The sequence below is a fragment of the Centrocercus urophasianus genome, unplaced genomic scaffold (assembly GCF_019232065.1).
Source record: "Centrocercus urophasianus isolate 14NV4802_14NV808 unplaced genomic scaffold, USGS_Curo_1.0 seq_10, whole genome shotgun sequence".
In the NCBI taxonomy this organism is placed as follows: Eukaryota; Metazoa; Chordata; class Aves; order Galliformes; family Phasianidae; genus Centrocercus; species Centrocercus urophasianus.
This window is the reverse complement of record NW_024884142.1, coordinates 87,483,520-87,770,236: the sequence shown is the minus strand read 5'-3', so window position 1 is coordinate 87,770,236 and position 286,717 is coordinate 87,483,520. Positions and strand designations below refer to the sequence as shown.

The window sequence follows — 286,717 nt, the reverse complement described above, 5'->3', positions numbered from 1 at the left end:
AGGCCCATGCCTTCCCAGCTTATCAATTACAAATCTTCAGGGCCCCTCATTTCTTAGGTTTGTGGTAGCACAACTCACCCAGCACACATAAGAGGCTTTCCCTTCACAATCTGTTATCACTGACATCTGTCGGTGTCACTCCTAGTCTCATTAAGGATAGCAATTACTTTTTAATCTCTAATTGGCGGCAAATAGCAAGGAAATTAAACAGAATTACTTCAGTTATTTTGCCTGTTTAACAACAAACATTTTGAGGAGAGCCACAAATAACTCTAGTCCTGCCACAGACTCAAACCCCCTTCATGACATCACACAGAGCTCTACCTGTTCTGCTGCTGGCTACACCACGTTTGTGAAATAAATACCTTCAGATTTAGCTTATATCACTGCAGCTCTCATGTCAGCTGGGAGGCTGATGAGAAACAGGGTAATAATTTACAGGCAGAGCTGAGCATTTCTGTTCAAAAGCATCCATGCCATCCTTGTAGCTGCTGCACTCTCACCTGAAGGCTTGATTGTCTGATGCAGTTTGGAGTCACGTCATTTAACTATAAAGCTTAACTAATTGCTATATATAGAGAGTGCTTGAAGGTCTTTTGCTGGAAATGTTAATAACAGCTCAAGATAGAGTCATCCTGCTTATCGTCATCTTCTTTTTTTTTAACATTTGTTTAGAGCTGTTGCTCAGTGCAGGAGTGTCCCTGCATTACCTTGGCTTTCACAACGAACAAGGTTGAAGCAAATAAATGAGAGGCTCTTACCCTGCTGTGGTTTTCACACATTGGCTCACATGATCTCATGTGTGTGCAGATGAAATGCAGAGAAGGGAAGGCGGCCATGGAGCCTCCACTTGCCATATGCAAATAGAAGGCAAGTTCCTCACAGGGTTCCAAAAGACAAGAACTGTCCTGATGTCATCGTATCCCTGCTGTCCCTCCATTCACAACCTATCCTGGTACATTTAGGACACTGACACACTCAGCTTCTCCCTCAGTCAAGGATCGTATCACCATGGAATATCACTAAAGGAGGAAAAATGCTCTTCAAATCCTCTTTAATTTGAAATACAGTGACAGTACCTGATTCCTGGTTACAACATAGAGAGGCTGGTTTCAGAGTTGTGGATCTACCTTAGGATCAGAGGAAAACTTGCTGAATGACATTTGGGCAGAAAAGGATAAAGTCCTGGAAGATGGGGACAGGTCTCTCTGCAGATGATCTGCAATTAATAACGGAGGAAATGCTGCCTTGTCCTCCCACTGTTGTACAGTACCTCTTTCACTGCATTAAAACTTAAGTCTCTGTCGAAACTGAAGCATAGCAGCACAGCACTCTCACCTACTTTAATGCAGATCACTTACATTGATTAGTCGTTCAGAACTGCCTTGATTTCAGGTAGATGTTTTTGTTGAGCACTTATGAGCAACAGATTGATTTAGCTACGCTGCTCATTTGTGCATTTCTTTCGAGCAGAAGTTAAAACATTCACAAGGATGGCACCTCCCTCCTCACTACTGCTCTCACCAAGAAATATATGTTACTAGTCACCTATAAAAATAAAATGTGGTCTCAAGAAAGTACAGTCTTCATTTACTAGTTCATTTAGGAATAGTTCTATTTATTCCCATCTCACGTTAGTTTGCACTGCATATAAAAGGGCTACTCTGAAAATAATGCCTACTATTTCATTATGTTGGCCCACAATGCCGGGGACATATGTTGATGGCATGGCAGCAGAGTTGAACCCTCCCACCAATATCCCATTACATTTTGTTGCCATGGGACAGCTGGCAGCAGAGGGGCAGTCTGACACAACGGCATCTGACATGGAAGTGTGTCTGGAGCAAAGGTGTGGAACTGAATTCTTCCATGCAGAAAAAATGACACTCATTGACATTCACTGACATTTGCCAAATGTTTCTGGAGACCAAACAGTGGATGTGAACACAGTGAGGCAGTGGGTGGTGCGTTTCAGCAGTGGGTCAACAGCGACAGTGGGTCACCTCTACTGGTGCAGATTGTTACAAGTGTGGCATGCAGGCACTTGTTCACTGCTGACAAAAATGAATAGCTAATGGCAGTGATTATACGGAAAAATAGTGTTTTGTAGCTGAGAACTTGTTCTATTAAATAGAATTATTGTGCTCTTTGTATCTGTTGTAGGAGGCATTACTTTTGGAGCAATCTACATACACATCAGAGCCTTCAACATAAACTTGCATCTGCAAGGTTCCTTAGCCTGCAGGCTGACACATGGGCACATCCTGTGTTCAGGAGGTACACTGTCCTCCCTGAAAGTAGGAGCTGTGGTTTAATGGCCACACAGGATCCCTGCAGATTTGTTCACAAGGTGCTGAATGCAACACCAATTGGACATACTGCTGAGCTTCATCAAGTTAGAATATGGCACTGCTTCATGCTCACTAAACATCACTGAGATTGCTCCTGCACACAGGAGAAGGCAAAGATCTCTCCCAGGTCCTTATTACATTAGCAGGGGGACAAATAAATTGTCCCCTTCAAATAGCTGCTCTGAGGTAATAAGGCAGTACTATTCTGCCTTAAGAATTTTATCTGCAAGATTTGTAATCTCACTCAGTCTTTGGATAGAGAAGCAAGTTGGAAGAGGTCAAAAGTCTCACCACAGCTGTTAGCCAATATCAAGAATAGCAAGACTCTGAGTATCTCTTTCTTTTCCTCATTCCCTGTTCCCTGAGCCCCAAACTGAAATCCCTACCAATTCTCCAAAAAGCTCATGTAAAATGGACCAGCTTGTTGAAAAAATGCCACCCAGAGAGCTATCTCCTTCTGCTGTTACTTCTTCCATCTTCACAAGTCCTTCTCTATTGCTTCATTAGTTCTCTAAGGCAGGCAAAATTGCCATCTTATTAGCTGGAAAAATGCTGCTTCAGCCAAAGTGTGCTCAACAATGACAAACACAACAAACAGTGCAAGAGGGCAAAAACACCTTTGAAATCTCCTTGGTGGATGCACAATCTGCATAGCAAGTTATTTAAAAATCACCACTTCTAAGGTATGTGTGAACCTTCAAAAATACTAAAGACCTAATTAGAAGCTTTAGCAGAGAACTACTTACGGGGCCACGTGTTTCCACTCCCTGCTTAGACAGCCTTGGGCAGGTGAGATGAAGGAGATGACACAGACACAAGCATGTACTGCCTGCTGCAGAAAAGATGGGCAAAGGCTATCAGACTTCACATCCCATCCCGTGAGGGCAGGCACAGGGGGATGCTCATAACTCTAGCACTCCCCACTAAAGCTGCACACAGACGAACAGAAGTCCAGGGTCAGGGCACTGCATCCAGAGAGCAGTGGTCAATGGCTCAATGTCTGGATGGAGATCAGTGACAAGTGGTGCCCCACAGGGGTCCCTTCCAACTCAAATGATTCTATGATTCCAACTTGGCATTTGTTCAGAAGAGGGAGAAAGAAGTTCAGAAGAGCAAGAGAGAAACTGTGAAGGCTTGGTAGAGCTGAACAGGCATAAGTGGGTTTTAAAGAGACTCATTACATAAAATGATCTAGTTCTGCAAAAACAAGTTCACCAGGAACGAAAGAGAAAAATCATAGAATCGTTTGAGTTGGAAGAGAATTTTAAAGGCCATCCAGTCCAACTCCCCTGCAATGAACAGGTGCTTGGAGCCCAGTTCAGCCTGACCAGGGATGTCAGCAGGGATGGGGCATCCATCACCTCTCTGGGAAACCTGTGCCAGTGCATCACCACACACAGAGTAAAAAACTTATTCTTTATATCCAATCTGTATCTCCCCTTCTTTATTTTGAAACCAAACTTATCCTATCACAATAGACCCTGCTAAAGAGCCTGTCTCCTTGCTTCATATAGCCCTCCTTTAAAGGCCACTCTTAGGTCTCCCCAGAGCCTTTTCTTCTCCAGGCTGAACAGCCCCAGCTCTCTCAGCCTGTCCTCATAGGAGAGGTGCTCCATCCCTAAAAACATTGCCAGTCCTAATTATGTTGTATTCTACCATCTTTGAATCACTGCAGGTGTAAAAGGAATAAGATTAGAACTGAGAATATTTCAAATTCTTCCCATATGAAATCCTCACATTTCACATCTACCGAAATATTAAATTGGATCCAAAGGACAAAAAAAATCTCCCCCCCCCTCCCCAATATAGAATTTTAGACTCACTTGCACCTGGTGTGTTGAAAAGTATTGAAAGATATTCCAATCAAGGGAAAAAAATACACAGTTATTTGTTCCCTTCATGGTTTGCTCTGCTTCAACTAGTATTTAATGCTACTTGCTTACTTTTTCTGCTGCCTGGATAGTTGGAAGGGAAATACCACCTGTCCATGCCACTGTAACAATAATACATCAAACTCTGGCAATGTGTAAACATTTTGTGGAAAAAAATGTTTTCTTTCCCTCTCTGAAGAAGAAGGAAGATTAGTTTGAATTGAAGATTAGCATCAGATATAAACACATCTGTCCACAAAAGAGCTGGAGATCATTTTTCTTCATTTCAGATAACCATAGAGGGACTATTAGGATACCTTGTGTTTTCTTTTGATAGTTTGGAGATTTTGTTGTTTCTTTTTTTTTTTTTTTTCCCTTTGCTGAATAAACTCCTGCTTTCAATAGGCTCCATGATCAGTGAGGAAGCAGTGGAGCAGAGCTTACTGGGAGCTGTGGGCTCCTGTGCTCTGGACTGCTAAGGTCTTAAGTGAAAGAGAACATCTGCTGCTGAAGTGCTTGCCCATTATTTCTTGAACTACATTTTAATTTCAAGGGGTTCCAAGCAACCATCATTTTTTAGCTGGAACAGAAGAAACATTTCTGAAAACATCTGGGAATTGGCAAAACAATACAAAAATAAGAACATATTTAAGAATCACTAATCATTTCTGATTAACTGCAGCTGCCACTGTGCACAAAGACCCAATACTAGTTAAAAAACACACATGCACACCCAGCCTTGTAACTAACATCTATGATTCCTCCACAGCATCCTTTTCAGGGAGATTTTCACCTAAACCTCTGTCATAACTCCTCTTGCTTGAGATCTCTGTTCTAGGCTGTTCTAGGATGTCTGATGTGCACCTCAAAGGGATTTGGTGCTGGGTGAGAATGGCCAGTAATTTGATATTTGCATGATATTAACATAATATACATGCATAATACTTAATGTCATCATTACTATGGCTCTTATAGGGCCTATCAATGGTATTACTGTAAGAATCACACAGATTAAAGAAGAATGAATTCTTTCGGAACTCAATTCTGTCGTGAAAGGAAGTTAGGACAGATGAAGCCCAAGGTTGTAAATTAAATGAACTCTATGGACAGTTTACAGGGATGGCCAATAAACCACAGGAATGACAGGTTTGTGTATATATCAAAAGGCAAGGTAGATGATGATAATTAATTATGATGTATGGGGAAACTGTGGGACCTGAATGTGACGTAAATGGTATGGAATATCATCTTGCTTTCAGATGGGACTGGATTGATTTTCTTCCTAGCGTCTGAAATGATGCTATGTTTTGGCTTTAGGAGAAAACAGTTTTGACAATGCACCAATGTTTTAGCTGCTGCTGAATGGTGCTGTACAGAGCTAAGGACAGTTCAGGTTTTCAACTTCTTGTACAGTCCTGATGGCGAGGGGTGCTGAGGTGCACAGAGCTGGGGCAGCTGGTCTAAACTGGCCAAAGAGATATTTCATAATCACAGAATCACACAGAATCACAGAATGGCATATGGTGTCATGTGAAAAAAACTATAAAACTGAGGGAAGTTGGCCACAGTGAGGGTGAATTAGTAATTACTGTTGTTTCTCTCTTCCTTTTCTGTATTTGTAAATAGGCGTGGTTTTTTTAATCTCAACTTACAAGTTCTACTTTTTTCTTTTTTCAGATTCTCTCCTCCGTTGCACTGTGGGGAGACAGAGTGAGCAAAAGGCTGTGTGGCACTAAGTTGCTTACTGGGTTAAACCACAACCTCGCATATCCACTTTTGTGTTGTACCTGTGTTTTACTTGTCCAAGATGTGAGCAAACTGGCAACAGCCATCACTAACTCTGAAAATCCCCTGCCATTCCTCTCTCATCTTCCACCCCATATCACAAGTTCAGCGTTGAATGCTGAATCTCATCTCAGATCCACCCTAAACACTTGCCAAGATGAAGGAGGAAAATGATTAAGCTGATGCCACAATACAGCCTATTAGTCACTCCTAATCTTGGCCAAAAAAAAAAAAATTAAAAAAAGCTGTCAACAGTTTTGGTGATGATACAAAATTAAAGGCTTCTACAAGATGCTTACAGTCCTCGTCAGGTGGATGGCAAAGTGCAAGTCTTGGCTCACTGGTTCACAGCCTTGTCAAACAGAGGCGAGGAGAAGCTGCTGTCATCATCTACATTTAGTCTAGAAAGAACCAGCTCAGTTTTGGTAAAGCCTTCTAACGTGTGCAGGGAACAGAGGAAGACTGCTCAGTGTTCAGGCACCGCCTGAATACAATGATGACCAGCAACACAGTGCATACTGGTTGGAAAGGTCTTTGGAAAACTCCAAGGACAGAGATTCCCCACATTTCCAGGCGGCTGCACCACCCTGAGCCAGGACTTTTCCTACCTTCAACCTGAATTTCCAGCACCACAGTTTCTGGTTATTACCCTTGTTCTAATGTCTATCACAACCATCCTCACTGTTCATTCCCTTCAAACACCCATATCTACTCAAAGGGCTGGACTCCACAGAATCAGATGGCCGTAGGTGTGGAGGCAAGCAGGTACCTCACCATACACTGCCTAACACCACACCAAGAGAAACCTGCAGTTACCATGTAGATGCTGACAATCAGCACAGCAGAAGAACTGCATAATGTCATTCATTATATTTAAAAAGAAAGCAATCTGAAAATGAGGAACAGTGCTCAAACATTATCAATTTTCATGATCTTTTTATAGAATTCAAAACCAAAAATAAAAAATGTCACGATTTTCCTAATCTCCCAGACTGCAGACCATCAAGTGTATGAATCATCAATTTATCCATTCTTGATATCCAAAAAGTTTTTTTCTTTTTCTTCCATTTTCAGGTTTGAAAGTTTAGGAGGTTTCATTCTTTGCTTGCTTGCTTACAATTTTCCTTGACTTCTCAGCAGGCGAAAAGTAGCCAAGTTGCTTTTTCTTCTCATCTCTAATTTTTCTGAAGTTGAGAATATCATGGAAGCTTGCAAATCATGCTCCAGGATTTTCTAACATTCAGCAGGAAAATATCTGATGTTGACAACTTCCAAAGTCAGAACTGAAATGGCAACATACATTTCAATTCCAAACTTTTTTTGGCTATTATTTTATCTCAAACAAGTCTACCTTTTGAAAAGGTTCTTTATGAACTGAACTCCATTGTCTGAAGAGATTGTCATTTTAATCTCTTGCCTCTGGTGCCAAACCCATTTAACTCTGAAATAGCTGCAGAAGAAGTGGATGGTTACAAACAGGAAAAAAAGCACTGCTCTTCTTGCTGTCTGCACACACGTACTGTCAGCAATAAAGCCACAAGCAAGGGTCAGAGCCTGGAGTAGTCACCACTCGCAGAGACAGCAGGCTTGCAAGGACTAGCATCAGGCTGAAAGCCTAAAAACAGGCCAGCTTTTGCCTGCTTTGCCTCATTTCAGGATGGACTGGTCTGGCAGAGCTGTCCACAGTTCAGTCACTGAGTCATCAGAGAGGAGCTGATACCAAGCACAGCAAAAACGCATTAAGAAATGTTGTCTTCTTGTTATCTCATCTCATAAATCATTCCTGCCAGAGTGTCAAGCCTCAACAGTGAAAGAGAAGCCAGCAGAAACTTTATTGGCCAACATGCTGGGCCATGGAGATGGGCCCATTCGGAACAGATAACTTCTTCAGCATCCCAGGCTCTGCAGTCTGGGGACTGTTGTAGCTAAGCTAACAAGATACCTGAGTCTGAAGGCAACTTGTCCCTGATGTACCACTAGCCATAGCATGCATGTATGGGGCTGAGTATCGAGGCTGTTCCTCTGCCACTGGGAGCACAGTGCTCCCATTCCCTTGTTTTTAGCAGTAACTAGCACAGACTTGCATCCTTTTTGCTGCAGAAAAGGAAGCAGATATCACCTGCAAATGTGCCACATGGAAAAGGCTGGGGGAACAAGCTTTAGTGCCAGGGATGGCAGCAGAAAAGTATTCAAAAAGCTGAACTGTGTGCTCGGGCATCTTTACTAAGCTGTACAAATCTTATAAATTCTTTGGAAAATGGATTCTTGCACTGTGCTGTGATCTTTTCTTTCAAATTAGAGCAACATAAATTTTGCAGACTTTAAGGAAAGCCTTGAAGATGCTTTTCTTGTGTTTAAAGCTGTTTTGCTGTTGTTGCTTGTTAGTTTTAATTACAACATTGATGAACTTACACAAACTATGGCCTAAAGCAGAATGACAGTGGTGTTTGGGTCTGCCTAACTTTTGCATGGCCAATGGTTTTGTGCAGCGCCCTGCAGCTTTCCATGCAACCTGTATTTCATCTACTATTCCAGATTATGAGGCAAGATATGCTTCTTTAGACAAACTGTGTAAACAAACTGACAATATCCCATTAATTCAATTACCAACAAATACTGTAAGCCTTTCCAGCTGCCGAAAAAAAACGAGAAAGAAATAAATACTGGGCTAAATACTGTGAGATAGCATATGGTGTTTTCAACTTGCTACGCAGAGTGAATTCTCTTATTACTTATCATTGCACAGCTCCTCAGTTTTGGAATACGTTTGGTTTCTTAGTAAACCAGAGAATAAAGTCTACTGCTTTTGAAAGCCCCTCCTAAGCTTCTTTAGCTCACTCACAATAAATACTTCCTACAGATAAGTACTAACAAGAAAGGTAGGCAGGAACAGGATGCAGAGAGCAGACAACCAGCAGACTGTCACTTTAAGTCATAATAACTGGAAGGTACTGGGAAGAGGATTCACCAGGAAGTGGTGTTCTCATCTCCCCCTTTTTTAAGTAATAGAGCAGGAAGGGGAAGAAAATGGAGAAGAATCTAGTTGGGAAAGAAGAAATAAAGGAAATGTTATTTTGGAAATAATTTCAATAAACTTAAGGAGACCAACCAAGTCTTTCTGAGGAAAACCAAGAAAGTTTATACAGAAAAAAAACTTATATAAATCTCTAGTGCCTGAAAATCTTCCATTAAAATGCACCCTGACAAGGTGTTCTTTTAGAGAATGAAGTCAAATGGAGACATTCTTGCCTATCCTAAAAGCTATGTAAGTAGGAAATGACTACTAAAAGTTGTGCCCATTTTTTTACCAGCTGTAAATCAAAACAGTTGGAATAGTACTGTAGGACACTTTCTTCAAGAAGGTGAGCATCCTTTCCATTAAGCAGTCTGACAAGCTTTGCTGTTGGGCAGTGAGGAGGAGGGAATCTTGCTTCCTCATCTCTTTTTACATAGGCTAACAAGAAAACATAGAAAAGATGACATTTTCCTGACAAATCCTTAGAGTTAATCTGTTTTATTCTGGTTGCTGGCATTGGAGTAGTTGAATCCCCACCTACTCAGTTCTCGCTTATGGTATATTAATATTTTAAGACATTTCAAAATCTGCTTGATTCCCAAACATAAATTAAAGGGAAAAATTTATGGAAAGGATGCTATAGATTTGAGATTCTCTACTGTCAACTGTCCCACCAGCACTGTCTGTGAGTTATTGGAAGAGAATTCCAGGGAGAATAATATATACATCTTCAAAATAAAAAATAACATGAAGATTTCCAACCATAAAGGCAAAAAGAAAATAAAATTAAGGAGATGTGGTCCTTCTAGCAAGAAAGGCTGAGAAACTTGTAGGTAAAAAGATTAGTGTACATTCTGACATCTTTTCATTCCAGTCTTTGTGTTTGTTTCCAAATTGTACCAAGGTGTAATGTATAATGCTTATTAGATGAGAACTGTAATGCATTTAATTCAGCCGTTATCTCTCCTCACTGCTTGCAATTCCTACTACTAAAGCCTTTACAATCATATGCATCCCCAAAAGCTTGAAAGGCTAGATGCTCAAAATGGGAAGACTTGTCAGTCTGTTTCCAGCAACGCCTGATGAGAAGGAGAGCAAACACCCAGTGTGATCATGGCATCCACCTTTAAGTCCTCACTGCTGATGTCATAGGACTTTTCTCCTGCATGTGACTTGAGAGAGATCCCTGGAGGCTTCCAGACCCGCCTGGCAGTTCCCAACACTGGATCAAGTCAGTTGTGGCTTTGTCTGGCCAAATCTCCAAATCCTCCAAGCCTAGACAAACCAGCAATTCACCAAGTACTGCAGCTTCTCTAAACACCAATTCTCATCTTCAAATAAGGATGAAAAAGCAAAAAAGAGCCCTAAACAAATAAATGTAATAGAGATTATAATGTATGTTAGTTTTTCCACAGGACAACCCAGAGGGACAAGTATCCCAAGAGATGGGAAAGCAAAATGTCACTCTTTAATGAATAGTGGAGATTTTTTTGCGCACACATCTTACATCTTCTCTGTGGGAAGACTTGAGACAAATACCCCTCAAAATCTTCTTAGGGCTTGTATGAAACAAATATTCAAAGAAATGAAGAAAATCTTTACTGACAGCTAGACTACTGAGTAGCTGTACTGAGGAAGTGGCAAAGGAAGAAAAGAAATCTTGAAGAAAAGCTCAAACAAATACCAGAGATTACTGTTAGAGGGAAAGGACACACAAATACCTACATGCCTTTCTGCGGCATCTCTATTTCTTGGTAACTCAGACAAAGAGGTTTGGCTACTGAAAGCTGAGCACATCTGCCCAATTATTTTTTTACAAATTTCAAGGTCTATCTCATAAATAAGCACGTACTGAACTTAACAGGTTTCATCAGAAATAACATATCCTACACACCAGAAAGAGGTTCATGGAACGAAACAGTAATGTCATGACCAAGGGGGAGATTGCTTAATTAGCTCATTATTTTTCTCAAAAGCACTGGAAAAAATTAGCTAACTGCAGTATGGCTATGTCTGTGTTTCCAATAGTTACAAGACAAAAAAATTTAAGTGGTGAAACTTTCTAGATTAAAAGTTCCTTTTACTTCAATGATAGTTTATTTCACGTAGATGATGAGGACATTAAGAGCCCCCAGACTCCCTAGAAACAACTCTAAAAGTAAAGGCGTGAGCCCTCCCTGCTTCAGTGCACAAGCCAGGTGACAAAGTCAGGAGAACAGTTTGGAGAAGCAGCATTTTGCAGGGGGACCTTCCCAGATGCTGAGCAAAATACAGACCTCCATCCAGGGCCGCTTAATACTAGGAGTGTATCAACCTGGAGTATCCCTTTGGCCACATCAACTCCTTCGGTGAGCAAGCTCAGCAGGATGCAGAGGGTTTCTTTGCTGTGGGCAGTACGTGCTTTCCCAGTTGGAACATGGCACACGGTGCTGCAATGGCTGCACCGCCCCAGGTGTTAGCAGAGTGAGTGCAATCTGTTTTTGGAGCAAGGAGATGCTTTCCATGAGAATTTTATTTCTTCCACTCAGGAGGCTGCTGGGGTAGAGTGAGCTGTTAGCAGCAGGGCATGGGATGGAAAGGCTGTTTTCCAGACATCACACACCACCTCTGCCCCAACTGCAAGTATGGGATTGAAATAACAACTCCCATCTATTCATACTCAAAGATGTGGATTTCTTCTAGCTTCCTTAACTAATTTATCTAGATGAACAAAGCTAAAAATGAGTGTAGTTCAGGGGTTCAATTATTTGTACTTCAATCAGTGGAACTCCTTAATTAATCACAAATCTGATGTCCTTGTTGGGAGAAATAAACATTTGGTTGTGGAGTCTTCTTCTATAGAGACTTTCAAGATCTGCTGGACACCTACCTGTGCAACCTGTTGTTTGAAACCTGCTTTAGCAAGGGCATTGCACTCAATCTCTTGAGGTCCTTTCCAACTCCTGCAATTCTGTGAATACCCTGAAGCTGACAAAATTCAAACATAGCTTTTCTGAGGTACCTACTTGTGGTAACCTGGACACAAAAAAAAAGGTCCTTCTTTGCATCATTGAACCCAGCAAGACTGTCTCTGGCCCCCAGGTGCTCTTGGCTCAAAATCATGATGCAGAAGAGGATCAGGTAAGTAGACCAACAGCAGGCACACCTTAAGCCCTAACATCTGTTCAGCACTCTGTATGTATGATGCTCAGGGCACTTGTTTAAAGGTGCACTCATCTCCCCGAAACAGGTGTGAATCTGAACTTGCATGCACGTACAAAAAGAGGCTTTGTTAAGCTTACTAGCATCTCACAGTACTTCTTGTCCCCCTCCCTGCTAGAAAACATGTTTTTTTTCCCCCTCATATGAACTTTCATTTCTAGACACTTGAGCAACCTGGTATAGTGAGAGGCATCCCTGCTGGGGTTGGAACTTGATAATCTTGAAGGTCCCTTCCAACCCAAACCATTCTATGATGTTTTTTTCTGTTAAGGTTTTCTCCACTACATTAATATGGCTCTCAATACCTGCTATTTCCTCACTGTGAGATTCTTATACCCTGCAAACAACACTCCTTTTAAAATTCAGACTGAGCCCTTCAAGAAGTTCTGCAAGGTATTTTTTTCAGAAGTGCCCCTTTTGTTTCCAAAGTTGCTGTTGAAGAACATGTGCAACCCATTCCCACCATGCCCATGTCTCTCAGTGCCACATCTCCACATTTCTTGAACACCTCCAGGGACAGTGACTCCATTACCTCTCCTGGCAGTCTGTACCAAACCTCACCACTGTTTCTGAAAATATTTTTTCCAATGGTTTTTGCTCTTCTTGGCATTTAATACTATGAAAGAGTTAGGAAGCTATACCCAAAGCCAGTCTGAGCCCTGGGTGGTAGAGACAGGGAAGGCAAAACTATGGCATTGTCCTGGATCAAGACAGGACAGCTCAGATCAAGAGATCTGCTTAGATAGACAATCAAGAGTAGACTTTCACGCAGGATTAATGCCACAGGAACAGGTTTTCTACTGTGCAGGCTTTTTGGAAAGTTCCACAATTCTGAACACAGTGGTTCAACAGAATGACAAGGAAGGATGCACTGGCTTAGGGACTGGGTGAACTTAGGTCCTTGCTGCAGCACACAGCAGGGTCAATTGCATGGCCTTTGAAAGCCAATACAAAGTCAAGATAACTGAAAAGACAGTTCTACTTAAACCATTCAGCTCTCTTCTACATCAATTTACTGCTTTCTGGGCAGCTAAAGCAGACACCACAGATCCTATATTTGGCAGAACACTTTGAAGCCAACCAGCCAGCCAAGAATAAACCAGGAGAAAAGATGGGTTTCATCCTGAGCAGAACAGTGGTAAATTACCATATGGAGCTCATAAATGGCTACTGAGATCTTGGGAGTACCTGGAGGGGAAGGTCTGATTTAAAATCCAGTTCAGTCTGTTCTTGGACCTTGGATCTCCAGCTATGAAAGATAGTTATGCTGTCAGATAAACCTAATCACAGTCCGTCTTCTGCCATAATTCAGTTTCTGCCTCGCCATCCAATGGAGAAATGATTCAGCATCAGTTATGAAAGGAAAATGTCGTTTCCCTCTTCAGTAATTTCCTCCAGATAATGTCTTGAAAAAATAAAACTAATAAGTAGAAATCTATCCTTGAGATTACCTCAATTTTTTAATAATTAGGTTTGTCCTAAGTGTCATGTAATTCAGGATATATCACATCTTGGGAGATACTGCTTGGTGACTGAACCCGACCCACGGAAGAGAACATTATTATTGCTTTATCTTACTTTTCAATATTTTGGCAAAACAAAAGCATCATATGGGGAGTACTGCCTTTTGAAAAAGATCGCAGTTTCCACTTTTCAGGAAGGCCAAACTATTTCCAATCAGCTCGGCTCAGAGTAGAGTTTATGGCCCTGTAATTTTTACATTTGTGTTTACCTATTAAAGTTTTAACTCCTTCTAGGGAATTAAAAACATGTCTTCTAAAATGTGCAGGGATTAAGAGAGCTCTTTTATCTAAGGACAGCCATAGAAAAAGAGGCAGTTGTAACTCTACTAACTGTTGCTTCTACAAAGAAATATACACCCCTCCTCACAAAGAAGTTTTTGCTACATTATGTGCACAAGCTTATTCATGGCATCGTGGTCTCTTGACTAACATTTTCTTCTCATCTGCAGAGAAGAACCAAGAGCATTTTGGAACCTTGAGTATTGCTGAAAAGGAGTATTCAATACAACGCATTCAAGTTAGCAAGCTACAGCCATTTACATATTGCCTGAAATGGTGCTCTTTGCCTGGCTTTGTTAGCACAGTCATTTCAGACCCTGCGGTCACTTTTGAGTCCATTTGCTGATTTCAGCCCAATTCGACAGAGAAAACTGAAATAAAACTAATCTTCTACATGTATGATAAAAATTACTGTCCATAAGAGGGAAACGCTCCACAAGGCCCCCAAAGGGAGACAGATGTGTCATCATCAGCCTTAGCGGTGGCAGCCAGCTGACTGATGAGCACGTGTGTTGTGGCTGGCCATTTAGCACGTGGCTTGTCCTGGACCAGCCCCAACTGTCTGTGCACTAGCATATCTTCCCCCCTAGGCCATGATGGGGAGAGAAGTTTATTTCTGTGGAAGAGAAATTGGTTTTGCAATAGATCTGCTGCTGCCTGTGTAGAGTGAGATGGGAACAGATGGCCCAAACATGGGGTTAATGCTTGCTGATGAGGACCTGGGAGATGGAGGGAAAAGCTGCCAGCAAGGAGATGAAAACCACTCTGGCAGCACAGTCCTGGGCTGGCAGCCAGGGAAGGATGGCGGTCGGTCGGCAAAGCACAGGAACAGAATGCAGAACACTGCATACAAACAGGGCTGCCCATGAGACTGCCAGGCTAAGCAAAGTCCATTTTGGGAGGGAAGAGTTCTGTGCCAGCAGGGAGGGAACTGAACTCGTGGAATGGAAAGGCAGCGAGAGAGATCTGGAGCTCCACGGCTGTGTTTCAGCAGTGGGTTGCTCCTCTTCGACACCAGCATAAGGGAGAACAGAAAGAAATGTCATTACCCACAGTATATTGCTTGCTGAGGGATGGGAAGCATGAGAAAGCAGCACATTCAGCAGAATAGTTGCTCTGCCCAGGTATGGCCATTCCAGGAAGAATTCAATTCTCCCCCTACACATCCCATTTGTAGGTATGAAAACGTCCATTTTTGTAGAGGATGAAAAAATGCATATTTGCCACTAGCAGCTTTGCAGGTATTCTTCCTTCTCCCTGACATCAGCTGACTACTGTTCAAAAATCTGCATCAAATATATCCACATCTCTTTGGTCACAAGCTGCCAGTCTTGGTGTAAAGAACGCATGTTCAGATACAAACCCAATTCCTCAGAACTCATCCTGTTCTTATGCTTTCACAGGTATTTCAGCCCTCCTCCAACTTGTCCACATTTCCCTCTCTCTCCCCCCTCACAACAGCAAGCACGAAATCATTAAAAAAACAACAACAACAACAACAAAAACAACACAACATATAAAACATCAGAGCAACTTAACTTGACCAGATGGCATCCGCAAAGAACTGAAATACAAGCACGCATCAATTACTGCAATATCCAGCCCTTATAAACTTTCAACAAATATGTTCACATAAATAAGATTCTACATTCTGGATCCTAATTAATTTTCACATTTGTACAAAATCTCTTCCAAGAACGAGAAAAAAATATTGAAGAAACACATGCTCAAAGTTTTTTCTCCTCTATTCCTCCAAGCAACCAGAAGAATATTCCAGTTTTTTTCTATTTAAGAATACTTGAAACCATTCTCAAGTTTTGCGATGAATTTGGAGGGCTAATTTTTCCCACAAGTGCATGGGTTTTTTTCTTCTGCAAGGATTCCAGAAGTTCGAATGATCAGGAAATTTACTGTTGCTTAAGATTAAAATGCGAAGTCAGGGAGGCAAAAAGGAATCGGACTGCAACAAAATCCCAAGCCAAACTGCAGAGGAAATCTAGAGTTTTCTAAATAACTGATTCTTTGGCTCAGTAGCTGAGTCATGTTGACAGAGTTGGGGCTGTTCAGCCTGGAGAAGGCCCCAGGGAGACCTAAGGGCAGCCTTTCAGTACCCATAGAGGGGCTGTAAGAAGGAAGGGGACAGACTCTTTACCAGGGTTTTTTGTGATAGGACAAGGGGAGATGGTTTCAAACTAAAAGAGGGGAGATAAGGATTGGACACAAGGAAAAAGTATTTTACACTAAGGGTGGGGAGGCACTTGCAGAGAATGCCCAGAGAGGTGGTGGGTGCCCCATCCCTGAACACATCCAAGATCAGGCTGAACTGGGCTCTGAGCAACCTGACGGAGCTGTAGGTGCCCCTGTTCACAGCAGGGGAGTTGGGCTAGATGGCCTTTGGGGATCCCTTCCAACTCAAATGATATTACAATTCTACGAAATAGGGAAGTGGGAAGACTCCCAGGATGAGATACAGGCTCTTCTGCAAACCCAAGTGATTTTGGCTAGGATGAAGGTAGCCTTTGCATTGGCATTACTTCCTGCCCCAGCTTCAGTGTTTGGCATGTAGCCGAATGATGTGGGGTCAAATTTACAGTATCCCAGCTGGTCTTAAAACTAGGAAAAGACTGTAAGATCATTTGGGAAGAACACAAGAGGTTTTCTCACCCTAAAATAAATACACATTTATATCTGTCTGATGGTTGTCTGAAAAGCCTGTTTAAAATCATTTAGTTGTTAGATGTCCTTCTTTAATGCAAAAAAAAACAACAAAAAAACCAACAAAAAAAAACTTCACATTGAATGCATCATCTCCCTGCCAAACCTCTTCATGTGAAAAATATTTTGTCCTATTATCCTCTACTCAATCAATATGTGAGGATATAAGCTGAATTTGAGAACTAGTTTATCTCTTCTTGTACTGAAACTTTTTTTAGTGACTAAACAATGAAGTTTTACTCTCAACTTCCATTTCATGAAATATTTCCTCATAATCTAGCACAGAGTCTGGCGTTTTCCAAAACCACATTTCAGGGGGAAGGGAGCACTGTGTTTTGGCCTAAATATTTAATTCTTCTCTGTGCATGTCTGCTTTCTCTGAATGAATTAGCATCCCACTGCCCAGGCTCAAAAGACTCCTGAGGAGCACTGTGAGCGAGACCATCCTGACCGTAGCAGAGTGCTTGTCAGCAGCAGGAGCCAGCCTGCAGGAGAGGCGTGCAGAGACAGTGGCTGCCTGGGTTCTCCCAGGGTAGGCTGGGAAGCAAGCACAAATATGAGGCATGGCAATTGAGAAAGGGTGAAAGAAAATGAGGATGGAGGCGGGCCATGTCAGCCAGTGCTGATGGCACCTCCTGAGCTGAAAGGCTGCAGGAGCTGCATGCTAAGGGTCTCTCTGGCCATAATCCTAGGAAAGGAGATAGGAGCAAAACAAAGCTAAGGGTTGTGAGACAATGGTTTCTATTAATCACAGCAGAAACATCATAACCTCTCACTTGCAAAGAGATGGAAAATGTGGGTACATTCTTCTAGAGAAGGAACTGTCAAACATGACCTGGCTCACAAGGAAGACGAAAGCTGACAGACAGATATGCAACATTTTGCATGAAGGAGGTTGACAAAACTGGCATCAGTCTCAAAATGCCGTAGAAGGGATTATACAACTGTGTTTCTCTATGATAACTTACTCTTTGTGCTACTGGGCTCTCCTTTAAGTGCTATGGAATGATATTGGATTAAGAGCTTTGATTTTCATTTTTTTCCTCTTTTTTTTTTTTTCTTCTCCCCCTTCTTAAGCTGTGCTGAAGGCCACTTGAATTTGCTCTGGTGCTAATGGCTCTGAATTACAACACCAGACCATGCTTCTATCAATATTTTTCCTCATACATAAGGGAATTCTTCCCAGAACATGCAATTGCTGAGTTCCAATCCTTACCTAAGATACTGGCAGTCATCTTGTTCAAATTTGCTGTGAAGTGGGGGTGCCAATTTCTCTAACAGCAGGATTATGTTTTGGGGTTTTCTTGTTTTTTGCTTGCTTTCTTTTTTTTCTTTACATTGAATGCTTTCCCTTTTTCTGGCAGTTCTGCTTCTCACTTTCTTGGAACACCTCCTCTACCAAACTCAGTCACCAGTTCAAGCCACAGCATCCTGAGCAAACTACCAATGTGCAAGTTTACCATGTAAGTCAGTAGGTGACAGGAAAATTTCTGCACTGTTTTGTGCTTGGGCAGAGGTCAGGGTTAGCCAAACTAGGCTTAGAGCAAGGTTTCAGCAATGTTATAGCTATTTCAGCTAAGCCACAGTTAGGGTACCAGCTGTGCAGAAATCATCTCTCCCTATTTGGCTACCCAACCAATGTTACTGGGACATAGTAATGACAACAGCAAAGGATGGGGGGCTTTCTTACAGGTAAGCTATATGCATTTATGGCACAATATGTATTTACAAGCCCTTGCTTTTCAGTGTAAGCATCAGATTGTTGTTCACTGTAACATAGCAGGCACATGGTCCAAGCGATCGGTTCCTTAGTATACAGGTAGCCTGCAAGATTCTGAAGATACCACATCTTTCTAGACATCTGTGCACTGTAGATCAGTGTGGCTATATCCACACCTTCCTACCTTGGAAGGACTGGGCTAGACCAGCTAGAAACAACCTTTAACACAAAGACAAGAAGACACCTTGAACACTCATATATCTGCAAGCCTTCTGGAGAGAGATGAAAACGACATCATCAGAGGAGAGTTTTCCTGCATCACACAGTCATAAGCCTTCGGTTTATGACAACAGAAGATAAATGATGTTTTTTGTAGGCTGGTGTTCTCTCTGGGAAAATCAAGTAGTAGACCAGCCCAGGCTGCTTGTAAAGGACCTGAAAAATGATATCACCTCTACTTCTGATGTAGCTTTTAGGGACAGAACCAGTAAGGAAGGAAAGTCACAGCCTACTGTGCCTTTGTTTCAGCTCTCCTCATCCTAGCAGTACTGTACAGAAAATGCTCTTCCACTCTCATTTACTTGTCCCTTCATTACTAAAACTTCCCACTGGCTTCCATCTGATCCTGGTGGGATTGCTCATCACTGTCCCAAGGACAAGGTCTGCACTACACGAGTGCTGGACCAGCATGCATACATGAGCAAGTTTAGATTCTCTTTGTTCAGGACTTTACTGAGCTCTCATGGCCCTGACATTCCTTTTCTAAGGAAAAGAAAGAGGTCCCATAGCAAAATAGAAAGATCCCTACAATTTATGGCTTCTTCCTTGTTCTCCTCTTTCCTGCCTGTAATTGCTTAGTTGAGCAAAGTTGCTCCCTGTTTCTTCCCTATCCCAAATCTCCAGTCTCTATTTCCCCTTTCCCAGCAGGACTACAGGTTTGCAGGTGATGGCACAACATGAGCTTGTCAGGGCAGAGACTGGATTACAAAAAGCTCCTAGGCTCATTGCTTTTCAGGCAGAATTCAATCAAGGTTTAAGGTTTATGAATGTGAAGCTGGTAATCCCAAAGATAAATAGGAATTGAGGCAGGGACTTGTGCAACAAGAAATAGCATTTATTTGCAAGAAGCTTTTATTTCAGTGCTACTTTTGCCAGGGCCAGCTAATAATTTGGAAAAGCACACTCATCTAGAGCCAGCCAATGCAATTACAAATACAGGAAAAGCCTGATTGTTTTTCCGTGCATGAAACATTAAGAAAATTAGGCATTTCCCTCCAGTCCAAGTATTGACTGTAATTATAGATAGCAGGCAGCCTTAGCTGTTATAAAATATTGAAGTGCTTTTATATTGCTACTGCTCTAGTTTACTATTTAGGGCCAGGAGAAAGGTTGCCATTTAATGAAGTGCAGTTTCACAGAACAATGGAAAGGAGGCCCATTACTACATAATACTGCTGCCCTTTCTATTATTAGCATGAAAGCACTTGCCAGATGAATAGAAACCAGTTTAAACTCTCTTTATTATTTCAGTAACGTTAATTTGCCATGAGCAGCTCACCCTCCAGGTAACCCCTGCTTGGAAGAAAGATTCCTATCTGATTGAACCATATTTAGCACACTTCAGTTGCTCAGTTTCAAGTTGCTTTCCTAGTATAGCCAGGGCAGCCATGGGTCAGGGAAAACAGGTCCATCTATGTTTTCCCGTAGTTGGGATTTGTCCTTCAGCTGATGGCATCGGGCAGCACAGAAGAATTCAACCGCTGTCCAAATCATTCTGCCTTTCCCTGGTTTTGCAGGTGAAAACTATCCTTGGAGACTAAGCAAATGAACTGGAAAAGGGTGTCCAGAGCCACCTGAGGATAGGCTCAAAAAGTGCCTGGGCTGCTCAGAGGCAAATAATGATAATGTTACCATATATCATAGGAAGGGATTATTAATATCAAGAGAAGGTGACATTTCCTGGAGGTCTTGTCAAATTCTCCAATGTGTTACAGCAGGTCCGGCTGTGAGTGAGGAAATGCTGATCTAGGCAGGTTGGGTTGGGAAAAAAATAATAATACAACAAACAAAAAGAAACAACAAAGAAGGGAGGAGGGGAGAAGGAGAGAGATAAAAAACAAAACAAGCAAAACCAACCTCCACTAAAAACAAGTGACTCAAACTCAGAAGCTACCACCAAAGCATGCTTTGCTTCTAAAAAGTGTCAAACCTTAGTTACAGCAAGGCCTTTCAGCCCTACTCCAAAAGGACTCAATCACAGCACGCTGCGCTTTCCCAAACCTGCAATCCTGAACAGCAGATTTCTCCGGAAGCAAGCTGGAAATTTCCCTTCCCACGTTCAGGCGTAGTAATTAAAGGAGATTGTTGGGCATCTCCACTGTTCTGGATGGGGAAGTGCATGCTGCACAAGACCTACTTGACGGAGAGACAAAAGTGGGCCGGTAAACTATTCCCAGTATCCTGGTAGTAGGCTGACTAGGGCAGTCTCTAGGCTGCCACAGCTACCATGTAGGAAATGAGCGGCTTCCTGGTCCAGATACGCAGGTGTAGGACTAAGAGAACAGGAATTCCAGACCCAAGGGCACCAAGACAAACAGTCTGCATAAGGACAGGTAAGCATCCAATTTTCTTATTCAGATTCAGCTGCTTCCTTACACTGTGCTCTACTGAATTGGTTAACATTGCTTTTACTTTCTTAGTTTTAAAAGAAAAGAATGCGTTAAAATTCCTCAGGAGCAGTACCTGCAATCATATCTTAGCATGACTTTGTATTCAATCTATTAAAAAAATATGAAAAAGTCATTCTCTGGAGCTTAGCAGTTTCAAGACCTATCAGAACCTATGTTAAGGTTAAATATGAATTTAATTAGTCCCAAGTCTTGAAGGAATAAAAACTCAGATACCAGGCTAAGATACCTTTGCTGACAGTCAGATTATCTTGAGGAGATAAAAACAGGCTACAGCTGTGATTTTTGCTCTACTAAAATAATCGCAGTCACACACAAAAAGCAGAAGGTACCATTCATATCCTTTGATTAGCAGCATTAAAGTACCATTCTTACAACACAATGGCTTATTATGTTTTTGTACTCATAGCCTCCTGCAGTAGGTAAACAGACAGCCAAAACAAAATAAAATTAATCACATTCCTGAATATAGTTAAAATGCAGCAGGCGTTAGTTCCACAATCTATTCAGGGCACTACCTTCCACTGCTTCAACGTTTCCACTATCCTATTCAGGCAGCAGTTATTTTAACAAGTACCAGTTTCCAAAATCTCTGCATCAGAACAGTCCAGCTCCAAAACCACCTTAACGCAATCACCATCTTCTTGCAGCGACACCCTAATTGTTCATTCAATCAATACATGTCTCAACATAGCCAATTAATACATCAAGACTTTACTGTCTTGCTGTTTAATTAACAAAACCTAAAGCCTCTCTCTGCGCCACAAGAAAATCGCTTCCACTTCCCTTTCTGCTAAGCTAATTTAATAAATAAACAAACATACACCAGCAGTCACAGCTTTCAGGGGTTCAGCTGCTTTATCAGGTTAGCAGCCTACTGCCTGGGGCAGTTTGTATCCCCACTTGATTTAACAGGTTAAGACCATAGAATCATCACAGAATCCTTTGAGCTGGATGGGATGCCAGAGGCCATCTAGCCCAACTCCCCTGCTGTGAACAGGGACACCTACAGCTCCATCAGGTTGCTCAGAGCCCAGTTCAGCCTGACCTTGGATGCGTTCAGGGATGGGGCACCCACCACCTCTCTGGGCATCCTCTGCAAGTGCCTCCCCACCCTTAGTGTAAAATACTTCTTATTTCCAATCTGTACCTCCCCTCTTTTAGTTTGAAACCATTTCTCCTTGTCCCATCTGATGACCTCATGGACTACACCTTTGCACAGACTTATTTCCGGCCTGAGCATCCAGAGGAATAATGTAAGTTGACTTACAAATACGTTGGTTGAAAAGGAAGAAAAATATATACTTATTGGATATTATCTTCTTGAAGGAAAGCTGTTGCCAGAGCAACTGGGTTTATCACAGAAAGTGTTAAATTTCAGAGCAATCATCCTTCCTGTAGAGATCTTTTGTAATTGTCAATTAAAAAAAAGAAATGCTCTGAAATATCAAAATCATTAATAAAATAATTTCCACACTCCATTAGGGATGTAGCCATGGTAAATAATGAGTTTATTTTGTTTTCTCCATTGGAAAATTGCCTTTTAAATTTTAATCACTTCTCTAAAGCAACTGCCAGGGTTCTTTTTTCTTTAATGCATTTATATACTGTATATTAATTTCATTGCCAGTTTTGATACATACAAAATGGCATTACATTAAAAGTATAAATAAAGCACAGCAGAACGCCTGCTGGAATACAGAACACAGCAATGAATTCATCAGTACATCAAAAGAGATCTCAACTCTCCATCCTAGCAAGCATTTCTCCTGAGAAACCAAGGCAGATTTAGACATAACTGAATGCGAGGAAAAAGTTTCTGTGCTGGACTTCAAATGCTCTGTGAAACATTAAACGGAATTTTCTAGTCTTAAAAAGGTCTCATGTTGTGCTTTGGGGAAGAAAAGACACATTTATACATAGAAACGTTGAAAACCTGTATGAAAGATTACATTTAACCCTCTGCTCTATAACTGATGCTCTCCCAAATGATTTAGTTGCCCTGCTGAAGCACACTGCAAAAGCCTGACTTGACAGTTTTCTGAGTAGCTTACCTGATAAGTTTGCCCATGGCCATGTCCTCAGGGTAGTCAAGCAGTTACTAACACTGGCGTCACCAGAATTTGGGGCCTCAATATTTTATTTATTGTTACAAACTCTCTGCAGCAGAAAATGTAAGTGCACACCAGGGGTGGAGATACACAGCTGTTCAAACAAGCTTTCCAGTGCACAGCATCTGAGCATCTACACCTAGCACTCTGAGGGTGGCAGCCCAGCGTACATTTGCTGCCTGGGACATGGTAGATAAGTGTAGATGCAGGGAGGGGACATTGGAAGACTGTGTTTGGGCACGGAAGAAGGCCAAGGTCTGCAGAGACGTGGTTTTATTAAAAATTGCATCCTTTTCTTGGCAATTTACACAAGCTAAAGAAGAGACTACTTAAGAAAAAAAAAAAAAAAAAAAAAAAAGCTTCACAACTTCTACTTTGAGAGAAACTGCAAAAGCTAGAGGCTAGAGCTATTTAAGCATCCAACTTCAAAGAGAGAAGTAGGATGTCTCCCCAGTCGCACAGGGAAAAGACTGGATTTGGGAGTGCTGAAGTCTTCTTTGCAGATGTGAGGTCAGCACGCTCGCCTATTCTGTGTGTAGCTCCTTGTGCCTTCCCTGCTTGGCTGCCCAGCTCTGCTGGACCACACATAACAAGAAAGTGTTTTTTTCTGGCACAGCATAGGTTCACCAAGTGGCACACTCTTCTCCTAGCTCCTGGTTTTAATTATACAGACATGCTTTCCTGTGGACTTCCCACTATGAAGCATTTGTATGCTGCAGGGCAGCCCTATCTCACCCAGATCTGGGAACATCACAAGGCAGGGCTGCTGCATACAAGAAATGATAAATACATTCAAAAGACTCAAAATACATTGCGTCTTGTAGGCAAGGCATAATAGCTGAACAGCAACAGGAACAAATTTAAGGAAATGCTCCACATGCACTTCTCCAGGCAGTACTATGAGATACAGTGCTATTAAAAGATACTATCAACACTCGCAGTGTAGTCAACCAAAAATCTGTGGAAGTCTCTCAGTTCAAGAGCAATAATGACAGCAAACACTCATACCTGCACTGTCTTAAGAAGCCTCTTCTCATTGCAAATGGTGACAGGCTGGTATATTTGCAATAAAAAGATGCCAGGTCTATTTAAGCTCCGTGACAAATAACTGCCCTGCTGTGCAGGGAAAACATGGCACACAGAAGTCTTACCAGAGAGAGTGTAAGTGATGCTAAACTGAAGAGGACACGGAAAAGAGATAAAGCAAAAACGCTCCTGTTCTTGGCAGGAAAAAAAAAAAAAAATGGGTTGAGGAGGAATGGCATCTGTATACTATTTTCAATAGAAAGATCTTCATCTCCTGTGAGCTTGGACAGAGTTCTCCGCTTGTGGAAGATGTCAGTACATCCAGTTCGTAGAAAAAGAAGCATCATGGTGACAAGATCAGTGTTAAGACCTTAGGTACTATCACTCAGACTCCCAAACTTGGGCTGGTAAGGACCCAAAGAGAAAGCAGCCAGGAAGAGATCCTTTCCCACCACTGAAGAACCCCTGCAGCCTCTGAGCAGAGGGGCTTATTACAATACATCGGACTTTGATATAGTGCAGTGGCAGTACAGAATTCAAGCAGCCTCTAGCTCCCAGAGGCACTGGGATGCTGCTCATCTGAACCTGAGCCACTGGGGAATCACTGTTGCTGTGATCTCCAGCAGGACAAGAGCAGAAAGTAGAGGCACGTAGCGCAGTTGAGGCCATGATACAGAGAGCTGTCCTGGTCAAGGAAGCAAAACTGCTTTTATGTAATTAAATTAAATTACATGATTTCCTTCCAAAACAGCTTTTACTTAATTTATCTGTCTGAGTTGGGTTTGTCTCCTGGACAGATTTTATAGTTCCATACACTCCTTGAGCATCTCTCTGCTGCTTGGTTTTCTTTGCTTTCTTCTTTCAGGGCTTGCCTGTTCCCAGTTACCACAGACAAAGTGTCCTGTCACCAACAGTCCCAGGGGATTTGGATCTGGTATCCCCATGTCCTGCCCTGTCCTAGCAAGTCATCTCCCCTCCTGACAGGCTGGACACTTTCCCAGACTTTGTCCTACAATATTTTACTTCATAACTGGGACTTTCATAACTCCTGCCACCCTATCAGGGGGCAGATCACAGGAAACTATTTTGGCATAACGCGAAAGATGGTGGAGGGGCTGCTCTTTTATTTCACAAAAGCAAGGGGAGAAAAAAATAGCACAGCCTGAAAAGGGGTTCCCTTCGTATTTCACATGGGAAAACATTCATTGCTGTGCACAGCTCTGTCCTTTTCTCTGTAAAATTTTATTTTTCCTGTATCTTCAGAGACTTGGGCACAGATACTGTCAGGTTTCACCCCAGGGTGCTGCCTTTCCAGAGATCACATCTGTTTGCTTTGGGCATGCAGACTTTGATCAGCAACCTGAAGTAATGAATAAAAGGCAGGGTAGGACTTCTTTAGTCCTCATTGCCATGCTGCTTCATTGCTCTGAGTCTAATGCTTGTTGCAATAGGGATATTAAACTGTTCAGTGGATAATTGCTTGCTAGGAAAGAGGTACTGGAGAGTGCTGGAAATACCTAACATTACTGAGTAATAATTGACTTGTTATTTCTTTCCTCTTCTTTGATTCCATCCTTACCTGAGAAGCTCCCTTTCATATACATTTCCTTCTTGTTTGTCTTAGAAAATACACATAAACCTCTGATATTAAGCATTGTAGATCTAACAATGTTTACACTACAGGTAGAAGAGAGGACATTTAGGCTGGATATAAGGAAAAAAGTTTTTCTAATAAGGGTGGTGAGACACTGGCACAAGATGCCCAGAGAGGCGGTCCCCATCCCTGGAGAAATTCAAGGTCAGGCTGGACGGGGTTCTGAGCACCTATCAAACTGTAGGTGTTCCTGTTCATTGCAAGGGGGCTGAACAAGATGGTCTTTAAGACTTTCTTCCAACTGAAATGATTCTATGACCCGTGGAGATCTCTGGTCCAGCCTCCTGCTCAGAGCTCTGAAGTTAGGTCAAATTGCTCATCCAGTCAAGCACTGAGTATTTGCAAGTATGAAGACCCCACAGCCACATCTTGGCTTGTTGCAGCATGGTTCCTGTGCCAAGGTGAAACTTTTCCCAGCATGTTCAGATAGAAATATTCTTCCTACACCTCTACGAGGTACTTCTGAGAGCAATCTGGCTCTGTTGAGAACCAGAAAACCAAAGTTTCTGAAGGGATGAGACTTCTATATGCAGAATACAGGAGCCCCTTGCCTTTTCTGTACTAAGACAGATTTCTTTCCTCCTGTCAGCTGCTCTCCCAGAATACTCAGTTGCTATCAAGGCACAACACTGTCCTGAAGCTGAGCTGTACAGAGCTCTTAGAGCACATGACAGCAGTTCTGAAAGGTAGCAGAAGCTTGCTAGAAATAAAAGCAAACAGAAAATCTGAACAGATTTTCCCCTTACTGATATTCTTTCCAAATGTTCTTCAATGCACCATGAAAAGTAACCTTTTCCTTTTGGAAAATGCCACTGAATAAAGGCATTAAGCCTTTGAACTTCAAACTTCAGAAGACGGAAGCAACTGACTCATTTCAATTTAGTGATGAAGAGCTTTAGCTGCGCTGATGGAAAGGGAATAAAGAAAAAAATTGAAAAAGTAATGCTACAGGATGAGAAATAGTAAAAAAAAAATAAAAAATTATCAGTAGTTTTAAACATCTAATTGCACTACTCTTCAACAACAAGACGATAGGAATACATTTCTGATGGCAAGAAACATCCTTAAAAATTAAGCCGATTAACTGTACCCAAAGAATTAGTTGTTTTCTTAAAAGGGCTTTGTAAACACATCTGCAATTAGTGGCATGAGACTCAAAAGGCTATTTCTGAAGCTTGTTGAAGAAAGACTGAGAATACGTTCTAGTTTAAAACTCGTTCTTCACCTTGGTTTCACCATCTGCTCTGCATGCTTGTGATCAGACAAAGGAACAGGTCAGAGCCTTTGTTTTGTACTGAGACTCAGGGAACCCCAATATATTTTCACCTAATTAATCACGTTGGATTCACATGCCTTTGGACGGCGAAGAAGGCCACTGCCCATGGTAAACAACTCTAGCAGCAGCTCATACTAAATTAGAGCCTTTGGGCCTTTAACAACTAGCCCAAAAGGGACAGGACTGAAGACTCACAGTACTGCTCAGTAAAAGTACAGAGAAAAAAGAGACATGGCAGAGGCAGGAGGAGACTCTAGGAGCTTCGAAGGGGCTACCTGCAAACTTCTGGACCTATGTAAAATATAACAATTTCAGCACAAGTTTTATAGGGTATGACCACTTCCAGCTCTGTACCGGGTGAAGGGTGAAGAGTGTTTTGTACCCAGGTAAGACCATGTTCAGACAGGAAGAGGGCTGCCTGTGCACCTGAGCCTGCCCAGAGTCTGCAGCACACGCTTGCCAAGATGGATGCACAACATATGCATCACTGATCAGAGAACAGTGGCCTCTATGCTACAGATATTTAGGACAAAAAGTTACATCTGTGTCTTGTTGACCTAATTGCCCCAGCTGAAGTGCTAGAAACACCAGAAAACAACAAGTATTTAACATACACCAATTACTTGATGCTATTGCTTTAAAGATAGGCATGGATATCTTTTCCCCACTCCCACCTGCGAATGCACACAGGAGTTATTTGAATCACCATAAGCTATATTCCTACAAGGCCAAATAGGATTGCCTTTACAGATCAGAAATGCATATTTTGCTATGCTTCTTGTCCCTTTAATGCAGAGCCAAAGAAAAAAGGAAGAAAGAAGGATAACATTTCACATATTCATTTCTGAGCCAAAAAAAAAAAAAAAAAAATCACTTGCTAAAATAAACTTCAGTAAAAAAGCCTTCCATAGATGCATTTATTTTTCAACCTCCCCCTTAAATTAAGCGTCTTTGCAGAGACCAGTTCAGACAGCAGAAAAAGGGTCATCTTTACCACAGGAGGTGGTGAGCTCCAGTATTTCATAGATGAGAATACTGTGCTTTCATGGTAAAGATGAATGACTGCAGCAGGAAGTGGCAAAATGCCACATCACACTGTCCTAGTTAATGCCAGAACTGCCACGTCAAGTGTGATGGATGGCATGTTTTCACATCATTCTGTCCATGATTCTATTTGGCTTAATGATATTTACTGCACAGACTGTACCAAGAGACATGTTCAGCTGGCCTCTACAGCCTTCAACTGGGTAACAACCCTAATTAACAACTGCAGCCCCTCTGTTTGATGGGATTTGTCCTGGTTTCTGGGGATGGAGTTGACTTTCCCTTGATAGTATCTAGTAGGATACTATGCTTTGGCATCAGGAGAAAAACAATGCAGATCACATCTGAATGCTTCCAATCATTGCTGAGCAGTGCTGAACAGAGCCAGGGACACTGCAGTTTCTCAGCTTCTCATACTGTCCTGCTTGGGGACTGGCTGGGCATCAATTGACAGGTGATGAGCAATTGCATCATGCATATACATATATATGTTATTATCATTGTTACTTTTTTGCCTTCTCTTAGTAAATACCTTTTATTTCAACCTACAAGCCCTACTTTGTTTTTCTTTCTCCCTACCCATTTCTCTCCTCCACCTCACAGGGAGAGGGGGGGAGCGAGCAAATGACTTTGTGATACTGAGCTATCTGCTAGGTAAAACCACAGGTTTCTCTAAAAGCATTTGCACTCTGCAGCCCATTCCAACTCAGGTTATTCATATTGTTGGAGCAACGATGAGGAGAAGAGATGTTGTATTTGGCTGAGGAGGTATAAGTTATAGGGATCTTCCCATCTTAATCAGGAAATGGGGGGAGCAAACTTAAAAGTTGAATTTAACTAAACAGGAGGGAAACCAGAGCTCCACAGCCAGAGCACTAAGCACTTCAGAGAAATAGTCCTAACACCCAAAGAATTTAAAGCCTGGGCCTATTGGGCTACAGGCAGATTTTCTTTCATTTCAGGAATCTAAGCAGCAGCATTATTTTCTGACCAGAAGACACTGAAGTTGACATAGTTATAGAATTGTAGAATCGCCAAGGTTAAAAAAGACCTACAAGATCATGCAGTCCAACCATCCACCAGTCACCAATAGTTTTCACTAAACCATGTCTCTCAACACAACGTCCAAACATTCCTTGAACACCTCCAGGTTCAGTGACTCCACCACCTCCCTGGGCAGCCCATTCCACTGCCTGAACACTCTTTCCTAACATCCAGCCTCAACCTCCGATGGTGTAACTTGAGGCCATTCCCTCTCATCCTATCACTAGTAACACAAGAGAAGAGGCCAACCTCCACCTCGCCACAATCTCCCTTCAGGCAGTTATAGAGAGCAATAAGATCTCCTCTGAGCTTTCTTTTCTCCAGACTGAGCCATCCCACCTCCCTCAGCCACTCCCCATAAGACTTGTGCTCCATATCCCTCATAGCTTTATTGCCCTTCTCTGGACATGCTCCAGGGCCTCATTGTCTTTCTTGCAGTGAGGGACCCAAAACTGAACGCAGTCCTTATCTTAAGGATGGTGACCAGACCATCAACTACCTAAACAACACACCCTGATTCTCTGCAAGCTGTTCATTGCCTACCTAAATTGGATGTTTGGGCTTTACCAATACCATACTCCTCTCCCTTTTGGGTATGTGTATGCATCCTCATAATGCTTCTGCCAAGAGTGTTTTGTTTCATATGATTCAGATGAGTCAAATAGCCCATGAGCTGAGTCCTGGAAGATTCTCATATCTCTTAATGCTCCTTACCTTCTCTATGAATGCCTGACACGTAGCACAGTACAGACTACTGCAAGCTATTACTTTCTTCTTCAGCTGCAGCAAGAACCACAGACTGAGAAACATTTCTTCTGTAGCTGCTGTGACTGAATGTTCACTGGATCACTTTGATGAAGTCACTGAAGTATCTTTGGAAATCCTTGTGGAGAGATGTGAACCAATTGGAATTAGCATGTATATTATATGAGAAAGGCTGGAAGTATGTGTGGAATAAAGGAAAAGCAGCCAAAGGGTACAGAAATGAAGGAACAGAAATATCCCCCATACTAGACATTAGGGAAGCAACTACAAAGCAGTAGAGAGTCAGGAGAGGAGAACTGAGAAACAGAAAGCCTGAGAACCTAGGGACCCCTGAAACAAAGAGCAAAGAATTGAGGTGGCAGCATTAGAGAGGAGAGGAAAGAAAAGTACTGGTTGTGCTCAGACAATAATATGGTACCTCACTGCAACAGCACAGACTGAGAGTGCATGAGATTTCTCTCTCCTTTGCCTCCAAAACATCATTCACTTTTTGCCTGGCAAAAGTTGCAACAGGTTAGTGATGGCAATACAATTAGGGAGATGGCTTCTTCTCCAAGCAACCCATCTTCAGGGGATGAAAATAGGGAGGAAAATAACTCAAGAGAATTACTAAGCAATGGAAAACAGCAAAGACAACCCACTGCTCATAATATGAAAAAGAAAAAAAATCACTATTGCTGTGTTCACTGTGTGAAACGAGAAAGCTTCCTGCAGCACTGAGAGCAGCCTTTTGAAAATCAGCCACACTCAGCTCTTTGATTTTGTGTATAATTCTATATCCCCACTTTGAGAAAAATGCCGCAGTCCTAAGCACTACATGAGGCAGCTTGAAGCCAATTCTCCCTATCAAAGGCACAGCCTGGCTGAAGAAGCCAGCTTGAGCTCAGTGCTTTGAAACACTGTGGTAAATTTAGCTATCCTCTGAGCAGCTTTGCCACAGAGCAACTGGGAGACATGACTTAAGTTGAAGAGGGTCACTAGAAAATCACCCAGACTGAGAGGCACAGAAAGGTCCTGGCTAACCCAACATGCTCTCCTTTCCCAGCCCACCCCAAGTAAGAAAAAGAAGAGAGGCAGTAATTAGACCTTTGGTTCTAATGCTCTAGCACAAATACTATAATCATTCAGAACGAGAGGGATGCATTCAGACTGAAAGCAGCCTTTCTGTCATAATGGCAGCAATGATTTTAAGGAACTTGGTCCCCCATGTGTCACCTCCAGCAGCTCCATTTAAAAATCAGCCTGAGCCTGATTGTGGGCCTTATGCAACAACAGCCTTAAGAGCAAGCATAAGGGGGTGATTAGCTGGGCACAAAAAGCATCTCAGGGTTCCCTGTCAGTGCTAATATACCACACCCACCCACTCCAGCAACAAGAAGCCTCAAATGATTGATGGCTTAGAGAGAAATGCAACACTCCCTTCCTTCAGCTTCTAGACATGACATTTCACTTAATCCTCTAAAGCAAAAGCATCCGTACTGTGAATGTGAGTAATCAGAGATGTTCTGCAGCTTGAGATTCAATTCAAACCCCAGGGTAACAGAGCCTGAACCAGCAGCTTGTGCTAGCGACCCCACTGAATGCACAGACCCTTAGGATCAGAGACCCCACATCTCCAGCACTCTGCTTGGAAAGTGATATTTCTGCAGAAGGGTGCATGCAGGGATTCAATTATAATTCAAAAACATCAAGAACTGAAGTAACAGAGGGATCTTTACTCCAACATTATGGAAAAATATGTATCCAGTGTCCAATCTGAATTTGCACATAGAAGATCTTTAATGCTAGTCTCTCTCTACCAAACCAAAATAGTGCAGTATCTCTGCATTTTTGCTCTATAATACAAATCCATTCAATAACCAAATTTTAAGGGTGTTGCAGAAGTCCTTCTGACCAAACCCTTGAAATTTCTTCACAGAACATCCAAGACATTAACAAACATGAACCCCTACCTTTCGGTGTTGTGCTCTATACATTTTGACATGAGCAGCTAAGGCTGAAATTTCTGTAAGCTGGCAGGGAGTATTAGGCACAGGCCTTGCTAAAGTAGGGGGAAGAGTTGGGTTTCCTTTCCCTTATCTCCTGTCTTGGAGGACCAGACTCAGAGCAAAGCATCTCTGGAGACAGCAACATGGCAAGGAGCCGGACCAGCACATGAACCACAGCTATGCATGGTGCAGATCTGCACGCACACAAGCTAGAGTGCTCTCTGCATCATCCCCGATGCAGTCCCTACAGCTGACCATCAAAGCTTAACCTTTTAATTCAAAACCTGATCATAGTTTACGTGAGTCACCATTCAACTCCACCCAAGGCTAGCAAACTCCTGCTGCATCATGCAGCAATAAAGTGACAGAAATGGCCAGGGTTTGTGCAGCTGATGCATCACTGTACCTTGTGCCTAACTATTCCCTTCCTGCTGCAATTCCCCAGTTGCTGCATTCTTTGCCTTCCTTGTGGCCACCCAGGCACATCTCCATGTGATCATGTGCTCCTGAATCTATCTATCCCTTACAGAATATCTACTGCTGGGGAAGGGTTATCCATGCTTACAACTGGCAGAGGGGTTGCCCTTATGAGCTTAGTGATATCTTCAGTTCCTCCAGTTCTGTCCAGGTAGGTGCCCCGAGTAGTAAAGCACCTACAGCTGGGTAGATTCCCTCTGCTCTTTTGCCTATGAACTACTTGACATAATCAGGTTATCAGGCCAAGTTCAGCTCAGAACAGCTCAACATACTTCTCAGTCAGATACATGCATATACCTACTAGGGACTGCAAAGATGGCTGTGCCAAGACCCCACACAGCAAGCAGCTGCTGCATTTGCATCAGAGGGTCTTGCAGCATGTTTTCCTTCTCTGCAGCTCATGGTGACCATGTGGTCATTTAAACCACATGGATGCAATCTCATGTTCACTGCTGATGAAGAGTGCCTGAACACCTGTTAGGCATCTCTTTTTAAGAGCAAACCCGAAGGGCAGAGGGACCCCTTGGTACATAATAAATCCATCCATGCAGGAAGGAGATCAGAACACAGCCCTTCACATACCTGGAATGATGTCTACAGTAGGGCTTCAGTGATTTTCAGACATTGCCAGACTGCCTTTTTAGTATATTTTCCCCGCCCAGGGTATGCATCTTCAGCACAATTTCATTTAAACAGAATTTGGATGTGTGATGAAGGACAAGGATGGTTACAGCAAAAGCAATTGCACAGGGTCACTTCTAACAGGATCAGCTTTACACTGTGGTTCTGTTATCTCTGGTGACACCATGCATGTGTGCTGCTATGACCTGCCAGTTGCAAAATATAAGATCCACTCAAGTTGGACAAATAAGTCAGCTCTTGAATAAGCCAGGCTTCAGCCACCACCAAAGCAATACTGAAGGTGCCAAACCGTGTTTCTGGGTTGCCCTTGCTGCCACCAGGCCACCCACTGTGAGCATAAGCTTGGCATAGCTAGCACTAGGAATAAGCAGTCTATCCCGAGAGAGCAGGTGGAAAGGGTCTATTTGAAAGAAAAACAAGTCAGATATGATGGAGGCTAGCTGTACAACTTCACAGAAGACTGGAAATACTCAGACACTGCAGCAACAGAAAAAGCAATAAACCTTTATATACAGACTTCTCCTTCTTTACGTAGTTCATTCACAAGCCCATTTGCCACACGGTGGAATTAGTTTCAGCACATTTGCATCTTCAAATTTTTTCTTTATTATTATTTTTCCCCATCGCAGTACTCTCAGCTTTCCCCCACGCCTCCCAGGAGGCTTGTTCCTGATCTGGACTAACTACCAGTTGACTAAACCAGCACCAAACTGCTGACTCCATCACAACCCTCCTTGACTAGTAATTTTCTGAATTCACGGTAGAAAATTCATTAATCTGGGGAACTCTGCTTATTTATGAGATTGATCAGGCTTGTCCACTACAGTCAGGAGTTAGTGGGAGTGGAAGAAAGACCAGACAGACAATGATCAAGCAAACCTTATTTCTTTAAGAAGCCAGTCTCGTAGTACTGCTAGCACCAGAGAGCTGTGCTAATTTACACCAGCCTATTAATCCTCATAGCCCCTCCAGGCCGCTGCTGGAAAGCACTAGCAATGTGATGGCATGGGTACCTGTGGGGACCTGATTCAGTTGTCCTTCACCTAGCATGTAAATTATAGAACAATCAGTCAATTTATTCAAGGAGGGAGAGCAGTGAAATACCTCTTACACCTCTGTGTGGTATTGATCTTGTCATGCTGCCAAGCAGACTCAAAATGACAGCTCTGCAATCAGGACATGCAATCAAGAACTGCTGCGTCAGACATTCCTTCCAGAAGCATATTTACAAAAGGAAAAAAAAAAAACCAAGACCAACCAGCACATCAGCTGGGAGGCTGCAGAGTGCTTTCACAGAACAGATAGAAGGAACCTGTACAAGGAATCTGTCCCCAGATTGTTGCTATCCTGTTGTTTTTCCTGGTTATCCCAATTAAAAGCATTTCTAGATAGCAGAGATGAATTAGAGTTTTCATAAAGACGACGTTTCCTTTTGTGTCCTCCTGAACTAGAAAAGACTTCAGAAAACTTTCAGATTTTCACTGAAAATTCAGTTCTGAACGTTTTTCTCTAGATTACTGGAGCACCTCCCCCTTCTCTGCAGAAACAACTGAAAAGCCAGAGGCCTTTTTGCCATAGCTGTAACTGGGGCAGTGCTCTCCTCGGCCACACCGGGCATAATTAGAATTTTACTCCTTATTGGAGAACAATGCCTTTTTTTGTTTTCATCCCCAGAAAAGGAGAGGATATGTGCCTGGGAGAGAGCTAGGCTGGGCTCCAGATCCATCTCCAGACAGAGCTTATTCAGAGATACTGGGAAATCAAGAAAGTTCAAGGTAGACCAGCATATTGCTTACTCCTCCAACCTCCTGCTGTGTCTCTTTGGTCTCTTTTCCCAGCCAGCCTCACTGAAACCAACACGGCACCTAATGATTTTTTTGTTCACAGAGCCACAAAGCACCATGAGGCACAGCAGTGCCAATCCTGGCCATGACACTTAACCTAGGAAGACCTATGGCTGAGGCACACAACCTCTTCTCCACCATTTTCCTCCTCCAGTCAGTGGCTTCATGCAGTGATCTTCTAGTCTAGCAGATGGCATCCAAAGCCTGCATGGCCCTACTTGAAGAGGTATGTTGTACCTTAGGGGGTGAGGGAATAATAATGATAACACATAAAAAAGCAATTCCTTTATCCAGAGCTGCAGCCCAGAAGTCAGACAGCTCCTGTACTCTGTAAGATCCTTCTACACTTAACAGAAGTTCATTTGCCCTTTTTAACTATTGCAAGGGGGCAGCCACTTAGTTTGCGCTGGAAACCTCAGTTTTCATCTTAAGCAATCTCACATAATTCCACCAAACATGAGAAGGGATCTATTTGTCCTAGAAAGCAGTAAAACTGCTTCTGACAAGTTTTTTGCAATACCAGGCAAACTATCATTGGGAATACCAATAGCATATACAGGAAAAAGTTGACTCACCCAGCTGGAGACAATGTTTCTGGGCCAACCATCCCCTTCACCAGATGCTCAATCATCAGTTCAGGCCACGACAGAAGAGTTCCCCAACAGGGTCCAAGCCTAATTCTTATGCACAAATTCCACAGAAATTCTGCTTCTCCATCATTCATCCCTATTACACAACTAGACTGGAATGCCCACCATTTCTACTTCCACTGGTTTGTAAAATGTTTTTCATCACGTCGGAAAAATTGGAAGATAGTTGGATCAGCACAGTTCAACAAGGGGGCAAGATGTGATCTTCTTCCAGCTTTTAAACTCTTGATGTTGCAGAAATTGCTATTTTTTTAATCCAGGATTATTTTATTATTATTTTTAATATTTCATATCACTACAATGCCCCGCAGTTGAAATGAATATTATGTACTCTGATACATGCAAGGCTTGCACAGCTCACTGTGAAATGATAAAATTCTTGTTAAGAAATTATCTACATTCTGGAAGAGTGCCTAGAAGGATTGTTTCATATGAATACGTTAAGCGGCAAACATCAGTACCTGCTTTGTGTTTTTGTGGGTTTTTTTAACCCTGCTCAGACCACATCAATCAGGAAGTCAAACATGCTTCTTACCATCAGCTGTATTTGAGAAAGAAGGGCAGCAACCAGAAATTGAAATCAAATTAGAACTCAAATCACATGTGACGCTGTGATGAGAAATGTCATTGCACAACGTCAGAGGTTTGCCAGACTCGTGCTAGGCACCTGGGAAGAAGCGAGCACCAAGGAGCAGGTGGCTGAGGTGGGAATAAGCAGACTTCTAGGGTTGTTCTAACAGAATTGGTGAGTTGGTAGCATTACCTGAGACTAATACAAATCTTCCAGAAAGCATTTTCTGGAGTTCGGATGGTTCAGTCTGGAGAAGAGGCGGCTCAGGGGAGACCTTATCACTCTCTAGTACTGCCAGAAAGGAGGTTGTGTTGAGGTGCAGGGTTGGCCTCTTCCCCCAGGGAACAGCAATAGGATGACAGAGAACGGCCTCAAGTTGCACCAGAGGAGGTTCAGGCTGGATATCAGGAAAGATTTCTTCTCATAAGGAGTGGTGACGCACTGGCACAGGCTGCCCAGGGTGGTAGTGCAGTCACCATCCCTGGGGGGGTTCAAGGAAAGGGTAGATGTGGCACTGAGGGACATGGCTAGTGGGCATGAGGGGGATGGGTTCATGGTTTGTCATGATGATCTTAGTGGTCCTTCCAACTTTAACGATTCTATGATAATGCTGAAGGCAACTTTAGTCACAAGCCTTGGACAAGATACATCTCCTAACAACTCTGCTTTCCTAATTCTAAAATAATGCACTCTCCCCATTTGCATTCATGCTCAACAAATCTGGTAATTAAAAGCAAGCTCATCCTCTGAGGCATGGGTTAAGTACCATTATGGTTCACACTTACTTATCAATAATTAGGATCAAAAGCATAAAGACATCCACTCATATCTGAAATACGTGATTTGGCAGCAGAGCAATAAGCAAATTAAATCAGACAGAAACATCCTTCAATTAATCTGGAGATTATCAAAACATTAGCAGTTTTGGATGTGAAAACACAACCTGTGCTTTTAAAAGTCTCTTAGGGCACTTAAAATTGCAGTTCCACTTTTCCTCAAGAGCTGATTTTGCCAACGTGAGCTTTCTGAAGAGCTGCTAGAAAGCTCCCTACTCCTGCACACCACAGCCTGCCCTTGCTCTGCTGCGCTGCTCCTTGTGGGAGGAGATCCTTGCCAAGGATGAGACATCAACCAGAGGTGCAGGAGGTGCTTCTCCGCTAAGAGAACAGCATGGCCTGTGTCTCACTGCACAAATGGGGTAAGAAGGCTCATTGGGGAGAGCTGAGCCATGGGGATCCTGTTAATCTCAACCTCTGATTATTTTGCAGTACTACCTCCCTCTTCAATGGTACTAGAGCACATACTAGGATATCTAAAGATTCAGGAACAACTGATATCTCTTTGCAATGCATTGGCAAGCAATGCTTTAGAAAGGTGAGGCGCTGCTGTGCCCATCAACAGTTTCTCTGGAGCACTGGGCTTCTGGTCAGTACAGAGTCAAGCCTTCTCCTCAGTCCAGATAGCTGATAGATGCTCTCTACTCAGTCACTCCTGTTTAGTGGGTACTTCTCTGTACCTTCGCCAGCAAACATTTGGGTACCGGATGAATGGTTATGAGACATGTAGAGTCTTGATTTTCCCCTGGAGAAGCACCTGGGCCACAGATTGTTAGCAGACCAACCCTGAGTTCCTAGATCGCTCAAAGCCTAGTCACAGCGTCATTACCACTATATTCCTCATTAAAAACCTGACGACTGTTTCACTTGAACCTGAAAATAAAGACTGGAGCTTAAAGGAAAAAAAAATAATCTGCATCTTCACAAAGACATGTCTCTAAGCAAGGAATGTGTCTAAATTTACTTTTATTTATACCCTTCTGGGGACAAGTAGAGAAGAGCCTTTAATCAGGCTTGGCTGCATGATACACAAGCAGCTTAGTTACATGCTAAGTGAAAGCATTAGGGGTCTGAGTTGTCTCACTAGCATAAGAGAACAAATCTAGCATGCACAATATACACAATGACAGCACTGTCTCTACAGTATAATTAGGCTTACTAAAGACCTTTTGGCTTGTTTTTAGTCGTGGATATATGTGGATTTAGCAGCTGCCTAGGCTCAGTGTTAGTAAAATTATACCACAGAACTCAGAATGAAAATAAGGCAGAGTATGCAACATCAGCCTCTGGACTAGGCTGCTACAAATGTATGGAGCTCAGTCTAGGCAATTCTCCCTTTTGCATAGCAGGAAAACTGGCTCCTGAGAGAGACGCTGCCTGCAGAGATGCTGTATGGCTGACACACTGGCTGCAGCACACAAAGCTGTCTTAGAGTTGAACCCCATCAGAAGGAAAAGCAGCAAGTCTGCAGTTCTTCTCACCCTCTCCAGCTTGCCCCATAGGGCTGGGGTGAGTCACTTGGATACAATGACTGGAATGGGAATGCAACTTCCTCTGCAATGCTACTGGTCCCCCCTCTGAGATTCACCTGCATGCTGAAATAACAGAGCAGACCCTACCCTCCCTACCAGGCCTCAAAGAAAAAGCTCTCTCTACCAGGGACTTGAATCAGGCTCCCACTGCTTGAGAGGGAACAGGCACTTCTCTTCCTAATGCATCCTCAGCCAGGTACTTCCCCAGCCTTAACCCCATCCTCCCCAACACACCCTCCAGATTTGCCAACATAACTTAAGGTAGGATTGCTCTTTTGCATCATTCTCAGGTGCACTGGTTGTTAAATCCCTCAGGTTGGACACCCCTGCTGCAATATTTAGCTGAATGGTGCTGATTAAGATAGCAGAGATGAAGCATGATAGCATTGTAGAAATTAGCTGGGCTTTTTATCTCAACAGCTAGTAATACCTCAGTCATTCCTGAGAAACTGTGAGGCACAGAGATCAAAGCGTGGTCTGGATAAGAACATTTCCAGGAAACACAAGGATTTTTAAAGGACAGGTTCTAGCTTGAGCAGGCATTCCACACCGTCCAAAGCTGGACGCTTTCCTTTAAACGTTTCTGAATCCTCATCCTTTAAAATACTCTCAGAAATACAAAGTGTGCTTAACATTTCTTTGATTGGTCTGCAATATTTTAGATATATTTAACGGATCAAGATACATACTCAACCTCTGTAGAATTCCAGAAGTTCTGTCTGTAACATTTTTACACTAGAGAAATCTGTGTCAGCATTCAGTGCATATCACTATATTTAATTTTCAGGAAAACCAACATTCATTCCGTAGAAAGACATGGAAAGAAACAGAAGAACAGCCTATTTCTATATAATAATCTCATTGATTTTCCTCTGCATGATGTATTTCTAAAGAACTGTTAGACTAAATTTAGGATCCAAAGTAAGAAAACAAAAGTGTGGGTTTTTTTTGTGGGTTTTTTTTTTTTTTTTTTTTTTTTTTTTCTAGCAAACCTGAGCTTGGTCAGTCAATCATTAGGAAGAAAACAAAAGGATTCATCTGGTACATCATGTTACCAGCCTGATGCAATGATGTGCTGAAGTTCCTCAGAGCTATGTAGGCCACCTGCAGATTAAACGAAATTCATCAGAGAGGCCTGAGAGTGGCTTATTAAGAAGTGAAAACAGTAAGACACAAAGCATTCGTGACACCTACCACAATTTCATATAATCATTTAGATTGAAAAAAGACCTTTAAGATCACCACGTCCAACCATCACCAAGTCCACACATCTTTTAAACACCTCCTGTTGGTAAATACCACTTCTCCAGGCAGGCTGCCTGGGCAGGTTGGAGCACTGCTTTAAGTCCTCCCTGCCATTTCACTATGCAGCACCAATGCTCTCCCAGCTTACATTTGCAGGTGCAATACAGCACCAGGAATCAGTATTCTCAAACTCTGCTAGCTGCTTCCTTTTATTCTGTTCCCTTCAGGGGCCATATCAAAAAGGTACACCTACAACCATTTCCAAATCAATCACATATCATTTTTAAAATAGGTAAGTCACATACTCTGTTTGAAAACATTCAAAAGGTTAAAAACAAAGTAAAGCCTAACTGAATTTTACTTGGAGGAGATTTATCACAGCTACTACAAGGCAACAGAGATCCTCATTAGTACTGTTTACAGTGCCCAGCCATAACGTGACAGAAGAAAGACATGAAATTATTTATTCCCCCACAGCTGAGTAAAAATACCTTCGCCTGAGACTTCAGCACAAAATTCTGACCTATTCACTTGCTTTTAATTACCTGGAAGCTGTGCACTCACAATTCATGTGACCCTGCTAAGTAACTCAGCTTTAAGGCACCTCGTTAAGAGCTGGTCTCCTTCTAGCTGTGCTCTATAAATCAACAGGCTCTATACTAGAGACAATAAAACACCTGAGCAGGGGTTAGATCTTTGCGCCTGGCTCAAGTCCACCGCTATTACGGCAAACTGGTATCTTTAAAGTGAATAACTGCAGAATTGGCCTTTGGTGAGAAGGGAAACTTAAATCTTAAAGAAGTGTTCCTAATTTTACCAAGCTCGGCAACTGCCTTCCCAGAAAAGTGAATCTCTTGTTCCCAGAAATACCTCAGAGCAGAGGTACCTTTTGATGGTGTTTTCTGGTTCTCCCTTTTCTACCAAAGATCGGAAGACATGCTGGGCTGCACTAACTTAACTGGACATTTTCTTTGAACAAAGCCTAGTTGTCATTGCAGTGGTAAAATAATGGCGGCAGTTGAAAGGAGTCCATCTCTCTCAGGCCTGGACACTTGGCTTTTTTAACATATACATGGTAACCTGGAGCCTGTTCCCTCAAAGAATGCACACTTGGCTGTGCTGACATAAGGATAAATTTTTCTTTACCTCTTTGAATCTGTATTAAGCAGGGTATGCACAATCCCTTGGCAGAGAACAGGGGAGTAGAGGGAAAAAGGCTGCCATGGCATCTTCTCACTATGATCATAGTTAATGACGTTTCTCCCTGACCTGTCTTAAACCATGCTTACACTTTTATGCACTTGGAGTCCTAAAGTCCTCCAACACCATCAAGCCTGAAAACCTAGCAACATGTTGCAGATGGCCTTGGAAGGAAATGTTTTTTCTTTGCTTGGCTATGAGTAGAAAGCTCTAGTAGCAGGCACAGCACAGCTGAGTCTAATAAACAGCAAAGCCATCTTGCTGGCTTTTGTTGCAGGCCTCTATTAACACTGTAAGACTGCAAGAACTCAAACTCTATCCCCAGCCCTCCTCTTCCAGATAACAACAAACTGGAAAACACACCCCACCCACAGCCATCTTCCTTGTGCCACTCACTGTTTGCAGTGTCTTAGCAGGGCTGCCTCCAACCTCTAGAATATACAGTAATCAAGGATGTTTCAGCCATCTCCTCCCAGACTAAAACCTCCAAAGCCTGGCTGTCTTATCCTAGCAAGCACTTCTCTTTTCAATTCTCAAGATTCCTCTGTGTTTACTCCAGAGTATCGGGTCATTGAGTGACTTGAAGCCCAGGATAGCTGCAGCAATCAACAGTGGGATGTTTAAACTCTGCCAAAAATCATCATTACTTATTTGTGCTCAAAAGTCAATTTATTCTCAACTGAACAGAACAGTACCAATGTCAGTCCTATTATTAACGTACAAATGAAGCCTTAAGCTCTATGACAAGCTTGGGACTCTTTCGAGACACCACCTGATGCTAATAACCCAGGAAACAATCCTGCAAGGTCCCACTGGAGCCACTGCACACACTGCCTGTGCATGCAGGTCTGCCCAACAGACTGCCTGTCAGCCTTATCTCATTTTATAAGAATCACTTACTAAATGGCCAGTGAGTTACCTGTTATTTTTCATCTGCACAGCACTACCCTATGGAGTAAAAAAACCACCAGGCCCAGAGCAATATTGGTCCAATAGAGAGACACAGAACCAACAGCTCTGACCTTCAAATTCCAATGAATGTAGGATTGCTTGTCCCAAGAGCTTTCCTTCTAGCCAAAAACAGCTCAGGGTCCCAAAGGAATAGCCTGAACAAATGGTGATATATGGACAGCCAGTGTAGGTGATCTGAAAAATCTCTCTAGGCTTTGAATGCTGTGGCTCAAGGAAAGCTTCCTCCAATCAGCAGGTGGTCATAAATCAATGGGCAGGTTTCTGACTCAGCAGAGACAGCATCCCCTTAAGTGACACTGACAAACGAGTCTGTTAGATGTGCTTGTGCTACAATGCCTTTTGTTTAGCTTTCCCTGAAATTTAAATGCATAAAATACTATTAATATAAAGAGGAAGACAGGCATGAAATGAAATAATTCAGATGCAGTACTTGATCACAAAGTCGTTAATATAATACAGAGGAAAGCTTATTCAAACAAAAAGCTCCAAAGTCCTATTGCAAAGCAATAGCTGGGTGTTATGTAGGTCAGTTTACCCTGAGCCCATACCGTGTCTGCTGCAAAGAAAAGCTTAGCTGTATTCTTTGTCTGCTTCCAGGAAAGGCTCAGGAATTGTTCTGCACTACAAGCCCATCCCAGACCCTGCTTTTAGCACAGTTGACCCAGAAAATCACAGCTACTGGTGCCTCCTAACAAAGTCCTCACCCTAGATGCTTTGTTTTATGGCTGTTAGCACACACTGCTGGTGTGTTTATCACAGTGAATCCTGCTCATTGACTTCATCCACTGCCCAAGGCTTTGTATTTGTTACTTGATGGTGGACAAATGGGCAAGAGTCATCCTGTTGCCACAAAATACCAGAGATCATGATGCCTCCTTCCCCAAGGTGTTCTCTGTTGTTGATGCCCTTTGTCTGGCAGTCCTTGGAGGTCCCTGCCACAAGGTCTTAATATTTCTCCTTTCACCAGCTCAAGTATCACTCTATTTCTTGTTTCCCCTCTCGAATACAGCACAGTCTGCTGACTTCCTCCTGCAGCTCCTCCACCCACTGCCTGTGTGACTCCATCTGAGCACACCTGGCACAGGTGAGGCTCCCACCATCCTGCACAAGGAAGGGTGAGCTGCAGGGGTTATGGCCCTCTGCTGCACAGCAGCCTCACCCAATGGAAGCTCTGTCTGGGTGGCTGCCTTGACTTCTTCCAGACTGGCTTTGTAAGCTGTTCTTTTGGACAGCAAAAATCCAGCTCTACTTGCCTTGCTGTGTTAGAGCTGTTGTGTTTTGTTGTGGTTTTTTTTCTCCTTCTTCTTCTCACCCAGTAAATCAACAATATGACTGCAGAAGAAAGTTACAGGCTTATTGCTGGAATTACACCAATTTGTCAGTTCTTCATTATCTCAGTGGTGTCTATTTGGAGAGAGCAAGCACTATTTTTATACTCTTGGCGTTCTCAGAAATCATTTCTGGGGAGAATTTCTATTTGCATTAGTGTTACTACTCTGCATGGTTACTTCCCACAAGAAATATGGACTGTTTTAACAATGAGCCAGCCACCATTTTTCCACCCAAAAAGCTGCATGCAGTCATTCAAGGCTCATTTCTTTGGACCCATTTATTAACTATGTTCTTTGGTTTGTAACGGTGTTTCATTTTTCTTCTATCTACGCTCTGTGTTCCTATGTGAAACTTTTAAACATCTTTTTAAATATCTTATCACTGCACATACTAAATCAGTTTCTAAAGCAAAGATGTGGAAAAATCTACTGTGGCCACTTTTGTCCCAGAGGTCCATGACAGTCCTCAGCTCCTTCTGTCTTCTACAGTTGGACTCAATGGATCCCCTCTATAAGTTGGACTTGATGATCCAACTTGGGATATTCTATGTTTCAGTAGGTCCAGGAAGATTCCTAAAGCAGTTTAGAGGGTCTTGAGATGAGAGAAGGATGGCATTTTGAGGGCCCAACCTCTGAGGGATCAGAGCATTGGCTTGACCATGTCACATCCTTACCACATTCCACACCTACCCTGGGCTACAGCTGTCAGCCTCTCTGCCCATTTCTGCTCCTGCCTGTGTGTCCATACTGCCATGCACGCACCTTGCCCTGGGAGGCCCTCCTACACCTGCTGACTTGGTATGTGCTTCCAGAGGGTAAGGGATGCTTATCCTGGCCTTCTCCATGACACAGTCAAAGCTCACATCTCTGTCTGACAACACTTAATGAGGTCTTGTTCCTGAATACATCTCAGCAAAAGTGCTCAGAGGACAGATAGTTTGGGGTGGGAGACCACGCTCCAAAACCTGGAGGTATGTGAATGGCAAAGTACTGGAGTTTTTTTCTGATTATTTGTCCTTGCAGACCAAAGAAATCAGAGTTCTTTTTTCTTGTCATATTCCATAGCTTAGCCCTTCACTGTTCAAGGATAGAGACACTGTCTGGAAGGACTCATTGTGGAAGACACGAGGCAGTGACAGAAGACAGGCAAGGGAAACATTCTCAGTCCCAGTTCTCTGCCCTGTGCTCTTCCATGTAAACATAATAAAACCCCTAAACTAAGAAAATTAAATCAACCCCCCCCCCCCCCACACACACACCTCCAAAACAATCAAAAAGATGGAAAAACGTAGAAGTGAGTCCACAGAGCAGAGCCATTATGGGACTTCCAGCAAGCTGATTGTTATTGTAAAATCACCTCCCTGATGATACAGGAGAAATACATCTTTCTCTCATTCTGTGTGCTATCTTTAATTTGCTGTTACAAGTCACAATGGTCCGTCTCCAATAGAGAAAATTGCTGTGCGTTCTGCAAACTACCATGAACAATAAGAAGCAGTTTAGTCTCGCTTATTCATCATATCCCCATGACCTTGAGATATTTAGAAAGATAATGAAAACACCTGAGACCTCCAAGTCTGAGAAGCTCTATGTACATACAAATGGCCTTTTTTTTCATGAGGGGTATAGTTCAAAATCAACGAGATATCTATGATGCATACTAAAAAGTGAGAGCAACAAATAGCCAATAAAGAGCATTTCCTAGCATAGAAAACTAGGTCATATCTAAAGCCATGGTTTTTTCCAAACTTGAAGTCCTTCTGTTCAATTTCTCATCCAGCCCTTTCCATAAATAATCTTCTAGAGAAAGCGAAGAGCTCTGTTTCCCCTCCCAATGAGGAAAACACCTTCCTCAGCTTGCTCTTCACCCCTGCAGTTTGTTTGAACTCCCCACTGACTCCCACGTATTTGACACTCCAATGCCCAGGACACCCTGCAGGAAGCCAGAGTGGCTGTGGTCCATGCAGCAGCCATCCTTCCGCAAAGGGAGCAGAATCCTTACATGCACGGAAATTCCAGCCTGTGGGAATTGTGTATGTATGTAATGAATCTTTAGGGATTGAGTAACATCTATTTGCTGTTTGTCTGTGTCACCAACAGCTTTCTCAGAGCCCTTGCTGGGAGCTGGAGCAGACTCTGAAGGGATACTCAGGGTTTGCATGTCGCACGTGCCCAGCCTCTGAGTGCATGCTTCCTGCCTGTACAGTGAGCTTCTGTGGCAATTTCCTTAGCTTGAATATCAATAAATTGACAAAATACCAGATTATGGAGTTTGACAGAGTGAAAAAAAAAAGAAAGTGAAAGGATATACTGAATTTTCAAGTAGGATCTGATCATCTCATCTGCCTGCAGTTAAGATTGTTTTTACATACCAGTACTTTTCCATCTCTGACATTTAAAAAAAAATCTCTCATCAGTCTGGTTTGCTGAAAACAAAATGTTTGGCTAAGCCTCTCCTTTTCCAGCTATATGAGATTTTAGAGAAAAATACTCATTCCTTTGTGTGTCGGGATGCAAAAATAATTGTTTACTATTTCCACTTCTAAAAGATTGGCTGATTTTCATTTTAGAGTACAGCATTGCCTATTGCCTTTGAAGTGAATTAACCTTCTCCCCAGTAGAGCGCTGGTTCTGACTGGGTTGTGCAGGGAAGTGGTTTAAGGAAAGGGTAGATGCAGTGCTGAGGGACATGGGTTAGTGGGCAATGTTGGTGGGAGGTGAATGGCCAGACTAGATGATCTTAGAGGCCTTTTCCAACCATAATGATTCTGTAATTCTAAGTTCCCATGACAGAGTGGAAAGACTTTTAGAATCTTGTATGTTTTGTCCTTTCTATAGACATAAAAAGATGAAAGTTGATTTTTCTTTGTACAAAGTCTGTGGAGATTGCTGGCAAGCAAAAACCAGGGCTTTTGGTTGAGATCATTTGGGAGCATCTGAAACACAGGGGCTGCGCCTGTGAACTGCTGCTGTAGAGCAACAACAGTTTCTTGCTTGTGACTAAGATGGATGGAAAAGCCTGTCATTTATAAGGTTATGTTAATTTAGCTCCACTAAACCTCTCTTGGGGCCAATAATATTGATTTAGAATTTTGTTCTAATGACAGCTGAAAGGTGTGAGCCAGAAGAATTGTCTGTGCCTTGCCAACTGCTTCCCCCAATTACTGCCTGCAATAGCAGCCTGGAGTAATCACTCCTTTTTCACCTTGAGTCTCGGGACAGGATACTGAAGGGAACTGAGCTGTCTCTCTGCTTCCTGCACCATGGCACCCAGTACCTCACTCCCATGTGGTGATATAAAGGGAAAATGCCTGCTGCATGTACCATGCTACAGTTCTTGACATCTTCTGAAGGTAAAATTTGAGCTGTATTTTCAAATGAAAATTCTGTCCTTAGTAAAACTGAATGTAAAATGACCACCTAGCTCATGCAAAGTGTTTACCTTTATGCAGTATAGAAGTTATGAAGGAAACAAACAAACAAACAAAAATGAAATATGCAAACTTGTCCCATGGAGACAAATACCCAGAATATTCTATCTTTATCAGGTCAGCTTGAGGGATATCTGTTCATACCATACACAACTGCACACATTCCCTTTCTTCTCACAATTAAAGGAGCTGAAAGCTGTTTTCCTCCGATCTCTGAGTCCAATGGGCATTTTGGGTTCCCCACTGGCCTGAGGCAGCACTGCCCTGGCTCCTTCACAAGGCAATACCATTCCTGAGTGGTGTAGGTGGGAAGTCCCACTGGAATGACCTCTGACTGAGTCCAAAATGCCTAAACATATTCCCTTTTGTGGACCAAGATGTCTTTACGTTCTGATAGTGGTATTTTTGTTTGTTTGTTTAATGCCAGAGTGTGTTCTCCTCTTGTGTTTTAGCTTAATGGTTTCATTTGCCATGTGAAATGGTTGCAGTGGGAGCACTGGACATGGCACTCCAATCTTCTCTGATAAAAGAAACCATCAAGGCTCTTATATTTAATCCTTATCTTCGTGCGGAGCTGGCTGAAAGCAAAAGCTCAGCAGGTCTTCAGTGAAACAAAGGATCACAGACAAGCTACAACCTTGTGTCCCAGTTGCTTTACACCAGTCCACTTTTCAAAGAACTCGTAAACCCCAAATATCTGCTCTCACAGCTGATATATCATCGGTGCAGCAGAAATAGCTGCTGCACATTTGTGTGGGGGGCCTGATGGTATAAATAATTTCCTTAGGAAGTTTTCAATTTTACAGTATTTTTTTTCTTCTGAAACCCCTGCTAAGGTGTTTGATGCTGTCTGTGACTCTTTCCAAAGACACATCTCTTCTTTGACAATAAGAAGTATTAATCCCTTCTGCATAAGAAGAAAGTCTTGCAGACATTGAAATAAGTATAACTGGTGCAGAGCTGCTTGGCTGATACTGCAGAAAACCAATGGCTGTGTCTTCCCTTTCATCTCTGCTCAGAGGTCTAATGCTGATCTCTTTAATGCCACCACTGCTGACTGCTTTCTTGCTAATGAAACCAGCTCATGAAAGAGAAAGGGAGAATTCCTTACATCGTTTGGCTGCTAGAAGCACAGGTGACCATCTGTGATCATATCTGGAAAATGTCCCTAAAAGTCATGGGCAGTCCCTCTGATTTTAACACAAAATATGCTCACTCCACTCTAGTTTGTCTTTCATTTTTACAAATAGGGAAGAACAAAAACTGGATTCGCCTTGCACAGCTGAGGATTGCAGGTTTACTCTGATGCTCAGATAGAATCATAGAATCACAGAGTCATTCAGGTTGGAAAATACTACCAAGATCAGAAAATCTGTCCACCAACCCACTTCCACCATGCCCACTGACCATGTCCCTCAGTGCCACACTTCATGGTTCTTAAACACTTCCAGGAACAGTGACTCCACCACCCCCCTGGGCAGCCTGTGTCAGTGCCTCACCACTCTTTCAGAGAAGACATCATTCCTAATAAAGACTTATTTTTCCTACTAAGCAATTTTTTTTGGCAATAAGAATTTTTTTCATAATCTTTCCTAGGTTTTATGCCACCAGATTTTCCCTATCAAATACATCCAAAACACACTGACAATCATTTAATCACCTGAATTAACTAGTGGAAACTCTCTTTGCTCCAGAGACCTCCCCAGAATTGTATTGAGGTATGGAGGAAATGACTAGACTGTGATCATACTCCCCAAAGGGCTGTTAGGAAGAACTCTCATGTTCAGAAAATACAACATACCTCTTTTGTCTTGCAGGGCTTATTTATATATTTCACAGGCTATTAGCTGAGGAGCTCTAGGAAGCTCCGGATCAGGAGAAAAAAACAGTCAGTCATGTCTTTGTTAGATAAAAAGAGCTCTTCGGGACCTAAAACAAATGCTGCCCAAGGCCTGTCAAGGTTACTGACCCTGAAAGCCTAGAAATCAGCTGCTTAATAGAGGCAGTCTTACCTTCTTCAAACAAGGCTTTGCATGGTTCAGCTCAGTGGCACTGTGCAAAGACACAGCTCTGATCATGTTGGACTCCATCTCATATTGCAGGATTTAAGCTGTCAACAGAGATGCTTCACAAGCAGCACTTATTAAAGATAATCCATCTCTTCCCATGGAGGCACATTTGGTCTGATATTCACACTGCTGGCTTTCATCCCTCATTTGTCCTTCGTTTCTCAGAATTGGTACCAAAACTGGCACAGTTGTGACAGTACTGCAAGTCTTACCACAATCTCTCTACACACAGATTTGGTAAAGCAGCAGAAAGGGATCTGAAAGCACTGACAAATGAAAGGGGGAGATAGCGCTGCAAGAAGAGCTGGAGCATGGCAAAGAGGTTGTGCTAGCCCCAGGTGTTAGAGAGAAATTTAGGGTAAGAGGTCTGAAATACAAATCAAACTCACAGCAGGCACAGGCAATGGCTCTCAGCTCCCTAGTTCTCTTCCCCAATCAAAATGTGGCCTGCAAGAACCCACAGTTTGGGACTGGAAACCAAAGGCAAGCTTCAGTTTTCTCTTGCAGTGCAGAAGGTTGCAGCAAAGCTCTGCAAGCACTCTGCTGAAGGCTCCTTTCTTCTACCACCCTGACCTTCTCCTCACACTTGGAAAAAGAAACAAAATTTATCAAGGGGTTCCAAATTAGTACAAACTGAACAAGAACAAATACACTGAAAAATGTATTTTCAGAGTCAGTGCTCCATGGAGGGGAGAGTAGGACTGTCTGACCAAGTGACTTTTCTCCTGTAGAAAAGCAAAGCATCACTAGTAGGGGATCAGTGAAGCTTAGGTCAACCTGATCCCAGTCTTGAAACAGAGCGAATAAAAAGGTTGAAGACAACCCTAGCCTGTTCCACCACCCTTCAGTCCTGTTGCTATGGAAATTCTCCTTTTTTTCCCCAGAAATTCTGATGTCCTTGGAAGACAGGATACACCTAACATTTATTAAAACATAGTACCCTCACTGACGTATAGAGCTTTTTTTCTCTTTGCCCCTCAGCATCTTGAGCACCCCAGCACTCTTGACACTCTACACCTTTCTCTGTTTCACTGTTGCTCTCAGAAGAAACCTTGAATGCAGTTATTTGAGCTAATGTATTTTTAGGCATTTAGAAATCCTTTTGAAGCTGTGGACCTCAGTGGTTTCACTGTACTGTAGCAGAGATAGGATGGCCTATGCCAACATAGCCGTTAAAACAGCATGAGGTAAGACAGTGCCCAAGGCATCAGATATACATCAGGCAGGGCCAGGCTCTTTGCTGGTATGCAGTATCCTGCAGCCCTTCAATGCTTGCAATCCTTGCACTCCCATTCTGTGCACAGTGTGCTTGCAATAAGATGGAGCTCCTTCCATGTCTTGCTAGGAGAGCAGCTCAGTGTCACAGCTAAGTTGAAAGCCTGCAACTACAAAGCCAGGAAATTATTATCTGGAATATTCCTCTAGGCTACTGAACAGCTTTGCTTATCACTGCCCTAAACGTGAGAGAAAAGAAGGAGGGAATCTCAGCCTATATACTTGAAAAAGTTCTGAGTAATTAAGCTTAGTGTTGCGTTTTGATGAACAATGTGCCTGTCCTGGCACAGGAGACACAAACACACGTGGAGAGCATAGAGCAGGATTCAATCAGTGCATGTCGTGCCAGCAGGGAAACGAAGTACAAAAGATGCATTTTTCTTTGACAATCCCAGTAAACTCTTGTCTGTATCTTTCTGCCTGTCTAGCCTAAGAGCTCATTGTGCCAGGAAACAGGGGACAGTAGCAGCCTGAGGGGAAACATGGTAAAACTCAGAAAACTCAGACCTAAGGGGGCTCCTGGCAGCATGGCCCAGCTACCCTTCCTAGGATTGTACCAAGAACATTTGGGATAGTGACATAAGTCATCTTTGTGCCATACCCAACTCTACATACCCTCCTCCACAGGAGGTCTGTTTTCTCCTCCTTCTCACACAAGGATATTCCCACCTTCATGCATGGCAGTGTGTGTTTTTTGAGTGCAGCTTGCACGGTCCCATGCTCTCCTGCTGTTGACAGCTGGCAGCTGCTCCATGTCGTGGCTGGAGTACATTGGAGCCCTGCAGAAGGAGCAGGTGAAACATTTAAGGGCCTTTATTCCTGGGAGCCTCGTCTTGGTTTACAGCCAGAGCTGACAAGACACTGCCGTCGATGCTTGACCTGACAAGCATCAGTGATTCTTGTCTGTGGCTATTATTGCTTCAATATAAAACAGCGGGAAGATTAAATAACCTTTTGAAAATGCAGCCAGGTATGCTGCTAGGTTTTGGAACAGCTCTCATGGCATTCTGGCTGGCTCTGCTTTTATTCCATTTCCTCTGCTGGCAGACAGCACAGCTCATTGTGCATGCAAGCTCATTCAAAGCTGTGACATAAATGAAATGCACTCAGCTTTATGGGATGTACAAGAGCCCAAATGTGCCAGGACCTTCAGTCATTTCACCAGGTCCCAAGCTTTGGTTTCCTCTCTTTCTGTCTCTCATTTTCCCATTTTTTAGAGGTTTCTTGGGAAAATGAAGTAAGCAAAGCACCAAAATTCTCCATTGGATTGATGGTCAGCTCAAAATTTGCAAAACCCCATATAGAGATCCTCCCTCTGACAACTTTTTCCTCCTGGAGCCAGCCCCAAACCCCAGCACCAGCACATGGCCATCCCATGCCACCAGCCCCAGGCTCCATGGTTCTGAGGGGCAAGATGGCAGCACGTGCTCAGCTTCCTTGCCACTTGTCCACCACGTCAAACACCTAGGTCCTAGCTAGATAATGGAGGGGGAGGGCAAGCTGCCACAGTGATCTGTGTGGGAAATGCTTAAGCTAAGGCATGCTTTCCTAAAGACATCATACTTCCAGCAGTTTATTCCTTTTCTGCTATGATTTTATGCTATGTGATTTCTCTAAGACCCGCTGTTTGGTGACAGGCATCTGTGGCCATAAAACAGTATGACCTAAATAAAGCAAGCAGATAAAAAGAGGAGCAGAAAAACTGCCAAATGGAACTGCCCAACCTTTTATTCCCATTAGCAACCGTAAGTAGTCTCGTAACTGCCACCCAGCTCATTAGCCTATGCTGATTGTGCATGCTGTACATCAACAGTACCCTCACTCAGGCGCAGGACAGGACTTTTTTTTACAGTAACTTCATTTGCTTGACATGTTCCAGAGGAGCTCACATATCTGGCAAGAGAGGGCATCCATGTCAGGTCACATTTAGCAGGGGATGAAGTTCCGTTGGGACACAGAGTGCGTGAGATGATAGGCAGTTTCAGTTCTTCTTAGCTCTGTTGGAGACATTTTTCTAGTAACCATTTTCTAGATACAAATTTCAGCTTGGAAACAGCACAGCCAGGAGAAAATGGTCTGCATGAGAACAACAGCAAAGGGAGCCCATTTTTCTGTGTCCCTAAAGTGCAGAATAAGATCCAGTTTCCCAGTTGACCCCTCTGCCTTTCCTTATCCCAGCTGCTGTTTCATTAAGGAGTCAACATTTTTTTCTATTAGAGTGCTTCCAGGATTTTGGTCATGAAAATATTTGTCAACAGGAAGGAGGTGACGATTTTGTTGCCTAGATATAAGAATAAAACATCTTCCCTTCATAATAGGTTCCTGTTCAAATTAAAAACTACTTCAAACATGCTTTCTCATGCTTTGGTTCCAACTGATTCAGTGATTTCTTCACCTTAAAAATGTATCATGAGGAAGAAATCTCTAACATCTTACCCCTAAAAGATTACATAGACAATCATTTAGACATTGGTATGGCCAGGAATTTAAATGAGGGACTATATGATAACTTCACAGAATCATAGAATCATTTGAGTTGGGAGGGGCCTTAAAAGTCATCTACTTCAACTCCCTGCAGTGAACAGGGACACCCACAGCTACACCAGGGTGCTCAGAGCCCTGCCCAGCCTGACTGTGGGTTTCTCTAGGGACAGGTAACCCACCACCTCTCTGAGCAACCAGTTCCAGGGCCTCACTACCCTGACTGCAAAAACATTCTTCCTTACATGCAATCTAAATGTCCCCACTTTTAGCTTGAAACCATTTCCCCCTATCCTATCACATCTGACTCTGCTTTCTTACTGCCCACCTTTAGACACTGAAAGGCTGCTCTCAAATCTCCCTGGAGCTTTTTCTTCTCCAGATTGAACAGCCCCAGCTCTCTTAGCCTGTCCCTATGGAGGAGGAGTTCCACCCCTTGGTCATTTCTGTGGCCCATCTTACAGTGGCACTTCCCAGAACAGCTACCACATTGCAGAATTTGATATATACCAGCAGCAGACAGGTAGGAATATATAGGCGTGAAGTCGCTATTACACCCTCTTCAGGGATTACAGCAAATGTGTTTCTCTTTCTGTCTCTCCTTGTGGCTCTCTCCACGTTTTGTTTGTCAACATTATTTTTGCACTGTCCTTGTGATGATTCAACATTGCTGTAAGGCACAGTTATTTTACCTTTTAACTATGCAATAAAATTAAAATGGTAGAATTTAGGGTGTGGTAAAATGGAGAAGATGGGGGCATAATCTCTGGTCTACTCCACTTTCTCCTAGCTCCTTCATTTCCTCTGACACTTCCTTCTAACACTTTAATCTCTCTCAAAAAAATATTATTTTTTTCTAAAGCACCTGTGGCCTAAGTCTATCAGCGTGGAACTTCTGTGGGAATTTCAGCAATTTTTTTTTCATGTGGCCATTCTCCATTCTTAGGACTAACAAGCTCTCTCATCAGACAGGACTGGAAACTTGTCTGCAAAAGAGAAAGAAGGAGGGTATCCAGACCTGACGTGCTATGAGTCACAGGAATAGTGTTTCCCAATCTTTCCATTTTCACAGCAGTTCTGGATTGCAAATATCATCCCAGAAGGGATCCTTTTAAAAGACATTTTCTCTCCTGATCAGTTCTGCAGAATCCAACTGATGAGCTGTTTAGCTCTGCATGAGTCATGCACATCTAAGGAGATTCTCTCCAAAGCCATGAGAAACGTGGCTGTGCTGTGTTGCTCTCAGTCACAAGTGGAAGGTAAAACTGGAAGAGAAAGGCATTTTATGATTTGTCTCTATGGAGAGTATGTAGTATTTTGTAAAGGATAGAAAAATTGAAGAAGTAAGATGCACCTTATATCATTATTTTAACTCTTAACTGGCACCAGGCAATACGAGTTGAGTATTACGGAGTTTTAAAGGCAGAATTATCAAGAACAGTGAGAATAGCAGTTAGTTCCCCTGTTCTGTAATGAGAAACAATGAAAAGAATCTAAGGGAAAGAAACTGAGTACCCGAGCTGGTTTTTAAAATGAGTTTCTACAAGGAACATTTAGCATATAAAGTAGAGGCATCTGCTTAGTGTGGTTTTATGTTTCAGCACCTGGGAAAGAGAAGGAAGAGAAATGAACTCAACCTTTTCCCATTGGTTTTTAAAGCAACCTCGTGCAAGCTGCATGAGAATGAACAGTTAGGGTGAGTTATCCATAATTCTCTGGGAAGCAGCTGTACAGAAAACGTCCTATCATTTAGGTTGGATGTTAGGAAAAATTTCTTCTCTGAAACAGTAGAGCAATATTGGAATAGGTGGCCCAGGGAGATAGTGGAGTCATCATCCCTGGACGTGTTCAAGAACTGTGGAGATGTGGCACTGAGGGATATGGTAGTGGGCATGGTTGGGAGGGGTTGGTCATTGGAACTGATGATCTTAGTGGTCTTTTCTAACCATAATGATTCTATGACTCTATGATCTGCAAACTTCTCTGGAGATATTCAAGTCTCGCCTGGACGCCTACCTATGCGACCTGGTGTAGGGAACCTGCTTTGGCAGGGGGTTGGTCTCGATGAACTCTAGAGGTCCTTTCCAACCCCTACAATTCTGTGCTTCTGTGATTCTGTGAAACTGCCACAATATGTGTGAAGGAAAACGGTGCATTCCTTGGGATAGCATTGCTGCCACTGTGACATTGGACTGAGTGACAGGCAATGGGAAGGAGAAGTCACCTCAAGTATTTAAACAACGAGACCCTTGGGTTTGTCCAAATCAGAATCACCTTGGAAAGCTGTAGCTTATTTAATTTGAAATTACCCAACCCAATTTGGGAAATTCAGGGTCTAGTTTCACGCCATACATGCCATGTTGCCCTGGCCAGTAGTGTCCCCGGGACCAAGCTTCTTTTTCCTTTGACGTCTTGCTGGGGTTGGGCTGATCTTAGAATGGTGCCATGATAAAGACTGCTCTATCTTTGCCCAATTTCACAAAATTTCAAAGGAATCAGTATCTGTGATACAACTGTCAAATTTGGCTAAGTTTGGTCGAGAGACTCAAGTGCTCCAAGGTGCAACTGAATGACAGAAAGCCTGATCATACGAAACTGGTTTCCTAGGAAACCATGCTAAAATCCAGCATATTAAGGCACTGCCTTAGAAATGCATAGGCTGCGTCAGGAGCGGGACAGAGATTCCTTTGCCTACGACAATTTGCGTGTACCCCCCAAGCCTGATTTTCAGCACTCAAAAATCAAGCAGCATTGGCTTTCAAGTTATCAGACAGTGACTGTTGAGACTTACAGTGTTGCCCCAAACATTGTTAACACTGAAGGTGTGTTCATAAAGACTGGCACTGGTATTGCAGAGAAGGGTGGAAAAAGCTGCTTAGCTGATCAGAGGTTTTCTTGGCCTCTGAAGGAGATTTGTAGACACTAGGGTTAGTAAGCGTGGTGTTCTCCCTTGCTGGAGGTCGAGTTCTCATGTTTCTGAGGCACAAGCGCAGCACAACGTGTTAGGAAACATGTCCTGTACTCTGTGATGCAGGGTAGGAAAGAGTCATGAAGGCAGGTTGTATCTGCCACAGGTGATTCTCCATGAGGCCTTTTTGATCCCAAAACCGTGGGAAATGACACAGCCAGCAGGAACCCCAGTCCCCCTCCCCTGCCACAACCCCATACAGCAGGCCCATAGAACAGCCCTTTGTAGGGGTATGCAAGAAAGAGCAGCTGTGCCGTTGCATTTGATGTACATGGAGCATGGCCAGAACTGTAAGGAGGAGAAGATTCAAGGCCTGCATGCAAGATTTAACAAGGCTGCAAAACTCCAGGGAAAAACTCTTGCTTTTTTCGAGGACTGACACAGCCTTGAGTCCATGATGAGCTGTATGTTGAGTTGTAACTTGGAGGCTGCACCGTCAGTCGCAGAGCAACGTCTTTCCTCTTACCATCATTAGACCGTGCAAAGAAAAAAGCAAAGGTTATCCAGACTGTGGTGCTGCAAACAGAACTTATTCTGAACAATGAATGCCACTGGGATGTGCATGTTGCTGCAGACACTTGAAAAATAAGCACATAGATATTGATTTAGGAGCTCTTCTGTTTTTTGAACCTGTTTGAACCTGTTGTAGCTGAGGGGCAGCTATGCAAACGAACAGTAGTATATTTAATTTACTGCTGATTATACAGCCTCATAAAGATGGCACTTCAACAGCTATGTGTGTAAATTGGGCCACTGGCCAGAGCTAAGATTCATGGATCTGTACACTTCTTGCTCACAGACATCTTTACGGAAACAAACTTTTGTATAAGGAAAGGTGGAAAGCAAATAGGGAAGATCGGGGTGAAATCACTGCGGGGCAGCAGGAAGTTAATTTTGCTGCTGCAGGTAGAAAATGTGATGCATACCTAAATATAAGTTAGCCTTAGTGTCAAAATGATATGGTTAATTCCCATTTCTAGCTTCCAGATGTATTAAAGTCCAAATAGTTTTTTGAAAGAGAAGGAAATGATAAGTTATTTCTTCTGGAATACAACAGTCTTAACTTGGAGATCTGTGTCAACATAAAGAGAGCAAACAATGCGTTTTTAACCCCAAGCATCAAGAAGATAGGAGGTATAGTGAGGGAAGCAAGAATATTCCAAGTATTTCTCATTTCTAGTGAAATCTTCTCCCCTAGCTCTTTTCTAACCCTTTCAGAACAAGAATGAAAGCAGAGCTGCGCACCTAACATCTTTTTCCTGCTCTTAAATCTCAGTCCAAATGCCATAACGTTTCCCAGGCACACTGTAGGAATAGAGTTGTCTGAAGACAACAAGATAGAATTGGAATCTGGTTAAATTGTTGTGACACTAATATAATTCCTTTGCGGGGAGGGGATTAGAGCCTTTTAATACCCTGACTTTATAGGTTTGTGCAAAATACAACATCAGTTTAGCCAGAGACATCTGGACTCTCCCCGATAAATGAATAAAGTCTTTTTTTATGCAGAGGATTCTCAAAGGAAATCAGAAGTTCACTATTGGGTAACTGAAACATGGAATAAATATAACAAATATTCAGAGAAGAAAGAAGAATACCACATACAACTGAAAAGAAAAGGAAAAAAGATGTGTTCTTCATAAAGAAAATTAACAGAATGCAGCACATGTAAAAGGCTATGCAGCCATGAGAAATGACAAAAGGTGATATTCAGCATTTCAGAACCCTGATTAGTTTTGTAATAATGTATAAATCTAAGAATGCACAACTTCAGAAAGAAGATTTAAATGCCCTTCTCTAAGCAGCTTACCAAAGTCCCATTTTTTAAATCTTTGTTATTGTTTCTTGCTAATTTGTTTTTACAAATTAGATTCTCCTGCTATCTCTTGTGCACCCTGGTCATGAGGTGTTTGAAGGATTAGGAGCCCATGGATTTCAAGAGCAGTCAAATTTTTCTACAGGTTCTTCTTCCAGAGGGAAAAAAAAAAAAAAAAAAAAAAAAAAAGAGAAAAAGAAAAAAGAAAAAAGCCTTGTTTCTGACGTAAGCTCAAACCCAGATAATGTAGGTAATCCTTTGCAAAACACCTGGGGAGAAAATGCATGCAAACAGCTCAGGCTGTAACTGCTGACCTATACCTGCTCTGGGGTGGATAAAAAAGAAATCAGAGGTCTGACTGATTCATCACGTCAGCAATAATGCTGCCCTCATTTCAGAATTGTTCTAATATCCACCAGAACTACACAGCTGCTTGACTGAGAGTAGCAGGATGCAAAATGGTTCTATTCTGGAAAGGTAAAATTGAAATCCCAGATGCCCTTGCTCTAAAGTATGGACATCCCCTATTGCTGTTATCCCAGTTAGGAACCAGTTCTGATAGGTTTAATCTCTTCAACAAACTCTTCCTATGACTGTAAGGGCTTGTCCACCATATACAACATTAATATGTTAAGCAACACATTCACCAATTGCTCATAGACACAAAAATAACACAGGCTTGCAAATAACCACCCAATAGTTTTTTTCCTTTCCATCTAAAGGCTGTATGATGGAATCTGACAACTGCTTTCTGAATTGGAACATGTCACTTCACAAAATCTCATCCAAGATTTCAAGTGATGGAAACAGTCCCCACTCCTAAGAAAGTCATTGTAATACCTACTTATCAACCCTAAAACCAATATTATGGATGACTGCAGCCCTCGTTCTGCTGCAGAAGAATGTGTGAAAGGTGGTAGAAGAGTGTGGATAGGAGAAAGGTATTTTGAGTTTGCCTTTAGATCTCACAGCACTAGTCTGCTATTAATAGGCAATAAATAAACGTTCCCCAAGTCAAGTCTGTTCTCCTTGTGATCCCAACCCTAAGCTTAACCCCTGAACCTAGCTCTAAACCCTAATCCTAAAGCCTAACTCCAACTCCTAACAACTAACCCACCCCTGATCCCTAACACTAACCTTAATCCTGACTCCTAGCCCCTGACCTTTAAAACCTAATCCTAAACCTAATCAGAAGAAACATGTCCATCAGCAGGTCACACATATGCACACACAAGCATTTCTAGGATGCGCATGCAAGCCGTCTGAATGGTCAGTGATGTATACTTCATGTCAGTGCACAGGGCTGCCTATTCTAACTGCAAGATCTGAAAACAGCTTGGTGAGTGTGTGGAAGTATCTGCTCACCAGGATTAATGGGATCTAGCTGCTTGCTCGATACAGAGCTGAGCTGCAGTTAATAGAAATCAGAGGTGTTTTTATTGAGAAAGAAATGCTTCAGGAGTCTTATGTGTCTCAGAAAGGAGCTGGGGATGTGCTGGAGCCTGTGGCTGTGTGCACAGTGCTTCTTTAGGCAGTGCTAAGCCAAGGCTGCTGAAACTCCTTTCATGATGCTGAATTATTCAGGAGTCCTTCACAAATGACTGCAAATCAGGGCATATGAGAAGTCATGGAGGAACTTGAGGAGTAAATGCTCAGCTTTCAAGGAGAAAGTTAAGCATGAGGCAGATTTTTGCCAGACTTTCAGAAAGTTCTAGAGAGAATCCAGCAGAGGGCCATGAAGATGGCCTAGAACAGCTCTGGTAGGAGGACAGGTTGAGAGCTGGGGCTGTTCAGCAAGCAGAAGCGAAGACTGAAGGGGGATCTTATCAATGTTTATAAGTATCTAATGGGTAGAAGTCAAGTGGATGGGGCCTTTTTGGTGATGTGCAATGACAGGATAAGGGGCAACAGGCAACATAGGAAGTTCCATAGAAACTCAAGGAAGAACTTTGCTGTGAACACTGAACAGGCTGCCCAGAGAAGGTGTGGAGACATTCAAGCCCACCTGGACACTCTCCTGTGTACCTGCTTTAGCAGGGTGTTGGGTGTGATGATCTCCAGAGATCCCTTCCAACCCATGTGATTCTGTGATTCAGGCCAGAAAAGGATAACAGATTCTCCTGATGGACACATACACTGCACAAAGAAGACGGTTTCATCCTGAAAATCTTTGTAACTGAAACTTTAGGGCAATGAAAGACCTTACCCATTGCTGTGGCTTAACCCAAGCAGGCAGCTCAGCACCACACAGCCACTTCCTCGCTGCTCCACTGAAGTGGGGGAAGGGAATTGGAAGGGTAAAAGTTAGAAACTTGTGGATTGAACTCAAGACAGCTTAATATGTTTAAAAAAAATTAAAAAAAAAAAAAAAGAGGAAGAAAAAAGAGATTAAGATTACCCATACTTCTTTTTTTTCTCCTAGATGTATCAAAGAAGAAATGGCAAGAAGTAAATGCAATGTACTAAAGCAACGTTCAACTTATCTCCAGAGAAAGGTTTGGAGAAGAAGTCCCCAGGAGCAATTCAGAGATGCTTTCCTGTTCAGTCTCCCACAGCTGCCTGGACACAACAACTCTCAGAGCTGCTGGGAATGCTTGTGTAGAAACGATGAGGAGAAAATGTGGCACTGGAGCCTCCAAAAACCTCTGTTTCTCAGCAGCAGCTCATTATCTTCCTCTCTCAGAGGAATCCAATGCAGGCAGCTGTATTTTTGCATTGTGGTGGTGAAGTTAGGCAGACCCACGCCAAATGATCCCAAGAAGTACAGTTCAGGAAATCAGATGGCTGCACTGGATAGACCAGATTATCTCAGTGGGAAGTTTCCTTACCTTCTGAAGTAACAGAGTTCTCTTCAAGGAGAGACAGCAGGTATTTAATGATAAATCATATGTCAGAGGCAACCTACAAACAGAGCACACAATAGATAAAGGATGACCCCATCTTTTGTCTTGATGTCTGTTCTCTGCCAGAAGAGACCAAGGAATCAGGTTTGGTTTTTTCCTTTCCTCTCTCTAATGTTCTGCTCCCCCCCCCCTCCCCCGGTTTCACTGCACTCAAGAGTGGCAAGGCTAAAGAAAAGCTGCTATGGGGATATTTTTGTCATCAGGGCAGCAAGTTGATGTTGGAGAAGGCAAAACTTTTGCTGGGGATTTTCTCTGAGGTCTTCAGCAGCTCTGTGTTGCCAGGAGCAGAACTACAACCTCACTGTGCAAGCACAAGCAACGGCTGGCAGAGAGATGAGAACTTCAGCAAAGTCTTAGTTGGACTGTGCAAGGCATATTAATCACGATGAAAGTGTCACTAAACGTGTTCACACAAAACATGGGTTTTGATGAACTGTAGCATTTGCAGGCAATAAACACACCATCTAAAAATCCTACACGCACACACGTATACATAACTTTTCTTTTTTGCTTAAACATCTGTTTTCTAAATGGAGCATCAGAGAAAGTCACCCTATGGCAGTGTTCCTGCAGTGGGTATAAATGCCCTTCTCATCTCCCAGATGACAAGAAGTGTCAGAAATGAGATCACGCTGTTGCTCAGCGAGCCACAGAACTGCCCTCTATGCTGCATTTTTCCCCTTGTCAAATTGAAGTTCAGAGTTCCCACTAGTTCTTATCTCAGCTATTGTTGGCTGTAAGCCACAGCTCATTTTGCTCAGCTTTCTATAAAATGTGAATCATGAACAATCCAATGCTTTAGAGCACTTTGTGTGAAAGGAACATGGATCTACAGACCAAAAAGGAAGAGCAAACTCACGGTCTACTAAGAAAGAGAGTCAACCAGCTTAGAAGACTGTCTGCCATGTTGATCTACCCCCATGCCAGCCCATGAAGTGGGTCTGACATCAAGGAAAAATCTCCAGTAAGGTCAGCAGGTAACTGTAGGTTTTAGAGATGCCCCAGGTACAATGAGAATATATACACATATATATTCTCACATATACACTTATGTGCAAGGTGGATGTCTCCAGCAGCTGGACTCTCAGTCTGTCCAGTAACTGGCCCTCTGCTCCTGCATTCCAGTCTCACCAGTTGCTGGTACCCTCACTAGATTCTATTGGGAGGCAAAATAGTTTGCTTCTTTCAACCTCTTTTTTTATTATTATTATTTTTTAATGGGGTTTGTTCTGTTTTTAAAAAGAGCTGAGCGAAGTTGTTGTTGGTTTAACTGGCTTTCTCGTAACAAAAGCCTTGAGTAGCTGTAATTGTATACTAGGCTTTGTTTACAACAATTACATCAACTTCTCTTTTCTTTGCTATTTATTTCCCAGTGTTGTTATTCATCACACGTTCATGTATTCTTTTTCTCCAAATGATCTGATTCTTCCACGAATGCCTGAATTGCTGCTGTGATAATTCCTTGACTCAACTTTCTATGTTCTGTATCCACCTCCCTCCCACCCTCCAAAAAACCCCAAAAAATAAAGAGAAGCAGAATTGTACCTTCTTCTGAGTAGCAGCTCAAGACCAGCTTCCCAACACAAAAAAATGCAGAGGATGGATTTCCCAGAATGTGTAGCACTCTCCAGAAGCTATAATCCTTTTTGCAGTTGAGATGAAAACATATCTCATGCTCTGACAGGGTTTTCATATGTGCAATCCGCTGGGTACGACTTTGTGTTTGTGTTAGAAGACCAACATTGTGGCACTGCTTCTCAGTTGCTGCAGTCTAGAAATATGAAGGCAACACTGGCCTCTTTATCTTGCTGTTTCTCCTTTCTTGCATTTCCATGCTGTTAGCTTCAGTTTGAGTATTTGAGTGTTATTTGAATGCATAATTTAAAATATGATATTGTGCATATAGAGATAGGGACATCTGTAGATACAGATATTTAAATATAACATATGTTTTAGAAAGGAGATAGGGAACAAAGACATTTTATTTTCAATTTTCAATCAGAAGAAATCCATAAGCCCATATTTAAGCCTAGTGGTCTGGAGAGTGTCAGTTTGACTAGAGAAATTAAATTTGATGTGTGTATTTCTGTCCTGAGTTCAAGCCCTCAGGAACACTGCAGGTCTGAGCTCTGAATCAGCTCCTTGTACAATAGATGTCCTAAGAGCACAAATAACTACTAAAGCATGAGAGAAGAAGAAAAAAATCTTTGGGAATCAAGCAGTGGACCACCATTAATGGTCCAGATCAGAACTAGTAATTCAGTATTCAGCTGACTATAACTTCTGGGTTATCTCATGTCTCCACTTCCCTCCTTCTCCTCTCATCCAAGGCATGCTTTTCTCATTGATTATTTACTTCTCATTGATTGGATTTTGTGAACCCTTGTGCTGAAAGAGACTTCCTCTGCCTTCCATCCATGTGTGAGCACCTTTCTGCTCACAGAAGCCTGGTTTCAGCCATTTTGATGGTGACTCAGAGCAGATCTTTCCCTCCCATCTTGTCTTGACTCTGTGTGAGTGACTCCATGTGAAAGATCCTCACACCTACCAGATCCTGAACACAAAACCCATGGGCTGCTGAAGAGCTTTAATCACATCCAGTACTTTTCACTTTGAAGCCAAAATTGTTCTCAAGTGCCTTTGGCAAGTCCAGTACCAAAGTCAGTCTGCCTCTCCATTTACCAGAGGCAATCTTAGCTATCCTAATTGAACATCTAATCCTACATCTAATATTTGTTAGCATAAGCAATTAAACAATATTAAGATTTCATTATATCTAGACTCAATCAATGTCCCTTCCCACATCTGTGGAATGTTGTTCATATCTTGAGAAGACATGAACAATAGTTAAGTCCCCTTCTATGGAGAAAGAGCAGCTGTTTTACTACCATGCCTCTCTTTGCTCTTTTCTAAATTGAAACATCCAGTTCTAGCATAGATTCTCCTCTTCAAGACCCTAAACCAGACTAGAGCCTTGGTATCTCCCTCAGAATTTAAGAAAGATGCATCTCACCAACTTTCACTTCTGTATTCACTGCAACAGACAGTGTTTGGAAGCAAGTATTTCTGTTTGCCTTCATTCTGCATCCTGTTCTGCCCAGACATGGGTTCCTACTCAGACCAGAAGAGCTCAATTAAGAATCAAATGGAAAGGTCCCCTGCCCTCGACAAGCTGAAGCCTCAGTCTCCTAGAGATAATTACTACCCATTTCTCAGTCTAAAATGTACTGCAAGCAATCTAATGGCCTTGTGGAGCTAGGAATGGGAGGAATGGGATATAAATCATTCCAGATGGCTAGGGACAAATGAGACTCTGATAGTCCTTAAGGAGCTGAAGAGCCTCTACGGAAATTGGGAAATCAGCTAATGTTCCTCTGGAGCATTGAATCCTCTCCTGAACCCCATTTTGCTTATGCCATTTATGTTCTTTTTCCTCTCCAACAGAGCATCTTTTGAGCTAACAACCTTCCTCATGTATTTAAACACTTCCAGATCTTTTTATGTAATTAGTTCATTTTCTCATGCAGGCACATGCATATGGTTTGGGTGATGAACAGACTCATCTCACAGTATATTTAATGGCAAGACCCAGACTTGATGCTTGATTTGTAGGCTTAGATAAAAATATCAGTCTGGAAAATGGATAAGAGACTTCACTGCTCTCTTGGAACTATTCAGCCTTTGAACCAAAGGATTAGGTAAGTGAATAAGTAAGAAAATTTTAGTTGAGAAAACTGATATTCCTGTGAAAGGTGAATGCATGTACAGATTGTCCCAGAAAATGTCTTCTGGCCTGAACTGGTAGGAAAAATTACAAATAATCCCTCATTTTCTGGAGAAAATGATCGGCTTAGAAATACTCCCAGGGCACACAGCGCACTTTAAAAATTGACAGATAAAAAAATACACACTGTTAATATGTCAAGTGGCTAGTGTTACAGCAGAGAGAAAACGTCAAGCACAGGAGCTAGTGCCTCCAGTACTCTGGGAGAAATGGCAAGCATGAAAAACAGCATCCTCAATTGTTCTGCAGCTTGCATGAAATCTGGGAGACTGTCACACACTAAGCACAGCAAAGGAGCAAAGCTAGGCAGCTTAATTTAGCTCCGAAGTGTGTCTGAGCCTTAAGATATTTATGTAATTTTACCTCTTTGTCTGGAAAACTCCTGTGAACAAGTTATCCAGCAGGATTTCCTGCTTTAATTTTCCTGGCAAGACTACAATAATAATAGAAATTTCCATGTCAGAAGGAATCCCAAAAGCAAACAGGGCTAGAAAACAGTTATTCATGAGTGTATTTTTTAAGTTCAAGAGTTCATTTCGACATTTTTTGGTAACAATTTTAACTATTCCCTATTTATCATTATCTCAAAACAGATACGGTAGCAGAAATACTATCAGAGAAAAAATCTGGATGGTTTTTAGGGAAAAACTTTGTCCTATAAGCCAAGAACAGCAAAGCAATACTAGTGATAGGTATCAAAACCACTGTTTGGAGAGGAAGCAGAGATTCAATCTGGCCATTATATGAGTGACTGCTGCACTGACATCAGTGACTTGTACAGAGCACATGCCTCCCAGAGTGCCTGAGCATTGCTATGGGACTGAATAACCCACCTTGTCATGATCTGACACCATTTTAAGCTGCCTTGACAGCTTTGGGTGTAGGATTCTTTCTGTTTCGTTTTGGAGCATGTTCGCCTGAATAACAGTGGCTGAGATGTATGTTCTTGTTATGAATGAAAATCTGCTCTCCAAAAAACTAATCACACAGCACACTCTTGCCTGAAGCAGCATTTTAATGGAAGAAAAGCTTCATTAGATTATTATTAAGCGTTACCTCCTCCCAGTTTCGTACTGCCTCCATTAGTAGACATTCCTAACACTCAGGCATACTTATAAATGTCATTTTTCACTTTAAGGGGATAGCTTTGTTGGGGGGCTTCATTGCCCTTCACTGGACACACTCCAGGGCCTGAATGCCTGTCATGTACTGGGGGGCCCAACAGTGAACACAGCACTTGAGGTGAGGTCTCAGCAGAGCTGAGTGAGAGGCATAGTCCCCTCCCTGCTCCTGCTGGCTGCACTAGTGCTGGTACAAGCCCAGGATGCTGTGCCACCTGGGCACACTGCTGGCTCATGTATAGCCAAGCATTGATCAACACCCACTGGTCCATTTTTCCACACAGTCTTCCAACCACTCTGCCCCAAGCCTGTAGCAATGCATGGGGTCATTCTGACCAAAGTGCAGTTTCTGGCACTTGGTTATGTTGAGCTTCATCCTGTTGGCCTCAGCCCATCCATCCAGCCCATCCAGATCCCTCTGAAGGGCCTTCCTACCTTCAGGCAGATTGACACTTCCTCCCAACTTGGTGTCATCTGCAAACTTACTGAAGGTGCACTCAATCTCTTCAATCACATCATCAATAAAGATATTAAATAGGACAGGCCCCAGTACCAATCCCAGAAGAACACCACTTGTGAACAGACACCAGCTGGATTTAACTCCATTCACCACCAGTCTCCAGGCCTGGCATTCCAGCCAATTTTTTATCCAGATAAGAGTGTACCTGTCCTAGCCATGGGCTGCCAGCTTCTCCATGACAATATTGTGGGAGACAGTGTAAGCTGTGTTTAATTTAACTGTAGTGAAACCCTTTATCCCTCCCACAGCCTATCTGTGGCTATTCACTATACGTTCTGATTTTGCATGGCATGGCATAGGAACCTCTTAGAGGACTGTGTGAGGGGAAGTATTTCATCACTTGTGGAAACTATTTTCTCAGACAAGACCACTTGCTAAATTCAGCCCACAAATATTTTCCATCTCTCTGAAGTGCCTTTTCTCTGCTGGCCTGCTACTGATATAAGTCACTTTCCTACATTTCCCCAAGCTGTTCTATGAAGACACTAAAACCTAAGCAACTAGCTAGACCTTACATTTTAAAAGAAAAGTCTATATTCCAAACAACAGCAAGACAGGAAGGAAATTGTGCTTTGAACCTGCGCGCAACTAAAGTTTACCCTCTAACAGCTAAGACAACCCTCTAACAGAACAAAATCCACAAAGAATTCAAACTTTGCCCAAGAGAGGAGAATCCAAAGGCAGAGCCACAGCCCCCCAGGACCGGCAAACAGAAGCACTTGAATGACAGGGAAATGCATGCCAAATATTTTGAGCAGCCTTGATACAGATGCTGGCAAAGAGGAGATTTGATCAGGTAGAACCCATGCCATTGCCTGATCAATGCTTTGTAACCAGATTTTTTTTCACATCACTACTTCTTTGTGTGGAAAAAAAGAGAGAATTTGATAAAAAGCAGGCTCGTGGTGAGAAATGCCCATGAGACACCACCACACAGTGCCAGCAGGCCTGGTACGACTCTCCTGATATGTCTGTTTTCTGCATTTCCGAGAAACAACCCCTAATCCTGCATACTCAGCTGAGACTGCTCAGGAGATAAGACACTCCAGATTTTGGGTTTGTTTTCCTCTCAGGGAAATGAAATCAGCCAGAGGGGCAATGATGAGGTACCTCTCCGTGTAAAATCTCTTTTCACAGTGTTTGTCAATACCGTGGTTTCACCTGCAGGCCATATGAAAGAAAATGATCCTCTGTGCAGCCAGAATTACCCAACAGACCATAAAAACTCATTCTGCAACATGTTTTTATCACTCCAGCCACAGCAGTTTATCTCCAGCAATACAAAGACAGGGAAATGTCACAGGCACCATGAGGTATTTATCTGAAGAACCAAGCGCTGCTGATGCTGCTGAATGCAGTGGGGAAAAACAAAAAGAAATATAAAACAAACCAGTAAAAAAAAGTGCTGAAAAAATGCAGAAGAAAATGAACACAGTCAATGGCCAATCCTTTCTAAGAAAAAAAGACCAGAAAAAAATACATCAGTGAAAGAACTCTGAACAAACTCTTTAAAAATGTTAACCTTTGAGAACAAGACTGAAATCAGTGTGTCGTCATGGAAATGTTAATTTCAGTGTAGTTTATTTCCCATCTTTCAAAGGAAAGAGGTTGCGTGAGCAAATTAGTGATTCTGGGAGCAGAGGAACGACGGCAGAGTTTGCACAGGTTCTGCGATATCTAATACAGACTGGATCTGTTCTCCTGTCTACTCCTCAGCAGTATTAGGATTTCACCTTTCTACCCAGCCATCTATTTTCATTATATTTGCAGGGCCTTGTCATTTCACCTACTGCTCCAGGGCCAATGCCACTGAGGTAAGTTCAGATTCAAATTTTTGGCCCTTTCCTGCTTGGAAAGTATTTACAAGCTCTTCCCCAGAGTATTTAGCAACCCTTCAAAAAGATTGTTAAAATGTATAACGCTATTGTAGTGATCGTCCCCTTCCTTCCGATGTCTTAGTGCCATTTTTTGACGTTTCATTTTCATGCAGTTTCAATTTTCTTTCAATTTCTTTTTCAATTTTCAATTGAATTGTTTTCAATTTTCTCAATTTCCTTTCTGTTTTCATGCACGGGAACAGCATGTCCTTGACTGTATAAGCAACAGCCTCCCCACAAAGAAATGCTGTTGTATGGTCATTTATACATGTTCCTTTTCTGAAGTAGATTGCAGGTACATGCTGCTGAGCTTAGTATATTAATAGTGCCGGATTAGACATTGTGCAGTAGTAGGTGTGCTGCTGCCAAAAATGAAGAACAGAAAAGCCAAGACACCAATTAAACTGTCGGTTGCTATTAGGAGTATTTTTCTGATTTAAAGCACGCCCATCAGAATGTGTCTGCTATCATGACCAAAGCAAAACAAAAGAAGAAACACGGCTAACTATCGGGCTCCCGGTTCAGTTTGCTGCGCCAAAGTGCTTTTGAGCACTTGGAAACATCATTCACTGGAGTCCAAGGAGAAAGCTGAAGTCCAAATAAGCAAATGTAGAGTTCATCTATGGGAGGAAAAAATGACCTATTTTGCTGATTTCCATCAAGTATGAAACTGGATGTGATGTTGCATTGTTATTGGCAAATGACCTTTGAAAATAAAACACAAGTGACTTTTCCAAGTCGTTTGTAGTCTCTATGAAGTGGAAGGATTTGAGATAAATGACTGGTAACAGGAGATTGATTTGGGCACTAAGTAAACGTAAGTGGATGGAAGAAAACAGCAAAATGAAAAGAAAAATGGATTATCAGAGGGCCTGACAGGAACAAGACAATGCCAAGAAAGCAAACGAAATGTAATAATGAAATCAAGTTTTGCCTGTGATGCTTCAGCCTATACCAAAACAAGGCTTATTGCACTTGGCAGTGAGCTGCAAGAAAAGGGAAGTACAGCAGATAAGTGGAGCTTTTTCTTCTTTGTCTGTTCTCCTGTGGATTTGCCTTCAGCAGAGCATGACAAGGAAGATATTTTTCCTAGAAGTACCATGTGCACCTTTTCCACTAAAGAGAAACGCTGGAGATTTTCAAGCAAGTTTCCCATCTAAGTTCATTCGCTGTCTCCCCCCCCACCACCATTCCCTTCTAGGCATGGCAGCTTGCCTTGCAGGAGCGTGTTGGCCACTATATGGAAGCTGACCTGACACCTCTCAGCCTCAAGACATTGCTGGGTTATGGCTATTTTTGCTGGGAGACACAGGAGGGTCAGACAGGTTTGACCATACCAATCTGCATTACAGCTAGCTCCCAGGGAAAGGCTTAGCAGGAGTTATGCAGTGGGATTTCCAAGCCGAGAGACAGAGTTGCAACACAGACAACTGAGAACAGCCACAGCTCACTGGCTGGAGATAAGGAGCATATTTTAAGTGCTGTGGTGAAATGGTGTGACCTTGCTATTCTGGGGAAGCAAGGATCTCAAAGTCAGTGGAATGATCTCAAATGTAAGCAAATCTTCAAACCCAGCAAAACTACAAGGTTTAGCTGTATCCTTCCCGTGTTCCACCACGTGGAAATGTGCAGAGGCTGTGACAAGCCACCCACTCTCAGAAGTTTGTAATCCTCACATTGTACATGTGATTTCTTCTATATAATACGTATGGTTGTCTAATCCCTAGGGGACATGCCAATTCCATCTAAACCAAGCTGAGCAGGCACACTGTCTTCACTGTCTTTCACTTTTTTTTTTTCCCTGTAAAAAGCAACCTATTGCCTTGGCAAATCAAATGCAGAAAGCTGCATGCCTCTAATTTTGTTCAAAGAAATATTTTCGTATTTTTTTCTCCTTCTCAAAAATCAGCCTTGAAGTTCTTTCAGTGCGCACCGAGACATCTGTCTTGCGTAGGTTCAGCTGCCACCTTTTCAAAGTACTTGTCATGTGTATCTGTTCTATAAGATACATCATTAGATATTTTTTGCTTAATGCTATATTTATCAGCGCAGAAGGGAATCTCCCAGCTCTGTGAAAACTTCGTCATAAAGTGAATCTGAGCAGCAGCGCTGAAGAATGTCTTTCTTTCCTCTATGGAGGCAATGTCGACATCCTGAACATAGAGCTTCCCAGCCCCACTACAGGTGCTGGCACAGTAATTCAGAATTGCAAGAGGCTTTTTTCCTTCTTTGCACCTTGGATCATGCAATACAAAGCTCATGAGCTTCTTCTTACCAAGGCTTGCCTATGATACTTATTGGTCAACAGTTCTAGATGCTTACAGTACAGGAAGTTTTGCTTTGTCATTTGAAATAATTCAGTAGAAACAGCAGTTGTTTTCCAGTAACACTAGAAAGATACATATATTGCATTCCTCCTTAAGAAGTGTAAATCTGCTCTTCTCCTCCCTGTTCACATCCTCTAGCTTCTTACCACATGTATTAGAGGATCTTGCATTATCCTTTTTCTGTTGTCAAAATAAGGTTTTTACCTATTGTGTTCCAATTAGGTATTAACAGCACTTCAGGGACTGATGCACTTAGTTCTTCATAATTATAGCCTGCTTTCATCCCAAGGGCATTCCGTAAGACAACCACTGATATTTATATAGTCTCATAAGACTGTAGCCAGGTGAAATGAAGGAGCAGGAATATCTATCAAAGCAAATTTGGAGAATAAAGCTGCTAATTTCAAATTTTATACTTTGGTGACAAATGAAAGTACTGATGCTATGGTTACAGCTGAACTTGCTGTTTTTATTAGAGACATTGATAATGAATATAATGTCACTGATGAAATGGCTTCTTTGTTGCCATTAAAACACACAACTAAATCTCTTGACTTGTACAAAGCTGTAAAAGTTACATTCAAGTGATTTTCTTTAACCTTTGTCAACATCTCTGGTAATAGCTACAGATGGTGTCCTGGTGATGGTTGGTAAAAAAGCGGGGCTAATAACATTAATAGCAGACAATGCGTATGCGCCAGCAGCTCGCGTTTGAGGAAATAGTATTGCGTTGTACATCAGGAGAATGTATGAAAGCTTCAAAAATAGAGAGTGTCGTGCAAACCATCACCAAAGCTGTGAATTCCATAAAGACCAAGGGCTTGAATCATTGTCAATTCCAGGAGTTCCTTCAAAGTATGGATGCTGATAATGGAGACATCTTTTACATATCCGATGGGAAGTGGCCAAGTCAGGGTGAAGTGCTAAAAATGTTTTATGGTTTGCAAAATAAAATCAAACCATTTATGGAATCAAAAGGAAAAATTGTGCTGGAACTTGAAGATGAAAAATGGCTCAGATGTAGCATTTTTGGTGGATTTGACTGCTCATTTGAATGAGCTAAACATGCATCTTCAAGGTGAAAATCAGCTTATCTGTGCTGTGTTTCATACCATAACAGTGTTCAAAATGAAATTTACGTTATGGCAGACTGGAGTTATGGCAAGTAACATTGGCTGAATACAGTCCTGTGAACAGTGAAAAACATGCAGCTGTGCTTTCCATTGTGATAAAGGAATTTGAGAATAAGTTTCAAAATTGCAAAAAAATTAATTACTTGATATATTTGTGAATCCATTTTCAGTTGACATAAATACATTACCTGCAAAATTGCAAATGGAATCAGATGCACAACTCAAACAAAAATGTGATGTATCTCTTTATCAGACTTTTATAAGTCCTCTCCTCCCAAACAAAAACATCCCTCCCTTCACAATCAGCCTTATTCATGTCAATGCTTTTTGGCAGTACATAATGAACAACTGTTTTCAAGGACAAAGCACAGGACGAGTAAAATGTCATTAGAAACCTCTGAGGAGCACCTGAGAACTCACTAAGAATTGCAGTCACTGCTACTGAACCATCCTGATGCATTAGTTTCACAAAAACAAGGTCAAATATCCGACTGATTTTATGGTTTTGCTACTCTCTTTTTAAATGTTTTAATAAAATAAATATTTTTAAACTTCTCTTATATGTTAATTATTTTAGATATTTTAAATAGGCCCAAGAAAATTCCTCTTTACTCAGCATGGCCCAGGCAAGCCAAAAGATTGGACATCCTTGGTCTAGACTTTGTAGTCAATAAAATAACAATAAAAACAATAAAAACAGCATCCTTTGATTCTTCAAAGAAGACATTGCTGTTCCGACAAAATAACTCATGTTAACGTACTTAAATTGTGTACTTAAAGTACACCATTTTTGCAGAACATGCATTTAATATATTTTCTTCAGCAGGAGCAATAAGCAAAAACACTGAGTTAGATTCTGATCTTTTAGATTCTTTAAGCTGTTTAACAACAGATCTTTTGCAGAGAGACAAAAAAGAGATAAAGACACAAGTAATCAGTCCTGATTGTACATATAATATATGCTGCTCTTACTTTTTGGCCTGATTCTGCACATTCACGTTGTTTAAGAGATCACATTTCTCATGTACCTTTCAATATTCGTGTAATCATTTTAACTCACCAATCGGTGTCACTGAGCAGTTGATGTTTCCAGGATGTTGCACTGCTACAAGTTTTGTGAAAACTGGCATCTAGTTATAGGATAGCAGTCCAGGAAGTGTTTCTGCTGTCTGCTGTAAGTTGTGCTTGGCAGCAGCTAGCGACCCATCAGCACAAATGCGCTGGCTGGCTGACGAGCAGGGATGCAGCTCATCATTACCTGCAGGCATCATAGACAGCAGAGGCGAAGCTGCCTACAAAGGAAATAGGACATGAACCAGGCTTATTTAGGCTGCAAGGTTTAGTTAGTTCTGCTGTTTGTTAAGAACTTTGTTTTATAGGACATTAAAATGTTTCTGGTGTATCCCTTCATAACCCTTCTAACATAACGCAGCATAATTCAGAAGAGGAAAGTAAGCAGCAATAAGAGACATGGAGTGCAAGTGTTATATCCATATCCAGTGACCAGTTCCTGCAGGATGGGGAGTGACACTTTGATGAGGAAATAAGGAAAGAGCTAGAAGCTGTTTTTCAACAAACTGGTTTTCCTTCTATAAACAAAGGTATATCATTTAATATGAGGACTGTACAAAAGCCAAACTTTACTTGGTTGTCATTATTTTTTTCCCTCAAGCAATCTGTTAACAACATGTACAGTGGAATTGCCAGGTCACAGTCTGAACCAATAGATGAGCACCAGGTGCTTCACCCAGGGAACTCAGTTGCAAGCAGTGCACCTGAGCAACTGGAAGGGGTAGAGCCAGGATGAACCCCCTCCTCACCTTTTTTAAGGGTTAGTAGCTAGCAGAGGAGTATCTCTCTGGAAGGGGACTGTACTTCTCTTGAGCAGCTAACAGAGCAGTATCTCTCTGGATGGAGATTGTACTCCTCTTGAGCTGTCACTGGTCATTGGAAGTGATGAGCAAATTTTCCTTCTTTTTCATCTGCTATTGCTCTAGGGAATTTGTGTTCTACTAGAAAGCACTATTATTGCCTTCTTTTGCCATATAAATATGACTTTTTAGTAGTTTACTTATCACAATAAATGCCTTGATGGCCAGCTATTTCTATGGGTAGGCATTTGTATGCCTTCCTCAATTGAAGCAGGCTACAGGACTGTCGTGGTAAGTAACTGCCCTTACAGGGTAGAGGTTTCACCCATTATCTTTATTTCCACAATCTCGGTGACAAAAGTTTTAAAAAAAAAAAAAAAAAAAAAAAAAACAACTATACAATAAATAAAGAACTTGTACTTGTACCAGCCATGGGTCAAAACAGGGGAGGAATTACATTCATTGGAGCACATGAAATAACTAATGGTGATAGGATTTTCTCTGTGTGAGTATATCCTATTAAAAAAAAAAAAAAAAAAAAAAAAAATTGACTCACTGGAACACTTCTAACAGAAGCCTTCATGTAGGTGGTTCAAATCTCTACCCATACTTAGTTTGTAGAATCATTAATGTTGCAAAGGCCTCTAAGATCATCTAGTCCAACCATCAGCCCATGCTTGTTACTGCTCTAGACCATGTACCACATCTGCCCTTTTCTTGAACACCTTCAGGGACGCTGAATCCACCACCTCCCTGGGCAGCCTGTTCCGATCCCTCATTGTTTTTACAGAGAATAACTGTTTCTGAATATTTGACCTGAACCTCCCCTGGTACAACATAACTTAGGACAAGAGGTAGCGGCCTTCTAATAAACTTCACCATCTGACAGAAAACTTAACATGCCTTGTGTCTCTGCTCTCTTTAAAGCAGCCTCAGTCAGAGATTTCTAGCTCTGTGACACATGCCGTATTGTAAAAAGAAAAGAGACAAAGCTGTGCCTCAGCTGGCAAACCAAACTTGCCCTGATGCAGAAGCCAGGTGTAGATAAAACATCTACATGCATACCATGACATCCTATCTTCCAAAAGTGATAAGCTACATCCAAATTTTGAGATGGCAAATAAGTCTTTACCAGTACTTACTGCTGTACCATGCAGCCAGGAGCACTCGTTCCTTTGCAGGACATCAGAGGACAGCAACTGCTTGTGAAGAGAGGGAAACTTGGGCGCCTGCTGGAGGAAGCAGGCCTTGGTCACATCAATAGTGATGGCTCGGCCTACACAGCAGCAAGCGACCAGTCTGTCAATAATAGGGCTTCTCTGGAAAGTCTTCACAGCTTTTCTTCCACAATTTCTTTGTTTCTTCACATAGGTGGAGCAGAGAGGTATTAGAAAAATCTGCTGAGTTTCATTTGTGCCAGAACATTCGTTTATTTTGTGTGGGTTGAGTAAGATCGGCTCGATGTCTCTTAGGGAGAAAGGCAGTCTCCCATTGCTGTAAGGCTTTTTTGCCCGAAGGGGCCCAGCAAGCAAATACTGGTTTAATAACCCATAGTGACCTAGAATCCTTCCTGAGGAACAAAGGATGCTGCTGTCCTAACCCACTGACCAAGGACTGGAATTAAATTCCTGAGGGGTTGGGCCAAAGCTCCTGCTAAAAACATCATCCCATGCAATCTGGTCTGTGTGGTGTGCAAAGCAAGGCCTCCCCTCGGGGCTGCAGGAATATCGCACTGCTAGCAGCCAGAGCAGCCTCTGGCAGGGACAAGGCAGTGAGGAGCTTGGTGGAAGATGGTACAGCAATACAGCCAAATAGCCGAGCTGTAACAGAGGCACCTGGGCATCTCGCTAACCTCATAGGGTTGCTTTTCAATCTTTTAAATGGAAAAACAAATGCCAACCATCTGTTAGCAACTCCTCCAGTGAGGCAGAGCAGAGAGGTTCATTAAATCAGAGAAGAGCTTAAAAACATAAATCCACAAACAGACTAAACAGACTAATAATGTACCAGAACAAAATAAAACAATGATTTCAAAATGCCCAGCTGAATGTTAGTGGGCTGCATGTAAAATAAGCAAGGAACCAGGGAGGAGGTACAGGAGATAAATGCCAGCAAAGATACAGGTGTAGATCTCAGTGGAGTGCAAATAGCTCAGAGACATGCTTCGTTGTACCCAGATGAAAGGACTGAAGTGACCCACATGAACTCTGGCTTTGAAAAATCAAAAAGAAATGAGCAAATTGCAGTAAGCACCTGCCAGCCCTGGGCAAACAAGGGGTTCCTGCTGTATGGCCATCCAAAATGCTCCCACGCGTACCCACTCTGTAGTCTCGGGGCAGCAAATGACAATTGGGGAGCAGTCAGTTCCAGAACCAGACGGAGAGAAGGCAGCTGTCTATGCTCTTACAACTTGCTCAGCACAATAATGCTCTGCTCTGCACAGGGCATCTGTTCCACAGCACAGGGAAAAGACCTTCAAAGTCATTCCTCCCATCTTCTGCTTGGAGCAGGACAATCCCTAAACACTGCATCATGAAGGCAGTCACTTTATCACCTAGGTCATGACAACTGCCAAGTGTGGAGAACTCCATAGCTCTTTGGCCACCTCTTGAAGTGAAATTGCCCTTTCTGTTGCTGAAGCCCAAATCCATTCCATGTAACAAGGTTTTAGATTCAGTCCCTGCAGGAATTATCACAGTGGGCCCCACGGTTCAAAATTAACCTATGTAAATCATACAACTCAAGCCAGTCTATGATTCTAAGGGACAATAAAGCTTTCCCAGCCCCAACCCCAAGCCATGGACAGGGCTGCCCTCCACCAGCTCAGGCTGCCCAGGGCCCCATCCAATCTGGCCTGGAGCCCCTTCAGTGAGGGGGCACCACAGTTGTTATGGGCAGCACAGCCAGGGCCTCACTGCCCTCTGAGTAAAGAATTTCTTCCTCACATCTGACCTAAATCTCCCCTCTTTTAGTTTAAAGCCATTCCTGTTGTCCTATCACTATCAGGTCACGTAAAAAGTTGCTCTTTCTCATGCTTGTAAGCTCCCTTCAAGTACTGGAAGGCCCAGTGAGGTCTCCCCTTCTCCAGGCTGAATGAGCCCAATTCTTTCAGCTTGTCTTCGTAGGAGAGGTGGTCCAGTCCTCTGAGAATCTTTTGGCCCTCCTCTGGACCTGCTCCAACAGCTGCACATCCCTCCTGTACAGTTCGTCAATAGAACAAAAGTACAAACTATTCTGGACTGGAAATTGGAGAGCTGGAAGGAGAAAGACCTTGAAGAGGAAAGGTAGGAAAGGATTTGTTGTAGCAAAATAAGACAATAGGAGAAACTGTTCACATTTTTTATTTATGTGAAAGTCTCTGTGCACTGTAGAATCACAGCTATCATAGAATCACAGAACTGTTTAGATTGGAGGATTCCTTCAATATCATCAAGTCCAACCATCAAACTGACTTAATGAGTCCCATCACACAGAATCATAGAATCATTTAGGTTAGTTTGGTGGCTCAAACGAAGCTACTTTGTACTGAAAAGGAGTGCGTGGCACCCAGTCATTCAAACCCACAAATTAATGCTGAAGAGACAAGACCGGAGGCACTCGGCATAACAGACAGATAGACAGCCTGCCCTCTCGCCCTTCCTTCTCAGCTGGGAAAGAAGGAAAATGAAACAGGCTGTGAGATGACATTTTGCTTTATTGTTTTCCGTGTGCCTGCACCCACCACAACAAGATATGAATGCATGCTTAAGATCTCCAGGCACAACTGCAATGTAAATAATGACTTAGCGTAACAATAGCAATTACAGACACTGCTGTAGGCTCTAGTCAGCTAATAGGGAAAATGTGAATTTTTCATAAGATCATAACAATACTGCCAATCTACAACATGCTTTTCTCAGGCTGTTTTTTGTTTGTTTGTTTGTTTGTTTGTTTGTTTCTGAAAATATATGAACATCTACAACCGTTTTCAGTCACCACCACATTCTGAAGGAGTTTTTGTTACCTCTAGTCATGACTCATGAGAGTGGGAAACAGTGTTGCTACTTCTGCTCCAAGTATAAAAAGTAATGACTTTAAAAGCCTCTCATTTAGGTGATCTGAATTTTCTGATTCTCAATCAATTGGAGGGTATCAGAACATATTTTCTCTGAAGAATACCAAATGTTTTCATCTTAAGTTAAATTTAAACTCAACAGCAGTCTCCCAGAGAGAAATGAGGTAACACAGAATCTCTTTCAGTCTGTCAGGTATGCAAAACTATCCCTGAGAAAAAAAGAAAACAGTTCAGAGCTGAGCAACAGTAACGCCTTACCAGTTCAACTAAATCCATTTCACTGTGGGACTAGCAGCTGTGTGTAGGCAAGCCCTGAAACATCTTTTTTTCTTCTAAACCATGTATTCCCAGACAGATGTAGCACTGATCAGCTCGGATCATAAATGAATTAATAAGCTGTACCTGATTGTGGCAACATCTGCTCACATAAACCCCTTCCATGGCTTTTTTTCTCCCATGTTTCATTGAATTTTGTTGTAAGAACTGTAAGAGAGAAAACCATCTGAGCGCAGAAACTGCCTTTAGAAAATTATGTTCTTGGGTTCACATCTAGCAGGTTTTAAATTTCACAGTACTTTGCAGAAGTACTTTGCAATAATGCTATCCCTACCATGAGGGAAACAAAAGAACAAGCAGCCAAACACTACCTAGACAGGGCTTTCTGCTCCAGGGTGTTTTACAACACTAACACAGTAAAACCAAATGATGAGGAGTGTGTGTGGTGGCATGGTAGATATGGGAGAACAGAAACAAGGTTTGGGCTCTGCATCACCCCACCTGGCTGAGGAAGAGGCAAACCTTGGTGCAGAATTGGGTAGGCTTTAGGGTCCCTTCCAACCCAAGCCATTCTATGATACTGCAGATCTATAAGATGATGTTCTGGGACACATCAGGTAGTAGATTAATTGCAGGACTGCATTTCTACCCAGTAGGTTTCATTGATAGGTGCATGGTTTTGCAAATATCCATCTTCTCATCCAGTCACACTTCTGAGTTTTAGCCAGTGTTCAGCAAACTTCTGGTACTTGAGGCAAGAATTTCTGTGGATTAAATCTGGCAACAAACAGCTGGTGACACAGCAAGCCATTCATTTCTGAGCTGAGCTGGCTGCTATCCCACCACCCACTCCAGAGCCCCTCACCTCTTCCACTTTCTTGAGATGATGGCTAATAGGCTGGAGAGTAAATCTGCTTAGCACCAAGTGAGTTACTCACATGAAACAGCCTGGCACATGACACAGAAGGCCCAGCAAAGACCAACATACAAAATTTTTGCTTCTGTCCTCACAGACAAAATCTCTAGTAAATTACAAGGAGTGAGGATGTCAACCCCCCTGGCCATACCAGCCACAGTCTGTCTGTTATCTAGATGTTCATCATCCTGAATAAAACCCAGGTATCTCCTTCTACACCAGCAAGAAGAGACTTTGGAGCTCTAGGAAGCTGATGAAAGGTGATAAGTTCCTAAAGCTGCATCCAAGGGTCCATTACCTGCTATTTGTGAGACAAGATCTCAAAACAAAACGTCGTATAAAGTGATAAGCATAGTCTTCGTTCAAAGCAGGTTTTGCAGGGACCACAGCAATTTTGAAACCAGGGTATCTGAAGGCCATCTACTGCAGAAATACTGTGAGGACAAGGCCAGTTTATGACCTGTACTTCCATTCACTTCTCAAAGAATTCTAACATCTAGCAACCTTTCAGTTTCTAAAGCAGGGCTACAAGAAGATAGGGGACAAACTCTTTAGCAGGGTATGTTGTGATAGGACAAGGGGAAATTATTTCAAACTAAAAGAGAGGAGACTTAGATTGGATAGAAAGAATAAGTTTTTTTAAATGCTGGTGAGGCACTGGCACAGGTTGTTCAGAGAGGTGGTGGATGCCCCATCCCTGGAGACATTCAAGATCAGACTGAACGGGGCTCTGAGCGCCTGTTTGAGGTGTTGGAGCAGATGGTCTTGGAGGGTCCCTTCCCATTCAAATGATTTATGATTCTATTCTGCATAGCAAATGTGCCACAATCTTCTTCTGAAATCCCTCACAGCCTCTGCACTCAGACCCTGTGGCTCTGAACCTAGGGATGCTTTCACATGCAGCCAGTTTAAGTGAACAAATTGGCTTGGCTGCTTGGTGAGCAACCTAGCTCAGCTCCATACTTCTCCCCCATTTCCAACAGGGCTGGGAAATGACCGGTTTCATTTTGAAAGTGGAATGAATCACAAAGAGGAAGCACGGTTCCTGTTGTGACATACTGGATTCGCTCCCATCAGTCACAGGCTGGGTTTCTTTGAGCACAAGGGCTCCCACAAAGAGGCACGTGAACATCTCGAGGGCACAGCTCTAGAAAAACAGCGGGTGCGCTTCTGTGAGACAGGGTACATAGGGTACATAGCACCTTCAGCAGCACTGAAAATTTCCGTGCCCCAGTGAGGATTTGCGAGGAATTTGTGGACTGACATGCTTCTGAAAATCTCGTCAGTTCCACCGAGGGCTTGGTTACATAATTCAGATAAATGCCAAGCTCCTTTCCCTGCACTTTCAGGATTAAGTGTATTTCTTCAGTCACGGCACTTTTTCTTGCTTTTCCTGCAAGCTAATTGTTTCAAGTAAAGAAATCACTTACTATCAAAGCAAAAATGGTGTCACAAGAATGATTTCAAGTTTTCCATTTGCCAAATATTTTCCTTTTTTTTTTTTTATGGATTTATAATCTCCATGTTTGGAGGAAAAAAATAAGAAATATCCCCACAGCCCTACAAGGAACGACTGTGATTTCCTAATTTCACTTAACCACGCCAGGCAAGGTGAAAATGTTCATCAACAGAACTCTCTCTTCTTGCAATGCATGCTGGAAATGTTCTGTGCTAAATCAAGTATCTGGGAAGAGAATAAATGTATAACTGGTAGAGCTTTATTGCAGTGGCTGTGCAGCTACAGAGAGCATCGTAGGTCCTCTTGCAAAACCAGAGTGCAATAATACCTGTGAATAATGCATTCTGGGCTGTTTTCAGCATGAAACCTAATGGCCATCCTCCTGATGAACCAGCTCCTCCTGGTGCACAGTGCACAAGGCTTCATCATGCTGCTTGGTGAGCACGTGTGACTGCTGCTCTCCTGGCAGGCTGCTACGGCAAAGCAAACTCCAAATTGATAGATAAAAATAATGCATTAAGAAATGAGCATGACTAACGTTTTTGGTGTTGTTTTCTTTTTTTTAATGTCTTTGGAAATCATGAGAAAGTTGCCCTAGCAACATTACTTCCATTCTCTTTTTTGCTCACTCTGTGCCTGTTTCCTGGTTTTTGACGCACTCAGTGAGCACAGGTCTTGAAAGGGAAGAAAGTCAGGACTCCCCTGAATAAAGGCTTTTGTTTCCCCTCACACCATCATAACGGAGTAGTCCCGTCTACGATTAATACCAATGAATAGGAAAAGCTAGCCCAGAAATTTTCATGAACTGGAAAACAGTTATTAATATTAAAATAATAATAATATTTGGACTGAATTCTGTAGGACAAATGACCCAGCTCATATGGGAGGGGCAAGTGCTGCTCTTGGCCTTTTTTCACGGGAACTCAAGCCCAAAATGGAGCTATTATCTCCATGTAAATGCCAATTTGCATTAAGCATACAGAATGTAATGCAGCAGCTCAGAACTAACTGGAATATAATTTAAGTTGACAGCTCTGAAATCTCTTCCCTTTGGTCAGATCTCATTGAATTTGGCAAATGGACTCAAGAGATGTGAGCTTGTAGGTAATATAAGAAAAAAATGACTTTATGTCCACTTGCTATCACTACCAGAAACTAAGCTAAAAATATAAAATATCTTTTAGAAAGGCCAAAACTCCCACCCCCAAATATTCTTGGACTTTGTGTATCATGAAAAAAGTGGGATCTGATCCATGTTTGTAGGGAACTGATCCGTGTTTATGGGGACTTGATCACTGTTTATAAGTATCTGATCACTGTTTATGGGAAACTGATCACTGTTTTGAGGGATTTTGTCTACGTTTATGGCAACCTGATTCATTCAAGACCTATCAGGACGCTGTCCTACTACTATACCAACTACTACAGAGAACTGCTTTAGGTGGGGGTTGGACTCAATGATCTCTACAAGTCCCTTCCAACCGCACAACTCCGTGATTCTATGATATAAAAACACAAAAATGGGTCTTGAACCTGACTAAGGTACTTCCCCAAGCACCCACCTCTGCACTGTGCCATCTCCTTGGCTTCATCTCACACAGTGCCCAGGCTTCCATCTAGTTTGAGATGAATATTTATGGTCACACAACTACATTACTGCATTTACACAGGCTTTTTAGTTACAGTTTTACTTTGTCTTCTAAACGCTTCTCTCAACTCCCTGTTTTACCCTGTTTGCTGTAAGGTGAGACACAGAAGGACACGTTTCAGCAGCATCCCAGCTACAGAGTCCCTTGCACAACTCCGGCCAAGCTCCTAAGGTTTTGCAACACAGAAGTGAGCTGTTTGCACGATGCTTGGAACTTCTTGGGTGCTCTGTGCTAGTCAGTGACCAGGCAGCAGAGGTGTCTGCCAGCAGCACATCCAAGCTGAGAGGTGGACTGTCTTTAAAACCTTCTCCCCTTGATATAGCTCACATCTAGGAGTTCAAAAACATTTATTGTTCTCTGTAATTATCTACCAGGAGGTAACTGACAGCGTGTTGACATCGCTTTATCAGAATTAAAGCCTCAATGTTTTCGGAGAAAGCATTTAAAACCTTAGTTATTGCTCAGAGATTAGTCAGACTGCCAAATATCCTGGGGTTTTACATACGTAAAACTCTATTTTGTACAAAGTTTTACGTGTTGAGTTTCCTTGCTTTGATATTTTTTAGTACCTTCCTGTGACTTTGCCTCAGGGAAATTAAAGAAAGTCAGTTCAAAACAGTTCCAGAGATACAGATATATTCATTTCTTTGCTTCCTTTAGCACAGCCTAACTGGAGAGGTTCTCCATAGGAGTAAATAGAGCCATCAGAGCATCTGCTGTAGTAGTTATCAGAAGCAGATCATCTGGCTGTTGCTGCCAAAAAGCAGGAAGCTCATTCCTTTTTTGTGATGGATGAGACTCCTACAGCAGCAAGTGGCAGGACTGAAGGCAGGGAGGGACTGCAGGAGTTCTCAAACCTGACTCCCACCTGATGCCAGCAGTATCCTCTTGCACTAGCTGGGTCCTGCTGACAGCTGACCACTACACATGAGCACACTTATTTCCTTTACCTCACCACCTGTGCTGCTCAAATTGGCCTTCTTGCAGTTTTTTATCGTGAGTCTTTTGTTCTCCTGCTCCACTCTTAGTGTGTCCTCCTTACATCTTCAAATTACAACTCAAAAAATCCATAATGGATGGCATGAACACATCCCTTGACCCTGAGCAGTGTTCTCTCTTTCCACAAACATTCCTCACTACCCAAAAGCTGGCAGGGAGATCCCTGATCTGTTACAGAGCGTCTTTGGTCTCCTTGGCACGAATTTATAGGTTTTACAAGGTCTTCTCTGAAAGTAATGCCTCCTAATTTATTATATTGTCCACAATGTTACAGGCAGATGTTGGTGGTACAGTCGTAGAGGCTGACAAAGTGGCATATGATATGGAAATGCCTGTGAAGCAAAAGAGTAAAACTGAATTCCTCTGTGTGAAAAAAATTGTAGCAGCAGGGGGAGGAGCAGAGCCAGGCAGCTGGTCTGAATTGGGCAATGGGTTGTTCCCTGCCTCGTGACATCATGCAGAGGATGGTGAAGCTTTGGGGAGTTGGCTGGAGGGAGAGGGTCAGCCTACTGCTGGAGGATTGGCTGAATGTTAGACAGAGGATGATGACGTGTTGTGCTAACAAGGCCGGTGCGTCGGTGGGCAGCTGTACTGTTAGCTAGGTGTTGGGCAGCAAGTGGCAAGTCATCACATTGTGGATATACGTAGATATATAGAAAGCAACTATGTGGAAGCATCATCTCTTCTAGATCATCAGACCCTAAAGCTGCATGCACTGTGTGTCTGGTTACACGGTCTGAGTTTTTGAGCTGAACCTCATCATCCGCTCTGGGGCTGACCCTTCTGAGTAGGAGCCTGAAATTCAACAATTGCAGGAAAGGGGCAAAACAACTGGAGGAAGCAATACTCACCACCCTATTCCTAGCAGTGACCAAGCAGCGCACAATTTGGAAAAAGCGCTGCAAAGCTATGAAGGCACACTCAGTGAAAAGGAGGTTGAAGAGACACCAGAAAGCAGGCCACAACTGTGTGAAGGGAGATGGAATAACAAGGAGCCATGTTCCTGGGAGATGATGCATCACAGAGCAGCAGTGTGAAGGTGCAGCCTGGTAATTGAGGATGGACATCGGAGAAATTTCTTCCCCTGGATCCAGGTCACCAGGCTGTTGGATGGGGACAATCTCTGTCACTGAGTGTTTTCTGGCTGAGCTCTGACCGAAGTGCAGGGGTAGGTGGCAACACTGCCACAAGTCCATAAAGCATGAGAAAAATGCCTTCCTTAGCACTTGGCACTCTTCCCAGAAGCCAGCAATTTTATCTCATTCTGAGTCACAGGGCAGATTTCTAGGTGTACAATGTACCCCGAACCACATCCGGTAATCAGAGATGGCAAGCTGAAGATAAACTGACTTATTCAAGATAGCATTATAGAAAAAAATCAGTTAAAAGAACAGAGAGAGCTATTGGGAGCAAGTATCAAAATTATTTTAAACAGTGAGATTTTGTATTTTTCTTATTTCCAATTAAACAGAGCTTTTTTTTTTTTTCTTTTAGAAAAGCCTTTAAGAAAGACAAAGGTCACCCTTAAATATTTTTAAAAGCTTTGTAAATGGATTAGCTGAGCACAGCGGGCATCATACTTTCCGTAAGTGCAGGATGATATAAGCCTCAGGGAACTTTTGAAGATAGTTCATTCAATAATTCATTCACTTCCCTCTAATACTGTGTTGAAGAAATGTTAAACACTGCCTCTGCTTTAATAAGTGAATGGAGGTTCCAAATGTAGATTCCTCACAGGATGAATTCAATTTGCCATCATCCTCAAAGTAATCCTTTGTAAGGCAGTATCAGGAAAAAAGCTCAGGAGTGAAGTTCCATGTATGCACCCACAGATAACTTATCACCAATGTAGCACTAGTCCTGTCTGAAGTACAGATCATGAATTTGAAGTGCAGATACCACAGGTAGTGACTCAGTTTCTTGTTTTGAATCAGGTTGAAATGGTTTCCTGCGTATGAGGAAAGCCTTTCAAGGAATTTTCATCAAGATTTTGTTCTGAGAATTGCTTGATTCCAAGCAACATTTGAGAAAACAATGCTGGATTTGAGTAAAGGACACCGTATTGTCCTCTCATAGCTCTGGCAGATAGCATGGAATACACATAAGGGATCTGAAACGTATGTGGAAATCACCTGAGAACTAACATAAGAAGTCAGCAGTAGTGTTTAGTAGGTAAGTATTTCCAGAATAGCTGCTGAATGCCAAGATGAAAATCCACAATGCTGCTTTGAGCCCTCTGAAGTGGCAGCAGTAAACAAACGAACCAGTCCAGAATATTCAGTAATTTGGAAATCTTTTTTCCTTCACCACAGACAAGATCCAGTTTTCAAGCAAATCAACAGTCATGCTCATTTTTACATAGAGTGACTTGGAACCTGACTTTATTTGGGATGAACTGCTTTGAAGAAGTTGTGCTTTTGGATATTTTATGTCTCTTCTTTTTCAACATCTGGAATTAAGGAGAGAATCCACGTGGAAAAACAAAAATCAGAAAAGGAGGAAATGGTAAGTGTGAAGTGTCAGAAGATGTAGCAGGAGGAAAAATGATTCCATGATGCTCTGAGGTTGATCATTTTGTGAGGGCTCAGTCATGGCTCAGCTGTCATTTGCACTGCACAAGCATCTCAGCCCTTGCCCGCTCTTGAAAACATTAACAGAGAACTGCTGCCATTCAGTATACCCTGGCTTAAAATGGGCGGATGTGTCTCAGTTGTTAGTCTGGTATAAATATATCCTTAGGCCTGGAAATCTCCCCAGCCAGACTGTGCTTTGTTCCCTAACTCCTTATGCTTTCCTGGGTCCAAGTAGTAGGCTCTTAACCACATTCTGCTTAGCTTAGTGGAATGTAGATGGCCCAACGCTGACTTCAGTGAACACTCACTGAGTATTCACTGAAGCACATCCTACATTTTATGGTCCATGTAAGATTTTCAACAGTTGGTTTTATTTGAATGCAATAATCTTGCATTTCACCCCTTAAAAATGCATGTAAATGCGCTTTGAAGTGTGGTGAACTTCTATACCTACTGCTGATGTAAGTCCATTAAGGTTGCACAGCAACAAAATGGAATGTGATATTGGTAGGAAGGCTCCAGCTCTGTTGCCATATCATCAACATCTGCCTCTGACATCATGAAAGAACATCATAAGGGAAGAGGCACTACTTTCAGAGCAGCCCTCATATAAGAGGATGTTTACATGTTCATTTCTTTTCCTAGGTAGGAAAGCCCAGAATTAATTTTCTCTTAATTTTGGTTTGGCTTCAACATCTCCATTACTGGATGTAACTCTGCTGACATACAGCAGGATAACATTGAAAAGACAAGATTACGTGCACTGTGTGTTTAGATAGAAGCAGACTGTAGCTTGAGAAATTATTCAGGAAAATTTGCAGAACTGTTGAGTAATCCAGGAATCCCTGGTTTGACTCTGTGCTTGTGGCAGGGCAAATCAGAGCTCAGGCTCACACCCTTGCCCAGTCACACTTCAAAAATCCAGTGATGACTTTTTCCTCTCTTCCTATTTTCCCTTTTCTTCTGTTTGAATGCAACAATTTTTCAGGTAATTCTTCACTCTAATGCAGTGAGAACAGCAGAACAGGAAATCAGAGGGTTCTTGCAATTCCCAGCCATTCTACTGACCCTGTTAAATATGCTGATTCATTTGTCATTAGTCACATACTTCCAAAGGCAGCTCTCATTTCTCAATTTCAAAGACTGTTTAAGATTATCAAAATGAATGTTAAGAAAAGGAGAAGTGTCCTATCCAGCGTTCAGCGAAGTAATGGCAATATTCCAATATAATTTAATATGTGTCAGGCTAGTTTCCAGCACCAGAAAGCCAATATGGGTTAAAGAAATGCCTTAATAAATATTTCAGTGCTGCAGATTTTTTACAGTGTAGTAAGGAAAGCTCCAGGATGTCTCAGTGTTGGGCTGCTGCACGTCACCCTGGTGGGAAGCAACCATTTTCCTAGTTCTGTGTCTGTCCTTTCTAATACCTAAACTCAAGAGAGGTGATGCAAGGACGATAGATTCCAGCACAATGTGTTTTCTGAATGTGGCATGCCATCCATGAGAGTACCATCATTGAAGTAAATGGTTAGAGCTGTACCAACAAAAGAATTGAGAGAATTAAGGCCGTGTTCTCCTGGCTCAGTCTTCAGTGACAAATCCCAAATACACTGTCTATCCTATTGGGGCTTTTCCTTTTATCTCATAGGGAAGAGTGAGATCTTTCTGGCCAGTCAGAGCAATGGACAAGTCTACAGCACTCAGCACTCCCCTGATTCCCTGATGTGCCTTGCTGGAGTCAGAGAGACCTGTTGGGAGTGCTGTATTTGGTAACAGAGAAAGTTTGGGCTGCCCAGGTTGCATCACTTTTTTCTGATGTTTGATTTTCTTGAGCAAAAAAAGACCTCATTGTGGCTTTTTAATACTTAAAGGGAGATTATAAATAGGAGGGAAATCAACTTTTTACACTGGTAGATAGTGAGAGGACAAGGGGGGATAATTTTGAACTAAAAGAGGGGAGATTTAAATTAGATATAAGGAGGAATTTCTTTACTCAGAGGGCAATGAGGCTCTGGCACAGCTGCCCAGAGAAGCTGTGGTACCCCATCACTGGAGGGGCTCCAGGCCAGGTTGAATGGGCCCTGGGCAGCCTGTACTGGGGGAGGCAGCCCTGCCCATGGGAGGTGGTTGGAACTGGGTGGGCTTTAAGGTCCCTTCCAATCCAATCCATCCTGTGATTCTACGAAAAGAAGTACTCCTATTTCACGAGTATGCTTCCATGTTTGTCAATGCTGTTTCATGCTAGTGTTAAGTCCTAGAGCACTCCAACTCCAAACACATCCAGACACGCTGGGAAGATGGAAATCATTATATCTTCCTGTCATGATTTAGATAAAAGTATCATAATACATACTAGTAAGAAAAATCTAGTAAGGTTATTAAAGGGCATAGAACTGGGAAATACTGCAGCAAGCTCACTAAAGATATCTGCTTGTTGTTCAGAGACAGCAGCATGACAAAGCATCAGGTTAAATATAGTGTTTGAGAGAGAAACATCTCATAGTGACAAGAGTAAGCAATCCATGTCAGCAAAATGCAGTCATTAAGCCGCGTGCGTGCACTGCCAGGGACAGGACGCAGCATCTCCAGTCTCCCAGAGCCTCTCAGCATGCAATGCAAGGAAAAGGCTCCCTCTCTGAGCAAGAGCACGGTTTCTGTGTTCTGTGGCAAGGTGAGCCCCGAGATCCCTCCAGCAGAGGGGAGTGCAGCCTGTGCAGCAGGAGAAGGGGAGAGCTTGGCATCTGCACCATGTCTGGGATAAGATTCCATCTTGAACAAGTATCGGTGAAAAACACCACGTTCCTTCTGGAGTCTCTTGGAAAAGCAGGCTGAGGTCAGCAGGCTTTCAGAGAAGGAAATTTGGAAAGAAGCTGCTGCTAGATGAGATTATTGCTAAAGGTCAGTTCCCTGCTTAGAAAGATTTGCAAAGAACTCGATGTGTGTTTCTGTTCTCATCTGCTTGTTTGTGGAGCCAAGTGAATGCTTGGAGAATGTGTTTGCAAACTCCTTTGTTAGGTCTGATGCATGGCTCAGTCTAACTCCTTTCCTCCTGCTTTCTGCAGAGCATCTGCGCCATATACTTTCGGACACACAAAACAAGCTTTTATCTCTGTCTCTGTGATAGATTCATATTTTCCTTCCACTAGCTCTGCACATATTTCAGAACGTCCCTCTGAAAAGATAAGAGATAGCAACGTACATTTTTAACTTCCAACCTTTAGATGTAAGCAGGTGAGAATCTCAGTCACAGCACAGCCTTCCCAGAGAGCAATAATCGATGTCAGCGTGGCCGAGGTCACCGCTACAAATTTTGCAGATTGAAAGCCAGACGAATGAGAGAGCCAGGCACAAATGCACACACTTGCACCATTTTCTTTGCCAGTCATTTCAAAAACTGATTTTCAAAATGCATTTGCTTTAATATTGAGCTGTATTGTCTTATTATTACTCTTTCAAGATCACATTTATCCATATCAATCACCATAACTGCCACACCATAAAGAAACTCCATTAGAGTTATGGCTGCCTAGATTTCACAATTCACTGCTAGAAAGAGTCTTTAACAAGGTATAAGAGTTTGCCTAAAATCCAAATGTGTTTAGGAAAAGGTGTCTTTATCCTTGGGTTCATTTCCATTGGAAACTTGAAAGCGAACCTAAAGAAACTTTCCCTCCTTCAGGCTCTTCTTTAAACTGCGCCAGGAGAGAATCGAGTTGGATATTAGGAACAATTTCTTCTCTGAAAGAGTGGTGATGCACTGGGACAGGCTGCCCAGGGAGGTGATGGAGTGACTGTCCCTGGAGGTGTTCAAGAGCTGTGGAGATGTGGCACTGAGGGACGTGGTTAGTGAGCAATGTTGGTGGTAGGTGGGCAGTTGAGCATGATGATCTTAGAGGTCTTTTCCAACCTTAATGATTTGCAATTCTACAATCCTATTCTGTATCCAGCACCATGTCTCAGGCCTGCCTAGTCCATCTTCCTGACTTGGGCTCAGCTCGGCTCTTTGCAAGGCTCCACACAGGCTTTCTGATTCAGTAAACCAGGTCGTTCCCAGGGGAATGCAGTGTCAGCAGATTTGCACACCAGCTGCTGTAACTTTGGTTTCATTTTGCTCTGGAGGAACTGGCATCTGATCCAGCACATAAACATGTTTGCCAGACTTGTTCACTAGTGAGGGTACGAGGAATTAACAGTTCTCACAAGAAATACCCATCAGGAAAGCAAGGATGCTATTAATATGAAAAAGGTTATAAAAGTAATAAGCCGTATAGAAGAGCTACCAGAGGGAAATCAGGGTCCATCAGCAGAAAAGCAGAAGCAGCACAATTTGTTCCTCCCTCCCCAGACACAGGCTTTGATTACTAAATTATTGCACCACAAAGAGTTATGTGGCTATTCCAAAAGTGTTTTGCCGTCCTTAACTTCAGAGAACATTTTAAGTTATATTTTGCACACAACTATGGACTGGAATGCTATGACTCTTGGAGTCAGTGCTAGCTCAGATAATACTAAAAAAGTCCCCAGAAATGCATTTGCAGGTCTGTCCATTACATAGCTGCCAGCTTGTGTGTTCATTAGGTGGGTTTTGTTGTGGGTTCAATTATTTCCCTTTTTTTAATAAAATGTCTTATCTTGTCCATAGGATATCTGTTTTCTTCAGACCAGATGGATAGATGAAGGTCTCTCCTCTAGTTTAAAATTCAGCATTCTGCATCATGTGCAGTTTTGGATGCTGCTTGCCACACAGTACAAAGCCTGTGTTGCAGGCAGATGCTCTCATTCCCCCAGCCCTAGGAAGGTAGCCTGGAGAAAATGAGGTGAGATTCCTGAAGTCACCAGCAGACAGGGACAGCCTTCCCTCCAGGAAGCTTTGGGTAACCTGATTTCAACAACTGCTATCCAAGAGATTAAAAGGCCCTTTGTTTTCTTCCAAGGTACAAATTCTCATCTTTTGAAAGTCCTCCTCCTAAAGTGGCTTCTCATGAGGACAGGCCATGAGACATATAGAATCACAGAATCATTAAGATTGGAAAAGACCTTTAAGATCATCTAGTCCAGCCATCAACCCATCACCACCATGCCCACTAACCCACATCAAACCTTACCTTGGGACAAAGAACAGTGTGCTGAGCATATCCTGCCAGAGTCCTTCCTCAACCATGCTTTTGAAGCAGCTGGTGCTGGATGCTGACAAGAGGCATATCAAGATACAACAACTGCTTTGTTGTTCATTTGTGAGCCTATCAGCCAGCAACATCCTTCTTCCAATTTCCTGTCTGAGCAGCCATATAATTCATCTGGTCTGTGTGCACACTCTTGGCTCATCTGCCATCTACTAACAGAGCAGGGACAATTTGGAGGACATCTGCTCTGAGCACATTGGCCTGATGCTGAATGATGGAACTAGTTTGTACTGACAAAGACTGACTCTTAAAGCTTCCCAGGTTGAAGACTAGCATAAATACAAGAAGCAAAATTGTCCACTTCAAGCAAGGGGATAAAATAACTGTTACTCCTTTGCACCAAATTGGCAGCAAGCAAATACTCACCAGGTTTTCTCTACTAGTGAAGCACTTCATAAAGCAAATCAAAGCCCTTCCCAAATCTCAACAATAGTACGGCTCACTTCTGAGTAACACATCCCTTGGAGAGGTCCCCTTGCAGGCACTGCACCAGCCAAAACAGGATTAGCAAGTGGTGGAAATAAGCAGGAATTTTCACACTTCTGAAAGCAATATCTGCTAGAGTAACTCGTAATGTGCAAAGTGTCTTCACTTGAAAGATTCCTAAGCTCAGAAAAAAAGGTTTGCACACTGCCAAAATACCACCTCTTTTAAGGACAGCCTTTGAACCTGTTAAATCACATTTCACATTCTTGTTCCAACTCATTCAGAGGCACATGGAAAAGAAGCTGACTTCAAGACACCTTGTACTTGGTCTCTTGGGATTGTATAGAATGAAATAGACTTTATTGACTCAAATATACTGCAAATATCTCACTGAAGTCTGTCCTTGTATGCTATTGTCATTATCCTTTTAAGAAACTACAGTGGAGATTCCAACCAAGAGGGTCCAAGAGGGTCTGTTGGTCATATGACTCAGCCTCCCTCTGAACAGCTTCAATCTCAATAGCAGAACAGAAAACGCACAGGGAGAAAAGCTATTTTTTCATAGTTATATAGACCAGACAGAATCATTATAGACCTGCCTGCATTTTGCATCATTACGTGCTGTCAGTGACAAATTCTAGGAGAGAATTAAGTAAACACCTCTTTCTCACCATATTTGCCTGCTATCTTAGCCACAGTGATGGCCATGGTGCCTATTACCATGTTAAATAACCTTTGATAGAGATCGTTTATGAGATTTCTAATTTAATGATTGATTAAATGATTGATTTATTGAAGCATCTTCTGGAAGGGAGCTCTGCAGCTTCGTTATGCAATGCATGAGAAAGGATCTTTCCTTTGGAATGTTGTGATATATTTTTTTTGATGTTTGAATGTTTTTATTTATAAGAGGTATCATCTACTCATTCCTCCTATTTGTTAACATACGGGGTAAAAAGAAGAGGCTCAGGAGAGACTTCATCTTTCTCTGTCTATAACTCCCTGAAAGGAGGTTGTGGTGAGGTGGGGATGGGCCACTTATCCCAGGTAACAGTGATAGGATGAGAGAGAATGGCCTCAAGTTGTGCCAGGGGAGGTTCAGGTTGGATATTAGCAAAATTTTCTTCCCAGAAAGAGTGGTGAGGCATTGGCACAGGCTGCCCAGGGGTGTGGTGGAGTCTCTGGAGGTGTTTAAGAAAAGGGTAGATGTGGCTCTGAGGGACATGGGTTAGTGGGGAATACTGGTGCTAGGTGGATGGTTGACATGATGATCTTAGAGATCTTTCCCAATCTTAATGACTCTCTGAATTGATCTCAGTGCTTTTAGCTGTTTTAGTCCCAGTCATATCTGAATGCTACTTAGAGGAGTACTTGCCCAAACCTCTGCTCCCAGATCTCCTCTTTCCATTTGTGCATTCATTGCTCCCATGATGTTTTCTAAGACAGAGTGCACAAAGGCTTATGCCATGTGTAAGTCTGAGGCACAAGTGGGATTTACACAGTGGTATAGCAATGTCATTTTTTTTCTCTGTATCTTTCATAACAATTACATCTCACTTTGAACATGCTGAGATGTGAATTGATGTTTTCAGGAAGCTATACACAATTCTTCACAAATCCTTGAATCATAGAATCATAGAATAATTTGAGGTGGATGGGGCACTAAGAGGCCATTTGGTCCAACTGCCCTGCAATAAATCTACATCTACACCTCGATCAGGTGCTCAGAGCCCCATCCAGAAGACTTGAGTGTCTTCAGGGATGAAGCATCCAACACTTCTCTGGGCAACCTGTGCTAGTGCCTCACCACTCTGACTGTAAAAACCTTCTTCCATATATGCAGTCTAAATGTCCCCTCTTTTAGTTTGAAGCCATTTCCCTTTGTCCTACCACAGCAGACTCTGCTAAAGATTCTGTCCTCTTCTTTCTTACTGCCCATGTTTAGATACTGAAAGGCCACTCTCAGGTCTCCCTGGAGCTTTCTCTTCTCCAGGCTGAACAGCCCCAGCTCTCTCAGCCTGCCCTAGTGTAGGAGAGATATTCCATCCCTTCAGCAATTTTTGTGATCCTCCTCTGGAACGCGTTCCAGCAAGTTAATATCTCTTGCATCATCACTGTGAGTAGTGGTACACAGTGATTCAGAGACCATCAGCACACATGCACTCTGGAGGATCCCCCTCTCCCCCTACCTCCCCTAAGCACAGACATCATTATGCACTTAAATAGTGGATTTTATTTGCAAGAGTTTTCTGCAGCTCTTCAATTGGTTCGGTCTGTCCAGAGCAGGTCTGTATCAGCAGCAGCAATTTTGACCACCTTCTCCATCATTTTCAAAGACATGCGGGAGCTTCCATAGCCAACATCTCCCCATGGAAAAAATAAGCAATATTTCACCTTTCAAGACATTTATTGTTAAGCAAAGGACTTTTATTCTAGCTTCATCACAACTCTACTTCTTATCCTCATGCTCCCACTAATTCTGGTCATTATTATGATTTCTGCTAATGTGCCCATTAGATATCATCCTCTGCCACAGCCATCAAGTTTGCAGAACATTTCTGAGCCAAACTGAAGGCTCTGGAGTCTTTAGAGTTCACCAGCCCAGGTGTAACTCCATCTAATTTTTCTCCCTCTTTATCAGTGATGCAGTTTTAACAAACAGCCAAACACGGTGATTTTTCAGAACATTGCTCAAATTACTGATGTCTTTTTCCAATTCCTTCTTTGATAGAAAGGAATTACCTGACTAGTTTCATTAAAATCTGATTAGTTTCATCAACAAAAGCTTCTGTCCTTCAGCATCTGTCCTTGCTCACATCCACAGATGTGGGAAAATAAAAAAAAAAATCCCAATAATTCAAAGTTCTTAATTAAGGGGGAAAAAAAAGCATACAGTAAAAGTTAAAAAGGAAAGAGCAAAAGAAGTGGCTGAACTGGGAAACATATGTTCATTCTGAGGAGATGCTCAGGCTGACGCCAACAGCACACCGGCTGCTCCCATACTTGTCGCAGCACCATTTGACTCAGTTCCAGGCAGATAGGAAGCTTTAGCAGGATCACAGTGCAGTTCAGCTCTGCAAATGGAGTTGAAATTATTGAGAATCTGTCATTGCTTCCAGATGAACTTGAAGAACAGATATAAAATCTCTTGGATGTTTTAAAACCGGAATCCTTACACTTCTGGCAACCTTAAGAATTTAGGCTGCTAAGAATAAGTATATGAGTTTGAAATTATAAGTTTAATCCAGAAAACCTACGTATACTTAAAGCTAAGGCTAGAATTTAGCTAAAAACATGACTCCATTGCAAAACTGTAGGGTTTTATACATATCTTTGATTATCTTGCTAAACTCAGGTCTGAAGAGATCACATCTTCTCATCTGAACTGGCAAGGATAATGCTGTGGGAAAAAAACTATCTATGTAGTTGCTCAGCTTTCCAGTAGGACAAGCTTATGGCCATAAATGTGCTGGGCACCTCTCGTGTTTATTTGGTACTTGTACGCTTGTGTTTATTTGTCTAAAACAATCTGCCTATGTGGCACTAAATGAGGAGGTCTCCTTAGGAGGTGACTGACAACTGCCAGAAATGTGCTGTGCTTTGCATACGTGGTCAAACTCACCACCAAAGCCCCTAGTAGACAAGAAGCATCACAGATACCTTCCCAGCAGCACAGCCAGGTGACAACCAGGACCAACACTGGATGCTACACAGCAGGGTAGCCAACTACTCCAGCTGACAGAACAAGAAGAACTAAAAGGCGCCCACTGAAACCTTCAAAAAGATGGCCTTAAAATGACTGAAGTTATCGAAAAGCCAGCTGCTCCAGCTTTTCTAGCAGGCCTTAATATGTCACTATACTCAATAAACCATAAAAACTAATTCTTTCAACTTTCATTCTTTGGCATCCATCCATGTATTCTCAGCTGCTTGTGCTATTTAATCTCAACTAAGGAGGCTGTGGCACAGCAGAACTGTTAACCGAGGATAATTGTAGGTAATGGAAAGGCAGGGAGGCAAATATAAAAGCTGCAATGGCTCTGGCAGCACAGGGCAGGGATATGAGCAATGGTGCCAACTCAGCCAGCCTGCTTTTCCAGGCTGCAAGTGATCATAGGATTCCACAGGTTGTAAGGGACAAACAGGAATCACTGAGCCCAACCCAAGGCTCCACACAGTACAACCTCAAATCAAACCCAATGTGTCAGAGCAGTGCCCAAACACCTCTTGATCTCCAGCAAGTTGGGGCCATGCCCACTGCCCCAGGGAGCCTGTTCCACCCTCTGCTGGAGGAGCAGCCCAAACAAAGCACCTGCTTTCTGGCTCTTAATTTCTCTTGGCTCTCCTCATATGGCTGTCCTGCCGTATCTTACTCTTTTTCCCCTCTGCTCTTCAGATCCAGCAACACCATCCCACAGCACTTCTTGCTGTTTATCTTCCTTTTTAACCTCTCATCCGACTCTCCTACCCTAACAGCTGTACCACCCATGTCCTTGCCATCTCTTTTTCTTGATCGAAACATCAAAACCACAAGAAGTTAATGTGTAGCAGGCCTGCAAAATTACCGGCTGTATTTCATTGTGTCCTTTCCTTCCTGCAGCGGGATTCCCAGCTCCAATATAATTCACTATGAGCTGCACAGCAGTGGGCACAATCAGTCAGAGTGCACGAGTACCTGTTTTAGTGCAGTGCGTGTCAGACTTCATGAGTGCTATCTGGAAGCAGCCACAAGCCTGATCACAACAGCGGACCCCAGTAACATCCGCCTAATACAGCATTTAATGTCAAATGATGTCAAAGAGCAACAATTTGAATAAGGCCTACTGTGAGCCACAGGGGCTATGCAATTCTTCAGCAGCTGCAAGTGGACTTCAATCAGATGCTTTACGCTCTTACAACCTTCTACAAGAAAAGTGAAAAAAATTCTGGCAAAAATCCTGCTCTGTCTCAGACCAATAATAATCACAGAATCACAGAATAGTTGAGGTGGGAAGAAACCTCTGGAGGTCACCTGGCCCTGCTCTCAAGCAGGGCCACCTAGACAGCTCCAGTTGTGCTCTGAGTGCAGAGTCAGCATGCAGCTCAGAAGCTCAGGGGAGCTCTGGAAAAACAAGTGTTACCCTGGTGACTGGCAGAAGGTATTGTCCTTGACAATAGCATTTAGGGGAGGCTCTTGCACACCTAAAGCCCAGGCTGTCCTACTTAACTGTCAGAAAAGGCATGGGGGATTTTTTAATTTCCAACTTTCCAAGCTGTTATTTCAGTGAATAACCTGGTTAGGAAGGTGCACCAGCTTCTTGCGCTGTTATGCAGACCTCGGCAGGGCCCAAAGATCCATCCTCAAACTGCCTAAACTTAGCAGTAAGACCACTCATAATGCCAGCAAGCCTGGGAAAAGAAAGACCCACTTCTACACTTTTCTGCTGTCTTGGAAACGTCTGTCCTCCCCACACATCATCTCCTGGGGATGATGCCAGGATGAGAATAAGCATTCCCTGTGCAAGGATGGAGTCGTGGCCTGGGGCTGTACCACACTTTTTTCTCATGCCACTCATTTGAATTCATGCTTGATGTAATATTTTTCATGTATTTGTAAGCCTGTCACCACCAGCTCGTTCCAGCCACAGCTTATACACATCTCCTTGAAGAGAATGAGGACTTCCATGCTATTCTGCCAGTGTTAACCAATTTTCCCTGCCACAGGAGGAAGGGAAGGGAAAATGTGCCTCTGGCTGCCCTCTGCACTCTCCCTCCCAAAATACAGCATCTGAAGTCCCCCTCAGGCGGGGGCTCAGCATGGAAATTTTAGCTCTGTAGGTGATTGTCTCAGAAACTTACAGGGAAATGAAAACAAAAGGCTTTGACTGAAAAGTGGTTTATGACCTCAGTGTCAGTGAACGCTGTTGAAGCCCAGAGCAGGGATCACTTGTCACAGGTTGAAAGCAATCTTTCTTACGCCACTCACAAAGATTAATCAAAGATGTTGGAAAAGTCTGATTTATAGATTATGTATTCCTAACAAGCATGTTTTTATTATTATACATCACAAAACTTCCATTCAGATGACACATAGAAAAACTAGGGGTGTCAGATATTTATTTTTGCAGTCACTAGTTGTAATGTTATTAAACTATCCAAAGACTGCCTTCAAGAACAGGAAAAAATCCAAATTAGTTAAATTGAATGAATTAATTAATTCATCTGGAGTACTGCTCCAGGCCCCCAGCACAAGAAAGACATGCAAGCTGTTGGAGCAGGCTCAGAAGAGGACCATGAAGATGTTCAGAGGCATGGAGCACCTTTGCTACGGAGCAAGGTTGAAGGAGTTGGGCGTCCTCTCTGGCGAAGAGAAGGCTCTGAAGAGAACTCATTGCGGCCTTCCAGTACTTAAGAGGAGCTTACAAGCAAAAGGGGAGTGATTTTTACATGGGCAGATAGTGATAGGACAAGGAGGCTGGTTCTGAACTAAAAGAGGGGAGATTCCCTTTCTGCCTTTCAACTAGGAGTGGATAAAGCATTTTGAGCAGCTATTCTTGAGAAAGGAAAAAAAAAGTAAGAAACGACACCATTGCTCAGACATGCTGTGTGGGACTTCTACCCTGGCAGCCCAAGGCTTGGCTTTGGACTTCTGAGAGCAAGAAGGAAATTATTAATGATTGTCTAGTGACAATACTAAATGTATACTGCTCCATCCTGCATGGTATGAACTGTATTAACAATATTAATTAGCAATGCATGAACTATAAGCAGTAGTATCCGAAAGTAAGAAATTCTTTTTTATCCCCTGTTTTGCTCACACAACTGGTGAAGTGGGAAAGCAGAGGCTCAGGGTGCCCTCGAGCTGTGCACTTGCAGCTTTATGGCCCTGGTATTTGTGCCAGCAGCTATATTTAATGCTTTTCAGGGGCAGCAATATGTTTAGGAGTTGCACTTCAGTTTTATAGGCCGTGGGATCTTTCTGAAATGCTTCACCTTTGTCAGGCTTATCAGCAAATGGTTCTCTTCCTCTAATATCTAGCCACATTCACACACGAATTACCTAATCCCAGCTACGCTAGCAGTTATGTTATGTCCTTGCATCACTCCCTGGATTGGAGATCTTTGCAGCCTCAGAAAGGAAAATATTAAGCGGGGATTTCAGTTTTGCCACTTGCCTTCAAGCTCATGCATCATCTCATCATGTTTAAACACATGCTAGAACTCACCAGCAGGCCATTTTTAGACATATTTTTGGACTGAGGTAAATGGTAGAAATGTTTAATCTTTTCAATGTGCAGCAGGGTCTGGGATGAAGAACTTCCAGAACCAACGTAGGGCCAGGTTTTCTGGTCTCTGGGAGCTAATGTTGCTTGCTACGAGTCTGTGCCAGCTGATAGAGCAGGAGAGAGTCATAGAATCATAGACTCATAAAGGTTGGAAAAGACCTCTAAGATCACTGTGTCCAACCGTTGATCTTTCCCCACCATGCCCACTAATCATGTCCCTCAGTGCCACGTTTTCTTGAACACCTCCTAATATCCAACCTGAACCTTCCCTTGTGCAATTTGAGGCCATTGCAGTTACCTGGGAGAAGAGGCCAATCTCCCCCTCACCACAACCTCCTTTCAGGCTGATATAGAGTGATAAGAGCCTTCTCTTTTCCAGACTGAACCATCCCAGTTCCCTCTGCCAACTGGCACACAGGGAAAATGTGAGCTGTAAGAATATCTTTGTGGGGCTCCTCCAGAGATGCCACACCTTCCTACAAGGATCATGCCTCATGTTATCAAGATAGCACGGATCTAGTGGGTAACACTGGCTATAGATAAACATACTTTTTCCCAGCGAAAGCAATTTTGCTGGATTTAGACTCTTTAATTTTAGCAACACTCATTCAGTGTCTCTTCATTCTGATTACAATGTTCATTTCTGAAAGCACTGTTTCCACAGTGCTGATTAATGTTATCAGACCAACAAGCTGATGAACAGAAACAAAAACACTCAGGAGAAAGGTTGTCAAAATCCCATCATCCAGACAAGATTGCAGAAGCAGGGGAGCCCCTCAGCCACACTTCTCCCACAGTGTGGAAAACTCCTTTCGTAATCCTAGAGGGGTAAGGGATTCCCAGGACATTTGCTGAGACAGGGACATTTGGGCAGCTCTGGGTGGTCCTGCTGGAGCAAGGGTTGATGCAGATAGCATCCAAAGGTGCTTTCCCACCCCAATGATTCCACAATTCTGTGATAAAACTGGACTGCACCTAGTGCAGGTATCTGTGGAGCAATGTGTTGGTTTCCATAGGAAACTGTCAGCATCAGAGAAATAATTTCCCTGCACAGCCCTTCTGTGTTGACTGCAGAACTGGCAAAGACCTGAGGCTCAAAGTGGTTAGAGCAAAAATGAAAGTGTAGTGACTCTACATTTTGATGGTATGTTTGGAGATCTCCCTTGGCAATCAGGATGGGAAGACTGGAAATAAAGGGGCTGCCCGATGCAAAATGTTCCCTCACTGCTAAGCATGTGCTTCTGCTTGTGCTGCAGTACAGAGGTTTCTTGGCTTCCTTCACACAGTGCATCCGAGGCATACTGTGTTAAATAAAGAGGCTCATTCTAACATTGCATGAATTGTGCCCTTGCCTCCCTGCCCTCCACTGCAGGCAGATATGATGTATATGGGAGATGGACTGCCGCGGGGAGCTCTCTACAGACTCATATGGCATTTGTCGAGTGAATGGCAGTGCTATCAGCGCTGGGACTGATCCTGACCAGGTGTAAACTGTTGGAGCTGCTTACACCAAGATGTTTCCAGGAAAAGAAATTAATCAAGAAAGAATGGCAGCAGGGTGGGTTTTTCCTTTTTTTCTTGGCAACCAGCAGCCTATTTTTTTCCAGCTGTGGTTTTCTAGTTCTAGATGACAACCCAAATATTTTCACTGAAAACAAAATTTTCAGGGAAACCCTCCATCTCTTTAACTTTGTTTCCAAAAGCAAAACTTTCCTTCAACAACACCGCAACCAGCCTAAAGACTCTTCTGGATCCTCAAGTTGCAGAAGGGGAGGTTCAGGTTGGATATTAGGAAGAATTTCCTCTCAGAAAGAGTGGTGATACATTGGAACAGGCTACCCAGGGAGGTGGTGGAGTCTGCATCTCTGGAGGTGTTTAAGGAAAAGGACATGGTTAGTCTGCAATATTGGAGGTAGGCGAATGGTTGGACTGGATGACCTTGGAGTCCAACCATCTCCAACCTTGGTGATTCTATGGTTCACTTGCTTCTGCTGGATGGCAGTCTGGCCTGGTGGGATGTGGGAGCTCAAAACCGTCATATCTCCAATGCTTTAAATAAATGAAGGCAGCTGTCTAAGCTACACATCTATTCTAGCCGAAATATTGCTCATTCCAAGTGGATTTGCTCCCGTTATAAATTGTCTACAAATAATTTAAAGAGCAACAGTATTTCTTAAATTATGTTATCAAGCTCTTTAAATATTGAAATGCATCAAATATTAATGTTTGGCAATTCAGGATATCCTCAGTCCTGGTTGCTGCAGTACTCTGATCAGCATTTGAGCCATCTTCTGTCAGTCTGAGGATCCAGAGGATCCCATTTAGCCCTTCTTTTGTGCTCAGCTCCAGGGGCATGCTCTGTGGGAGGAAAACATGGAAATTCAGAGAGCTGGGAGGGCTTTAGCAGGAGTGGAGTAAGGAGTCAGGCATGAGCAGAGCCAACATGCAATGCTACATACACCACCTAACCATGCTGCTGGTTGCAGGTGTGATCTCCAAGTCCCTCAACACAAGAACCAGGAATATTCAGGGTTCATCTGCCAGCACTCTGTGCTGCAGACTGCCCCAAATTGCGGGTCTTCCTGCTGCCACAAGGCTTGCAGTCAGGCAGATAATTTGGCAAGGTGTCAACACGATGGTTTTGATGGAGTCCCTCTTTCCCTACTCCCATCCCACTACAGTCCACTGTGTTGCAGTGGGGATTCAGCAAAACCAACACATTCTTCTGGAAAGTTCAATTTAAACTAATCAGGGGAGTTTCTGACAGAAAAATGTTCCACTGGAAAATTTCTGACCAGCACTAATTAGCATTTTTTTCTATTAGTTTGTCCTGAAGGCATGGTAATATATGTCTTAACGATGGTTAATTTATCACTTAATGATGGCTAAGAATTGGACACTCCCCAGGTTTTAAGCATCTTTGCTTATCCCGAACGAAAAAGACTTGCTCACTTGCAGTGCTTTACATACTCAACACAGGGAAAGAATGGCTGCCCGACTTTCTTGCACTTTACCTGGGCATGGTCCCAACTGCATTTTAATCAGTTTGCTTTAAGAAAAAAAAAAAAGAGGGAATTGTGGGTTTTCACTTGCAGTGAAGTAAGGTCACTTTGGAGTTTTTGGAGTAAGTTACTTTGGAGACAAGCCCTGAGTATGATGAGACATGGACCGTGCTTGAAGGGTTTGTAAGATAAATGGTAAGACAGAAAATGACCCAGAAATTCAGATTTCCTTTCTGTTCCTCTGCCATATGACTGTATCCTAAGTTGAGTTGAGGATAATTTCAGTGGTGAGAGACCTCTGGAGGTCCAGCCCCTGCCTGGAGCTGGGCTGGCTTCCATGTTAGATCAGGTTGCTCAGAGCTGCATCCAGCTCTCGCAGCTCGTAACACTGCATAAGCGCACCTGAGCAGCACATCTGAATGTGTGAAAGACGTCAGCTGCAGCCTGTTCCTCCAGCCTTCCTCCCCAGCAAGCCTTTCATTTCGAATGGCATGCAAGCCAAATGCAGAATAACAACTCCCTGGCGGTCTTTGGGAAACGGCTGTGAATGCTGGGCATATGGTGCAGCTTTTGCTGCAGCAAGAATACTGCTACAGGGTCTCCCAGGAAAGCAAGCAGCTATATTTAAACCACGCTTGTGAAACTCACATTGATATTCAGAAGAGAGGCTTCAATGCCTCTTTGGTCGCTTCAAACTGCAGCACAGGCAGGGTTGGCACTGGGGACTGAAGGTGTCCATAGGGGGATCAGGCTCAGTAGATGAGGTCTGACCACCCTGCTCTGGCACAGGCACCAGCCCTGCTCCCAGCCCTGAGTTCCTGCCGTTCTGCCCGATGCTGTGCCAGGCACAGCCTCAGATGTCATTTGCTGTCTCACCCCCAAAGATGGGTTTTCCGCCTCCTCTTTTGTTTGTTTTAGGGAAGACAAGAGGAGTCAATGGGCATGAAAGGCTGAGGTGTTTATTTCCATTTCTTTGTGGCCTGCTGGGTAGCTCAAGCATGTTCTAGCCATGGGCCACATGAGGCCCAGCCCGCCCTCTGCCCTGCACCATCATGGCAGCCGCTCTTCATAAACTAGTGGGATATTTCTCCTTGTTTTGCCACGCTGATGCATCAGTCAGGTTCAGTGGCAGTGGTTGCAATTCTAAGTGAACTCCCAGGTATTTGTCAGAGATTTCTGATGATGTTTTACTCTTCCTGAGCTTAGGCCTTGAAAACAGTTGTTCACAAATGTACATGCTGCCCAAAAGTGGTGACACGGATAAGGTGTGTCTGAGAAGGGGGGGGTATTTCTCTCTCTGGTAGGAGAGGGCTTATCAAGGCATGGTAGAGAGACAGAGTCAGATTTCTGAGATGAATATCTGATTGCAACTCTATGCATTCCACTTGGAAATTCACAGGTAATGTATTCATGCTGACTGAAAATGGAGCCGAGATATACAAAAAAGTTCATCATTTATTTCAGCAATCTTGAAATCCGTTCTCAAATCCCTTTATCAAAAAGCAAGGCATGGCTGCATATTTTTTGCTGTTGACAGGCCACTGTTTAGCAAACACATCACAATGCACACAACCATTTGCCATAACCAACTCAGCCCCACACTCTGCCCTCCCTGTGTGCTGGTTTCAGCCCGTGCCGATCGCACACTGCTCTGTGGTTGCTGGGAGGAGGTTGGGTTGGGTTGGGTCACTCAGTGTGGCAGAGCTGCCATGATGGTGTGGGGTAGGGGACAGCCACAGGGCGGGCTGGGCCAGGCTGCATGCAAGTCATGGGCAATTGGTCAGACTTGCCTGGACTAGATGGTGACACTATTATCTATCTTTTTTATTTTGCTTTAGAAAAATACCTTTCCTCTTACCATCCGCATGCCCTGACACTAACTTCACCTCTCTCACCGGGGACAAATGGAAAAGCTCTTGATGGAAAATATGAGCAGCTCTTTGGCCAGTCAGCGTAGAGAGCTGAGTTCAAAGCAGGTGGTGTCACTCATACTGGCGATGACACACAGCGGCTGTGCTGAAGGGCAGGACATAGCCAGAAAATTGCCTGCTCCTTTCACCTTTCAGTTCCCCAAACCCTGAGGGCTGTGTCATCATCTTATTTGCAGGAACCCGAAGCAACGTACATTTTTCTTAAGTTATGTGCACATCTGGGTTTCAACATTTCCTTTACAGAGAAGAAGACACTTCTGAAATGAGTTGAAGCCAAAAGTCTTGCTTTTCTTAGCCCATTCTGGTAAACTCTACAGCTTCTTTGGAGCAATACAGTCACAGCCAAGAGACCTGGGAAACTCAGATAATGTCAGTTCTTGTTTGGGTCCTTTTTTTTTCTTTTTTTTTTTGTGCCACTTTGTGACAGCTTCATTTCCACTTCTATACAACCAAATTAAGCACAGAATGATGACATGGCTAACCCCAGGGAAGTCAAAAGTATTATTTGCATATTTTAAATTAAGCAGGAGCTCAAAGGCTTTACTGATGCATGCAATATAGGACAAGAGGTTCTCTCCTGAGTCACCAGGTTTGTCTGACAGGCATCAGTGGCATGGATTCCCACCTGAGCACCCTCCTGAGATGAGCTTGGCTCTTCTTGAAAGGCTGAAGAAATCCTGGGAAGGATTTCCAGATTCCCACTGCTTCATACAACAGGCACTAATCATTTGGCTGGCACGCCACAAACAGGAGGGTCTCCTTCACTGAATCTTAGAACCATTATCTAGTTTGGCAAAGGCCTTCAAGATCATCAAGTTTGTACTCATTCACTGTCTGCAGACGAGTTCTTTTGCTGCCTGTTTTGTATATCCAACCCACACAGAACTGCTGCTCAATGTGGGACACAGCAGTGTGCTCTCAGGGCACAGGATGCCAAGTAGATGCTAGAAACCTCCCAGAAGCAGCATCAAAATATACACCTTCCCCCAGTTTCTTATGCACCAAAGAGCAGGAGATAATAAGTTGTTTGAAGAAGCATCTCTTGATTGGATAATTTGTAATAACAAAATTACAGTTTGTCACTAATTGTACGGCTGGAGCTGGTGAGATCTTAAAAAACTTTTATTCTGCCATGTGTTTAACAGATATTTAGGAAAAATCTCAAGCAAGCGTTGATGAATGTCAGTGGGTGCTGTTTTTTTTACACTGAGGAATTCAGTTCCACACCTTTGCTCCAGACACACTTCCATGTCAGATGCCATTGTGTCAGACTGCCCCTCTGCTGCCATCTGTCACATGGCAACAAAATGTAATGGGATATTGGTGGGAAGGTTCAGCCCCTACTGCCATGCCACACAACTGCCATCTGCCTTTGATGCTGTGGGCCAACATAATGAAATAAGAAGCATTACTTTCAGAGCAGCCCTTCTATAATTGGTTTTCTGACCTGTGGCATGGTATTCCCCATGTTAAAAAAAAAAAAATTGTTTTGTCGAGTATCAGCTCTTCTTGAAACAAAAACCTGGTGAGATTGGAGGGGTGGGAAGGAGGACGAGGAGTAATTTAATCATAACACATCTTCAAGAAGCTTCCAAACAACAGCTTCCACTCTTTGGTGCTTCAGGCATGTCCCATGGTAGTTACTGTATTATCAGAGGAATGCTTCCTCCTGCTACTGCTGCTAATCTGGGAGCAGTCACGTGGCTCTTCTATAATCCCTCTCTCCAAAAAATTTGACTCTTAACCTTCCCTTGCTGCAGACATGATGTATATTGCATTGAAATGCTTCCAAGTAATAAACATTCAAAACCCTGACCTACAAGCAAAGCAAAAAAACAACAGCAACAAAAAGATATTTCTGAGAATAAAGTGCATGAGCTTGCAGGAAAGGGGGAAGAAAAATCTGTTTTGGTCATTTCTACTTGCCCCCACTTAAGAATCACTTTGGAAATAACAGCAAAAAAAAATTTAATCTGGGGAGAAAAAAAAAGAGAGAAAAAAGGAAAAGGGGAGAGAAAAGAGAGGAAGGAAGGAAGAGAGGAAGGGAGGTAAAGGAAGGGAGGGAGGGAGGAAGAAAGAAGGAATAAACAAAGAGGGGTACAAATCAAATAGGGGATCTAGCAGAAAAGATTGTTATTTATTTATTTCTGCTCATTGATGTGCCAGGTGAAACTGAAAGCTGCCAGATAGCTTCTTTTCGACAGCTCAAAGTTACTGTTGGGAACAGATCCATGTATGGAAGCAAAAGCAGAAAAGCATAGATAAGCTGAGATCCAGCTATGCAAACCATCTTTAGAGACACTTAAAGGACAAGTACCCCCGCTCCTTTCTTTCTGGTAAATTTAGAGACACTATCATATGAGGGCTTTTTTCCATTCTGCTGTATCCACAACTGCTGAGACTCAGCTGGGGTAAGTGAAAATGGATTCGAGCGTTTCTCGGGAATAATTAGGGTTTTGGTTAACGCGGCATCCTGAGAAAACCCGTAAATCTGGTGCTGTGGGCTGGCTCCTGTAGCAGCATAGACAGTTAAGCTCCGAGCGCGGAACGCGACGTGTAGCAGCTTTGCTGTTGGAGGGACAGAAACTTTCCAAGTGTCTGAAAGAGGCAAGAAAAAAAATTCTTGGAAAACAAGCATTTTAACACTCTTGATGTGGTCTTTCAGGACACCCCATGCTAGAGCTTCAATGAAGGGGTAGGAGGGATCAGAGGTGGCTCCCAGTGCCTGAGCCCTGCAGTGTTACTGCTTAGAAAATTCTTCACAATAGTCAAGGGGCTTTTCTCCTCTGGTCTGCCCTACTTTCGCTTTGAGACGTCCAGTTTGATGTGTGGGTTGAGCTGAGTGGACATTAGGAAAAGCATGTTGTAAACGGCTGCTGTTTTTCTTGGCACTCAGAGGCAGTTTCTCAATGTTTCTCTCCAGATTTGAGGTTGATTACATCCTGTGCGAGGATTTTTGGTATGGCTTGAACTGTCATTACAGCGTGGTGGAAGTCGACCCCAGTGAAAACAGCTGTGCACTATTGTGACTATTTCCAAAGCACAGAAGTAATCTCTCTCCTTCAAACTCACAGGGAAGCACGTTAGCTCTTTGAGCTGGGCACTGGCAAAAAAAAAGCAAAGCATACCCTTGGCAGAAAGGCTTTCTCCACTTCAGTGTTTTGTTAAACAGAACGCACACACACACACACAAAAAAAAAAACACACCGCATAATCATCCTCTTGTAGCCTTGGCTTGAAATCTTGTTGGTTTGGGGCCGTACAGTTTAACATGAGATTTTTCTTTAAACGCTAGAGAATCACATCTGTACATCGGTTCATGTGCTTTCAGGTGTTAAAACGTGGTATTCATGCTCACACTGCAAAGTGCCAGGTAAACCTTTCTCATTTTTCAGATGGTTGATAGACTGGAAAAAACAGCAGAGCAGGTGAAGTGAAATTATACAGAAAGAGCTGAACATAATATCAGGAATATGACTGAAATTGTCAGATTTCCAGAGATACGATGACAGATGATCATGAAGGGAAATTACTAGACCACAAATGTCATAAGCATTTCCATTCATGAATGAAAATGCTTTCCCTTGTTGTTACATAAGGAGAATATAATGGGAGCGTTCACTTGAAACTCCGTAGTGAAGTCTGCTGCCGAGAGGGTCTGTGAGTGCAGCCCTGGTTTCCCCTTATTTAGCAAGCATTTCTATGGACATTCCCACAAGCCTGGCTTTCACACTCACTGAGCTGCTTATCTTCCCTTTGCCTGGTTTTTCCCATGTGCTGGAAATGTTCACAATTAGGCTGCAGCTGAGATTTGTCTGTGCCAGACAAACTTCTATTTTTTATGACAAGTACCTTTCAAGCACTTATCGCCTTTAGTTAGAAATGCAAGCACGGAAATTAATCCTAAACTAAACGGGGCCAATAGCTTTTTAATTACTATCAAGCCGCTAGTAAACAACCCTTTATGCTGCTATTACAATGAAAGGACACTCCTACACTCCTCGCTTACTGGGATTGCTTCCATTGCCATTGGGTAGAGCTGCACCGAGACCTTGCAAATGACCTCTCCTTTGTGCCCCCCTCCATCAGCAGCAATACCATACAGATTGTTTCATCCCTAAAGTTTATTATTATTATCAGCATACTAGCTGTTATAAATATTTACTGTCAATTAGTCCTGGGTATTGCTGGTGTTTGGTCTCTTTTGCAAAGCTGGCAGGATCTCACTCTGAGACCCTGGGCATGAAAATAAATAGTCAAATCACCTTTGTAGTCATATTGCTAGGGAGCCTTTTACCAGCAACAAGTCACAACAAGTGGTCCCTGAGCACCCACTGCAAGGTGCTCACACTCACTGCTCCTCTTCCTCACGAGCAGCCCACTGGATGCTGAGCTGAGCTTGGGCACAAAACTCACTGAGTGAGGCACCAAAGGCAAAGTCACACTTGGAGGCTGTCCTTGCTGGTGCTGTGGAAGAGAAAGCTGTCTCAACTCTGGTGGCACCTGGAGCAAGTGAGATTGTGTTGGCCTGGTCCTGAATGCAGAGTTTCTTGTGGGAAAGGACATTTGTGCTGTTTAGTATGCCCAAGAAGAGACAGTCCTCAAAATAAATCACATGGAGGAGGGCTATGCCATGATGTCATTCAGCAAGGATTTTGCAAACTGGCTCTGGCTTGCATCAGTCCAAGTGTACATCCTCCTCCCTTCAATGACTTCAATATTTTTATGGTGATTCCTGAATGATGGAGCCTTAATGAGTCAGAAGATTGGAGCAGATTCTGGGGACACACTAACAGACTGATTTGCTTATCCAGCCAAGTACTTTTTATTGCCTTTCTTCTAGGGAAAACAGTTTGTAGGATGTGTCACATCCAGCTAGTAAGGAGATGGAAGGAATGACCATTCCCCATTCAAGACATACCACAGAAAGTCAGAAGGTGTTTTATGACGGTCCTTTACAGGATGGCCCTGCCTCTGATTTTACCAAAAAGCCGATGTCTGAGGAATGTAAGGCTTCAAAAATCTTGTGAAAAAGTGCCGCTGTCTTCTTTGGTTTTCTTGTGCCCAGAACATGCTCTCTTTTTCTCTTCTCTGCATATTCAGGATGTGGGACAGCGATTGACCTGGGGAAGGTTTCACTAGGGAACTCATAAACACAGCACGGGCAGTTTTCCAAAATGAATGGTATTTGGGGAAAAGTCTGGCTTTGCAGGCTGTGATCACCACATGAAGGCACTACAGTATGTCCTGCAATTGCCAGCTGGTGCAGCTGTCTGCACAAAGCCACTCAACATCTTTCATGCACTTGGCCACCAATCTTTCAAATAAGCGTAGCATTTCAAATGGGACTTAAAAATACACTTATTTGCCTTTGCTTTGGAGAAACTGCTGCCGTTTTTGTGCCATGGCGCTAAACTGTGTGCTATCCAGCTTCACAAGCTTTTTGTTCTTTATAAAACTTTAATGTATAATAACTAACTGCACATTTTGGTGAGATGAGTAAATAACGTTCCACTGGTCTAAATCCAGTTGTCCTTTTTAGTCACTTTACAGACACAAAATACTTCCAAACTTCTGTCCCATGACACAAGTTGCCTTTAATGCAAACTTAAGTCAGTTCTTTGTGGTACTCGGTTTTCAGGACTTGGGATCTTGTTAGTGTACTGAGCCATGGTGCTGCTGAATTGTGCTCATACAAGGGAAAACCTGGGACAGAGATTTGCAGGCAAGGTATCCAGTGCACAGAGGAAGCCTCTTTACAAGTGTAGAGGGAAAAAAATGGCATGAATGCAGAGTTGCGTTACCTAAAAAGTTCAGTTTTGATGTGAAGACATTCAAGGTCATAGTGCAGTCATTCCCCTAAGATGCACAGAGGTATTTTTCCAGGAAGGAATGGGAGACCTCTCAGTTATGCATGAGGAAGAAGAGCGCAGAAAAGAACAAAGGAAACATGCTCAGACACTCAGGTGGTGGAAGGGGTTTGCTTGGAGGTGGTCCAAGCCATATGTGCTGAAGAGGACATTGTTGTCACCAAACATTTAATCCTACAGAGGGAGATTTTGTTATCATCCCCCCCAGTCTTCCATGTGCTGCTATGGAGGGAGGCAGCAAAATGACAGCCTTAAGTAGTGGTGTTGTTTTCCACCAATTTACAAGTAAATCAGGCAATTTCTGAGTTGACACTCAGTTTTTAATTGATTCTTTAAGGAACTCTGTATTATTCTGGCACTACACTGGGAGAAAATAGGCAAATCAATGCAGTATGTCTGGAGGCCTTCAAAACTTGGTTTATTCTTATCTAGGGCTCCAACTGTTCCTGTGATCTAATCGTAATTGTATTCTTACTGCATGGGGTCACTGCAGGGCAAAGCTGAAGTTGTTTTAGTTTCCATTCTTCAATATATTTGGATTTCTTTTGCATTTAGTGCTAAACTTCCTTCTGAGTTTGGGATGTTTGCTCTTAGGATCTTTCCCAAATCCCTGGAATGCAGAACTCTGACACTGCTAACATAAAATACAGGTTTCAGTTTCTGGTCTCTCCATCTGGGCCTTTTCCAGATTCTGGAGAACTCCACATCAGTTTATTTGTACAAAAATGTGGGCAGAGGTGGAAGGGAAAGCACTCACAGAACCGGGATTCCAGCAAATGCCAAAATTCCAGTAAAGCAGAATGATACATGCCCCAAACTGGGTTGGGCTCAACTCTGCTTAATGATCCTTAATGACTTTTCTGTGAATATCCAAAGAAGACAAACATTCTAGAGCTTCTTCCACCAAGGGATTCTGTTTGAATACAGAATTTTCCCCACTGGACTGGAAGATACATGTTGGGACTGTTTTAATTCCCATGGGAATATGCTATATGGAATGAGGTGTAAAGCCCTTTTCCTCTCCTCAGTCTCCCAGTGCTTTCAAGCCCTTCCTTCATCCTGTCCAGGATGTTTCAGCAGAACTTTTGTCTCTGGGATGTTTCCCAGGTTGTCCTGCAGACCACAGCATGCCCTGGAGGTTGCAGACTACTCCTGCATGACACCAGCACACATCATTTCCTGTCCTTTCAGAGAGTTGTCCTTCCTCTCACTGGAACATTGATTTGGCTTGTTTTTCTTTTTCCTCTCACATAAGCAAAAGCAGTGAGCTAAATGAAAATGTGAAAATGGATAAATAACAAAATACATTAAGTGCAGGAAAGCGTCCTGCAAAGCTGCTGCCTTTCTATCCTCCCACCAAAACTTCCTTGAGTCCGTCTTGGAAACTTCTGCACAACAGATGCTTCCCTTTTGCTTTCTTCTCTGCTTTGAGGTGCACTGGATACAAATTATTCTACAAAATGATTGGACTGGGGTTTGATGGACCAGTCTTATCTCTTGTCCTGCAATCTCTTCATCCTTCCAAATCAGCATGCTTTGATGTCCACGTTCAAAATTAGCAACCTGCAGCAAGGTTGAATATTTATATGGGGACCACAGAGTCCATTTCTTTGGGACAGCCTGCTCTCATGCTGGTTCCCAGCTCCAGTGATCACCATATCCACACAATGAAGAATGAAGAAAATCAAAGTAAAGGTGACGTCTCCTCTTCTGGTAACCAATTCTCAGCTCTTTGCTTTTGCTGCAGTTTGGCAAGCATGACATTAAAAATATTCCCATGCTTTCTTTTTGGCTTACAGAAAGGCTCCAAGCAGAGATCTTGTGCCTCTGCACTAGATGCAGCAATAAACTTTTGGATTTGCTGTTAGTGTGCTGAAACTGCCAACATGTATACTGTAAAAGTAAAACCCTTCCTGTGGCCACAGACCACAACATGCTAGCAATTCGTGGTATTATCCTGTTATTCAGTGAGTCATTGTCGCTGCTGAGAAATACGCTCGGTCAAATAAGTTGCTAACAATAACACTGGATGTGAGAGACAAGTGTTTGTTTTACTGCAGCATAACTTATTCCATATGGTCCCTTACAGCATGCTAAGTCACTTTGGCCCGCCAAATATTGTTCTAAGATGACCTCCTGGATTTAGGCTGCTCTTTTGGAGCTTAGCTATTCAAGGAACAGCTCTGAAAGTATTTTCTGTTCAGGGTAAGTGGCTGATTCAGAAGCAAGACAGATGCTCTGGATTGCCCCAACTTGAGCTGGATAAGTAGGTCTTCGTTTCTGTTGACCATCCAGAATGGTGGGGTTTGCTGCTTTGCTGACTGCTAGGACAGCTTTCAAATGCTAGCCACATGTTATATCAATGCTCTGGCACAAGGCGGAATCCCCATCCTGACTGAGCACCTAATATGGGTTTAATTTCTTAGCATTCACCTCCCCTGCATGTCTTTCAAAACTGCAGCCTAACCAAATATTTGTGGAAACATTCTATCAGGTCTTCCAAATCTTATTGGTAGTGTTAATTTGTGGGCAAAATCCTGTACAAATACAGATGTACACCTGTGAAAGGTGCCCTCCTTGCACTGTGGCTATATTACTCAAAGATTAACATAAAAAAATAAAATAATCCCAGCACCACAGCAGACCCTGTGCTTGTGCTGCTGCCACACTGTGCACTGGACCCAGTCCACAGAAAGCTTGGGAAGCAAATGCATTCTCTCATTTTTAAATACTTTTTGCCACTGATTGTGGAAAATACATGCTTTAGGAAGCATCTCTCTCCACAGCTGAGACATTTACCCTTTCTCTTGAGATGGTATGGTTTGAAGTGAATTCTTAAGAACAACAGCAACCAATATTGGAGCACTTCAGAGCTGTGCTGATAACCTCATCGCTCCCCTGATGTATGACAGGTCTGCATCCTAACCTAAATGAAAGAGTTAATCCTGAAGGTTTGCTGCTGTGAGCATGAATGAAGCTGTCTGCTATGATATGGAGGAGTAAAGTGTATACAGACCTGTCATGTCTCCTTATCAAAAAGGAAAAACTTTGTACTGGCTATCAGTGAAAATCTGCTTAGTGAGCAATTGTTTGTTTAGCAACCAATCACTGAGTAAGATTCAGGACAAATCATGAGTACTTCATAACAGTTAATCATTCTTTTTGTAGCTGCTTGAAAATCTCCATTTTAAATACCCAGAAACACACCTGAAGATCCATAATGTGGTCACAGTCCTTTCATTCTTAGAGGCCAGGGTAAGCCTCCTCCAAGTACGCCTGGTATGTGTTCAATATGCCTAAAGATGCACCTCTGTGATGGTACACTAAAAAATCTTTGGCCTTTAGCAATGTAAAGGTATCCAATTTAAGTGTTCGTACCTTAAAAATAGCCTGGCAGACTATTTTTAAAGCACGCTTTGATGCGCAAACCTAGAGGAATGCAACAAAACAGGGCAAGTTTGTAAGCATTTCAAGATGTGCCACTACTCATGTTTCCTAGACATTTTCTGTCCCTGTTGATAAAAACGTATCCAATTTTAACATTCTTCTCTTTGAAACAGACAGTTTGATTATCTTGAAACGTGCCTTGATGTATGCAGCCTACAGAAACTAACAAGACAAGTTTGAAGCCTTTAACCTTAATAAAGCTAATGTTTCACCATGCTAACTCCCCGCCTACATCCTGACTTGTAGCTGTCTTGCTTGTCTTCGGAGGGGATTTCATGCGACGTGTCCTTGCTTTTTTGACTGTGATTTGTGCAAACACTCCACTCGAGCCAGTTCTGTCCTCCTAGAGCCCTCGCCACAATGTGTTGGACCCTGCAATGAGCCAGGGAATGGCCTAGCAGACCTCAGACCTGGCTGATACAGCTCATTCCTAGTGCTTTATTTTATATTCTTGTTTTTGCCCCTTTGAATCTCCCCAGGTTCTGCTTCTTTACCAAGTTCAGCTCCTCCCAGACAAGCCCTCCATTCATACATATTTATTCTTTCCTCACCGGCCCTGGGTTGCTGACTGTCTACACTTGTTTGTTATTCATGATATGGTTGCCTTGGTAATTTCTACTTCAGTCAACAGCTAAGCTGGTGGTCTGCTTTTGTTACACTTGATGTTTCTTTTCTGCCATTTTTCATGCTGCTGTCTATTTAGTGTAACTACTAAATAGTCAGGGATACTCAGCTGCATAGACACTGTTCCTCTGTTTATTCCCAGTGGGGTCTGGTAGCTTCTCAAACCATTTCATTGTGACATGCCTTAAGTTAGTCTCCTGTATGGTGTATTACGTTGCTCTGGGGAACAGCCAGCCATTCCTCATGATGCAGCTTGGGCAGGGAATTTGTCTGCCCACCTTACATATAGCTGTCAAGAGGGCAGAAGAGAGAGTGGAGGACTTGATTTGAGGCAGGACAGATATTCACAAAACAAGTCTTTCCATGTCACCTGCTTCTAAAAGCATCTGGGAAAGCTTCAAGCACAAAAATGATCAGAAGAGGTTGCTAAGAGAGGTAAATGATGCATGTCTCCTGATTGTTCATCTGCTTGCCACCTTCTTTATGAAACGATGCTGAGAGCTGGGCTGCTGACACCTGATCTGAGCACACTAGAGGTTTGCACATTCGATCTTGAAAGCTTTCCATGACGCAGACTCCTCACTCTCTGCAGACAATCCAGCTACCCACACCATTGCTCTCATGGCTGGAAAGTTTTTCCGCACATCAAACTTCAGTTTCCCTAGCTGATGATTAACCTCCTGACTTCTTATTTTATCACTAGTGGAGTGGGAAACATCTATTCCTTCAGATTTATGAGGTTATGTCTTCCGTAGACTTGACAGTCCACATTCCTTCAGTGTTTCCTCTTCACATCTTCTAGGCCTCTCACTTCTCCTATCATTCCCACCTTCCTGATGTCACTGACCATGCAAATACAGCTATTAACTCTGGAGTCCACAAATGCAAATAAAATGCCAGATACTGTTAACAGCTCTGGCACAAATACCAGAAATACCACACTGATATCTTGAAGTTGCAGGACCCGGAAGCTTTCTTAGTGTGTGTGTGAACCACGTGGAAGGGAGACCAATGAAGAAGAAAAGCCCAGATGAGGCAGGAGGTGAAGCAGTGGTTTTGGTTCAGAGCCAAGGCGTGTGTGAATCCCCAAGCCTCTGTTCTATTCTGTCCCCCAGTGCTGCACATAAATAACAACATCACGGCAACCTGTGTTCTCAGACTGACAGCTATGTGCAGGAAATTGTCTCACCTGTTGAAGAGACGGGAGCACCCGTGGGAGAGAAGGAGTTTGTCTGAATAAGCAGAAATGCAGAGAGAAGAAGCTGGGTCTTGCACAATCTGCATTAAGAAACATCTGCACGCATGCTTTCCTTCACAAACCCACCCATGTCTCTCCTGCATTTGCAAACCCAGGAATGCAGCCTCACAACCCAAACTGCTTTGCCAGAAGCACAGCTTCCCATAGGAGCAGATTTTCACAACGGACCTGGGGTCTTCTAACCTTGATATGGTTGGCAAAGTATCATCTCCCAGTGTTTTAAAGCACTGTGCAATCTGGAAAGCTCTTCAGCTCCAAGCAGTTCTGAAGAGGCTCTGTTTGAAATTCCAGCTGGAGAGCAGGCTGGCACATGGCTTCACAAGGAATTTGAAGCAGAGAATACAGTCTCACAAATAGTGTAGTTTCATTTCTCCAAAATCCCCCAGAAGAAAAAAAAAAAGTCATTAGGTTATCAGGAAGTTAAATCTGTTTTCTTCTTTGTTTGCATGCTCTCTATGTGCAGGGCTTCAATTACTGCATTTAGAACAAGATGCATAGCACAGAGAATTTCTGGTCCATGCATCTTCAGGGGTGCAAAAGAGAGAACATTCCTCCAAAACAGCAAGATCACATTCCAGTAGAGGTCCCTATTCCCTGGACTTGCGACTCAGGACCCCCCTGCTAGTGCAGCATGATTTAGAGCCCATTCATTCAGCTTCTCCTTTGAGAGAAGTCATTTCTCCTCCTCTTTTCTAATAGGCTTGAGTTTTGCGAGGTGTTCCAGCAGCTTTCTTGGCTTGGAATATATAAATAAAATATAGAGAAGGTGCCTCAGTGCAGTTGAGGTCAGTCACTCTTCACTTATAATGAAAAGGTCTCTTTTCCCTGGAGTACACAGCCTAGCTTAGGGCTGGCAAACAGATGGTGCCGAGGAGGCCAAATTACCTTCACAACCAGGGGCCACAGCCAGAGCTATGCACTACATCTAATTTGCCCTGGCGCTCCTACTGATAGCCATCGCAGGAAGATCAAATGATGGATATGGCCTCGTATGACACTGGAGCTGCTGAGGAAGCATCATACAGTCTTCAACTGGCAATCCGTGGCTTTCCAGGTCTTGCCATATTATCTTGGTGCTTGCACTTTTGTTGTTTCTTGAAGTCCCAGCTGGCACACTGCAGTTCTGCAGCCCCTTGCTGTAGACTCCTGTGGAGGCACAGAGTCCCTGGGCTGCTGCTTTCACTGAGAAACACTCTTTGATTGACCTTGCCTTGCATCTACATTTCTAGTTCCTGTATTCTGCAGTTTTGCAACAGCACAACAAAGCTGCTTTTTTTTCCTTTTTTTTTTTCCTTTTTTTTTTTTTTTTTTTCTTTTTTTGTGTGGTGGGAAAAGATGCTAAGGGACAGGCAGTCAAGAAGGGGACATCTGGTCCTTCATTTTACAGTGACTCAGGCTAGGAGGCGGTTTTGGCCTGTGGAACAGGGATGAGAGTGAGATGCTGGTGCTGTTGAGACAAATGACAGCTGCCAGAAGGCTTTAGAGCTTCTACCCCCAAAAAAGTGAGATTCTGAGGCTGTGTTCAGAGTGTGAATGTGGTTTTGCACGCTAGATGTTTGCGAAATATATGCAGCCCCTAAATCTGTGCCCTACAAGTTCTGCTTTCTGCTCAGCCACATGGCAGGCTTCCACATCCAAGGGCTCAGTCAGGCCAATGAACCCCTGCCATGTGTTCAGACCTCCCCAGGACGATCAGGACTCAGACTGTGCCATATGCTGGGAAATAGCTAGGCAGGCACTGCCTGGAGGGCTCAAACAAAAGTGTACAAGGTACAGTGCAGAGGACTGCCCTTCCTGCTCTTTGCCATGCCCCATTCCATCCATCATGTCTCTAAATGCCTGATTTATCTTCCAACCAGCAAAGGCAGGTGTGAAGGTGAGACTGAAAGCGAATGTTCAAAATTTCTGGAAACTATGCCTGGGAAATATCTTTTCTGGAAATACAATTCATAGGGATCTCCAGGTCTCTGCCAAGAACAGACAGAGGAGAGCCAAGGAAAGGTTCAGTGGGCACACACACAAGCCTGCTTCAGGGAGGAGCAACGACAGATGGATGGCAAGCCAGAGGTGACATCCCATCTGCTCCCACAGGATCTCCCTGGCACCTCCTGAGGGACTCAAGGAACACGTGGACAGAAATGACTAAGCATTAGCTGAGGGCTCACTGGTTATACTCCAACATTATTTGTACCCACAAAAGAGAGCCGAGACTAAAACATCCCATTGAGATGTTCCAGACATGGCTGGAAAAGGGTGGTAGGACAGCTGCTCAGAAATATGTCTTTTATAGGGCATTTGGGGCAAGATTTTTAAATGCAAGAAATATCTAGATGTTTGTGTCTTCCTCCTCCAAAGCATGCAGGAACTCAGGTGTCTTCACAAAGCACTGAGTGGAGATTTGGCTTGCACCATTCTGTCCTGCAGACTCCACAGTCCACTAACTCCTTTATTTGCAAGGAGGAATCATCTTTCTGCTCTGCATATATAGCCAATATCCAAAAACCTCCTCCAGCAATTGCAGGGAGGTGCAGGCTGCTGTCGGAAGGAGCTGTGGGTGTGTGTGAATGAATGAATGAATGAATGAACCATTCCTTAGCATCAGCACGAGAATCTCCATGATTTTGAGACCGCTAATTAGTGGTTGTAAGTATGTTTGCAGTGGTAGATGTTCACTTGCATGGCTGCAAAGGAAGGCAGGGAAGAAAGACAGCTACCCCTTGGGTTATGCTTTTTCTTTCCCAGCCCAGCTCCACATTTTAAATGGCAATTTTGGAAAGCAAAGGTCTGGATGTGCCTGGAAAGAGGTGTGTGAGGGGATGGAGAATGAAAGACATCTTCTCCCAGCCTATCAGCCTCATGGCCCTCCCAACCAGGCACTTTTCACATAGATGAAGGAAACTCACTGGTATGGGTGAGATAATTCTTGATTTCGCTTTTCCTGTCTCCATGCAGTTCAGGCTGGGTGATGTGAAGGGCACATTTGTATGGGTTAATGAGCATCAACTGGCAGACTTTGGTTTTCTTCATTCCCCCATTCCTCCGATATCACAAAAGATCTTCCAGCTGGAGAAGCCTGGGGGTGAGGAAGGAGTCAGCTGAAAGGCAGGGAGAGGCAGGCTGGGGACATGCCTGGTTCTTGAGCGAGCAGCCCAGCAGTTAGCAGGGTGCACCAAGTTAACATCTCCCTGCTCTGGAGGAGTTGTGTACCATATCCAGTGATAAAGCTGGGAAGTAGGTCAGCAACATAACTGAGAGAAACGAGGAGCATTAGGGAGAATTTCACAGCTGACAGCTAATTAAAATCTGAGTTCTACTGCTTACTGTTGCACCGATTAGATTTCAGCATGCAGGGATTGTGTTTGCTGCAAGGGAGCCACTTGCCTCAGATCATACGGCTTGTGCCAGCTCGCACAGCGCCTTACACCCAGCAACTGCTGCCAAACCAGACCCAACTACTGGACACAAAAGGGTCTTCCCTAAACCAAATTATTTGGAAATGCTTTTCATCCAGTGTGTAAGTAATACGTTCTTAAAGTGAAACCAGAACTACATACCAGTAACTGTGGCAACACTTATAACAACTCGTTCATCACAGTGAATTTTTCAAATGGGTTTTGTGATGTTATCCATGTCTTACACCAGATCCCAACCAGAGAAATGTGGTTTCCTATCCTCACTGGGGAAAATAGTGATGCGGGAATCTTATCCTGCCCATCAGAAAATAAATAAATAAATAAATAGGAAGGAGGGAGGGAGGGAGGAAGAGAGGAAGGAAGGTAGGAAGAGAGGAAGGAAGGTAGGAAGAGAGGAAGGAAGGAAGGATTCTGGCTTGCTATTGTGTCAGTGGCAACATAAATTGCACACATGGCTGACCAGGTAAGAGGAGAAAGTGTAGGAAGGTGCAAGAGCTGGGAGTGTGGCTCTGCCTCTGTGGGGTTCACACTGCACCTGAGGGCCTAAGTACAGAGGGCTGCTCAAGGTCACTGGGTACTTGCAGCTACCAGATTGTGGGTCATTAGCTTTGGTCCTACTTTAAGTAGTTAAAGTGATGGAGTTTTTTCTGGAGGGCAGGACAATGGGTTCATCCAGTCCTTGCTGGTGCCAGCAGAGGGTGGAGGAGTCATTCAGGTGTTGCAGGAGGTGAACTGCCCACTCTTGGGTCAGCCTGAGATGCAGCACGTCTACGTTGGCTGAGTTCTCTGGAGCTGCTGGCTTCCCGCAGGATCTCCCATGGACAACTATCTAGTTAAGCAAGGGAAGCCAGCTGAAGGTATCTTTTTGGACTTCAGCAAAGCTTTTGATAGGAAGCAGCTTCTTACACCTTCCCATGGTATCCTCCTGGACAAAATGCCCATCACAGAAGTAGACAAAAATATAATCGATGGGTGAGCAATTGGCTAATGAATCAGGCCCAAAGGGTTACGGTAAATGGAGTTATATCAGGCTGGTGGCTGGTCACTAGTGGGATTCCCCAGGGCTCCATTTTAGGGCCAGTTCTCCTTTGTGTTTTCATAAATGACATGGGTGTAGGACTCGAAGGTGTTTTAAGCAAGTTTGTTGACAATACTAATTTGGGAGGAGATGTTGACTCCATCAAAGGTGGAGAGGCCTCAGAGAGAGATCTAGACAAATTGGAGAGCTGGGCAATCACCAGCCATAGAGTTTAACAGAAGTGCCCGATTCTGCACCTGGGGAGAAGAGCAGCCCTGGTTGTATGTACAGGCAGGGGGTGAGATGCTGAACAGCAGCCCTGCTGAAAGGGATGGGGGGCTCTGGCTGACAGCAAGTTGCACAGGAGCCAGCAGTGTGCCCTGGCACTAGGAGGGCCAACGTGGGGGGCACCAGGCCCAGCACTGCCACCAGCCAGCACGTCCCCTGTGCTCTGCGCTGTGTGGCCTCATCTCCAGCGCTGGGTGCAGTCTGGGTGTCACAGCACAAAGCGGATATAAAACTATTAGAGAGCATCCAAAGGAGGGATGCAGAGATGGGAAAGGGTCCATAGGACAAGGTGTATGAGGAGTGCAGAGGTCCCTGGGGTTGCCCAGCCAAGAGCAGAGGAACTGAGGGGAGGCCTCATGGCGGTTGCAGCTCCTCACAGGGAGCGGAGGGAAGCGCTGAGCTCTGCTCTCTGTGACAGCGACATGGCTGAGGGAACGGCGTGGAGCTGTCGGGGGGGGGCAGCTGTGGATTAGGGACAGGGTCTGCTCCAGAGGGCGGTGGGCACAGAACAGGCTGCCCAGGGCAGTGGGCATGGCACTGAACATGGCAGAATTCAAGAAGGGTCTGGACAACACTCTCAGACATATGGTCTGATTTTTGGCTCCTGTGTGGAGCCAGGAGTTGGGCGTGATGATCCCTCGATGGTCGGGATGATGATCTTAGTGGTTGTTTCCAGCCTTAATGATTCAGTGATCTAATGGTTCTCTTCTTGGGTCCCTTCCAACTTGGGATATTCTATGATTCTACGATTCCCCCCAACTCCACTGAACCCCTACAGGAAAGAAAGCTCTGAGGGTTCAGTGTCTGTCCTGGATGTGGCCAGATGCAGAAGAAATTTCCAAGACACTAAATGACTGGAGCATCCCTTGATTGCCACCTCACAGCCCCATGACACCTACTGTCCTATGCAAATGTCATGACACTGGGAATGTGATGGAGGGAGTGAACCCCAAACCCGGGCCCCTTGGGACTCTCTTGGCCTCTCTGCCTCCACACAGCAGCAAAGGGGACTGCGGGAGACACAGCAGTATACTCCTTGCACCCCGCTGCCTATCTTTCCATTCCTCCCAGGGCTCCCTAACCCAATGATAGAGGGAGTGGGGGGATGCGGGGGGAGCGCTATGCCAGCTGCTCCCTTACTCTGCAGGGTGCAAATGGGGTCGTACTTGCTCCGGCAGGCTGCAGGGCAGCCGGGGCTGTGGGACCGGGAATTGGCAGAGCTGGGGGCAAGCAGGACAGGGCTGGGGGCTGCCCCGGGCAGGGCAGGGAAGGGCAGGGCGGGCAGGACGGCCGGGGGTGGGTCCGCAGCCAGCCCTGCCTTTCAAAGTCCCTCGCTCCGAGGAGGAAATCGGGAAATATTTCCAGCAGCAATAGCGGCAGCAGCAGCAGCAGCAGAAGGAGGAGGAGGGCTGGAGCCGCGGAGGGGGGACGGCGGCTTTCTCCGCGGGGGGATGTGGAGGGAGGGGAGGCTGCCTGCGGGGCGGGCCGGCTGAGCGCATCCCCGGGGCTGCGCGTGTGTGCGCTTCTCCATCCATCCTTCCATCTCTCCCTCCCTCCCCTCTCCCGCCCGCCAGCCCGCCCGCCCGCTGCCGCCGCAGCCGCGCACCGGGGCTCCGGCAGCCGCCCCGCGCCCCGCCGCGATGCCCCGCCGCTGCTGAACCGGCCCCGGCCGCACCCGCCGCCGTCCCCCAACCGCCGCACCGCCAGGTAAGAACAGCGAGTAGCCGGTCCCCGCCCTATCGCATTTGGGGGTCCCCGATGCCGGGCGGGGACGAGGTAGCCGGAGCCGTGCGGGAGCCGCCGGGTAAGCGGAGAGGGGGGATGCCGCCCCCCCTCCCCAGGGATGCTTTTTGCGATCCGGCCGCGTACCTTGAGGCGAGGCGATGGGGCCGATGGCGACGTTGGGGGCGCCTCCCCTTACTCGGGAATGCGGGAGCGGAGAGCGGGCTGCGGCGAGCCGCCCCCCCCGGGGGGCTTCGGGCATCTGCCGCGGAGGGAGCCGCGCCCCCGCCCAGCAGCGCTGCGGACTCCCCCGGGCCGGGCTGCTTTCCTCCAGCCGCGGGGTTTTCTGCCTCGAAACGATTCCCGAGGTGAGAGATAGAGACACCTGCGGCCACCCCGAAATTCCCTTTTTCCTCTCGAGCGGCACGCGTTCTGAAGGGCTGGCATGAAGCAGCATGCATCACGTAGGCTTTGTCTAGGTGGAAGCATGGCTGGGGCTCTTCCGTCATCTCTAGTTTAATTCTTCAATCGTAGCCTTGTTGCTTCCCTCCCGCCGAGCCATTCTAAGCAACCTCGCGCTCTGCTCTGTCTCCAGGGCGAAAGCAAACTGCCAAGATGTTGTAGAAATGCAGCAAGCGCTAGGGAGAACCGGTGTCTGGAAATGAAAGCTGTAGTAAAACCACAAGGTCACGGGCGTGTGGGTGCGAGCGGTTGATTTCAGGGCTCCTCTTGCTCATGCTTTGCTTGAAGCCTTTCCTCCGGTCCCAGATGTTGGAAAGCTGTGAGGCTGGTGATAGGAACAGGGAGGTTGGGGTTCTCCACGCGCTCTGCCAGTTCCCGCTTTGGCTTTCTGATGCTTTTTTCACGCCACCATGAAGAGAAGAGGTGTGCTTTTATTCAGAGGAGGGAAGCTGGGATGCTCACACATTGATGTGGTGATGGCAGCAGGGAAAAAAAAACAGCTGTGCTGCGTGGCTTTGGCTGGGGCAATGGACATCACCAAAGACAGGCATTTGTGTTCACTTGGGTGCGTCTGATAAACGCTTCCATCTCCCCCCTTTCCTTCCAGCTGGTTCTTTAATCACAGCTTTGCCCCTCTTACAGCATTTAAACCAAAGGCACAGCCAAGCATTTGTACAGCCAGAACCCCCCCTCTGTCTCCCCAGGGAAGTTGATTCGTGGCCTGACTCCTCTCTTGTTGCACCAGCTCTTTTTCTCTGGAGATACAAACAGCTCCAAAGCCCAGGTTGGGAAATGTGTTGCTCAAAGCTCCCTTTGTACAAGGGTTTGTCTTCAAGATATTTGAGGATACGCTCACTTTTCATCCTAGCATCCCTGAATGCCAACACCAAACAGCAGTTCTAAGCCAATGAAATTTTCCCTGCTTCTTTCTACCCTGCCCTCATTGAGCTTTTTGAGGTCTTATTTGTTTATTTCCCCTGAGATGGTAACATTGGCTGTTCTGGGGCTGCCCAGACTGAACAGGTTTGCTCTCTGGGCACTGCTGTATATGGCATGAGCTTGTCTCACGTCCCTGCTCTCATGATGCCATGTAGGCACAAGCACTTCTCTGGTTGCCTTGGCCTTTCTTTGGTGGTGCCCCGCTCTGCTCAGGGCTGTCATGGTTACAGTTTTCTAGCATTCCATGTAGGACAAATGTTGGTTTTCTGCTCTGTTTTTGGCGCCATACAGTCCTGCCAGCTTATGGGAGAAAAGCCTCTGTTCTCCAGCATCCCAATGAAATTCAAATCTTGTAATAAAGCCCGAGGCACTGGCATCACTGGAGGACCACCAAATTCCTCGTGGCCAGCACAAATGATTGTGATACGGGCACCATAAGCAGCCTAAGCACTGGGTGCTGACTGCAACCTCTCCAGCTATTTTCAGGAAGCTCAGAGGAACTCGGCTTTCTCTGTTATCTGTACCCCTTTGGCAAGTTTAGCTGAAATTGGGTGGGGGGGATGGACAAACAGACATGGAAAGTGTGATTTCACAGGCCTGACTTCCTAAGGAGATTTGCTGCTGTGGAGATGGAGAAGGTGGGCAAAGTGGGGTGGAGGGGTGGCCAACCCTGACATGAGGTAAGCCTGGCAGCACTGGGGCCTGACCTAGTGGCACTGGGGCTCAGCTGCCTTTCCTGGGATCTAGAGATCTAATATCCAGGTGGAGCTGGGAACACGGGAGGGATCCCCAATCCCTTCTGCTTCTTCCTGCCGCAGAGCCCAAGAGAGCATCCCACACGCAGCTGCCAATCCGAGGGAAAGTGGGCACAGGCAGGCACGAGGAGAGCAACAGTCCTGCTAATTCCTCCTGTCCTATGGTAGCCCTCATGTCCGGGCAGATGATTCTTCCCCCAGGCTACCCGGGAGCTCCGGGCTTGTTGACAGCCTTTTATCCTCTAAACAGTCATTTTATAGTGGGAAAGGATGTCGCTCAATAAATAAAAGACAAAAAGGCGTTGTGAGGATAGGGAAATGGTTTGAAGACAGAAGCAATGAAGAGGGGAGATGTTAAAAAACAACAACGCAGCACAAAAAGAAATTAAGGATTTCTCCCTTGCTTCTCATTTCCTGGCATTTTCCTTGCTGAGCTTGTGTACCACAGGAAAAGGGACAGCTCGCCACTCAGTCTGCATGCATTAAAAAGCAAAGCTGGAGTTTCCCTCACAAACACTCCTAAGCTCATTCTCTACAGGCTTACCCCCAAATTCAACCAATCTGGCTGAAATTTTACATCGGGGCCGCTTTATTTTCTCTATTTATCTGTTTATTTTGGAAAGTTGCTGGGGAGATTGTAGGAGGGGATTGGATGCTGTATGCAAGAGATAGATAGGATACTTGGAAAAATCAGTCGCAGACTGATAATTATTCTAACTTCTTAATGGCCTTTACAGAAAACAGGGTGGTCTGATGTGTATTTTACTCAATTGGCTTCGTAAAGGGCTTGTGCCTCTGACTATATTTGGAAAGGTTTTGATGGTTTTTGTACTGATGCAATCAGGATGCTGACAGCCTGGAAATCATTTTCCTGATGTGGAGATCTGGAGGGTCATGGGCAGGGAATGCCAACAGCTTCAGCATGGCAGAGCTGGGAGAAAGAAGAAGGAGCAGGGCTGCGAGCCAAGGGCTTTCCAAGCTGCGTTTAAAGTGACATCGCACTCTGCAGCGCATTTGGACACAGCAGCTTTCCTCCACGGGTTCAGATGTCTGACTAGCATGGTATTCAGCTCCTTCTCCTGCTTGGATGGGTACAAATCACAGCTTGCAGGAGCTGTGCCATAGGCAGTGTCCAGATCAAGCCTGTTGCATCCTTTTTGTGTCCCTCAGCTTCAGGAAGCTGGAGGTAGGCTTCTTGCTGATTTCCTGATTGATTCTCAGAGCTCAGACAACCAATTTGTTGGTGCTTTTTCCTACAGTTATCACATCTTTTCCCAGTGCAGGATCTGCTCAAGCCGCTCTGCTGTAAATCACAGTGCTGCTTTCAACAAGGTGCAGGTGTGCAGGATGCAGCATGGCCGGGAAGGGTGAGAAGGGGGGTGGAGGAGGCTGTTAGTCCTCTGGAGGTGGAGAGACAAGATAGATGCCATGGAGGTGAGGTGTGCAGAGCTTTCCCAAAGGAAATGGCTTGCATTTGACTATTGGGTGCTGCTTGCCTGCAAGACAACCTGGGAGAAGGGTGTGAGGATTTGAAGAAGACAGGTTTCAAACAGTGCTGCTCCCATCTTGCACTGGTGGCACAGCCATAGGAATGCTGTACAAGCTGGCATCAAATTCACCATCATGCTGATGGTACAGTGGGGCAGGCACAGCTGGGTATCTGTTTGTGGTGCTGGCAGTACTGATGTGAATGCCACTGGGTTACAGCTGCTATGTGTTGCAGAACGTTTGTTGTCGAATGCTCGAAAAATATTTCCCATGGAAAGTCTTTTTGTGCGGCCACTCCTTCCTCATGAACCCAACCTTTCTTGCCCAAACCCTATACCAAAGGCATCCAAGCTAGCAGTATTATTTCAGTGCTCTCAATAGCAATGCTGCCTGTTGCAGTTGGTTGCAAACCTGATCATGCAAAGGTACAGGGTCTAAAAGTAGACATGGTGAGGGCAAAGTGCCCAGACGGGAACGGGACTTTGGAGAGGCTGCTGCAAAGGAAAAGCTGTGCATTTCTCAAGCTCAGAGCAGCTTTCAGGCTGGCTTTGCATGCAGCAAGCAGCCAACCTGAAGGAGTATTCCTGCCAGGGAATGATCGAAGGAGGGTCCCAAAAGCTGGTTTCTCCTGAGCTGCAGGCTGGAGCACGAACTAGGAACATGAGTTCCTAGTTTACCAATCTGTAAAGCCCAGGTCTGGGGGAAAAACTCAAGCTCCCTTTTCCATTTGAAAGGCAAATATCTCTGCAACCCTCATAGCCTCGCTCTGTGCAGAAGCTGCTCTCCTGGGGTTTTACAACCCTGAAGGCAGGAATAAAAGCTGGACAAATGTCCCATGGCTGGGGTCTGGATGGAAGCTGACCTTGCGTCGAAGGGATCACACATTCCTGCAGGCTTTCCCCTCTGACTGTGTGAAAGCTGCTGCTAGTGCTTTGGGAGCTTTTGGGGAGCTGAGCTGGGGGCTGGCTCCCAGTTAGCTCCAGCTCTGCTTGAAAGACCCCAGGCACCAGATCCAACAAGAAAATAAACTCTGGGTCTGCTTTGTGGTGTAAGGGCAATGCTTATTGGCAGGGTTGTGCCGATCCAGGGTGGTGGCTTGTGGCTCGTCACCACGCACATACAGCCAGCTCATGCGTTTGCTTTTCTTGTTGATGGCCTGGCTGGGAAATGCAATTGAGACACCTTAATGAAAAGCTAGCAAAGTCGGCTCTGAAGGGAGAGCTGGCATTCCGGTAGCCTTGCTTCTTGATACAGAATAATATGAATGATTTGTCTGGGAATATTTCTACCGCTGCCTCTGCAGCAGAGTGCTGACCATGGGCCGAGACCCCGTGCAAATGCGGAGCAAGAGGGTCTCCGGGGACTGAGCTGTTTATTTTGGATTGAGCAAATAAAGAAACACTGCTAATTTTATAGCAGCTGCTTCTCTAAGAGATTTTGCGTGTCCGACTCCAGTTGTATACACATAACCAGCATGTTGTGGCCAAGCAGTTTCTAACCCTCCATAATTTCTGAGTCTGGTGTTAATAACATTGATTGTGAATTGGTTCCAGGAGGACCGGGGGAGAAGAGGAGGTGGGTTGTGAATCTTTCTTGATGACTGCACCACAGAATGTTGGAGTGTCCAGTGCAAAGCTGGGGGACGCTATGGCCACTCAAAGAAAGCCACTTGCACATTGCCAAGGCTGGCATATTTTTCCTTATTGAGGTCCAGCACTTCTCCACTCATCTGAGCCCTCCAGAAAAGTCCCACATCTCTTGTCTTCGGCAGTCTAAGGGAAAAACACTGTTTGTACATGGAGAGCTGCATGGGAAGGCCAGAAAGATGGATTGTTCAGATGCAAGCCTCTAGGCTTTTGTTCCTTCCGTTTAACAAAATATGGGACTTGATTAAAAGAAAAAAATTGTAGTAGAATATTTGAAAGAGAAGAAGATGGCAAATAAGGTTCAAGTGACTTATTAATCTGATTTAGTGGGTGGTTTTTTGTTTTTTGTTTTTTTTCTGGCTGAGAATTCCAGTGCTCAAATCCTTTTAAGACGGCAGAGTTGGTCTAAAGTGTGATGGGACTCTCCTATTCTTTATGACCTAAATCAGTGACCCAAAGCATAATATTTTCTCTAGAACCATCTGTTTTCTCCTCTTGCCAAAGGGATTTCACAATGCCTGGTTGCTCTGAATAATTGTACATGTACGAGATATAACTTGCCACAGGGAGAAAATTAACTAAACAAGGGCAGGTGGATGTTTTGAATTTTCTGCTGAAACTACTGCCCTTTAGAAAGAGATGGTGAAGAACCACAAAGATAAGTAATACTTTATGCCCATACTATTTTTTTCTTAAGCATACATATTTTAAAATAATACTAACAATAAAGAAGCACTTAGGACATATCTGGGATAAACAGATTAGATTCTAAGTCTTCCCTGTGTTTCCCTGTATCAAACGTCTCCAAGACTGCTTTAAAGCAGCATGAAACACAGTCAGGATTACAGATGTTGGGTCATGCTTTGGCTAAACTTCAATGACCGTGAAAGCATTTCTGCTTCAACATAGCTATCTACCAAATGGCATGCAGCAAGGTACTCTTCTTTACAAACATCATGTTTTCGGCTTTTTACTTCAGATCTGTAGTCGACTCGTGCCTGCATTCTGAGAAGCAGAACGTGCACGGGGATTAGAGACTTCTGACTCCAGCAACAAGAGCTTTTCATAGCATCTTGTTCATCTTATCTGTTCTTAGCACCTAACTCTGTGAATTGCTCACTTCCTGTTCAGTGTATCCTTTTCTTTACTTAATTAGAAAACTGAAGGAGTGGATTGTGGCACAGACCAACAATTCCCAGGGAAGAGATGTCATTTACATAAAACTGTTTTAATATATTTTCTGTATTATTCTTCCATATCAGTTATCTACTACAGCATCCTTCAATAAAAGCAAACCGAGCAGAGGAAATTCATCCCTCGTTACAACATCTCTTTGAGGAGTAGATTCTATAGCGTGGGTGCAAGATGGTACTCACTCCTCCAGATAGTTCTTCATTTGCACACAGCCTGTCCCTGCAAAAAATGCCCCTGCCCTGATGAGCAGGGATGATTTTGGCATTATAAGGAGATGAGTGGTGGTGATCAGGCACTCTTTAAGTAGGTGTTGGTGTGTCCCTGTTGAGGAGGATAAATACATCTCCCTGGAATGCAATCAGCAGTGCTGGGTGTAGAGCAGCCTAGCTCACGGCTGTGCCGAGGAACAGCGCTCCTCAAGAAGGAAGAGGAGTGGCTTTGCCACCTCACTCAGGTCATACCTAGGCACAAGTGGCAACTGAGATGCAGCCTTTAACTCATCTATAGCTCCAACTGCATGCAGCTGTACATCTGGTGCTAAGTGACATGGCTTAGTGATGGTCAGTTTGATGGTTGGACTTGATGGTCTTGAATGTCTTTTCCGACCTAGATGACTCTGTGACCCTGTGATCTGTTGGACCTCCTCTGTGTTTACCAGAGACCAGGCAGATGGCATGTGGGGGGCAAGACCTGCCAGGCATGGCAGTGATGCTGGTTTGACCTCCTGCTTATGTCATTGTCTCTGGAATGAACAGGTCTGGAAATACCATCCTTCTCTTAAAAAAATGAAGTCTTCCACAGCTTTGCTCTTTTCATTTTTGTTTCTGGGGTGTTGTTTTCTTTTTTATGAGCAAAACCAATTCAGCCTTTTGTAGGCTACAGCAAAGTAAAGGTATTGACATGCTCATTTCCTTCTCTTCATAGAAATGTTTTTAAGTACTGTGTGATTAAATTAACTTGGAATGGAGAAATGTAGTATGGCAAAGGCTCTCCTTGAGAAGAAAATATAGCTTTAATAACTTCTATTGCCTAGTAAAATTGAGAATTTAACACTGAGCATGCTCGGGTATTTGCACTAAGGATCTCTATGTACTTAAAGACATCTGGTCCATAGCTTTATGCACTGTTAACTAACTGCAAACCTCTTTAACAGCTCCCTGACACTGCTGGAAAATCCTGAGGCAGGACAAGGGCAAATACTGCTGTCATGCTTAGTGACTGATGTTGTAAATGGAGTGAGAAAGGCCCTTGCAGGGAAAGCCAGCAAAGCTGACCTAGTGGGAAAAGAGTGTAAGGACAGGTTTCCTCTTGAAGCATGCCAAGATAACCATGCTTGGATGCATATGGGGCTCTTTCCAGTTTCAGGAAGGTGCAAAGTGATGCACTGTGGAAGAAATGGCTCCAAAATCATTAATTAAGGACTGCCCTTCTGGTGTGCCTTATGACCGAAATACAGTCAAGAACAAGATTTTGACAAGGCTTGAGCTTGCTTTGTACGGATATGGAGTAGATGCTTGGGAGGTCTGTGAGCAAGAAAAGACTGTAAAACATGTGCTTTATAAAGATATTTGAAAAGATGATTGGAGGGTAGTAGATCTCCCTGTCATCTTCTACTCTCACCCTGCCGCCCTGTGCGTAAATGCTCTGTAACTTTGAAATACGAAATACTTCTGCTAGCTGTTAAGTTGAATGATGGATTCTAATTAGATGGAAACCAAGAAAATATAGTAGAAGAAATAGGCTTCCAGCAAAGAGAGAGAAAGAGGCATTAAACAGCAGTATAGCTGAAGGAAGTAGGTGCTAGCCCACTGGTAGCATCTGATTAAGTCCTTGTTCAGATAGCTGATCTGAAGATGATTTGTACATGGAAAACTGCAGTGATCATAACACAATTAGGGCTCATTAAATGGGTCTTCTTGAGCAACAGGGTAATTTGATCATACTTTTGGGAAAGATGGAAAAAAATTGGATGGAGAGGAAGATCTGTTGTCTCCTGCCAGCCTCAGTGTGTCTTTCCTTTTGTCTCCACAGGTTGCGAACGTGTGGGAACTGCTGAGTGGAAGCGGCCATGTCGCAAACAACTCACCCACCCACCTTCCTGGTGAACTTCCAACTCCTGAGCATTGTGGTGGTGCTGCTCTTCCATGCAGACAGCATACACGCAGAAAGTCCCAGTGAAGTGCCTGCAAACAAATCTGAGGTGTGCACAGGCTCGTACATCTGCAAAAAGGGTGTGATCTTACCAATATGGGAACCCCAAGATCCCTCATTTGGTGACAAAATAGCTCGAGCAACAGTGTATTTTGTAGCAATGGTGTACATGTTCCTGGGAGTATCCATCATAGCTGACCGCTTCATGTCCTCCATTGAAGTCATCACATCCCAAGAACGGGAAATAACCATCAAGAAGCCCAATGGTGAGACCAGCAAAACCACAGTGAGGATCTGGAATGAGACTGTTTCCAACCTCACACTGATGGCCTTGGGCTCATCCGCTCCTGAGATCCTTCTGTCCGTCATTGAAGTGTGCGGCCACGGGTTCACAGCGGGGGACTTGGGGCCAAGCACAATTGTGGGGAGTGCTGCATTTAATATGTTTGTCATCATTGCAATCTGTGTTTATGTTGTTCCTGATGGAGAAATAAGGAAGATCAAGCACTTGCGAGTGTTTTTTGTTACAGCAGCCTGGAGCATCTTTGCCTACACATGGCTTTACATTATTTTATCAGTGTCTTCTCCTGGGATTGTAGAGGTTTGGGAAGGCTTGCTCACCTTCTTCTTCTTCCCAATCTGCGTAGTGTTTGCCTGGATAGCTGACAGGAGGCTTTTATTTTACAAGTACGTCTACAAGAAATACCGAGCTGGCAAACAGAGAGGCATGATCATTGAGCATGAGGGTGACCGACCCTCCTCCAAAGCTGATATTGAGATGGACGGAAAGGTTGCTAATTCTCATGTTGAAAACTTTTTAGATGGGACACTGGTGTTGGAGGTAGATGAAAAAGACCAGGATGATGAGGAAGCCAGGAGGGAAATGGCTCGGATTCTGAAAGAACTGAAACAAAAGCACCCTGACAAGGAAATTGAGCAGCTTATAGAGTTGGCCAACTACCAGGTCCTAAGTCAGCAGCAGAAGAGCAGGGCTTTCTATCGCATCCAGGCCACTCGACTTATGACAGGAGCTGGCAACATCCTGAAGAGACATGCTGCAGACCAGGCTCGCAAAGCTGTCAGCATGCATGAGGTCAACAGTGAGGTGGCAGAAACTGATCCCATCAGCAAGCTATACTTTGAACAGGGTACCTACCAGTGTCTGGAGAACTGTGGTACCGTTGCCCTGACCATCATTCGTCGGGGTGGCGATTTGACCAACACAGTCTATGTTGACTTCCGGACAGAGGATGGGACGGCCAACGCGGGCTCTGACTATGAATTCACTGAGGGGACAGTGGTCTTCAAGCCTGGAGAGACCCAGAAGGAAATCCGTGTTGGCATAATCGATGATGACATATTTGAGGAGGATGAGAATTTTCTGGTCCATCTCAGCAACGTCCGCGTGAGCACTGAGGCAGATGAGGGTATTCTCGAGGCCAGTCGTGTCTCCACGCTTGCCTGCCTGGGCTCGCCATCTACTGCCACTGTCACCATCTTTGACGATGACCATGCTGGCATATTCACCTTTGAGGAACCAGTAACACATGTCAGTGAGAGTGTGGGGACCATGGAAGTGAAAGTGTTGCGAACCTCCGGCGCACGAGGAAATGTTATTGTGCCCTATAAAACCATTGAAGGCTCAGCCAAAGGTGGAGGAGAAGACTTCGAAGACACCTGTGGGGAGCTGGAGTTCCAGAATGATGAGATAGTGTAAGTGGAGGTTTTATTTGTAACTTATAGTCTGTCATTCTCCTGAAATTAAATGCACATGGCTACCAGAGCTGCACTGGCATTGTGCAGGTGCCAGTATGTTATAGCAAGCTTTGAATGCTCTTGTGTGCTTCTGGGAGCCTGAAATGCTATGGTCCTGCTTTGCTAGCAGGTCAGAGAGTTGTGCCTACTCAGAGGCACTCCATCCTCCCAGGAACAGAGTGGAACTGGTGTGTAAGGCCAGCCTTCCACCTTCTATCCAGGAGCCAAGCAGTTCTCTATAGCTTTGGCTCTATAGTGGAGGAGAGAACACCAACCTGGCTGTTACCCCCCAGTTCCATGAAGTTACCTGTCCAAATCAAGAGTGTGAATTGTGGTAAATGCATCCACTTGCCTGAGTTCCTCTGGGCCTGTGCCACTGATACTCCTCCCTTCAGTGCTGCTGAATTTGGAGAAGGTCACTTCTTCTTCCTCCCTTTTTAAGGACTGTGGGCTTGGGTGACTTGTCTAATGCATTTCCTGAAAAAGTATTGTCATGAAGAGAAGCTTCATGGTTAGGATGCAAGTGGAGCCATATCTGGCTGTTTGCAAATTATTAAAAGACGAATATCTACTGATGAAGTACTGCTAGGTGGCCAGTGGAAAAACTGTGCTCTGCCTTGTTTATCGTGTTATACTGAGAATGTCCGTTAACTCAGTAAATCACAGCTGAAAACATTTGTCCTTTGGTATGTTTGAAAGACATCATCTTGCCCAGCTGTGCCTCTGGGAGAGCAAGATCTTGGAGTTGTGTTGCCCCAGCATCAGATTCCTCCTACATCAAAGTCTGTACCTGTAGACCAGACCCTGCCAACAGTAGACACGGTAGCACAGAACCACTGCATAGGACTCAGAGCAGTCCTAGATAAAGGGCACTGCTGTGTCAAGAGAGACCTAAGCAGTGGCTTGGATGCTGCATCTTGCACAGCTGGTCTTTTGGGAGCTGGGGCTGACCCAAGGTGATTGTGGAGAATAGGCTGTGCGTTCTCTCCATTACTCATACTTGCTCCATGTGAATAAGGAGAATGACACAAACAGAAGAATCGTAAAACTCCTAGGAACAACAAGAAATAAAAAGGTGATTCATAAGTTTTAGGCAGGGTATTAGTAACCAGATGGTGTTTCAACTTCTCAGAAATAGCTAAGCAAGAACTTCACAGCTCCAGCATTCTGGAGGCCAAAATGTGTATGTTATTCCTGCTACGGTCAGGAGCACACAATACACTATTGCTCCTGGTCCAGGCTCCTGAGCAATAGTCATAGTAGACAGGAATGTAGTTACTGGATTTGATTTTTTTCCTTGTAGGAGACATAGGGAGGTATCTGCAGAGATGCAGTGTACTAGTCTATAAGGATATCCACCAAAGGCTCTTTAGTTTTTAACCAAATCACTACCAGCAAAATGTGACTGCCAACAGGAAGACCTTGACGTTTGATTTCACTTCCCTTTTGTCTTGGAGTCAGTGCTCTGGCTGGGATCTCTGTGCCATTCCTTATTGAAGAGATATGGCATCACCTGTATCCATGCCTGCTGTCAGTGCTCAGCTCGTGACATGGGGCCAGGCAGTGGGACAGCTGCTGGTGGACTTTCCACCCATTCCTCACTGCTGGCTTTTGCTGAGAGCCCAGTGAGCAGGTAGTAGTCTGGAAATGGGCTGGCCACATTCTGCCACTGCTGTTCCCTGACCTCTCAGGAAGAACTGCTGTGTCTTTGTCACTGCAAGCCTTCTCCTTCCTTTTCTAACCAGTCATCTATATGTACACACCATGAAACAAATGGGAAAAACAGCTTTCTTAAAAAATGGAGTGTGTTTTCTTTCTGCGCAAATGCCAAGGTATTGCCGTTATATCTCTGCTGTCTTTAAACCGTTTTCTGCTGATACTGTAGGGACGGTACATGGGAAGCACTGGTGTGCACTTTAGGATTGGCAGCCCAGAGCAGATGAGAGCTTGGGGTTTATTTCATTCAGGTTGGAGAAGACATGCATGTATCTTATATTTTGGGAAGTTGATGGCACTGACTTTACAAATTGCCATCTGCCCATGTGCTTGGCAGGCAGTAGGCGTTTTTCTGAAGCATAACTACTACAGTCCATGTTCAGGTGTTGGATGGTATGATCTGACTTGCAGAAGAGCTCCCACAAGTCCGTGTTTGCCTGGGTGCAAGTTAAGGACAGCTCTGCAGCACAAAGGCAAATCTGGTCCTGAAGCTGAGCTGCTGCTTAGAGGTATTCTCCCCTTGCCTTGACAGGAATCCAAGATGTGCTAGCACAGGGATAAAGCCTGTTTACTACATCACTGGGTGTTAGTGCGGTGTTTCAGCTAAATCACAGCTATGTAGATTGCTGCCATTCCGTAGTACTTGACTCAGTAAAGTCAAAGTTCTAAAACTTTAATATTTCCCATGCTTGGCTGGCCAAGAAATTGCTTTGCTGCTCATTCTAAATGTCTTCAGTGCTTCTTCAGCTCTGCCAACCTAGGGTGTATCGATCAGTTCAATAAAACTGAGCAAGATATGTTTCTCTGGGACACTAACAAAGAGGGTAGAGCAAGTGCAGGAAGGTGAGAAGGTGAAAGAAAACAGTGTGGAAGACTGTATTTAAATTAGAGGACCGGCTTGCTGGTAAGTCCCACTAAAATTAGGAAGTGCTGGGAGAGCCTGGATCTCCTGGAGATCTCCCTCCAACTCCCAAAAGGCCCACTTACGTAACGTGTTATTTGTTTGTGGATACCAGAATTTCCCATTTTGCAATCTGTTGATTTCTCCTTTCTCAGAATATACAAAACTGCAGTGTAAATGCTGAAGCCGTGCCTCTGCTGAGCATTTCAACAGATCATCCCAAGTTATGTGGGAAAGCTATAGATGTCCAACCTACATCTCAGTAAAGCCAGCATCTCAGTGATGTTGCACAGGGACCTCTAGTGTGAGACATACATTTAGGACAAGGGGCTATGATGTAAAGTTTAAGAGAAACCCTTTCCTCTGGGGCCACCTCAGCAAGGTGTCTCTGGCCTTGTCTTGCATCTCTGTTGATGAGTAAAGCTTTCTTGATGAGAACGTGGACTAATAAGTTGTGCAGTTGCAGGCTTTTCCTGCACACCCATCTGCTGCAGGTATTGTAACCGTCAGAGAGGACAGGGGTTCATCTAGCCAGTGTATTTTTATCCCCTGATGGAATGCCAAATAGTTCAAAAGGAATCTAGCCTCCTATCTTGGAGCAGGAAGCAATCTTTTCCCCAGCTGATGGGATCTCTTCTTCTTGCTGTCTTCAAACTTCTGGAAATGCGTCTCTTCCAGATGTGACTGCAGAGCTGCAAGAAAAGTACATGTTCTTTCACAGTCAAGAAATAGCAGCTTTTCTAGAGCTGTCATTGCAGCTAGAGAACTATTACAACCTGTACTCCAGATGTCTGCCTCCCCCTGAGTACTGAACAGAAAAGTTTGTTCTGCAGTTAGAAGTGAGGAAGATGGTAGACTAAGTTATAAATAATTCTACACGTACTTCAGCTATGCTGTATAAATGCATGTACAATCTTTTATTAATATATCTTGCTGTTTACAATGTATGGTTTCGTTGTTTTTCTAAAAGGTGCCTGCTGCTGGCTTAGGGAGGGAAGTTCTTGGCCCATTGAAAGTTTCTTGTCCAAGCCAGCTTTGGCATTTCTCTGGAAGCACAAATCTAGGACAGTGACATAAACACCTGCTAAACTCTCTGATTTGTATGGAAAATATCCTCAGAGCGAATGTCCCTCCCAAGGGCTCTTTAAAAATGCCAGTGTCAATAAATATAGATTGTGGCAGGAGGGGAAAACCAAGTAGTACTGCTTTTTTAAGTTCTCCTTTTCTTTTCCAGAAAAAGTTGAGTGAGGTATTTCTACAGAAATAGCAAAAAATAAAATCCTGGCTCACCCTTCTCTAGCTCAGCTTTGCATCTGTGACTAACAGCTTCAGGAGATTAAATGAAACCTCCAGCACTGCCAGCCTTACGGTAGAATGCAGTTGAGGAGCAGGGACCAACCTAGTGTGGCAGAGAGTTTGGTGTAAATGAGGCTGAAGGTGAATCAAGCAAACATTCCACTTTCCATTTTTTGTCATCAAAAGCATTGTTTCTCTCTTTCTCTCTTTGTTTGGGTTGGTTGGTGTGCATCCCCTCGCAGACCCTGGCTTGTACAGGGTTCATGGCTGGAGGCACAGCATGAGGCAGCAAAACTGACCAAAGATTAAACTTATTCATCTGGCTTCTACTGCCCAGTTTGGGCTTTGGACCGTATTTTCCCCTTGCCAGCAGCAGTTCTGCGTGGCTCAGTGGGCTTTACACACAGCTCAAATACAACAACCAGGACCTAGATCCTGGGATCTTGGCATGAGCACCCAGGATCCTGGATCCAGCCCACTGGAGGTGGCACAGAGCACAGCTGAGCATACGGGTAGTGGAAGGCTGTGGTATGTCTCAGGGGCTTACTTCCCTTTTCAAAGGAGTTTTGGGAAGTAGTAGTTCCCTAGGGCTGAAATGCAGCTTTGCTTTGGGTCCTGAGATGATTGTCCCTTCTTCAGCAGGGAAAGTGCAACTGTAATAGGATAAGCTCTCTCTTCTTTTTCTCCTTTCTGTTGACACGTTTAGCCTTTCCTGAATGCTTTTAAGTTGCTGTGCTCGTGTCTTAGTTGTACAGCAGAATGCCATGTTAGGAGACAGTAGGGAAAATAAGGCCACGTAGTGTGGAGTTCTGTAAAGCTTTGTGCTTTACAGATTGATACCACTATGTAGGAGGAGGAAACCAAGCAAGCTTGAAATATTTTCTTCAGGGGGATTGATCTGCTTAGGGCAGTCTGAGTCTTCCAACACTGAGCAAAATGAAAGCACTACGGGGCTAGGCATTTGGCATGAAAGAAAGGAAATTCACCGCTAGTTGAAAATGAGAGTCCATATGGCTTTACCATTCAGGAAGCCTTTCTGATCTGAGGGCAGAAATACCCTGAGGGTGGCAACTGTGCTGTGTGCCGCAGGGAGGGTGGAGAAGGAAATGCAGTGTGGGGCCTTGAGGAATGGTGCTGCCTGCAGCAGAAACCCTGTGTTGCATAGGGCTGGGTGCTGGATTTCGTTTTCTCAGTCATCTCAGGAGGACCACTAAAAGTGCATGTCCGATGTTGAGGCATGTTAAGAGCTGGCTGAACGTGCACCTCACTAGGCCTGATTTGTGCTCGCTGTTGGCCTGTGTATGCAAGCTGGGCATGAGGTGATGTGGATACTGTGCATATATATTTTGGCTCAGAAAAGCATTCCCAGGTCTCAAGCCTACAATGTGCTTTGTCATAACAGTTTCTCTATGTGTCTTTTGGGCTGATCTGGTCCTCCTCAGAGGAAAGCCAGTGGGTGTGCTCCTGCAGCAAGTCACTGCGGTGTTGTAGGACAAGCCCTGCCCGTGGCTTGCCTGGGGAGGGTGTGCGCAGTATGCAGTCCGTGCTGTTTGCCCAAATAAGTCATGATGCATGTGCATGAGATCTAGGAACTTGATCTGATGATGTCCCCTGTGGAGCAGATTAGGCAGCAAGGCTGTGTTATTGGATGAAGCGAGATGTGCCAGCACATCACTTGAGGGGACAGGGGGGGAAGAGGGGTGAAGACAAGAGTGGTTAGCTCTTGCTGAAGGACTGACACAGTTTTTGTCCTTGAAAAAACAATGTTTCCTTATTTGTAATGAGCTGTTGTTGGCAATTTACCGCTGCCAGCTGCATCTCTGTGGTTGATTAAGGGAGCTTGGATCTTAAATATGTAATAACTCTCTGAAAGCTATTGAGAGGCAGTTATTAGCTTCATCAGGGCCTGTGTACACATCCACTGTGCTCCTTTATGAAAAGGCTACCTATTAAAAGCATTGTAGTAATTTATAAAACACAGGATCTAGGCTTGTTTTAAGAAACTAAAGCAGCTATCCTAGCAAAGCCTGTTGGTATGGGAAAGTCATCCTGTAGCACAACATGGCTCCTTGGTTTCTTGGTGGGGAGATGAGAACAGTGGGCAGGAGAAGCCCTGTCCCCCTTCGCAGGTGCTTTTCCTTCCCTGCCATGGGCCTGAGCACTGCTGGCAGTGGCACTAGCACCAGCTGCAGCATGTACCCACCCTTCTCCTTCCCGTCCACATGGGATCCTATCCTGGGTAAATTCAACCCAAAAATGTGTGCAGCACCCTTGAATTCAAGTTGTGCCCCTTCCTTGGTAATAGGCTTCCTTCCCTCTGACAGTTTTCCCCTAGGCCTGACCTCAGTGGATCGTATTTAGTAGTTTTGTGGGCTTAATGTGAGACCAATAGAACAAAAAAGCAGACAGCTGACTACAGCCAGCATCCAAGCAGATGGGCAGAGAAACATCTGCTGTCATCCAAAGCCAAGCAGAGAGGAAAAGCTGGCCCTGGCAGACAGGCGGCTGAGTCAGAAGCAGACCCATGCTCTGGTCTGGCTTAACCACCTGTATCCCTACAACACTGTCAGGCCAGAAGCTTTGATATAGGTTAGTCATTCACAGAGTACGCAATGGCTGAGTGCATGGCTGCCTGCACTGGAACTGGTGGGGGTACGTCCTCTGCTTTGTGGTCACAGGCACAGTTGCAGATCGTGCCAACCTTGTCCCAAATGCCATTTAACCTGATAACATCTGGGGAGATATCAAAAAGTCTGCTAATAATGTTTCTGATGCTGAAACAGGAGGCATTGTGCTGGTTTCCAAGAATGGCAATGCTGGATCCTGGGTGACAACGAATAATAACAGCATTCTCTGTTTTAAAAATATCTTAGCATAAGAGAACAAATATTCCCACTGCTGTGCAAATGAGAGGGTGACCAGCATGTGCCTTTTCTGTCCAGTCCCTATATGGTTCCATTTCCATAGTGCCTGGACGCCTTCCTACACAATCACAGTGACAATAAAATGTGCCTGGCAGCAAGCAACAAAGCACTGGCAAAGAACTGGGGCACAGACTGGATCCCCACGAACTGGGCGCCAGGAGGCGAGAGAAGGAACTGATCAGAGCAAAACCCTTTCGAGAGGAAGTCTTCCCAATGCAGATGCTCCCAGATTGCTGAGAACAGATATGGAACTGGGTTGAAGGGTCCTTTATTCTGAGGCCTAGTGGATATGATACTAACTTTGTGGGACGGTGGGTTTTTTTTTTTTCATGGAGGTGGTTTTCATTTTATGGCATTATTGCCAGGAAGTTCCTTTATTCCTAGGAGCTCTTTTTCAATCTCTGCTGAATAAAGTTGCTTGCCTCTAGGAGAATAAAACAGTTATAAATTGGGCCTTTGCAAACAATTTGGAGTAGAAATATACTAATCCACTAAGTGGTCCGTCACCTGTTGAGCTTTCCCAGGCTGGTTTTTTTGGGAACAGGTGACTGGATCTGAGAGGAGAGGTACTGCTTTGGCTTGACCGGGGAGCAGGGTTTGCCTAGCACCAGAGACTGCACAGGGCTTTGCCTTTTGTTAGTTCAGTAGATCTGCACTCCCAGTTCAGGACTGTTTTTTGAAATTTATGTTCCTCCTACTGACTGGATGTGTGATGGGACCTAGGGGGATAAGATATCACTTCTGCACAGGTTAAAAATAATATAAACAAAGTCAGTATTAATGGCCTGTGCACAAATGATTCTACTGCAGGGGAAAGGGAGGGAACTGTAACAGGAGATTTACCTGGCTCACGAGCTCTCCAGTGACCTGGAACTTGGAAAGAATCATACAAAAACAGAAAATGGGCCGGCTCAGTAGGGAGGAATGTAACAGCGCTGCATGGGAGCAATTGGGTTGGAGTCAGGTTAGGCAAGATCTGGATGAGAATTAGAAGGAAAGGAGGTGTCTTGCCCACACCTTAGTAGCGCAGAGGGAGAAGGAGAGTGGAGCTGAATGGCAGCTCCCACCAAGAAGCACATCCCTCCCTCAATATGCTTCAGCTGTTCTTGTGGGGCTGTCAGGAAACCCCTCCAGGAATCTCACACGTGGAGGATGGAGATGATTTAACCTACCTGTTCTCAGAGTGAGTGTGGATACTAACATTTAGCTTTGTGTTGTTAGGGGAATGCCAGAGGGTCTCTCAGAGCTCCTAGCAGTCCCCTGTAGTCCATCTGTAGTCAAGCTCCAACGCTGCCTTCAATAGCAGCTCAATCAGATTAGGTCTGCTTTTATACCTGAAAGAGTCTAGAATAAATCAACACGTTATTTGTAAGTACTTCAAAGATAACAAGGAGTTGAGTAACAGCCAGCACAGATTTGTCAAGAACAAATCTTATCAAGCCAACCTAATTTCCTTTTATGCCAGACTTTTGGGTACGAGAGAAACAGTGCTTGTCACATAACTCAACTTCAGAAGTGTTTCTAATATTACCTAGTTCGGTATCCCTGTAAAGAGGTGCTGGCTAAACAGGCCACTGGGGTGATGGGTCACACCTGTGTGAAAAGAGAAATGTGGAAGTGGACAAGGGTGAAGATGTGTTCAGCAGGTGTTATCCTGAACTGAAGCTTGTTGGGAGCAGAAAAGTTTGCTGTTAAACACGCAGATAGAGTGGATACACTGGAAGCAGTACTGTAGCTAGGACAGAGATTTAGAGAGGTGGGCTGAGAAATAGGCTGAGAGGAAGCAGGACATTTTAAAGACAAGTGCCTGTGCAAGAAAGTCATAAGCACAGATCCAAGCAGGAGGGAAGTGACTGAGGCCATCATGAGCCAGCAGCCAAATCTGAGCTCACAGTATCATGCTTCTGCAATGAATGAGGCTGACGTCATCCTGGAGATATTCACAAAATCCAGAAAAAGTTGAGGAGAGCCCTGAGCACAGAAAATGACCGGTGGTCTGAGAAATGTGACCCTAGGAGAAAGACTGAGAGAACTAGAACTTTTTAATTTAGACAGTGGCCTAGGAGAAATCTAAGCCTTGAGCTATGTAAAGGGCAATCTGTGTCTTCAGGGTCTTGAAGCAGTAGCAGAGGAAGTTCAAATTAGACAGGAAGGAATTTCCTTCCTTGTACGTATAGATCCACCCAGAGTAGCTCGAGAGTGGGCAATTTCTATCAATAACAGAGGAAAGCTGTTATTGATACTGGAAGTGTTTGGTGTCTTGTCTCTTTTAGGACAGCACTGGGTCACACGAGGTCTTGGGAACTCTCCCTCTCCTGTTTTTACATGCTAGCCAGGCAAAAGCATTCGTTGTGTAAGCTGTACTTCAGTCAAGAGGCCTTCGTCCTGCATGATCTCCTGCTGCAAATGTCTGGTGGGGTAATATGCAAAGCAACCTACAGATGGAGCAAAGACCAAATCCATCCATACAGCCTTCAGAGCTTCCCTGTGGCTACCCCATATGGGCTCTTTGCTCCCAATAGTAGCTGGGATGGGGATGGTGCTCGCCTGCCGTCTGTCTCCTTTGTTAATAATTAGACACAATCCAAGCTTCCCTGCAGGAAAGCCCTGTCCCTGTGGGGGAAGAAGCAAGGCTGCACAGATTAAGGAAGCTAATTAGAGGGAAAGAGAGTGTTGGTACTGAAGCCCCAGCAGCAAACTTTGAAATCTAGATGAGGGAGCAGTATTTAATTACATACAATTAAAACACTGCATCTCAGCCCCCTGAGAACTGGCGGTCTTGGAGAACACTCCCAAAGGTGCTAATGAACTGATCTGAAGGTGGTGGTGGACTGAGGGCTGTGCATATTAAACTTCACCTGGCAATTAGAAGACCTTGGAAAATTCGCTTGGACTACTGGCTTCTTATTTCTGCGTAGTGTTCTTCCTCTCCCAGAGTGGGTAATGGGAATCCAGTGCTCTGGCACTGTGTGGGTGGATTTCTTTGCTCCTATGGGTAACTGAGCACAGATCCTAACACAGTACTTCCCTTCCTTGTTCTTTTGTCTTACTAGTGCAAATAGCCCCTAACCTCTGATCCTTCACCCTGCCCTCTCCAAGGTAGGAAGAGAGTTTGCTCTCCCTGCAAAGCACCTGCCTTGGGTTCAAACACATGCTGTTGCACCCCAGGTAACTGAGCCAGCAAGCTTTGTGGGCTGCAGCAGTAACTTCTATCCCATTGCTGCTTCTGGATGTTAATGTTGTAAAAAAGATGATGAGGGAAAGTTGGGATGAATCTGTACCATCCAGCAGAGAACTGCTGAACCAACCTGAAGTTTTCTGAAATTCCTCTTCTCCAGCAACCACAAATCCTTATGGAAAGCTTTAGCTCAGCTTAGGGTGTCAAAGCTGTGGTGCTTGTTTTAATTAGCAAATATTAAGCGTCCGAAGGCAGTGAGTTTGAAAAGTCCAAGCAATAGCCTAGAGCTTTATTTCCTGCATTCTTGTCTCCTAGTATTCCTCTCTCTTGCCTGGTCTTTGCCTCCACTTTCTTGTAGGTCCTGCACGGGTCTCTGTGGGTCACATTTACAATATTATAACAAACAGCTGCCGTGGTGATTTGGTTGCTTAAATCGTACAAGATCTGCAAATTATGCCAATGTCATGAGGTTTATTTTATTTGCTTGAGCCTTTCTGGTGATGTTTTCCTCTGCAGTGCTAAAAACTAAACCCTCCAGGGGTTTTTTGCGCATTGTGTTTTAGGTGAAAATTAAATTTCTTGTTGAATCCCAGAGCTCCCAGAGTTGAGATTTTAAGAAAAATGCTGAATAACATCCAGAGAGCCCTGTCTAGCCCTTACTGTGCCAGGGGAGAATTTGCTGTGCTTTTAGGAGGAAAATTGATCTTCATTGTCCACCCTGAAGAGCTGGAAGGGAAGGGGAGAGGCTCCTCTGTGCCAGTCTTCCTGGGCCTGACATAAATGAGTGCGTTGGTCTCTTGCGAATATACAGATTTCTACAAAGCATTTGCTAATGAATCGAAACAGCAGTTTGTCCTTTCAGTGATTTGCAGGGAGTCAGTAAAAGACTCGACTCAGGGAGCTCATTATGCTTCTAAAGCAGTGTATTTTTAGTGGAGATCCCAGGAAGCCACTGAAGAGGCTCAGCAGCACAAAGGGGAAACCTGTGAGAGAAACCAGCACCAGTTGTGTGCCAGGCTGTGCTGGTGAACGGGGCTTTGATCCCCAGCCCCAGTCATCATCAACTCACGGCCAGGCTGCTAACATGTTGATACCGTGCTGGGATCATTTATGGCCATGTCTCAGGTGCAAAGTGGAAGAGAGGAGAAAAGGGTGAAGGGAGAGCCACAGCAGCCTACCTGAACACTTTGCCATGTGTAGGGTACACATGAGACCTTCTGGAAAACACGGCTAGTCTCTTGGGAATTAGAAAAGAGGCTGGTTATGAAAAACTGTTGGGCTGTTGCTATATAATCCATGTCTTAAATTAATTGAACTGGTACTGCAGATATTTCAGCTTCATTGTGCTTGCAGGGAAAGGCCTTGCTTGATGCTAGACAGCCATAATAAAAGCAATAAGGAAAAGAAAATTAATTTGGGCTTAGGAAGAAAAATAGCCATCAATGCCAACACAGTTTCAAATTGTGCACGTGAAAGGAAGAGCTAAAGTGATCTGAATTAATCTGCTGTTGTTCAGCATTTTGGTGCCAGGGTAGCCAGATTCTTTGTGGGTGATTATGTGTATGCACTCACGAGAGATGGGAAGAAAAAAGGCAATATGAAGAATTCCATGTTTAAGACTATGTTGATCCCTTCTCTTTCAGCTACAGCAGAGATTAAAAATCACTTTGCTGAAAAATCAAGGGAATATATACCAGTCTGTGTGAACAGGTGTAGTGAAAATGCTGAGTCACAGCCTGAACCAGTGATTGAGCACCTGGTGGGAAGGTGGGGCCAACCCAGGAGAGCTCAGGTGCATGCACTACTCCTGAGTGACTGGAAGGGCTAGAGCCAGGATCCACCACTTCCAAACCTCATTTAAGGTCTGGCAGTAGAGGTGAGGGTGTCTTACCTGGGGATCCCTGTCTACTTGAGGACCTTGTAGGCCTTCTAAAGGTAAGCAGTTTCTTTATCTTGTTTTGTACTTGCTGCTGTCTTGTTTGAATGGATCTGCGCCTTGCTACGGCATAGGACCTTGCTGCTCTGCTGTCTTGCTGTGCTTTCTGTTCCACTGCAATAGTGTTTACTTCAGGAAAAAGGCTTTACCTTTTAGGAATGTTGCAAGTGACTAAATTGGTATCTGAAGAGATTAATTGAACTCTGGTGGTTTGTTGTTTTGTTTTGGTTTTTTTTTCCTTAACTCACTACTTCACAAAAAGTTCAAGTTGCAACTTGAGCCTCACTTTCATTCATTAATGCTGGAAACTTAAGCAGGAGCTGGATTTTAGTCAAATGTTTTAAAACTACTATGGCAGAAGGCAAAGTAATAACATTGCATCTCTGCCTATGTAAAAGCCAGAGGGTTAAAAAGGTGTATACTGTGTAGTGTAGTTTCTGCAACAGCTCCTTGCAAGCAAACAGTTGTTCCTGGCACCCTTGTTAGGTGACAGAAAATCCTACAAAGGAGCAGCAGGGAGTAGCAGGGCTGCATGCCAGCTCTGTGCCTGGAACTGCGCACGGTGGTGATGTCCAGCAGCAGCTGTGGGAAGTAGGGCACAGTGCTCTTTAGTTTGTGCCATTGGTTATATTCATTTATTTCTTCTGGAGCTTAAGCACATGTACTAATTAGAAGGGAACTGGTGAGCTCTGCTAACACGTTTAAACATGGGTAGCTTCAGGCTTGCATTTGGATCATTAAAAATGAAGTAAAATGATGATCTCTTTGCACCAGCTTCTTTGGCAGCAGTTAACTTCTCAACACTGTAGCACTAATGACTTTTAATATGAAAAGAAGTGTCATTAACACAGAGTGGTGTGAAGCCACTGCGTGGCTAGGAAGGTGCATGGAGGAAAAGGATCTGGGAGTGTTGTCAGTGGCAGCTAGCTGAATAGGAACCAGCAGTGTGCAAGGTCAGGAAGGCCAACGGCATCATGACTTGTGTCAACAACAGTGCAGCCAGCCGGAGCAGGGAGGGCATCATTCCCCTGCACTCAGCTCTGGTGAGGCTGTGTCTCAAGTGCTGTGTTCAGGGCTGGACCCCTCACTACAAGAAAGGTATTGAAACCCTGGATCATGTCCAGAGAAAGGCAACAAAGCTGTGAGGGGTGTGGAGTGCAAGTCTGATGGGGAGCAGCTGAGAGAGCTGGAATGTTCTTCAGTTGAGGAGAGGACATTCAGGGGAGTATTGCTGTCTACAACTGCCTGACAGGAGGTTGTTGTGAGGTGGGGGTTGGCCTTCTCTCCCAGGGAATGGTGATAGGATGAGTGGAAACTGCCTCAAGTTGTGCTAGGAGAGGTTTAAGTTAAATTGTAAGAAACACCTACCCGAAGAAGGAGTGATGAGGCACTGGGACAAACTGCCCAGGGGTGTGGGGGAATCGCTGTCCCTGGAGGTATTCAAGAACTGTAGAGATGTATCACTGAGGAATATGGTTTGGGGCGGCCACAGACATGGGTTGATGGTTGGACATGGTGGTCTTATTGGTCTTTCCAGCCTTAATGATTCCATGATTCACACTAAAGTGAGGTTTAATTCCTTGTGCCAGAATGGCAGCCATCCATTTTTAAATACCAATGACAGCTTGCAAATAAAGGCATTGTCTCATAGCTGGTCTAAAGGTTATGTGGCTGCAGGTCACTTACTGGCAGTGTTGTGTTGTGGGTTTCTGCCACTGAGAACAGGTGTGGGAAAGGCTGACGTTTTATTTTGCTCCAGGTGTCTTTGCTTAAAAAAAAAAAAAAAAAAAAACCAAACCCTGTAAAATCTGTGATTCTTCCTTCTGTAATTCTTAATTTAAAAATAAAGGTTAGGCTTCTGTAAGAAGTTTCCAATGTTCCTCACTTCCACTAAAAGGAGGAATTACACTGAGGAACTTCTGAGGAAAACCATTAATCAAGTATTTCACTGGCCTCAGCTGTTGTAGGACTGAAACTAATATGCCTGTGCAACGCTCTCCCCATAAGGAGACAACCAAAGTGGTCTGTACGTGCCATTCTGAGCAATCTCAGCATATGTAGCCATGTCACGTTTAGGTGTGATTGCACTGGCTGGAATTCACACAGGAAAAAGACAGAGGTATGAGTTATATTGAAGCTTTCGTTACCTAGTTTCTCATTGTCAATGACTTCCTGTTTTAAAGTCTAGAGTACTTTACTACTACTGGAGTAACAAGATAAGCCTGGACAATTTTCTCCTAGTAGGGAGTGAGGACTTTAAGGTCCTTTCCAAGCCATTCTATGGTTTAAACCCCTGGGGTTTAGTTCTTGAAATTTCTAAGTAAAAAATCAAAGGGCTGGCAATCCAACCAGTGGTCAGAGGTAACCAGGCTTCTGAGGAGTGCAGAAACAATCATGCCTGATGGCAAAGTGGCTCTAGAAGAGATGGGGAAGCTGGGAAGGGTCAGCAGGCATCAGTGTATCACCACACCGTGTCCCTATTTGAGGTGTTCCCCCTGAGGGTGGAAAATATTGTCCATCCTTCTTCTCACAGACTCCCTTTTTTTCCTATTGCACCCATGTCCAAACCTCTCCTCCAGCCCTGGTTTCCCCTGCTCATGTTCTGAGTTTTATGGTCTTGTGCTCCTCCCAGGTTCTGGAGAAGCAAAGCAAGGTCGCAGGGAGCTGCTAAATGATAACTGTCTATCTGTAAATCTGTGGGTATGAAGATGGGTATTTTTAGCAGTGAGAAATGGCTTGCAGACAGCCTGTCAAGAGGTGCAGCAGAGATGCTGGCACTTGAAGGCTATGCACCCTGACCAGGTGGTTTCCTGGAAGATTGGCTGTGAGGAGCTAGAAAAAATGCTGAACCCAGCATGTCAGTAGGATTGTCTTCACCTCCTGCATTATCTTAAGATGTTTCTGTTGCACAAATATGCATTGTGACACAGCCCACACAATCACCACCAGCAAAAGCTGTGGTGGGTTGTATTTTAAACTACAGTTCTCAAGCTAGCATCCTTGCTGTAAAGAGTCTTATTGTGTCTGATGGTTGTTTCTGCCCTGTGTGCTCACCATTTGCTGTGGTGTAGCTAGTTGGCATTGCTTTTGGCATAGCACTAATGGAGATTGGAGACTGAGTGGTGGTGTTTTTTTTTTTTAAAGTGTGAGTTACAGGAAGAGAAACAAAAGAGGGCTCGTGTTTAAATAGAAATGGTTCTCATGGTTTTGTCACTGCATATGGCAGGGACACATGCAGAAACGGATTTTCTGCTGTTCTCCCAGTAACAATAAGCAGGTTGAGATGGCATGTTAGAACTGAAAAGATGAAGCATTCATTTTCTTTTACAATCTGTTTTTGAAATTCAGATGTTCAGATATTTGCTAAACGCCTCTGCTCCGCAATGCTGTGCTTTCAGAGCCCTGTGGGTCACCCAGTGGCTTTGCAATAGCAACGACTGCTGTATATTGACTGCAGGGGGGATGCTCTGTGTGTTACCAGCACATCAGGCTGCTGCAGATGCAGCGGTGAGCACAGCATGCTGGCACATCCCTGGGACAGCAGAGCTCTTCACATGCACAGCATGGCAACCCAGCCTAGAAGCTGGCTGACAATGCAGGCTTGTTAATTTTAACAGAGGTTAATGGATCTCATTGCTAGGGACTTAGCATCCTTTTCTTTGACCATATATAGCCAAGGTGTCAACTTACAGGCCCGGGGATTTCAGCTTTCTGTTTAGATTTTAGATGAAAGGCTGCAGTTGGAAGAGATTGTTATAAATATTTCCTGCTATCTGGTAGCAGCCTGACTTCAGTCCCTTCTAAGGAATTCACCGGCATCATCCCTTACAACTGCCGCAATAAAAACCCTGCCCTTGATAAAGGGCATTCAAGGGAGGTAAGCCCCAGAGCTGCACCATGGGGTGCACAGGAGGGATGTGGGGCCAAAGCCCTGCATGGCTGCAGACCTCTGCCAGCCTTGCCACAGCTCTGTTGCTTTGCTGTGGGACTGCTGCTAGGGCAACACGCATCTGGCATCACGCGCTCCAGCTCAGGAGCCAAAGAAAGACCATCAGCGACACTGTGAAGCTCCCTGTGAGCATGAACAGAGGGGAGCTGCTGGGATCTGGAATGTTGGGCTTGCAAAGGAGGTGAATGTGTGTGGTGAGAAGGGCCATCTGTATTCTCCACTAGTTTCTCCCAGGGATGGATGCTATGGGAATCCAGGAATTTGTAGCCACTCCATGCAGAAGAGCTGGAAAAAAAAAAAAAAACTGTAGCAATATCAGTAAAAATCCTGACTCCTAAGGCCTCTGGAAATCTGTGCCACAGAAATGCTGGGCCCTCATGCAGTCTCCAAAGAAGAATAAATCTGCTTTCAAAAAAATCCATCTGCATATTGCATGTATTTATAGTTTGCTGCAAGCCTTTCCAGTGAGAACTTCTAGAATTTATTTTAAATTAAAGTGACTAGCGTGACATACCACTACTTAGCCTTTTAACAAAAACATTTTAGTCTTATAAATACAGTTGCTATTATTAAACTCCAGGAAAAGCCAACAAGCTGCTCCAAATAACATCCTTCAGATGTTTGCCTGCCCAAGCTCTCCAGATACAGAGAACGGAGGCATTTGAACACCTTGTTGGAGGCTGGGATTGTTTTATTTTGTTTCCATTAGGGGAGTCGAGGCTTGTTTGAAACTTTATTTTCCTTTTTGTGTTACATTACTCCTTCTACATTTTTCCTTAGGCCCTTTCTTCCTCCCATTCTCACAGCGCAGGGAAGCCCAGCTCCTGGTGGCACTCTCTGGCCTTCATAGAATCATTAAGGTTGGAAAAGACCTCCTAAGGTGATCATGTCCAACTGTCCACCTACCACTAATATTGCCCACTAAACCCTGAAAGTACCACATCTTCCCTTTCCTTGAACACCTCCAGGGATGGTGACTCCACCACCTCTCTGGGCAGCCTGTGCCAGTGCCTCACCACCCTAAGAAACTTTTCTTAATTTTCAATCTGAATTTTTTCCTAGTATTCTTACAGAGGGACCTATCACAGCTGCTCTGAAACTGTCTGATTCGAATAGGCCAAGAGGTTAAAAGGAGAATTTGGGTCAGTCCCATCTTTTGAACGTTGGTGTTTGTCCAGTTTGTTTCAAAACCAGAGCTGAGCAGCTCTTCTTTGTGCAGCCCTTAAGCCCGTGTGGCTGCTGAGGGAGGGAGGAGGCAATAAATCTCTTCAGCCAAAAGCATGGACCCATCCAGTCACTTAATTAATGAGGGGCTTTCTCCTTATTTGTAACCTCCTTTCAAAGCAAATGAGTGTGACTGGTAATGAAAGGAAACATATGCAGTAGTTTAAAAATAGATGTCAGTGTAGCAAGGAGAATCGTTGCCCTGCTATGTGTAGCTCAAGTTGGCATCCAGCATATCCCATTTGCCTGAGACTGTGAACGGGAATGAACCAGAGTGCGTGGGGGTGCCTTTGCAGAGCCAGGATTTTCTGCCTGTAGAATCACAGAATGATCCAGATTAGAAAAGAGCTTTGAGATCACTGAGTCCAGCCATCAGCCTGGCCTGCAGAGCCCCATTACAGAACTATTCCCTTTTGTGCCATGTCCACCTGTCTCTTAAACATCTACAGGGATGGGGACTCCACTGCTGCCTTGGGAAGGCACATCCGCAAAGTAGGAAAGCTTAAGATCTTATCATTTCTCTTCCTGTCTGGCATGGGACACTGAGAGGTATTGAGAGGCTTCTGTGAGAATCACTTGTTTGCTTTGTCCTTATTTCAGGTTTCCTTTTTATTTTCCCTCTTAATTCAGGCAGTTGAAAGGACTTGTAAATATTATGCTTGTGAACAAAAAGCAGACAAGCTTATTCGGTCAAGCTCTGGAAATAGCCAGGAGGTGGAGAAGAAGGGGCAGCAGTTCTCACCATCACACCTGCCCTGGTCCTACCTGGAGCGACTGCATTCATGGCCACATCCACCCCAGGCAGGCTCCTGCCTGCTGCTTCTCTCAGTGCTTATCATTGCCACCACTAGAACAAGCAGAGCAGTTCTCCATGCAAACTGAAAGAAAAGCAAACACTCAAGCGTATGGGAGGGGGAAAAATTAGTTAATCTCTGTTACAATTACTTTATTATTGTTTTTTAGTCCTGGAGGTTTTGTGATGGTTTCAGAGATAAGCCTGCTATATCTGTAGCATTTAGTAATCTGCCAAGTAATTGCATTGGTTGTAAAGGTGGTGTGGTAATAAGCATGTGTACAGCTGAGATGCAAAAAGCAGAGCTAATCCGGCTGGGAGTGCCGAGCAATAGGCAGTGCAGAAGTAATGATTATTAATAGTGTGTTGACATAGGCTGATAATGCCCCAGAGCCTTCATTCTCCATATCTCACCAGCGCTAGATGGACGCTTGGTGCGGAAGGCAAACACCATGTAACTAGGAAACTGCCCACCACTGAACTTCCTTAGTGTATTTGTATAAGGTAGTGTGTCCCTAGAGACACAAAGCTCACCAGTGTAGAGGCTTTAGGGTGCACTTGGAGCTGAGGGCAACCAAAATACCAGGGCAGGGCATGGGGCCCTGTTTCTTATGGTTTTCTTTGCACAAAGGATCGTAAACTGTGTTCAGATGTGATAAATGTAGGCACAATGCAGTGTGTAGGCAGGAGCAAGGTTGTGTATGGGGTGGGCTCTTGTCTGAGTTAATTATTCCCAGAACCAAAAATAATTAATGCTGAGCCTTATTGTTGAAAGCAAATGCAAGATGAGCTAGAAAAATATTAAACAGGGGAAATTATTATGCAGCCTAAATGATAGGACTGGTTGAAAAGGGAGAAAAGAAATTTAACTGAAAATATAAAACCTCATGGTGCTGGGGGAAAAATGAAAATCCCAAAACTAGAATCCTCATGGTTTTGCTTCCAGGTTCTTATTTTATCTAACCAGTCAGGACTGTAAATGACTGCCAAGTCACACAGAAGGTTGGGGAAGTAACTTACTTTTTTCCTTCTCATTCTAAGGTTGTTTTTTGGGGGTTTTGGTGGGTTTTTTTTTTGGTTTTTTTTTTTTGTTTTTTTTTTTTTTTTTTGCTTTGTCTGCTCTTCCAGAACTCCTTGGGTTTGTAGAAAGAAAGTTCTGATATGGCAAACAGAAAGTAAAACTATGCCTGTTGAAACTCTATAGTGTGTTAGAATTCCTTCAGCTTTAGAAGGTTTCTTCAACTATGTAGGTTGCTCTGAAAGTAATGCCTCCTATTTCCATGGAAACGACAACAAGGAATGCAGTAACACTAAGCAAGTTCTCAGCTACAAAGCACTACTTTTCAATATAGTCACCACCATTAGCTACACATTATTTTTTTTTTCTTTTGCCAGCAGTAAACAAGAGCCTACATGCTGTGCTCAAAAAATCTGCATGGCCATCCAGAACGTGATTTCTTTCAGGTCTCTGTTGCCACTGCTGGAACAGGCCACCCACCACCTCACTGTACGCACATCCAGTTTGGTCTGCAGAAACATTCAGCAAGCATTAATCTGTGTCAATGGGTGCCAATTGTTTTTCCCCACATGGAGGAATTCAGTTCCACACCTTTGTTCTATATGCACTCCCACTGTGTCAGACTGCCCCTCTGTTGCTGTCTGTCCCACAGCAGTGAAATGAAACAGAAATATTGGTGGGAGGGTTCAGCCTCTACTGCCATAACATCATCTGCCTCTGACATTGTGGATTCCCACAATAAAATGGGATGCATTAATTTTGGAGCAGCCCTCATATAAGAAGTGGTAGAACAGATCCTTCTTTTTTCCCCTGCATTCTTGACAGTTTCAAAAAGCTGGAAGTAAAAGAAATGGGTAGGAAAAAGCAAGAACGAGAACTAAAAGGAATTGAATAGGCAGCTAAAATGTGGCATTTAAACACTTCGTTTCAAGGATGGTGAGGGCTTGAAATTTCAGCGAAGAATTGCGAGATAATTTTCACGGAGGGAAAACCTTTTAGCATGTTTCTGTGTTTGTTTGTTTAAAAAAGAAAAGCTCTGGTAGTAACTTTCTTCTGAAGAGATTTGCGGAGTTTCAGAGGAAATAATTTTTTCATAAGCCAAATCACTGCATTCTACACAAATACAGCGTTAAGTTAGTTAGTGTTATAGTGGGTGAAAGCAAACAGTGAAATTGAGCTATGGTATGCAGGAGGCTGATCTTATTGCTCTCCACACTCTGAATATTCACGTTGGTCTTGGTTTTGTTGCCTCAGAGACTTGAGTCTCCCTTGACCAGAGTGGTGTGTTGTTATCAACAGCAAGTTCTCACTGTGTCTTGGGATTGAAGCTTGTTTCCTACATAGAAGGGTGGAACTTCTCATAGCTACAGCCTGGTCAGGAGGAAAGGCGCGTAAGCTTTCCCTGCCACCTAGGAGAAACTAGCTATGGCATAGACCTTGTATGCTGTTCTGCACACCAAGCCTAACACCTTGTTCCTTCTACTCTGAAATGATCATCTTGGCATACTTCTGCAGATACCTCAAGATCCCTCCTTGTGCAGCTCTGCCAGAGGTGTGCATGGCACAGTTGCAAGTTGTGCAAACCAGAGGGACATCTACACTAGTTCTGCTTCAGGCCACTGCAGTGTGTACAGGGACACTGGTCAAACTGGGACCTTGTCTTTACAAGGTGAATGCAACCACAGCTCTGCACGAATGACTGTGCATCTTTTTGGATATTAAATATGAAGCAACTAAAAGCCTGTGCTTAGACATGCAGCACTGCGTAGTTAATACTGGAAAGAACTGATTTTTTTTCATTGGTTAGACTTGTTCACAAGTCTCCTGGATCACAATGTGTGTGTCCACAGAGAATGGAAAAAGATGATTTGAGGAGTGAGTGAACGACTGGACTCTTCTGAGAAACATTCATATCTGGCGATAGATTTTTTTTTTTTTTTTTTTTTTTTTTTTTTTTTTTACCTCTCAGCCCACATGCTTAGTCAAGCATCTGTGGACTTCTGTCATGACAGGCCTTAGAAAGATGTATCAGTGGTTTTCTTAAATTGAAGACAACCAAAATTGCTTTTGTTGCCGAGTAAGTGGTTTGGATCTCATTTTCCCACTGCATATCATACTTTGCAGGCTAAAAAAGACATGAGAAATAGAAGTGACTGATTTTTCCATTCCTTAAGCTGCCTCCACGTGGGTTGATTGCTCAGGGGATTTCAAGGCAGACTGAAACACAGACAAATGCTGGCTTCGTGTACATTCTTAAATATTGCTGTGTTTTGAATTTTGTTAGAAACTTGGCAGACTTTTCCTTGAGCTCTATCTTCCTTTTCTGCCTCCAGTTTATCAGCTGCCATAATTTTAGATGCACAACTGCAGCGTACAACCATTTACCTCAGCACGCATGAGCAAAGGAAGCACTCTAAGAACATGTCTGATTAAAGTACTTTTCATACTAGAAGCTGGCAGGCAGAGCCAATTAGCCCTGAACTGGTACATTGTACAACTGAGGAAACCTGTCTTGTGCCATCAGTCTTACTGGGCTTGGACTGGGAGCTTAACTGCCTGGGAAAAGGTCACTATCTTCGCTGAGTTGTATTCTGAGCTCTGCCCGAGGAGACTTTGGGTGCATATATACTCAAGGGCATATATATTCAAGGCAGAGGATGTCATAAAATAGTGCCTTGCTCAGAAAGTAAATTCAGTCTCATGATCTTTCTGAGCTGACCGAAGCTCTAAATCCTGCCAATGATGCAGCCATAATTCCTTGTGTAAGGCGCTGAAGACAGATGTGCAAATCCTAGTTTAGTGCAGCAAATAGGTGTTTTTCCATTGCTCCAAAGAAGATTTTGACTTGTGAAACCCGAGTCCTTCATTTGGGTTTGCTGTAATGTATTCTGCTCCCATCTGAAGAGGTCTCGCAAGCTGGAAGGAGGGCTGGATATGGACTGCAGCAAAAGCTTGTTTCTTATGCAGCATTACAATGGATGTGATAAGAGCAGGAAAAAGCTGTGCTGCATACACGGTCACATCAGCCTGGAGTCTGAGAACTCGTGTCCATGAGAACAGGCAGTTCTGCTGATCCAGTGACCAGCATCAACCTCTCAGGAGGACAAAAGCTTCTGGGTAGGCACTCCCTGGAAAGCCCCAGCTCCCCTGGTCAGCTCCATGCATCTGCATGTTTTGCTGCAATTCATTAACTAAGGCTGCTTTGACTGACATTTGGGAGTGGTTATGTTCTACTCTGTGTCTCAGACTGGAAGGGAGCAGGTGTCTGAGTATCCTGCATGCCCAGCAGAAGTTTTCATGTAGCAAGCAAACTCTTCAAAAATGCTGACTCAAAATCCTGCTGGAGAACAAGGCAAGTTTCTTGCTAGCTTGTCTATGTATCTATGTGATTAATGCAATTCAAATAGGGAATAGATTATGTGGAGACCCGTCTGCAACCATAGCTCTTTCAAGGTAAACCAAAGTGGAGATAGCCTAGGGAAAAATCCTGAGGTATAGAGCCAGGGAAGCAGCATGGACAGGCTGGGGGTGGTGACTGGATGGGGTTGGAAGAAGGCTGCTTGGAGATTCTGCACCCCCTGTCGCAGGTTCCCCTGGGGTCTCTGAACTCCCATTCAGCTTTTTTTTTTTTTTTTTTTTTTTTTTTTTTTAAATTTCAGCAGCATTCCAAAGGGCATAAATCAGTGCAGCATTGCAGGGCATAGGACATCACTTCAGGGCAAGTTTGTCTTTGAATTCTGCGCATAACTATTCTTGAACTATTCACAGCCACGTGTCCATTCAGGGTTTTGCATAGCTGTGCAATGGCAGAGATCAGGAATGCAGAATAACTCCTCTCAGGAGCAAATGAAAATTTTGCTTTGTGTTGCCTGGGTTTGGCAGCTGTTCTCATACTTTCATCTGAGTCCTCTGCAACACAAGGAATAGGGATGGTTCCTTGCAAATAGGAAGTACTTTAATCATGCTATGTAAGCATGAGTATGAAGCAATCCATCCTGCCTGTGATCCAGAGACTTGGCTGACTTACTTATCCAACCCCTCTTAAACCATTTGGTAAGCATCTGCTGCTGGTTTTGAGGGCTAACCACACATTGTTCTGGTTGTGAGGAGGCACAGTCCCTGCAGGGTGTTTGGGGGCAATTTGATTTTATATGTATTTTCTGGAGCTGTGGTTTGCATTTTCATGTTAGCATGTGTGAGCCTGCATATGCTGGAAGAGCTTGGGGGAAAAGGATGGCCACAGCAATAGTCCCAGGCAGCATGACCCAGCCTGGCCATGGCCCCAGTGCCTGCTGTGCTGCTATGACCTACATACATCCTCACTGCTATGGATATGTTTCTAGATTTTGTTCCTCTTGGCCGCACTGGGAGGAGCAAGAGAGGTTTTTTGGGGCCAGGCTCTGTGCATCTGTGTTAGAAGCACTCCTTAGCACATGCTTTTTGCTGTGTAAATAATAAATAGCACATTTAATATTAAATAGCCTGTGCGCTTACTAAGCCTCGCTGTGCGGGAGAAACCTGAAGGATGCATAACAAGGATGATGGAGCAAGTGCAAATTCATGGGTTGGGGAAGAGGCACTGTCTGTGGGTGATGCCTGGTCAGTGAGCTCAAACTGTGTGTGGGTGTGCATGTAGGTGAAGTGGGGAGCAGCAGGATTGCACAGTTGACTTTTCCATCTCTATTTTCTACAATTCAATGGTCGTCAATCATTTTGGAAAGCTAATTGTGCTCCTCTGCAGCTCCAGGTGAATAAGGAGTGGGCACGATCCCTGAGGATCTGACATGCTGCAAATCAGGCATCTGTTTGCCAGGGTGTTATTGCATTAGCTAAGCATTCCGGTTTCTATTGATGCATGCTCTGCTCTTGCATGGCTGCTGACAGTGTGTGGAACAACATGCAACAGCAATGAGGCGAGGCTGGGCAGCCTGATTTGATTCTGCTGTTTGCTTGCGGAAGATTCATGTGAGATAGAGGGAGGAAAATAATCTAGATGAAAATGAAAAATAACGTTGCAAATAAAGGCTAGTGGGGAATATTCTGAGCTGGTCTTTAAATCAGTCTTCAGAGTCTGAAAGCAACGTGCACACTCGCATATGCAAAGCCCAGGCTGCACATAATGGATTTTGAGAAAATGAGCCCTCCGCTCCCTCCTCTCAGCTTTACTTTTTAGAGAATGCTTTTCCTTCATTTTGGAAATGATTGCATTATCTCAAACTGCTTGTAAATCTTGTTAGCCAAGTAATATAGTTTGGACTAAATGTCTGTTCCTACATAAGCCCCAGGGGAATATGGAAAATAACCAATGCAGCTCTTTGTGAACTCCCACCAGCTCTGTGAAGGAGACTCCTTTTTTTTCCTGATTAACTTCAGTTTTCTTCTTGGTGAGGCAGGGAGAAAAAAGCAGAAAGATTAATGAAAATTAGGTCTATTAAAGCTACTGTCATTCTCAAGTTGTGTGTGCAGCCTTGCCACGAACTGAACTCATCACCAAATGCAGTATTAATCAAACTGGAGTGCAGGCACTTAGCTACCCTGTGTGTGTGTGCACGGTTGTGTCTGTGTACACCATGGTGTCTGCATCACATGCATTTGCAATTGAAAAGAGTGGAGAAACAGAGACAGCATGTTAATTTTCCTATTTATTATTTATGCATTTGAGAGTCTGCACCAGCAGGGCTCACAGAGCTGCGACTGATAAGTTAATTGGACACCACCCTGGCATAGCTAGGAGAAGCTGCAAACCCAGTGCCAGAAATAGTGACTGGGACTGTAGGAGAGCATGTTCAATGCGTGTTGATGGCTTAGAGATGCGAAGCTGTAGCTGCTGCTCTTGTTCTAAAGGGAATTGAGGCAGGGAGTCTCTTTGGGCTCCATATGCATGGAGACAAGTTACGACCATTATTCTCTCTCTACTGCAGTGGCTATAGCACGTCTTGTCCATGTATGGCTCATTTACAAATACAAGTAACACATCCATCACATCTCAGGAGCATGGTACCCCTCTGCATCAATGCAGGAAGGTACTGTGTTCCCCTTCTCATCACATTTGACAAGTCCCTTTTGAGGTAGTCCCTACCCTAGTTGCTGGGAGTAGCATCCATGTCTTCTGGGGCGACCCCTGAAAGGGAGCTAGCCACCAGTCCCACTGAGCAGTGGGGCTCTGTACACCATTTGCTTCTGCAGGAATTACCTTGCCCAAGCCCCGGTTGCTCTTTTTCTGCACCAGGCAAATCTCGCTTTTGCTTCTGTAGATGGGAGCAGTGCTGCTAGCTGTGCTCGCTCCTGCTGGGGAGCACACCTACAGAGAGGTAGCAATGTCCCAGCATCTACTAATGCTTCTATAGCATGAGAGGAAAAAACTGATATATCCTACGACAGATGCAGCTAAGAAATAAAGCTACTTTCCTCTAGGAATACCTCCCCACACACCATGGCAAGAATTTTCTGTAGGGTCTGAACCTGTGATGATGGATGTGAGTAGGTTTAGAGAGCTCTTTCCCATGGGAAAGGCCAAAGGTGACTTACACTGTGGGCTACTTGCTTGCTCTCTGCAGCATGCAAGTCATTTCCTAACCCAGTGCTTCTGGCTGAAGCATGCAGCCATGAAGCATGAGGTTGAAAGTAGTCAAACTAGGAAGGGAGGATGGGGAAATAGGGCTGCTCTAGGGTAGCAACTGATGAGGGTCGAAGTCCTATTCATTGGGAGTCAGTGGAAACCTTTCTCAGAGGGCTATGCTAAGTCTTGCATGGACCTGAGAAAATCAAGCTCAGTTGCTCCCTTTCCCCGCAAGTTCAGTCCTTTTGTTCTGTCTGCAGGTTTAGCAATTTTCTTAATCTTAATTATTTGCGTGCATTTACACACTTCAATCACCATGTGAGTTTATCGGGCTTCTCTTAGCACAAATTTAGCAGCGGGCTATTGGGTTTAGATAAGTCTCTGCTAGATGAGCAGAGGGTCCAGCCTGCCAGCTGAGTTTTCCAGACCTTAACTTGCTTGTTGTTTTTATTGAGCCCAAGAACAATGTTTTTTTCTAAATTTGCATTTAAAGTCACTGTATCTTCTGTGTAAATATCTAATTCCTTCTTAAATCCTACTAATCTTCTGACCTTAAAAATACTTTGTCAGTTAGTGCTGCACTCTGTCATTCTTTGAGAAATAAGAGAAAAATCCTTTTGTTGCTTTTAAATCTGTTGCTTTAATTTCTCTGAGATCATTTGCTCTTGTGTTAAGTAAGGATAAATAAGAACTGTCAGGCAGACCTTTTATATATTGCTTTATCTTTGATCAAAACCAATCCAATCTATGCAGCTTTACTATGGAAATGTCTACACCCCTTAGTCAGTTGTCACCATGTTACTGATGTTGTCTCTTTTGTGGGCAGAATGACAGAAAAGTGAGTATGTGCACTGCCTGCAGATTTACCAAATGGCATTTGTGCTGGTTTGATACTATTTTTTTTCAATCTGCTATTTGCGTGTCCAAGAGGCTTTTTGGTTTTCTTGATGTCAAAGAGGAGCTCTGCACAGGGCTGATTACAGCAAACACTAGCCCTTTATGCCAGCTACTACAGCTTATTTGCAATGTTGGGTTTGTAGCTGCAGTTTTCTTGTTTCTTTTCCATCGATGCATGCATTGCTTTGCATTAATTTCTATGGACTTCATCTTCCTATTTCTCCACCCTTTGCAAGTGATTTGAAATTTCCCAGTCTGAGCTTGAGTCAAATTCACATGTATAGAATCATTAAGGTTGGGAAGACCACCAAGATTATCATGTCCAACCATCAACCCATTGCCCATGTGCCTCCTGACCACGTCCCTCAGTGCCAATCTCCACGGTTCTTGAACATCTCCAGGGATGGTGACCCCAACACCTCCCTGGGCAGCAGTGCCAGTGCTTCACTGCTCTTTCTGAGAAGAAATGTTTCTTAAAATTTCACCTGAACCTCCTCTGGTACAACTTGAGATCATTCCCTCTTGTCCAATCACTGTTACCTGGGAGAAGAGGCCAACCCCCACTTTGCCACAACCTCCTTTCAGGCGCTTATAAAGAGCAATAAAGGTCTCTCCTGAGCTGCCTCTTCTCCAGACTGATCCCAGTTCTCTTGGCTGCTCCCTGTAAGACCTGTGCTTCAGACCCTCCACAGCTTTGTTGCCCTTCTCTGGACATGCTCCAGGGCTTCAATGTCTTTCTCTGTAGAGAGGAGAATACATGCATGCATATATATACATATGAACGGCTTTGTGTGTGTGTGTGTGTGTGTTTTCTCAGGATTTTGAAGACTTTACAAAACCCTCTGTATTCTCCAATGCAACTGGATGGCACCTTACTGTCAAGTCTCTGGAAAATAGACCTTTTGCTTTTCTCTCTTGTTTTCCACTTCTGAGCTATTTTTAAACCCATGACCTGTCTCAGATCTTTTCAGTGGTGATCACTGTCTGTCATTGCCATCTTTCTGTGAGGCCTGGACCACACTGAAGCTGTTTGAACTATACACTAGATAGTGCTGCACAGAATGCTCTTAGATTCTTATCATCAAATTTCCTGCTCTGACACCAGACACCTTCAGTGATAGCTCACCCTCTCTCAAAATCTAATCCAGTTACTGCCTGAAGCCATTTTGCTCACTGAGAAAGAAATTGTTAGACATTATTGTTCAAAGAGGCAGGAGAGAAAGCCAAAACACTGAAGGCTCCACCAGTGAGCTCATGAGGCTGAGCGCATCCAGGGCTCAGTGCTGCACCGTGCGTTGCTGCCTGTCTTGGTATACCAGGAAAGTCTTAGCCCTGCTGTTACATTTTCCAAAACCTGAATAAGCAAATACACAAGCAGATGTAAATCCCCCTTGGTAATCCTCTCAGAAGCAAAGAGATAGCTCTTCCTGCTTCCTGTTGAAGTCTGCTCATAGGACAGCTCTTATCTTTCCCAGGTGAGTCATGAAGCAGCAGAACCAGAAAGCCTCCATTGCCAGAGGAAGATGGGCAGCAATTCTAGGAATCCATAAAGAGGCCAGAAACAACAAAAGCAAGTTTTCACATGATACAGTGGGGAATCTAGTGGCCACTGATACATCTTGGTGAGGCATTGGAACAGGGTGCCCGTGGAGGGCAATCCTGTCCTAGGAGACATTTGTCAGACAGGATGGGGCTGTGAGCAACCTGTTCTAGCTGTAGGAGTCCCTGTTCATTGCAGGGGGGTTGGACTATGTGACCTTCCAACACAAATGATTTTATGATTCTATGAAGGTGAGTGGTAGCCCCTTCTGTGAACGTGACACCTTGTGTTATAGGTACGTGTATGTAGGAATATATGGTACATAGGAATGTATACTTTATAGCCTTTCAGCTTCAGACTCGCCTTAAGGGGAACCTTCATTTCAAGAAGTTGTTTTTTTTTTTTTAAAAAAAAAAAAAGGCTAATTCTATGTTCAGCAAGTCCCTTGATGACAAATAATCTGATGACAAGGCGAGTGGAGTGTTTTGTTCTAGCACAGGCTGGTCTCTCATTCAACTCAAGAAGTACTCTATAAATGGTTCTGTAAATACAATTCTGGTTCACCATGCTGGGAGAAATGGAGTGTATCATGCATGCTGTCACTGAGCCATTGTGAAACAATGTTAAATAGCGTAAAGGGGAAAGAGAACATTAAAAAAAGATTATGAGCTTTTTTTTTTTTTTTTTTAATCCCAAAACAGCATTGCAGTGTGTGTGTGTGTGTGTTGGGGGTGGAATTCAGAAGTGCTGCGTTTCAACGTTGTCACAGTTCCCTTCAAACTGGAAAACAAGTCCCATTAAAGAGCACTAAGTACCTTGTGAGGCATCCACTTTTGAGGCAGAAATGCTGGCAGCATCCTGAGCTGACCTGGTCAAGCTGTGCATTAAAGTGACATAGGAGATGGACAGTGCATTCTGCAGACATATGAAGTCTGGGGACAGCGCTGCATGTAAAGTGATACTGCTCCAAGCACCCTTCAGCCTTGCTTGCTAGAGCTGTCTTTGCGTTCTCCGCTGGGTGGCAAACAGTTGTTCACTCAGATCCCTGTCTTAGCAGGTCTAAAATGAAAATGTGGGTCCTTCTGTGGCTCCCAGTCTACATTTCTCTCATGGGCACTATGTTGCTTCTTAGGACCATAGGGATTTTGCCTTTGAGAGGTGATTAAAGGCTCAGATTAGATGCAAAATCTATATAAACCATCACTTCCAAGGCAGAGCCCTAAGGCTATGAATTTCAGAGTAGAGGCAGTGGTATTTTGTATTAACATGTTGTTTAGTTGTCTGTGTTTTTGTTGCTGATTTAGGAGCTGAACCAACTAAAGAGTTTAAATGTCTTCAAAGCACAACTTTCCAGAAGTTGCCACTAGAATGTGAGTACGTATGTAGATATACGTTGTCCTGCAGGTCTGGAGCAAAGGTCCTCTGAGAAGCAGCTGAAGGAATGGGGATTGTTCAGTCTGGAGAAGAGAAGGCTTAGGGGAGACTTACCATTCTCCACAACCACCTGAAAGGAGGTTGTGGTGAGGCGGTGTTTGGCCTGCTCCTATTTAAGTGGCAATAGGATGAGAGGGAATGTTCTCATGTTGTGCCAGGAGAGGTTCAAGTTGGATATTAGGAAACATTTCTTCTCTGAAAGAGTGGTCAGGCACTGTAGTGAGCTGCCAGGGAGGTGGTTGAATCACTGCTCCTGAAGGCATTCAAGAAATGTTAAGATGTTGCATTAAATAAACATGTTTTAGTGAGGAAAGTATTGGTGATAGGTGGACTGTTGGCCTAAATGATCTTGGAGATCTCTTCCGACTTTGATTCTGTGATTCTAGTGGCTGTATTGAGTGCTTACTGCTGTGTTAGTGTCCTGAGCAAGGGGATTCAACAAATCTTAGCCAACATCATTTGAAATTATCAAAGTCCATTTTCTAAGTTCATCCTGTCAAGTTTTTTTTTCAGCTGGGAGAGGGATTAAAAGCATTATCTGCTGGCACAAAGACAGGAGAATAAACAGAAATATGGAGGTGTTCCTGGAGGGGAGTCTCATGTGACAGATCCTTCAACAGGGAGGAAGCAGTAGTGAGTCCTAGCAGAGGATGTGATGACTGTTATCTATCATGTGAAAATGAAGGTGCGAAATATGGTTCATGGTGAGGACTCCCTCTCACACATGATGCTGTGGCCTGCTGCATGGCCATACCTTTATGGAGATGATGTGCTCCCACCTTCTTGCTCAAGCACTGTACACAGCTCTGCAAAACCATGCAGAAACTACTCAGCTGTCCTCAGGAGTCCTGGTCTGACCATGTCACAGAGCAGGATCGCATTCCTGACCTGGATGTGATTTTTCTTTCAGTGTCAGTGGGGCAGCAGCACCAGCACTTGGAAACCTCCTATGGCTTAAGATCTGAGACCTCCAATCTGAACTGTATTAAAATGAAGGATATTAAAAACCAGGAGGGGAAAACTTGGCCAAGAAACTGATGTTCCTCAGAGCTTGTGTGTGTGCACACGCAAAAAGGAGGAAAGAAAAAAAAAAAAAAAAACCACACTTGGGTATGATTCACCCAAATATTGTGTAGGGGAATCAATTTCCACCAGGGAGATAATTGCTAATTACATGAATATGAAGCAATTTGATTTGCAAAGTTTTGTTCTTTGCAGTCTGAGAAACCTAATTTTGCTGGAACTGGAGTTACGGGTATGGAGGCAATGGAGGTATTGTTGTATCTGTCAAGAGCCCTGAATAAGTTTTCAGGAAAGCTGCTGCTGCTCTTTAGAATAACTTAGCTTTATTTTTTAGCTCAAAACTTTCCCAGAGCGAATGACAAATAAAGCCTGTGGTATTTTTCCAGGGCTTATTTTGAGATAAAAGCTATCTGGTATAAAGGGTTCCATTGGCAGCAGAACAAGACCATAAATCAGCATTGGGGAGCAGGCAGAGCTCTCCAACAGAGGTGGGGTGTGCCCAAGGATTTCTCTGCTCCACCGGGGCTGATGTGGTGTGGAGGTGAAGACAGCTCTCTCCACTGCAGCTTAGCTGCCTCCTCCGGTCCAGAGGCCGTGTCCCCTGCAAGGCCCTTCTTACAGCTGAGAGACAGCCTGAGCTCCTTTTACAGCTCTATGTCTGTCTTGTGCTGGGAGCCTCAGGCCTGGACACATACACCACTTGGGGTCCTGGGGTGACTGCCAGCTGGTTTTGCTCAGGAAGAGATAGGTGGATAAAAGCCTGAGCACCTGTCTTCTGTTAATGCCCATGACACACACGGTTGACTTTTAGGGGCAGCTCAGCTAGTTTTCAGTACTGACAAAAGCCTGGGGACTCCCCATGGTGGACAGTTTTTGCCTCAAAAAGGGGTTAAAAAAAAAAAAAAACTGCCTAAGGAGAGGATGGTTGATGAATTAGCTGCTTGTCTGCAGGTTGTCAGAATAGCTATAGTTAAATACATGTTGATTCTGTACCCTGCAAGTGCATAGGCTGAAGTCCCTGTGTTTTTTCATAGCATCATTCTCCTCTGCATGCTTCCTTCCATTTTCATAGTGGGCTGTGTTTCCCAAGTTTACAGGACCAGGTTTTGTGCAAAGCTAAACCAGAGCTGCATGTGTTTGTGAAAGCATAGCTGGACTTCATTTAGATCAGCAGTGCTCAGAGGACAGCATGTGTGCATACATACATATAATACAGTCTTTAAATGTCGTCAGCTCTTTAAAAGGCACTGCTTTCAATCTGTCTTCCTAACCTTCCCCCCTAAAATGCTGCTGGCTGCACAGAGGCCACATTGCCTTCTAGTCCTGCAGCTGAGGTTTAAAGCTTTGCTGGCACTCAGAGCTGCAGCTGTGGTAGGGTCTTGGGTGTTTTTGTCACTTCTCTGCACCAATGTGCCAACTCACTGTGAGTGATCATAGAATCACAGAAGCATCCAGGTTGCAGTACAACTTCAGGATCACCAAGTCCATTCCAACACTGAGAATTCTATGATTCTATTCTATGATGTAGCTGGGAGCTGCCCTTGCAGACTGCTGAGTGCTTGGAGCTACAGCCCACCACAGCAAGGAGCTGCAGAAAGCCTTCTTCTTAAGGGAGCAGCTTTCACAGTCCAGGGTTGGGAATATCATCTTAAGAAGCCCTGGAACTGCAAGAAACCTCCTAGGTACAGTGTTTTAAGAAAAATGTAATTATTTCCATAGCTTGAGGACGCCATATCTTTAGGAGAGCATCAGCTAGCACCGTGCAGAGCCCTGCAAATAAACACTCACTGCAGCACTGCACATTAGGGACAGGGCCCAGACCCCAGCTGGGATGCATCCTGTGCTCAGTACCAACACCTGCAGCTTGTGACAGTTCACAGGTGACTTCTCAGTGGTCTGTGAAGATCACTCCCTGAGGGTCAAAAATTTAATTGATGTTACCTACTTTAGAGGAAGAGAGAAAATATGATATCAGCTGCTTATGTTGCACAAGAGGCCATCAGCTGGTCCAGGTGACTTACGGTTTTGTTATTCTGTCTTGGGGGATACAGTGAGAGGCTCTAAGCTCAGGGCTGTGCTTGTGTGTTGTTGTTTTCTTGTTTTTTTTTTTTTCTCTTCTGCCCTGTGCATTTTAAATCATATCTCACGGCAGCTGCAGCATCCTGGCTTATTGCAGTTATGTGTCTGTGTATCATCCATTCTTGTTCTCCCCACAGCTGACGAAGCTTTTCAAAATTAAAAATCCCTCCCTCACAAGCACCTTACAAAAGAAATATGCATTTCTGTGTAAAATATTAAAACAAATCTCTTCCACAAAGGCACAGCCCATGAAGATGCCTTTAAAACACAAAAGGAGGCACGGGTACCATATTTACAATCTGGAGCAGAGCAGTTTATAATCTGCCTAAACTCCCTGGTGCTATTTGAGCAGAATTTTTTTTTCTGGAGCATATCAGAACAAATTAATCAACGTTTTTCTTCCTAACTATATGCAAATGGGCTTCTTAAATTTCTGGCTGTAGGTTGTAGCACTAATTGCTCACTGGGCTCATCCAAGCGGCTTGGATTTGATAAGCCGAAGAAAGCACCAGACACTTGAGTGAATTTCTAATGCAAACTGACCAGCCCATTTTCCCTTCTGCAACTATTAAAGGTCATCACAAAGCAAAGCAGAGAGGCAGAGGGAAAATGGTTTTGCTTTGATGCTGGGCTCTTCCTTCTCTTCATGCAGCTGTGGTGGGGGGAAGGAACAGGAGTGAACCTCCTGATCTCCCCTTTTACTCCCCAAAGCATAAACGCTTATTGACAGTATAAGGACTGACAAATTAACAGAATGCCTGCAAAGCCCTGAGCTGCATTTCCTACAGACTGGCTCTGACCAGATGGAGCTGGTGAGCTCCCATATCTCAGCATCCCTGCAGTGACCCAGGGAGGGACAAAACTGCAAGGAGGCACCTCATAAGCTGGGTCTGAGGCCAGACCAAACCTGGGCTGGAACTGTCACATCAAATCAATGCTTCTGTAGGCAGAGAAGGACTGAAATTGCACTGGAGCAGGTGACACCACCTGCTCACCCCTCTGGGAACAGAGGTTGCAAAAGCCCTGGTATTGCTGTAAAATTGTCAGACCACAAAGCAAGCTGCTTTAGGTAGGTTTAGAGCCTACTGATTGCTACTGGGGAAACTCAGCTTTTGTGCGTGCAGCATCTCCCAGGAACTGCTAGTCTCTTTGCACCATAAGCAGGCAGTTTGCAATTTGTCACCGTAAACGGTGACATAAATCCTGTTGTAGGGCTCGGGAGTAAGGTTCTCCCAGCAGCTCAGTTGTGCCTGGTAGCCAGAAAGGAAAGCTGGACCAGGGGAGCTCTGCAGTACTTTGGGTTTGCTCTCCTGAGTATCTTGAGCGCTCTCCCAGCAGAGCTGTGTTTTTGGAGAGTGTGTGGGCAGTATGTTTGGCTGGGCACCTGCAATGTTCTGCTGTTAGCAAGGTTATTTCAGAAGCATTGAGTAAACTATTGATACCGTGCCTTCCCCGAAAACCCATTGGGAGTGAGAATAAGATCCCTGTGCAGGGTGCCCAAGCTAAGTGATGACTGGGAAAATCAAAAGGTTGAGCAATTTGATTAATTATTTATCCATTATTCATTTACCCAATGTGCATATAATGCTGTGCGGCAAGTGAGCAAGGCAAAATTAAAAACCAAAATGATGGATGCTGCCTTGTGAAGGGCTCTTCATCTCTACTCTTGAGACTCATTTAGCTTTAAATATTGATGGTGAACCTTCTGCTGGCAAACAAATATTATGTAAATCCATCGTCCTTGGCTTGTTGGTCCTGTTTGGGAGGCAAAGGGTTTGTGCAGTTGCATGGGCTGAGTCTCGTAGTCTGTACTGGCTAGGGTGAAAGTGGGTTTAGATACCCTTTCATTACCTGCTACAGCGAGGCAATTAATCTATGCTTGAGGACTTGCCTACTTGATAATAAAGCATCAGTAAGCTGCAGTCTTTAATATGCTGATCCATACATCACTCAGAAGCTGTCATGAATTTGGGAAGGGAGTTGTGCATCAAGAGCTGGGCTTTGTTCTCTCCTCAGCAGCTCCTCTGGGACTGAGGTGACAGATGGATGGCCAGGGGGAGCAGCAAGCAAAAGGCATGCTGGAGATGTCTTTGCCAGCTCTCCTGGGCCATAAGCACATGGAGAGGTGCCTCTCTGGAGATGCTGTCCTTGCACGACTCCCAGCCAAGCGTCACTGCGTGCTGCAGCGTGACTCCCACGTGGCACACAGAGTGCTCTGGCAATATGCATTTTGGGCTTTCAGGCTGGCAGTAAACAACAAGTTTCCATCTCTCCCATGCCAGAGAGGGTGACGTCAACTACAGTGTCCAGGTTTGTTCTTGTTGGGCTTGTGAGGATGCATTTCTCAATGCTGAGACTGCCTGTAGTGTTTGAAGAGTGGGATGTGAAGTACTTGCAAAGCCATTGATGTTCTTCAGAACTATTCATCCGTAATCACCTTGCCCCTGTTCTACCAGGAGGATGGTTTGTCACCCCTTGAGTTCTTTTCAAACCAACCAACCATTTGGGAGGCTAAATACAGCCACGTGGAAGCAAATGGTGAGAGCTAACTGAGAGCATCGTTGGCCTTTGTAGAGAGCCTGCTGTCATGGTAGTGATCTCCTCTCTCCCCAGCAGGAAGCCTTTCTCAACGCTGTCATAACATGAGGAGGTAAGAACAACACCTTCCCAGAGTGGAAGTCAGTTTTCAGCTGCCTTTGCACATCACACACTATCCAGCAGTTTGTCAGCTCCTGCGCCTTCAGCAGTGTTAGGATATGTGAGCTTCAAGGGCTGAGGAAACAAATGCCATGAGCCCCTCTCTTCCTCGCTCTCTGGAAGAATGACCTGATATTCCTTTCATATTTCAAAAGCCTAAGACAAATATCTTAAACATGGAGTAAGGCCAGTCCAATTACTTCTCTTGGTCCCCTGCCCAGGGTTTATTCTGTGAAACAACTCGGTGACAAATGTTCTCCTTGCAAGAAACTTTCGAGTACTTTTTTCCATTTCTTGATGCAATATAAACTTTTGCCAAAAGCTGCCCAGAACCAAGGTGTAATTCTGATCTGTTCAGACCTCTGGAAAATATCTTAGTGAGGTGATAATCTCTACAGCCTTGAGAAATAGATTTGTATAAATGAACCCAGTGATTTCTTTTGTAGCAATAAACTCCCCTTGTAGCTATTCCATCCTTGTCCTCCTTTAATCTTTTCCCTAGGACTTCCAGAGCAGTACCCCAAGACCAAAGCAGGCTGCATTGCTCATTTTCAGTCCATTCCAGGCACAGACTGGCTGCAGATATCCGCTTGGCTTTCTCAGACTCCTGTTTCCAAATCCCAGCTTATGATAGCATTAAATTGAACTACTGCCAACCCAAGCACGCAAAAACCACAGCAGACAAACTTCACTTCCAAAAGGAAAGGGTCCTGGTGGCGGGGCGGTGAGGGATGGCTGGCAGAACGTGCTGGCTGCTTTGCCCTGGCCATGCCTTGCATCTCAATGTTAGGGCTCTGCGCAGGCTACTCACCAGCCCTGGCTGCTTAGCCAAATTAATAGTGCTGAGCAGGAACAAGGCGTACTGGCAAGCTTCCTCAGGTCTGAGCAGATCGTGGCTGCCCCACAGCATGTGGCATGGGGCTTTCTCATCCCTGTCACTGTCCTCCAGCTATTTATTGCTAAACACAGCAAGCAGTGAGCTTTTTTTTTTTTTCTTTCATTATTTCAGTAGCAGTTACTCTGTGCCTAGCCCGGGGCAAATCCCACATCTGTGGCCAGTGGCCCAACCGCATACTGTTTCCCCTGAAAGTTCACTGGAAAGCCCAGTGTGTTGAACATCCAAAGGAGTGAACAAAATGGGAATTACTATTTTAAAACACCTGGTCTGCTGAGAGCTCTGTTTGGTCATAAAAGCATTCGTGGTACCACCACAGCTCCCACCACATTGCCCTAGCAGATGAACCCACCTTCTTTCGATTCTCCTCAAAGAGAGCGCAGTCAAAATTCAAAGTGCGGTGTAGAAATCTTTAACAAAATGCTCTTATTATACTAAATATAAAAATGTTTAATTCCAAGCCTTTTCTCCTAGTAGTATTAGACAAGAGCAGCTTGTTCTAAACATGTCACTTTAGACAAAACCAGCATCTTTGTGGCTGAAAGGAAATACTTTGAGAATAAATCTTTGTGCCAGTACTAGTGATAAGTCTTTCATTTCATGCTCTAATTGAACATTGGCTTTACAACTTAAAAGCAATCATCTTAAATTGCCTTTTGCTAATGTTAATGCTTCAGACAAAGGGTAACAGCCAGATTAGAGGTTCTTATATTATTCAGGCAAATCTTCGTTCTTCATACATCACGTTTTAAAAGAAAATTAATTTTTCCTTGTGTCAAAAGTGAAAATAGAGATAATGAATGATACACTTACATCATCCTGTATTGCTCAGATTGGCAAGAACATTGCCTCTGAAGAAAGCAAGCCTTGGCAGCATTGTCACCCTCATGCCCACCCCACAGCTGGGCAATGAGTGTCTGTTCTCCAAAATGCCACCTCCTGTCACTCAAAATCGTGATTCCTCTTTGGGGAGACCAGCTCATGTCCTCTGCCCTGAGTAGCGACATCATCGCCATCTATTTGATAGATGGCAGACATTTAACTTCCTTGCTCACCAACGACTCACCCGTTGAGCTGAGAGCAAAGCTGGGTGCTCTTCCCAGAAGCTGTTCCCACAGCTTCCCTCTCCCCACTTTGTTTCCCAACCCATACCTTCTTGACCCCGTAGAAGTGTGCCTGTAGGACTCCATCTGCATGCGCACAGACTGTACTTGCCTGAAGTGGAGGGGGGGGTTGCATGGCAGCTCTGGTGCCGCTGTTCTCCCTGCATTTTTGGCCATGCCATGGGAATTCCACTCTTTCCCAGGGCTGTAGTAGAAATGGTCTATTTTTAGCTCTCCGTGCTGGGGCCATGTGCCAGCTTTGTGGCCCGGGAAATGCTGGTGACAAATAAAGATCTCCTCAGGCTTCTGGGCAGGCATCAGAGGGTACTGCATTCAGACTGCACCATCCTGGGGCTAATCCAGCCCAAGGGCTCTGTCCCTCCTTCCCAGCTGTGCAAACAGCTGCCCAGCAGATTGACAGCTCCTTGGGCGGAGCAGAAGGTCCTGAAAGCTGTGAAAGCATTGTGCAGCACAAACAGCAACCCAGTTAGAAAAAAAGAATTGCAGCCTAGAAGCTGTATCTGGCATTGGCAGGGCAGTCCCCCTAGGGAAACGTCACCGCAAGCAGGCACTTTGAGGAAGGAGCGGTCCTTGCCCTGGGTGGGAGCGAAGGATGCGGACAAATCTTGGTTCTTTCCTTGCCAGAAGCCAGGAGATGAGGCTGTGCAGCTGGAGGCTTTCTTCTCCAGGTCAGGACGGTTGGGAGAGCAGAGAGCACTGCGCGGCTGCAGCCCTGCGGAGCGCACTGTGTGCCGCGACGAGCCTAGCAGCAGGTTGCTCCTTGCTGACAGAGGGCTGCTGCTACCAACAGGGATGAAATGGCCACACAGGAGATCCAGGGCTCTGAAGGGCAAATCCCAACTGGCTGCGCTGCTCTCTGTCACCCGTACTCACCCCAAATGTAAACGTGCAGCAGCTTGAACGTATGCAGCAATATCTAGGGTCTTATGTAGCACTTTTGTCTCGGAGGTCCCCAAGCAGTTCACGAAGCCCATGGTAACACATAGGGACAAAGGAAAGTGAAGCCCAGGAAGTCTGAGGGAGGGGCTGTGTGCTGGCTTACGCCACATGGCTGCATTCCCCAGTATCTCGCTCGTGGTCTGAGCTCTGCCCCATGGCTGCGATCAGCGCTCTGCACAGGCATAGGAGCGCTCAGCTTTTATCTGCTTTGTGTTATTTACTCTGCAGTTGTCAGTCTCCTGTTAAAAGTGATACAGTTTGAAAGCACTTCTTGTTAATAACTTGTTATCAGGATTGGTGCCACTATGTACAAGCCTTATCTCCTTGATCCCATCTGTCTCGGGAAGTGTGGTCTGGAAGAAGAGCAAGGCTGTAGCCCAGGAGGGAGACCTGGGCACCCCATGGTTATGCTGCGACTGTCTCTAATTCATCTCCTCTCAGTGGAGCACTTAGAAATGTCACCGGAGAGCTGCAGCAGCCATGATTGATCTTGTCTCTGCTGCGCGCCAATGGAGGAGAGCAGCTTCAGCAAGAGGAGACCTTGGCTCATGAGCCTCCCCTTGAAGTGCAGGAATGAATTATGCAAAGTAATCCATCCCTTGGCTCCTCCAGCGGCTCCTGCTGCTTTCCTGTGGTCTCTGATCTTTACCTCTTTACCTTTGAGTGGTTTCGGAGCCACAGATGTCCTTTTGTCTGGTCCTCACGTGTGTCCCACAGCACCGTGGAGATCAGGGTGATTCATCACCTCTTGGGTGATGTTGTCACAACGAGGGGATGCTAGCCTTGGCTGGAGTGTAGCTCCCCTTGCATACGGCATGATGCGGACACCATCACTCCTCTGAGAACACAGTGCATTCAAATACCTGCAGCCTTGCTCATGCCAGCAAGTCAACAATCCCAAATTGCACCCACAGGAGATAGGTTTGGGCTTGACTTTCTTCAGAGCAGCTCCTTTAGGGCTTGTATTTTTGAGATGCAGAGTTGGAATTTCTCCCTGTGCATCAGCATTCTGGAGTGCTAAGTCTTCTGCATGTGAGCTAATGAACTCCCCTATGACTAGTGCTTGTGGTTTGCCACTGTTTGCAGAAGAAAATAATAGCTAGCTTAAATACCTATTAGTCACCCACAGCTCTGCATGTCTGCACCATACATTTAGAAAGCAGATGCAATTTAGCTGGCTAGGGGATTTTCTGAAAGAATTTTCTAAATGTGCACTTGTGAAAAATTGGCTTTAAAGTATGGGAGAAAGGATACGGTTTGGCAGCTCTCACCAGACGAAAAGCCAGTGTCCAAAACCATTCCTAAAGTGCTTGTAGGCAGCAGGAATACTTTCTGGGGGAGTTCAGAGCCCAGCTGATCACAAGCTTCAGGAAACAGATGCAAAATATTGTGTGGTCTTCTTAAGGCTCGTTTTCTCTTCCTGATTCAGACAAGTTAGGTAAAAATTTGCCCTATGTGCATGGGTCTCACCCCCTCAGCAATGCTTTGTGTTGCTTTACGGGTAAAGGCATCTCCTTTCCTTTGCAGGGGAGGGGACACAGAAGGGATGCACTAGCATCTCCTCGTGCTCCTGGTCCTTGCAGCAGCACAGCACACAGAGTCTTTGGGGCTGGGTTGGACTTAAAACTGTGGTGAGGCTGATCTGAAGCGGCCAGTCCTCTGTGGCACTGCTCCGCAGTGCAAAGGATGCACTTACCTAGGGAAAGTTGCAACTAATGGGTATCGATCAGAGGAGAAGAGAGATCTGTGGGCACAAATTTATGTGCAAGCCTGAAAGAGGTATGTTCCCTAAATGGGGAACGGTGTGAATAATTAGGCGTTGAGACAAATGCTAATCAGCATTACACTTTGCCTCTGAGTCTCCAGACAGAATGTTTAATCTCTGGAATTAAATATTTCCCTGGTGAGAAAATGAAAAACTCCAAGAGGCTCCTGTTTGAAAAATTAAGCCTGATGCACATCGCTTTTAGATCTCTCTGATTGTGCAGAGCTATCTACCCAGAAGCTGGCCAGCCTCCAAGTGTTTTGAACTTTGTCTTTGAGAAAGACATAAAAGTATTAATTCTTCCCCATTTTTATTGAGACACCAACAGAGAAACATTTATTAATCAAAGACAACCTAAGACTGCTTTCAATCAGATGTAAAGGCACAGCTTTCCATACAAGAGCCGTGACACACACATTTTCTCACTGTGAAACATTTTATTAAAGATTAAAGCTTAGATATTTATTAACTGGAAAATTATCTCCTACAAGTTGCATCTCCTTTTTTTTTTCTTTTTCTTTCTTCTCTTTTGTAGTCCCAGGGGTTACTTGGCATTAAATATAGGAGCTGAGGCATACGAAAAAGGATAGATGGGTTTAGGGCGATGTGAGTTGGGCATGTGACAACTGTAGGCTCAGGCAGAGATTAATCAATGACTGATTTCCATCCCAGTTTTTGCTCTTGTTTGTGATATCTGCTTTAATGCACTCTCATGGGGGTTGACCTCTTATGATGTGGTCTGGGCTTGCTTCTGAGAGCCTGGAAAATATCCCATATGGTTGTGTGTGCACTCACCTATATGGTGACATATGTGAGCACCGTGAGGAAGCTTTGAGGTTGAGTTTGAGCAAGGGTTGGACCAGAGGGCTTCAGAGGTTCCTGCCCACCCAAATCCTCCACGGTGGTACATTTCTGATCAGACTTAGAGAGTATGTACTTTCCTGAACCCTACTAGCTCATATAGATATGGAAATATCTATGTTAGTGGAGAAAAATCAGCTGAATGAAGTCCCTGCTTCACAAAGAAGCAACAGGGAAAACAAGATTGCCAATTAAAAATTCTTGCATATGTCCTTTTCTTTTTTTTTTTAAGAAGTAAAGAAGGAAGGGAGATATTTGTTTCTCTTCGGAGTAAGAGTTCTGGTATTATGGTACTTATTTTGGAAATTTCATGATAGTGATTTCATCCTCTTGAGCAACTTGTGGTACATTTTTACCATGGTTGCCAAGTAACAATCACTAAGCGTTTTTGCATGTTGATCAGTAAGGGAGAGTGGAGAGAAGGGATAAAATCTATTTTCAGAGATGTAATCACTGGTGGATCTTTGTAGGTTAAGTTCACTGAGCAGTGACAATGCTTCATTGAAGGCCTTGGGATTTACAAGCAGGAAAGCAAAGCAAAGAGACTAAGGAGGGTTTTCTATTATTGTTATTACTCTTTCAGAACAGAGTGGCTTAGGAGCGATTAAGCAGGCATTAACTAAGCTGGACATCAAGTCCCACACGTGCAACAGGCGCATGATAATCCCTCCTTGAGCCCCCAGGTTTTGCTATGCCAGACCTCCCGGCAGCCACCTCCAGCCCTGTTTTGCACACAGTGCATGCAGTTGGAGAAGAGGCTTCCTTCACTGCTGAAAGCACGGAGGAATGTGGAGAAAAAGCAGAGAGATCTGGTGAAAAGTCACTCCATGAGTTCTCCCAGTGTGGCAGAAGCTGCCTCTAACACAAACATCCTGCAATGCATCTCAAGGTCATCCATGTCTTTCTAAAGGTACCAGGCTATGGGGGGGATAGCTGAGTCTTTCTGCAGTTAGCTGGTGGAGCTGAACCCCATCTGCTTGGAAACTGCGATGGGCGGTGAAATAGCAATGGGAATCCCACAATTCGCCTTTCAACTGGGGAAAGGCGTTTGGTTGTTATTTTTGGGGACAGAAGGCCGATAGCTTTGTGATCTAATGGTCTCTTGCAGCAGCATTCAAGTGGGGAGAAAAGGAAAGCTTTTAGGATGGTGAAGTTGCTCCCTTACAAGTAAGATTCGTTTTGGCAAGAATCTGATGAAGATACTGGTGAGAACATTATGACCCTTATGTTATTAACATAGAAACTAAGACTATAAATGAATTGGCATTTAAATGATAGTGTAAAGTAGTCTGGATGCATCCTGGAATAATAGAGCAATGCATCATTGTTAATAAAAATGTAAACTACCTTTTTTGGGTCATAAAGAGAATATCTGAGGAAGAATTCTGTTCTGATCTACCCTCTTTTCGTACCTTGTTCCTCCAGGGCAAGGAGGTTTTATGTCTGGGAGATGTAATAGAGCCAGCTTAGCACCACAAGTGGTGCCAAAGGTGCCAAAAGCCATTTGTGCTCCCAAAGTCACTTCAGATCTGGTGGCAAGTGATGCCTGGTCTTCAGCAGGGCAAATTTTGACTTCCAGACCAAAACTTAATCCTCTTCTTCTGCTCGTCAGAAATTTGGGGAGCAGCAGAGCCAGAGCACTAATAACTGCCTAGACGTTTAAAGACTTCATCTTTCTTTGGGGACCACAAGAGGGGAAAAACCCGTAACCTGTTTTCCTAAGCTTTCTATGGCTGCCGTCATGGAGCAGGAGAGATAAGGAGTCCTGCAGGACTTCTGTGAAGCATGAGCTCAGTGCTGGTTTTCACACCTCCATTATCAGTGAGTTTCTGCTTTTGCTGTGCCCTACCTATCTGGGAAGAGGCATTTGGCATAGCTGCCCTGGAGGTGTTAAGAGAAAGGCAGGCATGGCTGTATCTACTTGGCTTCAGCCCAGTGAGACATAACTTTTGCAGACAGATTTGGACATCCTGACATGTGAGCAGCCCTTCCTGTGCCACCAGCCGGGCTGGGACATTTCAGCCAGCACATACCAGAGCGCTCAGTCAAATCCAATGCTGATGAGCTGTTTCTGCCTCCTGGCCAATTCAGGTCCATCACATCTTCCTTTCCATTTTGACCTGAGTGATTTTTAGAGAATGAGAGAATCACAAAATGATCTAAGTTGGAAACAACCTTCAGATCATCAATTCTAGCCATCAACCTGATCTGCCAAGTCCAATTTCTGAACCATGTCCCTTAATGCCATGTCCACACATCTTTTAAATACCTCCAGGGATAGGGACTCCACCATTGCCCTTGGCAGCCCATTTCAATGCTTGTTCACCTTCTCCACTAAGAAATTCTTCCTAAATTTGAATCAAGCATCTTGAACTCAAGTTTCAAGTATGCCTTGAAATATGGGGGGGATTTGTGCACTTTCAGGTAGTTTCGCAGGGAATCAGCCATCTGCTGCTCTGAAGCAGCTCCTGGGGAACCCACCTTCCAGTGCCCAAAGGCATCCACGTGAATCGAAATGCAGCCCAGAATGGGCATGTTGAGGGAAGGAGAGGTAGACCAGCATCATGAACATAGTAGAGTAACAGAAATAGGGCTGCTTGTGTTGAATCAGTTTCTGATTCAAACCATGCTGGAAGGATTCACAACCAGGCAGTTGGGCAGTCCATGGTCTGATCATTTTTTGAGGCTAAAAATAGCAACAGACTGGAGTCAGACCGTGGTTAATTTGGATTTGTTAGGGCCAGGAATCCAGATCCAGTTCAGTACTTTCATCAAAAAGGCGTATTATTTACAGAGCTGCTGAACTGGCCAGTTGCCCACTGGGGTGACACTGGCCACCGGGCACTGGGCCAGTTTGACTGGGTGACTTCAGTATCCTCCTCCAAAGACTGCACTGAAATTGTTGTCCTAACTCATCCTCCTGAGACCTCACACAGTGGGTCATGAGCAGAGCTGGGATCTCTGCTGAATATCTCAGCCTCAGGATCACAAACATCCATTTCTGCCCAACAGAAACCAGGTCACAGTGCACTTCCCCAGGAATTCCCTCTTTGGATAAGAATCTGCCATCTTCTGTCCTGACCTAACAGCAAACCACTAGAAGGTGTAACAGACTGGCCCGTTTTTGAGATTAGAGGAGGAAATATAGCCTTTCTGCAAGTGCTGGCATGAGTGGGGTTCAGCTTGCTACCTGGCTGATCGACGAGTCTTGGTTTGCCTATGAATACATCCAAGGAGCTGCACGGAGCTGGAGAGACCGTCCTTGCTGTGAAAGTGGGTTGATCACAGTGTTTGGCCTCTGGTCAGCCTGAGCAGTGTCCTCTGTAGACATCTATCTGTCTGACGGCAGAGATCTGGGATGAGTCCTGTACCTCAGTGTATCATGCTGGGTGGGTGGCTTTGTGGCTGTGGGCTAAGCAGCCTGGCTTGCCCACTGCTGATGCCGTGACAGGGGAGAGCCAGCTCCCAGCTGTGAGTGAGGTTACTTGGTTGGCCCACAGTCAGATGATTAAAAGAGTATTTTCCGCACATTTGTGCAGTGATTAGAGATGAAATGCAAATCATATGCAAATCGGTGCAAATCTCTGCTGTGCACAGCCAGCTCTGAAGTTGGAAACTTTAATTTTCTCTGAGGCATTTGGGTTCTTTCAGTGGAAGAACAGGATGAACCCAGCGGTGATGTGAGTGCACAGCTGAACCCAACAGCATAGAAAGAGTGGTAGAAGTCAGCCTGAAAGCACGCACTGACCAACATCAGTCTGGGCTGCAGTGATACATGGAATCTAGCCTGTGCAAAGATCTTTGTTAAATAAACAGCTAGAAACCACACAAAGAAATCTTCCACATAGCTCTCTTCCCAGCTTTGTTCCTCTTGTTTATCATGGACTGTCTGGAGCCCGCTGGCTGGAATAGCCAGTTGCATTGCAAATCAAAATGCCATAATGGTTGCTGGATATAGCAACTAAAGATGTTTCCCTAAGTATCAAATCTGGAAAGGTCTATAAACCCAATGAAAGCAAGAAAACAAATTCCCAAACCCTTGCCACAAAGAATAATTGCAAATATATGTGAATGTATATTTTTAACTCACATGCTATTCCTCGTTGGCTTGCCGACCTATAGCCTGCTTCAGTCTGAAATGTGGCAAGGCCATGTCTCCTCACTTCCAGGCAGCTTCATGGGGATGGCAGGGCCAAGAGAAATAAATAAATAAGGCTGATGAGTCCTCTTGAAACACAGTTATGAAAACTTTAAAAAGTGTGTGTTTCCTGTAGCTATCAACAAGCTAGAAAAAGGGAAACCCTATGGGCTGGTTGAATATTTCCCAATGGCTCTAGTGACTTTCACAGCTGGTCTTGATTTGCCTGGATATTGCTAATTTTCCCTGGGATGGAAATCCTGATTCCCTCAAGGCCACATGAAGGCAGTGAGGAATGGAGCAGCCAGGCACTGCTGTGCGTGTATGGGCACTGCTATTAAGACTGGGATCACATTTGGATCAGCCGGCAAAGCCCTAAGCCAAGGAGTGAACATAAATCCAGCCTTGAACATCCCCCTTGACTGGTGAAAACCCTGCTGAGCTTAACCCTGTCTTCTCAGGGAGATCGCTGTCTGAGGGAACAACAGGCGGGGAGTCAGTGTGAGCAGCTCACTGACAAAGCAGCTGTCCCAGAATTACTCATCCCGATTAGCTCTTGAGGAAACAAGGCTGAGCTCATGAATAATAGAGTGAATAACAGAGACCTAATAAAGGACAAAATTCATGGTAGATATAGCCCTGCAAACAGGTTTCCTCTGCTTGTGCTATCACCCTCTCGACACAATCCAGTGTCAAGGCTATGCATATCTGAGGCTGCTGCAGCTTTGCCTGATTCTCTGGGCTGTGTGTGTGCAAGTGCCTATTAAATATACATGGTCCTGCTCTATGTGGGGCACCATATGTGTAGCAGGGACATAACCCAGCTGGCTGGAGGTTGAGTCTGCTCCCTGCTGTGCTGGCAAGGCCCTTTGCACGTCATCCATTTGGAATACACCTTGGGCATTTCTGTCTGGCTTTCTGGGAGCTTGGAAACACACTTTTCTGAAGCCTATCTGCTAGGTTTTGGATGTGAAGCTGTTTATTTGAGGCACAGAAATGGAAAATCTCTTTTTCACAATTGGAAATTGGAATTTTCCTCCAAAGATCAGTGAAAGCAATCATTATCACGGGGCATCGTTTACAGCTCTGCACAAAATAATCCTCCAGGCTCTCTGGCAGCTCTGAATTAGCAAACAATAAGGATGATTACTAAGGGTTCCTTCTCTTTAAAAAAAAAAAAGAAAAAGCATGTTCTTTGATGCAGGCTGGGGCTGGAAGCTGCAGGCGCATGGCCAGAAGCTCTAGCCTTGCTTGGGCCCTGCAGCAGTGATTGTGATTAGGGTTAAGCTAACCTTAAACACCTAAATAACTTCAAAAAGGTGAGCTTCAGTGAAAAGTTGGAGCTGCAGCTGTCTATGACAATTAGAGGATCATTACTGGGCTGTAACAAATAAACACATACATGGTCAGATTGGGAGTCAGTCAAAAAATAGGTATCACTCTGAGGTGGTGGGTATTGATGTGAATGTGATTGACAGCAACATAGGTTTCTATCACCAAAGGCAATTAACAACAGCTTTGTTTGTGCCTGCCTTCACCCCAGCCATTGCACTCGGAGGGCTCTGGGCAACTTTGTTCTCTGTCCTTCCATCCAACATTTTCCAAACCATCCCTGCAGTTCCCACTGCAGAGCCAGGCAAGATGCTCCCAAAGACACTCCTTACATGTTCTTCAACCTTTTGTTGTTCTGAGTGCCTCTAGATCTTGTTTTAAATTGTCCGCTTGTTCCCTGGGTCCCTCCTGCACCCAGGGGCATGTTGGAATGTGGTCCCATTTCTGGCTTTTGCAGAGTTGAGCTCAGGATCAAGATCAGAAAAGGGAGAGCTGGTCATGGCCAGAACTCCCCAGCAACTCCCAGACACAGGGAAAGCCCTGCTGAGGGCACAGCATCTATAATGTCAGGTTGGCCCTGGGATAGGATGGAGCATTTCCAGAGGAGATGAAATCTTCCAAGACCTTGAGCTGCCAGTTCAAAGGAGCCTACGTGTTTTCAAAGTTTTTTGAGTCTTATAACTCAGTCTAATTTAAACAAATTTTTATGGGATTGGCATATCCTAAGCACTGGAGAGAGCTTTCTGCTAAGTTTCATTCTCTGCAGTGAAGCATAAGGAGAAAATTACTCAGTGTGGTGTTTGGGGAAAAAAAATCCATGGGCAAAACAGCTTATTTCTCCCTAAACTGAGCCTTCAGAGCAAGAAGCACACAGCGAGATGGCTCTTTGTAACTCTCTCAGCAGTGGCCACCCCACCTGAAAAGTTTCCATCTCAATAGCTAAAGTCTGGCAAAATTTCCATAGGAAGTCCCAAGCAGGTGTAACAACAGGCATGCTCTGCCTGAATCTCAAAGCCCTGAGGGTTTCAGTCGTGCAGATGAGCAAGTATAAGAGATGAGCATCAGATGGAGATAATGCATCTGGGAACCATTTCCCTTCTGATGTCTGAAGCAGGGGGTTCACAGCGGGATGGAAACCAGCCCCTGGCCTCTGCTAATGATGGGGGAATCACCACTTCCACCTCATGTCATGGTTTCCAGGTGGGGCTGGGGCATACAGTATGTAGGGCTTGGAAAAGCCCTGCCTTTGCAAAAGGTCTTCTGGGCTTTAGCTGCAGGCTTTTGACTGTCACAGGAGCAACGCAGCACATCTGCCTCCATGGAGTAGGATTTTTCATCCAGCATTTTATACATCCATCAACCATCTGGGCATATAGATGGTGATTGGAGGTGCTGAGCTGGCCACAAAGAGCAGCCTGTGATTAGGCACTTTTTTATGTTGCCATTTTAAAATATTCTTTTACACCTTCACCCAGGTTTTCACCACTCTGAAATGCAGGCTTCTCCCCCACGAGGAGGGGAACAGCCCCTGGCAGGGCTTGCAGCAAGCAGTGACAAAGCACTCACGTGCTCTTCCATGCTTGCCTTCCCCTCGGCCACCCGGTTCCTCTTGTTTTTAGCTTTGTTTAAACAGTCTCCTTGGTAACGGGAAGGAAAAGCAGAATTCTTTCATCCTCCTTCTGCCTATCTCAGCGCCAAGAGGAGGCATGAAAGGTCTCCCAATGAAATGCTCTTATTAGCAAACGTTTGCTTCAGTGCTCCCACCGCGGATTTTAACCCCACTGATCACTGGGGATTTCAGGAGATGTGATGTCTCTTTAAAAAGACTTTCCGTACCTAGAGTTTTAACAGAGAGGGCTGTATTTCACAGTTTAATTTACTTGGCAGCAAATCAACAGCATGTCGGTCAGCAAGTGGTGGCTCTTGAAATTGTCCATGTGATCCCTCACAAGTCTTGTCTCACTTGTCTCAAGTCCAGGAAGGCCATGAGGGTCCTCTGATCCTCTTGTGGCAGTTTCAGAAATGCCTTTCTGAGGGGCTGAGCACCAGTTGCTATAGCAGCTGCCAGAGGTCTGAAGATGTCTGATAAGGCTGGGAAGAAATGTCATTGCACAGCACCAGGGTGAAGCTCAGGGATGGGGTTCCTGTCTTCAGAAATGAGCATCCCTGGAATTTGAAGCCTGCAGTACAACAGCATCTCGTGTGCTGATGCCCACAGACTTTGTGTTTTTTACAGCCGGGTCTGGACCAGCACAGGTGAATGGCCCAAGGGAGGCTGGAGCATGCGGGCACCCTGCAGCCAGTCATTTCAATTGCTAAAACAGGAGCGTTGCATCGGAACCTTCCTTGACACACAATTACTTACAACTTCTCCTAATAAAAGTTCAATGTGACACTCACTGACAAGCTCATAAAAGATCAAAAGGCTCTTCTGTACCTCAGAAGCCCATTAGCTTCTGCAGAGCCCCAGCAGGGAGAGGAGGTAGGATGTTTGCTTTGTGCTGGGCTGCAGATACATATCACATCTGCATCAACGTGCACACGCAAGTCAGGGCAGATGTTTTGCTCAGCAGCTTGTGTGTGTGCACATGCACGCACGTTTTGCTAAGTTTGAACAGTTGTCAAGAGCAGCAGGCACGCTGGTGTGAGCAGCACAGCAGAACCATGGGCGCATTCCCACTCTCAAAGCCACTCGCTTGATCACCAGGCAAAAGAAGATAAAAGTAGTGATGGTGAAACGCTTTTTGCACTTCTTGTCAGAGCGTTTGGGTCGCTCCAAAAGTCTGTGGGGAATGCCTTCGTCTCCCAACTTGAAACAAAGGGGCTGATCTTTGGGCTGGCACCAAACACCAGGAGCCAGATGCACACCTCCCATGGAAACCCGTGCCAGGAAGTTTGAAAGGTACCTTTCAAGAGGGAAGCACTACTGACGTTTATATACTGCTTCTCTGCAGCGGCAGCACTGAGCTGCACAGCAGATGTGTTCTGGGCTTCCTTCAGCCTTGATTCCTGGTGCTGAAGCCTTGCTGCCCAATTTGGCATGCTGCTCTCTGTTTTGTTTACTCAGCATAAAAGCAGCAAAGTCTGCTAAATAATTTATAAGGCTGCAGAGAAGTCCCCTCTGCTGGCTGTTGCTCATTGAAATTCATTCTCAGGAGTGCCAAAATCATTTTGATAAGAGTGATGTCTTCCCTTTGAGGAGCATAGTCATGGCAACTATGCCAGGCACGTACAGAGAAGGTCAACAAGCATTTATTGGAAGAACGGAGCAATTATTGTTGTAAAGGGAACCTGCCTGTAAAGAAAAGCTTCTATGTGCTCAGATATGCGGAGAAGTGAGAAGCAATTGAATGAGTTTCCAAGTGCTTTCTCTTGGGGAAAATGTATATGAGAGCAACCAGGGGTTGGGGAAGAGGTAAAGTACCAACTTTTGGCTCTGAACTCTGAAGGCTTCTTAGAAATGGCATTTGCAAGCATTGATATGCAGCAAGAGTATTGGGCTAGACTGAGCCCTGGACACTCAACCCTTTGCTTGCAGCACAAGCTGAATTTTTTGGAAATAATGAAAGTTTTTAGCTGGCATGGGCAAGGCAGTGCAGTGCCAGGGGTTGAGTTATTTCTGCCTTGTCAGCTTTCCCAGGCGCCTTAAGCAATTGCTGTTGGGGGTGTTTTTGATCAAATTCACATTAAATGTATTTTTTCTCCTAGTCGTTGTCACTTGCATTGCACTGTCTGTGGTGCTCTCCTTGGAGATCCAGACATTGATGTAGACAGAATGTCTCCTGTTCAGTGTCCCCATGGTCCTGCCTACAGCAGGCACCCAATGAGCTTTACAAGGTAGCTCATAGAATCATAGAATCATTAAGGTTGGAAAGATCACTAAGATTATCACGTCCAACCATCAGTCCATGACTGTGACTGCTCTAGACCATGTCCCTCGGTGCCATATCTGCTCTCTTCTTGAATACCTCCAGGGATTGCGACTCTACCACCTCCCTGGACAGCCTGTGCCAGGTGCTCACCATCTCTTGATGTACACAGCTAAGGGAGTGTGAAGGAACAGCAAAACTCCAGTTTGTCCAGAGCCATGGGATGATCACACCTTCAGCTATCTGGGGATGGTGAAACCTTTAAGTGTGACTGAGGGCTCAGGTCTTGTTTTGGGGCACCTCAAGAATGCGTCATGGCTTTTTGCAAAATGTGATGTTGGCAGATGAGCTAGAGTGCAAAATTCACAGGCAACATCAGGGATTCCCCAGAAAAGCAGTGTTTCTTATCTGACAAATCCTGCCCAATATGGCCTTCCTAAATAGAAATTATAGCAGCATTCAGCCTTGCATGTGAAATCATTGATTCTGCTGCCCCTGCAAACTACCTCCCACGTCTTTCCTCTCCACAAGGCTGTGGGGGAATGGGCTGGACAGATAAGGCTTTGCCAGGGCTCTTCTAGTAGCGATGCTCTGGAACAGACCAACATTGTGTGTTTGAGCTGTGTGTTGTCATTTAGACTTAATGCATCCTGAGGCCAGAGGAGCAGTTGTTTCATGCTGCCAGGGAGATGACAACACATCATCTGTGCTCTTAGAAGCATTGATTCAGCGAGCTTGATTTCTTGGAAAAAAAAGAAGTGCGGGGCAACAAAGAAAATAAGAGCAGCCAAACAAATTTTGGCTCCAGACATGAGGGGAAAATGATTGTTTCCCCACCCTTCACAGATTTCAGTGCCAGGTTGGTGTGCTGACCGTTTTGCAGACATTAGGCTGTACAGCTCCATTCAGATCTGGGCTGCTGGACCTGCAAACTGAGCTGCCTCATCAAATCTGCTCACTTTACCCTTCCCAAAGCATGTGTCAGGCTTAGTTTCAGGGAGGCTTTCCTTTGCCCTCCACGTCATGTTTGCAGCATGCTTCAGGCAAATTTTGAGCAAGCACGGACATTTTGGATAAGCAAGCGCCGGTTCTGAAAAGGGCCCTGCAAGGGTGACACATGGGGCATCACACAAATATGGGATCCCATCAGCATGGGATCAGGGATGGCCATCACCCCTGTCTCCCTCATGCTCCCATTTCTATTTGACCTTCATCTCCAGTCAGTTGTGCAATTTATTCTCCATGGTGGTCCAATTAGCCCAGTGGAAAGAAGTACATGTCATGCTGATAACCACCTGCGAGCTTTGCACACCAGAGCTCAAATCTGATGGAGTCGGACCTGTAGCAAGCCAGGAGGCCTGTCTTGTTCCCACAGCTCAGCCATGTAGTGTCCATCCCCAGCATTTGCAGTAGAGCTGTGGCATCATCAGTGCCCTGAGATGCTTTTTTCACCACCTGGGCAAGTTGTTGTCATTCCAGATTTGAGCAACAGACAAGAGCAAAGCTTGGACCACTTTTGCAACTGCTTTCTTTCACACCCATGTAGCAGGGAGTTCGGATTTACTTCACTGTGTGTGCTCTCTGTCTCATATCTCTCCTTCACCTATGATCAAAGGCAGTGGCTATCTTTGCAAAGGAACTCTTCAGATCAGATTCTTCAAGTGGGAAAAATCTGGCGGTCACCGTCATGGTCTCCATACTGTTGATGGGATGATGACTCAGATCTGTAGCTCTATCTGAGGATAAGGGCTGTGTTTCTCTGCTTTTTGGTAGATAGGGGATGAGTAAAGTCAGGTATTTCACTGAGCATTTCCCATGTAGTGCAGCTGGGATAAAGCTGGCAGTGCTGGAGATGGTCGTTTCTTGAGTCAGTGTACAACACCGAGAGGGATAGGGCAGATGCATGCACTGCCAGCGATGGAGCTGAAGGGACAGCCTCTGCCTCCAGATCTGATCACCTGCTCCTTCTCAAAACCACTGAGGATGCTTCAGGAAAAAAAAAAAAAAAGTGCAACAAATTCTCTTTAGACATGCGGGTGCTGTAACACTCCATATGTGTGCTCTTTGAGTTGCCAGGAGGCTCTGGGAGTCTTGTCCACCCTATTCCAGTGTGTTTTTGTAGGACTCCCACAGGTCTGTCCCTTGGAAAGTCAGAGCCACCATGCTGCTGATACAGAGAGTTGCTGAGCCCCTACAGACCACTGCATGTCTTTTTTCTGAGCCTGCCATAGAGGAGATGAGGGGTTTTGCTCTGCCTTTATGCTTGTGCTAGAGGAGATTGCAATGGCTCCCCCTGCCTTCCATTGGATTTTTAGTGGTTGTGCATCTGGAGAAGAGGCTGAATCTGAGCTCTGTGAGTCTCAGAATCTCCCAGAAGACGTTTTATGGCCTCTAGGCAGCCTGAATTGGTGGCTGAGAGCTGACAGAGAACTGACACTCCTCAGAAGGGACATCTCCTGTCTGTTGGCATGAAATGGAGCCAAGATTGGGCTGCATGATCTTTGTGTCTTTCTACACAGAATCATAGCCTGCTGCTGCTGCCCTCCCCGTACAGCTGGGTGGTAGAGGCCTCCAGAGAGCATGGCCTTGCATGGGAGGGACAGAAACCCTAATGAACCCTCGCCTCCATCAGAGACCCCAGGTAACAGCTACAAACCACATGTGATAAATAGTTGTGTACATTCTGGTCCACAGCTGCGTCTTCTGTCCCTCAGGAGCAGGTGTCCCTGCGCTGGCACAGCGGACACTGCATGTACCTCCCACGTGTCCCCTGCCAGACGTGCATCAACTGCAGCCAGGATAAGCACTTTCATCTTAGGGCCTCTGCACACAGAGCTGTCACCTCGTGCTATCAGGTGCAATTTTGTTGTCAACTAGTGGAAGAAAAAGCTCATCTCCTCCTTTTTACTTCCCAGCAACAAGACAACTTCCCTCCTCGAGTAGCTGTCAGAAGTGTGAGCAGTGAAGCTGCTAAGTGCACAAAAACATTCTCCAGCATCTGGGTCTGAAAAGGTGTGCACTGCAGAGGGAGGCACAGGAGCAGCTAGGGCTCTTTGCATCTTTCACAGCACGGACAGGGCCTTGAACCCTTGCAGTCTCCAGGCAGATGAGAGCTCACCAAAAAGGGGAGGTGGGGATGGGAAGAGAAAGATCTACTTTGCTCTTGGTGGCTATTTCCAGCCATGCATTGGGATCTGCTCCCTGCTTCTAATGGCTTAGGTCTAGTTCAATTGGCCTTAGCCACTGGCTTTGGTTGTACTCAGTTCTGTTGCTGATTTTTATGCCCTGCAGCAGCCCCCTGGGCCATGCTTGCCCCTCTGCACTGTGCCCAGCACCTACGTGAGCTGCATGAAGCAGGGAGTATTTCCAGCCACGTGCCGTCTCTAGCTTTAACCGTGACTAATTAAGTGACTGGCTGACAGGCAGATGTATGAGAAATCAACGTGGCAGCTTTCTGCAGTAGTCTAAGAACACAGGCTGGAATGGACAGCCCCAGCAAATGTGCTTTCAAAACATCATCTCCAGAGCATGCATCCTTCGTGGTTATTCTCTTACTGCCATCACTGACCCATTGGGCTGGGAAGTGCTTAGTTACTGTGGGATTTGGACTTAGGACATCACAGCCCTCTGACCTGGATGTTGTCGTTATGAATCTGGAGTTGGAAGTCCTCCACTCTGTACATATAACTCTCCTGGGTGATTGCTGGAAGTTGAATGGGTGACAAGCTGCAAAAGAACATAATTGTCTCTGCTGATTCTGGAATAAGTGTCTGTGCCTGCAGCAAAAGTGTGCTACGTGCTTATCATCGAGCTAGCTGCTGACTGCTGTATCAGTTGGTCAGCTGTACTTACAGATGTTTATTTTCGAGTCCCACTGGGCACACCGTGACTGGCTACATGTAGCACTTAGTTATGTGGTCTGATCACAGTGATGCTTTCTTAGCCACAAGATCTCTGATCTAGGTGCACAGCAGAGTGAAGGTTGGCAGGGACTTTGGAAGGTCTCTGGTCTAACCTCTGCTCAGAAGGCCATCAGAGCACAAGCAGTAGCTTAGGCAAGCTTTGCACATCTCCAAGGATGGGGGTAGTTGGCCTTGTCCTCTCACTTGAAGAAAGGAAAAAAAAAAGGGAAAAAACAAAAGCAGTGTTAAAAAGGCATTGCTAGGGATCTGTAAGAGAGCTAACAGATGTGTTGTGCTGTGATGAAAGCCATCTTTCTCCATGCTGAGCCAGAGCAGACAGCCAGACATGCGTGCTGGACCTGACATATGTCTGCTCCTGGACATCTGGTCCTGTCAAGGAGGACGAGTGCTCTGGGGGCCATACCCCAGCACGTCTTGCCTGTATCTCTCTGGAGCCGATTGCTGATGCTCTGCTGTGTTCAGTGCTTGTCTGAGTCATGAGAGGGGCTTGTGCCATTTCACATCACTGAATGATACCATCTGGATTGGGAGCAGCAGGATTTTTGCGAGCACATGGAGGATTTGCCCAGTGATTGTGCACATATTTGGGTTCAAAATGAATGTAAGTTCCAGGCAGGCCGCCACCAGGCACTCCTGACCCCACAAGAGAGACAAGTATGGCAGAGACAGTTGAGGTGGGAGTCCCAGCTCCTTGCATCTGTGCTGCCGCCACAGTCTGATGTAGCCTTGGTCAAAAAAATACTTGCAGAGAAATACTCCTCTGCTGCCCTCCATCTGGCTTCTGCCAGTCTGTGCTAACTTATCATGCATGGACCCGTCCCTGCTCATGTACGAGGTTTTTCATAGAGTACTTACCCTTCTAGGACATTGCCAACAAAGAGGTTGGTACTGAAGCTTTCCACGAGCTCCAGTGACCAAGGATTGTGTGTGGAGGCTGTGCTGAAAGAGCTCTGCAGTTTGACTGAAACAGCATGATTTGAAAAGAATGCTGTTATCCTGGTGGAGACCACAGGCTTAGAGCAAGAGTAGGGATGTTGCATCCTTGAAGACATAATCCTTTGGGGAAAGAAGAGCTGGAGCTGCAGTTCTGCAAGATTTGTTTCATTTTTTGATTGCTGGTACATGGAAATGAGCTGAAAATCATTCCCTCAGAGATTGCCTTGCCTACAGACTCAGGGACAAGCAATTTTTGATACAGAAATGCAGACACTTGTGTGGTTTCTTCTTGGCAACATTTTGCCCAACTTTTTGTTGGTATGAGCACCGAGCTGGATGCTGAGCCCAGATGGCTTCCATGGGTTTTGGCAATGCTAACAGGAGGCACCAACCACATTTCCTCAACATTTTATCCGTCTTCCATGCACACAGTGTCTGTGCACTAAATGTCTGTGATGTTTCATGGCACCAGCTTCCCTGCAATAATCACGAATGGCTAGGTTGATGCAAGTGCTTTCTTTCACCAGCAGAGAATGCATCGCTGGTCAGATTGATCCTCCCATGCACTCAACTGGAGCATAATGCTGGGAAAGGCAATAACTCCTCTCCTACTGAGAACTCAGGACTTCAGCTGGGGCACAATGGAGAGGTTTTCAGGGTGCTCTGCAGAATCCAGAAGGCAAAATGTGGTGCAGTGAAGATGATCCATGCTCTAAGAATAATCTGTCTTATTTCCATATAGCTGTTTCTTAAGCAGATGTGGTCTTGAACATCATCAGAAGGAAAGTCTTTTGTCTGGGATTGCAGTATCATCCCAGGAACAATTTTGCCTCAGCAATTTTTTGCTGATTGGAAATGCATCCAGTGAGCAGACTTGCTATTTGTTCCTCCTAGCCTTGTGCAGAAAAAATGAGCAGTGCACGTGTCTGCCTGACACAGAGCACTTGCTCACACCTTGGAAATGCCAGCCAGAAAACTTCATTGCAGCAACACCTACTGGCAATGGGAGATTCAGCCCAGAGATTCCATATTCAAGTCCTGTTGGTGCTGAGTCTCAGCACTGGCAGCAGCTTTCTTCTTCCAGTTTCTTCTTGTGAGAGAGAATTATTTTGCAGGGCTCAGAAATGCCGCATGTAGGAAGGCAGAGCACACCCATAGGAAGCTTACGTCTTGATGGCTCTGCTGCCCTCAGCATTGCTGAAGACAGCTTTTTTAATTAACTTTCCTGAGAAGGGCTTTGTTTCATATGTGGAGGGAAGGTGCAGAATGCATTTTAATGGGAGTTGCCAGGAGAATTATTGATTTGGCGAGTAATGTTTCTGAAATAGTGCCATTCTGTTAATTCTGTCAGGTCCTCTGATAGCTTGGCTGAGAGCATTAGGTTTTAATACGCAATAATTTCCTCTAACTCATCAATGCATAGCAAGATCAGCTGCATGCTTGGTAACCATTTTTCCTACGTACAAAACCTTTGCAGCAATAATTACAAACAGAACAAATTATTACGGATATTCATTCTAAGATACCATTACCCCATACTGTGCTGCACTGTTACACTTTTCACAGCCATTGCTTGCTCTTGAGTAAATGGTTTCATTATAAGCATGAAGGGCAAACTTAATACACTTCTGACTCACAGCGAACAGCACAAGAAATCATCCTGGCTGTTCCACCAAGTGCTTGGCAGTGTTTGCTATGAAAGAGAGTAAAACGTCACCTCTGCTGCCAAATACCTGTCAGCCAGGCAGAGGGGCTCTGCCTAGCAGGATGCAGCAGATGGGACTGCTGCGTCCCCCTTGAACTCATCCACCAAAGCCCACAAAGCCCAATGGAACAGCCAATGGTACTGCTGCAGATTAGCCGTGCCGGGGCTGGTTAAATGGGAGCAAGCCATTGAGAGGCTGCTTTGCACCTAGGGTTTTTGAAGATACCCTGACCCCATGGACCTCCCTGCTCGTCCTCTTGGCCTCTCAGCCTCTGCCTTTTGCTTTCGGCTGCGCTGCCCCTCCAGCTGTGCTACCAAACCCACTGTTTTCTCTCCGCAGCCTCCTTCTCCTGGCCTTTCCACCCTCCTCCTCTCCCTGTCTCCCTCCTCCCTCTTCCCCCCTTACTCTTGAATCTCTATTTCTTCTTCTCTGTTCCAGCAAAACGATATCAATCAAGGTGATAGATGATGAGGAGTATGAGAAAAACAAGACCTTCTACCTAGAGATCGGGGAGCCCCGGCTGGTGGAGATGAGTGAGAAGAAAGGTGGGGGACGTGCTCCGGGGCTGAGCCCAGCCTGTGTGTCCCTGTCTGGCTCACTCATGCCTAGCACCTGCAACACCGAGCTCACATCCGCAGCGCCTGCGGAAAAGGGCAGGAGCGGAGCCCCCAGAAACCCCCAGGGATGCTCCTGCCCTTCCCCGCCTGCCCCATTGGGATGTGCAGCCGCTTCCCTCCCTCCCCAACCATCTCGGCACCACGGCGGACGTGAACTGCATGCGCGTGCGACGCCAATCATGTGTTTGCCTTTGTCTTGTGTTCCCACAGGAAATTCATTACCCTTAGAATACTTGACCGTGAGGAGTATGAGAAAGAGTGCAGTTTCTTCCTTGTGCTTGGGGACCCGGTGTGGCTACGACGAGGAGTGAAAGGTGTGAGAGTAACACCAGACCAGCTCTCGAGACGCTGCCGTCCGCTTTTCTCTGTGTCTCCCTACTCTCACACTCCTTTCTCCTCGCACTCTGGCTCCCGGCCGTTTTGCCCTCCTTCCTTCAAAGCTTGGCCCCTGCAGCTTTTTACTCTGTTTTCTGTTCTCTTTTGTTTTGGGGGGGACTCTGTCTCGCTGGCAAGGGCTCCCCCTGGTATCCAGGCAGGGGATGATGAGCATCGCCAGCCCCCACAGACATTTTGAGCGTATCGCCCCACCACCCCACAGCTACAGCTTCATTCAATTTAGTAGAAAACCAGTAGAATTCAGTAGAAATCAATTCAGTCTCCAGAAGCAAGCAATGCTGCATCATTTTTATCAGAAGATACAAGTAGCCTCTGCTTGAAGTAAAATGCATGGCCAGAGCAGTCTTTTCAGTCTTTTCTACGCTGGCACTAGGGTCTGAAAATAGCTCAAAATCACGGCACAAGCAGGTAATGCCGTAAGATGCAATCAATCCAGGAGAAATCAGGTTACACTCAAATAAAGTTTCATGGCTCTGCACTGGATAATAGCTCCTCATAGGAATAATAAAAACAATTTCCTCTTTCATTACATAAAATAAAAACATTTCTCAACCAACTACAAACCTTTCCGAAAAGACACGGCTCACTTCGTTTTCCAAGCTTTCTTTTTTTTTTCCTTTTTTTCTTTTTTTTTTTTTTCTCCCAAGAAATTAACTAAAAATTAACATCAAGGCTAACCCTCCATGCTATTGGTTGCCAAGCAAGAAGCAATTTTAAAGCTACTTAAGATAATTAGTTGCCCTACAACAGTCCCTTATGAAAGCCTTTGTAACAAATTGGCAGGAACGGTTGGGCTGCCTGTCTGGTTTCTGGGACGGAAGCTCTCCCTGCAGCAGCCACAGGGCTGGCACATACTGCTCTTCAGGACAGAGAGGGTCCCCAGCAGTCCCCATGTTTGGCAGGGAGATGCCACACTATTTCAGCCTAATATCTGGCAGTGATTCCCCTTCCAAACAGGTGCCTTGCAGGTCAGCTTTGCCATCTTCTCTGTCAGGTTTCCAGCTGGTTTTTGTGGCTAGCTGCATTATGTGAACTGGTAGGAGGAGTCAGGCTAAAAAAAAAATCAGTTTCTCGCTCTCCTGGTCACAAATTGAGGGTAGCTGAGAGATGTTCAGTTTTACAAACTAGCTAGTTGAAAGGCTAGTCAGGATTTAAAGGGATACTATTTGCTGCTTTGGCCATGCTGTGTTGGGTTTTTTTGTTGAGCCGGATTTTGTGCTTGATTTTACAAGAGGCAGCGAGATGGGGTGAGCAGCGCTCACAACCTGCAGATGGGAGCACTCCTGAAATGTCACCGCTGCGCCATGTAGCCACACTGCGGTCTGTGCCTTGGGAGCCAGAGACCCACTTTGCACCGAGGGAGAGCTTTTTTCTTTCATTTCAAAAACCTCAAATGTTGAGTAAGCAGATCCCTGAGCCAAACTTTGCCCCAGACTTTTTTCCTCTCATTCCATATGTTAGAAGCACAGCTGTCAGCAGTAGTTCTTGCTCCCCATTAAGCAGCTGGAAGAGGTCGAAGTCATTATGCACTGCACATGGGACACGTTGTGTCCTCCTCCAAGGCAAAACTGCCCCCGAGACCAATGGAAGATCTTGCACATATGATTCAAAGGGGAAAAATGAATTTTGGGAGTGTGCCTTTTATCTCATACCCACCCCATGTCTGCAGTCATTTTTATTTTAAATCCGCAGTCCCATGAAACGTTTCCGTTCCTTTATTTTTAGTGCATCTCTCTCAACACTAATGGTATCCTGCAGTTTTACAGATCTGAAAGCTCTGCCCTGGGATCTGGAGTTTTTCTGTGAATATTCCTTTTGATTTCATTATTCATTTACTTTTCTTCTTCTGTGTTTGTCTCTGTCTGTCTCCTTCACAGCGCTGTTGTTGAATGAGCTTGGTAAGCGCGCATTCCTTTTTCTTTTCCATTTTTCCAGTTTGTCTGCATATTTTCAGAAGACGATTGATTTTGTTTGACATTTTTCCTTGCTCACAACATTCTCTTCTAGGGCGGTCAGCACTATTTAAGTAAGCTCAGGTATCTGATGCCCCATCAGCCTTCGGAATAGAGCCCAAAAGTCATTGTTAATGAGCGGTAACCCACCATGGCAAAGAACATTTTCTGGGAGCGGAGTAGTAACAGGCATAGCAAACCCGCCAACAATCCCGGGTCACGAAACTGTACCATGACTAGTCCATAGCCGCCTATGCTGACATGGCAAAAATAGAGTGGGCTGGTGACAGGGTCAGCAGAATTGGCCAACCCATCTGGAAGAGGTGATACCTCCTGTTTGGAAGACAGGGAAGGAAGTGAAGCACCCCAAGGCCCCTGGCAGGCTATGTTAGGTGCCAGGGAATTACAAATACTTTTGGGCAGGGTGTCCCCATGCCATCCCCAAGCTAGAAGTAAGGAATCAGCCCCCATCCCCACATGAGGCAGGGAAGGACCTCCATGTCACTGTAGGCTGCAGAGGGCTGCTGTGATGATGCTAACCCTCTCTTTCTCTTTCTCTTTTTCTTTCTCTCTTTCTGTCTCTCTTGTTTTTGGTTTTGTCTAGGTGGCTTCACCATCACAGGTATGGATTTCTGCTTTCCCCCTGTCCCTCCCCCTTCCCTTTCTAATGGCTGTATGCTCATCCTGCTCTTTCCTCTTGGTTTCCTCTTTGCTTTTGTTCCACCCTGGAGGGAAACTCTGGAAGGGTAAGCAGGTGGTGAGGCCACCCTCGCTCACACCGCGTCCCCTCATAGCATACCCAGCCTGCTATGCATGAGGCCCTTGGCAGGACATGATGGTTGGGAAAAGGCTCAGCGGGCCGCAGAGCAGCCCCTCAGTAGCACTGCCAGTGATGCCTGAGGCTATAGCAAGGCTCTGGCCACGAGCAGCTCTCTGCAGGCAGTGGGGCAGCCGGGAGGGAGCCACGCTAACCCCGTTTGCAGTAGAACATAGTTTACTAACAGCACAACATGGGTGTGCACAGGGCATGCAGTGCCTCCGACTGATCTCCTGTTGATCGCTCTGATAGGCAAACCTGTCTTCAGGAAGGTACAATCTAGAGAGCGTCCTCTTCCTTGCACCGTGGTCACCATCCGAGGTACCCAGGGGTCTAACACAGACTGATTGGTGTGTTTGTTTACTGACCCAGGCAGATTAACCCATTTCTTCAGCAAACCCGGCCCCCCTTGGACCCTGATGGCCTTCTGATCGTCCCCAGGGTGGGCTGGCAGAGAGGAACGTGGGGGTCCGCACAGGGACAATGACAGAACGTCCCCTGCCTTGAGGCTGCAAAGATGTCAGCAAAGGTGCAGAGCAGCTCCGTGGCTCTTGCAGTGCTGTCACTGCCAGCTCTCTCACATCTGAGACCAGTCATGCCCTTGGAGATGGCTCCTCACACAGTGCTAGCCCAGCTCTTCCCTCCAACCCCATGCTCTGCAGCTGCCAGGCTGCTCTCCCTCAAGGTCAAGCCCTGCTCAGGAGGGTCTCATGCCCATCTCAGGCCTGGGGTTGCAAGTGGCTCTGTCTGGTTGCAGTGGGGTGATGGAAATGTGCTAATCATAGACCTGAAGGGCTGGGAATTGTAGCAACTTTAGAGGCAATCTGTTCCCCCAAGCAACCCCATAGGAGAGGCAGCAGTCACCAGGCAATACACAATTCTTCCACCCGAAGGGCGAATTCAACTCTTCCTGAGGTTGGACAAGTTGCAAACCAATTTTGCTAGCATTTCCCAGCAAAACTGCCTTATCTATCGCTCCATGACCTCCTTCTTCTTGCCTGCTCTGTTGCTCATGTTCCCCCCAAAGGCTTCCCGACCACCAGCTGATGGGAAGCCAACTCCAGGGAGTGGCCGTCCGGGCCTGGCTCACAGGCGGGCTCTTTGCTTTACAGAGGAGAACGAAGAGAAGCAGCCACTGACCAGCAAGGAGGAGGAAGAGCGTCGAATTGCAGAGATGGGGCGCCCTGTCCTGGGGGAGCACACCAAGCTTGAAGTCATCATTGAGGAATCCTATGAGTTCAAGGTACTGCTCGCATCTCATGCCCTCATCCTTCATCTCCTCTGGCTTTTGGGTTTGCACAGCGTTGGCAAACACATGCTAATGGCATAACAGCAAAGCAGGGCAGCTCCTGACATCACTAGGGCTCAGACAGTCTGTGATCACCATTATACAAGCAAGCTGTTTTCAAATATAACCTTGCTATGACAGCCATGCTTTGCACTCTATTTACATTCAGTCTTGAGTGGTCCCTGGTCGTGGGACCCTGGTTGAGTGCTCCCCCCGGATGTGGGACTCCCACAGCAAAGGGCTGATACCCTAAATGCAAGCAGTCATTGTGGCTCTGTGGTGAAGCTTCCCAGGAGCATCTCCTACCTTCTCCAGCAGCAGTGAACTTCTCCTCCTGAGCAGCACACACAGGCAGTATCTTTCTCAAGTTTCAGTTATTTACAGTTCTTAGAAGAAGCCCAGTAAAAAGTCCTCCCAAGGTATTACGAACAACGTGAGCTGCAGCATCTCACTGCTATTTGCTGTTAAACCTCCACCAAGACCACTCAAACTCCCACTGTGAGCAGGTTCGAAAGGTCTTTATGAGTGGCAATAAGGGGAATTGCTGATGCTTACATTTGCTTTCACTGCAGGGGCACTTGATGTGAACTTAGCGTCTGCTAAGCTTTATCCATAAACATACAGCTGTAAGCACCAGCACTGGTGGGTTTTAGTCCAGCATCTCCAGCCTCATGGCCCTGATTCTCTCTTCTGCATCTCCATTTGCAGAACACGGTGGACAAGCTCATTAAGAAGACAAACTTGGCCTTGGTGGTTGGCACAAACAGCTGGAGAGAGCAGTTTATTGAGGCTATTACTGTCAGCGCGGGTGAGTTTGGTCTGTGGCTCCAGGTGAATTACGGTCAACCTCAGTCATGTCTCAGATTGGCTGTAGCAGTAATATGGATCATAGTGGAGCAAGAGGAAGCAAAACAAGTGGTAGAGTTATTTACAGTGTCTGCATAAATAAGGCAGTTGATTAAACCCTTTAGTGAGATCACCCTGTCTGATGCATGGGAAACCTCCTGCAGTAAGTGTATTTGTTGTGCCCGGCAGAGAAACACCCAGGCTGCTACTGCATGGCAGAAGGGAAAAGTGGCTTCAGTGAGAGAGCTTTGGGGTGCAAATGCTGTGTTTAAATTCAGAGTAGCACAGATGGTGCTGGTAGGAAGTGGTACTGCTCCCTGCCCCTGGTGCTCCCTGCAGTGGGGTCTGTGCAAGGGCCAAGATAACAGGCATTGAAGACAGCCTCTGCATCCCCCCTCTGATGGCCAAAAATTTGCTCTTGATCCCCTGCATTCAGGACAGGAATGCTCCTCCAGCCAGCCGTATTTATGGCTCTGCAACCCAGTACTTCCCCCACTTCTGTGAAAGGTAGATCTTGTTTCAACAACTGGGGACATTATAACTCAGTGGCTGGATGTTACAGCCCTGGGTTCTGTGTCTGCAAGCATTAAGGCAAAATCAACCAGCTTAGATTAAAACACAGCGGAAGGCAATCTGAGCCCACCTGAATAATTTGGCTTTGAAAAGGGTGGGGAAACACATTTCCTACCTTGAGCTCTACTATACAGGGCAAACTCTGCACGGCACAGATTAATTAAAAGTGATGGCTGTACCATTTACCCTTTGCATCTGAAAATGAGGACAGGACATCGTGCAGTAGCTATCCCCTCAAATTGCCATCCCTCTTTTTGTATCACAGTTATTCTTAGAGCCTCCAGCCAAGAGCTTCCTATTATTTCAGATACAGAATGAACATATCATGCAAGACAATCCTCGCTGCAGGTTTCATAGCTAATATGGTTAAAATAATCTATGCCAGAATCAATTATTTAATTGCATCCCATATTAAAGCAAAGATAATCACTGGTATTCGGATCTCATCTCTGTGACGCATGTAAAGGCTGCAGTTATGTGAAAGCCTCACCACTGTCATGCCTTGAATATACAGCTACCATCAGTGCTAACAGAATGATTAATAGACATTTAATAAGTGTGGCATAATTTAGTGGAAATGACCTGTCCCTGGCATCTGGGAAAAAGAAGTTTGTCCCTACATTTTTGCTAGGATTTAGCTCCTGAAGCAAAAACATCCTGGAATTGGTGAGCTGAGCTGCCTGGTCACTGCCCAGCCTTGCTCTGTGTTTCGATTCACCTCAGCAGGATTTGGCCAGCAATTCAAAAGAGAGCCATTATTCCTGCTTAACAAAATGACAGACAGATGTGGATGAGCATTATGACAGCAGCACTCATGTTCATTTTTCAGTCTGCTTTATCATCTCCCTAAAGATCTGGATCCACAGCAGTCTTGCTGCCAAGTAGCTTGGGAAAAGGATTAAAATACCTGCTGCAAAATTACAATGTCAGCACAGTACAGCGTATCCTGCCAGTAGCAGCTTTTGTGCAACAAGCAAAAAAAGGCAGGCATAAGCTTCCCAGGCTGAAAAAATTCCCTATATCCACGACAATGCACAGGAATAGGTTATTTATATTAGCCAAAATAATAATACCATGCTCCTGATTTGCTACCGCTTCTGCCATGGTGAGTGCAATGTTTTAAAGCCAACGAACGCATGATTTTCCATCAAGTTATTCTAGAGAAACCATGTTTACACGTTGGTCTTGAATTGCAAAAGTACTTTGAAGCCAAGCAATATGTGTGCAGTGTTGCCCACCCAGCAGGGTGCTGAGTAGGACTTTTCCCAGACTGGTCATTGCTTTATTATCTTTCCCCAATAGCTCCTTTGTCATGGTATGTGGGGTTAATTGACGCCTACAGATCAGCCTTCCCCCAACATGGGTGAGTCTAAGCAGGTGTTTCTCTCCAGGAGAAGATGACGATGATGATGAATGTGGGGAGGAGAAGCTGCCCTCCTGCTTTGATTACGTGATGCACTTTCTGACCGTCTTCTGGAAGGTCCTTTTTGCCTTCGTGCCCCCAACAGACTACTGGAACGGCTGGGCCTGCTTCGTTGTCTCCATCCTCATGATTGGCATCCTGACAGCATTCATTGGTGACCTGGCGTCCCACTTCGGCTGCACCATCGGCTTGAAGGACTCCGTCACTGCAGTTGTGTTTGTGGCACTGGGGACATCAGTGCCAGGTAAGGACAACAGAAGAGTTTGTTGGAAAGATCCATCTCTGCCCAGTCTGGTCCAGGGTTTGGGTTGGGAAAGCCAGCGAGGTCCTCAGCTGTGTTCTGCAGGACCCAGTGAGGGGCAATTGGAGATGTACATGGGAGTTGTTTTTCAGTCTCAGATGAGACAGGAGGATAAACCAAGATGTGATTTCACTCCTCTGGAAATACTTTCAAGCTCTTTCCACTTGCAAAGGCTGTGAAGCCTCTATTTCTTTGGATAGCCTCCATAGCATTGGCTCTCAGAGTGGGAAATCAGTCTTTTATTAAAATGCTGCCAGTGTTGACCATCGTGCACTTTTTTTGGAATGTCTGCTCCTTTGACATTCTCTCCCAGCTGAAATAGGTGCTTGCTTGCGCTACACAGTACAGGTGTTTCTGCGTGGGATTCAGACTGATCAAGATGAGGCCACTGAGCCAAGGGGAGCTGCTAGAAATGCCTTTTGTAAAAGCTGTAGAAGGCCCTGTATGCACACATGTTCAGAGACATGTCTCTGATCACTTGGTCAGGTCATCCAGCTTCAGAAGGCAGCAGAGACTGAGGACTGACCTGGGAGATATAAAAGATGAGTTTCTATTGCCATATACCACTGTGCTGACCAGACACAGTCTGATTCCCAGAGAAGGGGCTGTAACTCTCCTGCTTCAGTCTCACCAGTCCTAGACTTCCAGTGATCAACACTTAAGTGCTCAGAGATCTTGAAACTGACCTAGCACTATCAAAGCCCAAAAGGGAATCAAAAGAACCAAAAGGGAGAGCAGATTTGGGCAAGGAAAGGAAAGAAGCTATTTATAGTCTTCTGGCACTAGTGCTACGTGTGAGTTTTGCAGGGCTGTCTCATAGCCTCAACATACAAAATCTCCCCTCTGTTTTTGTTGACAAAAGTTGGCATTTCGGGAAACAAGGGAAAGCGAGAAATTCTTTTTAGGATATATTTGGCTTCTTGTTTGAATTAGCAGGTGCTCACAGATGGTGCAGTGCTAACTGGGCTCCTGGGTTTGCATGTAAAACCAGCACTTCCCTATGGAACATCACACTGGTCTACTGGACACGAAGTCTGCAGTGTAAGAGGCCAGTCAGGTTTATTACAGATCTTTTGCTGTTGGAGCTGGTGAAACAGCAAATGTGCACACATCTGCATGGCTTTTAGTCCCTGCTAAAGGGGTGAAAGATGAGCTCTTGATTACCAAATGTTAGGCTCTGCACAAGGCTCTGGAATTTAGTGAGGGAAAAGGCACTGGAGAGAAATCATTAAAGCAAACACAGAAATGCAAATACAAACGTCAGCAGACCTGATGGATAGAGACAAACCATTGTGGCTCCCACAAAGCTCTTCCAACCAAGTCAGCCTGTCAGTGCATGTGGGCCAGAGGCCGATACACAGTGGTACTGGGAAGGGCTGCCTTAGCTTGAAGCACCATGGGGCATCTGAGGATCATACTGGGGGAGGTGCCCCATATTTCTGGAATTAGAGATTTCCTTCCTGCGAATTTCTGGACCCTGACTGTCCTTCCTTGAGAACGCTTGTAGACAAGTCTGTATCCTTAACCAGTGCTTTGTGGCATCTGTCCCCAAGATACCCTCCACTAGCTCTCCCTACCTGTCTGTTGCCTGAGGGTTTCTCTCCACCTTTCCTTTGCAGACACGTTTGCCAGTAAAGTGGCAGCAACGCAGGACCAGTATGCGGACGCCTCCATTGGGAACGTCACCGGGAGCAATGCTGTGAACGTTTTCTTGGGCATCGGAGTGGCCTGGTCCATCGCGGCCATCTACCACGCAGCACATGGACAATCCTTTGAAGTCTCACCTGGCACCCTGGCCTTCTCCGTCACTCTCTTCACTATTTTTGCTTTCATCAGTGTGGGCGTGCTGCTCTACCGGAGGAGACCCGAAATTGGAGGTGAGCTAGGTGGGCCGCGGACTTCCAAGCTGCTCACATCCTCACTCTTTATCCTCCTCTGGCTCTTGTACATATTCTTCTCATCTCTGGAAGCCTACTGCCACATAAAAGGCTTCTAAAGGAACAATCAGAGATAGTAAATATATGTATATCTATATGTATCTATATAGAGCAATATATAGGTATAGATATAGATATAATGCTGTGTATAATGAACAGAGAAAGAATAAAAGAGATTTGCCATGTTCACACACCTGCTGATGGAAAGCAGCTTTGGAGAGTCCTATGAACTAGGCAGGACCCAAAGTTGGCTGGACCCCTCCTCAAGGGTCCCTTCTTTGCAACTCTACCAGTGAGAGCAGCCAGCAGCCCCTGAGCCCTTTCCCATTGCTCCCACTGACTCCGGGAGGATGGATGCAAACGCAACTGGGCGAGTCGGCACAGGGAAGGCCGATGGCTGGCTAGAAGTGGAGACAGTGGGCAAGGAAAGGAGAGCAAGGGTCCCGACCTCCGACCATCCTCCATCTGCCTTCGCCACTTGGGAACATCTCCTCCGGCCCTATTGGAAAGAAGCGAGAGACCAGACTGAAGACAAGGGGAAATTGGGAGCCTCCTAAGGATAGAACACAACCATTTTCATCATTTGATTTATTTTTTTTTCATTTTGACGTATGTACAATTAGCATTCCTCCCTTTCTCCCTGCTCCATTTTCCCCTTTCCCCATGTTCTCTGTGCTTTGGGGACACAGCCACATGTCTGGTGTCCTGAGCTGAGGTCCCACCTCGTCCCTCCCTGGGCATGCTGTCATGGTACTAGTAACATTTGCATGAACAAAACGACCCCTACCTGTATATAACCTCCTATAGTGATAGTCCTTCCAGCTGTGTGGGTTGAGCATTGCTGATATAAGTGTTTTCTTTTCACCAGGTTTTATTTATTATAGTTAGTGTAGTTTCTCTCATAGGTTTGGGTTTTTTGTTGTTGTTGTTGTTATTCTTTGGTTGTTTGTTTCCTCTTCACAGGGAGTGACAGGAGGGAAAGCTTTCCCCACTCCCTGTTCAGTACATGTGTCCCCAAGAAGCAAAAACAGCCACACGGACGTAGGTTTTCTGTGTCCTTGGAGGCCAAGTGGCAGCCCTCGTTTCAGGACGTGTCCTTGGGGCTGCTCCTTCCCCACAGCCATTTGGAATAATTCAGCACAAGGGCTGTAAGGAGTTCTCCTCATGTGCCACATTGGGGCGCAGCTCTGGCACAGAGGTGAGGGGCTGGTGAGCAGGGTGACAGGGAGGAGGCAGAGCAAGGGATGTGTCTGGCACATGCTCCTTCTGAAACCAATGGAAGGGGCACAACAGGGCCACTTCAGGATGCCTGCAGAGTCTGGGGGATGTCCCCTACCTGCGCTTCCCACCAGCCATACCAGTGGCCCAGACAGGCAAACCCCTCATGCGCATCCACTGGTGAGCTCCTCCAACCTGGCTGGAACGCACCTCTGCACCATAACCCTTGGGCTGGGGTATTTGTATCCGTTGTGAACAATCTGCAGGAACTTCAGTGAACCTGTTGTAAGAGTTTCTCCAGGAGTCTGAAGATTTTTTTTCCTTGTCAATCCTCTTCTCACTTTTGAAGGGTTGTTGTGGTTTTCTTTTTGTTGGTTTTTTTTTTGTTTGTTTGTTTTAAGGGAAGAATTGAACACAGATGCAGGTTGTTCAGGTGTGTGATTACCTTTATGTACAATGACTTCATTTTCATTTGTTTGCCTTCGTTGATTTTTCATTGTGTGTATTGCCCACCACTATAGGCAGTGATCCACTAATTGTGATGATCCTTATCAATGGTACACAATGCACAGACAAATAAAGTTTGCAATGATTCCTCATGGACCCAGTAGTGCTCCTGCATATTCTCTATGGAGAACCCTCCCCTTCCCCCTTGTTGTCTTCCTGTACGTGGCACCCACCTCTTATTTCTTCATCGCTTTGCCTTTGTTGTGTTTCTGCTGCCAACAAGGGCCCCCACGTGCCCGCTTCTGCCCCATGGGTGAGGATCAAACACTATCACTGAGCCTGGTCCTCCTAACCAAAAATCCAAGGCTGCTTTGTGTCACCCGATCTGCCCACAAGCACTCGGCATCCCCCAGGACGAGCACACGTTGAGCATCAGCAGCATTAAGCCAAGCACAGTCTCTCGCATCCACATGCTTTCCCTGGGCCCTGAACTATATGAGCAGAGCAGCTCTCCTGACCCAGTAATTACATCTCCGGAAAGGTGATGCTGGTGTTTCGCTCTCATCATCCTTCGCTTCTCTGCCATGAACTGCACTCACTGAAGTAATTAACAAGTCAAATGGGACTTGTGCAGCAGCCTGCTTTAAGAGGCAGTAAATAACTGTTCTGCTCAAAGAGCCTTCCAGCGGGGATGATGGAGCACTGCTTGCTTAGGACACGGCCTAAATCACGCAGTTAACGCCAGCCTTGTTTATGCTATTACTCTGCCAGCCGCATGCTTTTGGCATCCTTAACGAGCTCGTGCAAAGCGTGATGCCTCTCTGCCCTGCAAACCGCACTCCTCAAGACACACAGGCTCCGGATGCCTCCAGTTTTGGGGGAGATTTTCTCCCTATGTTTTTCACTTCCTACAAGGACAAGAGGGCAGGGGAGGGCTGGAGACCCTTTCTGGTAGACACATGCCTCAACTATGCCAAGCAACTGGATGTGGTCTGTGAATTCAGTGTGCTATTTATTTTTGCTGCGTGCCAGGAGGAGAGGGCTGGAGCATGTGTGTTATTGTTAGGGTTATTTTTAAACGCTTGGGTATGAAGCAAGAGCAGCAGTACTGGGGGCTATGTGTGTGTGCCTGCGGAGGAGGATCGGACACCTTACCAGCCCAAAAGTGCCGGTGTGCCGGTGTGCCAGAGGGAGAGAGAAGAGGAAAAGCTTCATGCTGGAGGGAATAATTCTGGGAGAAGCCTTCGCAGGATTTTTCCACAGGCTTTGGCACCTGCGCCCATCCCAGGCAGCACATTTGCAGAGCACCAGGAGCCTCCCCAGCTTCTCAAGATGCCCAACCACACACACAGGCACAGCTGCGGGAAAGCCTGTTTATCTTGTAAAAGCTCAACTTGTGCAGGAAAGCATCCAGAGGCCTCTGTATTCTTGCAAAATGCGCCGAGGGACAATAAATACAGCCAGATTCCTCACCTTTTAAGGACTTGAGACTTCCCTCTTTTGGAAGCAGAGGTGCCAAGCTCGTCACCAGCCCTGGCATGAAGGAGTGGGAATGCTGCTGACATAGGCGCTGCCAGCTGGATGTCTGGCATGGGGACAGGGGCAGCACCGCTATGTCCCTCCACTGCTGGAAACCCCGTTGAGGGGCTGTCCCCAACCTGAATGCTGTGACTGTCAGCTGGATGCACCTGATGGCTGGGACACAGTGACAGAGATGTTCCCCAGCATCTTGGACGTGAGGCCAGGCAAGCGATGGCCACCATGCATGTTTCCAGGTGGCAGTGGAGAAGGCGGGCACACCGAGCCCTTCCTGCTCGCTTTTACTGTCGCTCCCTCAGGGGGTGTTGGAAGTTCCAATGTTTCTGCTGTATTTCCATGTCCTCACGGCCCACACATGCTGTTGTTCCCCACCTGAGCATGTCAGAGCAAACTGAACACTGTAACTGGGGGCTCGAGGTCCACTTCACCTCTTTCAGATCAAAAAAGCGCCTGTTCTCAGCACTAAATGTTCTAAAAAACCGGCTCCACATTACAGTGGGCAGAGCTCAATCAAGGCCCAGTCCTGCTGCGTGGTGATAGCATGAGGTTGAGACAATGTCCTTGCTGGGAGACGTCCAGCTGCAGCAACTTCTGGTACTGACCCAGCCTTAGAGCTCCTGGACCCTCACAGGACACGGGGGACACTCACAGGGCCCTCCCTTGGCCTCTCTGTAGAGGCTGGATTTATTTCCTCTCTTTTATGCCCAAATCAAAGCCTGACCCAGGCCGGTCTGGGGGTAAAACCAGCTTTCATAGACTGCTGGCTCTGTGGTGGTCTGGTCTTGCTGAGCAGTGAGAGCTGCCCTGAGCAAAAAGACAAGCCAGCACCTCCCATATCCTCACCTATCTGTTCCATGTGGCTTCCCTCTCCTTCCCAAGTCAATACGTATTTGTTCCCCAATGGCCACCCTCGTCACAAGGCTCCTCCAGCTCCTGCCCTGCACAGAGCACTAAGCCCATGGTGCCTCATGGCAGGAGGCTGGGCTCTGCTGATAACCCGGACCTTCAGGCTTCCCAAGGAGGCCGCAGCTCAGCAGTATGGCCAGATGGGACTTTTTGCAGACTGAGAGAAGATAGCGGGGAGCCCTCCTCCGAGCTCCAGCCTGACGCTGGGACAAACAGCCAGATGATGGTAAAGCCACCTCAGGAGCAGAGCTCTTGCAGCCTCATCGGAGGCTTCCATCAGCGAGGCAGAACCTCACTGGGGCAGGAGGGAGAGCCCAGCAGCACTGCTCAGCCCTCCGAGCCCCAGTGGGCGCACCATGCCAGGCAGCCCCCAGCTCAATCCTCTCCATCTCTTCTCTCGTGTGGTTCCTTGTCGGCTCACACGATGCAGCTACACTATTTGAAAAGCCATACTATTTGTTGGTACGACTCTTTTCGGACTGTTGATTTATATATATTTGTTGATAAAAGAGGTCATCTTGGGAGACGCTCGTAGTCTACTGGGGAACAATCACCCAGTGCTGTATATTCTGTACATGCTGTATAAACAAAGCAAAGTATTTAAGCCTAAATGTTTGCGGGGTGAGGGGAGGCCAGCCACCGGACAACCTGGCATCCCTTGGGGTGACTGTGGACATGGGGACGGGACCTGGCCCAAAAATGGGGCAGTGCACCCAGAGATGCGAGGCCACATCTGAAGCCATGGTGACACCGCACATCCCTTCCCCACCGAAGGCTGACCGTCCCACACATGGCCATAGAGCCACCCTGTGCTTTCTGTGTCGTTTGAAACCATCAGAGACAGTCGTGGCAGCCTCGAGAAATTGTGCTGAGCTCATCTATTTTTATATCTGTGGTGTTTCCCAGTTCATAGAGAGTAGTGAACAAGTACCCCTATAGCTGAAAGCGACATGTTCAAAATAAACATACGACTGCAGAAATTATTTGTAATAATAATTTATTTGAAATATTCTGCCAAAGATAGCTCTCTTAATGGTCTGTAAGCGTCGTTTCTCTCTCTTTGCTCTGAATGTCATTGTGAAAGCACCTTTCTCCCTGCTCTCTTGGGAAGACTTGCTTTTATTTTGGTATATATATAAGGGCAACAAAAAAGACCCATGTTTTGGTTTTTTGTTTTTTTTCCTTTTTAACCAGAGCCGTATGTAGAGGAGCAGAGGGACACAGGGAGGCACAGGGAGACGTAGGATGACTTCTTACCATTCGGGTGATGGATGGAACACAGCAGAGGGGAGGAGATGTGGGCAAGTGCCCCCTCCACAGTTCGAGCACCTGTGGGATGAGCTGGGCCCCCCAAACCACCCCCGAGGGTTCATGCTCATATGGCCCTGCAGCTCCATCTGCAATGCCTCAAGTCAGGGCCGGGCCTGGTGGGTGTGAGGTTAACCAGGGGTGAAGCTGCCCAGATCCGTCTGCTCTGAAATTAGAGATTTCTTTATTTTGTTGGGAAAACAAAAACAAAAACAAAACAAGAGTCTTATTATCCTTCCTCAGAGTTTCTGCTCGAAAGAGCTTTTTAATGCTAGAAAATCACCTCCCATCGTCGTCTGCGATCCTTACACTTGTTGCACCAGGAACTCGTCCTTATCTGTATACCCATCAGACCCCACCTTACCAGAGATACGTATGGCAGAGGGGTTGGGTTGGATGGGTCGCTGGGTCGGGTGATTTGTTTTTTGCTTCTGAGCAGAGTCATAAAACTTCTTGATGGTAAAAAGCCAGAGATTGGTGACAAAGGAATGGGTCGGGATCAGCTCCTCATGCACTTGTAGTGGAGAGGAGGCAGCAGTGTGAGGTGCAGGGGGTGAAGCAGGGATGTGGGGTGTGTGGGATGGAGCCCCCGGCAGCGTCTGCAACCGTGGCATCATGGGGATGGGCAGCAGCTGGGAGAAGAACTGGGTTTCTGATCACTGTGCATTTTGTTAATTAGGGAATTCAAATAGTTTTATTTTTACCAAAAAAAAAAAAATAAAAAAAAAAAAAAACCACAAAAAAAAAAAAATATATTCCGGTAAAGAAAAATGTTTAATTGAGATATATATATATATATATATATATATATATATACATATAAAGCATATATATATATGTTATTTGAATGGTTTATATGCTACATAACATGGAAACGTTGCGAGGTGTGTCATCCCAATGTATAAAATAAATGACTTTTCCCTGCATGCTGCCTGGGTATGTTGTGACTTGAATTAAGAATTGCCTTATCCAGAGGTTGTATGTTACCCACCTGGGGAATGGCCTGGCACTGTCCATCACATCACACGTGTATTGGTGCTGTGTTGTGTCCGGTTCCGACAAGCTGTCCGTCACCTGTGTGCTTTGTGGGAGAGCTTTATCTTGTTAAACCTGTGCTATGTAAACCTCTCATTGCCTGAAGTAGCCCAGAGTTGTACAAATCAGTGTCTTCAGCCGTTTTCCTAATTTTATCACATTTCCTAACACAAAATATAGATGTTTGTAAATTCTTCACTCATTTTGTCTATCTCTATGTTTTCTAATCTGGCAAAGAGCTGCCCCCAAACGACCACCCCTGCTCATGGCTGCTGTACCCAGTGGCTCCCTGCAGCTGGAACTGGGGATGGATGGAACTGAGGATGGGTCAAACTGGGGACCGATGGAACCGGGGATGTGGAAGTGGGGAAGGATGCTGATCACTGCGATCCTTCCCAGCTCAGCAGGACGGGCTCCTGAAGCACCAACACTGCCTGTGTGTGCCAATGGTGCCAACGTAGAGACCCATGAAATCAGAGAGACGAAGTTCTGGCAGTGAATGCCCACAGCAGGACAGGGCTTGGTGCCCGGCCTCGGGCTGCCAGATGTCCTGCCCACCTGCAGGAGCCCCCCACTTCCTCACCTCCATTGACTTGGGTTTGGGCAGCACCTGGGGATGGGATGGGGACCAAAAGCAGTGGGAGCAGAGTGGGCTGGGGGAGAGGCCAGCCTCGGGAAGGCCGTACAGAAGAGCAGTGAAAACAGGTTCACTTTTATATTCTAAACATTACATTGCTAATCGCATTTGGTCCAATTTTAAACGCTGACTGCATTTGTTCCAATGATAAAGTGCATTTCGAAGTGCAATTTAAACACTCAATTCAAAAACGCACGTCAAAAGCCAATTCAAAGTGATTGTGTTATATATATTTATATATATATATAATATATACACACACACACACACATTTATTTATTTAATTGCCCCTTTTCACCGCACCTTCCCGCGCAATCCCAGTCCCAGCGTCGAACACCCGCCCCTTCCCGCCCCGCAGCCCCGTTCCCGGGAGCCGCGGCCTCCCTCCTGGCCCCGCCCCTCGGCTCCCATTGGCTGCGGGGCGGTCAAGTTTCCCGCGCGCGCGGCACGGCAGCATGGCGGGGGAGCGGGCGGTCGGGCTTGTGCGGGAGCTGCAGAGCGCTGCGGGCGGGCGGCTGCCGCCCTTCCGGGTGAGTGCGGTGGGAGCGGGGCGAGGGGCGAGCCGAGGGCGGCCCGTCCTCACCGGGCTTCTGCGGTGCTGCAGGCGGAGGAGCTGCGGCAGGTGCTGGAGGAGATGCGGACGCTGTACGAGCGGAACCAGGCGGATGTGTGAGTGCCGCCGGTAGGAGCTGGGCGGGGAGGGCGGGGCCGCGGAGCTCTGTAACGCCGCCCTGTAACCGGGCTCCTCATCTGCCAGGTCTGAAGCGAAGTCGGGCCGAACAGATCTGATTTTCCTCATCCGGTTTCGGCACTGCTGCCTCCTCCGCAACCAACGCTGCATCGTGGCTTACCTGTGAGTGCTGCGTGCTGGGGCCCCGGCCTGCAGCGCCTCCGGCTTTCTCCTCTGCTCGAGAAGTTTGAACTAAAGAATGGGTCAAAAACGGCATCCTTCAAAGGAAGGAGGGAGCCCTAAGCAGAGCTCTTGCCCAGTGCTGCGAGGGCGAACAGGCGCTGCATCAGCAAAGATGCCGTGTTTGCCACTTGTGTCCCCCCCAGGTACGACCGGCTGCTACGGATCCGGGCGCTCCGGTGGGAGTATGGAAGCATTCTGCCCAATGCCATCCAGTTCCACATGGCAGCCGAGGAAGTGAGTCAGCCTGCTTTTCAACTGTTACCCTATTTCCCTCTCAGTATTCCCTCACTCCTCCCAAATGATTTAGTACAGTCAGAACAGCATTACATCTTTTTCCTTTACTATAAACTTGAGACACCTGATGTGCCTTACTGTAAATACCAGTTTGTTTCTTTATGCCTGAAGGATGCAATCCCAAATGCATGATAAGTACCAGTAATGCATGACCACTTCAAGGATTATCGCCTTCATCAGATCAGACTCACAGCCCACAGAACTTTGTTCATAGAAGCGTAAAGGTTGGGAAGACCAGTAAGGTCATCTGGTCTGACCATCCTAGTCTCCACATGCTGCTTTCAAATGCTGTCAGTCAAATGCTAGACTGAAGCACAGAGCTGCTGGTCAGCATGTTTGCTAGCCCAAATCCAGACTGCCCTGTGCCCAGAACAGATTTTATTTTTTTCCCCCTTTAGAAGAACTCGTACTCAAAGGAAAGCTGTGACAGCACAAACAAACCAAGTTTCATCCATCAGGAACATGTCCTTCAGCATGAGCTGTGTGGCTCTGCCTGAGGGACTGCTGTTGGCATCTGCAGGTGGAGTGGTTCAATCGGTACAAGAAATCCCTGGCTACCTACATGAGGTCAGTGGGAGGAGAGGAGGGACTGGACCTTACACAGGACATAAAGCCTCCTAAAAGCCTGTACATTGAAGTAAGTGCACGAGTGCTGGCTTCTACCTGTGAACAAAGTATGCTGACAAATGCATGACTAGTCTGCAGGAAATGTGTGTAGTAGTGGTGAGTGGTCTGAATGGCAGTGAAAAGTTCTTGTAGGGTGTAGTTCGTAGCAATTTAATTATTCTTCTAAAGACCTCTTCAGATCAATTAGAAACCTTGTTCTCACTTAAGCATTGTCAACTAGGTGTTGGTGCTTTCTTGTCATTGTTTAATAGATTTTCACAGATCAGACTATAAATCATTTTATGCCATTGATACAACAAAGCAAAAGCAAGTGGAAAATGATTTCGGAGTCAGTAGCTGAAGTGCTGTGTTCTCTTAAAAAGAAAACATACAGGCAACCAGCCTGCTCTTTATAACTGTTTCACTGCTAACAGACTGACATTTTCTGCTACATGTGTGAGGAGGCTCTAGAAATGCTGCTGTTGTGCAGTGCTACTCTTTCCCTAGTCTCTGGGGTGCCTGCTCTGCCCACTGTGCTTCATGTTGCAGGCAGAGGCATGAAGAGAACATCAGGTAGGGCCCTCAGACTATGGGGTCCACCTGGTTTTGTATTTTCAAGTCAGGGCTGTGTGAGGTGGGTAGGAATATGTCCACACTTCAGACATACGCTCCATAACTCTTGCGTCTCTTGCAGTGATGTCTGACATTTTCTGTGGGAGGTGTGCTGCTGCAGACACAGCTACCTTTCTGCTTCACAGGTGCGGTGTTTGAGAGACTATGGAGAATTTGAGATCGATGATGGCACCACTGTCCTGTTGAAGAAGAACAGCCAGGTACCTGTGACATGAAAACAAGGTTTAAATCCTCTCCTGTTCTTTTCCTTCCCTTCCACTCTTGTGACGTAGCCCTGCCCATCCCAGCTTCACAGCATGTCACAGTTCCCCCATGTGTGGCTCCCTTGTGTGTGCTGCAAGCTGTCTGCATGCACCAGGACTGCACTTCACCCCTGCCTGATCTGTGATGTAGCAGAATTGCCTATGTAATAACAAATCCAGTCTGCCTGTATTTCAGGGAAAATCTGTCTGTGTTTCTGTGCAGCACTTCTTGCCCCGCTGGAAATGTGAGCAGTTAATCAGACAAGGAGTCCTGGAGCACATTCTGTCATAAGCGTGCAGGACAGGAGCCTTTGCCTGGTGGTCTGTGCAGGACTTCAGCCACCTCAGTATTTTAGAGCACCCTACAACTCCTCATAACAGCTTGACACAAAGATCATCTCCAAGCTTGTAAGCAAACCATATTGGCCAGCACTTCGTGACCAAAGGGTGCGTAGCAGTAACACAGTAAGCCCGAGAGTCCTGCAGTGGGTGGAGGGTGTCTTGTAAGCACCACAGCTACAAGCAGGGTTTGTGAATGCAGTTTTGCTTGGAGCAGTTCTTTGTGCCTTGGAAAATAAGAGACTGACCAGCTGGGAGAGTTCCACAGCTGCCAAATAAAAAACTGCTTCAGTTTTCAATGTTAATAGCTCTTTGAGAGTCTATGTTATGTTCTTTACAGCTCTCTGACCTGGCTCTTTTGTTCAACCCAGCTTGACTGTGCAGAGTGATGCTTAGGAGGTCATTAGGTGTCTCAGTGAACTTCAACCATCAGGTCAGCTCCAAGAGTTTCTTTCTGGGGCTAGATGTGGAGCTGCTCACCTTCAATAGTGGCTGAGAGATAGTACTTCCAAAAGCATAAGCTCTAGGTAAGACCGCAGGCTTTCCTGGCCTGATGCCCATCTGACAAGCAAAAAAAAAGCAGTAGCTTAAGGAAGAATGCAAGCAGAGAAGTGCCCAAGCAGTTTTTTCACTGCTGCCCCCAGCCTAAGCTAGGGTTAGCTCAGAGGTGTTCCCTGCCTTGTTTTGCCACCCTGTGTGGGCTTTCATCTTTACCACCTTCTCCAATAGCCCTACTCTTTAGGGCTGCCCCAGGACAAGAGAAGTCTCTGCCATTTTCCGCAACAGAAAAATCGCCCATAGACCTGAGGCCTTCTCAGTCAGCCCTCTCCTGGTGTTGTCCCTGTCCTGTCCCTTATAGAAGCAGGGCTGGAGAACATCCCAGAACTGCCAGGCTAGGAGTTAAGAGCCAATTTATCCACCCTTATTTTCATTCCAACAACAGGTTGATCTATGTTGAAGCCCTTTTGCCTATATTGACTGTCAGGCTCTGTGTCACCACTCTGTTGCAGTCAGGCTTGTTTAGTCTTTCTGCTGCAGCAGTCACCACAGTCCCTTGAGAATCACAAGTCCTTTTACAGCCTGGCAGAGAGCAAGGCAGGGTGTAATGATGTACAGAGGGTAACACCCTGGGCTGATCAATATATCTGTTATCTGCTCATGTGAATGCTTGGCTTTGTGGCATCTTAGAAAGCTTGCCAGTGAAGACTTAACAAGGAAGGTGAAATGCTGTGCTTTACTTACCATGCTTCCTGCTCTCCCTGAGAATGTGCAATAAGGACAGCTTGCTGAAGTATGGTGGTGCACAGGGGATACCAGCCCTGCCCCAAGCTTTGGAGATTGAAATCTGAAGAGGACTCTTCCCTCAGATGCTCTGATCTGCTTATGGCAGAGGCAACAACCCACCAGCAGGTTAGTTTGGATCCTAGGCTCAGGTTTTGGGAAACTTCAGGTTCAGAGTCTCCTAGAGGAACTGTAGGGAAGGAGGGGGGAAAAAAAAAAAGTTCAGCAATAGTTGCAGGAGACACCTGAAATTCAGAGGAGGCTGGAGATGGCAGGAAGTACTGATACCACAATACAGAATACAGCTTTCTACTCAGAGTACACCAGATGCAGGAACCTACAGCCCCCTCTGCCCTGGCTTTCCAGATGCAGGCAGCTCCTGGGGAAATGGCTGCCCTGAGACAACAGCACATGCTGCCATTGGGACTGGTACCAAAGATTGCGTTTATAATAAGAAAATTAAGCTACCCACTGGACTAGTTTCCTTGAAGGACTAGCATCTCTATTTTCTACTTTCTACCCAGGGAAATCCTAGCAAGATCAGAGAGAACAAAGCTGATTACTCAGCCAGATTTCTTCTTTCATACCTGACAAACCTCAGCCAGGCTCAGGAGCAAGGCTGCCATAGCAGTGCTCCATCATGCATTCAGAGATGCTGGTGTGATTTTTTCAATGAGCTTCTTCAAGGCCAAGGCCTGCTCCTCCAGCATGTGGTTCTTCTTCTCAGCGTTCATCTGCTTCAGTTCAGCTGCCTGCAGGGCCATTGCAAACCCTCTGTTTTCTTCACAGAGATCTTTAATCAGCCGTTTGTTCCTGCACAGTTGAGCCTGCGGTACAGACAGGAGGCTTAAGGTTCAGTGTCCCTCCACGGAAGTCCCAGCCCAGCAGAGACAAGTGGCACCAGCACCTCCTGCACTCACCTGTGCATCCTTGAGGCGAGCTGCCCCATCTGCAAGCGCAGCTTCAGCACTCCTTAGGTCACACTGCAACCCCTCTGCCTGCTCCACAGCTGCCTGCAACAGGCGCTCATGTTCTTTCTTCAGCACGAAACAAAATCCTGATGTTATGTTGGGCTGTCCCAGGTAATGTATACATCCCACCAAGTCCCCAGCACTCTCCCTGAAGTGTGAATGGGGAAGCAGTGGAGGTGTTGCCAGATGCAAAGAGCTTGGTGGGGAGTGCTTAAGACCAGCACCACCTTCCCTAGTTCAGCACCAGTCTGTTTTTTAAAACCCAACACCTTGTTGACTTGGTGCCCTACATTTAAAGCCACCCTGCTCTGTGCATGTCCATGTAGAGGGCTCAAGCTTTCTTTCCACAGCCTAAGCCAACACAAAGTGTCTCCCTAAATGGTTCCTGCCCTCTAGGCACAAAGTATCTGGTCTGAGGTAGATGAATAGAAGTGGAGTGTACTCCTGATCAAGCACAGTTTGGTGACAAGAAAACTGCAGCTGGAACTTGAAAATCAATTGCATTTTTCAGGTACGGAATTTTCCATCCAATCCTCTGGTGCCCTTGACCACAGCTCCATTCCAGGCTGCTAGTGCTCCCTCTCTGGTACCCTTGAGGGAACTTCTGCAGCTCCCTGCTTACCTGGGTCCTGACCAGCTGTCTGCATGCCTGCTCAGCCTGCTGCTGGAGGTTTGCCTGGAGCTGCTGAACCTTGCACTGCTCCTCTTTCAAGCTGGCTTGCAGCTGTTCAAACTGTTTCCTTGGCACCACATTGTTCAGCTGTGCCTTGGCCTGCTGCAGCTGCAGTGCATGCTGAGTCTGAGCCAGACTCAAGCTTGCTTTGGCTTCAAAGAGCTGCAACAGAGAAAGGTTGCCAGTTACAGCATTGTGCCAGCAATAGGACAGGTTGAAGGTGTGCTGCACATAAAAGGAGGAGCTAAGCAGCACACTCAGCCTCCACCCTAGGTCTCATGTCATCATGGCCACAGCAGACCAGTAGAATCTTGACAGGTAGGTTTAACAGGCAGCCTGCAAAGCCACGGTTTGACAGTGCTGGGAGTGCAGAAGGGTGATTTGTAGCTCTCAAAGAGGGCAGTCTTTTCTGTCTGGGGAAGGTGTTCAATACAGCCCTAAGTGGGGAAACACCAACATCATAGGGACTACCCAGCTGCATGCTACCTTGTCAATGACCAAACAGCACCTACTTCCTCTTGCGATGCCTCGAGCTGTTGCCGGAGCAGCTCCATCTCTGACTGACACGCTGCATGCTGCTGGCAGTGCTCCAGCCTCATGGCCATCTCCACTCCTTGTAGTTGCTTGACTTCCATGAGCCCCTGGTTCTGCAGCTGGGTGGACCCAGTGCTGGCGCTGCAGCCGACTTCATACTCCAGGAGCTTATGGCTCAGCTTACTCACCTTGATGTTTGTCTGGGAGACATCCACATTGCTCTTTCCACTCTGTAAATAAAATAAAAACACACACAAAGGTTTGGAGTGGGAATACTAGCAGAAACTGCTGGGTCCCTACATAAGAACACTGCTGTCACCACAGGACCTTGCGTGCACCCAGGACTCATTTTCCAACCTGAACCAAGCCCCGAAGCCATGAACAGCCTCATGCTTAGGAAAGCCTACACAGATTACAACCCTGGAAGAGGTTGGTCGGGAAGGAAGAGAGGAAGTCCTAAGGTCTGACAGTAGAGCCATGTAACAGAAATATTAAGATTGGCATCAGTGCAGTATGAGTGGACTATCATAACAGAAGAAGGGCTACAAATGCAACCTCCATCAACACCAAAGGGCACCATCCCCTTGACGTTCCTGGGGCATCACACTCTCAGCAGCAATGCTGAGCAAGGTGCAGTTTCCGTGGTTAACGTGTCAGCAGGAAGCCTGCATCTACCAGCATACATCTCACGGCCCCCTCATTCCTGTTAGCTTTTCAGGAAAACAGTAACAAACATAGCTTTCTTCAAATGAAGGAAAAGTGTGCAGTGTACCTGGGCCTAAGGCTTATGGAAGCTGACTCAGCAAGGGTCAGGAAAGGACCACCCAGTTGCAGATGATGGCCTCTAGTGGAAATGCTAAGTCAGGGCTTGAAGCAGTGACTGAGCACCTGGTGGGAAGGCAGGACCACCCCCAGGGGAGCTCAGGTGCATGCAATACTCCTGAGTGACTGAAAGAGGTGGAGCCAGGATCCACCCCTTCCCAGACCTCATTTAAGGGCCAGCAGTGAAAGTAAAGTGACTGTGCTGGAGATCTCTGCCTGCTGGAAGCCTTCTGAAGGTTAGAAAATCTTTCTTCCTTTATTTCTGCATCCGTGGCTGCTGCATTTGGACTTGGTCTCTTTTACTGCAGCCTAGGATTGTGCCACCCTGCTATTATTGCAGTTATTATTATAACTCTCCATCACGTTATAGCATTACATCATTACAGACCCAAACAGTGAAGATATTTCCAGAGAAGTTGCTGTTATTAGCCAGGAAGAGTCCCAGAAAAAGGGTGAGTACTTGAAAACCTGCTATCCTCAATCACACGAGTATTCTGACCAAGCCTTTTGCACATACTTGTTCACAGGCTTGGGAGCATGAGTGTTTGAGACTGGGATTGAGTAGAAACTCAGGGAATGAGAGCGAGTGCTTAAAGCTAATCTTTTCAGAGATGTATTAAGTACCACCTTTCTCTTCTGCAAAGACTTTCACAGGCTTTTGTCACATATCTTTTCCCTCCTTTATAGTTATAAAACAAAGCAGTTTCTTCCAAGTAAGATTAGATTCGGTTGCTTGAGATAAGACGTTTGCATCCTCCCCTATAAGACCATGCAGTTTTTGTCCTCTTAAACCCCACATCCAGGAATCTGTCAGTTATTGTTAATGGCTTCTTACCGACTTCTTCAACTTTACTGCTACAGCCAGTTTTTCTACCTTCTCTCTGCTCAACTTGCTCATGTGTTTCCTGTCAGGTAGAGGGATATGATTAGCTTCATAACAGAAAGCAGCAAACACAACCTCTGTTTTGGGGACCTACGCAGCTGATCTTGGTCTGGAAAAGGAGACAAACCAGGCCAGAACAGACATGGTCCTGAATTGATTCCAGAGTGGGTGTTTCAGCTCAGGGCAGAGAGGTGGGGACACCTGAAGTCCTATAACAGTGTTAGAGACCAAAAATTCAGAGTATGAAGTACAGTGGGGAAGCCTGGTTTATGGTTGAGCAAGTGTGTGGGAACTGCTGAGTCACGGCCTGAACCTCAGACTGATCACCTGAGGCGAGCCATGAGTCAGCCACAGGAGCACAGGTGAAGGCAATTCTCCTGTGCTGCTGGAAGGGTTGGAGCCTGGCTGCACCTCTCCTAGACCTATTGAAGAGCTGGCTGCCAGTGGGGAAGGATCTCTTCTGGAGATCTGCTCTCTGGAGTTTTCTAAGTGAGCCCAGGATAGGGGTAAGCTTTCTATCTTCTTTATGTTGTTGTAATCTGTTTTGCCTAACTCTCTTGTTTACTTTGTAATTATAACATCTTAATATTCATTGATTATACACTTGGCGAGCCAGGCAGGCCAAATTTACGTCATGCCTTTTCTTTGGAATTTCTATAAATGGGTCAAGGGGGAGAACAATACCCCTCTAGAGAAAATGATTCCAGGGCAGATCCCAGGATATGTGGGATCCCCCTGTTATAAACTAGCAGTTATCATTGAAAATTGGGTCCCTTATGCGTTATGGCAATATCTCCCCATATCACATTGGCAGACTACTTTCAGGGACTTAACAAGGATGTACTGATCACTAACGAAGGACAATTGGCTGCCTCCACAATGGCATGGCCACTATTAAAACTGGGTGTTGGGTGTCTCCCACCCTGGGAGTACAAGGTGTCTATTGCCCCAGTCCAAGAATACATCCTGGGCATTGATATTCTATGGGGTCTGGCTCTCCAGACAACCGTGGGAGAGTTCAGACTTCGACAGAGGTGTATCAGTGTCTGGGCAGTGCAGGCAATATTAAGAGGCCATACAAAACATGGGCCTGTTTGCCTGCTGAAACCACGCCGCATTACTAACATGAGACAGTACAGGCTCCTGGGTGGGCAAGATGAAATATCAAGACCTGCACACAGCCCATATAACTCCCCCCTCTGGCCAGTGCGAAAGTCAGATGGCACGTGGAGAATGACAGTGGATTACAGGGCGACCAGTGGGGAAGGATCTCTTCTGGAGATCCACTCTGCTGGAGTTTTGAAAGTGAGCACAGGATACGGGTAGGCTTTCTATCTACTCTCTTTTTGTTATCATAATCTGCTTTGTCTAACTCTCTTGTTTATTTTGTAATTATGACATCTTAATATTCATTGATTATACAGCAAGAGACACCAGTATCTATCCCAAGCTTACAAAGGCAGCAGTTGACCACCGATAAAAATGTTCGTGTAAACAAGAATCTCAAGCTTTCCACACTCGGCACATCGCTGCCCCCAGTGTCTTCTCCAAATGCAGCTCTGAACCCAGTCCTCTGGCCTACCCAGCCTTTGGCTAAGCCTGATCCAGCATTGGCTGCTTTTGCATGAAGTGAAGGCGGTGAGAGTGCTGGCTTTTGGAAATGAGCAAACAAAAGGCAGCTTGGGACAGCTGAAATCAGCTGAAAATGCTAAATGCACCTGAGCAGCAGTCTCTTTCATGAATATTAGCTTTCCCCCTTTTGCCAGCCTTCCCACAGCTGGCTCCTCTCTTACTCGTCATGTCTGCTGCACTCCTCCTTAGCCTCCCTCAGCTCTTCCTGGAGTCTCCCAGGTTGACTTTTCAGCAAGCTGTTCTCCTCCAGAAGCCAGCCCTGCTCTCCCCTGCAGGGAGAGAAAGAGAAATGTGAAAAATCACACCATACAAAAAAAAAACATACAAAAGCCCAGTTTGCTGTTTGCATCTTACACAGTCTTCCTTCTCTGTTCCCATCCATGTTGTGAGGACAAGAAGAACAAAAGAATTCTGAGAAATATCCATCCCGTAGCTCAAGCAGAATGTGGAGAGAGAATCAAAGAACTGTCAAAGGTAGAGAAAGAGTAGTAAGTATTGATGGCAGGAAAACAAAAGAGAATAAGGAGAAATAGCATAAGATGCTGAATTTATGTGGCTTCCAGCTGACTAAAATCTGTTTGCAAACTTGTTGGCTTGGCCCATCACGACATACATAGACTTCATTTCAGGATAACCAGGTGGCAAACCCAACACCTGAGTGCAATAAGGCCATGTCAGGAAAAGCCAGCTTGTTTGTGACTTTACAGTGCTAGGGGTGCCAGCTATGAGACCAAATGCAAGGAAACCTCTCAGCCTCTTTGTCTTTCCTCTCCTTCTCTACTCTTAGCCTCCCACGAGGCCACAAATACTGACATCTGCTGAAAGGCAGGTAAGCCCTGTGTTAAAGAGCACAGTACTATCCAACAGTTAGTGCTAACCTCTAGATCCCTCCAGGCTCCACATTCTTCCGTAGAGAAGAGAATGGGAGAAGAGCCTATCTAGCTCAACATGGAAAACAGCACTGCAGTTTTTGTCACTCAACGTGAGAGGCAGAGGAGCTGAGCAGGGAAGTTCTTGCTCTACTCCCCAAGCAAGCAAGGAGTACTAGTGCACTGCCTAGTGTTTGCTTCCCCCTGCTTAGCAGGATACTCCACACAGCAGCCGCTCTTTGAGTCAGTTTTACATCAGGATTCACATGCTGTTCTTCCTGTGGAATCTCCAACACCCACATACAGCTGTACAAGGCAGAGGAGACAAGTGCACAGTCAGCCAGGGCCACGTGAGCACATCCCAGCTCTCTGACCACACTCCCCCAGTTAGGAAAAGATGTAGGGAACAGCAAGCCAGAACAGAGCTGCTGTCAGTGTCTTGGACCAACGTGTTAAGCAGTCCTGTGTTACACAAGACATCTGGTCTTCTTTTGCTGTCGCAGCACTCGGCTCTGCAAACTGCCTGAGTGCTCAAGGTTTGGGGATCATTTTCCAACTACTGCACAAAGTCCTTGAGCTGCATCAGCTGCAGCTTCAGTCTGTTCCTCTCCCTCTGCAGCTCCATTTTGACAGCCTGACTGTCATGTTTCCCCCTGTGCTGCTATGTTGCTCTACCTCCCTCTAGATCACATTATGTCCTGACATCCTGCTGCCTCTGCCGGGTGAAGGCAAATCTATCTTTGCTTTCTCTGTTTCCTTCCCAAGCACAGCCTCTTGTCTCTCAAGATTTTGTTTCTCCATGACAAGTGCATTCAGCTTTGGCTCCAGCTTCTGGACTGAACAGTCCATTTGCTGCAACGGACATCTGTAACAGCCTATCAAAACACCTTTCATTTCTTCTCTTTTCCTTTGATGCTGGGGTTGCAACAGGAGTTGCTGTTCTATGTCCCCAAGTCTTGGGTACATGCTCCTTTCCAATTGGAGGGCAACTCTCCAGCTACATCATCCCTTCAGTACCAGAGTCCTCAGCTTTGTGATTTGTACATTATATCCATTTCATCCTGGTGTTTTTTGTTGTTTTACCTTGTTTTCTTTCCACCCTCTTAACAGCCACCATTTGATACATCTTGACTTGCTTCCCATTTACCTTCTTTCACATCTTATCCTCCACAGGGACACTGCGTCCTTTTCCTTCTGGACCCATCCCTGCTTTTCCTGGGCACGCTGCTCCCCAGCAGCCTTTATTCACTGAGAAATTACTTCTTCTCACAGCAGTGCTGCTGCTACACTACAGCTGCCTTCACACCAAACATTCACTCCATTACTGCTTTTGATTATATTCAACCTCTGTATTTTTCCAAAAGATAACTAACATCTCTCTGACCTGGATTTGATAGCACACGTGGCAGGCACAGCTTGAAAAGCTCAACCAGCCCTGGAACACATTTTTGCTGGAGAGACGATACAGTATTCCTTAGGTTGCAAAATTACTAAATATTACAGCAAGCTCCCACACCACTGTGCCCTATAACAGAGAGCAACAGAGAAATCGTCCACCTGCATATTGTGAAAGGGGTCTCAGATGCTGAAGAGGCAGTGGAGGCACACAAAGAGACAGCAAGGCAAAAGGAAACAGGGGACAGTGGTAGGACGCACTGGGAAGCGGGACGGGGCAGGCATGAACAGTTTCCTCCACGATGTTCCTATACTTTCCTCTTTAATCCCTTTCCCAAAGCCAATCTGACCCCGAGGAAAGTTGCAGAATTGGCACCACAAGCACAGGAAAGGAGGATGATCACCTATTCACAGATTACCTTACTTTTCTGTGAGTGAGTTTGTTTTGGCCAAACAGAAAAATTTAAGCCATCTTTTGTTGCTTTTCAGACAGCAGACTGTAATGATCTAGCAAGTAGCAGCAAGTTTGCTAAAGGACCAAGAAAGAGAAATATCATATGAAAACACTGATAAAAACCATCCTGTTTCCCTCTTTGTTGTTAGGTACAGTTTTTGCTGGCACTTTCTCTGACACACCTGCACAACACTAAAGGAAAACTGAAGTCTTCAAATAAAAGCAGTCATGTAAGAGGAGTTCGGATGTCCCACTTCAGACTGCTGTATCCTCACCCTAATGCCTAGATTTTTTTTCCCCAATTGAAGAAGCTCTCCAGACTCATAAGAAATCTCCCTGGTCCATTCTGGTGCAGGCAGGGGATGTATTCACCCTCTGTCTCCTACTTAGACCCAAGAAAAGAACACCACCATACCTGAGGCTTCCTCTGTTCCTGCACTGCATTCTCAGCTCTTCTCTTTCCTGGTTCAGCTGCTGCCTTGGATGCCCTATGTCCTCAGTGTGCTGAAGTTCAACCCTGGCTGGCTCCATCTCAAACCTCTCCTCCAGCTCCAGGCTCTGCACACCTTTTCGCTCTTTCATGACATCAGTTACAACCTGGTACTTTGAAACTGTTTCTCTCAGGTCTTCTTCTTGGTCTTCTACCTTGCTCATCTCAGCCTTGATGTTCTCCTTGCTGTCCTTCTCTCTTTCAAAGTTTTTCCTCATTAGCTCCATTTCCTCCTCATAATAGTTTACCTGTTGGAAAGAAACAGTGGTTGGACATTAGTGCTGTGCTCCTGAGGGCCTCTCTCTCTTTTGGTAACTCTGACTTGAACCACCCTAATGGTTCCTCCCAGCATGGGACACTCTCAAGACATTTCTGCTCCCCAGTGAACTCAGGACAATAAACAGCTGCACACAGCAGCCTTTAAGAAGCAAATATAAATGGACCCCAGTTTTCCCAGCTGTCAGCACACCTCTCTCTTTCTCCTTGTTTGCAGCACTGGGACTCCATAGAGAAAGGAGAAGCATCGTCTCTACACTCCTACATCCTTCCTCCACCCTGCAGAGTAGCCCCTTGCCCTAGAGGTGGCGGTGAGGAGCTGCTGCTTTCCACAGCTCCCTGCAAAAAATCATAAAACCCAGGGTGGGATTAGCACAACGGAGGCAGAAGGTCTGCAAGCAGCTCTGTGCTCCTTGAACTGTCTGTCATCTGTGTGGCAGTTTAGGATTTACAGTTGCAGTGCTGCAGTGGAAACCCAGCAAGAATGCATGACCTCTAGTTCAGCAGAAAAAGAAGTGAAGGTGGAAACTGATCCCCGTTGGTCCCTTCCAACTCAGGATAATCTATCCTGCTGCTGTCTAGAGGGCTGGGCTCACACTGTCATCTTAGTGCAAGCAGGTTAAAAGTGTGCTGGAAGCACAGGGAGACAGAGCTCTGATAATTTCCATGCTCTCAGGAGGCACATTGCTGCTTCTCCTTCTGGTCCTTGTGCTGATTTTACAGGGACAATGCAAAGTAGAAATAATCTCTAGTTCCACGTAAGAAGCAAAACTCATGCAAAATTTTTGCGAGGTGACAGAGTCATTCATAAAGCTTTTGCCCACCCGTGAGGGCTCTGCATCTTCCTGACTGCTAAAATGGGCATGGGAATACAGATGTCCACCTCCATTCGCCAAGCAGCTGTGCAGAGAATTCTGGACATCAGCCCCCACAACTCACCTTGGATTCCAGCTGCATCTTCAGGTCCTGCAGCTGTTCTTGGAGCTGCTGCGTCGTGATTGACGTCTCTGCACACACAGAAATGGGAACCAGATGGTTGGGAGAGGAACACACTGGGAAAAAGATGCACTGCGAGAACAGTCTTTGGTCCACTGTCCTTGTGCTTGATACTTAGGATTGCCCCACACTCTGTGAAGTGCTGGAGTCTAATCCTCTGGCTCTCTAATCCAACTCCTGCTCAGAGAAAGACTATCACCAAAGCCAGATTCTCTCATCTATATGGCAGCTAATCCTAAGAAGTTTTTTCCTAATGCTCAGCTTGAACCTCCAACCCCACTTAATTATATTGTGTTTCTTCACCATTCTCCACAGTGAAAATCGGCCAGCTCGTTCCCAGCTGCCAAGTCCTCATGTTGCTGTCACAAGCTCACACGTTGGAACCACCTCTGTCGCTCCTTCACCATCCATCATTCCTTTCTTCCCTCGCATGGCTGCCCAGTGCCAAAACCAGGAGCAGCCACTCTACACTCCCACTACTCCCGTCAGCACAAAACCTTGCTCTTGCCAAACAAACAGAGATGCCCCAAACACCCCTGCATTTTACCTCCAGCCAGCAGCCCGCTCTCAGCCCTCTTCTCCTGCAGCTGAAGACGCAGCTCTTCCAGCTCTCTTTGCAGCACGTCATTCTGGTCCCACAGCACCTGAGGCAGAGACAGGCCATGACGCAGCTGTGAAGCTTCCCAGGACTGGGACAGAATGTTCCCAGGTTGCAGAGGGAACAAAACGAGGTGAAAAGCACCTGAGCTCTTGGGAAGCACTGCATGAAACACGTCCCACTGCCTGCTTAGAGCAGAGAGCTCCAAAGGCAGCACAGGAGTTTATCCAGTCTCACCCCACAGCAAAGAGTCTCACAGATGAACACCACGCTGAGCAATGAGCCACTTCCATGCATCTGGATCTGGGAACCCCCTTGTTTCACTTTACATTCTGAATCCCACACGGGATGCAAGAGCGCATGAGGAATCCTGTCTCCCCTCCACTTTGAACTGACATCTAGTTACATCCTATACGCTACACTATCCAGAAAATGAATGGGCTGCATAAGAATATGAGCTATGGAACTTCCACAAATCCAAACTAACGAATATTACTAAGCAGGTCTAGAAAAGAGTACACCTAGTTTGTTTAACCTCCATTCTAAACAGAAGAGCAGACAGGAGGACATAGGCTGCCAGCATTCAGGATTCAGCACCCAGCTGGGTGCCTCACATGGCAGGATGAAGCCAAAGGCATCTCCATCCAGCTGCATTTGCATCAACAACCCTGGGACAGCTCAGCCCTAGGAAGAATTACAGCTCCAAGCATCTTCAGCCCTCTGGTGCCACCTGGAGTACTGCTATATTGGATAGTGTTTCAGCATGTTTGCCTTTAGCTACAGCTTCAATAGGAGCTATCTGCTGAATCTGTCAATGGCTTTGCTGCAAATGCACAGATTTTAGCAAATCTCTGAAGAGATTTGGCAAGTCACCATCTCTACCTGGTGGTGCTCTACAATCACTCATAGCACTTGGAAACACAGACAGTGCAATAAGTACAGGACACTGCACAATCAGGAGCCAACACAGAGAACACCCAGCCATGCAAAACATGCAAGAGACACACATTGCTTAGAAACCATAGAAAGGTGACAGAGGCTGTGCTCACATCCCAGAGAGCCAAAGCTCTGGGCTGCAGCACAGTGCTGAGAAGGAGGTGCAACACACAGAACACCAATGCCAGGACCGTGGATAGGCTTACCTTGACTCTCTGTCACAGCCCAGTAATTTTGTAGGGGTTGTGAAGGGGGGAACAGAAAAAGAAAGGGAAAAACAAAAGAAGAATTTGGCTGATGGTATGCATTCCAAAGGAGCACAGCTTTCTCTTCCCATTCAAGAGAAAATACCTTACAGCAGAGCCTGGAGTGGTCTGCCTGTATATAAGGAACTACATGATTCCCACACAAAACAGTCCACGGCTACAGGGTAGCAGGAAGGGTGAAATTTGCAACCTACCCCCTATTCCCCTCAACCTGGCAGGGGAACCAACACACAGTTGTGCTCCCACAGCTGTGGGAGCAAGGCATTAGGTTCCTTTACTAGGGGCATAGCTGTGTCCTGCCTCCTGCCAAAGGATGCTGAGCAAGGCAAGAAGGAAAACCACTCCTTCACACTTTGTTCACCACTGCCCCATTCCTCTGCCCCAGACTGCAGCACCCAACAGATGTGCAGATGACAGCTGTATGCATCACGACAGCATTGCTGAAGAGCTGCCCACTGGTACCTGGCATTGCCGCTCGTATTCCAGCACAATCTCTGCAAAGTATTTGCCATGGTTCAGGAGCTCTGGGTTGCGGGGCTCCTCCTGGTCCAGCTGCACAAGCACAGGGAAACACTGCTCATCAAGGAAATTGTCATCTCTCCAACTGGAGAGACAGAAGCTCTACAAAATCACTGGAGTCACAGTCCTAAAGCCCTAGATTCAGAAGAAAGGTTCCTATTGATGCCAGTGGGATGGGTCAAGTGCAGAAAGAGGGGAAAGAACATCTTTCTTCTTAAGACAGAGATACCTAACTGCAGACAGCCTGGCTTCCCCAAACCAGCTACCAAGAACGCTGACTCATTTATTTCCCAGATCCACTTCATGCTCTTCACTGGAGTGGAAACGTCAGCTACTACTAATAACAAGAACAAACCCTTTATTCAATACCTGTTAAGATGAAATTTTTTTGAACATCTAATTTTCACTTGGAAATCACAGATTTGTATAGTTTTCTATACTTGCAAATTTCCTCCTTTCAAGCTCTGAAAGGCCTAAATTAAAACAGTAATTCTTTTTTCCAGGTTGTCATTAATATGCAGGAGAATTCAAAAGTGGGGTGGGGGGGGTAACACAACAACTAAGCTGTAATAAGCCAAATTTCAAAAAAAAAAAGATTAACCTTTTGAAGAATTCTTCAGAAGACTTAACCACAACACAGAAACAAAGGCTACCTTGTCCTTCACAACGAGGTTGAGCTCTTTCTGAAGCTCCAACACCAGCGTCTCAGAGGCGGTCAGTTTCTCACCCATCTCCATGACTTTGTTTTGCAGCTGTGTGTTCTCCTGCAGTAGAAGCAGAGAAGATTCTCTTTGCGTTGTGGGTCCTCAGTTTATCAGTTTTGGACCTCCAGTGGGCAGCTGCAGAACTACTAGCACATCAGCACTGTGATCGCAGCACTGCTCACAGGAAATCCCACTTTGGGCAGGACAGTGGCATGCCACATGGGCTGGGGATTGGCTCATCTCTCCAAACAACAGACAGAAGCATAGGCTTTATAGAATAAGAGCTAGACAGCCCTGTAGGCTTGTCTGTACCTCTGCTTCACAAAACTACCTGTCTGTGCTAGTTGTTGAGAAGAAGGAGACCTCCCTGATCAACCCAGTCACTTTCAGTGATGGTATATCTACATCAACAGAAGCCACTGAGGAGATTTGGTAGAGGCCTTTCAGTATCTAAAATGGGGCTATAATAAAGAAGGGGGGGGACTCTTCAGTAGATTCTGCTGTGACAGGACAAGGGGAAATGGCTTCAAAGTAGAAGAGGGGAGATTTAGATTGGATAAAAGAAAAAAGCCTTTTTTTTTTTTTTTACAGTGAGGATAATGAAACACTGGCACAGGTTGCCCAGAGATATGGTAGATATCCCATCCTTGGAGGTCAGGCAGAACTGGGTGTTGTGCTCTGAGCAATCTGATCCAGCTCCAGCCCTGCAGATATCCCCATTCATTGAGGGGAGTTGGATGAGACAACCTTTAAAGGTCCCAAACAAATCGAATTATTCTAAGATAATATTCAGGCACAGGGACACCTTTGTCTCTACTACTATATGCTCCTTCATACAATTTTAGCCTCAGACATCAGTTCAGGTGTCGCTAAGGGCCAAATCATTCTCAACAGACTACAAGAGGGTTCAATAATGTCCTGGCCAGCAAATAAGATCCTTATTTTAATTGTGTAGTATGGATGTGACTCACAACTTCTCCATAAAATCCTGCCCTTCCTAGCAAAAGCAAGACAAGTTATCCAGCCTCGTCACCACTTCTCCTTTGATTCCTCTGAAAGAGTGAAAACATTTAATTCAGGACAGTTTCACTTACCTTCATCATGAGGTTCAGTCTCCCATGAAGGGTGGCCTCTTTGCCCTGGAGGAACTGTGCATCAGCCTCCAGCTTCACTTGATGGTTGATGGCTTGCTGCAAAAGCAGCTCTTTTGCCTCCACTTCAGCCCGAACATCCCTGGAACAGATAAGCAACATGTCTGGGGGCAGCTGAAACTTATTCTCAGATTACTGTGAGGTCCAGGCATCCATGCTCACCCCACAAAAAGAAGAAGAGAAGAACTTGTTTGGAGAGATACTGGAAGCATAAGTGAAGTGCACACAAGTTAAGGGGTCTTTAGGGACTTCTCTGCCACTCACACAATGTCCAAACAAGTGAGAGATTCAGAAAGGGAGACTGGCACAGGAAGTAGAGGCAGCGGGCACTCACAGGAAAACCATTTTCCCTGTTCAACCAAAAGAACCCTTCCTACTTGAGCTTGCTCTGGCTATGCTTGAGGGCGATGTATTGCTTGTCCAGCTCCCTGCTGAGCTGCAGGCAGTGTCTCTCTGCTTTCTCTAAGTCCAGTCTGGCCTTGTCCCTCTCCCTGGAGATTTGCCTCACCTGGCTTCTGCAGGCACAGTAAGCAGTGCATTCAGAGACACCTCTTGCAGTCCAGTGTAGGCCCTCTACCCCACATGTGAAGCAGCATCCTTACTTGAGACACTGGAGTTTGTATGCATAGGAGGTGATGGCTGCATGCTGAAGCCCACTCCTTGAGACCATGAGTGTGCTGTCCAAGGCTGCAGGCAGCTCTACTGGGCTCCTCTGTGCTGCTAATCAGTTTCTGAAACAGAAGCACTGAGTGAAATCTCTTCCTCTCTTCCAACAACACTTCCATGGTTACACCAGCTGACTGCTCTCAAGAGACAGCCTCCCATTTCAAAAAGAGCCCCAGTTAACATCCACCCCAGACTTTCCCCATCCCTGGGATGGCCAAAGCTCACCCTCCCATTACAAACCTGCCCACGAGCACTTCTTCCACCCCAGAGAGACACTTGCTAGAAGGTCTCGTTCCTCACTTCACCTGCCACCACCAGACATGGTAATGCTGAGCACCTTGAGGATCTGCTGAGTTCTTCCAGGGCTCAGATGGCAATGACAAATTCAGGCTTGGCAAATCTAGTGCAGTTGCTGGTGAGGAGACGTGGGCTTACGTAGCTTGGCAGGAAGGATGGACTCCTCTGCTTGCACTCCTCTGACACCAAGAAAAAAAGCAACAGAGTTAAGTCAGTGAGGCAAAATTGGCAGAGAAAAACTGATATCTTTCAAAATCAAAATTCCAGGGATTCCACTGATATTGGATCAAGTTCTAATAACGACATCAAGCTGCCAGAAGTTAGCTTGGAGATGTCATAAGCCACCTCTAAGGCAGCCATAAGAAGACAGCTGGAAGCCACAGACCAACCACTTTGGTCTCCCTGCTAACCGATGAAAAGTCAGTGTCCAAAGAAAGACCAACTCTGAAAGTTATACAGCATTAGAGGGTCATCTGAAAGCTGTTAAGACAGCTGATACTTGTTTGAACTAGAAGCTAAAATTGGGCTGAGGTCAGCTTAGCCCTTCCTGCCTCAAAGCTAAGTGAGATTCAGCCAAGTTGACTCAAAAGAACTTGAATGCCAGAAAGTCAACACAGAGTTGGTAACACCCCCAAGAACACCACTTTCATTTCAGGTTTGGAGGAAGCCTTTCCTTTTCCACTTTAGTGCATTAAAACACTTCAAATGCATTTGCAACTGCTTTGTCAGTTCTTGGGATTAAAAGTGCCATGAAGAAATCATTACACCAAACAAGGAAAACACGGATGAACTAAAGAGGGTGACAACCTCAGTTAAGATGAGCAGTAACGTGTTTCTGAAGCCAATATTAGAATTGGGGTGATTTTTTCCCTTTTATTTTGTTCCCCAGTAAAGAGACAAGACTTAACAGCTCTCTTTCCTTCTGCACTATTGTCTCACCCCACCTGCACAGGATTTGCTCCCACTTCTACTCAAGTGGCTCCCAAGAGGGTCATTCAGACACTACACAAGGGCCCAGACCATCTCTACAAGGAACAAGCAGAGAACTCTCTCCAACTCACCACACCAAGTGACGTCTATTAAATCAGCCCCCTGTGAAAAACAGTATCTTCATCTGAATTGTCCTCAGTAGAACCCATTCTTTAGCAATTTTGTTTTATGTTTGGGTGAGGGGAAACAGAGATGTGATGGCTGGACTTGTGTCTGGATTCCCTTCAGAATGTTGCAGAAACATCAGACAGAAATGAACTATGTATGGCAATGACTTACAGCTCCTTAATCAAAGCTAATGGAGGTCACCTCTGAGAAGCTGCAGATCAAGGCCACGAATCAGGATCTTTTTCTGCCTTTCAGCTCACCACATGATGTGCTAACAGCCTCAGTTGCTTTAGGGATCTCAGTGTACTCAGGAAAAAGAACGTCGTGTGGCTGAGCAAACCAATCTGCAGCTCCTCAGAGCTCACCCTGCAGCGCCCAGCCTCGTTTGATTTAGTGAATACATCTTTGGGCTCCTAAAGGAGGATGACAGGAACTCACCAGCCGCAGGAACACAGCTGAGAGCAGCCGATCAGGGTTTTAAAATAGCTCCCCTCCTGGTTTTTTCGAGGCAGCTTCAAGCTGTTCCCGCAGATTCTAACGCAGAGAGAAGAGAACAGCACCAGACCGCTGCTAAAAAGAGAAAAGACAGAAAATACCCGACTTACCGCCCCACGGCGCATGCGCACAGCTCACTACGCCACTCTCCTGCCGCGCATGCGCACGCCTCCCATCTCTACCCGCTCTGCCGTCACGCATGCGCGACGTTCTCAACCACCCCGACGTGTATGCACACGCCTCTCCCCACCTCTTCCGCCCGCCCACCATGCATGCACTCACCGCTTCCGTCGGGATTCCCGCGCATGCGCAGCGGCCTGTGCTCTGGGTGTGTGGCGGCCGCGCCATCGTCGTCGCGTGCGGGTAGGGCGGTGGGAAGGCCTGACTGAGCCATGTCGGGGTCCGCGGGCTCCGGCGGCACCACCGGCTCGGCGAGGAAGCGGATCATGAAGGAGGAAGACATGACGAAGGTGGAGTTCGAGACGAGCGAAGAGGTGGACGTGACGCCCACTTTCGACACCATGGGGCTGCGGGAGGACCTGCTGCGCGGCATTTACGCCTACGGTGCGCGGCGGGGCGGCGGCGGGAGGGGGAGGGAGCGGGGGTGAAGGAAATGGCGGCGGCGAGGGGCGGCGCGCATGCGCGGCGGCGCGCCGTAACGGCCGTGTCCCCACAGGGTTCGAGAAGCCGTCGGCCATCCAGCAGAGAGCCATCAAGCAGATCATCAAGGGCCGCGACGTGATCGCGCAGTACGTGGGCGGGGGGGCGGGCTGCGGGAGCGGGATGGGTGGCTCCTCCGGAACGGCGGAGCCTTCACCGCACCTCTGTTCTCAGGTCACAGTCGGGAACGGGGAAAACAGCGACGTTCTCCATCTCTGTGCTACAGTGTCTGGACATACAGGTAGTCCACGCGGTGAAAATGTTCTTTGTCTTTACTGTGAGAGTGGTGAGACGCTGGCACAGGCTGCCCAGAGGCTGTGGATGCTCCTCCCTGCAGGCTTTCATGGCCAGGCTGCACGGGGCTGTGAGCAGCCTGGTCTAGAGGGAGGTGTCCCTGCCTATAGCAGGGGGTTGGAACGAGGTGGACTTGAAGGTCCCTTCCAACACAAACCATTCTATGTTTCTGTGATTGCTTTCATTGGAGGGCTGAATTGATTTCTCACCAGTCAGAATTGTGCTCTTGGAGCCTCTTGGATCCATCTGAACAGCTGGCACAAATTGTGTGGTCAGACACAGGCTTCTGACTGACGAGCGTTTGACAGGCACAGTGTTCTGAACAAGAAGATCAGCTGTTCTCAGCAATTGGATGAATAAAACAAGCTGTCCAGTGAAGAGCTGCTCAAGCACAGTCTTGTAACTTAACGTAAGGGCTATAAACATGTAAGCAGTCCATGGAGGTACAGCTTTCTAGGTGTACCAATGCTTGCAAACCCATACGTTTTAGCACAAAATTGTACAATTGATTCTTCAGGTGTGACAGTTCAGGGTGCTGTGGGCTCTATTCTGTTTGTTACTGCTTGCACTGTACTTGCTATGTGATTAACTGCCATGTGGTCAACAGGTTCGTGAGACCCAGGCATTGATCTTAGCACCAACTCGAGAGCTGGCTGTGCAGATTCAAAAGGTAGGAACACCTAAATCATTGCCTGTAAAGCATTTATAAGGACTGGTGCAGATTCTCAAAGCATTCTCTGGCAGAGCTAGAAGTGCAACTTCTGCTTTTCAAGAGAATGCGTTTTCCTGAATGGAATAAGAAATCCTAATGAAGGGCTGTTTTTCCCATCTGTGTTATATCCATTCTTCCTTACATGACGGGTTAATTAGCAGTCTAATGTTTTACATATTCCTACCTGAATTTCTAAGTACAGTACTCTTTAAAAGTTGTGATCCCTGGGAAGTAACCAGATCCCCAGCCTTTGTAAGCCTGCCATTGAGGAGGTTTGGAGAACAACAGAAAAAATCGTTATGCTTTTATCTCTAGAAAAGCACCACGTGGCTATTCAGCCCAACATGACTTGATAAATAACAAATTTCATAAGACCTCAGATGATTGATCTATTATTTATGTCAAAATAGGGTCTTCTTGCTCTGGGAGACTACATGAATGTCCAGTGTCACGCCTGCATCGGGGGGACCAACGTGGGTGAAGATATCCGAAAGCTGGATTACGGGCAGCATGTTGTTGCTGGCACTCCAGGCCGAGTGTTTGGTAAGATCAGGGAGGCTGCATGCTTCTGTGTTCTTGCTTCAATTGAACCGTGGGACGAACCCACAGATTTAATGCATTTAGATTTGAAATAGCATGGAAACTACATTTATCGTTAATGTATGCAGTGATGAAGAGCAACAAAGTATAAATTTACTGTAGTAGCACCTGGAAGAGATGAGAAAGAAAACACTGGGGAAAGAATTAGAATTTTCTGTTTATGCTTTGCTTTTCATAACAAAGTGGTTCTTTACATTGTAGCATAGAAAACAATATTTTTAATGGTGGTAATATTGCAATCCCGGGATTATCTCAGTGTCATGGAAGAGAGAGGAGCTGGGTCTGTTTGAGTGTCAAAACAGGAGACATAGAATGCCTGTGTAAAAAGTCTGTCCCTTTCCTGCATATAAACTCCCTTACACTACTGCAAGGCTGCAGTGAGGCTTCCTGGAGCCTCCTCTTCTGTGTCCACTTCCTTATAGTCAACTAAATAGTCCAGTCTTCAAATCCATCTCTCTCCCATGTAGGGATAAATATTAGGCCCATATGTTCACTGTACTGACCCTCATTAGCTCTTTGTCAAATCGTGCAACTTTATTATCTAGTTTCACATCATGAAAATTTTCATATTTACTGTTCCTGGCAGTTGGTACAGGCGGAGAATCAGCCTTCAAGCCCATAAGTTATGGATTTATGAAACAGAGTAGTACTTTGTTATATGAATACATACTACTGGGAGAACACTAGTCTCCATAGACAAAAATAACTAACAGCAACAACCACAAAGCAACTTCATGGCTGCCAAACTGGGTGGCTCTGAACAACTCTTAGAGCAAATAGTTCTGTCACAGGATGAAGGAATTACACAGAGCCATGTGCTCCTTCAAACAGGAGGTAGATTTGCCCACTGGACACGAAATTGAGGTGGCGCATTGCATTGCTGGCATCCAGCTGCAGTTCTGTGTGAGATGATGCACTTGCATGCAGTTAGCAAATAATATCCCACAGCTCGGACTCAGCTTCCCTGTAGCCTGTGCTTCCTTATCTGGGCAGCAGAAACAAGCCCCTGCTTGCAGGGTATTGGGGAACACTGTGGCACTTGACTGTGCTTTTCCATCACCAAACACCAGTCTCTGTTGGCAGCAGGGGAAGTGCCAGTCCCTCCTCCAGTGAAATGCACTGACAGCAGCTGGGAGCAATGTAGGCTCGCTTGCTTTCTGAGCCTTTTCATCTTACAAAGTGAAATCTTACAGATATGATCCGGCGACGAAGTTTAAGGACTCGTGCTATCAAAATGCTGGTTTTGGATGAAGCAGATGAAATGCTCAACAAAGGTGAAATATTTATCTCCTTTGTACTTCTCTTTGCTCACCTCTTTGATATCATCCCAGTTAGTAGTCCTGCTTCTTAAAACAGCTGTTTAACCAAAGCTAGGCAAGCACAGTTACATTATGGACTGTAGGAAGCAATTTAATACAATTTGCCTAATTCAGTAATCATGTTCTTTTCAGTAGTTATAAATTCTGGAGTGTTGCTTTTTGTACTGTACTGTGCAACACAGCCATGTCACGGTAAGTCTGGCAGAACTGGGGAGAGATAAATGAGGGGTGACACTGGCTGTATGGTAAAAACACTCTGTTATTCTTAGAGCATAGGCCCAATGCTGAAGTAATCTAATTCTAAACTGAAATAAAAGGATATTCAGGAGAAAGATGTGCTAACTTCCCAATGCTACTTGATTTCCTTTTGCAGGTTTCAAGGAGCAGATTTATGATGTGTACAGATATCTACCTCCAGCTACACAGGTGGTGCTGATCAGTGCCACTTTGCCTCATGAAATTCTGGAGATGACCAACAAATTCATGACAGACCCCATTCGCATCTTGGTGAAACGGTGAGTTTTTCTGGGAAGAGCAATTCTTGTCTTAATCACGTTCCTTCTCAGCATTGCAGTTGGAGTAGGTATTTACAGACATCCTCATGTTGCACTTTGAGAAAGGCCAGATTGGTTCTCTGGCTTTATCCTTCTCCATTTCTGTTTGCTGCTGCTCAGCCCGACTTCCCTCATCCTCCCAAGTACAATCTCTTCTGGAAATCTGTCTTTCATTCCTACCCAATTCCTGTGCTTCTCCGTTAGACTTTTGTAGGTGCCTTCCACTGATACCATAGAGTATGGCTAGAAAGCTTAACGCTGATTGATCCTGAAGGCCCTAGGTACACAGCTTATGTCTAGCATTGCAACAGGTCCTTACGTGCTGCATCTCATCAGGTGTCAAAGAAGTAAGCGTAGGCAGCCTGACTGGAAAGGCCTCACCCCTGCTTGGTCTCTTACAATTGCCCCAGTTACCTCACTACACTCTGTTCTTGTCAGGATGTTTGCAAGAGTGAAAACAGAAATGTTTCCCTTCAAAGTTGTCTGCCTAGAGCAGAGAAGGTGCTAAGTTTGAGCCTCTGCTGTGTGGCTCATGCCTGAAGCCTTTCTTAGAGCAGTCTTCTACAGGGACTTCATAGAGTAACTTGAGACCCAGCAATCCAGAGCACTTGAGACAGACATGTGAGCATCCAGCCCTTTTAGCTGAATTGTATGCATTCACCCACTTGCAGTGTCTTAAAGCTGTTCTTCTTTCCTAAAGTGATGAATTGACCCTTGAAGGAATCAAGCAGTTTTTTGTGGCTGTGGAGAGGGAAGAATGGAAGTTCGACACCTTGTGCGATCTCTACGACACGCTCACTATCACCCAGGCTGTCATCTTCTGTAACACCAAGAGAAAGGTACAGCAGCCACGAGGTGGGCACGTTATCTCACTTGCAGAGGGCAACACAGAAGAAAATGCTGGGCCGAGCCAAAGTGTCTGGTTGTTTCCCTGGTTGACAATTGCCTAGTAAGAACAGCAGTTAAATGTGTCTTTAGGAGATGCCTGATGTAGACAGCAAGCTACAGGCAGACCTGATGTAGTTGGCAGTAACTGCCTTTTTAGACTAGTAGGACTGATAAGAACGCGCTTATTAATTGTAATTCCCAAAACAAAATCACTCTGAATGAATGCCTTTAATTCCTTTCCTTTCAGGGTTCATGGAACCCTGTCATTTAGGTGATGCCCTGCAAGGACTATTTGGTTCCTTCTGCTCCAAAACACTTGTTAAAGTCTCTCTCAGTCCTTACTAGCATATATGTGCAAACATTCTCCAAACAGAACTAACACTTTCGGCTGGCATGAGCAGATTGCTAACCCAGGCTGCTTGGCTGTACACACAGGTAGACTGGCTCACAGAGAAAATGAGAGAAGCCAACTTCACCGTTTCATCCATGCATGGGGACATGCCACAGAAGGAGAGAGAGTCCATCATGAAAGAATTCAGATCTGGTGCAAGGTAAGTGATTTCAACAGCGTTGCTTACAGTATTGCTACATAAGGCAAGAGGTCTTCCAGTGCCTCAGAGGAAACAGTCTTAGAAGCCTTTAAATCCTCTCTTCTCTCAAGGGCTTGTTTCTGGTTTAGTTTGAAAATCAGAATTGATTTCCCTCCATCCCTTTGTAGTGTCTCAGAGATGGGAGATGTCCACCATCCAAGAAGGGATGCTCGTACTTTTAGGCATAGAATTATCCCATTGTGTTTTGCTGAGGAGACTGGGAGTTGGTACATTTAGAATAAGGAATTAAAATGTGAGACCAGAGCTGGCTTTGCACCATCTCATCAGAGAGGTTTGGTGGTTCTGTGGGACCAGATTTCCTAGCAGCACACTTGTGGAAGTGCACTGGGGAGAGCAGAATAGCAGATGTTTCCAGCACTGGGCAGCCTGACTCCTCAGCTCACATCTGTGCTTAGTGACCGTCCCCTTCTCTTTGCAGCCGAGTCCTTATTTCAACAGATGTTTGGGCTAGAGGTCTGGATGTGCCTCAGGTATCTCTGATCATTAATTACGACTTACCCAACAACAGAGAACTGTACATACACAGGTAAGCTTGGCGTTCACAGTAAGGAACACGGCTGAGTGACCCTTACCCACGGTGGCTTCATTGTTTCTCCTGCCTCTCAGAATTGGCCGCTCAGGCCGTTACGGCCGAAAAGGTGTAGCTATCAACTTTGTGAAGAACGACGACATCCGCATCCTGAGAGACATTGAGCAGTACTACTCCACCCAGATAGACGAGATGCCCATGAACGGTGAGTGCAGGCCTGCCCCAAGCTGCTGCCCTCCTCTGCTTGGAGGTTGGTGCGCTGCATCTGAAAGAGCGTGCTTTGTTCTGCACGCTTTGTTCCCAACCACAACCCCTCTTCTCCTTCCCCTGGAGAGAAGCCCAGCAGTACATGCATTTTCCGACTGGGCTGCAGTTCTCAGCACACTTGGTGCATACTTACATTTTCTTCTTTTCAGTTGCTGATCTTATCTGAAGGCCCGCATGAGTTGGACTCATCATACCTTGTCCTTAGCCTCCATAATTGTGTTTTGGACCCCCCTCCATTTGTCATACTGCTGGTCGTATGTTCTTGAGTTGGGGTTGCAGTTGGGAACTTGTGTAAATAATGTCTTTTCTCCTGCCCACGTTTTTCAATAAAAGTGAAATTTTACCATATCCTGTGCCTCATTACTTTAACCCACAATAGTAACAGGCAGAGTTTTGAGATACTGCCATAAAATACAGTTTCCCATTCTCCACCCCTTATAATTGCTGCACTACCATTGCATCACATATCTGCTGGTTCAGACCCTCCCCTGCAGACACCAGTACTGACCTTGAATACTGGGTATTGGACAGGTTATTGTCTCAAGGCCTTTTTAGTCTCCACACAATTCAGATGGGTCTCAGTGGCCCTTAGAGTCTCTGTAACAAGGTTTGGTCCCTCTAGCTGCCTCAGGGAGAACAACGTGTACATCCACCCCAAACCTAGGGCTGCTTCAGTACCCCAGCAGGTTTACCTATTGCTGGCTAATCCAGATTCATATACAGACGTGCATCCTGACTCTGCAGTGGCTGGCTCTTGCTTCCCACGTACTCATTCTCAACACAGTCCCTGTGTCAAGTTCCCTAGTGCAGTTGCTGGCACTTCAGTCGCACTGCAGTTCCAAAAAAAAAAAAACAAAAAAACCTTGATCCCTTGCTCTTCCTGCCTTTGGATCCTCCCAAAATCATCCCACAGCAAATTTGCACAAATCCCAAATGCTCTTTCCTGTGTCAGTATCCTAAACCTTCAGTACTAGAAACAGCAGAGGAAGGATGAAGATGACAATTACCCCTCCTATTCTCTGTGTCCTTGCATTGTAGCTTGCTTTGTAGCTTCTTGGGGCAGGGTCTATAACTTCTCTCCCCATCCCACCACATGCCCACCTTTATAACCACCAATCCTCCTGCCAGGAGAATGGTAGAGGCTGGATCAAGACTTCCAGCCTGACAGTCACACTCATAGAGTTCTGCTCTCACCATCACTGCAGGGCATGGCCGAGCCTCCGATCTGACCCTCAGATCTGTTCTCCAGGAGGGTACAAAGCAAGTGTGGCACTCCAAGCCACCTTTGTGATTTCTCAGTTTTTTGACCAAGAAGAAAAACAGATTCAGCACAAGAGCAATAGATTGTTTAAATAACAGTATTTAATCTGTACAGTTTGAGAGAAGATAGCATAAAATGCAACATTCCTACCTCATCTTCAGCATCATTCACCTGGAGCTGAGCCCTAATCTCTGGAGGACAGGTAACAACCACCAACCCCTAGCAGCTCCGTAGGGTACAAAAGTCACAGTGCAATTGCTTTAAACAAGTAAGTTTCCCTCCCTGTGAGAGGGGAGCCTGACGCAGCTCAAACATTGATGGAAATTTGTACTACTTCGGAATGAAGAAATAATAAAATACAAGCTATTGCACACAGTCATTTTCCAGCTGAAACTACAGCAGTTAGTTAACTGTTTAGCTGCCCTTATGCTCCGCACTTCTGAAAACACCTTAGTCGATGCTTAGTCAAGTGAAAACAGGGCCTGTAACGAGATTTCAGAGTGATACAGTTGTTGAAGGGCAGAAGCTGACAAACAACTCGGTAAAGTCAAGAAGCGTGCTTCAGAAGAGCAGAAAGTTTTCCTAACCAGGGAGGGGATAGGACCTAGACAGATGTCATCTTTCAGAGACGAGCAGGAAAGAAACATCAGCTTCAAGAGAAAGCCATGAAGTACAATAGACAATTTCTTTATATAATTGTCAGGATAAGTATTTGACATAGTTTATGTAGTAGAATACATACTTAAACATCTTTTAAAAATAAGCACGAATTTCATTTCATATATACACAACTGATTTTAATCATGTACTGAAAATAAATTACAGGAAATAACTTTAAAATGCAACAGAAGACAAGAGTTTCACAACAAACATTCCCACTGATTTTCCCAAGGGGGTGAGATTGCAGTGCTCAAGGCAGGTAAATATCACAAATATATCAAAAAACTTCAAATTGTTGATGCATTCACACATTTACATGAGCCACAAACATTCCCTTACAGGGACTGCACTTAGCTACCACAGAACCAGGTTTTGCCATAAACTACAAAACTTTGATACAAAATCGTATTTATATATTTATATTTCATATACATGCCCTATCTGTGATTTCTTAAAAAATAAAAACTAAACACACTGTACAGACAATCCTAACTCATCGCTTGGTAGCTGTAGGCAACATTTTTCAATGGAATTTCTTCCCCCAGTAGAATTAATGGCAATATTATATACATGAAGGCTAAACTGCAGAAAAAAAACAGCTCAGTTCTGATATGCACCTCCCTCTGGACCAGGTCTGCGAGTTCAAGGCAAGACACCAGATGCTCAGACCCACTGCCTCCCTTACGAGCTATTCTGCCATCAGCAGTGTGAGGAACCAACATACATGTTTGTGTAACACTGGTATAAAAGGCAGTAAAGCAGGATGCATATCTAACATAGTGGCTCTAATAGCTTCACCAACTCCATACACAGAAACATTCTGGCCTTAGAGGTGGCCAAGGGGTGTTGTAGAGCTCGGTACACCTGGGGACAGCACAGCACCCCTTACAAGGTCTGATCCTTACTTCCCTGAAGTTATCTCCTGCAGAGGACAGGCTCCCACCGTAAGCCAGACACTGCATCAACTCAAACACTGGGGGGAAGATCCCTCCCTCCCCCTCACACACCCCAAAACGCACACATGCACGGTTCACCAGGACTATGCTTAAAAACACACCCCTCCCACCCACCCCCAGTCTCCAATGGCACCGGTTTGTCTCAGAAGCAGAGCACTTGACAAACTTACTCTCCCCAGGTGATGGCAGCAGTCTGCGAAGCCAGTCACACTAAACTACTTCTACAGTTGATTGTAAACTTTGGTTTATTTTTATTTTTTTTTTTTTATTGAGTTCTCATGGTACAGCAAGCATGTCTAGGATGAGAGGGCAGAGTTGAAGAGGAGATGTACTGTCAGTCTGTCTTTAGTCTGGCATGGTGAGACACCTGCTCGGTCAGGCCTGCTTTGATAGAGTTTCTAACAGACTGCCTCATATGATCCTCCACCAAATTATCACTCATGGGCTTCAACACCTGTGGAATGAGAAACGTGCAGAAACAAAAAAATGAGGTAACCAAAGAAAATAAAATATAAAAAAAACATACAAAAAGATGAGACTTGAAATAATGGAAAAATGTGGAATGCTGAAGCCTGACACAAACTGGCATGAACTGAAATAGATGAGTTTCGCTGCTACACTAATGAGGTTAAATCAGTCACATGCTATGAACACAAGTGATATCCCTCCTACACAGCAGTATTTCTCTGAATTCAAACCACTTTACAGTTCCTAGAAGGTGGATGTGCAATTCCATACCCTATATGCAGCATCAGTCTGGTATGGTTACAGCATTTATGCAGACCGGCCCAGACGGTCCAGCTTATTGTCCTATATGTGTAAGTTGTGAACACTTCAGATACAGAAAGAAAGTTAAAAACACTGGCTAGTTTTTCTTCTTGTTATTGTTGGATGGGAGTCGCTGTCGCGGCACTGATGTAAGAGCACGGCGAATTGTTCGGCATCTAAGGACTTCAAAGAGTTTGAAAAACACCTAGAACATGAATTGAGCTGTTAGGAAACGTGGCTCTCAGAAGGCAGCAGATAAAGTCAGTTAAGTTCAGAAAAATCTGATTGCCAGCAACTTCTTACCTTCCTGGGATTCCTCTGAAGCATGGAGGGAAAAGAAAGAAAAATCAATGGAAAGAATATGGGACATACAGAGAGTGACTCAGACCAGGACCAATAAATGCTCTGCCTGTTATCTGTGATGTAGAATAACAACAGAAAGAGCAAACTCCTTTGGAGAACACCTTCCTCTAGCCCACAAAAGCTCCTGCTGCCGTAAACCACGTTCTTCCCCTCCTCAAGGAAGGCCAGTGATCAAACTAAACCCACATGCTCTAGGTATCCTCCAGCAGAACTGCTCTCACAGGGAGCAGTGCACAACCAGCTGACACCCTCCACTTTTCCTGCTCCAAGCTCAAAAGCAAGAAGCTACAGTGGTACAGAAGAGCCTCAATTTTAACCACTAATCAAGCAGTGTAACTCAATTTAGTGTATTTTCTCATTTCCTTCCTTTTATTAGAAATCCACTTTTTCTCTCCAGTTATTTCAGAGTAATTCATTATCCTACACAGCTGCCAGAGACAGGTTGAGTATACCAGTGCCTACAAAAAGCCTGGAATAAAGTTATTTGAGATGTACAAGACTGCATCTGCATAGGAAGCTCCAGTTATTTGTTTGTGCTGAGCAGGACCTATTTTAGCATCATCCTGGGTCAATTCAGTCAGCCCTTTTAACTGGTAGTAACAACAGCTCTAAAAGCACTTCCCTTTTGTTGGCATCTAATATAGCTACTAGAAATGTTCCAAAAGCTACTTGGAAGAGTTGATCAGTTGGTCAAGATCTTCACACTGGCTGTACTGGGATAGCTATGTCAACTGGATTCAGACAAAAGATCTTTGTACAGATGCCTTTGGTACTGTTGACACTCAAGTCTTCTCGTTTTTGTCTAACAAGCATCACAGTAACCATGCTATCTGAAGTATCACACACAGCACAAGTTTTCCAGGAAGAGGAAGGAACTTGGTGTACAACAACTACTGCAAGTCTGTCTGGTCACCCACCAGCCATTTTCCTTCAGGTCTAATTAATCCTTCAGAGACACACCATTTGGTGAAATGCAAAGGACAGCACTGTTTTTAACATCCACATTTCTTAAACCATTGGAAATATTTTACCCAGCTCATCCACAATGCAGGCCTGCCACTTTAAACTTACCTTTAAAAGCACAATTTTTCCGCTTCAAGAAGTAGTAAGATTTTTTAAGAGTCCCTCCACTCTTACCATTCAAGCATCTAGTAAGGCCTGTAACATTCCTGGGCTAGCATTGCCTGTACACTCTCCTGCTAAAGAGATCAGTCACATTTCTAAGCTAATTTTCCCTTCAGCAAAATTAGCATTCTTTATTAAGTCTACACCAGCTTTTCACTCACAGCACTGAACAGAAACTATTTTGTATGTTTGCTCAAAAAAAGATTTGTCATTAAAATAGATACCAACCTGTTCCCATATAGCTTCAGCGATCTGATCAATGGCTGTTCCAACTTCTCTGAATTCCCCAGAGTACTTAACGTATGCCCACGTACAAAAGGATATAAGAGCCATCCCCAGCACAAGATTACACAGGGTAGCTATGGAGTTCATACCAAGGAACCCAGTCAGTCCTGAGATTATATACATGGCAAACATGACTGCAAATAGAGTGGCAGGGGTACGAGCAGCGTAAAATATGTTTTTGCCATCATTGTGCTTCACAAAGTTTGCATAGATCTCGTCGATTTCTGCCTCAAGCTGATCCTGGTAGCGCCGACAGAACTCCTCCCCTCCCATCTTCTTCACAGAGCAGAAATGCTTGACAGCTGACTCTTTGAAATCCTGGTGCTTCCGCTCAAGATCCGATGGGGCAATGTAAGGCTTATCTCCTCCACAAATCTGCAGGAACAATCAGGTGGCGTCAACACAGCATCTTGTCCTGTACAGACAGCAAACCTGCTCCTTGCTGCTTACCCTTCAAACCACTATCAGACTGACTCCTGCAATTTTCCTCTGTAAGGTCTGGAGTGCCATCCCAAGGGAAGCAGCTAAAAGTACTCTGCATCATGGACCTGCAAATGCCTAAACTGCCTGACTGTATACAAAGCCATAGCACATGACAGGACTAATACTTTCTGTATTCTCCTTCAGGTAAGCCCATAAGGAGAGGACATCAACTCCACCGTAATTTCCTGCTACGAAGAGGGAAAAAGCAAAGAACATCCAGAGGCAGAGAAAGCTTGGCTAGAGAAAGGTTAAATAGCACTCTTACGCCCTCCCCTCAGCTTTTTAGTTCAGACCACCCACCCCAATGAGAAGATCAGCAACGAATCTAGACAAGCAGGGCAGATTTGGCCCACTCAGTAACTCGTTGGTTATTGTTGCCACTCACAGGCTCCAGGGAACTCACCAGGTGATGCAAATTAACAAAAACTAGCTGCTGACAGCATCTTTAGCCTGTTCTTTCCTAGACTGCCCTCTAGGACAGTTGATTCAGTTCAACCTGAGAGAACAAGTTTCTGCTGAAGGGAAGAGAGCAGGGACTCAGATGGATACCTGCATTAAGGACACCCATCATCTTCCTCCCCCTAAATAAGCACAAGTACAAAAATGGTTACGCTCTTAAGGACTAATCTGTAAAACTGTCGTGTGACCACGAGGGCTACAGTCAGAGAGTCCCTAGAACACAGATCCAAACTGCTCACATTTCAGTCCTGACTCCTTGAGTCCCTCACAGTCAGACTACGCCTGAAGATTCTTTCCATGTGACCTTAAACTACAGCCTTCATCCTGTGACACAGGCAGACTTATCACAGTGCTCATCATCTCATTCTTCAAACACAACCTTAACTTTCTCCTGCTGCTGTTCCTCCAGCTGGACACAGAAAGATCACTTTCTCAGAGTACAGCACATCCTTTCTGCCTCACAAGATGTACATCTTCACTGGCTAGCTTTTTCAAAGCAAATCTCACTGTTAAAATCCTGACACCATCACCCCACCTGCTTGAGTTGAATAAGCACCTTCCTGCTTTTTCTTTTTTACAGTTCTCCATAGCTAGAAAGCTCTCTGGAAAACAGCTACTAATCTCTCATTTTCCAGAACAGTCTTTCCACATTCCCCAGAGTACTGTAATAAGAGGAGATCCTTATGCATCAAAACCATGGCTTGCCATGCAGATACTGCCACTGTTCTCTTACGCTGTGTGCCTGCACTTGTTTTTCCTTACATTTAAGATCATTAAGAGAGAGTGTTTACGCATACTCAGAAAGAGGGTTTTGGCTCACGAGGAGAGCTCAAGGCACTATGGTAAGAAATATCCATACATAACCCAGCCTTAAGCCTCGTTCCTGAAAAAAGAAGTTTCAAAGCTGTGTCACATTACGAGCATTTGGGACTTCTGGATAAGAACTGATTTAAGATATTTGTGTTTCATCTCTACAGCAATATAAAAATATACAATACTGAGGGAAATTACTATGGAAACATGAGTCTGTTTAGGAGAACATTTGTTTCTGTTTATTCCTTGCTCCAAGTAAGGAAGTCCTACAACTATGGTATCTTAGTAGCCAATAAAAAGTCAAGACAGGAAAACAGACTGGGCTTTTTTTTCTTCCCTTCAAATACACAACAAGTTATTTCAAGAGATATCCAAAAATGGAAACAAATGAAGGAGTCCCTCTACATCAGCATTCTCAGCTCAGCCTGCTAACAGCTGAAACTGCCTAGCCTGCCACTAACACTAGGTCTTATTCTAACTTCAAAACAGAAAGCTATTTCAGTGATTAAGAGCAGAATTTGCCCGCTTAGTGGGGAGCTGTGTTTGTAGCATGTTATCACCCCCACTGGTCCCCTCCCCAATATAAAGTTTCACAATAAGCATAGTCTCGTTAAACTTTCAGACATGCAACTGCTTTCAGAATTGGCTGTGATAAAAACCTTGTGTAACACTATGAAATCCATCTATATAAGTTACTAACTTAAAGAGAAAAAGCAAGTAGGAAATGGCATACATAGTTTTGGTATTACAAAGGTTTGCTTCAAAGGATTTTAATCCACATATTTGACAGCTAATAGACAATTGCTACTCAAAACTGTGAAACCATACTAGAACTCTACCCTCAGATGCCCTGACACCACATCTCCTCACTTACCTGTCTATTTCATGTTACAAGATCTTTAAGATGTGTCAGGAGCAGCAGCAGGAATCCACAGGTGGTTTCTTACGAACTCCCATTCCCACACTGCCCCACCAAATCCTATCTCAAAGAAACCCAGATGCACTACATCAGACACCCATCCTGGCTGCCTAAGCTATTTTTTCCCCCATTAACACACTCCTGACCTACACCAACCACTAAAACAGAAAACCCGTATTTACATTCAGTTAGAAAAAGTTTTGTTACCATACCTGCTCCATGCCTTTACTGTACAAGTCTTTTGCTCCTGCCACAGCAGCAAGATTATTTGCCTCAGCTGTTGCCTAGAAAACATTGAGAACCACTTATCACTATAGTGCTACCAGCTAGTTTTACACAAGTATCTGCACTGTCCAACATATTCCAGCAACCACCACCAAACATAAAGACTGCCAAGAAAATGCCCCACACAAACAAGTGAAGGTTGGAGATATACATTAAGATACATTACGGACCAGGAGAAAGGTTTTTTCAGCTAACACAACTCTGAACAAACTCCCATGTGCTTGTACAGCTTGTTACTGTGAGCAACCTCTTCTGAGTGTTCTACTGTTAAAAAGCAAATAAGGATCTCTGAACTACTGAACATTAATCCTGACACATCGCTGTCTGTGAGGAAAGCTGCAAGCTGGTATTAATTCTGCACTATGTGCAGTTTTGGTGTCAGTCTGTAAGGACTTATACTACTTTCAAACTGTGCCACATCAGGGACAGTTATTCTGGCTCATACTGCAAGATGTCATCATCTCTACCTCTCAGCCACATTTACAGCATGTTAATTAGAGGACATGGTAACCACCTCTTTCATTGTGAAAAGTTCTCTCAATCACCCACTCTCCCCAGAAGTCTCAAAAATTGTTTCCTCAACTATTCTGGGTATTGACTTGCCCTCCATGTTTTAATGAAGTGACACTAAAAGCTTAATTTTAACCATTTGATGTGGGTAATATTTTAACTGGCTCTAGAGTCTGTACTCAGAAGAAAACTATCACAAAAATCTGAGTGTTCATCACATAGCTTTATACAGTCACTATTTCTAATTACTTTATAGCTGATTACACCCTCTTTGGATCAACACAGAAAGGAAAGTTCAGTGTAGTTACCTGATCTTTGTTGCACATGTTTGTTTGTTAGGAGCCCAACACTGTGAGACAGTAGTATTAGCTGCACTACTATAATCTTTCTCCATTTTGTCTACTAAGGCTGATACTAAAAGCCCTCTGAATACTGTCTGAAAGACACTGACAGAAGAGCAAGTTATTAAAGGAAACTTATGCCTGAAATTGAAGCAGGTAAAAAAAAAGAAACAATGCCCCCTGCTTCATTTGCTTTCAAAGCACACAGTTCCTTCAAGAATTACAAGTGTGTGTGTGGAAGCTTCACATTCCCAAGGGTCGTGACCAGGACTTATGAAATACACATCTACTATCAAAATACCTGCAGCATAGACTTTGGATGAGGTAGCTCCTCTCCTTGATAGATTTTAATGTAAGCCTAGAATCAAAAAGAAAAGGTTTCTTACTTCTTAAGCATATATGGGTAAGAAGGAAAGAGAAGGCATTACACAGAGACAAAGCTCATGAATTATTACTTTGCCATAATGACAAATACTCACACAAGTTTCTCCATACATAAATATCTGTCACTTGCCCATTTATCCCTAGTGCTTTAACCCCTTTACATTTCAGAAGCCTAACATGAAGCTCCCATAATCTCCAGTTAAAACAAACCGAAGCAGTACTTGCTTTTAACAGAGCATTTCAAGTAACATGCTTTTACTGGTATTAAAAATAAGCTGTTCATCTCCACCAAAATGGTTCTCTTTCAATAGCCACTGGCAGGCTTTCTTAACATGCAAGCACCAATAAACTATGCAGTTTGGCTTGTACTTTTTTTTTTTTTTTTAACTCTCTTTGGTAGCTATTACTTTGATAGCTATTTCCTTCAACTAAAACTCCTCAGTTTTCCAACTCAGAGTTCACAATTTCAGCTTTAGATCCAGACCAGGGAATGCTTTTTCCTGCACAACTGTTCCCAGGTTGGCTACTGCAACATGAATTAGACTGCTTTTCAATAGCCAAACAGTTTTATGATGCACTCCTTTTTGAACTGCCACTGAATATGTACTCCCTGCACCCTATGAGATCAAGCCTCACTAAAGAAGAAAACAGAGCAAGCTATATACAACCATGTGAACACCAAGAGACAGCACACCAGCTTCAGAGCAGATTTTATGCTTGTCAAAGCAGCCATGAGTACTGCATCCCACATCATACCTTCCACAAAGCATCTTCTTCTAAGCATACATAAAACAACATCTACGTGTTAGAGTTCTGGTCTCAGATTCCACTCCACGTCAGTACTTCCATAACACCAGCTGACTTGCCATCAACACATGTTCAAAAGTAGTAATGTAAAATTCAAGTCATTAGGGATGCAGCTTTCCCATATGAAGCCAGCTAAGTCCTTTCAATTCAAAAAGAGCTATAAACCAGACCAATTCCTGGTGACGTTGGAATCATGCTACCATGTTACTCCTGATGTCATCATGATATCAGAACAGCTCAAGAGTTTAACAGCTGCAAGTACCCACAAATTTTATAGTGCACAATGGTGTAACACATGAAGATGCTTTCCTGCACTCACGTTGCATATTACAAATTTGGAGGGATAGAAAATAAGATGAGTTTTACTGCACACCTAGAAGCTTAGGAGCTGGATTTCTACCTGTCAGTGAGAGCTTTAAAGAAAACCAAAAAACAAAACACCCACCCACATAAATCCAGACAAACTAGATTCTCAAAATAGTAAAAACAAAGAAAAAAAATCTCTATCTGATAGAACTTGAAGTATTTTAGCTTATTACAAAAAAAAAAAAATTGCTAACAGCAGATTGCAAAGGGCTATTGTGTTAAGCTGTGTGCCAGTTCTGGAAAGTCAGATAATGAAAGTAAAACTGAGATGATCAGTGGATGTCAGCCTAGATACCTTTATCTTCTCTGGGAACAAGATATCCTAAAATTAGAATATTTTCTTTCAAGCCATTAACAAAAATAATTAGCATGAGTTTGCTTACCTTGAAGTATTCTACAAGATCTCTACAGGTCACCTTGGATCCACTAATCTCTTTTTCTACCAAGTTCTCAGGGGCAAGCAGTAATGGTACCAAATTCCGCAGCTCTTTCTTAAAATCCTCATCTATATCTGGGAAAAATTTAGTTTCAGAAAACAATCATTAGTTCTCTTTTCAATCTTATATTTCCTAAAGGAACACTGATAACCCATAACCCTTAACCCTTCAAAATAGCAACACAACTGCATTTTATTTTATTTTATTTTTTTTTTTAACTTTTCAAGTCTTAAATACATGCTACGCCTCCATTAAGTTCTATTTTCTCCTGAAAGCTTGAATTCAAACAGAAAACTGAGTCCTGTAGACCTTGTAACATTCAAAGTACATTTCCCAATTGCACCAGTCTCTTACACAACCTATAGGTTGTTTGTGCCTTCAGCACAGAACTAGCCAGCATCCCACTATTGCACAGTCATATTTTTAGCCTTTGCCACTCTAATACATTCTCTCTACTGGGAGAAGCACAATAATGAGGAAATCCTAGCTGCCTCCCATTCCACAGTGGCAAAATCCTACAGCTATTTTACAGTCATTCCAGTTAGACCTTTTCATTTAGCGAGTTCTTAAAGAAAAGCCTTTCAATATTAAGAAAAGTCTTTTAATTTTACAAATGCTCATGTCTGCAATTTTTTTTTCTTTTTAGAATCCTATTTAATGACCTTTAGGTATGTCTCACACTAATTGACACTACAGTCAACACCTAGATGCAAAGAAAGATATCCATCCCCTTTGAATTGATAAGAACACACAATACATGTTTCTAGATACCATCATTTCACCTTTTAGCCCCATATTTTTTCAATAAAACATTTCAATGGCCAACTATATCAGTGTTTAACTTTCATGACAAAATTAATTCAGTGATCTGAATAAAGAACACACAATAGAGATTTTCTTACCATTTAATCTCCCATCAAAATTTGGATTTGTTGCAACTTTAAGACCAGGGTGGGGCAACAGGAAACAGCCAAGGTTACTGAAACAGGAGTGAATATGCTTCCTTACATTCTGCAGCTCTTCATGTTGGTTTTGCTTCACCTGAAGAAAAAAAGCATTAAGAACTGCTGACAGTTTTGCAGCACTGCAAGAAAGACTGAGCATCAGTTTAAAAGCAGTAAGAGCACAAGACTGTATTTAAGCTTTCATTCTTGAACCTAGAAATGTAGAGTTCCAAATCCCAGAACTCTATACAAGTGGAAAAGCACAAAGAGTGAGGTCATTATGCATCACTATCTTGACAGTGAGGCATCACTTATGCCAGACCATGATACTAGGACTACTGTAAATAATTTACCTGCAATCTTTTCTCCAGGAACTTTTTTCCTCCTTCCAAGCCATATGCATGCTCATAAGGGTAACTCCAATCTCTAATTAAGAACATTAGTGTCTATAACAGGAAGAACAACAGTGGTTAATGGTTTGTATCATTCCCAAAGTCGAGAACTATGACACATGATTATTTTAAGATTGAAAAGTCTAAAACTGGGCTACTGTGAATGAATGAGCCTTATAGCTTTGTGGTGTAAGTAGCAGCTCATTTAAAAGACACCACACACCATCACACAAGCAACTGTGACTGATTTCTTATCTGAAAAGTAGTATTTCAGCATCTCAAAAAAGACAGCTTCTCTTTTCCATGGGTTTACTTTTTGCTACCTCTGAGGGATTACATGGTCCATCCTCCTATTTATTAGCTGAAGATATAGAACTAACCTTGATGTTAGCCTTACATTAGATGAGGTGCTTTTAAAGGCTCCATCTTACCTGCGCCAACACAAGAGCACAAAGGACTCACACAAATATTCTAGAACAAGACACAAGTTGTAAAAACTTGCCACTAGTACCTTTAAATGTTCAGAAGGATCATTTGATAATTCAGATTGAAAGGAATCTCAGACTTTGTGTCCACTAAACGTAAGAAGCCTCAAACCTTTCTCCAGATTAGCCAATAGAGAGAGGAAGTTAGCAATCTAGAGAACTCAAACACTAACATCACTGATGCTTCAAGTAAATGAAACACAGTATGGCCCTGAACAGTATTTCAAAGCTATATGACCTATACTCACAAACACACAGCAAAGACCAACCACAACTCAAGTAGCAATGATTAGGAAGGAAAAAATGAAACTTTTCTCCTTAATGTCAGCACAAGACTTGACTTTCATACCTCCTTAATGCTTAAGCTCATCTTGTAAAGATGAGACTAGCTTGAGGCAAACTAATTTATCTTCATACATTATCCTGAGCTCATTTTCTACACATTCAATTGCTTACAACACATTTAACATGTATACTTACTTGAAACGGCTTTTGGTAAATTTCTTCCATTGCTAGTCTTCCATATTCTGTAAACAACTAATAGAAAGAGTGTAAGAGTGCCACACATAAAACACTTTTCCACTGTAACAACTCACTATGTCACATTACATCACTAATAAATAAAGCATTCAATCTTAAACCCCATTATGGTTTAAAATGGCCAACGCAGCTCAAGAACAAGCACATCAATCTTCTGTAAAACTCAGGAAGGAAATAATTTCCACTGGATTCACAGTGCCACACCAGAATTGTCATGGCACTGCAGCTCAAAATGGGCAGCCTGCAGGCTTTTCTCAGATGAAAGCTGAGCAGGTCTCCAGCCAGCTTCCAACACTTGTCTGCAAGGCTAAGGAGGTAAGCCTGCCTAACACTTGTCCCTTACTTACACTAAAGATCTATTCCTCAGAATTTCAAGGAAGTTGCCTAGACCCAAAGTAGCAGACATTCAAAGTCAAGCAGCTTCCCAGATCTCTACTTCAGCCTGCAATCTCATAATTTTTCTTACTCTTCAGCATAAAATGAAGTGCTAACTTAACTGTCTTCCTCTGGTTACTTTCACCATCTTTCATGCTAAAAGCAGCATTCTTCCTCTCCATGTTAAGCGGGCCAGCAAACTCATGAGAACACAAGTAAAAGATGAAGGAGGCATGCCAGTACCCTCTATAATCAGGCAATTGTTCCTCTGCATTAAAGCTAATCTCTCCGACACTTCAGGAAAAAAAAAAAAAAAATCCTATGTGGACAGTTTTCCCTTTGTTTGTCAGAAGAACATCTGAGAACTTACGAGACAGACTTAATACAAGTGAACTTCTAAGTCCCTGTCATCCTGAGCATAAAGCTTTGAAGAGGCCAAGCATCCATGTGAGAATGGCTTGTTTCTCTGACCCTGACTGCCCACTGCACTCACCTCCCTGCTACGTGAAAGAGACAGAGTGAGAGTATTTCAGACTAGCACATTTTCTTCTCTCAGCCCATGACTCCTTGTCCCCATCTTTACTGGGTAGGGAATGCCTGTGCATTTGCTTCTTTTTAATTGCACTTCCCTCAAATCTCACTATTCACTATAACATAGAGATTTATCTATTCTGACTACACTGAGGTTGCCAAAGGTTATTAAAAGTTATTTGTAAATTATTTAAAAGCCAGACTTTCCTGACCCTTTCTGTTTGCTTGGAAATGTTTTGGGTTTTTTTATGGGGTTTGTTTTGTGGACTCTGGAGTTTTTGGTTGCTTTTCTTTCCTTTGGCATACCACTCTTAACTGAGAACAGAATCAGAAGATTATGTTCAGTTAATTCACTTCTACTCCCAGCACTGGCAGCCAGCATTCCGCAGCACTGAACAAGACAGAAGTCCTTTCAATCAGACGATATATAAATAATCAAGCTGCGACAAGGTCACGACCTGAGCACAGGCAGACATAAGTTGATACAAAACTGCTTTTGAAGCTACAGGTTTTAAGTTAAGGAGATAAAGCTCTTGTACCATTCACATGAAGCCACAATTCAGTAACATTTGACTACAACATCCCATTAGAGGATGAAAATCTCACAGTAGAAAGTGGACAACTCTTATGATTTTTGTTTCCAGACTGAATCGGACTCTCTAGAAGTTTCTCAGCTGAAAAACTAGAAAAGGTTTCCAGGCAGCAGATGCTCTTTCTTCTCCAAGTCACGTTCCCAAATTTCAGTAGAAACCAGTTATGAAACACTGTCAGTTTTCTAATTTTAGGGAAAAAAGAAGAAATATTGGAAACTTCTCATTAAGTGCTCTCAGGAATTACTTCCCATTCTAATCCTTTCTGGAATTTTGGCACTTCCTGTATAGAGAACAGACTTTACCAAATGAGAAGTTTATGCTATATTACTTCTATGCTGTCAAAAAGGAAACATCACAGCATCATGGAGTTGATGCAAATAATGTTTTTATAGGCAGCATTAGTTTTAGCATCAGGTCAGACTCAGTGCTTGCACTAAGGACAAAGCAGCTACCAAATCACAGTTCTATCAGTAGGAAATTCAAGAACAATTTCAAGATTGTCAGCTCAGACGTAGCTTAACATAAGTTCTGTATATTCTTACCTGCAAATGTTGAAGGTCATCTTCCTGAATATTCTGGGACAAGTTGTATACCTAGAAGGAACAGTAAAGAAATTAAAACATGACTTGAAACCATTATCTTTTATGTAGGCTCCTTTAGACCTCTTGAGTATTTTCACCACCTCCAGAAACATCCAACCACCTGAAAGCCAGTGTCTAAAAACCAGCCAAAGCAAACACTTCAAGAGAAGTCACTACCTTGACCTAGAGGTAATGACAAAAAAAAAAAAAAAAAAAAAAAAAAACCCACTGCTGACTACCCTAATCCTTCTTAGAACATCCTCTTTCCAAGGAAAGAAGTGATAAAGAAATCTAGGAAGAATGCTGGAATGCTTCTAATTACAGCACAGTGGTGAGAGGGAAGGACTAAGATGGGCATGTCCATCTGCTGTTCTCAAGTTTAAGTGCTCCTGTGGCATCATCTCTATTTTAAAAACAGCTGGGCAGATGGTTCACCAGCCCTGTTTGCTCTCAAATCTTTCCAGAGAAATCTGACTTTCTCTGGGGAGCACATAATTGCTCCAATGACATCAATACTGAAGAGCACTTAGCTCAAGGATGCATCAGTGATCCATACCTTATCCTAACAATAGGAAGAAAGGGGTGGAGGTCAGAAGCAGGGTTCTACATCCTCCTGTTACATTGATGTTTTTAGTATCAGTAGCTGTACCTTTAAGAGACTGCAGTGTAATTTCACCCTAAGCTGTATTATCTAAAGTCTTAAAGGTTCCTTACTGTATCAGTACAGGAGTGGTTGTTACTATGACATTTTTGTTTGGGATTTACCAGTTCACTCAGCAATTTAACCCAGCCTGGTCTTGGATATCTTTCTGGAATCAAGGTTATCTACACAATACTGCAAATGGACCATTAAATATGAAAGCATACATAATTACTGGAGGAAAAAGTGCAGGTGAACTTCCTAAGCATAGCTAAAGAGAAAGTGCAGACTTGGGCAAGAGGGTTCCTATAGCTGCCATTATTTGTCAGCACAAGTATTCTCACCTGGACAGAACTTGTCATGGTGCTCAGGGCAAAAACCGTTGCACAGTCTTTGATAGTGGATTGGCTATCAAAGGCACCTTGGGTATCCATGAGTAGTACAGCAACCTAGAGATTTTTGAAGAGCAGCAACAGTTAACCAAGTTGTTACAGTTTCAAACTCCAGGCCATTGGGGTAAATTCTGTTTACAGTACAGTATTCTTTCTGCTTCCACACCTGCTTATTAAAGCCTCAACTAGTTTCCTGTACGAACATTTATATATACCTACAGATTAGCAAGCAGCAACTACACAAACGCATCAGCCTTAAGTCCTTGGTATTGCTATGCTGTTCATCCTCTCCCACAGAAATAACATCCCACAGCCCAGTTAACAAAAAGGTGGCTCTTAAATCACTGTAAAAATATCGGTCTCAGCTTTGATAAGCTGTACTGCATTGTCAACTAAGTATGAGATGGTCCCTTTAAAAGACAGATGTCTTAAACTAATTATTTTCAAAAGAAAGCTAGACAAATGGCACATCTACTGAAGCGACATGGAAATGAAGTGGTCTTAATGATAAGAATTAATCTGCCCAAAACCCATCCTTGGGATCTAGTTGGGATCCTTTTTTCTTTCAGTTGCAGACAACAAATAAGCAATAACAAATAAGTTTGTTGCTTTTTTTTTTTTTTTTTTTTTTTTTTCCAGAGCACCAACAGATCCTCATAACTCAACTGCTTTCCAGTCAGAGAACTGCTTGGTTCACTCTAAAACATGGTAAAATCAGCTTCCCATACTAATTCATCATCAGATGTTCTCACTGCACTGCAGCAATATAAGGACTATGGAAGTTAAATAAGAGTTTACAGTTCAGGAGAACAGTTAAGAAAACAGTGCTGATGTTAGGGAGTAAATACTTACTGACAACACTGAGACTGTTTCAGCATGAAAATAAACATCTGAAATCAAACTCTGTAGTTACAGCAATTTAGAGTTCAAAGGTGCACCAGTTTTGATAAGTATAGTTAGTATATAAAGTATTTCCCACAAGTAGACGTGCTTTGTTTTTACGAGCCAGCTGCTGAACTATGCAGAACAACCATCTTCTGGCCACTGAAGCTGCATTTCTAGTGCCTACAGCTACGTGTTATATGTCACCAGAACAGTTACAAGCCAGAACTCATCTCAACTCCAAAAGCAGTATTTGTTAGAGCTGTTCTTATCACAGCATTTGTCTGTACACTGTATTTATAACCAACATAGTTTTAGAACATTCACAGGATAACCCACCCATTGGCCTGGACAAAACAGACTTCGCCAAAGTAATTTTAAAATGGACTATTGTTGGAGATTGAATACCAGCAGGAAAACACACACCTGCACTGATAGAAGGTTTCCAAATGCGTTACATAGCCAGTGAATAGAAAGGAACCAACTGATGTTTGAATTGCCCCCACAAAACCCATGGCATTAAAACTCTTCACCCAGAGGCCAAAGCTCACTAAATACAACTGTTTAAATCAAGCACTTACCTTTGTTCCATTGGGTTTATCAATTACAAACACTTCACTCCAGATCTGGATGCCAGTGGTTTCCCGTTCACATCCACCTCTCCATGTAAACCCAGTCAAAGGCTCAGTGTTTCCACCTATCCAGCAAGGAGAAGTCTATAAAACAAGAAGAAAATCTTATTTAACACCAAGAAAGGTTTTTTTTTCTTATTCCAAGTATGTTTTAGCAGACTTTCATATCGCTCTTTCATTTTTGTCAAAGCTGAATAGCAACATTACACTAAGAATTAAGAACCACAATGCTCTCAACTGTACATTGTAGATGATAAAAAAGTTTTGTGGTCTACTGCATTTCAGCAGTTGCCCAGATCTTTATCCACTGAAGAGTGTACATGCGTAACTTTCAAGTCTCAAGCGCTCAGAGTCAGCATGAGAACAGCTCAGTTTCATCCATCAATTCCACTTTGCCTACTCTTCCTCTCCAAAACACAGTTGTAAACACCATATATTGTAACTTCAGAAACAGCTGAACCTCTGTGAGAAACAGAGAATTAATTTCAACTTGATCCTCCCCCTTCTCCGCTGCAAACTGGTCAACTGCTGAAATTAAATAAGCATCTAAACCCCTGCACTAACAGAGGCAGAAGTCAAGAATCCCACTGCTGCTTGCAGAAGCCAAAAAGAAAGCACAAGGATTAGAGGATTCCTATACATCAGTCACAGAAAGTACTTTTCCCAAGTGATTAGTATTCACCTTACAAGGTAAAACTGAGAGCCTGACATGTACCAATCAACACATGCATGTTACAAGCTCACAGGCCAAGTCTTCTGTGTTGGGAAAAGCTGCTGGGCAGTCAAATACAGACTGAAGCTAAGGTCTGGCTGCTGGTATGGTAGCAAGATCTTCAGTCCTCAAGGACTGGCAATGAATGGAGCACTGGCTCACATAGAGGATTCCAGACACAATGTGAACAGATTTAGCCCACAAAAGCAGCTTACATGCTGGGGAAGTAAGGAAACATGAACAGGCACTCTAAGGAACTTTAACTGTGATAGGTTACACACACTGAAATCCTGGAAAAGCAGGAAGCAAATTTTTAAGTGAAGAGGAAGCTTAGGGAAAAGCCTTTATAACACAGAAACAGATTTTCAATGAATTTGCCTCTGAGCACCCAGAGAATATCAATAACAACATAAGTGTGCTCATAATGGAGGTCAAAGGGGCATCTCCTCCACTCACTAAGCTACAGCCTAACTTGCTAACTCCACATCACATCTTTTCAGAATAGCTCACGACAGACTTCTTCACATCTCAGAGAACATCAATGATATGCTGCACATACAGAAATATTTGCTGTGGATAAATAAAACTGCTTATTTCAAAAGAAGGAGGAGAAAAAAAGTATGCTTCATACACACTACTGTCACCTTCTGCAGAGAAAACCCATGTGCTAAAAGGAGAAGTCAATTAAGCAATTCTGCATCAGCATCCTCCCAAGCTAAGTGCACACCATTCATCTTTGCTACTTGGATCATACATGGCAAAAGCAAATTAAATGAGCAGATTAAAAAAAAATACAGAAGACGTATTCACTTAAGGGAAGCAAACTACTGCTCTTTACAGGTATTTTTGTCATTGTCTTTAACACACATATACCTACAACCAATGAGAAGAAGAGTAACACAAAAATATTCCCTGGAAGCTTTGTTCTTTTTGAGGTTTTGTTTGTACCCCACAACTGCACACCCACTGACCATTGCAGAAATCAGAGCTCCAAGCTCGCTTTGGGACTCAGCACACCCCAGACAGAACTCTGCAATGCTGAATCAGATCTCACAGACGTACTGTAGCTGACTGTAACTTTGCACTTTTTTCAAAAGCAGCTGTTACGTTATTCAGCAATATAATCCGTTACTCAAGAGGAAGAATACTTTTTCCCAATTTAGTCCAGACATATATTGCCCTATGCACAGAAACTCAGACCAAAACTACCCGAAGTTTTGACAAGTATTTCAGTGAGAACTGCATAAAATCACTTTTTACTTCATGTGATTCATGCAACGGGAGACATTAGTGCCTTAATAAGCAGAAGTTCAGCTCAAGCTGCTTCGTCCTGTAGGCGATGCAGACAAAGCCCGGGTCTGACTCTGAGCTTTGCATTACTTTGAAGCATTCCTAGCTTGGATCTCCTTTCCAGGGAACAACGTTTTAACAACTTTCATCCACTAAGATGGCTTTTGGAAGGCTTTGCTCCTACAGGAAATCAAACTGTAAGAAGCACCATAATACTGTATTAGTGTCTCTAAATGTATTTCATATCAAAGAAAGGTCCAATGCAGCTTTATTTCGTTAGTGCCATCAACATGAGGTGCATCTTCCAGATTTATACAAGCTATGGTCACACCTCTAAATAATAAAAGCTTTCCCATTTAAATTTACTACTGTTACTGCACCCAATTCTTTATAAAGCTCATTATGCAGAGATCACAGGATCACTGCAGCAGCTTTATTGAACACATACTGCTGCTATTCAGTAGCTGCTCCTGTTCCATTTCAAATAAGCAATGATAACGTTAATTATCAGTGCTTGAAATGAGATGCCCATTCTCCCTGAAGTCAGCAACCAGTTTCAGACTTGTAAAACTTCTACGTTTGACTTCAGCAGCACAAGTTAGATTTTTAGAATGGCAACTTCTCACATGACTCTTAGCTCTTGGTCTTAGATAAGAAAATGGGATGTCACTGTTATTTTGGCAAGGTTTTCATGTACTTTAAGTGGAACAGAATATCCCAGGATTGCTTGATTAGCGTATGAATTGAACATGGATGCACTGGTATTTTGTGCAAAGGCCAACATTCAGTTCACAGTAAATATAGACTGTAATAAAGTTAGAGAGATCAGACTTAAAAGTATTATAAAGCCCCACCAAAGCTCCACCTCCCCTCCTGTACCAAAATTTGTGTAAGCATAGATGACACCACCTGACATAAAATTCAGCAGGCTCAGAAGTAGAGGCACTGCACTTATCTTTCCTCATCCCCAGTTTCTATTATTCAAGTTTGAAGCTGCTCTTATGCTTGTCATACTCCTCCCCAAAGCCAGTTTACGTCACTGGCAGGAAACAATTCAGCAAAGTGCAGCATCTTCTGAAGCATCCATGAGCACAATCAGCTCAGCTAAGGGCCTGCGAGCATTACAGCTTGTGAACACAAATGCCTGGCCAGAAGCATCGCATGGAGAGCAAAACCTCCTCTTTTTAGGGAAGAGATAGCTGTAACACCAAATGGCTGAGCTTGTCAGCAAATGGTATTTGAAGGACACCTATAGAAAACTGAAAAAAGTGTTTGTATAGTACAGTGAACAGAGAACATCACTACGCAAGACTGAAAATGTTCCAATACATTTTGCTCTCTGCACTTTTATTTTGCAATCTGAAAGTTACAGTATTTGCTTGAAGAGCAAACCTATTTTGGGGATAACCTATTTTTGTCTCCACTTAGTGCCCATTTAGCTCAGAGGGCTGTATTTCTTGGGAGTTTTGTTGCTGATTGTTTTTGGGGGGAGGGGGTTGGTATTATTATAAACATGACACTACAGAAGGTTTATATACATGAAGAGCCACCCACTGAACAGCCATATCAATGAAATGTTTATTTCTCTGTAGCCTAAAAGAGTCTTAAGAAGTTGCGAGTGCCAACTTACTATTTAGTATTCCTTCTACTACACCCTTAGTGAGTGTCTTATGGAACTTTTGGCAGATCAGTGCGGAGAATTCAATAGCAGGCATTACTTGGAGTGAGGGAAAGAAAGTCTTCATCTGCCAGCTACCAGCAGCTTCTTTACAATATTCCCACATTTCCTGAAAAAGCAGGGGTCGCTTGATTTCTCCTCAAGCCAGCTAGCACAAAGGCAAGTTTCCACTACCGTGAATTCCAACTCCAAGAAGTGACCAAAAAGGAATTTGTTCTTGTTCTGTCACTGAAGACTTTCAAAAAGCAGCAAAGTACTGAACTGTTAATATTCACTGTAGAAAGAAACACATCACAACCTATGACAGGCAGATGAATACATTCACAGGAGGCCCTATGCCACCTTCTGTATCAGCCAAAAATTCAAAACATAGTAGACAAGCCAAAAGCTACAAAGTAGAGGAATTAAACTTCAGATCAGGCATTAACTAATCAATGACTGAAAAGTACCTAAAAAAGTTCCTGGATTATGTTCAGGGACACATTCCTGTTTGCCACATCTCAGTAAGCAGATTTAACCCTCCAATAGCTATCTGCTAAGATTCTTTTTGCAGCAATGGATAAAGACAGTGGCACAACATGACTGTAGGAGACCAAGTCGAAGGAATATTCTTCCAAGCCACTATCTGGATAAGACCTTCTGCAAACCTCAACTAGAAGGCCACTGTGATCACCTGACTCAAGATCTTCTCAAGTCCACTTACATCAGGACCCCAATAATTCAAGCGATAACTATAGCAACTACATATTGGACAACCATCACCTTAAATACACTTCTTTACAGAGTCATAGCACACAGCAGCTGGCTTCCCTTCTTCCTCTGTAAGAAATTTTACCTGCTATATTTGTACTCAAGTCAACAAATACAAAAGTAAACAACTGAAAGATCACTTTTTTGCTGCAGGGAAAAGGCCAAATTACTCACCCTGTTATACATGTATCTAAGCATGAAGTCCAGCAGAAAAGATTTTCCTTTGCGGAAAGCTCCTGCTACAGACACAACTACTATGTTAAGATCTTTGATGTGTTCCTGAAGCAAGATTTTTTCCAATGCTTCTTCATCTAACTCAAAGTTATGGTCATCTTCATGAGCGAGAACAATCTGTATGGGGCGTGGCTTATCCAAATCCACCTCGTCATCTGAATCTGGCATGACATCCGAGTCAGGTAGGGCATCCTCCTCTTCTTCCTCCTCATAATGCTTACCTGCAAATTGACAGGTTACACTGCATTAGTAAATCAGACCTTAAGACACCAGACATTTCTATGAAAATCCATGCTAGGCTCTCATTCCAGCAACAAGAGCAATGCTGTTGGGAATGCACATGTGCAGATGAGATCAACAGCTGCTGTCTGTACATTTTCATGAGTTTTGCACATCGTCTGCATTTCAGATTCCAGCATTCCACATGTTTTAAGAAGTCACAGAAGGAAACTGTTTTTCAGCACCAAGACCTATTTTCAAGGCATCTTATATGCAACTTGCATTAAAAATTGCAGGTTTCTTCTTTATCTAGGAAATATTAGTTAGTTTAACACAAGCTACAAAGAGGTAAAAAAAAAAAAAAGTTTAGGTAATCACCTTCTGCTGCTGTCAAAATGTTTTCAGTCCGTTTTGGTTACCAACATGTACAAGCAAGACCAAGATTACAACAGCAGATGATGAAATTCCTTTCTAATTCCAACACCTGCTTCAGTTCTCAAACACAGTAGAATGCCTGTTCATTGCCTTGAAAGAGGAAAAACCTCACACACATATGTAAGGAGTAACATCTTGGGGTCTAAAACAAAGCGAGAAACACCAAAACAGTTCCCACACTGTTTTTTCTGACACATTAAGCATGGTTCAATAACAGCAAGTACAAGTTGCTACAAAAAGAAAAAGTTAAAGAACATTGGGAGCTCATTTTATTCACACTAAGAATCAATAACCTTTGAGAGTCCATTCTTTCAGTAGCTGAAAGAAGGTCTGATTTAGTTACAGAACTCCATGTGCACAAAGCTGATTGAGGCATCTCCCCAGCAGTTACGTATGTGGGAACATCAGTGTATCAGCTTCACTGTGTTGGATGGCTTGTCATGCCTACATTCCCTAGCATGGCTTTTATCAGAGAGGAAGCAGCTGTATGTAGATTTGTTATTACCCAGCCCAGCGTTCCCTGTGGAAGCAGACCAGGAGCAGTATCACAAGGCACCACAGAACCCATGCAGCTGGACTCATACATGGCAGAGATCCTGCCAACATCCACAGGTTCAGCCAAGTCATTCCTGCCAGACTATGCATCTTAGATCCCATTCCCAGCAAAAGACTTTGAACAGTGCTCCAACACACTGTTTTGTTGATGTAACAAGACATTTGAATCATTACCACATACTTGAAAGCCTGGCAACACAGTGACCCTGGAGTTTTTCCAAAGGCTGCCTCTTTAGCCAGTTCTGACAGCACTTCACTTTACTGTAAATTAGAGTGGACAACTCCATTTTCAAGCATTGCACTTGTGTTGCTCCAAAGGTCAATGGCAGTAAATCTTTAAAAATGCACGTATGTATTGCTTTGAATATAATATAAAGCCAGTGTAGAACTTCAGGAGGAAAGAGTCTACCTATAAATACCTGGTGCCACAACCAAAATATTGGGGGTTTTTTGTCCATGGGGTGGCCTACGTGGATCTGGGCTTGCAGCCACCAGACACCTATGACCTTTCCCAAGGGGAAGAGAGTCCTTGGGGAAAAGCCAGTAGGGCTTCAAACTAGGTTCAGAAGGAGAGGGGAGCGATAGTTGAGTCTGCCCATGCGCAGATTGCCTGGACATGTGGTAGATTCTCCATCCCTGGAGACATTCAAGGTCAGGCTGGACAGGGACCTGAGCAACCTGATCAAGCTGTAGGTATCTCTTTTTGTTGCAGGGGAGTTGAATTCGATGACCTTTAAAGGTTTCTTCCAACTCAAATGATTATATGGTAATCTTGAGTGTTTAAATCCTAAGGAGCTAGAGTTAAGTTATCCAGCATTATCCAAGTGAGTGCACAAAACAGCTCCCAGCAGCACCCTAACCCAGTCTGGCTGACAAAGCAGGCCAAAACATTGAGCTGCACCCACAGGCCTGATAAACAGGAGTAGCTTTAAGATTAGCTATCAGTTGGACACCAAAGTACACTGACACAATACTGGTCACCATTTCAGAAGAAAAACTCCACCTTCCTCCTAAAGCTTTTTTCTTCTCAGAAGTTAAACACACACTCTTTTTTGAAAGAGTTTCACAAAACAGAATTGGCCCCATATAGCAAGCATTCTTTGTAGGTCAAAAAACATAGAAGATAGCCCTTGTCTTTTTGACAGAAAGAGAGAATAATTCTATGGATAAAAACATTAAGTAGGAAAAAGCAGCTTTCAAGTTCTAGCTTTTACATATCCCCTAGACAACATTTAACTCTGCTTCGTAAAAGCCTTATTCTTAAACCTGTTCCATTTCAACTGCAATAATGCTTCAGTTTTGTAAAGTAAAACAGACTGTGTTGTGTTTTTTATTATCAGGGCAGTGGGGCACCAGCACAGACTGCCCAGAGATGTGGTGGATGCCCCAACCCTGGAGACTTTCAAGGCAACGCTGGATCAGGCACTGGGCTATCTAATCTAGTAGTGCACGTCCCTTTCCATTGCAGGGGAGTTGGACTAGATTACCTTTAAAGGCCCCTTCCAATGCTAAGGATTCTGTGATTCTATAATATCAAGCAACATCTGCGATTTCTCTTCCCTGAACAGGAGTCAGACACTAACCACCTTTTCCTTCCTGGAAGTCAACAGACCCTTAGCAGATCTCAAAGCAAGAGCCTTAGCAACATTCTTCTGCCAATACATAGAGCAGCCACCCAAAGCCTCCTCAAGCCAAAACACTTTCCAGACAAACAAGTAGTATGATCTTTTATCATTAGTTTTTTTCTAAACAAACGTTCTCCCTATCACAAGTTGATAATGCTGTCAAGAGCTTGGAAGCGATAGGTCTGCTAAAGGTCCACAATAACTTGTTAATAGTCTTCTGCACCCTGCAGCTTAAATAACAGAGTATGGAAGTTTAATCTCTAGTCCTGTTCAATGTCCATTATATTTTACTTACCAACAGAGACTAGAAAGAAAAGTCCAGTGCATCAAGTCAGGAGGCAGAGTGGGTTGGTTTGGGATATTCTTTTGTTGGGTTGTTTAGTTTTTGTTGCTTTTTTCCCCCCCTCCTTTGGGGGAGGGAAGGGAAGGTCAGACTAGACAGCTTAATATATCTCCAAGTTCCCAAACTGCCTACAGAAAACACTATCATTGCCATGAATCAAGCACTTTGAGGGTGGAGAACTACAGTGTTGACAGCTGTGAAGGAAACTTGATCCATCCAGAAGAGCTGGTTTCATAAATCCACTCTCAGGTGGCACAGAATACCCTGCCTTTCAAGAGATTTTAAACCAGTTAACTGGACAGACATTGCAATGCTAAATATGGTAACTGTGGAACAAGTACTACTGTTCAGCCCAGCAACATAACCAACATACGCTAACCTGCCACTGGCTCCTAGGCAGATATCACAAGCTATCTGGCCTCTCGATATTACTTTCTGACTGCTTACCCTGTCACTTTGCTAGCTGCTGTCTCAGGTAGCACCGGAATACTCTGGAAGGCTTCCTTGGAGGCTTTGGAATCCTGGGCAGAAGGATCGCATTCCACTTCTAAGAACTACTTCCACAGCAGTGTCTCAAAACAATGATTAGAAGCCCCACTCCACAGTCAATTTTCATCAAAAGCTGCAGGAGCATTACAGTAAGCCTGCATGTAGTTCATAAAAGAAACGTGCTGAGCACTGTCAAGTCAAGCCAGGATTGACGAAGTGCAGAATACTCCTTACTGCTCTACTCATCATCAGTTGGGTGTTCTTGTTTTCTCTGGTTGGTTTGGTGCATTGTTTTTCCCCCCCCATTCCTCACCTATCCCAACACAGACATAGTGCACAAATACCAACTCAGAATTTACGTGTATTTGTCCTACACCTCATCTAAGGACCACACACTGCTCTAGGTTCTTCCAGTACTCCAACAATCCAAACATAAACAGTGGCTTTCCCAGAAAGGTCATCCCTGCACTGAAGTGTTTCTAGACAACTAGACAGTAGTTTGAATTCACCAAGCTCACGGCAACCTCTCTGTATAGGTCTCCATGACAGGGTATTCAGATTGCAGAAGAAGCAATCTAAGTAGTTGAATTCTGTTGCCTTGGGTGGATTTTTTGTTTGTTAGTTCTTGTTGTCAGCTCTTTTTTGTTTTGAAAAGCTTGACACTGTGGGAAAGTCCAGCTCCATTCCAGAAACGGGGTTATAGTCCCAGTGCACTCATTCACAAGCACTCGGAGAAGAGTTTTTTCAGAGGCATGGCATAAGGCTTGCCTCAATGTTGGAAATGCCCATGTGAATGGAAATGCCCACAGAACACTGGACCTAAGGCTTTCAGTACCTACAGAAAAGCCTCATCTGACAAAACATATGGCATTCACAGAGTTCATAGAGCAGTGATAACACGCCTAGAAAGCCACAGCTGAATTTTTTCAAGCAGTACATCCATCCTTCGAAGCTTCTGCACTATTAAACTAACGTACTTTGGTCTGTAGTCATATACTTTCTTCTGGAAGAAGCTGATGCAGAAAGATCACTGACTGGACTTGCCCTGAAGCCTGCCGTCCATTCAGCCCTATGACTACAGTAATTTGCTAATCACTCCCTACTCCATTTCAGCCCCTCACAGCCTGAATAATTCAGATTAAGAATTTGAGCTACTGCAATAGCTTCCTAAGCCAGATCAAACAGCCTAGGAGATGCAGGAGAAGCAATCACAAAAGTAGACAGACTTGGATGGAAGCAGATACAGCCACAGGAACCAACTTTGCCCAGCTTCCCCAGAAGTTCTGCACTCCGCTCAGCAACCACTACAGCAGGACTACTGACACAACAGCTAAGTATCCAAAACAAGCAACACTTGTTGAAATGCTAAGCCAGATTGTGAGAACAGTAGCTTCTTGTGTAGGTAAAGAGAATATTTCAATTGAACAAACTCAACTAAATAACCCATTTCTTAAAGTATGAAGTAAAATGAACAAAAGCTAATTCCTGCTTCCCCTAAGGGCACAGTGAGCAGCTGATGACCTATTTGTCCTCCAATGTAAGAACATGGGAACAAGAGCTCAACTTGCATGCTATGAAAATAAAAGAGACAGCCTGCTTTTAATGCTTAGGAGGAGGAACCTGCATATTCATTGAACCCAAGCATCAGACCTACCTTTAAGTTTCAACACAAACAGAGCCTGAGCAGGTTAAAGGCATCACTCACACTCTTTCATAAGGTTTAAAAAAATTACATAATTACTAAATTCAGTTGGTGTTAGATACAGTGTGTTTCTGATCAACACCACATTTAAGCATCTCTGGACACAGGAGCTGACACATTAAAATAAATTTTGTTTGCTCTTTAAGTAGCTCTATAAACATTCAACTAGATCAGTCATTTTCATTTAGTGAAGATGGTGTATCAGTATTCCTTCTATTCGCTCCCTCAAGGTGTTACAGAGACAGGAGGAAGTCTAAGCCTCCAAGCTAGCAGTCTTGCAATCTTGTTCATTTACAAGCCCACACTTAGGTGGAAGCCTTGCTTCTTCAGCTCTCAGCACGCCTGAGCCCCTCTCCTGATCATCCACAGACACCACACATCTGTGGCCGCACAAAACAACCTAAACCTCCCCCCTCAGTGTAGATTCACCATCACTTTGTCCACACAACTGAATGGCAAAGCAAGCTGAAGTGGACTGCGCTGATCTTAAACCATCCAGCTTGAAATTCTGGTGTACTTCGACAGCCTGTGGAAGCTGGCAGCTTTAATTAAAAGCTTAAAACAAGGCCTTATGAAGAAATCATTGCACCACGTGTAAAAATAATGCATTCTCTCAGAGCTTCACCTAGGAAATTTTCATTAGAGAGAAAGGAAACAAATTATTTAAATGTTTCTCATTTTGGAGTAGTGAACCAAGTAGAGCGTAGGCAGGTGTAAATTGAGTTCCAGAGCATAGAAAAAAAGTAGGTTAACTTTCAAGCCTTATTTGAACAAGACAAAAAAAAAAAAAAAAAGACACAACAACCACTATAAAAAAAAAATAAAAAAAAAAAAAAAAAAAAAAACACACACACACACACACTAGATTTAAGCTCAAATCCTCCCTTTCTCCATCAGTGCTACTCCATGCAGTTAACTCACAGCAAGACCCACACGAAAGTTAAGGGGCTGCTGCAGAACTTAATGCATCATTGCTTTCTCACTGCTGACTAGCAAATACTGCCAAGTAGCTCATTTTAAGGCCAAAAATAATTAAATGTTTTGAATATTTCAGCTATAAATAGGACTGACAAGCTAAGTTCCAAAGACTTGTTCGGATACCCAATAAGACTGACAGAGGAGAACGGGGGAGGGGGAAGAAAGCCATGTTTAACTCTCTCTCTTCCTTCAGGGCAATGGGATGTTGAGGGAGGGATCCAGAACTGTTACATAAAGTACTAGGAAAAGCAAAAAGAACCTGAAGCTACAGTTCTGCCAGCAAAGGGGGTGGGTGGGGGAAAAGATACTCCAATGACCTAAATAACTAATCAGACAATAGGTCTGTCTACTCCTGAAGTGATTTAAATTGCTTCCTCTGTTGAATGATCAGCAGCACCGAGGAGTCAGCTCTCTCATCCCCATACAAAGTACTTGTAAGCTGGCATTTTGCATTCTCCATTTAAGGGGAGAGAGAGGCTGAAGGGCAACTTCACTGTAATGATGAGCAAGAAAAGTCAACCTTCCAATTCAGCTATATTCATTAACACCAAGAAGCAGAGGCTAAGACAGAAGCAGCACAACCCCTAACCCAATCTCAGAAAATAAGCAGCAAAAAAACCTGTATATGAAAGAACTGCTCTCCTGAAAGCACATCATGAACTGAGATGTTTCTCCATAGCTACAAGGAAAAACTTGGAAGGTAGTGATAGCGACAAAGCATGCTCCTCAGCCCTCTTCCTCTCTGCCTAAAAACCACAGCTATTATTAGCATATCACTGGAGAGTACAACAGGATCTCTACCTACTAAAAGGTTTATCAGCATTTTTCCAGCCCCCTCAAAGGACGTTGCTTTAGAACACCAAGACTAAGGTAGACAAAATTATTAACCTTTTCTTTCCTTTCTCACCACATCCAAGTTGCTGAGGATGGGAACGAGCTTATAGCAGATGTGGCAATGCCAGTGTCCACCATAGATTCTAACACTGCCAAGTGAAAGGTGTACAAACACTGCAGGCTAACTGGATCCTTGCAGGCCATTACAGACACAAATCAGAGTTGAAGATCAGAGTATGACACTATTTCACGTTGCTGCTCATCCTGGAAGATTCAAGCAGCATCTTCTAATCATTTTAGGCTGTAATTGCATGTTACATACATTACATGTAGTCCTCACATATCAGCAGCTACTAAGTCAGAGAATCATTAGCTACCCCAAACCACAGTTTTGAGTGGGGATAGGGAGATAAGAGTAAGGTGAGAGATGCCAGCTGCAATTATGCCATGTTTGATCACTAGATTACCAGCCAGAATAGGTGAAGCCACCAGCCCCATCTGCATTGTGGTCACAGAAGAGCTCAAGGAAGTGCTTAATTGGGCTGTACAAGCAGCTCTGTCAGAAGGCCAGTTTTCATATTCATTTCCAGGATAAACAAGATGTCAGTAGGAATACCAACAGGTTTAAGAAAAAGAGCGATTCAAAGAGGCTTTAATTTTTCTTTTTTGCTCAGACTATGCTTTTGATCTGAACCTTATAAGTAAAAACGATCCTTTAGTCCAGCCTCCAGCTTACACCCAGCTTCCTGCCTTCCCTTCAAAACACGTAACTCAGAAAGCCTCCCATCCAGCTTTTCCAGCATGGAATACCATAATTTAGTTTTATTACATACTTCTACATTAAATTTCAAAGAGCTAAGAGCTGTACAGGGAGTAACTGGATTTACATTAAGAAACTGCCTTCTCTAGATCATGTACCTTGCAAAGTGTGTATAGTAACTACTTTCAGACATCTTGAGGGGGTATTTCAATCCCTCTCCATGTCACGGAAAATGGTTCTTAAGCTGGTGGTATCACTAACACACACATGCACCGGGTGAAACCGAAGCATGACCAGGGAAAATGCATGCAAAGTTAGTGCCCAGAACGAGAAGCAGAATCAAAACAGGAGAAACTAAAGCATACCACGCAAATCACATTTTAGGGAGAACTGAAACAAAAGCAAAATGAACACTGAAGGAAGAGACTGTTTTCACAAGGCTATAACACAAACAGTTCTCACAGTCCCCACTGCTAACCATGCACAGAAAGAGCCCTGGGCTGCCATATCAGAGTTCTGCAGCTGAGCCACAATAGATGATACAGCACCTCACGGAGCCCAAGCTCTCCAGAACCCCACACTCACTCTCCACCACTGCCGAGTCTCCGCCAGGCATCGTCGCTGCTGCACAGAAGTCCTCTGCTAAGACAACAACTCAAAGTACACTTCTCTTGCCAACGAGACAGTGCCAGTACCTGCCTCCTCCCTCCCTGCCGCCTCTCCACAACTGAGCTTTAACCTCCCATTCACACGTGGGCTCTCCCACTCCTTCTCATTTCCAGTACCAATACACAGCCTTTCCTGCTAGCTTTGCCACATATCCAACTCTGCTAAGAGGCAAACCAGATAAATTATACTACAGCAGAAAAAGTAGAAAGCAATTCATATTGGATTACAAGCTGTAAGAGTTCAACAAGTAGCTAAGGTGAAGAAAAACAGCATAGCTATGCAACTTCGTCATCCGACCCCAGAGCCTAGTTCATCAGTATTGCTGAACTGTACAGGACAGCTGCCATACCAGTTGGCACCACTGTCCTTGATCCCCACAAAAGCTTATCTTGAAGATACACAAGGTGATGTGCTGTGCACCCTACAGCTTCTGAAACAGCTGTACCAGCACAAGTGAGGGGGAGGCACAAGCTGCTTGACTCAGCACTGGCGCTAAAAGGCAGGTTTGGCTTTGTGATTACAGCCTAGGCAAGCTGGAAGACTTCTCCCACCACCAAAAAGCTGAAGTGAGTAGCAAGTCAACGATACCTGATAATGCTGCAAAGAAGGGTAGACAACTGGGCTGTAACTGGATCAGACACTGCGCTGCCAAAGATTTGTCTCAAGCTGAAAGAGTTCAGATTTAGATAGCCAATACACTTTTTAATGGTCATTTAACAGGGCTCCCCTCCTCTGTATATGCAGTTAAACACCAGCTTCAGTTTTGTCAATAAGGTAGGTCAGGTCGTGCAACTGGTGGGAAGACCTTGAGGTCTCCCAGTCCTCCTGCACTGGAGGAAGCTGCCCTCGAACGTACCTACTGAATGCCCTCAGCCTGCTAACAGCAGTCTCCACTATGTGATTTTTGAAACTGCAGCTGTTGAATCGTCATAAGGATGCTGTAAAACTTTCTCTCTTCAGTATCTCAGTGCCACGCTACAAGCATCTCTGCATTAGTTCAAAGGACTCCAGACTTACCTATTTACCTAAAGTTTTGTACCATCTTGTCCAACACTTGTTACCACAGCAGCCTCTGTGATAACTGAGAGCCCAAACAAGAACGTCGTTGTTAACAGTACTCTTCTGAAACAGTAAACGCCATTGTTACCTGCATGCCAAGGGTTGTGAAAGCCAAGCTCAGCAGAGTATAGTGCTAGGGAGAGAAAGATGATAATCCCAGATGAAAAGCAAGCCACACCATTCTCCTGATCCAAACAACATGTAATGGGAGCAAGTTACTACTTCTCTTTACTTCCAGTTCTCAGTGTGAGTATATCCAGGCAAACCAACTACTTTTCTGCAGCACGCTGTATGTCGAAGTACACTTTTATAGCCATCTTTCCCTTGGGTAAAGGAAGAGGGAAATAAGTGACTGTCTGCAGACTGAATGTTTAACACCTCAGCAGCCAACAGTTTTGCTTTTGCAGAGCATATTCCGTGATCCTGTTCTGTGGTTCAGGAAATCCATCTTTAGAGCATGTAGAGGATAAGAGGACAAGTCCAAGTTCACAAAAAGAACCCAAACAGAGATAGATAGCAGTGTGCTGCTTTTTTAGAGCTCACAAGGGCTTCATGTGGTCAGTTCTAGTACACTACAGGAATGAGAAATCAGCAACAGTTTACATCACCAAACAGCTCAGTTTGATATTTGATTAATGAAACAGTGATATGTCTGCAACTCAAAGTACTTAGACTGAATGTTATTCTTAGAGTCTCAGGGTATCACATGAGCCAACTTCCAACCTCTTTAAATGCAAGAGGCTGAGTTTCAAGGCTCTTCTCAAACAAGTAGGATTTCTGGTAGGACTTGAAGGTGTTTAGGGACATCTGCTAAGAGCCGCTTATTTCTGTAGCACTACCAGTTCTAGAAGATAGCCCAGCTTGGTGCCCCAGCCCCTAAAAGCATTACTGAATGCCCTTTTCCCAAACAGCTACTGTACTAATCAGTCTGACGCACCAGCGTTTAGGAACATTTCCTTTTATGTATTTTGCACTACATTCCCTCCCTCATCCCTGTGGCAACCTTAAGACTTCACTGCCTGAAAGATAAGTGATAAGTGCCTCAAGGGCAACTTCCAGGGCAGGTTTAGAGTTGGCGTTACTAAAAACAATTCCTTCGGATTTGTTCCAAACTAGAAAGTTTAAGAAAACATTTCTCTTAAAAACAAGACAACTTTCCAAGCGATTTCATGTACTTTGAGTGATTGTTCACACCCTGAAATCAGTACTATAATGATTTCTGCATTAGGCAGAGGATTTACAAACATTATCTTTCACTTCCCTCAGTTAGCTAAGGTTCCACAAGTAGATCTCACTACATAGACAAAGTGAGAGACAGCAAAAGCCAGAGGAGTGTTTCTTACATCTACCTCAGGAACTGAGAACACAGACAGGGTTACAGGGAAAGGAATAAGACACAGCACTCAAGCTTACAGGCTGTAGCATCACAGGACTGGGCTTACAGAGATGGTTAAAATAACCATGCTTATTCCTCCACTCACCAGCACCACCCTGTTTGAGAAGATAAGAGGCAAGAACAGTTTTTCCAAGTACACACAGCGCACAGGAATTAATCCTAAAATGTCAGCACAAGCAGTTGATACATTCTGCAACAGGTTGAAAACTGTATAGAAGCCAAATAAAACAAAAAGCCTTGTTGAACTGGAACGGTTATACAACACTTTGCTCAAAAGCCACTTCAAATACTGTACTGAAACCCAAAAAAACTTACAAGTTTAACATGACTATATTACAATTTGACAGTAACTACCGACAGGAATCCAAGCCTCACCTCACTTAAGCAACAACTGCATATGATCAAACCACATTCTGCTTTCAATTCACTCAAAATTACATTCTAAATTATATTCTAAACTCCACGCCTGTAACCTGTACATTTTATTAATTCGAGTCCTCAACTTTAATGTCTTTCTGGTTTAGCTCCTATTTCAATCTTCCAAGAGCAACACAGTGTGGTTTTAAAGCTCTAGCAGTTCCCTCATCTATTACTGCACAACAGAGAAGAGCAGGACAAAATACCTCCAAAACTTAGTTGTACATAATCCATTTCCACATATTCGACTGCCTATTAGCTCCGTGCAAGCATTCACCAAGAGGCACCCAGACCTCCCTTACGTGGCTTACCGCATTCATTCGGGTCACTTTTAGCAGGCTTTGGATGCTGCATGACTCAATAAAGCCATCTTAGGTGCCAAACGTTTTGCCTTAAGATCTACTTCCTGTTCAGTTAATGCAATAGTGGTCAAAGACAGAAAATGCTTATTTCAGCACCAGAGGTCATAATGAGCACTAAGACCTACCACTATTCTCACACCAGAACTAGAAACCAACTGGTTTTGTTAGCTCAAGGAGTAATATCTGTGTAAGAGCAGGGGCTTACAGTGACCAACTCCATGCAAGCCAACTGGATAACTTTAGAATACATAAGTAGATGAGCAACCTGCTATGGAGGTAACTCACTGGGTGAATATGCCATCAATAGCACTGTACAGCATGTGTATGCTCCCTCCCAAAAGGAGACAGGAGGGCAAGCTCCTTTCTTGGCAGCAGTGACAACTCCAGTTAGACAGCAGCAGGTAGGTACTTGCCTAGCATTACTTTATGCCCTTGATCATCTCACAGTAACTTGTTTGTGCAGCTATAGAAGGTAATGAACATTATCTTCAAGTTTTAGAAGATAAACATAGTCAACCAAGGCTTAAGAGTGGGAAATCTGTCCCACAGATTTCATTTCAAGCTTCCTGGTTGAAGAGAAAAAAAGACTTCCAGAGTTCAAATGTCCTCCAAATTCCTCAGATTTCTATACTGGATGTCTTCCATAACATACATTTAGCAAGCACATAAGGTCTTCCTCTGCTGAAAATGAGCACTAGACAAAATGTATTAATTCCTTTCAGAAATAAACAGAAATGACAAGTCAGCCATCAATGCTCTCATAAAATTAGTACCTAATACATGTTAATTTGTTACTAGAAATGACGTGCTTACAATCCTTATTCTAACAGACATAAGTCACTTCATATCAATCATCACTTTGCTGTTCTGTTTAGCTCCAGACATCAATCTTAGTGATGTTCACATGTATCTTAAACTCACTCACAAAATAGATCTCTATTTCTTTTGTAGACAAATCCCAACACCACAAATTAATTCATGTGTAAATCAGCTTTACAGCTCTCTGACCTCAAAATCTGCTCTAGAACACAATAATATTCTTAATGTCACAAACAGCCTTCTGTAAACAGGGAAAGCCACTTTCATCTTTCCTCCCAGACAGCTCAAGTTCAAAGTTTGGGTTGCTGGAAGTGTTTTGAGAAATAGACCCAACCATTTCCCACTAAGAAGTCTTAAGAAACTATGCATGTAATTACTTCTGAAACTTTCCGACTGCTTACAAATGACACATACTGCAAGTCCAAGCAGATGCTCATAGAATGTTTCCTTGTTCACCTTACATAGTTGAGAGGTAAGACAAAACCCTACCAAATAGTATAACAACTTTGAGACGTTAAGACAGAATTTAGCAAAACTTCGGCAAAATGTACTCAAACTGGCAAGTTGAAGATGTCATTATAAACACAGCATACAGCAACAACAAAAACAAGGATGCAATTCCACCTGCTATTAAAGCTCAAAACTTTCCGCTCAAGAATTGCCATACCAGCACCCCCAACTTTAACCTGACTTCCAGCTAAGTTTGATGTGAAACCTGGCAGTTTTCCTTATGAATATCCTTGGAACAGTTAAAACTTCCTTTATGGACTGTGCTAAAAATGTGTAACAGTTTGCTAACAATGAGCACAAAGTTGGAACAAGTTATCACAGTGCTCAAGTACAGTGACCCAACTTGTGTTGGAGACTAGCACATCAATACGCCTCACTACCAAAGCAAGAACACAGAAAACAATTCACCTGCATTTGTTACATCCATTTTCACAGCTGGACAAAACTCAAAGTTAGAGGGGTTACAACACAGCCATCAGGAGATAAGCACCCTGCTATTACATCAGAGAAAAATCCCCATCCCTCCTTCCCTCCCACACACACCTGCACTTATGCAGCCTAGCCAGCTTGAGGTTGCACACCTATTCTTACCAGGATAAGGGGAGGAAACAGTCACTCCTGTATCATCGTGCCTTGCTCCATTCAGCAGTACCTCAGTAGCCTAGTCAATAAGCAGACGTTAATCACAGATATTTAACTGATACATGGGGACCACAGCTGGCATACCCAAGAAGTATCAGCACCCCCACAGGACTTGGCTCAGACACTCCAGACCACCTGGCATAAACGAGGGCAGCCTGGCCTCTCTGAGCTAGGAGAGTATGCCATGCTTAAAGGAATGCTTCCACAACAGTTCCAGTACAGAACAGCTATACCTGAACTATTCTAGAAGCGTACTTAAGCTACAGGCAGGTGAACAACATGAAAAGGAAGGAATGCAGCCTTCCTCAGCCTTACACCTAGCTTTCAGAAGATTCACAGCTGAAATATATCAGAGTTCTAGCTATTATTTGAGAAAGAACTGTAGTGTCATGAGTGGCTCTACTGCAAGTTAGAACATAACAGCTGTTAAGGAACATTTAGTAATGGTACATAAGGAGTTACAGGCCTCTCCTGTTACTTATCTTTCTTTGTAACTAATCTTCCATGCTGCTTTATTTCATTGTACAGAAGGCTATTCTGCAGGCACGAAAGGATCACCCATATCTTTACATGCAGACCCTGTCAGCTATGTCGTTACATTCCTAAAATACCTATGCAACTTAACAGTGACAGTTTCCCTCACTAATGATGACACAGCTACGTTAAAGGCCATTTATTACATGTGCGCTGCTACACTTCTGACCCTGAACAAGTTAAGCAATAACCCAATACTTTTAAGATTATTATGCCACATACTACTGAAAATACAGACAGAACCGTCAAATAAAATTCAACAGCACTAGGAGTGGAGGAATGGAAAACAGAACACCAAACAGCCAAGCAGCATTGCATCCTCAGTTTCCATCTCTGAATGCATCTGGCAGCACCGCATCTTCAATGAAACAGCTCAGTGGCTTTCTCCTACCCCTCCCCTGTAAGAAAGTCAGAACAGCAGATCTGCACCTGCCAGCTTACAGCACTGTCAGCCTTCCCAGCTCCTAGCTGGCTTGCAGAAGCAATTTGAACCAATACTGCCACATGGCATCTGCTAGCTTTGTTTAATCATGCTTAGTTCCACCCTTCTGTTTCAAAATTAAGTGAGAGTTGTTAGAAGTTGTTCAAATAGCTCAACATCTAATTGCAGCACTAAAACCCGATGCAATTGAGACCTGTGTTTAAGCCAGTACTAACTCTGCCAGTCCCAGTGATAGTCCCCATCCACACAGTAATGCAGACCTACATTCTGAAGTTCAAGCTACCCTTCAGATCTAACCATATAAAATGTATCTATGTATTAAAGAAACCCCACACTGCGCAAACTCCAGCCCATCTGAGGCTCAGCCCCAAGCAGAAACACGTCCCACTACCAGAAGACGCGTTAGGAGCGAGCACGGTGCAGGGCACGGGCTCCGCGCGGAGAGCGGCCCAAGGCCGAGCGGCCGCCCGCCCTGCCAGGCGGCCAGAGCCCCCCCGGCGGCCCGAGGTACCCGCAGCCCGCCGCCGGGCCCCGCCGCCGCATTCCCGGCCACGCACACGTCGGCCGTGCCGCAGCGACGAGCGGGGTCGGCGGCCCCGAGCCCGCAGCCCCACTCCGCCCCGCATAGCTGCGGGCCCGGGCCGCGCGGGCAGAGCGCGGTCACCGCTCCCGGGAGCGAGCGGCGGGCCGGGCGGAGGGAACGGCGCTACGGCCCCCACCGCCCTCACCCCGCAGGGGTTGGCGGCCGCCCCCGCCATTTTGAGGAGGGGGGAGAACCCGGGGCCTCCCCCCGTGCCGCCCGCGGACGGCTCCCGCAGCCCCGACCCGCGCGGCCTCGGCGGTCCCGGTGGAGCTCCCGCTGCCGGTCCCCGCCGCCGCCGGCCGCCCGGCGGGCTGCGCTACCTGCCGGCTCGGGCCGTTGGCGGGTCGACCCCGCGCGCCGCGCCGCGTCCCTTTCCGCCATCTTGTCCGGGTTTAAAATTAACTCGCCGTGACGTCAGAGCTCCGCCGCGAGACCTTTATCGCCCGGCGGCGGCGCGCGGGGCGCGGGCAAGGCGGGTCCTAGCGCCTTCGGCTGCCCGCCGCGGGAGGGGCAGCGCATGCGCAACCCGCAGCCCTGCCGGTGGCGGGAGGACAAGGGCGCATGCGCGGTTTGCGTTTGACGGGCCCCGAGGTGTGAGGGGGCTGTGTCGGCGCGGGGTGGGCAGGAGGGTGCCGCCGCTTCGGGCTCCCTGGTGCCGTTCAGCGCCCGGCTCTGCCCCAGCAAGCTGTTCGGACTGGCTGCGGAAAGGCTTTAGGCCTGCGAGGTTGCCTGTTGTAGAGGTCACGTCATACATTTCAATGGTAAATCAGCACGTGAGCCGGGCAACAGCGTTGCTGAAACCCCTCTGAGTGCAGCAGTGCTCCTTGTGTAGACCTTACCCTTCTCAGGGCCCTGAGCTACCCTAGCTGAGCTGGTTCTGGAGACATGGCTTTGAGTGGCAGCAAGCTAAAAACACCAATGCCTAAACAGGTGGAAGGAAAAGTCAGACGAGGTTGAAAACCAACGTGTTCTGTCATAGCCCCAGTGAGCGCTTTCTGAACCTGCACACCCTGCTTTCAGTTGGGCACAAGGGGCTTTGTGTCACTGATACCTGGCACACCGCTGACAGGCCTTGCCTCCAGCAGCTCAGTGTCAGAAAGAGATGGCATAACCACAGCAGCTGAGTGCTGTAGAAGGAGAACAGTGGCTCGTATGAGTCGCTGTGAAACTGACAAGAAGCATTCTACTATGCTGTATTTAAGCCAGCACAAATGGAAGCAGAATGCTCTGTATAGAAGTGCAGAGGAAAACACTGCCATTGGCCTTCTGCAGTTTAATATCCCCCACTTACTTGTGGCAGCTTGCTATGGAAAGTAAGTGCGTCACTGCCTGTCCTTTTTATCTCAGCCCAAGTCAAAAAGCAAACTTTCCTTGACATCAGAAAGAAACCAGAACACACTCTGGATTTGTGACTTTCAAGAAAGGAGGGATTGGGGGGTATTTCAGACATACATAGATAGGCAAATGGAAAAGCCCTGAAGTAAAACACATGGAAAATCAGAAACCCTGTTAGTATGACATAGTTAAGATTCAGCAGCTCAGTATGAATCTAAGGAGCTGGGAAAAAAAAATTAAAAGCAATAAAGATGGTTCCAAGTTCTGTTGCTAGTAAACAGTCTTATTTCTGATCAAGTCTGAAAGAGTTCATGCAAAGAAGAGTTTGAAATACTGCATATACAGATGGATAGATTTCTGTTCCATGCAGCAGGATTTACTGCTGCTGTAATGTGAGAACAGATATTAAGAACGCAGAGGTCAGAAAGCTCAACCTTAATTCTGCTCTGTTCACACGAAGAAAGGAGACATTTTCCAAGCTGAGGATTTTGCCTCAGGAATGCAGACTTGCAGACTCCTGTCTGCAAAGGTCCCCACCTCCACCACTCTCCCAGTTGTTTGCTGCTTGCCTCTAACCAGGCTAGCAAGGAGTTAGTACTGAAACTTCTTAAGCCAAACACTGGTTTCATACTGAGAAAGCCCAGATCAGATTCAGATTCTTTACACTTTTCCATATACAATTATTCTCTGTCACCATCTCTAACCTGTATGCTGCTTGTTTAAGGTAACCTGTGCAATGACAAATCAGCAAGCCTAGCACCTACCTGAGTCACTGTAAACACTGTGCTGGCACTGGGGAACGGGGCAGTCTCGCATCCTGAAGGGCTGAGGGTCCTGGGTCGAGTTGGAGAGGTTTCTGTCAGAGGTACTGAGCTTAGTGATATCTTTCCTCATTTGCTTGGGGCTTTAGAACCAAATGAATGGTAAGACGAGTTTCAGCCTTCCCTCCAGGCTGCAGAGAGGTATAGAGAGAGCTGAAGAAAGCCAGCTGTGAGATAAAGGTGGACTTCTGGCAGCCCCCTCAGCAACAAAACATGTCTGGTGAGCAGTGGCTGCTCTGCTCTGGTCAGATAGTCAGCTGCTATCTGACCAGAAATCACTGAAGGAGCCACGTCACTTAGATTTCCAAACAGTCTCCCATTAGGAAATCCACCCAGATCTCAGGCTTGCTCAGAGAGTCAAGCATGTTCCCCTCAGAGCTAGGACAAACCCTGCAAGACACCTTGTCTTCTTTTTCCATGTGAAGGCTACCCAAGCTATAGCTGACTCCGTAAGAAAGCATGCTCCCACAGACACATCCTGCTAGGTTCTGCCTGAGCTGTCCGGCATTTGCCTCACCACCTCACTGAGGATTCCAGCCTCACAGACAAGCTTGGTTTCCAATGCATTTTTTCTCACTGATATTCACTGTTTCGCATGGCAACCTCTTGAACTGAGGGATGTTTGCAACCATCATGCAGGTGATCTCAGACTTTTTGTGTGTCTAATTTAGAAAGTGCCCACCACAGCCCTGAGCTTGTACCTATTTGTGTGTTTGCTGTGGTGGGTAGCAAGCACGCAGCTTGGAGTTTGCTCAGGCAAAACCAAGATAGTGCTTAACAAAGATCCATACTTGGTTGGATGCTTTCAGCAGTGCATGCTGAGCATGGAAACACGGGATAGCAAACCTACCTGGGCAAGCAGCTCCCCTGCAGAGAGCTCTGAAAAAGCAGAAGGAGCAGAAAGTGAGCTAGGAAGGGGAAGAAAAGAACAGTTCACCAAATCCCCTGAACCTGCAGCTTTTCTGCATGCTCAGTGGAGACAGCATTTCAGCTGGCAGCAGTGCATGCTCTTAAGAGGCAGAGAGCAGCCCCTCACATACCATTCATTTATAGCAAGCCGAGTGGGAGACGCATCCCATCCCCTCTGGTGATGACTCAAGAGCTGCTCCTCTGGGGAAGAAGGATGAAATAACGTTGAATTTTAGCTGTTGTTAGAGCAGCTCAGAGCACGTTGCTAGGCACCAGCTGCAGAAATTGCCTGCAGGTGCTTTCACAGGAGGGATTGGGCCACTTTGCTGGTCTCTCCCAAGACAAAACTGGGTTTGCAGCCTGAGTACCTTTGAAGCTGGACATAATCCATTTTCAGCCTCAAGGGGTTGTTGCACAATCTTCCCAAGATTAAGGGCTTACATCAAGAGGCTGTGGCACTGCCAGAGGAAGGACAATGGACAGACTCCAGAGTAATGCTTTGGTTTAGGTGTCCCCTCTGAGAGATGGTGGCAATTCCAGAAGTGCGTATGGAGAAGGAGTCTTCTGCCCTCACTTCAGGATGGTTGAAGTTTTCAGAGGAGTGAATAGCTAAGTGATTTACTTCTGTTGGTGGAAATGAAGATCTCTAACCAGCTGAAGCTTTCATGTACAAGCATTTCCTCAAACCAACTTCTGTCATTTGGGTCTCTACAAACACAGTGCAAATTCCATCTCACTGTTAGGCAAAAGCATAATGAGATAAGGACAGTTCAAAAGCCAGGGCTAGAAAATGACTCCCTTACAGGCTGCTTACAGAATGCTAAAGAACCTGCAGCAAAGAGAAGCTTCTCTGCCTACAATCATTGCACTGCCCCTGGCCTCACCCCAAGGATGTGTCTGCCTTGGTTTGTGACCTGCCTCTGTGTTCAAAAATGACACCAGCCTGGGAGTACACACACATTAAATGCCAGCATGATGCTAACTTTTTCACACGAGTTTTTAACTGCTTTTTCTCACTTGATGTGGGTCCCTCTATATACCTCGGGGGTTAAAGGCCCCTTTGTTGTCATTTCCTAATAGCTGCTTAGCACAGTAAAGCCACCACAAATAAGCTCACCACATCCCTAGACTCTTGCTCCCAAACCTCTTGTCCTAGAAAAAGAGGAATTGCTCCAGCTGTCAGTATGATGCCCATCAAACATCACACCACCCACTGGAGCCTCTCTCCACAGCATAGATCTATTTCTGCTCTGCTTAATACAAACAAGAAGACACGTGGCTCAGGGAAGGAAGAGACCCCAATGGTGTCTACGCAATGCATGGTACTGTGCTTCAGTACACGCTGCTGGTGCTTTTCCTGCATGATGCAGCAAAAAAGATGTGGATACCAGAGCCAATTTGAGATGAAAGTACCCCATCATCACATGAGCATCAGTGTTGATTCAGAGTCTCATTTGAAAAAAAAAATGCTTAGTAGACATTTTATTATTTAGTGTAATACAGTAAGACCAATTGCTTAGTTCAGTGCTCTTTTTTTCTAAGAAACATTCCTATCAGCACAGGTTTAACTTTTAGATGAGGTTATTTTTCCTTGTAGATTAACTGGTCTTTGGTATCACAAGGTATCTCCTCTGCCACAGGGAAAAGCATCACTGTGGTACGGATTTGAATAAAGCGGTGCAGCTTTATATCCAGGGAAGGTATTTTACATCGAGCCCAGTGGACGCAGGCCTGGCTCTGGGTTGTTTGCAGGACTGAATGTGACTGGCCCACTGTACAAAAGGTGCTCATTACAGAAGAGTTTATTTGCATCCTTCACAGCTACGTGACTCGGGCCCTGCTGGGCGAGATTTACAGGTCCCTTAAGAAAGTGGGTGGTTCATTCCCAGGGTTTCACGTGGTTTCTTCGCCTGCAGGTCCAGACTGGCTGCACAGTGATGAATTAGCTCAAAGAGGGATTCTTCTGTGAATTCCCACGACACCAAAGAAGCCAAGTTGCAGCTCTCATGATCCTTTCCAAGGAAGCAAACTCTCACCAGCCCTGTCCCCCACATTTCCATCCCCACACCCCCGGATGCCACATCAGGACAGACCTCGGTGCAATATAACCACAACCTACTGTGCTCAACTCTCCTCAGTAAGAGAAGATTTGGGTTGTTGTGGGCTTCCTCATCAAGCTCACAGGCAGCAAAGCCCAAGCCTCAAAAATGTAATAGTCACCAGCAGGAGCTGGTTTAAGACTCAGTTCCAACAGTGCCTTGGTCTCTAGGGATCTTCCACCAGCACTGTGGGCTTATGACAGGATGCCTGAAGCAGAAACATCCTCCAGGAAAAACAGATAGCCATGCTCTGCTTTGAGCCAGGCCCAAGGCTGGGGCATAATCCTTAATACACCAATGAAACTGCTTGGATTCAATCTCTGGCATTAAATCAAAACCTGGGGCTGAGACTAGACGTGAAGTATCAGACCAGCTTTGCCGCCTGCCTTTCCAGATTCAGTCAAGCCCTGTGCCAAGCCTTTTACACAAAACAGAATGTGTTGCTTAATCACTCTGGATTAGCATGCAAATTTAATTTACGTACTTTCAATGAAAACGAGTATATGCATTCAGTTTTTCTCCAAGCATCTTTCAGTGTGCCTGAGTTGTGGGCCTGCACCACGGCCATAGGCACATCCTGCCTGGACAATCTTCTGCATAACCTACTCTAGGGAGCCTGCTTTAGCAAGGGAGTTGGACTTGATGATCTCCAGAGGTCCTTTCCAACCCCTATGATTCTGGGATGGGGCTGAGATGAGGGTCCTGTTGTCTTTGGCTTTATACTGGCTTAATGGAGTGGTCCTCCTGCCTCAAAATCTTTCTGTGTGACAGAGGAGTGAGAGGACATGTCAGACCATGGGCAAGGCATAGTCACAGGGGGGGGTACCTGATAGCTCCAGTCCTGCTCCAGTACCACCAAAATGAAGCACACAGAAGCACAGCACATCTTTGTTACTGGGGACTGCTTATGCAGAGCATGTCTCCAGAAAGACCATTTTTCCAGAAGTAAAATAGGCTTAGCTGCCATCATTGGCATTTGTTCCATGTCAGAAAAACAGAGAGAAGAGGCGTTTCATTCCTTACCTGATTCACCCCATCCTCTGTAAATGCAGCCTGGCTGCATTAGAGGGCTAGCTGCCCAAACTCAAATTCATTTGAGATCCAGAGATTAAGATACAATCATTTGATCTCAGATTAAATAGTGGATGAACACCACAAAGAATAGCTTAAAACATTTGGAAAGGTGTTAAGGAAAATCAAGCAGGATTAAACAACAAAATAGCAGCATTAAGCCAGAATGCCTCCCTGGATCACATGAAACTAGGCACCAAAGAGCACGCTGTGCCACAGCTTAGCAGCACTTGGGTGTTGAGCAATTCACTGTAAAGGAAAAGCAGGACAGCCTGATATCAGAGACAGGTAAGCTGCATGTGCCAGTGATCTGCCAGTTTGGGGTCCCCACTGCCTCTTGTGTGGAGCAGAAGGGATGGCAGGAGACCCAGCTTATGACTCCCACCTGCTTTGTGAGAAGTTCTGTGAAGGACATGAAGGTGAAAGGTGCTTGGCATTATCCCCAGCTTTGTTGTTCCTGTATCAGCACCAGCTTCCATTTCCTAAGCCAGTTCCTAGCACAGCCCTGCTGCTTGCAGCCTTTGGACCTCAGAGCAGAGGGAGGCAGAGCAGCAACAGGTGAAACCAAGAACCTCATTCCTGCAGCTTCACAGAACCACACTGATGCCAGTTCTGCACTTATTAATGCAGGATTTAGCAGGGCAGAACACAACTAAGGGATAACTCAAGCCACATTTGCAGCATCCAGCCACCCCCTAGTGTTTCTATTTCTCACTCTTCAAACTGAAAACAGGAATTTGACAGGCCCTACATCACTTTGTTGAGGTGCTCTCCATCACCCTCAGGGGAGAACAGCCAGCTGCCAAATACCCTTATTAGGAAGAAAATATCCAGCAAAAATAGGCTAACTAGCTGTAAATGTGTGCTAAAGGAAGGCAACTCAGGGCAGCAAGGCTTAGACTCAGAGCACAGCATGACCACTTTCCAGGTTTGCTCTGGGAGCTCTCCCCACACCGCAGGTACAGCCTCTCCCACTGGACTTGGCCTCTATTTCTTACAACAAATTGTCACGGCACCCTGAAGACTGCTTGTTTGCAACCAACAGAGATCATTCTAAGCCCTTCCTACACATTTCCCAGGTTTTTTTCCATATGCTTTCCTCAGCTTCTTTGTTCTGCAGCGTGTTTGAAATCATTAGTGCAGTGCTGTTAAATGAGACCCAGTCCCAGATGGGCAGCGTTGCACAAAATTGGTGCCTGAGAGTGTGACACTGGCCTGGGCCTTGCACTCTGGTAAACAACACTGGTAACTCTGGAGGGCTCATCCTCACCCAGAGGGGTTTGTGCTGGGTGGTCCCAGCCCCAGATTTTCCCTCAGTGCAGCTTTAAGAGATGCAAAGAGCAGTTCCCTGCTGCAAAAACATCATGGCGCTCGGTTTGCAAATAAGCTGTGCCAGTGAGAGGCTGGTGTGTCCTTCACCAAAAAGCACTATGCAACAGGAAACCCCAAGGCACAATTAGGGAGGTCCCAAGTGTGGGATGCCCCAAAGCATGTAACTGTTTTTCCTGCTTCTTGTCCTGCAAAGCACAGCCAGTTTTCCAAGCAGCCCCACTGCCAGCAGCAGCCACCTGGCAGGCACAGTGGCCCTGAACGATTATTTAACAGCGGATTGTATAACCAATGTTACATTTCTGTCACTGACCTCAGCCCTGGGACATCTCCCACCCAGAAAACTTCCATCTAATCTTTCAGACTTGGGGGGAGCAACAACCTTGGGCATCTGACACCATCCCTCAGAGAACAGCAATTAGAGGGGACCTGGAGCTGCCTGGAACATCCCAGATGCACAAGGAGGAAGAGGAGAGGAGGGATCTCAATAATCCACTGAAGGCTCAAGGATGGACCCACCTGGTTCAGACCCAGCTCATTCTGTAATCAATTAAAACCAGGAACTTCTGAAGCCTTATTCCAACAGATGCAACAAGGAATTTGTTTCTGAACTAGGCTTCAGGTTGTCTAAACTCTCAGCATGCCTCCTCAGTTGGTTCCAGGGTCTGTGGGCATCTAACCAGAAAAAGCACAGAGCTGCTGGGAGGATGGAGACCATGCACAAGCTCCTTCCCACACCAGTACTTCTGTGAGGTTGTGATAGATCAGGTGTCAATTATACACCGGCTGAGCTGGAAAAAAAAACTCCTGCCGTTAGACATACTTGCCAAATTTTTTCAAACACTGTTCAAAACTTCCAAAGGTGTACCTGCTCAGGGATGCAGCAGCACACAGAGCATTTTGCAGCAGCGGGCTGACTTCAGGAGCTTACAGTTTACAGCAAAACAGTCACAATAAACAAACAATTCAAAGGACAAAATCTGATATGAAAAATCCATTACTCTTTCCACAGTTGGTCAAAGGAGGCAGCTGCCGCAATGCAATTAAGTCTAACCATTAAACAAGGTTTAATGGTGGAAAGGCACGATGGAAAGGCACGATGCTCATTACTAAGCCTGAGGTCTGCGCGTGTCAGCACTTGGAGATGCCTTACAGGTAGGTGGTAGGTGTCAGCGCTTTCAAAGAAACATGATGATTCTTTAAGCCAGAAAACTTTGAAGAAGTTTCAAAGCCAAACTGACCTCCCCTTGGGCAATTCAAATCTCAGCTAGAGGAAGCAGCTGTATCTTGCTAGGAGTATTTTGGTTTTGCAAAGTTGTTCCGCTTCATTTACAGGCCACAGAAATCAGCTTTGAGCTGGTCCTTGGATTTTAAAGGGTTTGTATGCACACCACAAAGCTTTGGATCCCGAGTGTGCTGCAGGTGAGCTCTGCAGACCTCCAGTGCTCCTGCTGGCTGGCACAGCCCCTGCCTGATCTGCACGCCCACTGATGTGGTTAAAGTCCCACGCTTTGCAATTTGCCCCTCAAAGCAAGAGCAAGCTGCAATACTGCAAGCGATGCTGGGCACAGGAGGCTGAGGGCACAGAGCACTTGCCACGTGGCTCACTATCTATCAGCTCTTTACCTGGAGGCTTTGCCCAAGGAGCATATCCAGGTGTGTCACTCCCTTGTAGCACATATGCAAGCTGCTCCATGAGCAGGAGTTTCTACACTGCACAAAGGGCAGGAGACCACCATTGCTTTTGCCTTATGATCACAATGATCCAGCAGCATTTTACACCTTAAGGATTTAATCCAACATTGCATGGCAAAGAGATTCATCATGTCACAGCTATTGGAGGCATCCTGGCATGGAGAGGGACCCATGGCCATTCCTGCCCGCAGGACAACCACACAATCACCAAGGTTGGAAAAGACCTTATAGATTATCCAGTGCAACCATCCACCTATCACCAATGGTACTCACTGTACCACATCCCTCAACACAAAATGCAAACATTCTCTGACAAATGTCGTGTTCAGTACCTGCCACAAGCTCCTGGGGAAGGAGATGCTGGCAGCTGCCTGGCTCTGTCTGTTCACTTCTGTCCCCAGCAAGGCAGCCCCAGGGCAGCTTGTGCAAGAAGCAACACAGAACCTAGAGGTATAGAGCTGCTAGAAATGCCAAACTAAGCTTTCACAAGAATTACACAATATCCATGGCCAAGGTTAAACACTTGGACAAGACCTCTGGACTCAAGCTGCCCCTTAGGGAACACGTGCTCTGTACAAAAGGAAAATAACAAGCACAAATCCAGAAGGAGAGCAGAGCAGAGCTCAGGCTGAATCCAGGAAGTACAATGGCACAACTCAGTCAAGGTGCTCAGTTATTTACCATACTGCATAGCAGCTGCATGACTAACACCATTCTGAATTTCTGTCTGAAGCCAGTCTGTATTACCTTTAATGAGGTCAGAAAATAAAAAGGAAGAAACCTTCTCAAAATAACCAACATGTGTTATGTCATATCAAAAAATCTGCCTTTTGGAAACAGACTACCTAGCTCCAATGTTGCAGCTGGTCCTGGTTTTTGCCAGGAGAAAAAGGCAGCATGAAGGAAGCCAGGGAACAAGACAATTTGACAGCAGACAGCTGCTGAGACCAGCCTTGGCTAGGCTCCTGCTCTGGCCCAAGGCAGCCTCCAAGGCAGCATTCATGTTCCTCTCCCAAAAGCATCTTCCTTCTGCAGTCCATTACGACAATACAGCCCCACACCTCTTCACCAGAAGTCCATGCATTTAACAAATAATCCTCTGAGGTCCCAGACCATTGCAGGCAGTGCTTACACATCTGGTTATTAGATTCATTTGCGTTCTGTCCCCCTGTGGAAAAATACCTGTTTGTCTTGCATTTGTTCTTCCTAATCTAGCTGCCATTTTTCCATTTTCACTGAAATATCAAGAGCATTTGCACACAACTGGCAGCATACCAGCACCCTCCAGAAAAAGGGATGAAATATCCTTTCTCATCCCGTAGTTTAACTGCTTACACAAGTGGAATCAAATCCAAATTTCTGAGTTATCTGGTGGAGCTCTTTTGCAACGCTGCTCTGTAGGAGAGGGGTTGCAGAGACATCTTAGCTCACACCCCAGAGCTGACAAGCCTGCAAGAGAGATTCAAACATTTTGTTTTCCAACTTGGAAGTTTCTGAATAAGCCAGAGAGGATTCTCAGGCCAACGATTGGTTTCTGCAGCTAAAGTTGTTTGCGCTGCCCACTCCCAAGAATAGCACAGCAACATATGAGCTTGCTGCCCTTGGCATGCTTCTTGCTGCAGTTTCTCCCTTCTTTTACAGATGTTTCAGCAAACAGCCCTGCACGAGCCAGAATGGCTCTCCTGCCTAATAACAGAGTCCAAACTCAAGCAGCTGGAGTCTTTGTGCACATCTAGCTTCATACACTGATACAGAACAGATGCTGCAGAAGAGTATCCCATAACCTCAAACAGCCTACGAGCACAAAGCAAAAGCAGCATAAAGGCTACATAACTTCAAATGTCACTGTCCCAGTCTAGAAATGACCCTCTGGCTGCAGACCCCTGCCTGCAGGTGAAGCGCTGGGGAGAAGTGGGTGCACATCCCTTGAACTGAACTTGGAACAAAGGGACCAAATTCCTTGCTGCCACCTGCTGTTCTCCACCAGCAAGGCAGGCCTTGCCCCACCATCTCCTGTGGAGTATTTGAGACCTCAAAGTCTGCCCTGCAGACCCCGAGACATGGTACCAGAGAAATAAAGCCCATGGCTTTCTTTCCTAATCCTCCTGGTCACATGCTCCAAAAGCATGTTTGCTAGAATTGCTGAGCTTGAAGCTCATGCCAAAATTGGAGCAACGGTATCCAGACTTGAAAGAGCTGTTTTACTTGCAATCCTTGTGCAAAAGAGACTGAGAAAAAAGCAACATGAGCAATGTAATTCAGAGACAGCCTTTCTGGACACTGCAGCCAGATAGACTACATCAGCTGGGCTGTACCTGGCACAAAGGGAATGTGAAAATATTGAATGCAGTTTTTGCATGTTCTTTATTAAGTACTGTATCATTTATTTACAGGCAGAACTAAAGGCCCTGAAAGCAGCCAGGAGAGGGATGAAAGGTTTAACCCTGTAATGGGAGGTCTGCAGAGAAGGCAAAATGCAGTTGTGATAACAGCTCTCTGTCCCTCCCTGCCCTCACCTACCCACTTTCACCAGATTGCCAGCAGAAATCAGCAGGTCCTCACCCCTCTAAGCCCATGCCAGGAAGAGGTTCCCGCTGCACCTGCTGCACACACCAGAGCAACTAGTCCAGCAGCATTCCCCACAGTGCCCTGGGCCTCACTGACCCAAGAAGAGTGCTGGCAGAAGGGAAGGCACCCTGGCCGTGCCACAGTGAGCCACGTGAGTACACTGAAGGGGCGAGCAGCTCCACTTCACCCTCACTAGGGAGCCATAGAAAACTGGCAGGGGAATAACATGAACATCCTGTTCCAAAGACCTCGGGCCTCCTATGTTCGAGACAGGTGCACAGAGCTACCTTATAGAGCCTAGGCTACCTAATCAACACAATGAAAAACTTAAACTTTATAGCAGTCAACGCTCCAGCCACCTGTCTGATCAAAACCCAACTTGGCATTGCTTTGAAAGCTCTCTTGCTTTCCAGTCTAACAGCACTGACATTTGTGGGCATTGTGCACTCAGATTACTGGCATAACCAGAGCCAGAGGTGTGTTTGGTGTTTCTCTTAGCCAACTCCCTGCTAATAGGGCAGATAAGAGCAGTATCTCCTAGGTGAGTGCAGTATCAGCCTCCCCACTTGCCCTTTCTTTAGACCTCAGCAGTGAAACTTGCTTGTACTTGGAAAAGACACAAAGCAAACATGCTGCTTATCAGCTTCGTCTTGGTGTTGCATAGCCCCAGCCCCAAATCTGGCTCAGGGTTATTGGCAGCATGTTTTGCAAGTGGCTAAACAGACTCCTCACAGTGCTGCAAAGACAGCTGTGGACAAGTTTCTGAGCTGCTGGTGACACAAGGAGCTCTGGGAAATTGTTGTCAGGGTTTTACTGCACTTGCCTTGACTCAGAAGCAAGCTTTCCAGCACAAATCCTCAGCACAAATCTTACACACAACTTAAATGGAAGAGGTTGACACTGCTGGAAACACTGATTTTCATGGTCTTTAATAGGAGCCAGGGGGTACAGGCAGTCACTGGGGAGATGGGAAACAACAGCTCCTGAAGAGGACAGTGAAAGAAGTAGCCCAAGTGCTTGCAAAATGGCTTAAGAGCAGCTCTGCTTGAGAAGCAAATGCTTCTAAAGCAGTTTAAAGACTAGCCCCTCTCAAATACCGGTTAGCTGTGAGTAGCTTACGGGTGGTAAGTCTCAGGCCAAAGCTGCTGCAATGGCTGCATGCTACAAGCAAGAAGCAACTGTCTGCTTAGAATATAAAGCCAGACCCATACACATACCAGAAATGAACAGATGCTATCAGGGTTCCTGAACTCCACTCTGCTCAGTGTTAAAAGAGGCTTACTCTTAGCAGGGTCCTCACTGGAAAGGTCCACATGGGACAGTTCCTGAAAAGCAGAGTCTGTTTTCAGCAGTAAGAAATGGAGGTTGTGCTGGCAGACGTGGGACCAGTGCTACTGCTCATTCTCTGCCAGCTTAAAAGGATAAGATTAGTTTTTTGCTGACCCTACATCTCTGAATATCCTTGCTCAGTTTCCTAAGAAGTTTCAGAAAGCGTAGAAAACAAAGGCAGATGAATGATCTTTGCTACAAAGCTTCAAGAGATAAAAAGGGAGAACTGTTTGTTTCTTGTTGTTGTTTTTGCAATGACATTGTCAGCAGGGATACAGATGTGAGAGGTAATGACACAGACAGATGGAAAAGAAATGATATATTATAGCCTATGCTAGAAAAGCCATGGAGTCACACTTAACTGGGTGTCCATATCACAAAAGACATGTGGATGTACTATCACCTTGTCTGTCTTCATGGAAAGAAACTTGTCCTGTAGGTGTTAGGGTACGTTTTCATTATTATCAGATAAAAGCTATAGCTGATAAAAGCAAGACTAGAGAGTGTATTATTGTGAAATACATTGAAATAGTATCAACAGTAAGGTCCTAACCTGAAATTCCATTGTGAGCTCTATGTGAGCTTGCTTCATGTTAGGAATACACAAAAAGCAAGAGTTAAAGGCACAAGGATCTCTTTCTTCAAAAACAGATTATAAACCTCTACAGAGCTATCAGAAAAAATGAAAATAAGTATAACTTACACAGGTTGCTCCAAAAGTTATGCCTCCTATTTATTTCCTTGGAAAATACATCAGATAGAGTGCAGTAACAACACGATTTTATAGGGCAAATTCTCTGCTACAAAAACTATTCTCCAACACAGTCACCACCATTAGCTGCGCATTTTCACCAGTGATCAATAAGATCCTGCATGCTGCACTTGTTAAAATCTGCATGGCCATCTGAAGCGTGACTTGTCCTTCACGTCACTGTCACCACTGCTGAAATCACCACCCACCGCCTCCCTGTGCTCACATCCATTATCCAATCTCCATAAATGTTCGGCAAGCATTGATGAACGTCGGCACAATTTTATTTCTTTCTTTATTTTTTTTGTATGAAGAAATTCAGTTCCATGATTTTGTTTCACACACACACACACACACACACACACACACACACATACACACATTCTGTCAGACTGTCCTTTTGCTGCCACTTGTTGCATATCAAGAAAATGCCACAGGATATTGTTGGGAAGGTTCCATTCTCAAATGCCATACCACCAATCCACCTCTGAATACGGGCCAACTGCATAAAATAGGAGGCATTCCTTTCAGAGCAGCCCTCATAAAATATTCTGGTTTAAGAACTTAAGAATTTGTTTTTAAATTAACACCATCATTTCCTTCCCTCTCTAACAAAACAGGTAAGCGAAGTGAATATGATTCCCACTTCAAACTAGGGTTTTCTGTCTGAAACCTGGCAACATAATCTACCCAGTACCTTCAAGAAAAGATCACTCAGGTTGGTTTCTCAGACACTTTCCTGAATCCTTCAGATAGGATACTTATCTAGAGCTCAGTGATTTAATCTGGAATTAGCAGTTTCGTTGCTGTGGTTAACAGAAGAAAAGATATAAGCATAATCTATATTACATGCAAATCCCAACATCGGTGTCTTAAATTTTAGAAGGCCAGAAGTTCCCATGCAGAGGGAAATAATCAACTAACACAAATGTGCTTCCTGAAATATCCAAAGCCTGCTGCATTAAGAGCCTAAGTGAAAGAAAATTAGTCTCAAAGAGAGAAGAGTTTTATCAAGCAAGCGCTCCAATTTCTAGGGGCTTGACTACTACCCAATTTGAGTGGAACACAAATATTTGCAATTTAATTTTCTTACTAGGTTAAAGAAGGATGATTCTTCTAATGGAGAGAGGAAATGGTGGCAAGAGAAAACAAACAGGTAATGGCTTACATGTAATTGAATAATTACATCCTGTAATTATTCTGCAGCAACTGCTATCCTCAACCATACCCCAGAATACAACCTATGTTATATTCTGAATACTGCTATATGGCCCCTGCCAAAACCAATCTATATTCCAGAACGCTTGGAAAAGAGGGTTAATTGTCTTGCTTTTTAATGTACCACTTATCTGCTGGCTCCTTGTTGCATTCCTACAGCACTCATTCCCTTGCATGAAGGTCCACTGAAGTTGCAGCTGCTCTACAAATACCAGAGAAGGAAAAATAAATTAAGATCTCACATCAGCAGCTGCAACAGTCAAAAAAGGAAGAGAAGCGAACCTATCTGAATTAATGCATGGCTCTAGCCCAGAGAGCTGGCTGTGAAAGAACAGCACAGGAAGGCTTGGCACAGGACAGATACCAAGGCATTCTGAACACAAGAAAAGGGACTGAAGTTATTTCCTTTAGAGGAAAGGAGCCAAAGCACAAGTAATCTGGCTATGCTAAGTTCCTCCACATCCTGTGGGAATCAGTCCATGGAGAAAGAAACCTTTTTATTTTTAACAGGGAAAGCACATTATGCATTAAGAGACTTAATGGAACACAAATATCGCATGCTTTTAACTCAATTACACAACTGCCTAGAAATGGAAGCTCTTTACAAATTAGATGCTTTAGCTGAAGAAGTTTGGGCCTTCGTCCCTAGCCCTGAACAGCTTTTTGTTTCAACTCAGACTTTGCCCTGCACCGGCTTTAGCAAAGTACCTGGACAGCACACCAGAAACAGCACCTTGCCATGTGAACACAACCCATCACCCTTCTCCAGAAGTTCGTTTTAATGGCGCAGCTGAGAACAAGACCCTGTTTTATATGGACTTCATACACAGAGTGAAATGAGTAAAGAAACAGCAAATCCTTTGTTTTATAAATGAAGAATAATGATAAGTATTTCTCAGTTTAGACTTGCTTTGTGAGTATATATTAACATTTTTCACATTCCAGTCCATTCCCAGGTAATTCCTTACAGAAGCAGAGGTGGGCTGGGAAGAAGCCAGATTGATTTTAAATATGTACTCTTAACAACTTGAAGCAAAAACAGCACGGGCTATAATAAGCAGAGAAAGTGGCAATCACCTCCCTTCTAACACAGGATGGCCTTTAGGTGAGAGCCTGCACATCAGACCACTTCATCTGGCAGCAGTTTAACACCCACCTCTCATTCCTGAGAGCACTCAACCAGACAGAGAAATGGAGGTCTAGTGAACTGAGCTCACCCCTCATCTGCTTGAGCCTCCCTTCCAGAGGTCTCACAGCAGTGATTCTCCCTTGCTTAGGTAGGTCTGTTGCTC

At 44.7% G+C, this 286,717-nt stretch overlaps 5 protein-coding genes and 2 long non-coding RNA genes across 26 annotated transcripts in view; 4 read left to right on the top strand and 3 right to left on the bottom strand.

Annotated features, from left to right (window-relative positions):
• The first annotated feature begins 104,964 nt into the window (after nt 1-104,964).
• SLC8A1 (solute carrier family 8 member A1) lies at nt 104,965-203,633 on the top strand. 3 transcript variants are annotated; one of them, XM_042820680.1, is made up of 8 exons: nt 104,965-105,076; nt 128,821-130,653; nt 188,175-188,278; nt 190,917-190,934; nt 192,242-192,372; nt 193,126-193,225; nt 195,228-195,503; nt 197,180-203,633. In XM_042820680.1, the coding sequence occupies exons 2-8, from the start codon at nt 128,858-128,860 to the stop codon at nt 197,554-197,556; spliced, it is 2,802 nt and encodes a 933-aa protein (XP_042676614.1). In that variant the 5' UTR covers nt 104,965-105,076; nt 128,821-128,857; the 3' UTR covers nt 197,557-203,633. The 3 variants fall into 3 exon arrangements, with proteins under 3 accessions (XP_042676614.1, XP_042676605.1, XP_042676621.1); XM_042820671.1 differs by lacking the exon at nt 104,965-105,076 and adding an exon at nt 120,249-120,290; XM_042820687.1 differs by lacking the exons at nt 104,965-105,076; nt 190,917-190,934 and adding an exon at nt 120,249-120,290.
• Nucleotides 203,634-205,042: 1,409 nt separating this feature from the next.
• On the top strand, nt 205,043-207,948 carry GINS1 (GINS complex subunit 1). The gene is made up of 7 exons (XM_042827560.1): nt 205,043-205,117; nt 205,192-205,256; nt 205,345-205,440; nt 205,644-205,734; nt 206,315-206,431; nt 207,159-207,233; nt 207,499-207,948. Exons 1-7 carry the CDS (start codon nt 205,043-205,045, stop codon nt 207,565-207,567), a joined length of 588 nt encoding a protein of 195 aa, XP_042683494.1. The 3' UTR covers nt 207,568-207,948.
• Nucleotides 206,645-225,922, bottom strand: LOC122164348 (ninein-like protein). Of its 13 annotated transcripts, XM_042826427.1 has the most exons (21): nt 225,903-225,922; nt 225,564-225,695; nt 223,971-224,206; nt 223,667-223,795; nt 223,442-223,579; nt 223,008-223,146; nt 221,863-221,973; nt 221,153-221,242; nt 220,631-220,639; nt 219,438-219,534; nt 218,834-218,901; nt 217,544-217,866; nt 214,572-214,679; nt 212,731-212,800; nt 211,052-211,303; nt 210,489-210,701; nt 209,816-209,932; nt 209,483-209,722; nt 208,857-209,085; nt 208,095-208,175; nt 206,645-207,237 (listed from the first exon to the last, which is right to left on the bottom strand). In XM_042826427.1, exons 4-18 carry the CDS (start codon nt 223,732-223,734, stop codon nt 209,534-209,536), a joined length of 1,992 nt encoding a protein of 663 aa, XP_042682361.1. In that variant the 5' UTR covers nt 223,735-223,795; nt 223,971-224,206; nt 225,564-225,695; nt 225,903-225,922; the 3' UTR covers nt 206,645-207,237; nt 208,095-208,175; nt 208,857-209,085; nt 209,483-209,533. The 13 variants fall into 13 exon arrangements, with proteins under 13 accessions (XP_042682361.1, XP_042682520.1, XP_042682440.1 ...); XM_042826586.1 differs by lacking the exons at nt 225,564-225,695; nt 225,903-225,922 and adding an exon at nt 225,731-225,813; XM_042826506.1 differs by lacking the exon at nt 225,903-225,922 and having other exon boundaries at nt 207,964-208,175; nt 225,564-225,724.
• LOC122165050 lies at nt 212,013-221,708 on the top strand. Of its 2 annotated transcripts, none has more exons than XR_006170372.1 (2): nt 212,013-212,347; nt 218,112-221,708. It is a non-coding gene; the product is annotated as an uncharacterized LOC122165050 (long non-coding RNA). The 2 variants fall into 2 exon arrangements; XR_006170378.1 differs by lacking the exon at nt 212,013-212,347 and adding an exon at nt 213,245-213,284.
• A 32-nt stretch (nt 225,923-225,954) lies between the features above and the next one.
• EIF4A3 (eukaryotic translation initiation factor 4A3) lies at nt 225,955-232,402 on the top strand. Its single transcript, XM_042827446.1, has 12 exons — nt 225,955-226,184; nt 226,297-226,369; nt 226,455-226,521; nt 227,182-227,244; nt 227,697-227,829; nt 229,080-229,160; nt 229,579-229,720; nt 230,460-230,598; nt 231,083-231,198; nt 231,677-231,784; nt 231,865-231,992; nt 232,204-232,402. The coding sequence occupies exons 1-12, from the start codon at nt 226,013-226,015 to the stop codon at nt 232,218-232,220; spliced, it is 1,239 nt and encodes a 412-aa protein (XP_042683380.1). The 5' UTR covers nt 225,955-226,012; the 3' UTR covers nt 232,221-232,402.
• Nucleotides 232,403-235,158: 2,756 nt separating this feature from the next.
• Nucleotides 235,159-270,710, bottom strand: ATL2 (atlastin GTPase 2). Of its 5 annotated transcripts, none has more exons than XM_042808730.1 (14): nt 269,519-269,608; nt 268,691-268,760; nt 254,868-255,148; nt 250,213-250,347; nt 248,702-248,806; nt 247,679-247,729; nt 245,578-245,634; nt 244,574-244,666; nt 244,179-244,317; nt 243,223-243,350; nt 241,584-241,640; nt 240,359-240,430; nt 237,416-237,847; nt 235,159-235,385 (listed from the first exon to the last, which is right to left on the bottom strand). In XM_042808730.1, exons 1-14 carry the CDS (start codon nt 269,591-269,593, stop codon nt 235,266-235,268), a joined length of 1,815 nt encoding a protein of 604 aa, XP_042664664.1. In that variant the 5' UTR covers nt 269,594-269,608; the 3' UTR covers nt 235,159-235,265. The 5 variants fall into 5 exon arrangements, with proteins under 5 accessions (XP_042664664.1, XP_042664671.1, XP_042664680.1 ...); XM_042808763.1 differs by lacking the exons at nt 235,159-235,385; nt 268,691-268,760; nt 269,519-269,608 and adding exons at nt 235,402-235,904; nt 236,003-236,017; nt 270,621-270,710; XM_042808737.1 differs by lacking the exons at nt 268,691-268,760; nt 269,519-269,608 and adding an exon at nt 270,621-270,710.
• A 13,040-nt stretch (nt 270,711-283,750) lies between these two features.
• The window catches only part of LOC122163622, a 9,396-nt gene continuing 6,429 nt past the window's right edge, over nt 283,751-286,717 (bottom strand). Inside the window, exons 3-4 of the long non-coding RNA XR_006170012.1 lie at nt 285,550-286,717; nt 283,751-284,709 (exon numbers count right to left, since the gene is read on the bottom strand). The exon at nt 285,550-286,717 is cut by the window's right edge and continues 4,095 nt beyond it. This is a non-coding gene — a long non-coding RNA (uncharacterized LOC122163622). The remainder of the gene's footprint in view (nt 284,710-285,549) is intronic.

What these genes read in the sequence shown, in the direction of transcription:
- SLC8A1 (XM_042820680.1), top strand. Translation starts at nt 128,858, where the DNA reads ATGTCGCAAACAACTCACCCACCCACCTTCCTGGTGAACTTCCAACTC. An exon ending in AGGAATCCTATGAGTTCAAG is followed by an intron (nt 192,373 to 193,125) that starts GTACTGCTCGCA and finishes CTCCATTTGCAG; the next exon opens with AACACGGTGGACAAGCTCAT. An exon ending in ACTGGGGACATCAGTGCCAG is followed by an intron (nt 195,504 to 197,179) that starts GTAAGGACAACA and finishes TTTCCTTTGCAG; the next exon opens with ACACGTTTGCCAGTAAAGTG.
- GINS1 (XM_042827560.1), top strand. Translation starts at nt 205,043, where the DNA reads ATGGCGGGGGAGCGGGCGGTCGGGCTTGTGCGGGAGCTGCAGAGCGCT. An exon ending in GAGCGGAACCAGGCGGATGT is followed by an intron (nt 205,257 to 205,344) that starts GTGAGTGCCGCC and finishes CTCATCTGCCAG; the next exon opens with GTCTGAAGCGAAGTCGGGCC. An exon ending in CTAAAAGCCTGTACATTGAA is followed by an intron (nt 206,432 to 207,158) that starts GTAAGTGCACGA and finishes TCTGCTTCACAG; the next exon opens with GTGCGGTGTTTGAGAGACTA.
- LOC122164348 (XM_042826427.1), bottom strand. Translation starts at nt 223,734, where the DNA reads ATGGTCTCAAGGAGTGGGCTTCAGCATGCAGCCATCACCTCCTATGCA. An exon ending in CATAGCCAGAGCAAGCTCAA is followed by an intron (nt 223,147 to 223,441) that starts GTAGGAAGGGTT and finishes TATCTGTTCCAG; the next exon opens with GGATGTTCGGGCTGAAGTGG. An exon ending in CAGTAAAGTTGAAGAAGTCG is followed by an intron (nt 211,304 to 212,730) that starts GTAAGAAGCCAT and finishes TTTTATTTACAG; the next exon opens with AGTGGAAAGAGCAATGTGGA.
- EIF4A3 (XM_042827446.1), top strand. Translation starts at nt 226,013, where the DNA reads ATGTCGGGGTCCGCGGGCTCCGGCGGCACCACCGGCTCGGCGAGGAAG. An exon ending in TACAGTGTCTGGACATACAG is followed by an intron (nt 226,522 to 227,181) that starts GTAGTCCACGCG and finishes TGTGGTCAACAG; the next exon opens with GTTCGTGAGACCCAGGCATT. An exon ending in TCTGTAACACCAAGAGAAAG is followed by an intron (nt 230,599 to 231,082) that starts GTACAGCAGCCA and finishes CTGTACACACAG; the next exon opens with GTAGACTGGCTCACAGAGAA.
- ATL2 (XM_042808730.1), bottom strand. Translation starts at nt 269,593, where the DNA reads ATGCAATGCTGCTTGGCTGTTTGGTGTTCTGTTTTCCATTCCTCCACT. An exon ending in ATAAACCCAATGGAACAAAG is followed by an intron (nt 248,807 to 250,212) that starts GTAAGTGCTTGA and finishes AAAAATCTCTAG; the next exon opens with GTTGCTGTACTACTCATGGA. An exon ending in ATCTTGTAGAATACTTCAAG is followed by an intron (nt 241,641 to 243,222) that starts GTAAGCAAACTC and finishes TTTTGATTCTAG; the next exon opens with GCTTACATTAAAATCTATCA.